At 42.2% G+C, this 206522-nt stretch overlaps 1 protein-coding gene and 1 long non-coding RNA gene across 2 annotated transcripts; both read left to right on the plus strand.

The window, feature by feature from the left end:
• The first annotated feature begins 14102 nt into the window (after window positions 1-14102).
• CBLB (Cbl proto-oncogene B) lies at window positions 14103-129973 on the plus strand. Its single transcript, XM_034074554.1, has 19 exons — window positions 14103-14238; window positions 14762-14920; window positions 23606-23856; window positions 71487-71633; window positions 81488-81644; window positions 84974-85095; window positions 86931-87068; window positions 88589-88676; window positions 90766-90897; window positions 94219-94422; window positions 102264-102449; window positions 105015-105380; window positions 107844-107938; window positions 113866-114009; window positions 118049-118140; window positions 118240-118371; window positions 119650-119787; window positions 122310-122429; window positions 126138-129973. Exons 2-19 carry the CDS (start codon window positions 14774-14776, stop codon window positions 126398-126400), a joined length of 2922 nt encoding a protein of 973 aa, XP_033930445.1. The 5' UTR covers window positions 14103-14238; window positions 14762-14773; the 3' UTR covers window positions 126401-129973.
• Window positions 129974-152356: 22383 nt separating this feature from the next.
• LOC117435883 (uncharacterized) lies at window positions 152357-164383 on the plus strand. Its single transcript, XR_004549416.1, has 3 exons — window positions 152357-152378; window positions 152462-152666; window positions 164221-164383. It is a non-coding gene; the product is annotated as an uncharacterized lncRNA (long non-coding RNA).
• The last annotated feature ends 42139 nt before the right edge of the window (window positions 164384-206522 follow it).

Below are 206522 nucleotides of genomic sequence, written 5' to 3' on the forward strand. Positions count from 1 at the left end.
ACAGTTGCAAGGCTGGAACAAAAACTGGCACAAGAAAATGATTAGCAGTGGATGTTCCTCCTGCTGCTGCTTAGGGGCTGTCCCCATCACATTTGAATAAGCCTTCTAAAACTTGACAATTGCTTGTTTGTAGCAAAGGAAGTGATCAAGTTAACCACAGACCATTTGTTTCTCCTGTTAACTCATTTCTTACTCATGTCTTAATATATTGTAGGGTGGGTTGTTGTTTCTTTCTTTACTTGTTAGAAATGGCTGTCTGCATGTCTAAGGAGATACCTTACCATTACAATTATCAATGCAGACTTATCTTTTCTTCCTAAATTATCTCTTATTTCAGATAACCAACATGAAATGTCTCAGCAAAACAAGTGATTCGGAGCTTTTGTCAGACCCTTCAGAGAAACCAAGGCAGACAACCAAGAAGTGAAGCACCAAAATAAATGGATCATGTTGGAAAACACATGAACTGAAAGGGTAGGTAGTTCTAAGAATAGGTGAAAATCAATAGCAAGTTATGCTCTGGAAAGTAAACATTTAACAAACAGCACAGCAGCTTGAAAACAAGAGGAAAGAAGACTGATTTAAATAAACCACACAGCTCTCCCTCAGAGAAGCAGCTTGTGTAAGAGCCTGCATTGCACCTGAGAAACATCATGACCTTGAAATTCATCAGTCCAGTTCCTGTTGATGCAGCCTGTGACATGGTTACTTACCAGTTCAGTGAAAAAGTCCCTTTATCATTCTTTCATTTTTTTACTGTTTACCCAGATTTTGTGCTCAAGCACTGAGGAACTTTCTGTCTGCCCTCTTTTCAGAGTAGATGGATTGGAAGAGGACAGTAAGAGACAGTGTTATTTCACTTCTATAGCCCGAGCAGAACAAGTGAGCCTGTGCAGAGATTGAGAACAGCATTAGAGGTTCCAGTTGGAATAAGAAGCAAATTACTACTAGTAGGCAGCAGGAAGGAAACAAGAGGAATTCTGAGTCACAGGTGTGTCTGAGTCAGTGTTTCTTGTGACGACAGCTGGGAGAGGTGGTAAAATTATGTACTTCCCTTTGCTGGGGCTATGATTTCCAAACAGAGCTAGTTGTGAACAGATATCAGCATTACCGTGTCTCTCCCCCAGCTGCAGCAGGAAGCACCAGGACTGCATTCCAAATACTTTACAAAAGTGTAGGATAGAAGGATAAACTAAGTCCTTCCTCCAAGCCCTATATTTACCAGTTAAAATTCAGTGGAAGGAAAACCTGATGTTAACATTATTTATGAACAACAACCCATGGTCACAGTTCCCAGTTGTAAAGCAGACCCACCCCATTTTCACTGCTTTTGCACCTCAAATGACTTCCCAATTACTGCTTCACACCCAACACATCTCTTAGATGCTAAACTTCAATCACAAAAGCAAGTGTGCTTCTTCCAGAGGTAATTAAATCCACATGCATTGCAGTGTCAGGTCTCTCTGAAGGGAACCTATAAGTCTGGGGAGCTTGCTGAACTGAGTGATTTCCATTTCTGGTATGCACTACCTATAGCACAGCCTTACCTTCTGGCTGTAGCTGAAAAGTGGAGTTTTAAATATTGCTGTGAGGGATTCTTGTGGTCTTCTGTAGAGAACAGTATTTCAAGAACTACACCTTCCTCTCTTTGGAGATTAACAAAGAAGTTCTACTACAACAGTAAAAGCCAAGTGATTACAATCCTTATACCCCATTTACTACACACAGGGTTTAAACCGTTCACACTAGAGATGTTCTACATTCTAATCGTCAGATCCTCCTGAAAAATTAAGGAACACTTTCTTGTTACTAATGACATCCAAGTAGTTCAAATTTGACCCAGAAATATTATACATTAAAAACCTCTTACAACATCTTCTAAAGCCTCACAAGGAAAAACAATGTTTGGGGCCAAACATTGCAAAGGATTTCTGTCATCAAAGGGGCACAAGTGCATCTTGAATATCAGATTCTTTCTGGTCATTTGGGATTTATCTTTGATTGGCAAGTGGCCAAGGACATTTTCAATGCTTTGTGACTGTTAAGCAGAATAACTTTGACCTTCCTCTTTTCCCCCGTATGATAACATATGAGACAACTGAAGTATTGTCATGTACTGTTAAAGTAGGGAACTGCCTCTTAAAAGTTTCTGAAGCTGTTTCCTAAATGGAAAGCCACCTTCTCCTTTGGTGATATTTGGGGAGGGAGGGGGGAAATTAGGCTGTTTGGGGTTTTTTGTTGTTCTGGGTTTGGGGTTTTTTTCCCAATTATGAATTGTTTCCTGTATGCCCATTCTTTTTTTGTGGAGACTCACAAGAGCACACAGGAAATGCATCCAGAGCAAATGAAGAGAAAGGATCTGCTCCTGGAACTGGGCCTAACGCCAAAACAAAACACCAGAACTTGAACTGAGCATGTGAGAGCACAGAATGAACAGAGATGTGCATAACCCTAGCATTAGGTGCTCACCCTGTAAGTAGCAGCACTTCATTCTTAGAAGTGATGTTACTTTCATGCTGACAAATGACAGTTAACCAGAACACTCCAAAGCACTTTTTACCTGCTATAAAGTCACAGTTTGACCAAAAGAAAAGACTCCAGAGCCACATGAACCACCTGACTACATACAGTATGACATAAGGATACCATAAAAATCTTACTGTGTAAAAGAACCCTACAGACAAGAAAACAGCAAATGCTGATGAGCTGAGCTTTACCAGTAACTGTTAGTGATATATTACAAAACAGCTGCATTGGGACATTTAAGCTACCTTTCCCCCCCCTCCTCAGAGCTAGCTGTCTGTCACTAGCTGGAAAGAGACCGAGTCTTACTTTCCTGCTTGGCATTTAGCACCATTCCCCACCCACACAGCCTACTCAAAATGGCACTAACACTGGAAATTTTATGCTTTTCAACTTCTATTTTCCATCTGTATCAAATTCCACAACATTCCAACTCCAATTCCAGAAGTCAACTAAGTTCGTTCTCTTAATGCCTATGCTGCTGTTCACACTTCCTTTCCTTTCTGTTGTCTTCCCTGTTAAGCAAGTTGGGCAGTTTGAACTCTAGCATAGCCCATGCAGGTTAAAAGCTGAACAGATATTATGCAACATGCAGTATCTGAAGGAGCAAGTAAAGAGAGCAAAAACAACTGAAGAAAGGAATCCTGCATTCAGCTTTTACTGAAGTTGAGATGTGATGAGGTGTATGTCCCAGAGCATTCAAGAATGTTTACTGCTCTGGAACAAGCACTCTAATTCAGCAGCAACTTTATCCTATAGGTGTCATAAAAAAAGAACAAGAAGATAACTGAAATCAAAGACAGTTTAATTGGCAAGAAAAAGCAGCTCTCTCAGGAACATTTTCTGCTCTATTCCTGCACCAACTGGCAGAGACAATGCTACTAAAACCCAAAACTGAGCATCTCCTTTCCTGCTGCCTGCCTGTATTTGGTGCCAATTCCCCATCAGGGATAGCATCTCCTACAGATGCCTTCCAGGGGCGTCCAGCTGAAAGCACACCAATGCAGTTACCAATCCAGGGCCTGCCTTTCTGTGCACAGAAGTAAGCCACCCATGTACCTGCCTTTGTTACAGAGCAGCAGAGCTGAGGGGAGTGACTTCAGAAACTACTTGTTAGCTAGAGGGAAGACAGCAAAGACTCTCTTGGAAGTGGCCTTCGTCACAGCTAAGTGAATAGACAGCACTAATGCATTTCAAAGATGCAGGCACAGAAGAGATGCAGAGAGCCCTTTTCTGCTCCTGTCTTTCAACTATACATAGGGTTATGACCAAACTGCCCAGTGACATCAACAATAATAACAAACAGCCCAGCTCAGGCAACCTATTTACAAGCTCTTTTGAAGTCATGCAGCCAGGAAATGGAGACAGACCTGTTTGAAAATAGCTTAGAAAGAGCACAACTGTACATTGCCATTAATAACTACATGTGTTAATATGGTTACATTAGATGAATTTCAATAGGCCTTGCCTTCAACATGAAGGTAATTAGTTAATTCATTTTCTGGAATCCACCAGATGTTTTGCTGTAACAGTTTGGATTCATGTTTACAGCTTCTTTTTCCAATACCTAAGTGCCTAGCAAACAGGCTCAAAGCCAGAGTCGTACCTCCAGTCTCACATAATAACAAAGAACCACCTCATCACAACCCACAGTGGCCATGCTCTATGATGCCTTCCAGCAGACTCCCATGGTTCCAGATACTTCTGGATGATGAAACAGCTCTGCACATTCAGTTCCATGAAAGTATCTTCCACAAAGGTGAAAGAGGGCTCTTGGTGCCTCTGAAGCTGAAGCATTTACATCGGCACTAGGAAATAATGAATGGAACTAAGTGCCCACTGAAAAGACCTCTGTATTTCGAAAATTGACTATGCAAAAAGGAAGTAGTGTAAAGTACTGGGCACTGAGAAAGTACTCAGGTTGCTACAGCAAACAGCTTGTGCACGGTAGATTTCCATCAGAGTTGCCCTGTATGGTCAGCTGTCCCAACCAAACTGATCTGAAATAATCAGACATGGCAAGTTCCTGCACAGCAAAGTTCTCACACCATAGCTGAGCATCACTGCTTGTCAGTCCACTATTAGCACATATTCTAGCAGCTGCAAGCCCACAGCAGTGCTATACCCAAGGAATGTGCTGTAGAAAAGGGCACTCAGTTCTGCTTACTCTTCCTTCCATTAGACATACTGCTATGGAATGCAAAGTCCTATGAAGATCCAGAGCCAAGTGCATCCACAGAAATTCCCTTATTCATATTTCAGTCTCTTACTTCCTCTTTAACCATATGAATACAGTACCTCCTACTCAGCAGGTATACAGTTTCACAACCTGGTTCAGCGAACAGAAAGCTCCCCATTCCATTCCATGAGAGGGACTAGGTAGGAAGATGACAGACAAAGCAAGTAGAAGCAAAATCTTACCCGGAACATTTCTGCAGAAATGGGCAGGTCCCATTTTAACTCTCGAACCCATTTTTTGGGATGAATTGTCCTTTTTCTCACCCTTGAAATACAAGGAATAAGAGAAGCTCAAAAGGGTACATACATTTCTATTTCATTTGTGCTTCAAGCTTCCCACTTACCAACATGCATGGCTAAGAGAAGAGTTCATGAATCAGTGTGGGCAGGAGGAGCTAAGATTTCAATTATGGATTTGCTTTTTTGTGCTACACACAACATAAGTAACACATGGTAAGCAAAGGCCTCTGGGGAGCCAGGAAGAAAAGGGCATAGAAGAAAAAAGTACAAACAGTGACAGAAACAAAGGGCAGACCTTCCTCCTATGCCATTTCCAGTACTTCAAAGGGGATTTAGAATGTTATTGAAGATCTCTTCTAAATAGTTTAATTTTTTATTGGTGAATCTAAACCAACTTTTAACAAAATAATGTATGATCCTGTAATGGATTAAGTCATAATGGACAAGAACATGCAAATATAGCATCCTCAGGATACAAGAAAGCCTCCTCACCTTAAAAACCTAACGGTAAAACTTTGCAGTGATGATTTCCTTTCTTACATGATTTGTGTATTTGTAAAACAGCTTTACACATCTCTTAGCATTTCAAAAGGTTGCCATGATTTGATGTTTTATCTGATAAGGGTGTGGGGTTTTTCTAATTTCATTTTAATGGTGAATTCATAGACTCAAGTTATCCCAGTCATCACACACGTATTGTGTAGAGCAAGGTCAGGATGTAGGGCACAGCCACTATGAGTTTCTTATCAATATATGGCTTTCGTGTCAAGGTTGAAGTTATGCTCTCTTTACTGTAAATTATCACACTACAAGTCATCATTGGCCTAGACTTTTTACCAATTAATATCTTTCATCTCCCACCCCCATTCACCCTTTTGCAATAACTATGACTGTCATGACTGTTTAAAAAGACCACTTTTTCCCATCACATCAGCTGTAGATGGAGAAGATAAATTGACTCACTTGTGAGCTAAGTTTTAACTCATAAAGAAAAAAACCCAAAGAAACTGAAGCAGTTTTCTTTTCAGGCAGCCCCTGGTGTGCACTTCAGGAAAAGCCCTTTGAGGATTACAACCAAGCAGTCAAGATTTAACGTTGCATGTAAGCAGGCTGCTCTGTGGAAAAACTCTGAAGCCAAACATACCCACATCACTCAGGATAAAGTTCTGCCTGTGTGAGTAAAACTTTAGAAGTTGCCTTGGTTTATTTTGTAGTCCTCATACACATACATACACACACACTTATAGAGACAGAGGGAGAGGGAGCCCAAACAATGGAGAATCTCCTGTAGAAGTGATGCACTACATGCACTACATTTTGCCAACATCAGTGAGCATAAGAGTCAGGTTTCTTGCAGAAGAAGCTGAACTATAAGCTGACAGATAAGCTATGCAAGTCATCGAGAATAAATCAAGAGCTATTTTCATAAACAGTGAAGAAGAGTGCACATTTCCTTCCTACCATATTTATTTTGATAAGAATTTGGTACACTATTTAAAATGGTAAAATACAAGGTATTTAAAAAAAGCCAAAACAACAAACCCAAACAGAATGACAGAGAACAGTAAACGCTGGCACAACAGGCTTATAAGCCAGTATAGCTGGGTTTACATTTACCATCAAATGACTGGTAGCTAAACAAGTGATATACTAGGAAATAGAATGGGCAGAGATGAGGGGGGGGAGGCACCATGGAGCAAACAACAACAAAACCACAAACATAATGAACGCACATTCTCAGCAATTAAAGCCACTTTTGTGCTGTTTGATACAAGGGTGACAATGTTCTGCTGGAGACTTTCTGACTGCCTAAACAATGGAGGCATCCATGTAAAACTGGACACATTGAAAACTAGACAGGAAAATGACAGTAACTCAGCAGAAAAGGTTATTTCAAGCTTCACTTCATTATTAGCTTCACTTTGACCTCTTTATATTTCATTTGACACAACATGCCTTAATCTGAAAAATAATGGAAACAAGCACTATACTCTTCCATATAATAGAAGAAAATTATAAAAAAGCACATTTTGATGTACTATTTCGCTGCTATTCAAAATATAACTGCTTAATGTGTTAAAATGAACATTTTAGAAACGCAAAAAATTACTTATTCCTCGCCATAGAGGTCTGATTAGTTATTTCTCATTTTCCTCTTCAATAAAGTAGTCTTGTAATGAAGTAGAAAAACACAATCACCAATTGCATTATGTAGAATGAGCAACTGATGCAAAAACCCTTGTAAACTCAGTCTGGGGACAAGCGAATGCTCTCAAGCATGCAGCAAGTAATTACAAATATCAAATGCATTCAGTTTGTGTTTGCAAACAACGCATGCAAAAGGTCACAAATTATTCTGTTCTATTAAAGCAGTGACTTGCTTTGATGGGGTTTTGAGCAACCTGGTCCAGTGGAAATTGTCCCTGCCCATGACAGGGGGGTTGGAACTGGATGATCTTTAAGGTCCCTTCCAATCCAAATTATTCTGATTGTATAAACATATAGTTAACTTCCAATTAAAAAAGCCCCAAAACAACTAAAAAACCCAACTGATTTCAAATGGAGGTAAGTAAGGGGGGAAATAAAAGAAAACCAATGTGTTTAATATGAAGACAAAAGGTTCCTGTCTTGGCTCACAAACAAAATACTAATAGAACTTGAAACATACAGGAAACACAAGACACACCACAAATTCATAGCCAAGGAGTCAAGCAGATTATAGCACAAGAAGTTGTCCTCTTTGAGGAGGATGGGCAGAACATGAGAAACTACAATATCAAGTGGCACAGAAGAAGAAATTTAAGCAAATAAATTGTAATGCTTAAGTTATGATTTCTGCTTACCTATAAGACCCTACCTTACTAAACTGGAAAGACTGCTGCTTGCTGAAAACAAGTCTACATGAGTGTCTCATTCGAGTTCTTCAGTTAAAGCTTCTAGTAATATAATTCAAATCTCCACTAACTGAGGTTATATCAACTTGCAGAAGCATATAGGAAGTCTTCTATGCTAAAGCGTGTTCAATACACAGGCTTGTTTCCTGTCACAGCACAACTGCTACTCCAGACAAAGATGGCAGTGAAAGTCCCTAGGCATATATTTAAACCACTTACCACAATTTGAAGATCTTAGAAATTCTGGTGAAAGCAGAGATATTTGAATGGAAAAGAACAAAAGCTGCTAATTCTCAAGTCAAACAAGAAATCTCAGTTGTATTAGGCCAGACATTAAATAGGAGGCTGGAGTTAAATATTGCTGCTATTGTTTTATCAAACTGAGCTTAGGAAGAATTAAGATCATGGCACTTAGCAGGAAAAAAGAAAGGAAGATATTGACATTGATTATTTTAATGCTGTCACATAGACGGAGTAAATTCAAAAGGTAGGGCTAAAACGACAGGACTTAGTTAAATCCTTCACACCTGCTCTGGCAGATGGATGCAATTAAGAACAGAAAAGAACCAGAAGAACTCAACTAAAATTGCTCCCCGAGGGTTAGGTTGTTTTAAAATCAAGCTGACACGCTTTCTTCATGCAATATATTAGGGTGGAGATGTGTTTTGAAGTGGGCTGTCTATTTTGCAGCAAATGGGAACTTATTAGCGAGGTGTACAGACAAACACAGGCCTGGCCCCACAATTTATTATCACATTCATTCTGCAAACAGACAATGTATTTTCTAATAGCTTATAGTCAAGCAAATGGTTCTGCTGTATTCTGCATAGGAAACAATCTCATACTTCAGTTGGTTTGCCTAGTGCAAATGAAAGATCTAAAAAGATAAGCCTAAGAGCAACAGTCAGTAAAAGTCTTGCCAATGTACTTCCAATGTGCCTTTTAAGGGGTTTACCCTTCAAGGAGCCAGCTGAATGCAATTTCATTATGTGAACTCCAATCAAAATAAACAAAGATGAAAGGCCCCATATTAACAGTGTATGTGTGTGCACATGTATCTGTATGTATATAAGCACACACACACACAAACTCTCTATATATGCCATTACTACAGACACAATGACCTAGGTGCATGACTATCTGTGGTGGCAAATTATTAGGATACTCCCTAGTATTTTGGCCAATGGCAGCTTGTGTTTTCCCAAACAAATCCCTGGGAGGTTCAGGGTTAGCACAGGCCAGGGATCAGTCCACACCTGCAAGTAGTTTGGGTGTGGGGATGGTGCTGCTGCTGCTATTTCATTGAGAATGGTGCCAACCAGCCCTATCTTGCCATGCTGCAGGGCCTGAGAACAGTGACTAGCCCATTCTATTTACAGATACAGACAGACCCAAATTTAGCTTGTCTTTCCAAATCAAGGATAAAACAAAGACTTAAATCCTCAGCTGAGAGCCCTCATGCAGCAACACTGAATTACCATCAGTTGTACTGCAACAGCCTACTGGATTAATGATGGATTGCTACAGTGCACAGAAACTGAAAAGCAGCTTTTTTTCCTTTTCTTGTTTACTCAATGACCATGACAAACAATCTAAACAAACAGAGGAAGAGTTAGGGGCAACTGAATTAACTAAAGAATAATGTAACATCAAACTACCACTGTTATCACCAATTTTCTCTAAGTAATTACCCACTAAGGCAGAGAAAGCATGTATCATTACAAAAACTTATATTATCACTAGTAGAACTCTGAGTGCCCGGGGTGCATGGTTTTGCTTTCTGTCTCTGAGTTGGCTACAATAAAACAGCTAAATATGTTACAATATACTTTAAAAGTTACCCACAAAGGTGGCTTGCAGCTTCACAACCATCAGAATCATAACTAAATGGCTTATTTTTTATGTGGAGCTGAAGAACCTAGCATCCTTGAGGGCACCGTCAAATAATAACATGAAAGGATTTTCCATTTGCTCCACTTTAATATTCTTAACAGCTATTACAGGTGACTATGTAATAATTGGATCCTGGGGGAAGAAGGGAGATGTGTGAGCCATTGTGCAGCACTACAATGGGCTAATTAAAATGTGTTTAAGTTCCAGGACTGTTTACTTAAAGGTATCTGTTGTTACATCAGTTATCATTCATTGTTTTTGTTTGGGTTATGGTGTGGGTTTTGTTTTGCTTGCCATTTTCACAGAACAGATGGATGTAGGGCACCAAAACAGTGAGCTCTAGTGGCCTTTACAGACCCAGCTTCCCTGCAAAGAGGGACGAGCTGCTTTGTGCTGAGACACTGCACACTCTGTAAAGAGTGTGACTTTATCAGGGCTCAGCCATCAAACCTCTGCCTGAGAGTGCACTGCAAAATGGCTACACCACTGTGAACAGTTGCCTTTTCATAACATTGCACATATCCAGTCCAAGCACCAAGTGTACATATTCAGTCAAAACACCAAGAGATTGCATTTAAAGTTTAAGGATGCTGGGATAAGCAGCATGCTTTACCATTAGCAAGAAACCACTTTACTTTTAACTTTCAAAACAGCTGACTTAAGCTTTTACAAGCATTGCTACCACACCACTTAACTCAGCATATTGTATACTATAATAACCTTTACAAGTTACACCATACACAAGAGCAATACCTTAGCTTATTTACATAGCTACAAATAAAACCTACATCTGACCTCTTCATTGTTCTTATGCTTCAGCATATTCAGGCAAAAAGTCACTTGTACCACAACAAAAAACCCACACAAATGAAAACAGCTTCCAAACCACATACATTGACTGCAGAAAATCAATAATATCTTAGCAAACAAAGAAAACCAAAACAAAACATCTCTCTTGCTTCCAACTACTGTGAATGGCTCTTTGAGGAAATCCATTCAAGAGCAGCAACATAAAGTTTCATTCACAAGGCAACTTTAACAGCTCCAGAGAATAAGAGCCACCAGCAAAGCAAAAAAAACCAACCCCAAAACCCAGCAAAACAAAACCAAAGCCTGTTAACAGGCAAAAAAATACTGCAATGCATAAAGCTCTTCAGTTTCATTTTACACTCTTGAATCTGTTTTTCCCTTGTCTACCAGGCAGCTGTTTTTCAAAAACTTGTATAATTTTGCCTTTCAGTAAAATGCTCAGATTTGAAATCTTTATGCTTCAAAGGGATTCAGGAATACAAAACAAGGAGTCCTTCACACTGCCTTGATGCCCTTATCATACCCTGACTCACAGCCATCTTCACTCCACATTTTTCATTACAGGATTCCAGCAAATCCTTACAGCAGCTTATCCAGACATCACGCATGACTGGTTAGTACTTTTACTAGGCTGAGAACCAGTCTCATGTAATGTGGAATACACAAATTGGACATCTCTTATTTACCTTATTTCCATTCTGCAGGGTTTTCATACAGAGATTAAAACACTTATAAACAGCTTATCCAAACTCTCATGTTCTTTAGTATAACAACAAGCAAATTAAATGTTAAATCAGAAAGCTTATGCGAAAGAGAGATCTGTGGAGCCATTTTAATTGTATATACATAACTTCAGAGCCTTAATTAGTCATTAAACTTACCTTATACACTTTATGCAGAGCTGAAACAGAATGACTGGAAAGATACTCTTTCCCACACAAAATCAAAGTATCTGACTTCTGTTTCTGCTTTGAATCACCCTGTGGTCCCCCAATATACCTTTACATAGCAGACTATCCATAACTTCTTAATTCAGGTTACGACCATGAAGTTGGACAGCAGGACTATCCTATCACATGTTCCTCTAAACTGCACACTACCACGCTGCTGCTGGCCCATAACAAGAAAACCTAGGTAACTCGTGCTTCCTGCCTTATCAAGGGCTTTTTACCCTTACACACCCGTAGACCCCATGTGCAAGTCCTTATGGTCTCCACCACTAACAACACACAGTTGCTGTTTGCTCCTCTCAGCCTTACCTCTCAGCTGTCTTGTATCAAATAGTCCTTTCACTCTGCATGCTTGAAACCACAAAACCAAATCAGTGTCTTCTAGTGCTTTCATAGCATAGCCCACCAGAGCTAGACCCATCTTTAATACCCCTGATACTGAAGCCAGTAGGGATACCAAAGCCCATCAGGCTTGCTTCCAACATACAGTATATGAGCCTCTGAAGACTGTAATTCCCAGAATATCTGCACTTACTGTAGAGCATAGGCAATGCAGTAAGGGTTTGAAAACCACTCGCCTTCCCATAGAGCTGGCTATTCTCTTCACAACACAACATATACAGAGGGATGCAGGAAACCAAGCTGCTCTCCCCTGCTGGCTCTGCACTCAGATGAACTGCAAGACAACATGACTCAGCTCCAGACAGCTACCAAGTGCAACTGACAGATCATAGCTCTTGGCAGTGTGCAGAATACAAAGAGAATGACATAACAACAATGAAAACAAAACAACTGAGAAGAAGAACCAAAGATTTAACAAGTCCAGAGCCTCTGCTTATCCACAGCAAAACAAGGTGTCAGAAAAGCAGTCACTACCAACCTAATCTTATGCAAGCTGGGCTCCAAAGAAACCACAGGAGAGCTTAAAACCAACATTTAAAACAACACAGGGAAAAGAATAAATTTCAAGCTACAGAGGAACAATGACCTTTAAGGAATGCTTTATTGACATAATTTCATGTAGTAGAGTCATATCTGTGCCCAAAGGAGTAACCTGACACAAATTAAATCAGTGGGAAGATACCTGCATCAAAAATACCTATAAATGAAAATTTAAGTAAAAGGAAACACTGTACAGCTTTTTGTTGTTTGGGGTTGGGTTTTTGTTTTGGCTTTTTTGTTCTTCTTTTGGGTTTTTTTGATGTTGTTTGGGTTTTGGTGGGTTTTTTTGTCATTTTGGTTTTTTTCTTTTTTAGGTTTTTTTTCATCTCATAAGGGAACCTGCCCTGGAAAACACACGTGTTGATATTCAGAAAACCAGAACTCCAAACCAGCCCTCTGTCCTCAGAAAACAGCTTCAAAGGTATGAAATGCTGCATTTTTGTTCTCTTGTATGATCATTAACTATAATAGTAACACTTGCAAAACACAATGAGCTGCTAGAACATCTTCCAAAGCCTCTGAAGTCAAATGTCTTGTACCTTGTGCAGGTAAGCTTCTCTCTTTCCAGTGTTCGTAGGAAATACCAATTTGAGAGGAAAACTTGGTCTAGAATGAAAACACAACAGGGTAACCAGCTTTATTCACTGTACCACACAGAAAGTGCAATTGAAAGAAACTGACAAGACGGTTTGTTTTCATTCAGAAGTGTTTCTTTATTGCCTCACATGTTTCAGAGCAGCAGTACCACTTTATGCAGCTCTCCAGCCCATTTCCAACGGGACAAATCTGACCACCCCCCCTTAAAAAATGAGAAACCAGGGGTACAGAAGGGAAAGAAGTTCCTGATCTCCCTGGTTACACAAAGACAACAAACTCCCTAAGGCACAGCGGGGAATAATAAGGCAGAACATCGCAGCATGGGACACGTAGTACTGATCTTTAACACAAACCACGTGTACCACATCACCAAAGAGCGAGGGACACAGGGACACGGAATCACAGCCCCAAGCTGCTCCTTACCCCTGTAAACCCTCCCATAACACTGAACACCTGTGAGGTCTCCCCACAGCTGAACCCCACATCAATCAAAAGCTATAAACCACCTCTCCCCCTAACCAGGCGTGCAACCAAACACAGGTGGGACCGGAAACCCCACTTCCAGCCCTCGGAGCGCACCCATTGGTCCCTCACCCTATCACTCCCCGCCCCTCCGGCCCCTGCTGCCCTCCCATTGGCCATCCCCGAGCCCTCCGCGACGCTCTCCGCACCCATTCGCTGCCCTCCCGTCATTCAAACGCAGTTTCTCCTCTTAACTGTCCGCTCCGTCGGGCTGCCCCCCATCGAAGGGGGGGGGGGGGGTTCGGTTCCTTCTGCGCGCATGCGTTGTGTTGGCGGAGCGTGGTGCTAGGGGTGGGCATGTTCCGCGGCGAGGAGCGGCCGCCGGGCTGGGCTCAGTGCCTCGGAGTGCGGGGGGACCGGAGCGTGTCTCAGGCGGCGGAGGGACCGGTGCGTGTGGGACTCCATCTGCCCTCCCTTCTACATGTGTTTGTAGGGCTCTGGCCCCATCCACGCGTCCATCCGCACCCGCCGGGCTGAGGTAGGGGCAGGACGATGCGGGCTGCAGGGCAGTAGCTCCCGGAGCTTCCCTGCGGGGCAGCATCAGCGCCGCAGAGCAGAGTCCTACAGGGCGCTCGGAGGGAGGAGAACCTCACTCGACAGACGCCTCTTCTGCGGGCCGCTCAAACGGGGTAAGCGGCCTCCGAGGGGTGCTCGGAAGCTTTCCCTTCCCTTCTTTGCTCCTGGCTTGCCTTGGGGCTCTGGCTGCCGCACCAAGCCGCACTGTGCTGCTCATCTCCCTTGGGCATCCCTTGGGCATCCCTGCCCGTCTGCTGCTCTGTCTGCTCTCCCCAAACCCTTTCCGCTCCGCTCCGGCTGCTGATGGAGTCCGCTTTGTGTGCTTCTCGCTGCCCGCCCGTGCGGTGCGGTCCGTGGGGCAGGCCGGGCCCTGGGGCAGCCGCGGCCGGGGATCGGCGGCCGGGTTCTCCCCTCCCATGGGTTGGGGTTGGTGATGAATCCGGGTGCGCTTCTGCCCATGTAAACCGGGCCGGGTGGGTTTACGTTGTTTGCCGTGGAAAGTTAAACTCGCTCCTCAACATGCCCTGGTCTTGCCCTTTCCTGCCCGTGAAGAAGGGAGTGTTACCTCCCTGGGTTCTATGGCAAGATGCTTTCGGAGCGCCTTGTGAGTGTGTGTTTCTCTGTCCTTGCGCCCAGCTCGGCTCCCAGATGGCCAATTCCCTCAACGGCCGCAACCCGCGCAAGGGACGGATCCTGGGCTTCATTGATGCCATTCAGGATGCTGTGGGCCCCCCTAAGCAGGCGGCTGCCGACCGGAGGACGGTGGAAAAGACCTGGAAGCTTATGGACAAAGTGGTGAGGGTCTCTGTACACGCGGTGAAGAATGGGGCTGTTTCAATAGGCACACATAGGGAAACGGTGTCTTCCTGCAAGTTAAACTGCTGCACCTGGGGAAGTGAGGGGACTTGTGTCTTAGGTTATTTGAGCACTGTTTGTCTTTTCTTTTCCCTGTGGCCTCTGGCTACGTGGTTTTTTGTTGTTTCTTTTCTTCTTTAAATCTTGGTTTGTGAAGGGAAAACAAATGTGTGTGTTTGCCTTAGGCTATTGTCATTTTCAGAGCCTTTAAAATGACTCAAACTTGAAGAGCTGTCCTAACGAGAAGCTGCTTAACTTAAACTTGTAATCACATATTCTGTGTGTTTCGTGTTGGATCACATTGTTAGTCTGCAAACAACACCTCTGAAGTATGAAACTGAAGTTCAGCTAATGGTCCTGTGAGACATGCCCATGATGGCAACGTAGATGTGTTTGTGCTTTTAGGAATGTGCGTGGGGACTGCGGGATGTCACTCTTGTCAGTTTAGTAAACAGATTAGTATGGCACGCCTATCTTTTAAACATGTGTTCTGCATTTTAATGATTTTAAGTACTTGTACTCTTCATTTTGAAACGAGAAATGCTCTGTACTGAAACTCAGTTTTCAGGAAGTGGGGGTTAGCCCATGTTTTTTACATCTTATGGTTCTCTGCACCAGCCTGATAGATTTTGTTTAGCATTGTACAGAATGTTAGCTTGTATGGTGAGAGATAAACTAGGGGAGTTTCTTACCAATGGTAGGAGCAGTTTAATTGTAACACGGAAAACTGTTCAGGAGGTTCAGGCAGGCACTCCGTGTAGGAGGTGCTGCTTGAGAGCTCCTCTTCAAAGTGCTGGGGAGTGAGGAGTGTAACCTGTTAGCATTGGGTCTGTATGGCAAGAAAGTTATAACTTCAAGGAAGAAAGTTACAACTTGGTGATTCTTTTTTGCAGCTGTTTGCTTTCAGCGTGGCTCTTGTGAAATGCAGATATGTAACATTTCTTACAGTTCACAGTAGTTACACTGACACTGGACGTTATTTCATGTCATATGCTGTGACAAGTGGTAATTCTGGAGTGTTTGATTGAGTCCTTGAATGCTTTCTTTTTGATGTTTTAAGAGTAGCATTTGTATTTCCTCCAGAATTTCTGGTGATGTTTATGAACTTAAAAACCAAACTTGATAGAAATGGGTACTAGCACAAAGACATTGTTGACATTTCCCTGTTAATGATCAGGATGCTGTAAACAGTGAGCATCTTGTAGTAGGAACTGCTATTATAAATAGTTGGAAGCAGGTGTTCTTCAGTAGAAGGAAGTTTTCAGCTTGGAAACCAAGAATCCAGTTTGTTGTTGTTGAAACCACATGGGGAATGTACTACTTAATTCCTCCCCACAGCCCTGTGGCAGGCCCTTTACAAACTTATATAGCAAGGATGTCCACTGATAGGCTTCATGGTTATCCCACTGCTTGGACCTGTGGATTGCTTTTATTCAGCTAATAGAGGGTAACTGTATTACTATTTGTATAACTGTCACTGTTACAGCAGAGCATTGGAACAACCAGTTAGGTCTGTTCTGTAGAACTAACTGGAAAGGCTGGATGTGGGGATGAGCTTTCTTTTTCATTTCAGTGGATAAGTGTCCTCAATTTGGATCTTTAATGTATCCTCTTTAAGCTGCTCTCAGTTAATCAAATTGTATTTCCAAATTATATTAAAGTATACCAGACAGGATGATGTCATAGTGTGAAGAATGCTGTAGCTTGCTGCTTGTGTTTTTAGCATTTGGTACTTATAGTGGAAGGATGTGTTTGAGCAAATTTAATATGCTGGCAAACAAATTTAAGTCTCTTAGCCTCATGTGGCAGTAGGCACAGGAAGGACATTTTCTCCTCTGCCTAGATCAAAACCAGGGATTAAAATCAGAAATAGAAACCTGCTCCATCAACTCTCATTTCAAATCCCATTCCTGGAGCTTGTCCTATGTCTGATTCCTCTGGTGGGTCACTGATCAAATTAATAGCTAGGGAAGGCTGTAGGCTCTGCAAAGTCACTGGGGTGCCAGCCATGGTAACTTGTGGCTTTGAGGCCTGTTTTCCTTGATGTAATAACAGTCATTATCCTTGTTTATTCTTTAACTATAGAGCTGTGATAACCATCTTCTTGTTGCAAGGAGGTAGCTGAAGTTTTCTCCTAAAGATGTTAGGAAAGGGAGAATGAAAATGAAGCAAAACCATTATCCTGACCAAAAGATGAGAAAAGAGTGGCCTTAAAACCTAGGGGCAGAGCTCAAATCTCCTGGTTTACATTTCGTTCTTAAAGTTATCATTCTTTACTTTTCCTTCATTTCTTTGTGTAACTTCCTTCTTTGGCAAATGAAATTTATGCATGAATGATCTGTTTTCAACAAAAAGGGATTAGCCAGTTCTATAAGTATGCCTACTCTGTAAGAACTATACTGTGAAAGTGGTTTTATGGTGTATGTAAAAGTCCTGGCTACTTAGATAAAATGCAAACTTCTTTCTGTAGAACTGATTGTATGTCATGCTTTGGAGTTGTTCAGATTTCATGGTAATGCTTGTTTTCCATGGGCTTGTTAGAATAGACAGAAGGTTGAAGTTCTGAAGTGTTTTGTCTTTAAACTTCTGTTGCCAGTTTGAAACAATCAAGGTTTTTTGATGAGTTCCTTAGCAGGACAGAACTGGGGTAGCTGGGTTAGTTCTCCTGGTAAGAGCCCTGTTTGCAAGGGTTAGTAATAATTATATATTAAAGAAAGCATCTTCTAAGTAATCAGTGACTAGGGATTGTTATCTGTCTGTATGTGCTGTTATCTGCATCTTCCCTTTTATGCTTCATCCCCTGGGATGTGAGCTTTCTGAGGTTTACTGCTATCTTCTTTTATACAAATTCACAATTTCAAATGCATTATTAAAAGCACATAAACTGTTAGCATCAATGTCCAGTTTCCCTGCTGCTTTTCTCATGACTGAACAGTAGCCTTACCATTAAGAACCCAAAATATTTTTGTAAATTCCTTTGCAGTGCAAAGGATAATATTCCTTTTATGGTTGCGAAGGCAAGCCTGCTTTCTAGTGCTAGCATCACATAAGCAAGTTGACCATATATCTCTAAACTTCTAGCAAGCAAATGACTGCTTTTGAAATCTGACATGTGTTTTGGGAAGTTCACCTCCTGTAAATAAATAAAACCATAGTTAACAAATAACTCCAAGACTTTCTTTAAACTCTGTGTACGTTACATGGGATGTTTTTGTTTTCTGCTGAGATTCTAAACTAATAACTTAAAGCCTGGAAACTAGCTGTGTATTATCATTAGAGAATAGTGATTATCCTGAGAAACACTTTGGGAGAGAATGCCTGTTATGTTAGCATGGGAGTAGTTAATCTACTGCTCTGGCTATGTAGAGTTGGCAATACTGTTTGTGCACACTTCACTATTATGGGTTTCAAGACAATAGAATGGTGATGCATTCTGAACAGGATTTTCTTAAAATAGGAATATTTCAGCAGCTTTTAATCACTTTTCAGTACTTTTATGCAGTGGGCCTGAAAATGGTTGTGTTTTCATTTGTGAAGTTTAACAATATTGTCTAAACTGTTTGGGCACTCTCTCATGGCCCACCCAGTTGTTTTGACTCTGTCTAAATGGGGATGGCAGTTTGACTTGCTATTTAATAATTGTCTGAGAGCAAATTAGAGTGTGTCTAATACTGTTGACTTAGAGCTAATACAGCTTTTACTAACTTAGTAATGTGGCTTTCTTTAAATTAACATTTGCAGACATCAAAGTTCTCAACAGCATCTGAGTGCAGACAGCACAGTAGCTCAAAATACCTTGGTTATTTTTTGCAGCACTTTCTGCAATACTTAAATGAGTGTGCGAACTTCCACATCAGTTACATGTCATTGCTCCACAAGGGATCTAGAGAAGACAAAAGCCAGTGATCAGTTCTAACTGTGGTATATTTTAGTGTATCCCCTGATCAAAAGCGATAGGAAGAAAGTATAAATGACCGTACAAAATCAGCAGTCCTTGTGCATATGTTGTATCAGTATTATTAGTGTTTATTCCTCAAGTATAGAAACATGTGGCTCACTTGCAATGTGGTAAGTGTTGAACAAACTCAATATTCTCATCTGAAAAGATCAGTAATCAGAACCCTTATGCTTTGATGAGAAGGCTTTTTCAGAAGGAAACCCATCTTTCCATCTCTCAGTGGAAAATAAAGCACATTGCAGATAAGGTAACTTCTGGCAGGAATAAGTACGATGAAGCAGATTTCAGATTTCATTACTTTTCCTGCTTAGCCCCTTCCTGATGAAGTTCTTCAGAACTTATTGTTGGTAGCATTGTGTGTTGTAGCATTCTGGAGTTAGGGTTTCTGACTGCAGAGCTATCTTTGTGCTATGTCAGAGTGTTTACTTGGTCTGTTTTTGGCTGCCTGGCAGAAAATACTTGCTCAGTAGACTGTTTTCAAGTGTGGAAGTGCTGCTGCTCTCTGTGGCTGAAAACAGTGTTTAGTGGATGTCCTACTCATTGCATACTCTGTTTCTGCTGTTCCTTGTGTTGTCTTTGACTAGCATTAGGTGCTTAAACAGATTGTATTAGGGCTTCTATATGCTTTTGTCAATTGAGTCCAGGATTTTCAACTTAATTGTTTGCTTTAAGAAGTGAATAGAAGATACAGGTTTCTGGGGAAGTTTGTTGTCTACATTCAATGGGCATCCATTACTCTCATCTCTGAAGAGGCCATGGAATTAATGCCATATAATTTAAGTCAAATATCTTCTAAGATGTTATGAGTAGTGTATTTATTTTTGGGGTGGGGGGTGGAGAGGTGGTGGAAAGGGAGTTGTGTTTTACCTTCATAGACATTACTGTAAGCTTCTCTGGAAATTACCAAGATAACTGTTTCAAAACCTGCTTCTGGTAGGTTAGGATAATGCCTTAGCTCTTCACAGTTAGAATTGCACCTATTGCTTCTGTGATTCTGCAGTAAGTACTTGGTTTTACCCTGAGAGAGGCACCTCAATGGGAGAGATTTCTTAGTAAGTTGCTGACTGACTGCTTTTCATTTGTTTTTAGACTGAATGCTTGCTAAATATATACATGCTTACTTCCAGTCATAACAATACACAAATCACACAGTGATATGATTCATGTCCGCTCCTGAAGTGTTGCTAAGGGCTGCTTTGCAAAGTGCAATATAGGGGTCTTTATTTTTGGTTGGGTTTATTTTTCCCTTTTCCTTTTGAAAGCTGTTTTCTTTTGAAGAAAGGTATGTGTGCCACTTCTGGTGTGTTGGTAAACCTTTTGCGTCAGCAGATGTCGTTTCTTATTGCTTACTTTTAATTGTGACCTGCTGTGGTATGTGTCAGGACATCCTGACTCTGGAAACCATATGGTTTACCAGCCATCTCTTCACAAGCTTACTTCCTTTGAACTGAAGCCTTGTGTACTCTGTAAAGTGGAGAAAAGCCTTGTACTACATCACTGCATTGCTGACTTGAACTAAATATGAGTGTTCTTTCAGGCAAAATGTGTAAGATTGAGTTGTAGTGTAGAAGAATTTTTGTATTACTTTCTTAGAGGCTTCTTCTAAGGTGAAGGTTCTAGTACTGTGCTGTATTTATGTCTATAAACTGAGCAGATGAAGTCCCATAAAACATGACAACCGCAGGATCCTGTTTTGGAGTCTGTGTGATTACGTAGTGATACTGGACTGAGGAAGACTGTAGAACATCTGTAAGAGGAACTACCCCTTTATTACTGGATGCTTCTTTTTGCGTAGTTGAATGGGCCATCGGTTGAAAATATAGCAACCAGCATAAACAACTTGTTTTTTTCTATTGTTTTTGTATCTTTAGTAGTATTTCTAACATATAAAACATCTTACAGTCTGCATGTTGGCATATCTGATTCAAAAGATAGTCTCAGAGAATTAATTCTTTGTTCATGAGATTTAAGTAAGCTATGCAAATGACTGCAGCATTCTCTGCGTGTGATTTCTTTTATTTCCTTTCCCCCTGTACTTGTTGCTCCAGAAAGCTTCAGTGCCTGATCAATGATATGGGTTTGTGCCATTGAGAGCTGGCTTTGGAAAAAATGTCCATCTTGTTCCAAGTTTTCACTAAATCAGATATTACAGAGAACAGAAGTTTAGGTGAAGAGTTTGTGTTTTACATAAAGGTTTTCCCTTCTGCCCTTGGGATTCCTCTTCTTGTAGCACATATGTCTCTGCATGAGTGATCTTCATATCTGCACATGAAAACCAAAATTCTTTCCTCATATTTCTGAAGTCCCCAAGAGTTCTGTGAGCTGAACTTCAGCATAACTAAGAGAAAAGGTTTCATCTCCATAAGTATCTGTTAGGACCTTTCTTGGTCTTCTGGGGTGACACCATCATCCTGCCTTCGCTCAGACAACTTCACTTGAACTGCTCTTATAAAAGTTGTGTCTGGATCTTTCAGATCAACCCATTCACGTACATCTTTCATTGAGGCCTTGCTATTTTTGTGTATCAATAAGTTCAGCTTGTTTTTCTGACCTTGGAAGAATGCCATCATATCCAACCTTCATTCTTTGACAATCCTGCTTCAGGCATCCTCTAACCCACAACTTGAACCCTGTTGTCTTTTTCTTTGTCTTTACTACATGAAATATAAACAGGTTATTTTCAGAGTCTCTTACTGTCTCACTCTTGCAGTTACAGAGAGCAGTTCCAGACTTTGTCACCCAATGAAGAAATGACCAAACATCTTCATGCTTTACATTTTTCTCTGTTATTGTTTCTTTCCAGCTTCTTCCTCAATTTGGGCATAATTCTTTTATGAGCCCCTGAACTATTTTAGTGTTAGAGTTTGCCTTGAAACTTCGGTGTTTGTATCTAGAAGTGCTTAACTGCTAGTGCCCTGAGCCCCTCTTTAGCATGGTAAACTGTTATGCTCATATATTCATATTTGCCAGCATCTATCTGCTGTGCTGTTTCCTACTGAGATTGTAAATTTCCATGTGGGAAGGACTGTCTGTTCTACAACACATCAGAAGGGTGTTCCTCAGCCATTACTTGGTCAAGCAGGTGAAAGAATAATGCAGGTCACTGAAGTGACAAGTGATCAGTGACATGAGGGGAGCTATTGTAAAAGTCATGACTAGACTTCGTATTTTGTAAAACTTGTTAGGACTTTTGTCCACTCTTATATCTCTGTTTTTCCAGTTGTGACCCCAGTTAACCTAAACCTAATTGCCTGGTGTGTTTTTGTGCTTGTTTCAGAAGGGAACAATAATGTGTTTGCTTTGCTGATCGTGGTACATGAAGGTCTGTTAGTGGCAACAGTATTAAGACTGTTAATTTCATAATGGTGTAGATCTAGAAATTGAAGGGTGGGCCAGTAATATTGATATAGCTTTGAGTTAAGATGGGAATGTTACAGGATACAAGTCTGTGTCTGTCCCTTCCCTCCCTTCACCTTGGAATGCTCAAGACTGCACTCTTTTGAACTTGATAACACTAGTAGGAATAGGAATCTGCATACACCAGTATTAAGATGTTTTTGCAGCCTCCTTAGTTATGTCAAAAGAATGTCAAAGTGACTAATATTTAATGTGGCCATCTCCAAATGATACCTGTGAAACTTTAATACCATAAGGACTTAATTTTGTCAAAAGTATTTGCATATGTACAGCTGCACACACATGTAGAATGTGTCCCTCTGCATTGTTTTAGCTGAGCGTATATAGCTCAGTGGAACAGCACTCCAAACCTACCTGTTAGTTTTGACCTCTTTTGCTTTCTGCAATGGAACATCAAAGAGCAAACTACCAGAGAACCTAGGTAGCCAGGTGATAATTACTGTAACCTTGTGTATGTTCAGGAAACAGAAACTGTGCCACCTTCTTTCATTAACATTATAGTGGAAAGTAGATTCAAATACAGGTGTTCAGTTCATTTGAAGCTTATTCTTTAATATCTATAACTAAATTAATTTTTGTGCTGTTTAGAAGCATAATGATCCCAAGTCCATTAAGTTATATTTTATTATGGCCATAAACTGGAAAACACTGGGTGTATAATGTTTTCTTTCCTGGTTTATAGTAGCTGCTTGTGAGTGACTTAAGTTCTGTGTGTCATAATTGACATCTTTTGAATTGGTGGCATAGTTCAGACCATTATCATATGTGTAGACCTTCAAACTTAAAATTCCTTCAGGTTCCAAGAGGTTATATTGTTGGATTAAGAGAGAGCTAGAAGGTGACAGGGTAGTTTATAAGGTCAGTTCTTAATGGATATTTCAACATCCATAGGGAATTTCACCTGCAGCAAAGAGATCCATATGGAAGTACTGTTCTTGGCATTAGATGCATACTCTATTTTGATAATATGCTCCTTAGTATGTAATAGGCAGGCGAATACATTTTTACTTTAAATGCAGGACCCCCAACTATGTAAGCTTATTTGCTTCTTGTAGATGTGAAACAATTAAGTTAAATTTTACATCCTTTGACATTAGAGACCATGTTGGGGTTTTGTGCAAAATAAATGAAGTATGATAGAATTTGTTTGTGCTTGAAGGTTAAGAGAACGTGCTTACATCTATTAATTTTAAGTTGCCTGATAAGTTTTTCCCTCAACATCTTTCACATTCTGTTGTTTTCACTTACAGGTGAGATTGTGCCAAAACCCGAAGCTTCAACTGAAAAACAGCCCACCTTACATACTAGACATTTTACCTGACACTTACCAACATTTACGACTTATACTGAGCAAATATGACGACAACCAGAAACTTGCCCAGCTCAGTGAGAATGAGTACTTCAAGATCTACATCGACAGCCTCATGAAGAAATCTAAACGGGCTATAAGGCTCTTCAAAGAAGGAAAGGAAAGAATGTATGAGGAGCAGTCACAGGACAGGTAGGTGAAGTATTTGAATATGGAGTACATTGTCTGGCTTGCCTGCATTCTTCATGCTGTTTATCTGCTTCATGGTGTTTTGACATTTTTAATTATTTAAAGAACAGAAATATTTATTATTTGGATTCATTGACCCTGCAGGTCCGTCAGTCATTTGCCGGGTTTGTTCCACTGTGTGCTCTTATCTGTCACTTTGTGACCTTTAAAACCAAGTGCATTTCCTTCATAAAACATTCATTTCCTTGTAATTACTTATTCACAGCGCCTTACAATATGGAGTTTTCCCTCTGGCAGAGAGTGACTGTTACTTGGATTGAGCTTGATCTCCCTGCTCCAGTTCTTAGAACTGTGGGAGCCACAATGAATATTGACTTAGAGCTTATACAGGCTATGAAATGGAGCAAAACAATATTCATATTTCTGAGATATTATGTGATGTTGGCATAAGGTGATGATAATGTTAGTTTGGTGCAGAGAAACCTTTTCAGAAACTTAATGGATTCCTGATTTGCAGTGGTTCCTTTTTAATAACAGGGATTAACATCCACTTTGTGTACTCTTGGTGGTGAGTGAGAAGGGTTTTAATACTTGATTTTGTTGCCTGACATTTAAAAAATGATATTTCAAGAACCTTCTGCAAAATCTGCAGTTTCCTTTTAGCAAGGGTGCAGTGGTTATTGTGGCAGTTAGACTCTGTCACGTGTGGTATAGCTTTAAATCTGTTTAAATAAAAGGTATGATACTGTTTGCAGAGTCTCCCCTTTTTAAAGGAGATAGTGAAGGGTGGGAGATGGGAGAGCAAGCGAGGGAGGATTGAATCCCTGCCATTCTGTCTGCACCTGAGCTCAGAGGAGGCAGGGTTGCAGTATAGTTTTACAGCTGGTGGAAGTGTTGGCAGAAGCAATGAAATGCCTACATTCTTGTAAATGTCACTGCTGTTATGTTTGATTTATGCATATGTTCCTGACAGATTTTTAGCCATGAGTATAGCTATTCAGTATATTGTGGTAGTCTCCTGTGCTTGATGGGGTGGCTGAAGCTTGCCTAATGTCAAAGGAATTGCTTCTCTAAGTATGTAAAGGCTGTCCAATTACAAATATACTTGGAACAATTAGCCTAGGAGGAGCAAGATGCACTGTTTGTATTACTTTAGTGCTAAGTAAAGACTTCTGCTTGGATTCATAAGTATACAAAGGAACACTTTTCACTGTAGATGCGTTCTTTCCAGAACCCCTGGAAAGATTGCTCAGCACTGAGCCTATGGGTTCTTTTTTATTACCCCATTTCTTTTATGTGCTGAAGTCATTGTGTTGCAAGGGAATAATAGCTTTTTATGGTAAGGGAAATCTGACATAAACGGTTGCATTATGTAAACAGGTTTTATTTTGACTTCCCTATGTTGTATGAAACCCAGATTTACTTATGGTTTTGCTTACAGTTAGCAAGAAATTAAAGCCAGTTTTGGTGTCACTTTTTCAAAACAGTCTGCTCTATGCTGTGTACAGCCATTCAAACTGTCTGAGTTACTCTTTCTAGTTGGTGAAATTGCTTTTTCCTTTGCAATTACCCACTTTGTTTCCTGCATAAAGGTAACAGTGGTGATATAAGGATGTCTTTTGTGAAGCAGACTGGTTTTGAGGAAGGTGCAGTTAGCATATTTACTGCCATTTATGTGGGCTGTTCTTGTGAGATGATTGGAGAGGAGGGATTTTGAAGCATAGACATGAAGAGCACTGAATCACAGTAACTACTTCAAGTTCTCTAAACTGGTGTTTCAGAAGGTGACAACTCTTATTTTGCCTGTCAGGTGGATTTCGAAGCTTGAGGAAAGGGGTACAATAGAAATGCTTCTGCTGTGCTAAAACTGCAGTGTTTCCTACAGAATTGCATTCTGTCTGTCAAAATGCTTAAAAGAAGAGTAAGCATTGTTTCAGGGCTTCATGTGTCCTGCCATTATAAACTGAAATCTACATCTTTGAACTTCAGTGCACCCTCCTTCATCTACTGGTGATGTTTTATCTCCAATGTGTGTATCCTAGTTTAAAGTTCAGTGAAAGAGTGCTTGTTTGCTGAGCCCCATGCCTAGATGATTGTTTGCTCAGCAGTGCTTCAACAGATATATAATCATGTTAATGTTTGGTAAGTTAGTGTAAGAAGCTGGTTTTAGCTTTGTTGCTGCCAAATACATGTGTGTTAACCTGAGTATGTTGTTTAGGGTTATGGTACAAATGGCTTAAATAAATGTTCTTGAAGATGGTTCTAAAATGAATGTCCAAATTGATGTGTAGTCAACTGTCAGTAAAGGCAAACCAAAAACCTTTCATGCTGACACCTGGCCTGTATCTGTGGTTTTCAGCCTTACATTTCTGTTTTGTTTTGTGTTAGTGGCTGTCTGGTTTCTAGATAAAAAGTCATCATGAAAAGGAGAAACTTTCTTTTATTTAGGCTGCATTTGAAGCTTTCTCTCTCTGTATTTGCTTGGTATACCTTTAACCTTGTTAGGGTTATTGAGTAATCTTTAACTTGTATAGTGATGGTACGTTTAGGAGCCTGTGCCAAAATGAATGTGATTTTATTTGCCTGATGATGACACAAAAATTACTGTGAAGAATTTATAATGAGTTTTAATTCCCAAAGATCCTGTGGATGAAGCAGGGTAAATCAGGTTTTGTGGAAATGGCATATACAACAAACAAAAGGTTATATTGTGATGGTGTTTCCTCTGTGTTCCATGTCAAACACACATGAGGTTTAAAAGTGATTGATGCTTTCATTCTGTACTGTGTGGGATGAGTCTTGCTAAGCAGAGAAAATAAGGCTTGCAAGCTTGTTTAGTGTTTATGAATTGCATCTACTTTCAGGGTATGGTGTCTGGTATCAGATTATGTCCTCCTGTAGTCCTCTTGCTTAGTGAAGTAAGAGATGATGTTCAATAGGTAAATTGTGCTAACTTAGGCTGTGCTTAACTTTTTCTATGTATGAAGTATTTTAAAGCAGTTTTTTGGGGTCACAAATTTTACTTTTTAAAGGTTATTACTACAGGCTTATTAAATGTTCAGATTCAGGTACATCTGCTTTTCTTAAGAGTTCTTCTGCATCTTTGAGTATCTGGGGCTTTGGTTGTGGTTCTTTTTTTCCCATCCCCTTTGTTGTTTGTTGGGAAGTGGCCTAAAGCTGGAAAACATCATTTCTGTGAAGTCCAAACTTCCTTTTTCCTTGCTGCATTCCAAAATTATGCTTCCAGAGAAAAGCAGAACTGTGTAGACTGGCAGTTTATTCAAACAAATATGTTAGCCAGGTGTAGAAATCAAGCACTTAAGTTACAGTAATAAGACTAGAGAAGGAGTAAAGTAGCAGTGGGGAGTGTGCTTTGGGTTCATTCAAGATGCTGGACATTGTTTTCAGGGCTAACACAAGTATTTCTTAGTAAAGGAGACAAATGTGAGAGTTTTCTTGTACTTTTGTGTGTGGAAGAATGTGTCTTGAGACTGAACTTGTTCATTGTCTCAGTGTTCTCTGCCTTCTGCTGTGTGTGGAGAAGAGGAAAGTATAAAACCAGAGTGTATATTTACTTTTAATAACTGGTTAAATGCTGTGTGGTTCAGCCAGAATTGGTTGACTGCGTGTGTTTAAGGGGCATTGCAGAACTGGAAGGGGAAGATAACATGAGAAATGGGTATTTCTTAAATAGAGGCAGAACAGATGAAGATGGCAGGAGCTAAGGTGTTTAGGGGCTCGATGTTTAAAGCAGTGTGTATGTAGGGAAAGTCAGAGTCAAGAAAGCCTCTCGAGGGCATCACAAACCCACTCCTGTTCCTGTACAGAAAGTCTTGCTAATTTCTCTTGTGTATCTGGCCTTTTGGTGTTTTGATTCAAATTGCATGTTTCTAGACTTTACAGCTTGATTTAATGTATTGGTAGTGTGGAATTCTTAAGTTCTGTACGTCTTTTAGGTAGGTCTTATACCTGTGGTTCAAGTGACAAATCAGGTTCTTCTTTGTTACTGTTCATGTTGGTTAGTGGGTTTATAATGTATTCCATTTCTCTGCCTTACGTTTCTGTTAACAGCTGAGATCAGTTAGTGGTTCTTGAATCAAGTCCCAAACTGGGACATGAAAAGGACACAGCATCATTGGTACAGACCTTTCTACTGTCAAAGTTTCTAGCCTATTCCCTCTTTATTCCCAAAGTACAGGCTTGGTAAGAAGTTACAAGGGTAAGCATCAGGATGGACTTCAGTTATGTCAGCTACAACACAGTAGCAGTACTCCTGTCCTGTGTGAAGTGGGGCATAGCTTACCCTACTTTGAATTACCTCATCTTATACCACAACTTGCAGTTCTGTTTACAGGAAGTTAGTAAGTTTATAGCTTAGCTAGCCTTGTAACTTGCTTATGTCTCCAGACAGAGGAGGTTTTGTTGATCAAGGGAAGTGTAAATTGTTAGTTCAGGATGACTTTATTTGGATAGGTTAAGATAGTTTTGGCCTGTCTTCACAGAGGAGAGGTGCTCCAGCCCTGTCAGCATCTGTATGACCTTCTTCTGGACTTGCTCCAACAGGGAAACATCCTTATGATGTTGGGAGCCCCTGAGCTGGAAGCAGTGCTCCAGGTGGGGTCTCCCATAGGTGGAGTAGAAGGAGAGAATCCCCTCCCTCAATCTTCTGTTCATGCTCCTTTTGATGCAGCCCAGCAATCATTTGACTTTTGGGCTGTGAACACACAAGTGATGGCTCATGTTGAGCTTTGTGTTCTCTAACACCCCCAGGTCCTTCTCCCCAGGGCTGCTCTCAATCCATTCTCTGCCCAGTCTGTATTTGTGCTTGGGATTGTCCTAACCCACATGCAGGACCTTGGAATTAAACAAGGGATGTTATACAAACACCTTTCAGACAAAGAGTCTTGTTGCAAAGGGCATGTGAGAGCATGTGGAGGTTACAAATGGTTGTGGTCTCTTTCAAACTTCTATGTGATGTTGACAGTCACATCTGAGCAGAGTTCAGCTTGTTGTGACCTGAAACACAAGGTCTCATCTTTTCCTTGTTGCACTTTGCATTATCATTTATACCTGTAGAAAGTACATATGATGATGTTGCCAGATTAAGATGCTGTAACATTTATACCTGTGTAGGTGTAAAAGCTCTCAATAAGTGCAGTTAGGTGAATCAGCCTTACAGACTCCACATGTGTTTATATATTCATTTCCTTTGTGATAAACCTAATGACAGTTCTGGGTTATACAGAATGACTGATGCAGTGTCTGTACTGACACATTGGTTTTTTACATTGTTCTGCTTCACTTTAGAAGGCAATATAGGATGACAAAATGAACAGGGAAGAATAGGTGGTCATTAAAAGTGGTGGCAGTCTCTGTTAAGAACATATGCTTGCCTAATATACCAGCAATAAAGGAGCTGTCTATGTTATCTTTTTTATTCTTCTTTCCAAGTATTTGTTTTTAAAATATTAGGGGAAAAAACTAACCCAAACCCTAGTGCTTTTGTAATGAAATATTCCAAGTTTCAGCTTTTAAACACTAAAATGTGAAAAGCACATATTCAGTCACTAGGTCATCTCCATAAGGCTGAGTGGGTCATCATTAATAGGCTGTATTGGTATTTTTCTTAGAGTTTGGACACCTATGATTTACTTCTGATTAGGTTACTTCTTACTGGTTACCTCAGTCATCATAGGTCACCCTATGTCTAAGTATTATGACATTTAATTCATAGTACAGCACTTTTGGGTTGTCCTGGAATAAAGAGTACTATTTAGGGCTACTATTTACAGTTGTATTTTGCTTTTTGGTTATATAGTAGCTATGTAGTAGCAGAATAATGGTGGATGACAGGAGCATTGAGAAAAGCTTGTATATGTTTTAAATTCATATGAATTTTTAATCACTTCGTAACTGTGTCTTACTGACAGCTCATTCCCAATGGCCAGTGCTTCAGTGTTTTTACAACTTAATGATAAATCTTCTGTGCTGCAATTGGGAAAATAAAGAAAATGTGGCATATATAGTCAATTTGTTTTGTCTAGCTGAGGAAGTCATATATCAGCAGGCTGAAATCCTCTCTCCCTGTACGCTTTCTAAATGAGCTTCTTTAGGATCATAGGCTTGGAAGACTATATTGTATTATTTTGTTAGGAATTCCGCATCTCCTTCTTATTCCTTAATTCATAGCTGTAGCAAATAGATGAAGATTCAAAGCAAGTAAAAAGTATGTAACATCCTGTTCATGTGTTTCCTTTTACTGGTAATCCCCATAATTAATGCCCTATGAGGAACGGGCCTCAAATCACTTACAGAGCACTGTAATGTAAAAAGACAGTGCTCATCTGGGAGGTGTTCAGTAGTAGGGGCCACGGGTGACCCAGTTGGTACGCAGCTGCTCTTCAGTCTATGCATATGTGGTTTCATTATCTATATGCCTGTCTGTCTGACAGATGATTGTCTAAAAGGAACCTTCCCTTATGAAATTGTCTTAAGTGTCACTGAGGAAGAGTTGTTTGTTTTGTCTCCTTATTCTGCTTCCTTTGGGATGGAGGAAAACAATGGGGTAGGGCAGCTGTGAAGGTGAGGATTGTGGATCCTGACAGTCATCTTGAAGTCATCTTTAATGAAGCCACATGCCAGGAAGAAACATGTTTGAGCACCATGTACCAGTTTTTTAGTGGCTTAGAGGAAGGCTCTATACAAAGTGCTCTTCTGAAAGGGCTAAGTGTTTTTAAGAGTGTATTTGCTTGTGTTGTATGAATTTAGTGTTACTAATGCTAAACTGTAATGGGCAACGTAAAAGATACAGTTTGTTAGAATATTAAAATAAAATTTAAATGGACTTGGAGGGTGTCTGGATATTTGCTTTAAAAATCAGTTCTTTCCTAAACCCATGATTCTGGGAATGCAGTTTGTTATTAGAGTGGATGACCAAAGGTGCTCTGACACTAGATGGTCTTTCGAGGTCCCTTCCAACCCGTGGGATTCTGTGACATAAGCAGTGTCTTGAAACCTCTAAGCCCAACCCACCAAGCTGCCGAAAAGGTGATAGCTACTGAAGAAATGAGTCTCTAAAATATCAGAGAAATGAATTAGCTTAGGTTTACTCAATAAAAACCAAGTACAAAAAGTCAGCTCCCTTCTCCTAGCATCTGTCAGAACGTGGTCAAAGTTTCTAGTGGTTAAGTCCTTCATCTATAATGGAACAGAAGAACCTTATCTGCTACAGCAGTTTGAGGCTGAGTTTGTGAACAGCTGTCAGGAGTAAGAGGTGTATATGTTCCATTCCTCTGTTTACTTGTGCTGCTTTTTCAGGTAATCCTCTGCTCTGCAGGAAGTCTTTCCCAGGCAATCTTTTCCTTGGGCAATTGCTGGTTCACACTTGCTTTAAGACTGCTGGGGAGTTCTGACTGCCTTAAGTTTGATGTGCATAAATAAGGTGGGGTGACAATGACAAGTAAGCTTTGCAGTGAAAGCTACTGACAGCTGTGAAGACATTAAGTTACAGATACCCATGGAGGTGGTATTTAAGATACCTGTCACATCCTTCTGTACCCCTGTGCAACATGAGTTCCATAAATGTCAGCCATTTGCTGTATGAACAGGAGGCAGAATATTTGGCAGTGGAATCTCGTGTACAGATTAGAATAGCCAAGAGGAATAAGATTTCTCAAAGGACCTGTCATGTCACACTTCACCCTGTACATTCACGCCTGGGAGCTCCTACAGCTTTTCTGCGTGGCAGCTTTTTGGTTTGTGCTTGTTTTTATAGCTTAGCAAAGACAAGAATCCGGTGTGAAAGAAAATGGAAAGGTAATGGTGATTTTAGTAGAACTCACGTATACTCTGTTCTGGATTTTCAATTTGCAGCAGATGGTCCATCCATTGTTTCATTATTCTTTGGGGAGTCTGACCCTTTATTGTGGGTGCATGCTTTAGCAAAAAGGACAACTAGAATATGCCTTTTTGTAATGGTTGCAGCTCAATTTATTAAACTGTGTTGATTACTTCAAATTCCAGCTGTAAAGATTTGTTTTAATTTAAATGTTTAATATTATGTCTAAGTTCTGTCCACAAGGTAGGGTTTTCTTGCTGAAACATCAAGAGTAGTTTTGATCTGAAAGGATTGCTCACTGTCACAAGTGCTGTTTTGTGAACCAGCATGATTTTACCATATGCCTTGGGTTTCATTTGAGGTATTATGAATAAGCAGGATGAGTGCTTTCAAAGAGGCATTCCTGCTGTCCCACATCAACCATGTGGGCTTTCAGTTAAGCTTCCCAGGAAGACAGCAACATATGTGTACACAATGTGTGTATTATATTGGCGCCCACTCGTAGTGTTAAAGATGTGTCAGCATTTCCAGAAGAATTCCCTATTTTAAGAGCTTTGGTTTAGCCTGTGCATGACAGTTGTCTGTGTTGGAACTTCACACGTGGTCTCAGCCATCGGAGTTCTCAAGTGTGAGTTTTTGCCAGGTGAACATAAGCTGAATTTAAGTACCATATTGCAAATTGAGTGGAATATCTCTCATGGTGTCGTGATAGACTCTTCTTTCTGTTTCAACTCTGAATCAGTAGCTCACAGTGAAGTGAAATGAAGCTGTAGTGGATGCCACTGGTTTTGAAGGATTGGAAGAGATGTTTAGTACAATAAAGTGGCCTCGTGCTTGGCCTTGTTACTGTTTCCTAGTTGAAAAAGTGATATTTTTTACAATAATTACACAGAATCATACAGAATGTTTGTGGTTGGAAGACCCCACTAGGGATACTCTAGTCTAACTTCCCTTCTCACACAAACTGTGTGGCAGGACATGGGGTTTGGGTAGTATGGGGGTGAATGCATAGGAGCAAAACTGAGACTGGATTTTGAAATACCCAGACTTCTGATATGGAGCTTATGTGCTTAAACAGTGACTTGATAGTATAGCTTCAAATCTGCATGCCATAACCAAAATGTCGTCAATTTATAAACCTGGATTTACTTAGGTATGATTATAATTGCTGACCAGCCGTTTTATTTTGTATTAATATGGTTTCAGCCCTGTTAGGTTCCATGTCATCTAAAAACCTCTATCTAAATGGTAGGTGATTTTGTGAGTTGGCCTGAACACTGTTAGGCTAACTAGACAACCCTGTAGTTTGAAGATAAGCAAATTAAGGTTTCTTCCATCTTTTGAAATCTGAGTTGAGAACTGACACCCATGGGAAGAGCTCCTCTATGCATCCCTGACAGGAAAGGTCTGTGAGCAGGACATGCCTGTAAAACAGTTCTGGCGTGCAGCTCTGCTGGTCATGTTAGGATATACAGATAGGTGGTACCATGTGTCTGCGGTGGTAGGTTATCTCCTAATTACTGTTTTATATGGAATGAATCCTAGTCGTGTCTTGCTTGAACCTCTTGAGAGGAGTTAAATATGTGATATATCAGTTAATGTGCATAGTAACAGCAAATATTCAGATTGACTTTTTATGCCTGCCTTAGGAAACACCAAGAAATATTGATACCCATTGTGAAGAAATACCACGTTGACAATAATGGGAGATGTTTCTGTTCTGTTCTGAGCCCCTTGTTAATGTCCCACCAAACGACCAAACCCCAGAACCTACAAAGTTCAGAGAATCTTCTGGAACCTGAAACTTGGACTGCAGAGAACTGTGAGCCCAGGTTTTGGAAGAGCTTAACCTCCTCTGTGGGGTTGAATCCTGAAGCAAACAGTACTGTGCCCTTTTGGCCTCTTTTTTGGGTGGGTGGAGGTTGCAGGGGGAAGAATGACCTGGGTGATGATCTGGGCTCAGATGTAATCAAGTGAGCAGAGCTCAGGGTGCGTTGTTTTGTGCATACACAATCCAACTGCCCTTCTGATTAGATGAATCAGTATAGTCTGAGTTCCTTTTTGTGTCAGTCCAAGAAGGTTGCATGGCTGTGGTGTACTCTGCAGGTCACTAAGGTGTTATGTGTTGTGTAAAGCTCTAATTTAGAGTGCAGTAAATATACATAGACTGTTAGTAAATACTGCACTCTTCAGTAAATACCTTCTCAGGATGATGGTTATAGCTGTCATTGAAGACTCAGCCAGATTTTCTCCATCTTCAAAATGTGCTTGTTTACTGAAGTTATTCATGTCTCTTATTTCTGTCTTTTTAGCATAGGACTGCACTGATATCTAAATTCCTGTGTCTCATGTCTGTGCTTGTATTTACGTGTTTGCTCTGAATACTCCACATCAAGGATGGAAGCAACTTGTAGTAACCTCCTTTAGTTTTTTTAAGTTACCATTTAACAGTATCGGAGCAGCGATGGATGCATGTGCTTGAGAAGATTGAGTGTTTGTGAGTTATTTACATACAATATAGATTTGATTCTGCTTTACAAATTGTGATTGATAATGTATTTTGTGCATCCTTCTGGCATTCTTTATGAAAACCATACATTTTCTGAAGTTCTATTACAAAAATACTTATTTCTTTATGACAGCATACTCCATTCAAGTGTAGGTAACTACCTGCATGGTAAAATACACACTTGTCATGATAACATGAAGGGTGTTCAGGTAGTTTTGGATTGGTCATATTTCTTACTTTGCTACTACTTACATTTCTGTACGAGTCCTAAATGCCCTGGAGCTTCCACGCTGATAGTTCTGCCTCATTTTTGTGACTAGCCTTCCCTCCCTCCCTACCATCCTGTTGCTGAAATGTCCTCAGGGTTTCTTCTTCTACAAGGCTTGATAGCCCTGTAAATGTAAGATAAATGTATGGCCCCTGGGGAGGAAAAATAATGTAGTCAGCAAACCCAGCTGTGTGTGATGGCAATGTTATAGCATAGTCTTACACTGGCAGTTGAGGTTTTACATACCTTTTAAGTTATAGTGGAGACAAGTAGGTAGTAGTAATGCTGTCCTGTCAGGGGCTATTCACACAATCACATGCATTTAAACAGATATTGTTTCATCTTTAAATAATTAGAACACACTTCTATTCTGCAAGTCTAGCAAGTGTTCACCAGACCTTCACAGAAAGCTTTTTGATGTTGCTAATTTGAGTGGCAGTTTTATTTGCATGGTGCTTTACCTCTTCCAAGTGGTGTTACAGAGGGTCCTTAGGTTTTCATGTTCAGAGAGTTATATTTTTAACCAACTGCCCTTTAGCTTTTTTAACTTAGACTCTTGATAATGCTGGGAGGTTTGCCTTACTTCTGAGTTCAGTATTTGCCCTGTCTAATATAATTTGCTTGCAGAAATGTGCGAATGAACCACTAGAGGATAACAACTTGATGCAGCCTAAATTTGTGCTTTCCAGAGTAAATGGCAGAAACCTTTTCTCACTGCTCTGCTCCTAACATAATAATAAGGTACTAAAGTTTCAAATTGATCTGAAGTTCTCTTTGTAAAGTGTGGGACAAAGCAGTGTCATGAAGATGAGTGCTAAAACCAGACTAGATTAGTTCTAACTCTCTGTAAGTAAGCAAACTGAATTCGGTGCAGACTTGGGATATATTTGTATAAAAGCAAGTAATGCCTTAGATTCCCTTCTCTCTGAATCTTTTTATGGATAGAGGCTCAGTCACTTGGAACACTTTATCAAATTAATGAACAGAGTTCACAAAGAGGACACAAAATGCTGTTTGTGTGACTGGACGTGTCTTAGTTTCCCCTTGCTGTATGTGATCCCAGTGCTTTGTTACTGAAAAATCAACGTTCGCATTCAGTATCTCTCTGAGGAGTGTTTCAATATGTGTAATTTAATTTGATTCCATTTGGCTTATGGTATCTATTTAAGTTGTAATTTGTGGATAAATTGGCGAATGAACTAAGTTTATCCACCTCTGTTAAGTCAGAGCCAGTTGAAAGGTTTGAGTGCTCTAGAAAGTGAAGAACTAAATAAGATGTATTAGAAGCTGAATGTCCATTCAAATCTAATGTACCCACGACTACAGTTCTAATTTGTCACGTGTTCTTTTTAACTTAAATGAAGTGGCATCACTGTACTGCTTCAGTTTTATTTTCTGCATCCTACACTACAGGTTTAAAGGGGAATACTCGACAATGGTTGTCCAGGTACCTTCTGAACAGTAAGTTCCTGCCTATCAGAGCTGCTGCCTCTGCTGCTCCTGCCACCATTTCATCCAAACACTGTTGTTAGGGCATGCTTTTGAAAATCAGTGCATTTTCTGGCTTACAGGATAAAATAGGCTTGTTTTCAGGCCAAAGATGACCTCAGTAACATACCTGAACACTATACACATCACAGTTTGGCAACACATATTCTTGCAGAGCACTGGAACAGGCCGCCCAGGGCGTTTGTGGAGTCTCCCTCTCTGGAGACATTCAAACCTGCCTGGACGTGTTTTTGTGTAACATGTTCTAGGTGGTCCTGTCTTGGCAGGGGTGTTGGACCAGATGATGTCTGGAGGTCCGTTCCAGCATTAATGATTCTGTGAAAGATGGCGTTATCCCAATGTCTTTAAATTAGCAAAGTTTTACCCTGTCAGTAATATTGACTGAGAGGTCAATGAAAGAAATGGAGCTTTTGCTTTTCTCCTCACATAACTGGTTTGGATTGGAGGGTGTGAGGAAACCACCTCAGCTAACACAAATATGCGTAACAGCTGCATTCTAGCGTTCTTGGTTTATGTTACATAGCTTACTATTGGAGATGCAGTTGCTCTAAGTTTTAATTTGACTTGGCAAAACAGTTTTCTAGGATTAAGAAGGATTTTTTGGTGTTTGTTTGGGTTCTTTTAAAAAGCCTCAAACTCCCATTTAAACTTGGTGTAACTGTTTTAATAAGTTTAAGGAAGGATTAGTTTATGTGTATCTAAGTTACGTGTGTGTTGTTGCTGTGCAGGCTTATATTTAAATAGTATTTTTAATTGTTGCATTATTTCTGAAAGTTAATACATGACCATATCTAGTAGTGTCCCACATGTAGACAACCATTCTGAGGCATTTGATTCCTATCCTCAGCCCCTAGTAGCTGATATATGTTGCACAAAGGTCCATCTGCCAGTATTATGTGTGAAATAAGTAGAAGCAGGATTTTGACCGTATTTCTGCCTTTTATACAGTATTTAATTCTTAAATTTAAAAGCTTTTTGGTGTTTTCTTCAACTAGAAAATTTAGAAGTTGAGCTAGAGAGGTGTGAAGGTTGTTTTCCTAGCATTATGTGACTTATTCATTGCAGTGCAAGGGACAGCATCTCCAGACCTTCAGGCTCCTGCTTCAATTTCTGTATTACAGTATTATGTTGAAGTTTTTTGCTGCTTCCATATGTTGATAAGGGGAAGATACACAGAAGACACTTGATTTTATACAACCCCTTTCTAATCTAGGGATTTGCTGTAAAGATCAGGGCAGTCTTTTCTCTAGGGACTAGCACATTAAACATAGAATTACTAGGACAGATTTGTGTTTCTTGTGGGTGGTTGCCAAGATGAATTATAAACTCTTTGAGATATTACCTGGCATCATGCATACACATAGTAGATATAATGTATAATAGCAGAACTAAATTCATAACTAAACTTCCACCAAAAGTTAGATTATGATTTTTTTCCTGAATTTAATCAGTTGTAAGCATTTGGTTTGTAACTGCCTGAAAACAGAAGAATTAACTTAGTATCTGCTGCAGTAATTGGAAATTGACCATTTTGGGGTTAATTATATGTAGTAAAGGCAAGAAACAATTTCTTGACAGCATGTGGAAAAGGCACCAAGTTGAGCAGTAGGCGTTAATGACTCATTGAGGATTAAACCTGTGTCTCTACTACTGCTCTTAGATATCAGTATTCAGATACCTCTGAAGGCGGGGTGAAGGATGTATAACTGAATTGAAGAGGTCTTGATTTTTCCTTAAAGCTTTTTTTTTGCAGTGCAATTTTTGTTTCCAAAGGTGACACCTACTTTTGTCCTCAGCACCACTCAACCAAGCAAAACTGTTCTCAAAACCTATACTGCCCTAGGAAATGCTTATCCCTGTGTTGGCTGTTGGTGCTGACACAGGGAGGGCTTCTCTTTATGAGTGTCTTCATTTTGAGTGGAGCAATGCTCCCAGCTGAGGTGTGGAGCCTGAACAGATAGTTCTTTGGGGCACAGTGGGGGATACACAGGGACTAGTTTTAAACTTTGATTGATGCAGCTCATGAATTGAATCTCATAGGAACCTTATTAACATTTGACTCCTTTTTGAGTTGATAGTCATTTATTTACCTTTCTATTATGGAAATTCAGTCTCTTTCTGAAAAAGCAGAAGTTGTTAATATTGGAGAGTCAATTCTTTAATTTACGTCTTGTCAGGCTTGCATTTGCAGTGGGTATGCTGGCCTTAGAGCTGAGATAACTGGGAATCAGGGAATGCTTGAGAAGGGACCTCCAGAGATGATGTGGTTCAACCCCTCTGCTCAAGCAGGGCCAACTGCAGCCAGTTGCTTGGGAACTAGAAGGGAGGAAGAAAGAAGGAAAGGGCAAAAAAACCCACCCAAAATTGTTTTCCTCCCACATTAAGGGGAAGGCCCATTGCCTGCCTTGTGTTTTGGTTCTTACAAGGAGCAGTCACAGCTATATATAAATAACTGTCCTCCAAATATTGTCTATTTTAATGTTGTAGCAGCTGGCATCAGAAAGAAGACTTCTTTTTTTATAGGCTCTGGTTTCAGTTTAACACTTACTGAGTGTATGTATCACATAGACTCATGTGAGTGAACTTAACAGGATGTCGTCTATTGATAACAGAGATTTCCTGTCCCTTTACACCAGCCTCCCCACTTCCCTTTTTTCCTCCTGTGGGGAGTTTGGGGGTGGGAGTTGTGATGCTGTCTTCACTGAGCAATGATCCACTGTGTGTTTAATAGATATCAGCTGGATACACAGGAATTTAGACTTCCATTTTAAATGACTTGGAGAGGAAACCTCCCAGCAACCTTGAGTTTGGGTAATGTGACTTATGGGAAATGATTGATGTCCGAACAGCGAAGACTGACTGTGGGGAATAAAGTGTTCACTGGTGATGAGCAAGTGGCTCAGGCAGCATGACTTCTACCCAGTCTTAAAGCTGCAGAAGTTGTTGAGCTGACAACACCATGGACTATTGGGGATGCTTAGTCTAAAATCAGCCTGTGGCGTTCAAAATGGAAGAACACCTTTGAGATACAATAACATACAGCTTTCTCACCACTGGTTTGAATAGAAGTAATGACTGATGCAACCCTTAGTCTAGATGTGTTTGAAGCAAGAGCATTGTTAATACAATTTAGACCTAAGAATAGGTGGAGTTATAGAAAACTTGCATAAATCCTATGACATTTTGTGGAAGAGTATGATTGAAGATAGTAGAGCTCTGACTGTACTAATCTTATCCTTCATTGTGAGTGGCCTGTCCATGTTAAAGATAACTGTGACCCTTACAGAGCTGTGCTTCAGAACTTGTTAGCCTTGCAGATTTTGAAGCTGCAGGATTTAGTTATGCTTGGAAGAGCAGAATATAAATTTGCCAGGCTATAAATATAATGCAGTGAGAGACTGACATTTTTAAGTGTGGGATGTACTCTAATGTGCAAGACGTGTCTTTACTGAAGTCAAACAAGTCTCAAGTTCATATGTACTTTTACTGATTTAAAATACCTCAGAATATGTTCTTGACCAGTCTGATGTTGCCATCTATGCGCCCTATGAGTTTAGTTTCTCACATTGTGTTCTGAAGGGGAGGTATATAAACCCTCAGCAAGGAAAGGTGATTATTGAGGACTAGTTACCTGAGCTGCTCTATTTATGCCTGCTGACAATAAGTGGTTGCAGTCCACTAGATTGCGAATAGTGAGATCATAACCTCAGTGATGCTATTTACATTAGGTAGTTTGTTAACAAGATGTGTATTTGTCAGTAAGGTACTGAAATACTGGCTTTAGATTTAGGAAGGCACATAGGGATGTAAATTTCTGAGGTACTTCTCTTCCTCTGTGTGTCTTACTGTCCTGGTTTCAGCTGTAACAGTTATTTGTCTTAGCAGCTGGTGCAGTGCTGTGTTTCAGCTTTAGTGTGGGAATAAAGCTGATAACACACTGATGTTTTAGTTGTTGTTTAGTAGCACTTACCTTGAACAAGGACTTTTCAGTCTCTCATCTTCTGCCAGTGAAGAGAGGCACAAGAAGTCATGAGATAGCAGAGCCAAAGGGGTATTCCATACCACAGCAGATCATGCCCACTGTATAACCTGGGGGGAGTTACTTGGAAGGGACTGGTCGCTGCTCGGGTTGGGCTGGGTATCAGTTAATGGGTCGTGAGCAATTGTATTGTGTGTAACTTGTGTTTTCTAATCCTTCTCTTATTTCCTATTATCATTATTGTTGGTATTCCTTCTGTTATCACATACTGTGATTCAGTAAGAAATTCTTATTGCCTCTGCACCTCCCAGAACACTGCATTTTTATATCAGTAGCTCCTTCACTGAACTTGCTTGCTGTCTGAACTATGTGAATAATGATGATTGTTCATAGAGGTGCCTTCTGAAAGGGCTTTCCACAAAGGCTACAGTAAGCAGACCAGTCTCACAAGCAGGCTGTGAGGGAATTCATGCCTACCATAAGGTAAATTTAAACAGTGAGGAGTGATTTGCATCTGTCAGTGCCATGCATGCTCCTTCTGGAGCAAGAGGCTGTGGGAGCAGGAGTGCTGCAACTGAAGCGCTGGCTCATCACCCACCATCGCAGGAAGATTATGTGTGCCTTCTGGACATGGTTTTGTGTCATTTTCACATCCTCCGCAGCATCTTCTCCATTAGTATTTACCTTACATTCATGTTTAATGTGTTTTTGCCCTTTATTACACTTTGATGGCAGTTTGCCATTAATGTTTTGGGCTATGAAAGGCATGTAGTCGGTTTATAGAATCCATAACAGTTACACCCTTCAGCCTAGAGAGAATGCCAGCTTTCATGAAACTGGAAAGTTGGCTTTATACACTGCAAAGTTATGCCAAGCAGCAGCACAGAGCAAGTCAGTTCAACAGCTTCTGCTGTCAGAGAGGTCATACAGCTCAAAGAATAACTGTCCCCCTGCTTCTGCTGAAAATAGCAGGCAGGTTTGTACTGCACTGTAACAGCTGTTAGTCTCTATGTATAGTGCCAGCAAAAAGAAGTATTTGTCATGGTCTGCTTCCTCCCTGTGAGATGTTTGGATGAATTCTGCTAGCACAGCAGTCTGGACTACATTTCAAACACTGTTGATTAAATCTTGCCTTGACAGGGGCAGCCCCTTATTGAGCTGTTACTGAGTATGTGCTGAGCAGCAGCCCCTCCACAGTTCCAAGCTTCCTCTCCCCCAGTAGACCTGCAAGACAAAAGTCAATGGGTTCCAGTGTATGGTGAGGTATTCAGGGTACTATTGCATTACAGGAGTCTTGCACGGGGAGAAATTACATAGGTTTCTAACTGGTTTTTAAAGCGATGCTTAAGCTTTAATTAGTGGAACACCTCTGTAAGACTTCCAAGTGTATTTTTACCCTTGCCAACAGTCATATAAAACTTTATAAGCTGTCAAAGTTTAACCTTTCGCTCCTCTTGCTCCTCGTTTCACTTCTAGAGCAGTTCTCCATGTCTGTAAAGCTGATTAGGTTTTGTGTCTGTCTATAAGGAAGCATTGTTGGAATCTGTGACTGTATCTTGCGTATTCTCTAGTCAGGATCTCTGTGTCCTTGCCTGACTAACGTGTTCTAGGCATTAGACACACAAATGGGTGAGTCTTTATAAACAGTCACTTCCAAAAGGAATGCTTCTGTTTTGCTTTTCAAGTTTAGGATATGCTTCGCTAAATATAGGGTTTAAAGTGAGTAAGAACTGGTGTAAGTTGACATACCCATCATATGACATACACTGACAAAGACTGAGCTATTAATTGAGAGTACTCAGGCATGGGGTTAAGTTTATAATAGTAAATGACAATCAAAGTGAACACTGGTGAAAAGTTCCTACATGCTCTTACTTTGCTTTGCATTGTTCTCTACTCCTCTCCTGCTCTCGAATTTTTATTATAAATTAATATATATATGTATTCATACTTCCATCAATTCTTTCTTACAGTAACCTGGGATATTTACATGATCACCTAAAATACTAACTGATATACGTACCTTATCAAATTAAGGATAAACCTTTTGGCATTGCATCTGTTTTGTTAGATTGCTGTCAGAGTGTGATGCTACTAAAGATGCCTTAATTCCTAGAATTAATGAGTTGTATGATTCCTTACATATTTTATATGTTGAATGAAGTCTGTAAAATAAAGAAGGATCACAGAATTGTAGACTTATAGAGCAGTTCGGGTTGGAAGGGATCTCTGGAGGTAGTATGATTCAACCCCTCTGGTCAAGTAGGGAACTTGTAGCCAGTTGCCCAGGTCCATGTCCATAGAGGTGACAAAAGCCTGCCTCCATCTTCTTTGCACCCTGCTGTCAGGTATTTGCACACATTGATGGGATCTGCTGAGCCTTCTGTTCTTCACACTAAATAATCCTAGCTATCTCACCTGTGAAGCTCTCCAGTCTATTAAACATTGTCACAGCCCTTTGCTTTCTGCAATAGCTCTGTTTCTCTCTTGTACTTGGGGGTGTACATGAGGAGCCGAGGACTGGACCCAGTACTGGGGTATGGAAGTAAGGAAGCATGAGAAACAAAAGGTGCTTCAGCTGCTGAAAGTTGCATTTCCTTATGACAGTAATCTAAAGCATAAGGAGTTGTACAGTATGCTCTGAAATTCAGTGGTGGTTGTGTTGCCTGAGAACAGGACTGGCTCTTTACCTATGCCAGTTGACTGCGGGAGAGTGTAGCATTGATTTTATAATAGCTGTCTTTGCTGTGGTCTGTATGCTAACAGCATTTCAGTATAGTCACTGACAGTCATCTTTTCTGCTGGTGGTGCTGCTGGCTGCTGAGGAGTGTCTTTGTTTCCCTTCCAGTTCAGGCAGTGCTTTGTATGTCTGTTTTCCAACTGACTTTTCTCCAGTGCTGATTTTTTGCTTCTGGAAGGGAAACTTCAAGCTGCCCGAACAGTCAAACAGTTACATCTTTATGGCTGTTTGATACTACTCTCAATGTTAATACAGTCACAGACAACTGTTACTGATTATTTCTACTGGTCTAAGTAGGAGCTTTATTGTGAAGTATGCTGAATTTTTAGTATCAGAGGGGGAGGATCAGTCTGGGAAATGAGTATAAAATACTGGGCCTAAATGGGGAGAAGAGAAGCTTTATTCTACTATTTGTAACAAATGTGGTACGTGCAGAAGCTTCTCACGTGTATCATGGCTGCTCTTTAGTAGCTTACTGGCTATCTTCTAAGAATTGTATTTAAAGTATGTTTGTGTAGGAGGTTCTATTTTTGCATGATGTAGCTTTTACTTTGCCAGGCAAGGATATCTTCAGTGTTCCTCTTCTGTATCTACTTACTGGTCACAGAATGAATGAGTTTATGCTTTTAGAGGCTAAAGTAGGAAATGAATACTTCTTTGAAATAGTTACAAAGGGGAAGAAAAGACTTATCATTTGGATTAATAGAAACAATAATCTAGTTAACTACTTCAAATTGAAGAGAAATAGCTTTGAAGAACCCAAGGAGTTGAGTGTCTTGAATAAAAACCTAAATAACTTGCTTTTCACATTTCTATCAGAGTAATTCTAAAATGGGATGTGTTGATTGTAATACTAAACAAAAAGATAAGGCCCATTTGTTAGACAGCCTTTGCTGTCTCCATTCTCTGTCTTGCAGAAATTCTCAACTACTGTATTATAAGGGTGATGTTTTGTATAGCTCATCAGTGTTTGTTTTTAAACATAACAATTAAAATCCTTGTATCCTTCCCCAAAAATTAATTCTAACCAGAAGTGAGATGAAGCTGACATCCTTCTTGTCGTGGTTTAAACCAAATCCCCCAACTCCCGGAGAGTTAGGAAGGAGAATCCAAAGAATGTAGCCCCCACGGATTGAGATAAGAACGGTTTAATTGCTAAGGCATAACACAAAACCCCTACTGCCATTTACTACTACAGATAATAATGATACAGCAAACAGCAAGTGAAAAGAATACAACACCCCACCAGCCACCGACCCATAACTCACTCCACCCTGCCTGGCCGAGCACCATGTGCTCCCTCCTCCATTTTCCTCCAGAGCCCTCCCCTCCAGCCTTCCCTTTCCCAGTATGCATCCTGGGCATCACGTGCTATGGTATGGAATACCTCATTGGCTAGCCTGGGTCAGGTATCCTGTCTCTCCTTCCTCCCAGACTCCCCCTGGCTGGAAAAAACCTTGAACAAAAACACCCTCAAAACATGCTCAAACCATGACATTATCCACCCCTTATTCCATACCATTCACGTCATGCCCAGATCTCACATTTCCAATCCACAATCACTCTTAAGTCCACCCCTCGATCATGAGACATCTCTGGAATGATGGCCTGAAGTATCTGGGCCCACCAGGCTCAAAATCATTCACCGTCCCCTTCAGCAGTTCTACAGCTTGCTGCTGGGGACTCCGTACAGCTGCCTTCCACCTCCAATGCTTCCAAAGCACTGGAGGGGCCCAGTGGATCAGATACCTGGCCATACTGTCCCACATGCCCTGCCACTCATGACTGTCCAGCCTTGAGAACAGTCTACTGGTGCTCCTATGTACTTGTCTAAACTTAGACAAGACCCAGACCTGACTCTGCTTAACCTTTGGGATCAGACAAAATGGTTGTGGATGGAACACACTCTGTGTGTGTGCCACCATGCCGAAAACCATCACAATCAGCAGGCAGGTCCCAAGGGCACCCAAAAGCCATTCATAACCATCAGAACTCTCAAATGATGCTGCTGCACTTGTCACTGGGGCTGATGTAGCTGCCGTGCTTGCCAGCTCTCCCACTATCAGCTTCTCTTCTCCCGAGTCCAGATCTTCCTCCTCTGCCTTGCTGGGAAGTGTTGCCTGGTCTCCTGTATCCTGCTGGGGCTCAGCGGGTGACTTCCGGGGAATATTCTCGGATGCTGCGGGGTTCGGAATGGTGGCAGGACTCGGTTCCTCCTCTGCCTTGCTGGGAAGTGCTGCGTAGTCTCCTGCATCCTGCTGGGGGTCGGCGGGCGACTTCCGGGGGACACCCTCGGCTGTCGGGGGGTCGGGAACGGCCGTGGGACTCACCTCCCCCGCTGCCTGATCCTGCTGCTCAGCTACCGCCCTGCTCCGCTCCTCCCCCGCCTGCTCCCGCTGCTCTGCCACAGCCGTTTGGCTCCCCATGCCGCTCTCCCTGGCAGCCTCAGCTGCCGGCAGCTCCCGGGGCCGCTCCTTCCTGGCTTCACGCAGCTCCACGCAGACGACGACGAGGATAAGGACAAGGACGGCGAAGAGCAGCGGGACGGCCTGGTACAAGTCCAAGTCCACGTCCATCCCCCCCCGCTGCCGGAGCCCCACCGTATTACAAGCCTCCGACACAAACACATCCAATCCATACACAAAGTACCCGGTAAAATCCCGAAACAGCGAGATCCAGAGAAAAACCTCTAAGAGCCAATAAATCAGCATTGTGACAAGAGACCATAAATCCGCTCAGATCTGTTCTTATCTCAATCCCTCGGGCCCCACGTTGGGCGCCAAAAAAAATGTCGTGGTTTAAACCAAATCCCCCAACTCCTGGAGAGTTAGGAAGGAGAATCCAAAGAATGTAGCCCCCACGGATTGAGATAAGAACGGTTTAATTGCTAAGGCATAACACAAAACCCCTACTGCCATTTACTACTACAAATAATAATGATACAGCAAATAGCAAGTGAAAAGAATACAACACCCCACCAGCCACCGACCCATAACTCACTCCACCCTGCCTGGCCGAGCACCATGTGCTCCCTCCTCCATTTTCCTACAGAGCCCTCCCCTCCAGCCTTCCCTTTCCCAGTATGTATCCTGGGCATCATGTGCTATGGTATGGAATACCTCATTGGCTAGCCTGGGTCAGGTGTCCTGTCTCTCCTTCCTCCCAGACTCCCCCTGGCTGGAAAAAACCTTGAACAAAAACACCCTCAAAACATGCTCAAACCATGACACTTCTATGTCTAAAGGTGTAACTTGGAGTGAAAACCAAGCCCCATCCCAAAGTATGAAAATGTCAAATGTAATACAAGAAGTAGGCAAAAAGGAACTGTAGATCTTGGATGTGTTCTTGAGATGCTTACTACTGCTGCCATGAATAACAGACTTGATCATTTCGGGGAAATAAAGTAATTGGAAAGAAAACATACAGACTTGTTTGCATGCAGCGTATAAATGACTGAATCAATAAAGGGGTGGGTGGTATTTCTGAGGGGCTCCCAGGAACAGACAGCTTGACTAGCATTGTCAGCTTTCAAATGCATCATCAGGAAACGGGGGTAGGGAGAAAAAAGGCAAGTTCTTTGTAGGAAAGAAAAGCACATCTATTAAAGCAGACATGTGAAGCACCCAAGAGATGTCATAATGATCTTAACATACTGTGAAATAACCTAACTGTTACACAAATAGTTTTGACCTGAGACCAGTAGCCAGTAGTTTTTACTGTCTTATTTTAAAGTATGGTAGAAACACTCAGCACTGTGATATGGAGAAAATAAAACAATTGAAACAAAGTATTACAGTCAGTGCAATGCACAATGAAGTAGTTCAAGAGTGATGATAGTATTGTGATTAACTTCTTATGGTCTTTAATGCCTCAAAGCTGGAAAATACACAGCTTTTAAAAATGTGTGAAGCAACTGATGGTGAATTGTCTGACACAGACTGTTGCTTCAGGAAGCTGTTTATATGGTTGTAGAGTTGAGGATCGAAACTTACATTCAACCCATCTTCCTTTGGTTTCATGCTTGTATTTATCATTTAGATGGGGAAAAAAAAAGCCCTGATCATTTCAAGCAAAAACTTGACAGAGTATTCTTAGGAGTTTCCTTGTCCTGAAAGGCTTCCTACTTTATTGAAGTGAAAAGTCCTTCATTTTCTCAGTCAAATTTTGGCTGAATACTTACAAAAATCTCAGAATAAGGATTTACACATATAAGAAACTTTCTAATGCTAATAAAAAGTTTACTGCTCTATGCAAAAAAGAACTAATTCTGTGCTTATGGTGTGGTTGTTAAAATGTTTGTGGTGTGGTTGGTTTATAAAACGATTTACTTGGGAGAAACAAAATACACCAAACCAGATGCAGACAAGGAATAAGTTCAGCCATGTCAAGATATCATTTCTGTAAAGTAGTGATATTAGAAATAGATGTTTTTGAATAGTGAGTATAAACCAGCCATGACTATGTTGACTTCTCAGTGCTTTCTCTTTTGCCTCTCCTCCCTGCTCTAACCTCCTCCTGTAGTCATAAATACATGTGAACTGTGAGCTGATGTTATGTTTCATCTCAGCAAAGAGTAAAGTTCCAGTGTTGGATATTATTTGGCAGGGTATTCCTCCAGCAGCTTTAATCTGTGTTTCAGCAGCAGCAGTGGTCCTTTGGTAGCTTGAGTCACAAAAGTGAGTTAATTAACCTAACTTAGATTAATTACTGAGCAGATTTAATGAGATGAGGAGACTGTGGCATTACATACTCTGCACAGGCTTTCATATTTAGTTTCTCATCTAATTTGGCTTAAACAGGAGCAGGGATCTTCACCTTGAAGTATTTTGCATAGGAAAAAAATACATAGAAATCTAGAGGTAGTTTTAACCATTTCTGTGGAAGAGCAACTTATTATTGTGTTTGTAGAGACAGTGCATTGGTAGGATTTCTGGAGGTCTTAGTATTTTGAAGCATTCATTAGGACTAATAATAGCAGTATTTGTAAGTACTTAAAGAATAGTAAACAAAGACAAATCATGGTCAGAAATTGCTTAGGCAGAAATCACTGAAGCTCTCATGTATGTGAGAAATGTGAGTTCTGGATGTGAAGTGTATGTGTTCTGATATGGAAGGTGACCTTTGATGCTATGTTTACTATAATATTTAAACAACACAAAGGCAGTAATGTATATTCATTTAACGTTTTAATTCTATCTAATACAGAGCAGCTTCTGTGTAAGTTCATTGTTATAAAACTCCTTATAGGCACTTCTAAACATGGGATTTGGCTAAATGTTCCCATTGTTTTTTCCAAGTGAACTGTCATCCTCAGGGCTCTGAAGGGCTGTTTTAAGAAGTGGTTATGTTTTGTTGATGGTTATATTTGCTTACAGAATGTATAGTGCACTGTTTCTGATTATGTGCTGCTTACTGTTTCACAGTGCAGCTAATTATTCAGTGTTTTGAAAGCAAGACTAAGTGGTGTTCATCCATGTGTTGAGAGAAGCTTTGCTACTTGCGTGATTGAAGTTGTAGGCATTTCTGACAGTGTCGTCTGACTTCATGGTCATTGCACTGGAATGGAGAAATAAACTTAGAGTCATGATTTGAGCTGCTAGAAAAGATAATAACCAGTTAAAACAACAGAGGCACAGAGAGAAGGAAAGTATTCAGGGCAGCTTTACTCTCTAGAGAGTACAGAGTCTGGAAAGTAATAAATAATAACAAAATAATTGAAATGTTAGGGAAAAAAAGGTCAAAATATTGTCACAGACATAGAAAATGTCTCCTTACAGAAGTGTATGAACAGAAAGGATTTAATTAAACTGATGGACTGTTTTATCTCGTGTGTGTAACTTGTCCCAGTGCCCTTCTTGGTGTATGTTATCTCCTCATCTGTTAGCCCTGCCCATTCTGTCAGACTGGGTAATCCTTCCTCATGCCTGTGAGCAAGCCTTCATTCCCAAGGGGTCTAGAAACGAATTCATTTATTAACTGCTTCTTGATTGTTCAATACAGTCCTTAAGTTGTCACTTATAAATACTTTGCCTGCTTTTCTCTTTCCCCTTGCTTGGTGCCTGTGAAGCTGCATGGCAGGGTAGCAAAAAATAACCAGGTAACTTAAGTGGCTTTTAAATGAACTGGCTTTGATTCTGCTGGTTTGTACTTAAACTACGTGGAAGGGGAACTACCCCTTTGAAGATGTGCACTGTGATGTTTTGGTTTACCTTTTGTTTTCATACATGTTAAGGTCTGTGGTCATGATCATTGAATAAGAACTAATCTGACAAAACATTTTCAAGTGTTAGTCCATACCTCTTGTGTTCCAAAGAATCTGTGCATTGCTACCATAGACCTATTTTAGTGGTTATTTTTCACTAACACCACTGCAGACACAGACAAGAGCAGCTTGGGTATCTTGTGGTCTGTCATCCTTATCATTCAGTTTCATGGTGGTACATGTTGAAGGCAGGATGCAGTCTGGGCCTTATTTTGTCAGCATCTATAGAGAAAGTGGGTACCTGGAGCAGAAAAGCTTCAGACTTGGATAGGTGGGTTTCCTTGCCCTCAGGTTTCATTAATTCTTTCTCTTTGAGCTCAGGCCAAGCCACAAACCCAAGCTTGGGCTCTCTGCCCATTTCAGGCTTTACCTTAATAATGTTGAATTTCATGAAGATTTTCTAGTTGCCAAACAGATTGCGCTGTGTAAGTAGAATGGAAAAATGGAAATATATGAGCAAGTTTAAATACATGATATCAGAACTTGAAATTTCATCTAAAAATGACAGATAAAGCTATTAAGAACAGGCTCCGTTGTTATTAAGGAACTTGAAGCTATTTAAGCAAATGGCTGGGGAAGGATCTAAGTTATGTGAGCAATATGCTGTGTTAGAGTCAGACCTCGAGCAGTTACTTCGTTTATGGAAGGGTCTTTAGTAAGTGTGTGAGCATTTACTTCTGCACAGCAAGAGTTCAAATTAAGGTACAGTTTGGCAGTGGGGCAGCTTTTCTTAAATCGCTGTGCAAATGCCAGTGGTGTGGTCTGGTAGGGCAGTTGTCTTCTAGCTGATGTTTTCCAGTGGGGAGAGAAAGGGCCTGGAACCTATGTTCCTATATGGAAACTCCATATAGTTTCATATCAGCCTCTTGGACCACTTTGGGTAACCTCAGTTTGATTTCCTGTTGCTCAATTTATAAGATAAGGACCCTGGCAGGGCCACATTCGTGTGTTCTGCAGAGGATACTGACAGAACTAGCTCTGATAGTATAACTTTTTGTTTCTTGAGTATGAATGTGGTATAGTTAACCATGGAACATATCATGCATCATGCTGATTGATTTTTATCTAGAGAATACGGTTTCCATTGTCTCCATGTTACCATGTTTTATTTACAGTACGTAATTTACAGATAGTGATATGCTGCTTTTTTAAAGCAGCTAAATGAAACACATTGGTTTTAGGATTGAGTGGAATTTAGAAGACCTTTGTGGGCTTGTGTGGACCATGTACAGTAGTACTTTGCTACTTTATTTTCATTATAGGAATAAGGACCTTCAAAACACAGATTTCTAAGGGTTCCATCTCCTATTGCAACCTGAAAATGCATTGGGGATTGTCACCTCTGGATATTCCGGAACGTACTCTGTTTATTAAAGTAAACCTGAATAAAGCTGCTGTCTGTATCCGGTTGTGTAGGGTAACCTTGTACCACTTTGGCAAAATAGTTCAGCTCCTGATGATGATCATGGTTTCATTCCTGTTAGGGGATGAAGAAATCGGAGTCTCGTAACCTTTAGTGCATGGTAAGTTGAAGGGAGTGGGGTGAGAAGAAATACGGAGTGTTGAACCTTTTGGTTTTGTTTCCAGACAGGAAGGGAGAACAGTGGGAAGTGATATTTGGACAAGACTATGTATTTTCAGTACCTCTGTTTCAGTGGTGAGATAAAGCTTCAAAGCAGTTTTCCATTTGTTGCGTGTTTGGGGTTTTTTAATTGTTAAACTTTACACCTGGTTGAAAAATAGCATTCCATCCGGAGCTTTCTAACCATCAGGTGTTCAGTTTATGTGCTTTGTCTCCACTCTGCTTGTATGAAAAGCAAACCAGATGATTGAAACCTCCATTCTCAACATTATCACTGTTTAGTGAAGGTAAGCTCTGAAACTTCCCTGTTTGCTGCATAACTAGTCAGTCATTTGTTTAAGACAGGTACTAACCCCTGCCTTACTCTGAGTGTAAATGACCACCTTAATGTGTGTGAGAATATGTATGTAGTGTTACAGGCAAGCCAATATTTATTTTTGGACGTTGAAAAGGCAACTATGTGTTCTTTGCTTCAATTTGAATTATGCAGAAAGAAAGACAAAGTTAGTTTTCCACTATACTTGATTGTTACAGAAGTGAATTATAGGTTAATATTATAATGTTAGTGCAAGAGTCAAAAATATAAGCAGAAAGATATTTGCTTTGTGTGACTTGCTAACTCTCCAAAAGACATTTAAAACACAACACAGCTTTTGGCACCTGAGATGTAACTATATGTATCTATAAATCAGATGGCTTAGGCTGGCCAAATAGGCCTTGCAAACCTGTCTTCTCCATTACTTCAAGCAGCTATTTACATATGTCCAAAGTGGTTTCTGCTTGCTCTTTTCACTTACCACTTTGGCTTGGCAGTGTTTTACCTGCACCGGATGCAATGCTATTAAATGCAAAACATCTGGCTTTTCTTAAAGTTGAATGCATTTTCTTACAGCTTTTTCCTCAAAAAAAGAAACATCACTCCCTCCACACCCCCAAAACCCCACAGCTCTTCACATTTCAACAACCTAAAAATGTCAAGTTTTAAACAGAGAAAAAAGGGATTATGCAGGAAAATCTCTCATGTATGAAAAGGTAAAAGGCCTTTAAAGGGAAAGAACTTGCACAAACCAGCACTGTCTATAGTCCCTCTAAGTAAGCATGTGTCAGAATTTCCATTAGATACCTATGTTTTGAGGAGTTCTGCAACTCACCAGTTAAATTGCAGGGGAAAACAATTGGCTCATATTTTAGCTGAAAAAGAAATGTAAAAGGGAAACATTGATTTGGTGTTCTGCTTCTTATACTGGGGGGGGGGGGGGGGTGGTGGGAAAGCAAACCCAAAAACACCAAAAACCCAAGCCAATCCCCACCCCACAACACAAAACCCCCCTCAAACCAACCACCTCAAAGACCTTTATTCCTGGTAAGATCTGTGGTTGGGATATTACCTTATTAGCCTATTCTGATGTTTTCCTGTTGGAAGTTTAGGGCAGGAAGAGGAAAAGTCAGGATTTGGCTACAGAAATAAATCTTTGTTCTTTTCCGCCTGCTTTGCTAAATCACCTCTTTGAGGTGTGTGATAGCATGGCTATGGTAGGGACAGTACTGGGGAAGGGGACTCTCAGCATGTGCAAGGGAAGGTGTGTTGGGAAGTGATCCATTGAGCATCAGCTTGGATGTCAGATGAGCTGAATTATGAACCCACACCTTTAAGTATAATCACATTAAATAACTTCCAGTATGGCATATGCCAAAAGAAAGCTACAGCTAGATGTTAACATCCTGTTCCAAAGCTATCAAAGTACCACCTGATAGATCATTCCTGGAGGAATCATTATGTGGAGTTTTGATGCATTTTTTGGTGCACTTGTGAAGGTTCTCCATTCAGAAAACTGCCTAGCAATTGTATGCTTATTCTTCATGAAGAGTCTGTTGTGTCCCACCAGCTCATATTCTGATACTGTGGAACTGGGTAGACATTGCTGTGGGTTCAGTGTGGCATCTAATTTTCAGTATGGAAATTGCTCTTGATCTTTAGAATAGAACACTTTGGGACAGGATGTTCACAAATAAGGAAACTGAACACAACTCTCACTTTGGGGAAATTCTTTGGGTTTGACACTTTCAGAGGACAGATTTTCCTTGGAAGTTTAATTTGATCAGAAATCTGTTGCTAGTGATGTGAGAGAGTTCAGCATAGCCAAGGAGATAAAAAACACAGCTTAAAATAGGATCTTCTGGGGTTTTTCTACCAAGCTGTCTCAACAAATGCTGGGTAGCAGAAGAATAAACAACTAACAAGCTTTTGTAAGGTTGTGTTCAAACTACAGGTGGTCTTAGAGTGTGTAGCATTGTGCCTTAATATTTGGGTTATGTTCTTCTTGTAAGATACTAGGTTCAACTGTAAATAACATATACAACTTTTTAAGTGTAGGCAAAGGAGACATTTTTTCCTTCTCATGTTTTTATATATTTGACTATTTGTGAAAACAATGAGAGTATTGGAAATTCAAGTGGACTGTGTGAAAGTTTGATATTTCCCCCCTTTCAGGCTAGGAATTGGGCTGTCTTGATTTAGAGCAAAATTTAATGCCATATAAATCCAAGAATATCTCAACCTTTATAAAAACCCGATGTTTTCCTTCTGGTTTTGATGTTCTCACGCAGAACATCTGATTACTTTAGATTAAAACTACAGATGTAATTGTATTTATAGATCTGTGTATTTGTGTCATAGTTACATTCTGAGGTAATGCAGGGTTTTCAACAAGCTTTGTGCTTCTGAGAGTGAATATTCAGGGTTTAACACTGTACAATTTCTGGTACATTTTTATTAGGAAAGGTGCATGCCAAGTTATTTCCTGCCTTCTATTTAAAACTGCAATCTGTTCTTCCCTTGACTCTTTGCCTTGCTTTCAGTTGCTTGAATTTGCAACTGAAATAATTTGTTCGGCAGAAATGATCATTACAGAAGTTTGGGTTGAATCACCACTTTAATAGGTTAGCTCAGAAACCTTCAGTTTTTCTTCTTAATCACTTTTTAAGTCACTTGGGCATTTGGTGATGTTCACTGTTGTCTGTGAGCTTTAAGTATGTTCCTGAATTAGATTCCTGGTTACCACTTCTCCCTCCATGTCTTTTCCGTTCTATAAGTGGTAGACATTTTTGTGCTTATGCATAAAATGCACTAACAGTCATTGTGTGACCCTTGAGGGTACCTATGCTTATGACATCAATGTCTAGGAGAGCATGTCTTAAGACAGGGAGACCTGATCCATGTGGCCTACTTGGAACAGTCCTTCACTGGAGCTGTAACCCATATGGTAGCTAGGTGTTGCTCGACAGATAGCTAATTGGCTTGAGCCGAAGTCATGCCAAGGCAACTTGCAACCATGGGAATGGTAGGGTCTGCAAGTAAGAGGACTCATGCCCTTGCCCTGTTTTGTCTTGTAATACCTATAGCCAGGGTGGTCAGGGCTGTTGAATGAACACTTGTTAAAAACATATCTTTCTCTTCTTCTATTTTTCCTAAAACTGAGGAAGCAAACATTAGCCATGTGTTCACTATAGGATACAGCAAAACCTGTTCAAACTGACCCTAAGTCACCTGAATAGATGTTTAAATGAATGCAAGTAGTCTAAAGAAAATCCTGAAGCCAGGGGTGAATGTGGTAGGCTAGGAAGGTCATATAAAGTTAGAAGAAAATAGTGCTTTTTATATATAACATGCTAATGTGACATTTACCACATGGAAACAGCATGCTGGTTTTATAATATGGTTAGCAGGTAAATCCCACCATGAGTTGCTTACTTGTTTGGTATTCTGATTTGTATGACTTTGGTAATAAAAGGGTCACCTATTCCTGTGCAGTGAAGGATAACCAACTTCACAATCTTTGGTTCTCTGTTGAAGGGATTTTTTGCCAAGCTGGCCCAGTCTCCAGAGGGCAAGTGATGCTGGAGAACAGGGAAATAAGTGCCCCTCATGGTATACCAGTGCGCACACACTGGGTCTGATGGAGTTTCAGGAAACCAACATGTATGAGCAGCTAAGGATTAGATGGGCAGTTCTGAAGTTGATGAAATGAGATACTTTGTGGTCAGAAGGGCTGGCACAGAGACCAGTTTGATCCCCAGACTGTTTTCTAGTTGCTGTTGCTGGAGGTAACTACATCTGTGCTGTTGACTTTGTTTGGCAATAGTTACACAAGAACAAACTATCTGTGTGTGGACATCTACCTAGAATCAAAACCTCATTACGTGTTTTGGCTTTCCTGTATTTTTACAGGGACCTTGTTACTCTTTTAGTTGACTATAGTGGAAGCTAATAATTATAAAAGTCAGTAGTAAAGGGTTAGTAATTAGGATAAGGATTTATTACTTGTTGTCAGAAGATGGATAATAAGCTGTGAAGCGATCTCTTTATTTTTAATCCCTACTGTGTAAGAGATACACTGAGGCAAGATGTCAGTTGATAATGCCATTCGTGCAAAGAGGATTTTGTTTGAACCCACATATACAGCTTTGCTTTGGAGAAAGATGGTAGAGGCTGCTAATGAAACTGATGAAAAGATGAGGTCAGATACTTGCTTCACATAAAGCTCTGGTAGGGGCAGGGTATCTGCAATGCTCTTTGTTAAACAAAATGAGCATTATAATCCTTGCCTGAGGTTGACTCAATCTCAGCAAGATAAGAGATCTCTATGTGGATTGGGAATTCATAATAGAATAACTAATGCAAATTAACTCATGGATACAAGGCACACTCTTTTAGCATTGAAGATGAAGCCTTTGTCCTTTCATGCTTAAGCTGTCAGACTCACAGATCTTGTGGCAACCATAAGTGTCCCTTTGAGTCATGGATATGGGAATAAGTTGTCAGTCTCATCCTGGCTGATTGCATTTTGGCTAATGCTTCAATGATGTATATTGATGTTAGTAAGTTGTTATTACAGCAAGTTGTGAAGTGGTTTGTCTTCTGTGCCTTTCCATTATTTCAGGATCTTCCTGAATTTGTAGGCTGAAAGGGTCTTTTGAGTTAATGTGGAGAGAGAGATGGAGTATATGGTGTCAACTGTAAGTCACATTCCATAAACTTTTGTAAAGGTTTGCAGTAATTTCTTCACAAGTATTTGTCCAGAAACTTTTGCAAATGTTCCATTTTTGAGCAAAAAATCATTAAGTTCTTTTTGTTTTAACAGAGGAAGTTTTGGGGTTTTTAATCCCTAGTGGAAGTACTTGCAGTTCTGTAGGTTTACTGTGGTACAGTAGCTCATCAGAAGTAGTGAAGTGTAACTAGATGGCTACTAAAAATGTGTTCTGAAAGTGTAAATGTCTATGAGTTTAAATCAAGAGAATTCTTGTTGTGACATCCCTAATACCTGGGCAAAGGTGTAATTTTAGATCAAAGGAATTTAGAAGGGATTTTGTGAAGCTTTTTATTTTCAGTCCCATGTTCTCAGTGAACCTTGCTTCGTGAGTTTTACTTGCTAATAGCAAGCTAGGTAGAATTGAGGCCATCTGAATACAGCACCAGAGTTACAGTGGGGTGAGCTTCGTTTTCAGCCAGCACTTGTTTACAGCAGAATCCCTTGAGCTGTATGAATTGACTGTGAAATGACTTCAGTGCAGCTTGAAAGCAGGCTTAAGTTCCCCGTGTACAAATGGGATGGATGTTTTCATTGAAAGCTTCCAGGATATCCCCATTCAGCTCCCCCCACAGAGCCTTGATGATAAAAATAACCATTGTAAGTACTTAAATACCCATTGTGGAGGGTTGGCTGTGGACTGCAGCAGGAAGAAGTGGTGGTATGTGGTCATGGCATTAAACATGTTGGCCCTGAGTCGCAGGGAGGCTGCACCTGTACACTTGCTGCAGCTGTACAGGGTTGGAATTGGTGATGCAAGTGTGAAAGGTAGAACCTCATGTGCTGTACTCCAGCCCCCAGCCTGCAGCAAGACGACTGTGTCCCCCCCATCACTGGCTCAGAGGTCACTTATGTGCTAGGGAGACCCTCTGCAATGTTAATGTTCACTGCTTTGACTGATGAACTTTGTTGCTGGGGACTCAACTTTCTTCCGCAGGAAAGTTATCCCTCTCTTGAACACATTCCTATTGCTTCATCAAGTGAGCTGAGAGGTTAGATTAGCTATGACTTGAGTAGTGTTGCTTTTTCTTCCAAAAGGAGCTATGTTGTCGCAGTGGCATTTTGGTTAAATGTGCTATTAAACACATGTAAGTGAAGCTGGAGTAGGCTGTTCCAAATCAAATACTTTGAAAGCAGTTTCTGATTTCCACGGTTGTGATTATTATGTTAAATACAGATTGAAACTGCAACTTAGCACAGTTTTAATTCAGAATTAGTTACATTGCTCCTGACCTATACTAAGAGCTTGCTTTTGGAGATAAGTACCTTTTATATTCTCCAAGAGGGTTAGAGCTAGTGTGAGATATCGATGCGCCGCTCAGTGTTAGCGCATTGGTGCTGTCATTACCAAACTACTTGCAGCCACACTCTAGAAGGACCAAGAAATGGAACAATCAAATCAAGAGTTACTCTTCACATACCCATATGCTTTGACTGAAATAAATCTTTCAAGAGCACAGAGGTCTGTCTTAGCTATTGAATTCAAATTTGGCTTTGCTTTGTTAGTCATGTATCTTCTGGTATGAGTGAGTGAGTTGGTTGTGAATCATATGTGCAATTAAGGTGACTAAACGTGGAGGAAAATGTGAACTATGAAGTTCTAAAGGAAGAACCAGGAGCGTATATTTTCCACTTAAAACTTCAACCTTTTTATCCTTCCCTCATTTGTCAGCTTTCGGTGGGTGTTATAGTATCCTTCTTTACTCCCTACCTTTTAAAACACTATTTTTAATGTCTCTCAATTCCTTTTGCCATTTGTCTTACAATGCTTTCTCTAGGTCTCTTTACCTTTTAACTAACATAGCTGATGGCAAAAGAAAGGTTTCTTCTGGCTGGTTAATCTTTTAATACTCTGGATTTAAGCAGTGAGTCACTATGACAAACCAGCCAGGCCTTTAATCCTCAGGCTTTTTGGAGAAGTCTTTGGGAATTTTGTATCTTCAGGGTATTAACACAAAGTATGGTTCTCTCCCCTTCCCAAATGTTTGTTGTGATCTGATGGGATTTAGACTGGAATGAGAGCACCTGAGTGCGACACACTGGATGTTTCATGGTTTGCTTCAGGCTTTTCCATGGAAGAGAGTGCTCTGTGCTGGATGGTATTTTATCTTCCATACTAAAGAAGGGGGCTCTCCCTTGTGGAGCTGAGGAATGTGGTTTGGTGGGTGGGAAGCAAGAAGCTCCAGAAGAAAACTATTTGGCCTTTGCTTCCTCTATTCCCCCTTTCCTGTCTGTCTGCCACCCTCTTTCTTCTCTTTTCCCTGGGAGCCAGATGAAAAATTCCCTTTCAGCCGTTAGGGAATAGGAGGAACGAATGAGTACTATGGGACTTCTGGTGGAAACTGGTGTACAAGGCCTTGCTTATTGCTGGGAAGCTGGCCAGGGGCAGGGCAGGCTGTGCAGGGAGCTGGGGCACGAGAACTCCCCAGAAAGCTGTCTTTTTGCTGATACAGATTGAGATGTTGTTAAATTGGCTGCACAAGGATCTTCAGTGTATGTAGACAGCTGTAATAGTTCTTATTTTGGTAATGATTTCTTTCGGTCCTCTTAGCAGATAAAGGCTTGGTAATTTGTTTGACTGTAACATCAAAGGATAGCTATTGATCACAACCATTCGTTATAGTAACTTATGTATGACTTCCAGCAGCAGTAGTATCTCTGTCAGCCAGTTCATGTCACAAGTCGTTCAGACAAGGTGAATACTGACAGTATGAGCAAAGGTGGGTTTCCAGCACCAAATATGCCACACCAGGTGGAGCTTTTGGTCATGGGTATTTTGGAGTGTGCCAAACCTGAGCAAGGCCATGTGCCATGGGAGCTGGTGCTGCCATGAGGCTCCCAGAGGTGGAAGAGAGGAACTCTTTTCTCAGTTCTGTTTCCCCTTACTTCATGTCTAAACAGTCTTCCTATTTCTCATAGTATAAAAAGGCAATTAAATATATGGTTCTCTTTGGGAATGAATGCTCTTTTCCTACCCCAGGATGACCATCGGAAAACCGGGAGTACGTGTTTGGCTGTGAATGTTTTAGCCTGATGATTTTTCAGAATATAAGCTTTTTTTCCAATTCAGCTTCAAGTAATTAGAGGAATTGAAATGTTGGGTCCACAAACTAAAGGTAGTATATACAATTTTGTGTAATCTTAATGTAGGTGTTTTCAGGTGGTGAGAACTTGCCAGAATATGTAATGCAGTCAGTTATAAGATGATTAATGAAAAAAGTGATTGGAAACATGCATCTGGATCTCTTAGTATCCAGAGATTTTGCTTGTTTCAGCTTAAGGTGTTAATTCTGTATCTTGTCATTTTTGCTGCTCTTGCCTGCTTTGGTAGCAAGAACTGGAATGCTTCGGTCTTCGAGTGAAGAATATTACTTCTTTTAGTGTCACGTTCCTGTTTCAAAGTGTTTTGTTTCTGTCAGAAGCTGGTTGATCATTCCAGGAATCCATAATCACAGAAGGGGTTTACTTTTGCAAGCAGCAAAGTAAACTGCATTGCTAGGCAAAACTACACAAGTGTTTAGTTCCAGGGGAGTAAGAATTGGGTGCAACTCTTAGAACCCTCATGCCTTAAAATACTGGAAGGAATTGTAGTCTATTTAATTTCCAGTTGTGATTGTATTCATGTGCATTGTTTTAATAGCTTGCATGTGATGAGATTTAGCAGTGAGTAAAATGCACAGATTTTCATGTTGCTTCTCAGGATTTTGATGTTTCCACTCCAGCTGTGGTGTAGTAACCTTTTCTCATCCTCTTTGGACTTCTGCCCTCTATGAGCCTCTTGATCTAATTTTAGGAGCACTATCTGACTTGGCTCTCACTGTTAAAGTTAATTATCTTGGAAGACATCTGAGATTCGACTTCACTGTCAGCTCTCTTGCCAACACTGGAGGGATAGTGTTAAGTACCCTTCTAGGTTCTGCTTGCATCTATCATTTTAAAGCACAGCATAGTGCTCTGCTTTTGCATGACCCTGGTAATTCTCTTGATCTTTGCCTAGCACAGTGTTGCACCATAGCCTGCACTTTCCTACTGCCAGGCTTTGCCTCCTGGTGGAACACACAGCCACACTCATGATACAGTCTGTGTTTGGGCAACTTCCACTTTTCAATCCCAGTTATGGGCTGAAAAAGAATGATTGTCATGTTGTAGGATGCCTTCATTCACCAAGGCTTCCAAAAGGAGTTTTTAAGTTAGAAGGTAGTAAGTTTTTTTCAGTCAAATTGTGTGAAGAGTGAAGTAAGTGAACTTAAGAGCATAGGGTATCATAAGCTCCTGTGTATTGTGTCTTAAGACGGACCCTTAGTCTGAATCAGTCAGGCTATTCTTGTTTTCCATGGTGACTGTTAGCAGATACCAAAGAAAGAATAAATGGGGCAAATATACATGACATAGTCCATTCCCCATGTCCTCTGTCTTCAGCCGTTTTTAGCTTGGGGATTTCCTGAGCCTGTTGTGCTTTATTACTTCAGTAACCTTCAGTGAAGCCGCTCTTCCTGGTGTTTTTCTAGTCTCCCTTCAAAGCCTATTTAAATTTGCCTCCACAGTATCCTTAGGCAACAATTTCTGTGGATCGGGGGTTTTTTGAGCTTGTGTCCTGTCAGCTTCATTAAATGTTCTAGTTACTGTCAGTCCCTATCTGTCTTAACCTTTGTTAATCTTTGTTGTCTGTTAATGTATCTCATATCTGGATCTTGCATATCTGTTCTTACATGTCTGGTTTGGTAAGAGGTGACTGGGATTCTGTATAGCACCATTATTATGTTTTCTTTGTTCGTTTGGTAATAACTCATAGTGTTTGGTTTGTATGTTTATTGCTGGTGAGCACTGAGCTGATACTGTCATGGAATTACCTATCACAATCCAAAATCCTGCTTCTCAGTAGCCATCTCAGAGCCTACCATTCAGTACACCAGGTCAAGATTATTGTTTTGCATGCATCATTTTGAACAGGTCTATGGAATGGGTATATTGAACTTCATCTGCTGTTTTTGTTGTCCAGTCACTGCAGCTATTTGCAGTTATCTGTCAGCCTTATTGCCTTTGAAATGCTTTATGTGATCAGCCAACTTTGTCACCTTGCTGTTCTCCCTTGGATGTGCTGAAGAGCAGATTCCTATATAACTCATCTGGTACTGCCCTCCCTGCTGAGCACAAACTCTTAATGCTTACTGTCTGCTCCCAGTTTAAGACCAATTACTTATTCATGCCAGACCATCTATCTTAAGCCATGGCTGCATAGCTTTCTTTAAAATGCTTGATCGTCTCCCGTATTGAAGTGTCCACGTGTTAAAATAGCATCACTGGGTGAAAGCAGTGGGAGATGACCCATATCCATAAATGTGGTCAATGAAATAGGATAAGCTTATCAATGTTGAAAGGGAAGGGATCTAGTAAGCAGGTCAGAGTATACATTTCTTCACTGGGTACTGTACTTCAGACTGAAAAGGAAAACCAGTTTTCCACAAAGAACTTTCCAATCTTGCCCATTTTGTTCTCTTCCTTTGCTTCTTTTGGGAGGTGAGGAGTGAAGAAGCAAAATGCTTTATTCTGATTTGTACAGACAGCTTCTGCTCTGAAATTTGACATCAGTGCTGCCTCAGTTTTCATGACAAATACATCCGTCTACCTAGCTGTATCCCTGCATTTTTAATGCCTGCTTTTACTCAGTCCAAGTCATAGATGAGAATATTTCAGCCAGTATGAAATCACACACCTTGTTATAAAGAGGAAATCTATAAGACTTTTCCCAGGTCTGTGCTGTATTCACAGTTGGTGCCAGATTGTTCCTAATTGCCCTGTTTAGCTACCTGCTGACCTGGTTGGTCCTCATGGGCCATAAGTAGGTAGAGCATCATGAAACTATTCAAGTAACAATTAGGAACCGAGTATTTGATATTTCTTTCCTTACTGGTCTGTATGGATGAAGTTCCTAACACCACCTGGCAGCAGTGTATCTGGTTTTAAATGGTTTGGAGGTGCTTCTGATAGTAACAGGAGGCTGATTGCTTCAGGGTATGTGTGAAAGTGAATATTGTTTAGTGCTTTTTTGGTAGCTTGCTTCTCTGAATGAAAGTCACTTTCATTCCAAGGTCACTAAATAAACGCAGTGATGATTCTAAGACCCACATACAGTTTCAGGACTCCATGTATGTTGTTCGGTATATTTCTGTGCCATATGCATTTGTGTGATACTGCTTAGCTATGCAATGCAGATTTCTAACTCAGTATTACAAACAAGCTGCATTTCAGCACTAAGTTATGTTTAAGTCATTTTCAGTGGATGATTTCAGGTGGGCTTGATTAAAGTGCATCTGAGGAAATGGGAATCTTTATTATATGTTTGATAGGAATTCAATAACTTTAGCTCTAGGAATTACTGGAGATGTGGATTGAAGGCTGATTATTACTTTTTGGTGGGTTCAGCTCTCATTTGGACTTTCATTTCAGGAAATATAATGTATTTTAGACCATGTGAAAAACAACCCTTTGAATGCTTTAATGACAGTTCTTAGATTTAATGAAAGTACCTGCATACATGGTGTCTTACTTTAGTGGTTAGGATAAGAATTCTTACTTTCACATATTTGAAGGTCTGTGAAAAAATCTATCTATGAATATACAGAGTTGGAGGGTTCCTCTGCTCATTTAATGATGACACTTTTAGCAGGAAAATACATGGGATTAAAAGGGCTGGTGTTTGTAAAACAAGGAACTCTGCTTTTGAGAGGCTCCTACCACTGCCACAGGACAAATGCATAGAAGCAATGATGTGCAGGAGGCTCAACAAGTAAAATCTGAGGACTGCAGAAAATGCTGAATGCTAGGGCAAAAATTGCAGCCCCCCCTTAAATTACAGTATTTTAAAATTGAAGAGGAAAGATCTCAAAAGAATTGCTAGAAAAATTATTCTTTCTATGACTCTGGTCCCTTTTGTATTCATGCTTTGTGATAGTCTCTAAATACAGTATGAAATGTTCTTATTCCATGGAAGTGTTGCCCAGGAAGATGCTCACTTAGGAAGCAACCTTAAATATATATACTTCTGTTCGTGATGTTTAACACATCTCCTTGCAGTTTTATTTTTGTCTTTGACTTTGCCCATGCTGTTCAGATTGTTTTCTAACAATGATGACATTTGCTCATGGGCTTTCCTATGCTGCTGTGCATTGTTACACCTTTAAACTCTCTGAGCTTGATGTTGCTGTAGGTTTCTTTGTCTCCCTTTTCTAGCCTCTGCCCTTGAATCAGACAGGTTTTCTTCCTTACCTAGTTTGTTATGGGCTTCACTGAAAGAAATGGGGAAGAATTTTCTTACCCTATTCTCTTTGGTTTTGAAAGCTCACTGCTTAAGCATTAGAGTTGTCCCCACAGCTGCAGGCTCACTCGGGTGGAGCTGTTGTCTGCAGATGTTTCATATGTAGCTTGGCCAACCACGGGAGCTGACAATCTTTAGCCTTCTTAAGTTTTCAAATGAGTACTGAGAGGCACATAGAACCCAAAGGCCATTTCCTGTTAACTATCGAAACCTGATTTTTGGTGCTCAGGAATGATATATCTGCATTATCAGTTCCTCAAAACTTCTCGATGCCAGTCCTGCTTTCAGGAATGGCTAGATTGTGTTGCAGGGTTGTTCCCACAGGCATTGGACGAGAGCAGTATGCCTGAAAAGATTTAGATGAACTGTTGAACAATAAGAAAGATTTGCCTGTAGGAGAAACGGTTCTGTTGCAGTGTTCAGGATGTTTTTACTTTACGTGCAAGTACTTTCTGTTGCCTGTCACTAAGGGTGGTCATTTCTATGGAGTTACTCCTGCGGTTATTTCACTTAGAAACCATGCTAACAGCATGTTTTAAGGTGAGGTGGTAGTCTGAACAAGCCTGCAGTGTATGTTCTGTGTAAGAAAACAGCACACCGCAACCCAAAAAGTATGAAGCATGATCAGTTGTTTGCTATTCAAATAACAGCCAGACCTGGATACCAAGAGCTGTACTCAGAGTGCTATATGGCACGTGTGCTTTGTTGGTGTTAACACCTCAGAACCACGGAGTTTCCTGGTGCTGTGTGACACCAAACTAGATGACGCACAACACAGAACTTCCCTTGCTTTATGCTAGGTTGCTGTCAAGCAGATAAAGCAGTTAATCACATCAGTACCTTCTGCCATCCTTGGTCTTTGGGCTGCTGTTGTTGGCCATGGCAGGATTTGTTCCAGACTCAGCTTTGTGTCCCTTCTAGAGTCACTCGAGTTGCTCCACATCTGCTGCTCCACAGTGCCCCTTTTTGCATGTAGCTTGGCTTGGGCTGACGTGGTTGTGCTTTAACCATGGCATGGATAATCCCCAAACCATGTAATCCTCACAAGGATTATGAGGGTGATGATTATATGGGGAAATGTTAACACCTGCTGATGCTATCAGTTACACTTCTAGCATATGGATAGTATGAATTATAGTAGTGACCTCACTTTGCAGTGAAATGCAAGATGTTTACTGTCCCAATCAGGTACTAAAAAATTACACTGCCCACACCTCTGCCTTTAACAGACTGCTTATTTTGGCTCAGGGTTTGTCTGAATATTCCTTCTACTTGAAGAAAGCTTTGGAAGATGGTGAAAGCATGCTAATGGCATCTTCCTAATGGCTTTCTTCAGGTATTTGGTGATGTAATTCAGCTTTTCGAAAGTGGGGTTTACCCTTGTTCCTGGGCATTTCTGTGGTAACTTCAGTTTCATTTATAGATACAGATATTTGGCTTTACACTTAAGTCAGTTCGCTTTTAGTTCACTTACAGTGTCTTAGTAAATATTAAGACCGGTTTGATTCAGATTCCTTTCTGTGAGAGGCATTCACTAGAGGTTGGGGATTTTTTTGTTACCTCTATCCTTTTGCATAATTGGACGTTAATAACTGTGGGGAAAAGTATTCAGTTTTCAGCTTGGCAACACGCCTGTCTTCATTTCTGACAACTCACATTCTATGTATCCAGACAGTATTTCCTTTGTTACTTTAATTTCTGTTTACACTATGTCTTTTCATTTCATGGATCTGTTAACTTGTATACCTGAGTACGAGTGAGAAAAGAGGTTAAATTGCTTTAGGAGTACCTCAAGGCATTCATCTGTGCTGCATTAACTATCCTTGGGACAGAACCAGAAGTAGTGTATTTCTCAGTGTGGGCTGTAAAGCCCAGATGACAAAAGCTAGTCAGAATTGCTGCTGTATGGAGTATTTGTTTATCAAAGCCCTAATATAATCCTTGGATAGAACTTAAGAGGTGTTGGTCGGTGCAATGACATGCTATTTCATGAATGAAAGATCAGAGAGAGTAGTGAGTAGACAGACTTACTGGTTTGTAAGGTGTGTTAGGTTTGGAGAAACCTTGGCCATCTTCCTTTGTATGTGTATTCCTTTTTCTTGTCTAAGCTGTAGTGTATTATTTTCATTCTTCTTTTTTGCATAGTGGGGCAGCAGATGCTGACTATAGAAGCAGTTTTGAAAGATGTTGTAAAATCCTGAATTCTTCAAGCAGTGCCTTCTTCCCTTTTGATGCTCTTCTTGTCTTTAAGATACGAGAACAGAAGGAACCAGACTGATCATGGAAGATGGTGTATCAGTGTGAAAGGATTTTAAAGCCAAGGAAAAGGTAGAGGAATATTTGAGGTGACATTATGGCCAGCTGTCATCCCAAACATCATTGCTTAAATCTTACCCAGAGTCCACCATTTTTTCCTTCTGGTATCCATTGTGAATAGCACAGCTGCAGCAGACTTGCACAGGGCTGCTATCTGTCATTAGAAAGCTGATGGAGGCACATTCAAGGAAGGGTACCGCTCTCTTGCTCAGGATATGAGCTTAGTTCCTCCAGGATTCAAGGACAAGTAGTAGTAGAAACAGCTGGTTTCTTAAAACTTTACGCTTGCTTTTCCTGTTTAGCATATGATGAATTTAATTATTGGCAGGACCTTGCCATATTTAAGGCAGTCTTTCTTTTCTTTCCCCTGGGCTTACAGATAAGGAACACTAAAGCACGGCAAAATGAAGTTATTTGTCTGGGTTCCTCCTGTGAGTCAGCAGCACAAGTAGGAAATAAAGCTCACAACTATTCTTAGTCCCAGCAATGTTTCATCCAAAGACCAGGCCCATACACTTTGGTGCCTGGACAATACACTGTCCTTATATAGCTTTTAAAAGTAATTATTGCTCAGAAGCAGGGTTGAGCTGATGGTCAGATATGATGGTAGACAGGTTTGTTTTCTCCTGCCGGCATGTTGACAGGAACCTTTGGTTTCCTTTACTTCCTCTGAAGTATTAAGTAGAGCTCCATTGTTAAGACTGTGTGACTGTGTTCTACACCTGTAGTTTCCTAAACCAGCAGCGTTGGGTTTTATTCCTATTGTCCTTTTTTTTAATTCTTTTATTATTTTTTTGTATGTTTGCTGCCTGCAAAAGGGGAAGTTGTAGAAGAGGAAGGGGGATAAATGATGCAGGGTTATACTGAATTAGCAAGAGTGAACTCAGCAGAGTGGAAGAGCTCGGACCATGAGTCTCCACTTCCCTCTTTTGTACCTAAATCACAAGGCTTTATTCTGTCCCTTCAAATTAGTAACATGTAGGACCCCCGTGTTTTACTGCAACTTGAGCATATGGATCAGAAATCTGTTTTGAATATAACTAATTATGTGAAACGAGCTCTGTACATATGCTTTGGATTTTGAAGCTTTAATATTTGAAGGGATGGATGTTTAAAAGTTAAACAATTCACCTTATGAAGGCGTTTTCAAACTTCCTTTTGTCTTAGTTCATAAGCAGCTATGTCTGCAGTTTCACCATCTAACAGCTGTCTTTGTACAGTTATGCGAAATAAGAATTATTGGAAGAGTTGTTTTGCTGTTTAGTAATAGTTTAGTATACTTTTGTTCAGATCTATCTGGAAATAGATCCTTAGTTAGCAAACGGATTTTATTCTAGCTCTAAAGGCTTTTGTGCCAGGGAATTAAGTTATATGTGATGAGCTTGGAAAGTTGAAGTGTGCATTACAGCAGGTTGTTGTTTAACAAAGTGTGGATGCAGAAAGATTAAACGCTTCCTAGATGAAGTGAAGAAGGAAACCCAGCAGCAACCTAATTTTTGGAGTGACATAACAGTTAAGATATACAGTCTGACTTCCTTTCTACACAGTTTTGTTTTTCTTCTAGAAATACACATAACTGTAAACTAAAAAGAATGGTTTTGTATGGGAGGATAGTAATATACAAGCATGAAAGTAGAAATTATATACACACGTGGAATGGAAGCAGGTTTATGATTTTCAAGTTGCTGCATGGGTTACAAGTACATATTGCTAAAATGACTTTGTATTGGTTATTGTCTGTGAAATCCAGTATTATGAAGGATCATGGCACAGATGTATGCTTTGCTTTGAATACTTACGTACATGCGGATTCTGCCAAGCATATTTGTTTGGAGCTGTCCAAGTCTGGAGCTCTCAGAGTATTTTACTCCATTCATCTGCATGCTCAGGCAGTAAATGCAGGACACAGGTGTTCCTTCCACCTCATCAATCAGGCCAGTGGCAGTAAGGAAGTGACATTGCCTGATTCCCTGTCCACTTCAGTTTGCTGGGCCATATTGCCTTCCAAAAAGTAAAATTAGCTTTCATGCAGTGATTACAAAGTTGATACAGCCACAATTTATCTGTGTTATTTCGTGCTGGTCGTGCTTCACTTTCCTGTTGCATAGATCCAGGAGGGTAGGACTGCTTCAGACCTTCTACTAGTAGCTGCTGTTGCTGCGTTTATGGCTGAGATGTTGTAATATTTCCATTGATAAGCACTGGTTTTGAATTGTGTGTGACTGGGTACTTGAAAAGTCCTTCAGTTCTGAAGTCTGTGCAGTGTTCTCTAGCCTGATCCCTCCCTTTATAGAATTGAAGAGAAAATTGATTCGGAATACAGTCATTTAGTGAAAAGTGAAGAAACACAATTCTTGTTTTCAGGCTGTTTTAGTAAACTTGCTCATGAGATATAACTCCAAAAGACAGGTTAATTTTTAAATCAAGAGAATGTATCTGTCTCCTGATCAGCCAAAAGATACTCACTGATTCAAAGAAAGGTATACGAAATTGAAGTTCTGTTTGTAGGCATTCTTGGCTTGGTTCAGCCCTTGTGGTCCTTCAGTAGATCTGTCATGCACAAGTATGTCTGACAACAAATAATAGAGTATGACTGAAAAACTGATACTGTAGAAATCAAGTTCTGTGAGGGGCTTAAACTGTATAGCATCGGTTTGAGTTGGCAAAAGAAAGTTAGCTAAGCGTGAATCACAGTGCAAACATCAAGTGATAGGTATTAAGTATGTTGCAAATAATACAGAAGAGACTTACACTATGCATGACATAAAAAAGCAGTTGATACAGCATTATTTGGTGTTAAAATACTCTTAAATCTTACCACAGGAGCTATTGTGAAGAACAATCATCCCAGTTCAATTTGGTATAAAGAGGCAGGGTTGGTTGATTTTGATTTCTGTAAGATAAGGGTTTTCTCATCAGTATGAAACCCATTTGCTCTGTAGGAATAAAGGAAATGTTTGTGCTCTGTACCAGGCATAACACAGCTGAGGAGAGAAATCCCACCTCTAACCTGCTTCTCCTGACAGTGAAAGTATACTACAGTTTTAAACCCTGAAGGCTGACTGCTGAGGCACTAGAACCATTGTTTCTCTATACTTTGGGTGACATCTTTTCGAGGTATAGCTCCAGTGTGATCTCTTAAGATATCTCTCCCCTGCTAGAACCCAGTGAGTCTAAGGGTCTGTCTTGTACCTGCCCAGCTCTTGTGTCACCAGATTGACAGTACAGTTGTTCTTCTAACCACTACAACAGTCTTCGTCTGTGACCAGGAGAATACAACCTCATGGTGCGGTTAGAGATGGAGACTGAGTTGGTAAAGATTCTTTACAATCTTGTGGTAGGAATGAGACGTAAAATAGGTGGTTCAGGTTGACTGTTTCTTTGGCTTCCGTTCAGATTGTGACCCAAGTGCCAAAGCTGATGGTGTTAGTTGTTGTTTTTCAAGTAAATAGGACTTCAGTACATGCTCTTACACTTGTGAATGGAAATTAAGATGGAACATTTTTTGGCACTGCTCCATCTTCACGTGGGTGGAGAAGAATGGAGTTATCCTAACTTAGAAAATGGAGCTGCACAGACTACCAGGTGGATAAAGTGCAATATGTGCTGTGGGAAAGCCCTTTGTAAGATAGCAAAAGTACATGTGCTAAAATGGATAGATGTTGTCAGAAGAGTGAAATGGCCAAGTAGGGAGAATCACTGGCCCACGCTGATGGTATCATCTCTGCACCTAGCATGGCTCTCTAAAACCATTTCTGAAATCATTGAGCTTTTTATTTCTATCTCAAGAAGTTACTGAGATCTGGTATCACAAAGCATATGTAAGCAAAAATGGTGCAACTTATGCTTTTCAGTTCTAAAGAACAAATGTGTGAAAAGTCAATACATGATTATTACGATGATTTGATACCAGAGGAAAACATGACACAATCATCTGGTACAGCAATTGTCAGAATTCAGGCGGAAACATGCTTACCATATAAACGATGAAGAGTTTGCTGTTTTCTGTTGTGCATACATGCTGTGATGTATGTTCAGGCGCAGATAAGCTTCTAGTTGTTTTCAAGTTTTGACTTTGCAGTCAGATATTAGCTTGATATTAAAACATTTTTTCTTATTTATACAAATACAAACAAAAGTAACTTGACTTTTAACTTTATTTTAACCAGCTCATACAACAAAAGTGTGTTGATGAACTTAGTTTGATAGTGCTGTTCAAAGAGGGAAGGAACAGGCTTTGTGATTCATATACAACCACTTGGATGCATGTCTATAACTGCATTTGCAGACTGGTTCCTGCCAGTTTTTGGCTCTGGTCATGTACTATGCAGTATGCCTAAGAGGCAAGGTGTGTACATGGACATGTGCATGCAGACATACGTGTGCTCCCCTCCAGGCAAGGAAGTGCCCCAGATAGCACCTACACATGATTTCATCCCTTAGTTCATTACAGGAATCAAGCCTCATGAATCCACTGAGCTCACTAGGTATATTTGCCCTTGAAAAGAACCCCTGCAGCACAGTACATTGCTAATGTAGCCACATGCATTGTGTCCCAGGCAAGGGAGAGCTCGTTCCAACTTGCCCTGGATCGTATTCCCATCTGTCCTGAGTACAGAAAGCTTCTTGCTCGATCTTGGGTCTAGGGCAGGCAAAGAAAGCCACATTAAAATAGCTGTTTCTTGCTGTCTGCATCAGGCTTGAGTTCTGAGGAGTAAAATAATAAAGAACACGTGCGTGTAATTCAAGTACAAAGGAAATAGGAAGGGGGATAGCAAGGAACAAATCCAGAAAATAAGGAACAGTTGAGCATCATAATTACAGACATCTGATGATGCTGGAAGAATTAAAGGACTCTGAATGAATTAGCCCTACAACCATTCTGAAACGTGAGGGGAGGGAGTGTGTTCATCAGTGGGCTGGCTGGTTGTTTAAATTATGTCTTCAAAATAACCACTTTATCCTAGTTTTCTTGGTAGCAAAATCTGCAGCACAGCCTCCCCAGCACTCTCATCAGTTACTGACAATCTCATAATTGCTGCTTCAGTACTGGGTTGAGCTTTCATTTAGGAAGACCCCAGGAAATCTGTTCAGTGGAGTAGTTGCTAGGGTTTTCTCTGAGATTTTGAGCATGCTGGAAACAGCTTAGTAGGCACGTGTCAAAATCTGTCTAAATCTTTCCATGCTGGCTGGGGGCTTATGAGTAAGTGTAAATTTACATGAAATACTGTCCACAAGCAGTTAAAAATTACAGAATTGGTAAGCATTTTATTATGTTTTTCATTAACTTGTTTGAGGCACTAATAAGTAGTACCTGAGATTGTGAAAGGTGAATGGGCTTTGACACAGGACACGCCTAACTCATTAAAATACATAAGATGACAAATTATTCATCAGAAACAGCTCGGTCTACTAACTGGTGTTTTATTTCACATACCAGGTGGGAAAATATCTTGTAATTTTTAATGCAAGGATGATCTAAGCAGTCTCCAGAAGGAAACTTACATAAAGATCTCTTCACCCTTCTTGTCTCTCCTTCCTCAGAATCTCCCACAGATTTCCCATACAAAAGGATTATTTGCATTTAAGGATGCTCTGTTCTTTGCACTATACTAAATGGGATTTCTGTGCCCAAATGAAATAATGTTTAACTGATACAAATCTGGAATGCTTATGGAAGTGATCTGATAGCAAAGAAGGTTGATATTTGGTTCTGACATGTCACTGAAAACAACTTTTAACTAACAAGAAGGCATTTAGAAAGAGAATAGGAAATAGCTTCAATAAGGGCAAGCTGAAAAGAAAAAGAACCTCTTAAGAGGTTTGGTATGGTGGTGCTTGTTTAGGGATTTTGTTACTTACATATACTAGCTGTCTAATTGGTATATATGCTTACTTCTGCAATGATTAAATGAAATAGAAATGCGCAGGCTTAATCTTTACAGGGATCAGGAATGTATTGGAATATGCAGTTGAGAAGTCTGTTCTGTTGCTGAACAAATGACTTTATATTCATGGAGACTTATGATAAATATGTCCTCAGAAGTGTGTGGAAACATAAACTAGTGATTTGTATTTATTTGATGTGTTTTCAGTTGAAAGCTCAGTGTTTTTGTAGTGTCAGTGATTATTGCACAAATATGCAGGATGTAGAAGATACTGAAAGATTGATTTAATTTATTCAGTTTTAAGGAGTTGATGTAACTTTTTTTTCCTATTATGTCTGTAGGAGGAACCTCACGAAGCTGTCCCTCATCTTCAGCCACATGCTAGCAGAAATCAAGGCCATCTTTCCAAATGGCCAGTTCCAAGGTGATAACTTTCGTATCACCAAAGCTGATGCTGCAGATTTCTGGAGGAAATTCTTTGGAGATAAGTAAGTGCTGACATTTTGACGAAATGCTGCATTCTTTCTAATCCTAACATGAAAAAGAGTCATTTTTTCAGATATGCAGATAATGGTTCTAAGTGTGTGAGTGAGCGTTTTAAAGGCAATGTCTTGTCCAAGTCTTTAAATAGGCTGAAATTGCTAAAGTCTTCATTAACAGTTTTCTCAATTCTTTTTAATATTTTAATTTGCTTTAAAGGACAAATAAAAATGTATGGACAGTTCTGGCAAGAGCCTCTACACCCAATCATAAACGAGACTATATTGTATGAAGTTTATTGCTTTCATTCTACAGTGAAGAGAGTACTTTGTTTTCACAATGTCCATTGCAAAAATCATCACCTTTCACATTTTTACGTATATATTTTTATAAATGATAACTCTAAAGTCTGAATTAGGAACTTGATATTGGTCTCATGAGTTGTGTGTTTCCTTATGCCATCATTAACCTTCTAACCACTACAATATTTAGTGGGTTTTAAGTAATTGAAATAATGATTTTTTTTCCCTTATTATAAAAACTTTTGTTTCCTACAACTGTGCTGCCTAGAACATGGTCACAGGGACTGATGTTTTCCTTTGTTCAACTTCAGTTGGAGAAGGAGGTAGAATAACTGGAGATATGTCAGAAGATTTAATCAAAAGCAGGTTTTAGAGAAGCTTATTTTTCAAGAGTGGGTCATGAAATGATAGCTAACTGTGGAAATGTGATTAAATCCTCATAGCAAGTGCAACCTTGCAAATGTAGAAGTAGGCAGGTGTGGGTGTGGGGGGTTTTGTTTCTGAGAAACACTTCTCTTTATGATACAGATACAGGCTAACAGACCATGCATAGCTTCATCACTCTCTCATATGGAACGTAACAGTGATGTAAGAGCGAAGGAGGCAAGAGGCTTGTATATTTTACAGTATAATGGAGCAGTCATTATGGTTATCAGGTCTGATCTCTTACACAAAGTAGGCTGTAGCAAGTCACAGGAAAATTCCTTTAACAATGTTAACATTTTCTGAGCAAGAACAGCTCTTTAGCACAAGTTGTTAATTCTTTAGAACAGCAGCATAGTAGGTTGGCACTTGTGCAAATTAATTTGGTGCAGTGTGAATTTACAACATTTTTACTTCCTTTTTTTGCTAGTCTAAACACATCTACTGTTAGCTTCCACCTTTCTGATCTCATTATAATGTTATCTGGTAGCTTCAGTCTTCTAACAGGTTTCTTTCCCGTGTAGATAATGTTAAAAGTGTGATCAAGTTGCTGTATCAGTCTTTTTTTGTTGTTGGAGGAAAGGAATCTGGCCATGTTTTGTGTTACCTATTTAATGTGAAGATGATCTCCAAAATACCTGAAGAAGTTCAGATCAAGTTATCTGATGGATTAATTTACATGACCTATAGGGGTCTCTATCAGATGAGGCTTTAAAAAGCATGTCAGTCAAAAGAAGAAAAGCAGGACCTTTGAAGAAAAAGCCAATAATTATCCTTGTTCAGTGATTCTGTTTTCTCTTCAGCTCTTTCTCTCCTTTGCTTAGCAAATAGAATTTAAATGTCCTCGTGGTCTTTCCCTTCTCCTGTTGTTGGGCTCTGTCCCCGAATGACCTTTACCAGCTGTCTTGATCACAGATTGCATTTCTGTCATTGGGATGTACAGATCTCTTCTGCAAGCTGCTGTTTCTATTGTTTCATCTTAACCAGTTTCATCAGCTTCCCTATTGACTATCCTGTTCCTTTTATCTTTCTCTATTTGTATACTTCCTGTCAGAGATTCAAGTGCTTCCCTTCTAATTTCCTTCCAACTGACTCCTGTCAGTTTCTTCTGGGAGATGGCAGAATAGGATAGGTACTTGGGGTGATACTGTGGCATAGTAACAAGTTACTATCAAAATGAGGTTGGGAACAAGAATGTTTCAACTGCATCAGTCCATCTGAACAACAGGGCTCTACCTTTGTGTTTCTCTTGTTCATACTTTACTCCTGTTTCCTGACTCATCTTCTGGAGTGCTATTTTCTAATCCTTTTCAGGTACCCAGAGCTCTGGCCATGCCATGTACTTTGATAGGAATTCTTTGGGGGGAGGGGGGGTGAGGGGTGGTAGTGCTTTTTGGGGTTGACTTTTGTTCAAGCATCCATGCATCAAAAATACCTAGGAATTGAGGTAATTTTGGGACATCCAGATAATTAAATACATAACCTTGGTCATCTTGTATAGCCTGGAAGTATTTTAGGTTGTCTTGTGAGGTGCTGTACTAGGTCAACAACCAGTGATGAGTGTTCTCAGCTATTTTCTAATAAACTGGAGCTGGTTTAGTTACCTGTCTTCTAAGCAGGGAATGGTTGATATGTGCTAGGCAGCCTTGCTGCTATCTCTGGTTTAGTTAATTGTGCTTAAGTAACTGTAAAACATGTAACAACATGTATATCAAACAGATGAGGAAAAGGTTTATTTGGCATTATTTTCAGTCTCTTTGTTAAACAAAGCGCCTGAAGCTTTTTAAACATCAATTATTTTCTAATCCATTTAGAAATACATGGTGGGTATGTCTGTGAGCCATGTCTTTTACAATGGGCTTGCTATGACAAATTGGTTTGCAAATATGCTAGCATCACTTCATTGGAAGCAGAGCCTACGTGGAGATTTTGGGCACTGCAAACAACAGATAAAACCTGTTTCTAACCTGATCACCTGAAGACAGGCTCCTGGGACTCTCTGAAGCCTCCAACTCTGATTAGGTGTGCAGTGCAATGAAGGAGTGCAGGGAGGAACTATATTGTTTGTTCCCTGTCTGCATCTCTATTTCACAGGCAAGCCCAGACTCTCCTCACTTGTTTGTAAAAGCAGCCCTTCCTTTGAGGTCACTAAGTAATGCTGCTTAAGATTAGAGCATAAATAACAAGTAAGGTGTGCTGGATCTTGACTTCTGATGGGTGAACTGTGCCACAAGTCATAACTCTGATGTATGCTTGAACTGGTTGGAAAGGAGGGAATTTGAACTGTTAGGTGAATTTGTGATCTTTTTAGCATAATATTATCAACAAAATAATCTTCCTGTTTCTAAACATAATTAATGGGAAATTTTTCTATAAACCATTATTTTCTGCCTTGATTTCTTTTTGCAATTTTGTCCTTTTTTTCCCTTTTTTTCTTTCTTTAAGTTGGAACATTTTAAACAGCAAAATGGAGGTCAATAGCCATTCATGTTTCTAAGTTGACTCTTTGGCTTTGAACTTTTCTCAGTGTCACCTCTACTTCCATTTACAGAAAGCTGTAAATTGTAACCCACTGAGGAATAAAACCCAAAAGATAACATTCCCAGGAGTTCAATTTGCTGTTAAAAGAAATAGATCTGTATGTGATTCATTTACTGCTCTTAATGAATGAGGAACTTCTAATTGTGCTACATGTGTCTGTCTGAACAGTTGCTGCAAAACTGTGCAGCTGTAACTAAGCTCTTCATCCTGTTATTAGTATCATAGGATGCAGTCATTCCTTTTGTGTTTCAAGCTGGTCAGATGTGTGTCCACCTGACTCAAACTCCTTAGCAAAATAAACTATAAAATAAACTAGCTAACTATTTCAGGTCTCTGATGAGCACCTATCTGGTTGCTCTTTAAATTTCTGTAGAAAACACAGAGGTAGAGCTCAGCAAGCAATTTGAATGGCTACATCAGAGCAAGGTGCTGAGCTAACTTCACACGTTCTTGGTCTTCAGAACTTCCTCAACTTTTGCGTTTCTGGTACAGCTCTACAAAACTAAATAATGTTAGTAGCTAGAGAAGCTTGAATGGAAGAGGATGCTGTGTTGCTTGTGAGATATGTTGATATTGGCAATCATCAGCCCTCACATAGGCAGAAGGTAAAAAAGAGGAGAATGGGCAGAGCCTTTACAGTTGTGAGGCTTTCCAGTATCACGTTTCAGAGGAGAAGGGGAAACCTTGGAAGTGTTATCATGTTTGCAAAGAATCTAGAGACACTTATGTGGTGTTTAGGAACGTATAGGTAGGTTTGATAAATCAAGGTGAGAGGTGATGAGATTTTGATTATGTGGGTGGAAGGAGAACGTAGACAATAGCAGTTAGAATGTTGAAACAGAGGAATTGATTTCCCTTCCAGGGAAAGACAGAATATGTATCCAACTTATGGGGTGAGGTGTTCAGTAGAGTCAGATAGAAGGCACAGGATGGTTTTAGTGTATTGACTTTTCAAGGAAGCTGACAGAGAAAAGCTATAGGGAAGATGAGAGAATAGAGAGAATTTGGGATTTGCTTCGTGAAAGCATGGGAATGGGGGAGAACTTTCCGAAGGCTAAGTGACTGGAGTGCGCTGATATGGAGCTTTTTGGCATATTCACAGGCTATGAGAGCATATTATATAAAGGAGCTGTCTGAAGAAGATCTAAGAAATAAATTGACTTGAACTTTACACCATGGTCATGTTTAAGATTTTAGGTTAAGGTCTGTACCAAGAAAGAGCTTGATAGATTCAAAAGCAGGAAAGTAGAAAATACAGGTGTGATTTTAGAATCTGTACTGATTACTGGAATACAGCTACTGGAGCAAGTGGTTTTAGTGGAGTGAATCTTCACCCATGGTTTGCCATTATAGCTGTGCTGAAACGATAGCTAAACGCATAGCTAAGGAATAATGTTAAATGGAACTGTGAAATTATAAAGTATGTAATCAGCAGTTAACATTTGTTTACAGATACTTCAGTAACCCCCAGTGGGTTGTAAATATGCATATAAAACATAATCTGAAAGCTTCTTCATTATCCTCATTTTATCACTGTATAGATCTTGATGTTAATTAGCCCTGATTCCTCGCTCATTTTAATGGCACTTTACATCTTCTACTGGTTTTCTGTTCTGAACAGAACCATGCAAAATACCACTGGGTGCAATCCTGAACTGAGAGAGTGGGTGAGATGACCCAACAGAGTTTTTGAAGCTACAGTGAAATAACACAGGGCTTTGTATCTACTGAAGTTTGTCATTTATGGCAGTCTTTGCTTTGCGGAATGAAACAGCAGCAAAATGGAAATGTCCTTAGATTTTTTTAGTTCTCCATAATTCTGTGATTTATTTTAATTTAAGGTTTTATTCTGCATTGTGAAACCTTAAAAAACTGAAAGCAGTTTCTGTTATTGTTGTCAGATAAGATGATTTCCCTCTGCCTTTTAGTAAGCAGAAATCCTTCCACTGCTAGGGTCAAACACATTAGCATTTTAATGCTGTGATGCTTCCCCACACACACACATCCAGCTAAGGCTTGAAAGGTATTTATTTTTTATTGGAATTTAGGAAAAAATATAGTTATTGATTTGTCAGTAGCGGTTGAACAGAGTATTTGAGATGAATGTTCTGAATCTGGAGTAGTTGTGGTTCTGCTGTGGTCAGTGCTTTCTGGCTCAGGGTAGAACTGATACAGCCTCTGTGGCTTGGGTTCAGAGGAAAAGCAGTAAAACAGGCAGGCCACAATGCACAGCTTTAGTTGAAAACATTTAGCTGTCAAAGTGAATCACCAGAAAAGCTTGGTTTGAACACCTTGTTGATCCCCTTTATTTATTACTTGATTTCCTGTTCTTTCTACTGATTGTGCCCAACAGCCCTACCATTGCCTGAATCACTAAAAATATGGACTGAAGAGGTGGTCCTGGGCTAGAGAGCTTCAGGTTAAGGGAAGCCATAGATAGAGATGAAGGAAGCAGAGGCAGTGACCTGAGTGCTATTGCCTTCGTCACCATCAAGACTGTTTGTTCTGGCAGACAGAAACGTAACAGGGAATGGGGCTTTCAGAGCATGATTCCTCCCTTGGGTGATATGGCAATATGGGAAATAGGCTTATTGGTAGCCTTGCTTAAAACCATGAGCTAGAGGCAGAAGGTGCCATTTCCTGGGTACTAGTGAGATATAAATCTTGCAAGATCTTTTCTGTACAAATGTGAGATAAACAAGTTTGGACAAGAAGATAGGTAATGTTGTAGAGAAGAGCTAGTGAAGGGAAGGTTGCAAGGTAGGGTTAATAAGCAGGAAAAGACAATGGTCTTCATGGCTATTTTGGGTGGCTAAGAAGGTAAAATTGCACAAAGGATATTGGAAAGAAAGATGTAATAGTAAGCACAAAAGATTGAGGAGAACAGATTCTCAGTGGTGAGGCAGGATTTTAAGTATAAAAGGATGTTCAAATCATGAGGGTGCTTTGCATTTTGGGTTAGAGATCAGAGTTGGAATTACATAGATAAGTGTATCCCACTGGGGACACTTGAGGAAATGCAGACTTCCTGTGTCCCTTAAGGAAGTACTAACTTGCTGTCTCTTCAGCAATGTCTCTTTATGTGGCTTTGGAAGTGGATATTTTTGTGATACATTTTCCCCATTTCATAAGGCTTATTTTCCTCTTTTACTTTTTCTTATGTTAGGTTCATCTATACTCATTCTGCTTGATGTCACTGTTTAATGATTGTACTGGCACGATATGGCAGAATTCCTTTTTTCCCTTAGGACTGAACTTCTCAAGCCTTTTGTGTGTCAGTTGGTTCCTCTAGAGTTCAGAAGCAGTGAGAACATGTTGCCTTCCACTTGAAACTGAAGCAGCAATCTTAAGAGAATGCTGTGTTCAGTAATGATAAACCAAAATCCACATTGCTCACTTGCTAAGGATGTTGTTTCTCTCTGGGTCAGTATTTGCTCTGGATACAGCAATGCCCTGTTCATGTTATGTTTTCTGGCAGCATTTGAGAGAGTTCTTGCAGACAGAAGTGTTCACTGTAAGTTTCACAGGTACATAGAATCATAGAGTCACAGAATAGTCAGGGTTGGAAAGGACCCTAAAATCATCCAGTTCCAACCCCCCTGCCATGGGCAGGGACACCTCACACTAAACCATAGCACCCAAGGCTTCATCCAACCTGGCCTCGAACACTGCGAGGGATAGAGCATTCACAACCTCCCTGGGCAACCCATTCCAGTGCCTCACCACCCTCACAGTAAAGAATTTCTTCCTTATATCCAGTCTAAACCTCTGCTGTTTAAGTTTCAACCCGTTACCCCTTGTGTTTACCTTCCTAGACATACTTGTGGTCTGCTCTGGTTCAAACGGAGCAGCGTCACTTGATGTTCCAGAATAGCGTCATCTCTCCAGTTCTACTGAAGTGCTGTACTCTGCACACTCAGAAAAGATTTGCTTCCTTTCTGGGTTTTTAAATGACTTTCGGTTCTTAATAATGCAGCAACATCAGGAAGTTTCATGAGATCCCATGTACACATGATCAGGACAGGACGGAAGTCAAGACCTAAATTCCTCTGATGAATTACTTCAAAATTACATGTTGGTCACTAGTCCTTCTCCCTTAGGCATACAGAAGTTGTGTAGGGGATGTTTAAAACACTTTTTGATATCATAGGGTGACGCTTTGGTGTGTGGCAGTGGTAGTAGATACCACCCTATATAGAAGTATTATTCTAAAAGGTTATGCTTCAATCAGAACTGTTTTGAATTCACCATTGTTAGACTTTGCTGTTGCAGAAGAAGTGGGGAGCAGTAGTGTCATTTTGAGAGGCTTGGGGGAGAAATGGTTTATTTTAGGACTGTTGACAGGGCTCTTAAATAAGAACACAGTGTTTGAGGGAAGCACAGTCACTGTGCAGTACCATCCTCTCACCTGAGATACTCCCAGAACACTGTCTCTGTGGGAGTCATGTGCACCCTACTGCAAGAAATAGCTTACGTAACTACAATTACATACGTGGAACACTGAGACACTGAGCTTCCTTAACCTAATTCTGTAGAGAACTCATGTTACCAGGATGTCAAATCGCATCGTTCTGATGAGCTGTAGCAGAGCCGACTAACTCATCTCCTAAGCAAGTGTCCACAGGTCAGCCTAATAGCATGAGGCATGTGCAGACTACCTGCCAGCATCTAGTGCAGGGTATCATTAGGGCAGGATACAACAAATATTACAACGACAAAGTTTGCTGAAAATATTTATAGGAGATACATTCTGTCCTTCAGGAACTGAATGCTGCAGGCAGTATTTCACTGCAAAATGGGATCTTATCTTTTCTTTCTAGTAAGATTTTTTTTGGGGGGGGTGTTATTGTTTGACTGTTTGGGTTTGTTATGGGTTTTTTTTTGTTTTGGGGGTTTTTTGGGGGTTTTTTTGGGAGGTTTTTATGTTTAAAGAAAAGAAATCTATATGTAGACACAATCTAAGCATGCTGTTAACTAGGATGGTCTAGGTCTCAGCCTTGCTTCGATTAGTCCTATTGCTTTTCCTCTCCCACTGCCCCTACTGCCACCAAAGGCAATTAAAATAACTTTGGATGTGAATAATGAAAGGGGGCCTTCAAAAGCTGTCTATACCCTGAAACACAAGAAACCAACACCAGTGGGATGTCAAACAGGAACTCAACTTGCCAGCCACCTACGGAAGCCTCTTTCACACCCTCATCACTGTGGGAAGCATTCTGCGTGATCTCCTCCTAGACCTCTGCCTGAGGAGGGTGTTTCTCAGTGTGCCTGAAAGGTCACCACATTGCAGTGCTGTAGGAGCAGGAGGAGAGGATGCTTCAGAATCCTTCACCTTGAGACAACTCAGTAACACCCTCATATTGAGTGTGTTCTGCCCGCAATGAGAGACACTGGGGGAGAAATGATCCCTGCCTGGTGTTGTTTCAGAGTGTTTAGGAATGATAGCTGTGTAAAAGTAGTGTAGGATAGTACTAGTATAATACTTTTATAGTAGTATAAAAGTAGCTGCTGAGAAATAGGAGTTGATGTGTTCCAACAACCAATTCTCACCTTTATTTAGGAAAGTGAAAAGTAAAAGACCTGTTGCACGAAGCTGCAGCAAATACCTGCTGAAGATACAGAACTTTAAATTGGAGCTACCATCTTTTCAGTCGCTTGTTCTTGGAGAAGTCCCACAGAATGAATGTCTATGTTATTTCATTAGCCCATTGCTCATTTCCCAACATCTGGCTTTTGTCTTAGCCGAAGTATTAGCCAGCAGGGCTCTAAAAACATATTCTTCTGAAGATATTTGTTTTGGTTTTTGTTGGTGGCTTTTTGGGGGTGCAGGGTATTACTGAATATCAAAACATCCTACATAGTAATTGCATTTAACAACAAAAATACCCCCAACCTACAAAAAAACCCAGTCATGTTTTCTAACTCCATTTCAGCATCATCCCAGCACTGTTACCATTTAGGGTGGTTTGCAAAGGGCATCAGAAAGCATTTCAGAGCCATGGTTACAGGAACTAAATAAGCAGTAGGCACTTGAACTAAACCAGCCCTAACACTGCAGCAGCACTGATGTTTTCCAACTTTGTTCTCTGAACATAGTGCACTGTTTCATTCTCTCTTTACCATAATCAAAATTTGATGTGCATTCTTTCTTAAATGGCATCTGATGTGGGATCTCTCTTCAGCTCTTTGTGGTTTCCTGTTTTTCATACACAGATGAAAGTATCTGCTCAGATCTATTAAACTTCATATTTTATCATTTGACTTTCTCATTATAAGCCTCCAAGTAACAAGTAGATTTCTTTGCACTTACAAATGTGGTAGAAATACAGGAGCCTGTCTTTAGTCTTGTATTTCAAATGTCTTGTTTTAATTCATGTTAACTGTGTAATATTTATTCTGCAGGAGCAGCTTAATCAAGTCAAGTACTTAATACAGCCAGTTGGTATTGTCCCCCCATTCCTCATACTGTAGTGCCAAGTAATACGCATTTCCACATAAGAAAATTGTAAGGACTTGTTCCATGTCCTTTTTATGTTGAGGACACCAGAACTGCAGGTGTGCTTTTATTAAATGTATTATTTCCACCCCTCTCACAGGACTATAGTGCCATGGAAAGTGTTCAGGCAGTGCCTTCATGAAGTTCATCAGATAAGCTCTGGTTTGGAAGCAATGGCTCTTAAATCAACTATTGATTTGACCTGCAATGACTACATTTCAATTTTTGAATTTGATATCTTCACTAGGTTATTTCAGGTAAGATGTGAAAATTATAACTACTATATGAACCTGAGAAGCTCAGTGCCCTGAGGCAAGTACTTAGGGGTCAAGGAAGCAGACTGCTCTTTTTAAATGAAATTGTGCTTTATTACCTATATATACTTACAAGAAGTTTATCTACACATGCATAAGAAAAGTTGAATGTGACTTTGTTTAGGCTAAATGTAGGTCTGACCTTTTTTAATGAACATTTTGTTGTCATTAAGGGACTATCTTTGAGAATAGCATTAATTGTATAATAGTTACTAGGTAATCCTTACCTGAAATAAGCTTGTTTATGTATGTTACGTGCCTCTGTTAACCTTGTGTTTAATCTGCAAAACATACATGAATATAGAAGGCTGTGGTGGTTTGCATCTGTATGAGTTGTATTAATACTGAATTAGTCTCTTTTGGGTATAGAAATCTGTGAAGTATACAGCCATTTATTTGAGCTTTTACTGTCTTTACCGCATACAGTGATAAACTGATGCACAGCCTCAAGTTGCAGCAGCATAGGTTTAGATTGGATATTAGGAAAAATATCTTCACTGAAAGGGTTGTCAATGACTTAGAGGTGTGGTTTAGTGTGAACTTTGCAGTGCTAGGTTAACAGTTGGACTTGATCTTAAGGGTCTCTTCAGACCTACACGATTCTATGATTCAATGATTGTTCTTTAGCCTGTCGGAGATAGATGCATTCAAAATACTAATTTAATGTCAAAGCCTGGGCTGTATGTTTGTTTTGTTTTCCATGTTATTCTCTGTTTACCTCTGCTTAGCTTTCTTGCTGTTGCTATTATGGAAAAGGGTGCCATTATGAAGTTGACATTAAGATTTTGCAGGTGGTGATTAATGGGTTTAATTTAGAGTTTTGATTTTGATCATCTCCATTCTGAGTCAAAACCATATCACATTTGGAAATGTTATGTTGTAAGTAACCTCTCTGTATAATTTAACCACAAACATTAGTCACTTACTAGGACACACAGGTTATGCTGCTTTGAACAAAACTCTAGGGGTTCTTTTAGATGCAGTTATAAACTAGAGAATACAGATCATTGTACTTTATGCTGGTTTTGCAAAATCCCTTTATGTGGAACTTGATATGATAAAGCATTTCTGTCTGAACATTGCTGCCTTGGGATCAGTTCCTCTTCTGTCAGACTTTCTCCCTCTTTATTTAGTATCTGGCAAGCATAATACGTTGGTCAGGTTAGTAATCAAGCCCAAATCTTTATCTCAGACTTGCTTGCAGAATGTCTAAGGCGCATTGGCTGCAACATACCTCACTGTGCAATGAGTTGAAGATTGTTTCTGTAGGATTTATTCCCCTACCCCAAGCATTCTGCTTACAAATAACAGGGTTTGGTTGCTTTATTTTCTTTTAATCTATACATGAAATATAAAATTAAACGAGAAGTCAGTGATCTGAGAAATAACAGTTTGTTCTCACCCTGTGTGGGATCCTATAGGTTGAAATAAACATCAAGGCAGAAGACACAAATGAGATTTATTTTCCTTGTTGTGTAAGCCAGTGAATATCTGCATGAGTTTATTTGTGAGGCTGTTGCTGGTTTGATTCATTACCATGACTTGTTGCTAGCGAAAGGGTATCAGCAGTACTGCTGCAGTAAGGAGGGAAGACCAGTTAGGCTTAACTTCTGATTTAACAAAGAATCAGAGAGTGACCTTTTGCTAAACAGATTACCAACTGGTGCAAAGCTGCCTAACTGTTGAAGGGAACTTGCACTGAGCATGGTCTGAGAGCTTCTCCCAGGGGTAACATTTACTTCCCTAGTTTTCCAGCTTCTGTAGTTATGTACACCCACGGAGAGATGATCCCAGTTGTTTTAAGTAATCAGAACACTGTTTTGCCAACTGTGGGTTGTGTTACAGAAAAGCTACGTTTATAATGATGCTTACTCACAGAAGGCAGCAAAGCTCCTTTTTACAGAGATCCTGTCAAAGTGAAGTTGCTCCCCCTGCCTCCCCACTGTATGCATGCACAGCTCTTAAGTGCTGGGTTCTGAGATGAGAGAGAAAGTTAGCATGGCATCATATGTAGATGCTTTGAAAGAAAGGGGCTTCATTCTGTTGCTGTTAACATGTTCAGTTAAGTTGCTCTTTTGTGCAAAACTATTTCCATAGAAGAGAAAGATTACAAATCGTTTTCCATTTAACAAATCTGCCTTTGTAATACTCTGTGTGTGCAATGCAAGCTATGAGTTCTTGCCCTGAGATTTTTCATTTGTAGTGTAATATCATTTTCCAAGTATGGCACTAGTGTAATACTCTAGAGTCCAAGCATTTGAAGAGGATACTGTCTGCTCACAACTTAGAAGCTTGATGATTGTGATTAACCAAGTAATTTGCATGCTACTTGAATTTATTTTATAACATGTAGCAAGCCTTTATATTACCATGATGCAACTGAACATCAAAATACCAACTCTTTGGTCGTCCTTTTTGATTTATAAGTGTATACTTAAGGAGAAAAACATTGAGGTTTAGTGAAGGAAGTGTCAGTGTTGGTGTAGTGAAAGGGGAAGAGTTGAGCCCCATTTTAATCTCATTAGGGCAACCATTCAGAAGCAGTTTCTTGCCTCTTCAGATGCTGGACAGTGAACACTTAATATGCTAGGAACTGCTACCTATTGCAATGCTAGGAAGTCATACTAATCTACTACTAAAAAAACACCATTTACAGTAAGGGACTGTTCTGTATTCTTAGAAGTGATAGCATAACAGGCACATCTCACTGCGTTTTCTGAAGCATTTGCTATTCAAGTCAGCAAAGACTGTTGTGAAATGCTGTCAATGTTTGTTCTGTTTCTGGCTCTAACACTATTATGGTAACTGAAGAAATTGAGAAGTAAAGAATAAGAGAAGGAACAACATCTCAAATTAGTGGCTTTAGTAGGCTTCATTTGATAGTGTTACTTAGAATTATCTTGGAAAGTGCCTCAAGACCTGTCAAGAATAGGCTTCTTGTGTTTTTATTAAACCATCAGTGGAGCTGTACTCTCTAGGCTTGAACTCCATGTGATGTTTAATATTCTATATAGCCTCAAAGTGGAGATACCTTAAATTTAAGGTTTTCAAAGTCTTTATCCAAAAATTTACACTTGATGTTATTGGAATAATTCTGAAGGAGCCCTTGTAGCAAAGCTTGGATATAGTACAGTCTTTAGACCTTAACCAAAAGTGTGTATTTTTCAGCTGAAGCTGAAACACTGTAAGTCTCTAACAAAAAGACTTGAGTTTTATTAGGAATCTATAACTATGTGGCTGCATCTTTTTAACTGTTTGTCTTCTCTTTTTAGCCATGGGGCTCAATCTTAAGGAATTGGAACTTCCTAGCTGTGACGCATCCTGGGTACATGGCATTCCTCACATACGATGAAGTGAAAGCAAGGTTGCAGAAATACAGCACTAAGCCTGGGAGGTGAGAGGCTTTGCTGGTTGTTGCTTTCCAAATAAACTTGCTGTCTCAGAAGCTGCATAATTATTCTAGGCTCATACTTGTATATTGCATGATAACTTACATTCCCTGGTTAAGAGAGAGAAATGTTGTAACCATGTGATCATAATTGTGCAATGCTAGGAAGCAAAAGAAAAAGCTATTAGCACACGGAAGTCTAAGTACAATTACACAGAAAGATTGAAATTCCATTGCTTTCCCTTCCTTCTGAATTAGTTACAAGCAGCAATGCATTCTTGAAAAGCATATTAGAAAATTTGATTTCCTTTTCAATATTTATATTGAATTGCTGCTTATTAGTGAAGTAAAAACCATTTTACGTCTTTCATGGTGCACACTTACATTATTAATTTAATCGGTGCTTATGTGCTCCTTTTATGTTCCCTTTTCTTTACCAGTAATGATTCTATGTCACAAACTGCCTCTAGAAAAAAAAAGATTAAATATCATAGCATGTCTTGGGTTTGAGTAATTTCTGTCTGGTACTATGCATACTGAATTATTTAAACTGAACTTTTACCACTTATGCCACTTCTTTTGACCTATTTTTTTCTTCACTCAGATGGGAGAAATAAAAAAGTATAGTCTAACTTTGCTACAGGATCTCACGTAGCTAAAAGTACATCATTTTGAAACTTGTTAGAGAAGTCTGGCAACAGTTATACTTGTATTCTGTATTTGGTTTCTTTTGCTTTTTAGTAAACAATATATTGTCTCTTGTTGGGTTACCTAATGGATCAAGTGTATATTTACAAGTATGCTTTGGTTCCAGAAGAGTAATACTGATCTTTAGTTTGGTGTTCATGAACACTGCTTTGGAAATCAGATAACTAGGTTGATTTTGAGAGTGGTTGCTATACTTAGCATTTTCTCTACTATTGATTCTGATTCTGTCATTATAAGATAAGTGATAGAGAAATTATGTAAAGTTGCCTTTATGTTCCTTGTAAATGGAGAGTTACTTTTAAGATAGCTTTCTATTGAATATCAGAAATTACTTTCTGAATGGCTCAGGTGAAATGCTGGAGTGTGACGGAGGAGATAGGAAGTGAAATTGCTTTTTTAATCTGTCTAAAACATCCTGGAAATGACAAGATTCTGTTCAAATGAATAGTTACTACTTCAGTGCAACGTTTGCCTTATTAAAGGTTGTGCTCTCTGTCTACATTATGTATACTCCCAGCTGCCCACCTGTATGTAATACATGGAACTATTTAAGTTCTAAGGCCATTTAGGCTGGTGTTATCTGGTATTTTTTGACATGGAAGTGATATTTCTTCTGTCTTGTTAATCTCCTTTGGTACACACAAAATTAACATCGCTACTAGAGCAGTTTTTATTATTCACCGTTCACACTTCTGTTGCACCTAAAAATGTTTTAGGTTTCCCCTTTGTTCGCTGAGGCTATTGGCCTGTGTATGCATAATAGGCATATTCTGTAGCTGTAGAGAGTTGATAATATAATACACAGTTCTTGGAAAAGTTTATGGCATGCCTTAATGTATATAATAGGACTGTTCACAGTGAACATGCAGCTGTCACTTTGAGAACCAAAAAGCAAGCAAATTAAAAGCTGGGGGTAGGGTGCTAGTGTTACCTTATGCCCATGAGGAACTCACAGTGTAAAAGATACAGGTTTATTTAAGGTTACACGAAGATCAAGTGGCAAAATTGGGAATCTGACCCAAATCTTCAGGGACTTAACTCAGTGTTTTCATCCCAGGACACCCTTGCTTTCTTCACTGTTTTGTTGAACTCTGATTAACATTGATTTTTTTATTCATCCTGTTTTTATCAAGCTACATTTTCAGACTGAGCTGCACTCGTTTGGGACAGTGGGCCATTGGATATGTGACTGGTGATGGGAACATATTGCAGACCATACCTCACAATAAGCCTCTGTTTCAAGCTTTGATTGATGGCAGCCGGGAAGGATTGTAAGTACAAATTCCTATAGTGACCTTAGATAAGAAATCCTGATATCCTTGTTCTTGTAATGCTCATATGGTTATAAATTAAAGATCTATACAACAGAGAACCTGGATATGGTGTCTAGCATTCCTTTGAAGTTTACAGACTGTCCCTTTCATTCATATGAAAACACTTGTTTCCAGGTGACTCCATTAACCGAAGTTAGTGAAAGTTAACCAAAGCTATATCTCATAGCAGATAAATTCCAGGAGAAAATAAAATCAGTCAGCTATCACATTGATTCCTCCCTTTTGCCCCCTCCACCTCTCCTCCCCTCCTCCCATAACTGTCCCAAGCGCACTTAAGCTTATTGAACTATTACTACTACCAGTTACTCATATGTCTAACTCTGGACAATAATTTGAAAGCTATGTAATTGCTTTTTTATATATTGTACAGCCAGAATGTTTTCCAGGTACCAGTAGTTTACTGAAGAGATTGATAATTCTAAGAGCCTAAGCTTATATGGAGAAGTACATTTTTACTAGGTTGGCTGAAGTAACAGACAAATTTTGGTTGTCAGAATCTTTTCACTGGGATACATGTTTTGATATATCCACATCATCATAATGGTGGAAAAAAAATATGGGCAGGGGGAATTGATCAGTTCTCAAGAAAAGATTGAGCAACCCTTTACAATCTTGCAGTTTTTCCCAGTCCTGCATGGTCCAGTAATGTTTTTCCAGGTATGATGTTTTCGTACTGGTAATAACAAACACACTTATGGTAGTGTTTCCACTTGACAAAAACTGATCAAACTTAAACTAGAGCTGAGAATATTTATTCAGAGTGTAGTTTTTGTACCCTGTGTAAATATAACTTTCTCACTGTGTTACTTAACAAAATGACTTTCAAGTTAGAGGTAACAAAGATCTGAATAGAGAACAACTTAATGTCTCTGGTTTCTCACAGGGTTGAAATGCCCACATTGGTTCTTGAAGTCCAGTGTGCATCTTGGATTCTCAGTGTAGATTCTTGTTATAATAATATACAGATATACACACGTGTAGTATTTTTACAGATATATAATTTTATGTGTTTTGTACTGCATAAAGCTGTACAAAAATGTATGTTACCTTCTATTCTGCTCCATTACTCGAAATAGTCTATAAAGACACCAAACATCATGCTTGCAGGGTAGAGGCCGCTATGAACATGTGCAAGTATAAGCTTACTGTGAAATGAAGACCTAAACCACTGCTACCTCCAGAAAGCTATCTGCAGATAGAAGCTCAGATGCATTCTGGTGTCATCTGTGCATTTGATTCCATAATCTTTCCTGTGCTTTTGTAGAAAGACTTGAGCCTGTATCAGAATGTAGCAACTCAGTTGCACTCAGAAGGTAATAAAGATGGCTGAGGAAAGCTAATGTGTTTTAGTTAATGACTACTGTAACTTATTCTGCCCCTTCAAATTTTCACAGGTAATATTTAGCTAATAAAGGTAAAGAAATGTACATATGTATAACAATCTTCTTGTGATGCAGCTATCTGTTCCCTGATGGACGAAGTTATAATCCTGATTTGACAGGGTTATGTGAACCCACACCCCATGACCACATAAAAGTCACACAGGTACGTTGCAGAGCTTTTCAGTTATTTTTTATCAGTGCTTCTCTTAGTATCCCATCTAGCAGTGATAACAAGTTGTTATTAAAATGTGAGAAACAATAAGAGTGAAAATATGTTACTGATGCAGGGTCTTATGTGAAGAACAGGGTAGTAGCCCTTTAAACTCTAGAGCTGATGGTGATGCACATGGCATGTGTTGGAAAGTTTGGTTATTATAAGCTTCTTCCAAGTGAGAAATGTGTTGTCAGGATACTCTTTAATAGCTGTTATTTATGCTGCAGGTTTAGGTAGCTTGGGGTTACCTTGCTGATAGCAGATGGGAATACAGAAATAAGATCAAAAGATAGTTTTCAAACCTGAATAGCAGTGGTAGTTTGACATCTCCAGGAGGAAAAGTGTAGTTCATTTATCACGAAGATACTGGTTCCAGGGTCTCTCTCCTGTCTTCTCTGCCCATTGTGCTAATTAGAAGAGATCAGGGAAAAGCAACAGAAAAAATTATCTGTCTAAAGGGAGTCACTTTGTAGTCTTGTTAAATGATGATCTGATCAACTGATGTGCACGTGTTATGCTCAGTAATAGGAAGTAGCCACCCCAAGACAAAAAAAAGACCTGCTGAATCTTGTGTAATTCTGAGTGTTCTATGTACATTTCACCTCCAGAAATATGTTAGGAAAGAAGTATTTGTTATCATCTATGGCATTAGCACAAATACCATCATGAAAGTATCTGTTGCCTAAGTAAGAGGATTCTTAAAAAGAATTACCTGAAGGAAGTCTGAGTACTTCTATTTCTCCGACTTAACTACTTTCCCCTCCAGTCTTAAAATAGTAATGAAAGAGTAATGCAGAGATATCAGATGTTTGTGTTGCATAATCTTCTAGCCCCATATTCTTACTTTTCCTCAAGGAGAGGAAAAGCAGCTTAGACATTCTCAGTGATTACCTTGTTCTTCCCAAGCCAATCATTTTGTGCTTTGAATTCACGGAATGAATCCAGTTGCCTCTGAACTTGTAGTTGTGAGCACACCATTAGTTAATTCTCATGGTAATTCAACAGTCTGAACTATGTGAATGCTGTCTTAGATAATACAGAACTGCAGTAGTTTAAAGCTGTTGCTAGAGCTGCTTAAATTACGAAAAGATGATATAAAAGTGGCTGCAGGGCTGGATTGCTGCAGATGGATTCTTTGTGAGAGCTCTACCATAAGCAGTACATACTGACTACAGCTGCAGATATGAGCTGTCTCTTTTATTTTCTCTTTTTCTTAGCCTCATATCCTCTTCCTTTACTCAGCAGTAGCTGTTTGTATTCCTGTGGCCTGGTTTCCACTTATTTTAAGCTTTCAAATGTCATTTTTGTTTTCCAAGACTAAAAATAAACTCTGTTTCTACACAAATGCATTCAATTGCCAGTTCCTCAACAATACGTAATTCTAGAGAAATATTCTGGACTCAAGTTTTATTTATTCCTCCTGAAGATATTCTTATATCTTCCTGTTGATCTTGTAAGGATACAAAGTGCTGAATGATCTGTGCATGGCTGTTGCCATGTTATCCTGAGGGGTATTCTTGCTGTTCTTGCCTCAGTTAACCATACTACCATACTGCATACCTGATGCAGGTAGAAAGCCCTCTTGCTTGTCAGCTTTCAATTCAATAACTTTTACTAGTACTAAACTTGTACCTAGAAAAGGAATTCCCATGTTTGTTCCCATTTATCCCTTTATTTCTCACTTACAACCATTTGCTTGCTGTCTTATTCTTAATTGCAACTAAGGAAAAGCAGGATAACTGCTACGTGAGGTATACATGTCAGAGGTTTGTGGAAAACGTAATAATCACAGATATTTTAAACTTCCTTTTGTAGAATGTATTGTAGTATGTCACAGGTTTAAAGAAGCAAAATAGTAAGCTGTTTCAGTAATCTTAGTGTGGCTTTTCAATAGATCAGTAGCAACAGTTTCCTTGACTGATAAGTAAAGTGCATTGGAAAACAGGGGACTCAGAAATGTTTGTCACTACTGGGGCTTAAGTATATTCTTTGTGAACAAATCAGAAGAAAAAAATAATCAAGATTTGTTTTGTTACAGGAGCAGTATGAATTGTACTGTGAAATGGGTTCCACTTTTCAGCTGTGTAAGATCTGTGCAGAGAATGACAAGGATGTGAAGATAGAGCCTTGTGGACACCTTATGTGCACTTCTTGTCTCACAGCGTGGCAGGTACTGTCATAGTTCAGTTAGTGGAGAAGAGGAGGGGTTTCTGTTACATCCTCTGTACAGTGTGGGTATATGTTTACTTTTCCAGGTACTCACTGAGAGGGCTCAAGTACATGTATATTTAAGATTATAAGCTTTTTATTTTGTGGACCAAAATCTGTAAAAAGTGAAGTTCCAGGAATGGTTAAAATCTGGACTTGGATGCTGCCAAGGCCATTTGCCCATAGCTGCTAATTGGATTTCCTGAGTGCAGTATCTTCTCTGACAGTGAAAGCTGGGCATTTGTTGCCAATTCAGTGACCAGGTCACTTCATGATGTATTGAGAAGGCATTAAGAGTACAGGTAGCAGCTGGGAATGGTTAACTTTAACTGAGACAGTGTTTTATAAGGAGATGTCTTTGGTGAGGGAAGGATTTAGTCAGTAGCACAGGTAAGGAAATAACCTGTGGCAAAACAAGCTTAGGATTCTTTTGTTTCATGTTAGTAATACATAAAGCACTAAACCACCTAGTTTTAGACAGTTGGGGTAAGAGATTGAATAGAGGGGAAACTGATCTCTGGATGTGATTTACAGAATATCTTAAAAAACCACGGAGACTTCCTGGTGATACAGGTTGGTGTGTTCTGTTCATCTTGTTCATGGACATATCAGTCTGGGAAAAGGGAGGACTGACACCTTTAAATCGGTACAGTTAACAAGCACTTGACTTAAAAATGAAAACAGAAGGCAGGAGACATTCCTCTTTACAACTTCTGACTTCCCCTTAATAGGTGCTTCTAAATGGAATCAATTCTCCCACCTCCTCCCTGCCCTTTTCTTCTTCCTGTATTTAGTGGGGAGAAGAAAGGATCATTCCCTTCTCAGGCAGGATTCTGTTTTTCCATTAGCAATAAAGCTTGCCAGAAAAGGAGTATTATTGGTTACCAATTTTGTGTTCTTTATGAAACTGGAGTTTGATGCTCAAATACAAATCTTTCAAGTTTCCCACAGATCTGAAATTGTGAGACATTGTTTTAGACATACCCAAATAAGAATATTTATTTCACTGCTAAGCAGCTGCTGAGCTGGAACAGTATTTCTCCTTTCAGGAGTATCCTGCCTCTGTTCTTATCAGTTTCATTCTCAGTGTCAGACTGAAATCTTTGTACTCTTTATTGCTGGATGTCTCATTGCATGGTAGCAGCATGTTCTAGTGTCGAGACAGTGATGTGCTCTGATTCTGGACACTTGAGAAGCTAAGGTCCTCAGTGCTTTGGCTAATGGCTAAGAATGCAGGAAGAGGACACAACAAAGCATTTTGGGCTCAGAAAACTAATGTTCAAAAACCATCAAGCTTCATCAAAACATCGCAACCAGCTGTAATAGACGAGGTACATTTTGGGCTACATTACAAATTTAACTTCTGTATCATTACTGAGGCAATGAAGAAATATTACACTCTAATAGCATCAGCTGTTGCAAGCTCCTGGTGGGCTAGTGTTTAATTGGCAGCATAACTGCTCATTAGATATGCCTCAAGAGGTCCTATACAGATGTTTTCACTAAGCAGAAAAAAACTGAGTAAGCAACATTAGATCTGCCACAGACTCCTAAGACTGATTGAGTTGTTCACCTTTATGGAGATAGGTCTCTCAAGTAAGACCTGGTTTAGCTGTTTGCTTGTTGTATTGTGCAATAGGAGTAAAATGTCATTTTCTTCCACAGAAGTCTGCTCTTGTCTAAAACTGCATGTCTGGACTTCATTCAAAAAGCACATGGGCATGTATGCTGCAGTGTAAGGTTCACAGTAGCTACTCTCTCTGTGTCCTATGTAACCTTCCTGCTGGCAGGAGCAAACATGTATTCACATAGACATGTCAGAGCTCAGGTTTAATCTGTCAGTTGCATTCATACTGTGGAATACAAGTCTCTTCTGCTGTGATTGGTTACCCAATGTACTTTGGGGAACTTAGTGTTTTTCATAGGAAAGGAAGGAAGCTGCAAATGCAGAACTATTTGACAACACAGATAGAGGAAAAACTCAAAAATTAAAAGCTCTGTGCCTCATCTTAAGGCTGACTTTAGAAAATGAAACTGTAAGGAATTCTATGAGTAAGGGAGGACTTCTGTTACATATAATTTGGAGACAATTTGAAGTAGTAAGGGTGTTGACAAGACTGTGTAATTAGGATGCAAGGCTGCTAAATTAGATTACATGTAACTTTTCATACGGAATGACAATCCAGAACTAACCATGCAAATAGACATGACTCTTGTCAGGAGACATCATTTATAGCTCTCTTGCCTTGGGATACAGTTCTTCCACAGACTGTAAAATCATCTGTCAGTTTAGTAAGACTGGCAAGTATCAAGATAAAAATAATGCTAGAAAAGGAAAATCAAAGCTGTTCCTGTATCTGAGAAATCAAAAAGCTCTGCTTGCTTGATGGTATTTCAGGGTAGGTAGGTTATTTAGAAGGAATCCTGGTGTTTGTCTCTTTCTAGCTGTCTCTCTGACTATAAATATGACACAATGTGATATCTGAATTCAGACTGAATTATCTTGAGCCCTCAAAACTTCGGGGCTTTTGTTTTTTTTGGCTTTTTAATTACTTCTGATGAGGAAAAAGTATCTCTGAAATGAGTAAAAGGAATGGAAATACGGCTGCTTGAAAATCATTTAGCACATTATATCACTTAGAAGTTAAAATTCAAATGATACTTTTCCCTGATAACATGTGAAAATAGTTCCTTGTTTCACATAATTTACTGGAAATGTGGTCAAGTCCTGGTTTGTTACTTAAACATGTCAAAAAATGTTTGTAGTTTTAGATGTCCTGTATCTGTGTTGCTGAATGATGGTAATGGTGCAGCTGTGATGCACTGCATGCCTTAAAGCTCATCTGCATTTTCTTACTTGAAATGAAAAAGAGATACTTGAGTATAAAAGATAATGTAATGAAATGCATTATCTCTGTTTCCACACCTCACCTTCTTTCCTCTAAAGGATTAAGAAACTTGTAATCCTAAAAGGCAAGGTGTTACCTCCTGACATGTAATACTAAGACAATTACAGTTTTGGTGCTTTGTAGAGGTAATGGTTGCATTTTGATTAGTTACTTTTAAGTGAAGCTTAATCTTTTCTCTACAGACAGCTTTAAAATGCAGTCATTTTACCATTTACTGTAGTTAAATATCTATGAATCTGTTTCCTGTTTATTTCCCATCTTCTTTACAGGCTCTTAGTGACCTGTTAAGGGCCTTTTTTTGCAGAAGGATTTAAGACCTACTTTTAAAATGGCTTATCTTCTTTTAGTTTTAAACATTTTTCCCTTGCTTGTAGGAATCTGATGGCCAAGGATGCCCCTTCTGCCGCTGTGAAATCAAAGGAACTGAACCAATCATTGTGGATCCCTTTGATCCAAGGGATGAAAACTCCAGGTGCTGCAGTATCATTGACAGCTTTAGTATGCCCATGCTGGACTTGGATGATGATGATGATAGAGAAGAGTCTTTAATGATGAATCGTTTGGCTTCAGTCAGAAAGGTAAGTTTTTCAACTATTGTACCACAGATAAAGTTGTATGTGTGTAAATGGAGCTGCTTGTAACTTCAAACAATGAGAGGTTGCACTTTGTGCTCCAGTTTTCACCAACTCACCGAAGAGTTCTTGGGTTGAAAACACAAAGCACATCAATACTGTAGCAATAATGCTGGAGTTGAATAGGAGGAAAAAGAAAATTCCAGATTCATAGCTGATACGAACTGTGTTACCTCTGTTTATAATGGAGGTAGCATGAGTTTGCACCAGCTGAGACTCGTGTCCAGAATATGCTCTATGGACAATTGCCTGAACTGTTATTTGTAGGGAACAAAGAATTTCATACATACAGAATATATTACTAGTTTTCTGCCAATGCTTGTATATGCACACAGAGAATGTGATTAAACCTGCGTTTCTAAAGAGATTATAAATATTATTGCTTTGTAAGGGTAACTTGTAACTGAATTTGTATTGCTTTTAATCATGTTTCCTGTGAGTTGTCTGTGATTTGCCACCCCCCACCCCCCTTTATTTTCAGTAGTAGGTTATTTTAGTGGAAAAAGCTTATCTGAGATTATTCCTAGTGACTTTGTGTTTTGGGGTGGTTTTGTTCTGCAAGGGGTCTGTGTTAAATTCTGGGATCTTCTTTCTTTGGTCACGGGAGTTTTTCTCTCTGATAGATAAGCATTATCATTAACAAAAGTTTATGTTGTTAGTTTTCATTAGTATACTGTAGTCTGGAATACATTTCGACATAGGCTATGCAACACTGAATTTTACACTGTATTTTCTGGTTTTTCCCTTTTAATAAGGCCATTTAAATTGGAATAGTTGCCTTGGAATTAAGTCAGTAACATCTTACTTTTCCATTTTGTTATCATTGTATTTTGGATTTTTTTAAGGAGGCAGAGGGAAGTATTTCACCCTTGTATCTGAGAATATCTCTCAGTTAATACAGTTGATATACATACTTCTGATAGCCTTCCTAAACTCTTAAGTCATATGAATAATTTTTGTGTTGTCTGTGTAATACAACATGGCCTACTCTTGGGAGCAGTTTATCCTTCCTTCCTGGACTTAAATTGCAGTCTGCAGCCCGACCTCTGTAAGATAGCCTTGAATTGATGGGCTTTTATAGCACTATCACTTCCATGATAAGGCAAAAATGCATTATGCTTTTATCAAAAGGAGGAACAACAGGCTTTACTATAAGAAGTCTTGTTTTCAGTATCTACCAAATGCTTGAGTGCTTTGCTTGCTATTTTTATGTCATTGATTTCATTGTTCAGTGAGAGAAACCTGCTTAATTATCCCTGAAGTTTAGGAACAGCATTCTTCACACTTTGCTAGCCTCTTGAAGTCCCTGCTTTAAAATGCTGATTTATCAGCTCCTTTGGTGATGTTTCAACTACTGTGTTCTTCTTAGAGCTGTTACCAGAGGTTGTACAGTGATGCTCTTAACCACATCACCTGTGTGGCCTGGGACATTATTTGTTGTATACACTTTTTGTTAGCAATGCCCTCATCAGCCTTGTCTGTTTCCTGTAATCCTTATTTATTTTTCCCACTTGTCAGTGTTTCTCCATAGCCTGCTAGAATAAATTCTTGTTTTCCTTTATGACCATATGTAGGGGTTTTGCAATTTTCTTTTTGCTAATGCTGTTGATATGAACCATGGTACTTGCATAATGACTGAGTTGTATTCATTTTGTGTGTTCAATAATGGAGGTTAAGTGACAGACAGTAATTAGGTCTTGTAGACAACTTGCTGGTACTGTTGTTACTTTGTGGTTCCAATGAACCAATTTGTTGGTTCTTATTTTATTGGCAGGAATGTTATATGCTTTCTCAATGTAAAAGTGCTAATCCTTGGAAATCATAAGGGCTGATTTTGTCTCATATTACCTGGCTAGACCATGTAGGTGTTGCTGAGAATATCTGTGTCAACATCTGGCTACAGTAGTATGCTGCGGTGTTAAACTTGCCACGGAGGAAAGTTACAGGGACATGATGAAAGTGACTGTAGGGCTTAGATGTGTTGCAGAAATATTCAGATCAACCGTTATTGTCCTGAAATCCTCATGGGATGGACAATGTTAATATGTTTTGAAACTCCTACTACCACTTCTCAAGCTTTGGAACTTGCGCTTGGACATACATTCATATAGGAAAGAATAGTTGCAATAAGCTCATTTTAGAAGCCCATGCAGTCAGGTAGGTCACTGATTAAGGGCCCTGGGTGGATTTTTAAGTGAGCTCTTTTCTTGACAGGATGAAAAACACTTTCTGGAATTGTCATTGAAGTGTAAGTAAGATACAGTATTTTATCACCTGCTCTACCTGTATGAATTATAAGTTGGATATCAAAACCACCAGTTCTGCAGTTTATCACTCTGTACTCATAAACTGAGAGGTATCTGAATTAAGTCCCTGAGGGACCTCGGACTGGAAAATGCTTTAAGGAAAAGAATAACCACAGTTCTTTAATGGAATGAGTAAATGGATACACTTTTGAGAAGGATGAATCATTCTTGCTAGGTGTTGTGAGTCAGCAGCAGCAGCACATCAGCTGTAACAGAGGCTTTAGAGAAATGCACTGCAATTAGTCTGGTTTTCTGCCTCATCAGGCAGCTTATTTTTTTCATTTCCGAATTGTCTGCAGATATTTCTTTATGAAAGAAAGATGAAAAGTGGTGCCAAAATCTCTGCTAATTGTCTCGGATGGTATCAGATTAGTTGTTGCCTGAAGTGTTCCTTTACTTAGCTCTGTACCATTTGTGCTAGCTAAGCACAAGGTTAAGAAATGTGCATTAAAGAAATGTTCAGATTACAGGCTCAGGTAAATATTAAAAACGAATTTCTTAGTTTGTTTTAAAGAGGGCATTTGAGTCTGTAGTAGCTTATGTTTATTATCCCATCATGTTTAATATTCCATTGTCCCAGTGAATTTAGTTATGTTACTGTACGTTGTATAAGATGTAATTTAATACACGTTGTTTTAAAAGAAAGGAGATAAGGAAAATGTATAGTGCAGGGGTTCTTGTTAAGAGCAAATAAATTTGAATTCGTAAGTGTTAAGATAATTACTTGATGTAAATAATACTACATGAAAACATAAAGGAAGGCCCTCGCAGCATTGGAGACTATGAGGTTTTCAGTAGCTTAAAGTGATTTAACATTCTTTAAGAAACACTCTATTCTAAGACCAACTGAGGTTACCTTGTCTGGGGAGTTACTGTCCTCTCTGCAATGAATTTCCTATCTCTCTGAATGCACCAAAACCTGACTCCAGTTCATACTGTTGCTTCAGAATAATTACAGGAAACTGTCAAAGCTGAAAGCCACTGTTAGTCATGATTAAGCTTCTTCCAGCAGATAAGTCAAACTTAACAAAAGACCTTGGTTCCCTAAATACGGAAGGTGACTGTTTTTTACTCCTCTGCATCATTTCCATGTTGTTAAATTGATTTGTTTTCTGGTAATGTAAAAAGGCATGTATTACAAGGCTTCAGATGTGCGTCCAAGTATTCCCTTTAGCTGTACACTGTTAACTCATACATACATGTCACTTCCTGCTTAGCGCTACACCTAGTTTGTGGGAATTTGTTAAAATTATGCCATACAACAAGAGAGACCCTAATTGCTTAATTACTAGTCTTTGAAAGAGGCATAAAGGCTGAGAGACAGTGTGCCTCCCTTGGTTAAAACGTGTTTTACTGATTCCTTTAGGCATGCGGTGCTGACTCTCACAGCCATAACTGCCTTAGCCTTCTTCACATGCATTTTCTTGGGTCAGCAAAGGACAGATCAAATAAAGAACAAACCCATCTATGTAAAAAATGTTTACATCCACCAGTTTTAATTGATGGACCTTTATATCTTCATGAAAATGTTTATATGCAGATTATACTGATCTGTCTGTGTCATAATTTATCCTAACAAGAAATAACAAATTACTCTGATTATAAGTAAAAAAACTTCAGGGAATTACTTAGAAATGAAAAGTCTATTTCCAGTATAGGTCTGCTTGGACCTTCTTAGGTATCTTATTATGAACTTTATAAACTACTGAGTTTGGTCCAGCAGGACATTATCAATCACGATAATAATTCCTCTGTGACTCCCTTGTTAGGATTTGTGTTAAGTATGCTTTTCATGTGTGCCTATTTCACAGGCACTTGAAGTTAAAGCTCTAGATTCAATAGCCTCACGGTTAATATCTCCATCAGAAAAACCTTCACTAGACATTGTAATAGATGTCAGAAGCAGGCTTATTCTTGAGCTCACAACAACTACGGGCAAACTGGGATATACCAGTATATCCCAGTAATACATCTGATTACATAACACGTTGATTCACTCTGCAGTACAATTGTGCAGTAAGTCACAGCTGCTTTTCCCTTGGCAGCAGTCATGCCAGCCAGATGAAGTCCATATTGTAACAAAGGAGTCTGTGTTCTTTTCCTTAATCACATCTTTATTGCCCAGGTCTGTGGTGGTGCAGCAGAGCCCCTTTGTGCACTGAAGGTCTGTCTTCTGTCACTGCCAGTTCATTTCTATTAGTTTGTGCTTTAATCACTCCCTTGTTTCATCTTTTTGTCACTGTGCTGCTCTTATTGCTCCTTTATTTCCAGTCAATAGAAAATGCACAGAAATCTTCAGTAGGTGACAAACAAAGATTTAAAATCTCTTTCTCCTCAGGGAGTCTGCCAGAAAGAGTAGGTATCATGTACATCTGTTAATGCTCTGGTACCCACATGAAATGCACCCGTCTTGTTGGCGTAGCTGTCAACAAACATCAAATGATGTAGCTAGATAGGGTGGACAGGAAAAACATGGGTTTTTTATAATGGGAATACGATGGAAATCTGATATTAAATGCTGAAGAAAACATGTTTGTTGCTGTGGAATATTTAGATCAGTAGATCTATATGAGGAACCATAATGTTGTAATAGCATTATGGCTGTAAGCAATTGCGGTTTAGGGGTATGAAAGATGATTTTGATATTTTGAAGCAAGACATTGATATAAGCTTAAATTGAAGTCTTTTTCAAAGTAGTAAGTGTGTGAAAATATCTGTTTCATTTTGGCAGTTGTGATATACTATCTATGGAATATGCTGGGTAGAGATAGCTAAATACGAAATATATATGGAACCAGAAGTTTATCATATAAATTAAGTCTCTTGCTGCAATGGGCTTAAAAAACATGTCAGGTTTTAAGAATCATTGAAATTTTCAATGAATGTTTGTGTTCTGTATTTGGTTGCTGCCTACTACATAAAAGGTACATCTTTTAGCCACTTGTTTCCATTAATCTGAAAATAGCATCAGATCTCATGGGTTTTAAATGTGAACATTTCCATGATTGCTGTCTCTGCTGGAGCTAGACTGTTATGGCAGGAGAAGTCTGACCTGAATGGGGGACCAGTGAGCTTATTAAGAAATGAGTATGTCATTTTGTCTGGAGTAGAACTGTGTAAGGGAAGGCTGCCATATAGAAAGAGTGATGGATAGTCTTAAATGCTATTACAGTGTTGTTCATTTAGCTGTGAGCTTGTATCGCTACATACAGTGTGACCTTAGCGACTGTTAGGTTGCTCTCTGAGGAAGTTGTGTTAATTAATGTGGTGGTACAGCAATTAGTACATCTGAACTTCCGAACAAATGTTACCTATCCAGTGCTCTGTTTGCAGTATTTCCTATTATTCTTTGTTCCCAACTCCCTGCTGACTGAGACACAATATGTTATGCAACACCGTAAAATGTAGTCACTTACTACAACTCTTCCATTTATTTTGAGTGAGTGTATCTCTTTGGAGGTGTGACCTGCTTGTTTGGTTCTATTTCAGGTAATTTGGGAAATAAATTCATTTTCTGTCTGCTGAAGCTAAAGCATTGAACACATATTGCATACATGGCTCTTGGCTTTCAGGAATGCTTGGTGGAGGCATAACTACACTTTGAAAACTAAAGCTATTAAATGATATGATGCTTGTTATGCCGTTTAACTGATAGATGCTTTCTGTTAAGGGAAACAAATTGACATTCAGTTTATAGTCATTGCATAGTTAGGGTTGCTCAAGCATGCTTGTGGGGTACACATCTAGTTTAGTTATTCAGCTTTCCATTATGTTCAGAGAGGCTAAGCACCTCAGTCATTCAAGGGTTTATCCTCACTGTGATCCACTCAAGGTCAGGGGCATCCACCACTTAAAGGAAACAAAGAAAAATTAAGGACTGTATTCAAGCCATTTAATAAGAACATTGTGCCCACCTTATTGAAATGAGAATCTGGGAAACTTCTTGTAGCCTTGAGGAGTACGAATATTCAATCAGTCAGTCTCCTGAAGTTGAATGTGTAGTTGTGATGCTGACCTTACCTCTGTGGACAAAGGGATAAGACCCTAAGTATCAAATCAAAGTCATTCTGGCAGCAGAACTGCACCTCAGTCTTCCAGTTCTTCCACCCTTCCTCGGTCCTCTCCTACTTTTTCCTGCAATGCTATCCAGTGGTACTTTGGTGGCTCCTGTTTTGGAAGGAATTCTGGCAGCAATCTCTGTTGTATAGAACAGATTACTAAACTAAGATGTAGTGCGCAGAGCACTGAGTAAGGAGTCTGTACTGTATCCTCTTCCTGTATCTGCTTTTGAATTTCTTTGATATAGTCACAATAAGTGAAGAAAGGTGATGTTGTTTACTTGTTTTCCCTGTTAAAGAACTTCCTATTCTCATCCCTGTCATCACTATGAGATGTACAGCACTGAGAAAAAGCTTACAAAAAGAGGGAGAAAATTTTGATCAAAGTGATTTAGCTTAAAGATTGGTGCAGTTTTGTGAGCAATTTGTCAAGCTTGACTTAAGAAGATGGCAGATTCTTAGCCTCTTTGTGCAGCTGAGTACTAGGATGCTTCAGTGCACAAGTGGCCTGAGGCTGATGCTTGGTGTGAGTCATCCACCTACTTGTGTCTACTGTCAGGGAAAGCTCAGAACAGCATAAACATGCAGGTTTACGTAGAGTACACTAAAACAAATGCAGTGAGCCCACAGAAATAACTTTAGCTGATGACAGTAAACATCTAAACTGTGTTTGTTAAAACTGGGCCAAATGAAGTTGCAACAACTGGTGGAGAGTATATTGAGGACTGAAATCTTTGGTTCTGATGCATTTGAAAGGACAAGTCAAGAAAAAAGAAATCACAATTTGCCACTGGGCATGATGCTAAGTATGTGTGTCATTAGTTCAGTACTTGCTAAAATGATAAACTGACTTGTCCTGAAATGATTATTTTTTAAATCATCAAATAAATGAGGAATTAAATTGTTTGCCTGCTGGTTTTGATTTTGAGTCTTCAGGAGACACATACATTCTCTTTTCTATCAAAGTGTGATCTGAAAATGGGCTCTAGTTAATAGGCAATATCATAGACATCCAGGTTTTTAAAGTAATTTATAGAATTTTAGATTGAGTACTCTCTATTGATAAAAAGATTATCAAGAGCAGCAGTACTGCCATAGAATCTCTGTGATTGTTTCCTTTTGTATGGCAGCGATTGCTTGTTTGTTACATTACTGGAATATACTATCATTTTAATCACAGGTTAACATGGATCTTAGTTTGGAGGTAGAATGACTTGTAGATTTCTCTTTCAGTAACCTGTAAGTTGAGCACCTATACTGTCATTTAAAAGAGCAGCAGGCTGTCCATTGTGATAAATGACTTCTAGTAAATACCTGACAAGTATCAAATGCTTTAGTTATGGAATGCAGATTGTATATTTACCTGATAAATAGTATAAATAAATAGTAAATAGTAATTTTAGGTTTTTTTCCTGTCTTGCAGTGCAATGAGAGGCAGAATTCACCAGTGACTTCCCCAGGATCTTCTCCTCTTGCACAAAGAAGGAAACCGCTTCCAGACCCCCTGCAAATCCCACACCTTAGTCTTCCACCTGTACCTCCTCGCCTGGATCTTATTCAGAAGGGAGTAGCACGGTCACCGTGTGCCAGCCCAACTGGATCACCAAAGGTAAGTCTTTTTGACCCATTATTTGTTTAGATGCAAATATTGCTAAATGGTGTTTGGTTGTTTTCAAGGTGAGCTTGCTTGTTGGTTTGGGAAGATTGGATATTCTGAATTTTCCATCTGTGCATTTTCTTTTTCGGGGTTTTGCTCTGTGCAAAAGAACTTTTAATTCCTTGTAGCTTAGAAACTTTAGATTACATCAACATAAAGTCCTTTAGTTGACTTTGGTGAGTGCCTTTGCATAATACCTTCCATTGTCAGGTGTTTACAGCTACATGAGCTGGTCAGATGTGACCTGTCTTTGTCTGATGATTATGTTGTACTTGGTTATAGTCACAATTTTAAAGACGTTGCTGTAATGGATAGCTTCTGTGATAAATCCCGATTAATGAAAATAAATAGAAATGAAAGTTTCCTGAAAATAGATTTAAAGGTCATTATCTCATTAAAATTATATGTTGTGCTCTGAGGATGATTGATGCTCAATTTCCTCAGTATCCTCGCAAGAAAAATATGTGCAAATAACACTGCTTTCAAAACCTTAAATGGCTTATATTGGGATGAAATTTTCAAGGAAAATAATAATGACTCTATAGCTAATAAATTGTACGTTGTGGTTTGTGAAACAAATGATAATAAGGATGTAAAGATACTTTTTTTGAGTGGATAAGCAGGAAAGAGAACAAATACAGTGTTCTTTGTTCTCTATTATGAGCTGATCACTCTGTTGTAATTGCTGTATAGAGGGGGGGGGGAATAGATAATAGATGATAATAGATGATGACTTAAAATTCAAGTTCAAAACATGGCTTTAATCCTGTGTCCTTATAATAATCTGGAATGAATTACCCTATTGACTTTGTCTGCTTTTTACTTCAAGCTTGAAAATCAAGCTCTTAAGATTCTAACAGTCTATAAATTAGACCAAAACATAGAAGTTTGAATAGTTTATTTAATTTTCTTTCACCACTTCTTATATTCTACAAGGGAATTTACTGCACATTGAGAATATATGCTAAACAAATAGCACATTCATTAAAAATGATTTTTACTGTAGTGTATTTTTACAAAGCTCATGTCTTTTAAAAGCCACAAAATCTGAAATACCAGTAACATTGCTTTAAATTTTTTTGGTGACATTATTTTGAAAATTCTGGGATTTCCTAGTAAATTTCCATTTAAAAAAAAGAAATAATTTTTGGGGGGTTGCAAAGCAAATAAGATGAGGGCAACAAAGAATAATTTCATACATAATAAAATTCGTATTAAAAACTATGACAGTTTAGTCCTGCCATGACTATTACTTCAGTCAAAAAACTCCTCTTTTTCTTCAGTGGAAAACTGTAATTATAACTAGAACTGCAAGCTATAACAAGAAAGTTGGAACCAGCCATTATGTTCTTGCCTTGGCAGCGAAAATAACTGCTTTTCTTAACTGGCAACTGAATTAAACACATGTTTAATAGGTTATTTATATGAATAGACATGTAGGTAGAATAACTTCTGTTACTTTCTTTGTAACATGTTGAGCTGCTGCTCAGAGAATAATGGTGGGCTAACATGTGAAGTGAAAGTGAATGCTGTTCTTACTTAACTTATGTGTCCTCCATCTCTTCAAGAGGTAATAGTGTGCAGGCTCATCTGAGTCCATGAAAACTGCACTGTACAAGGGAAATAATCTTCCCTGTGTTTCTTATGGTAGCACATGGTAAGAGAAAAACATTTCAGGAGGACCTGTCCCAGGTGTGATTTTGTAAAATGCTCTTGTGAGCATCCTAATGAAAACTGCTGTTTTATCAGCTTTATGCTTTTAGAAGCTATAGAGGTACCTATGTAAGGTCTTTTTTTTCTGGTATCTTGGTTTTCAGCTTTTTATACGAGTACACATAATTTTAGAAAGCATTTCACCATTTCTGATATACTTCAGCATTGAAAAAGGAGGTACTCTGGCAAAGCAGATGAGCTAATTGCAAACCTAACTACATACTTAGCATGTTACCTGAAAAATGAACTGCAGTTCACATGTACTGGGCACTCCTAACAGTGTATGTCATGTAAACAGTGGAGCCATCCTTATGTGTATGACTAAAAGTGAAGTATATTCTTCTTCCACTTGCTTCCTATTATTGCCTTTTTGTTCTCATTTGCTGTCACTAAGTCATTTCCCTTTGGATGTGGGGCTTATTTTGTTTGGGGTTTTTTCCTGCATCAGGAACTCTGTTTTTTCCAAATATTCTTCCCAGTTCCTTTCAGCAGCTTAATAAGTGACTCAAGGGCTCAAAGTAAAGGGTTCTGGGGAAAAATGGGTCAGATAAATCTGCCTCAGTTGTCATTTCTCCCTTTCACTCCTTCCATGGGTTCCTTATGCAACAGCAGAAATGGGGGCATGCTTTCTGAAGAGGCCAGGTTGTCTGCAGAATGCAAAGGCAAGACTACTATTTCACCTACTAACAACGACTTTTGTGATTCAGTTAGAAATGGTAAAACCATACTTAATTGTGAGAGAAATATACATGTCTTTAAGCAGCTTTTTTTTCTTCTTGTTTTTAACTTGCTGTGTTGTTTTAGTCTTCTCCTTGTATGGTGAGGAAACAAGACAAGCCTTTGCCAGCACCACCACCTCCCTTGCGTGATCCTCCACCACCCCCACCAGAGAGACCCCCTCCCATTCCACCAGACAACAGGATAAGCAGACACCTCCATCATCCAGACAGTGTGCCTTCCAGAGACCAGCCGATGCCCCTTGAAGGCTGGTGTCCCAGAGATGTGTTTGGGACAAGTCAGTTGGTAGGATGTCGAATGGGGAATGAGGCTTCTCCCAAACCAGGACTGACTGCAGTTTCAAACATAAATGGAAGGCACAACCGCATAAGTTCTGATCCAGGATTTATGAGGAAACACAGACGTCATGAACTGCCAGCAGAAGGTGCCAAGGTAAGAAATGAGCTGAATGTGTTCGGTCCTAATTTGATGCCCTACTGCAGCATTGTCTTGCATTGGCTGATGTGCTGCTTATATTGATCAGTGTCGATGTACTGTTTCTGAATATTTCCTGTTGATACATATTAAGCTGGTCAAAAATAAATGGTTTGTTAAATACTGTAATTTGTAAGGCAAGAGTATGTGAGGATCTGTGTTACAATTTTAACGGGAAACCTTAAAAAATGGCTTGGAGAGATAATTCTAGATTTGCTATATTTTGTCAGCAAATTATCCATAGAGTTGATGCATAATAATAATGATATCATTTCACTGTATGCTTTAGTATAGTTATATAGCATCTCAGGACTACTTTGGAAGTATCTTATGTCAAAATTGTATAGGTATTTGGTGATGGAATAGTAAATGTTCCAGTTACCTCTGTCATAGGTGAGGTGAGGACTTGGCAACTTCTTCAATCTGTAATGTATGCAGTATGTACAGATAATGTATACAAATATACTTAAATTGTCAGATATATTGTGTGCATTAGCATAAGCTAAATACTCTAAAGGTCAGATGTGTTTTTGTTTTCAGAAGAGCATTGAATTAGTTGTGATGTTCGGTATATTATAATCTACCCTGCCTTGACCCTAAGAAAGAGGAAACAAATACATCAATTGCCAAGCTAAATGTGGAATCATTTATTTTATCTTTATGACTAGCTGTATGGGTAGCATCCTTGAAAGTGCTCAGTGGCACAACCCCAGTATTGCATTGTTAGATTTCGTTATTATCATCAGTACTGTAAATGTTAGCATTGGTACTCCTTTTGTCTATGGTTTATAGTAACAACACATATATTTAGCTGAATTTTTCCTCCTTTGTACTTCAATCACAGCTTCAGCTGCTGGACTTGCACGTGGTTTTAATTTGTCTGTAGCAGCTTCTGACTTCTGTAGGACAAATGTCCAGTGTCATGTCCAGTAATCCATTTCCAGTGCTGAGTGTGTTCAGAGTTGCCACTTGCAAGCTTTCCACTGATTGTCTAGCTTGGTTTGCCTAGGGGGCATCTGCTTGTCACCCACCAGAGAAGTGAGCTTTCTTGTCCTTGTTTGCAGAGAATAGTATGTATGTCTGTAACTATGGTGTTTCTTTTCTAAGAAAAAGAAAGATAATTTCTTTTCTCTTTGAAGATACCTGGGGAGCAGAGTGCGGAGGGAGTAATTCTGGCATTGGGCAGCTTCAGACAGCTTGCAGGACTCTGTGCAGTTGGGGGAGGCTTATGTTTGAAAAGATCAAGTAGTGATAGCCTAAGAAAAAGCTCCTAATTCTGCTCTAATCAGTTCTATCAAAGCAGCTCAGTAGTTTCTTCATAGAGCAGATTATGAGCTCAGAGCTACCCCTTTTTCTTTTCTTTTTTGCTAAAAAGTAGCTCAAAATCATAACTTTTTCTCTGTTTGCATTTCACAAGGCCACAAGCTGTTTAACCTTTCTGTCTCCATTTCATTTGTCTTCCTATATGGATGTTTTGGTTGTTTTGAAAGTATTACTGAAATTCAGTATTGGTAAAGCACATAAATATATACAATGAAAGGTGCTTAAGAAGTCCATGATGTTATGTAAAATTAGAATATCCTTTTATCAGCATCAGGGCAAAATACCAGTTTTACTCACAACTAAGTTTTTCATCTGGTTTTCAAAGGATACTTTGTTTGTATCTTTAATTGCCCCTACATACAGCATTTCAGTTGTGGTTTGGCACTGCATTGAAGCTGTTGGAATAAATACTTCTCAAATCAGAATAACCACTCATTGTACAAGTGCTGGTGGTATAGTCTGGAGGATTTACATACGTATTTCTTTAACCAAATGCTGTTTGAACTGTTATCTTCAGGTAATGTATCTAAGCCATTTGGTTAAAATGAGCAACTGACAACTCTGAATTACGATTTCAAGCTGTATGTACATTCGCAAGGGAAGCATCTAATGAATTTTCATCTCTGCATATATATCAATCGTCATATAATCTTTTTGCTATTGGTAAAAGGCAATAGTCAGGAAGACTGCTGTGGGTAGGACATGGATTTTGGCAGGCGCTGTATCACAGAGTACGTTTAGCATGCTGTACCTGTTGTTTTCCCACTGTACTACATCTCTCTCACTCGGATCGATTTGCAATCTTGAAATCTTAATTTGCCCCCAAGCAGCTCAGCTGTACCTGAGTACTCCATCTAGTAACTGTGATGTGGAACTTTATCTTTTGGCAAAGTTTAAGCTACTCTGTTCTGCAGCTCCCAGATGGGGTGAGCTGAAATGGGTATGGACACAGTGACTTCAGATAACGGCTCTCCAGTGTGAACTTCTAGGAAAGACTTTACTCATAGTCTTCTCAAGGTCTCTTTTGTGATACCTAGCTGATGAATGTCTGTGATGATAAACAGGAGGTATGCATTGTAACTCTTGTGTGATTTTTAGGTATTTTCAAATGGTCATCCGATAAATGAAGAATATGATGTTCCTCCACGGCTTTCACCCCCTCTTCCAGCTGCCTCCGTCATCCCTAGTTTAAAGTAAGTTAACTTTACCTGTAGAAGAAATGTGCTAATTAATGTTAATAACACTGATTTGCTGGTGCTAAAAGAAAAATGGAGAAAAATAAAATTAACTAATATGAATTGGTGATATCTGTAAACTTTAATGTGATTTTACAAAAGAAACAAACTGCATTGATTCAGTGGGAGCAGTCCTAATGCTAATTGAACATACTACATTTTTATAGGAAGAGAGAATAAATTGTGGCAGATCTTGCTCACAGGCATTTGGCAGTGGGAGCACATATTGTCTGATTTTGCTTCTACTTACTACTGCAGGAGAAGTGTAGTTAGAGATATTTGTCACAGGGGATAAGAGAATCTAGGGAAACTGTTACGGGTAAAGAGCATAACTTGTGTGTGTTCTGCCCCTAATCTAGTCATGCTTTCAGCACATAGAGCTTTATCCAGGGTTCACACCAGTATCTTTTCATTGTTATGGCTAAAAAAAACAAACAAAAGCATTTAATATAATGTTAAATTGGGTCAGCCTGCCTGGCTTCCAGGTTAAAGCTTGGGAAATTTTGTCATTTTAAGTTTCAGTCTACTCTTAGTCTTCCATTAACACAATGTTTAGTTGGTAGCAAGACATTGCCCTGCTTAGCAAGAATCTTAGAGCTGGGAATCACACAGGATTTTGTACAGAGCAGGAGATATGTGGTTAAGAAGTTCAGATTATTTCATTTACGACTACCAAAATGTCACATGTAAATGGCTGTTAAAATTGAAGTGCTTATTGTGTGTTGTTTCTTGAAACACTAATACACACTAATGTCTGCTTTACAATGTAAAGTACTACTGTGTACTAATACACACTAATATGTCTACAAATGTAAATTGATTTCCAATAAAGTTTTCGTTGCCACTAGAAAATACCCCAATAATGTATGGTATTGTGTGGCACTGTGTAGGTTCAAAAACTGGGTGAAATCTTCAAAACCAGCAAGTTTAATAATTGTAATATTTCTAGTAACCATAATAATTGCTTTGTAAACAGCAGCTTAAGTAATGTATGATTTGGAATGTCAGAGATAGTGTTCTTCCTCCTGAGAAATTGACTGCACTGAGCCTTCAGAAATACATTGAACTTTACATGATCAAAAATCTGCTTTCCACAACAGTGCTGCAGTCAATCTGGTGCAAGTTTCTCATTGTTTTCCTACTCTCCAATCTGCAGAGCTGTGGCTTGAAAGCTGGCTTGTTTCTTACAGCTTCAAGGCATGTTGTTCTTTCTGGTTATTAGCATATGTCTGTAATTTCGAAGGTTTGACTGCAGGTTACATTGACCGTGCATGAAATGGCTTAGTCAAAATAATGAGGCAAAATGACCTTTAGTTGAAACTTCACAATTCTAAAGTGTCCCTTCTTGTTTGATCAATTTTTTATTGTATATAATGTTACAGATATGACTTTTTTTCCTTTACAAAGTTGAATAGAAAAGTGCTAATGTATTTTTTTGGAAAGAGTGCTGATTTAGTTTCATTTCCCTACATTGATCATTATTAACCATACTTGAATAATGCTATGTTGGATTCTGATTAACCAAGAATCTGATTTTTGTTTTCTGCTCAGCCACTGTGTTGCAGACCCTACATGTGAAAAGAGTATTCTTTCATCAGACTGCTGCTATTTATGTTAGATTATTTTTAGCAGCTTTTGATCAAATAGCTGGTTTATTCTTGGGGAAAAAAAAACAAACCACAAAAAAAAAACAACCCACACACACAAAAAACCCCAAACAAAGCCACAACAAACTTTTATGTCAAAGATACAGAGCTGTTATTGACCAAAACTCTGAAAATTTCAAGTTAATGACTTTGTTTTATTCCTGTGAGTGGTCTCCATTCTGCTACATCAATAGAAAATTAGCCTCTTTTTGTCTGTACTTTATACCACAGTGATGTTTTCTGTGTGTAATTTAGAATATGTAATGCAACATCTAACTCCAAGGACTTTTTGTCATCTACACATTCTTTATCCAGTTACTTTGAGGCAGTTGGGGGAAAATAAGCATCAGAAGGTATTTTCTCCTCCTGCTATGGCTTCTGTCTTGCTAACAAACTTAGAAGGTAAACTCATACTTCCACTAAAGGCAACTGTGGCTTGGAAATCCTAGCTCCATCCTTTTTCATGGCACTTCCCAGTGGCATTAGAAGGAGCGCTGTTGGCACACAGGTTCCAAACATCAAAGAGATGATGCTTGGGAGGACACAAAATGTCCTTAGCTCATAGCTTGACAGGCCAGTGAGTTTGGATGTACCAGCTGTTCTGTGGTAATTCTTGTTGCACTGTGACAAATGGAAAGTTGTGTCTTCCTGTATGAATGAGGGTGAACTGCGTTCTATGTGCTTGGTTTTAAGGTAACTGGAGGGCAGTTGCCATGAGCAGCTAACAGGTGTTGACTTGATCGTTGTCTTCCGTAGAACTTCACACTTATTTTGCTGAAACAGTTTCCTTGAGGCCTTGCAAGGTTACAACTGTTGTAATAGTAAAGTAGTAAAGATTATTACTCTAGAGCATTAGCAAGTAGTTCTCTGCATAGAACAAAACAGCTGATAGTAAGGATCTGATGTCTGCATTGTATGTGTTTCAGGGTAGCAGTTCAACTGGCTATGTTATCTTGTCCATTAATTTGAACAGTGTTTAGCAATCAGAACATAGTAGGGATACACTTGGAAGTATCATGTATCTTAGTTTAATCTGAAAGCTATTCAAGTTCTGCACTCAATACAAATCAAAGCATGGTAAGTGGAGAGATTAAAGGGATTCATACCCAAAGCACAGCCCTGATCCAGGCTGAAATACATGGACTGCAAGTTGATGGTGTCTTAAGTTCTGTGACTCAGTTTACCAGTAAATGATGGGAGGGGAACCTTTCTCTGAAATACTTCTAAATGAGTGTGAGATGTTGGTTTCCCTGGAGTTCTGTTTACAGCTGAGCTGGACATTAAGTGCCTTGATGAAAATGAATTCTCAAACCTTTTTCTGCTTGCCTTTGGCCCTTGGTGCTCAGAAGGGTAATCAAGATTGGCATCTAGCCTTTTGTTCAACAAGCTAGAGTAGACAAAGTCCTCACTTACTGGAATGTAATTCTGACTTTCCACTTTCAGATTTTTCCACTGAAGGAGTGGGAAAGGGATCTAAAGCATAGCTAAATACAGTGTTCTGATGGGTTTGTATTTCTTTGTAAGAGTAAGGATTTTTTTGAAGTGTATAATTATAGCAAATTTCACCAGCTTGATAAACAGATGCCTCAGTGTTCCATGTCTTAGTTTGTAATTACAATATTCATCTGTTTAGTTAAAAAAACAGTAAAATATTTGTCTGTTTATCTTACTAGGTGGTTTTGTGTAGAACAGTAGAGTTGGTCTTGGAACAATAGAGGTTTAATAAAATAATTTGATCCTGAAGAAATTTCAATGGAGAAAAGGAGATAGGCATCTAGCAGAACAATGTGAAAGAAGCTTGAAACCAAATATTACATCTGGGTGAAATTGGAAGAGCAATATGGTTTTAGAAATATGATTTCTGAAATATTAATACAATTGAAGTATAGGACAATTTTAGGGCCCTAATGGAGAGTATGTTAGCTATATGTTAGTATTCCAGCTCTTCTACTGCTTTACAAATCAAAAGCACCTTTCAAATAGTAATCATTTAATATTTACAACCTGGCAAATATTTTCCTTACTTTAAAAGTAGGGAGAGACTTTACAAGTGTGAAAGACGTGTTTAAGGCAACATGTTATTTGGAAGCAGGAGACTTGGAGTTCATGTCTTTAATAATAGCTCCAAACTAGTAACCATTTCTCAACAAAGAGGGCTTTTGCTTGTTCTTTTTTCCCTCAGCAATAGCTTGTGAAGAGGGCTAAAAACAGTACTACCAACCTGGCTTGGTCAGTACTGGACAGTTGGTATTGGTCAGTATCAGACATTTCTAGTCTAGATGCTTACATTTCAAAGACATTGCTATCTGCAGAAGCCAGAAATTCAATTTCTAATTATTTATAAAAACCCAGAGGCTTATATATGCATACATACATATATATATATATATATATATAGTATCTCAGGAACACAATGGACTGCTGTGTAAGAATGATTTAATGTCCACAGAAATTAGAAAATGTATTCTTTGTGGACTTTTCAACTGCTTACCTGAGAATATTACATTGTGCTTATTGTCCCATTACCTTTTACCTTCTGTTCTTTACATGGCCATACAGCAGTGATGCAAAGCTCTTGTCTATCTAAGGCATCAAGGATGGAAAAAGCAAGTTCACACTGCGTTGCTGTGTGAAATTTTGCTCCCTCTATACAAAGTGGTTGAAAACTTCAACATAGAGTTTGAAGTTCAGTGCCATAAATGTTCTGTCCCCTATCTTTGACTAGTATGTCTTTGCAAAAAGAAGCTGGATCCCCATTTTTAATGAGCTTGTTTCTGAAGTCAAAAAATATACTACTGATTGAAGGAAAGAGTGTTTGAGAAGTTACAAGTAGCTAGAGAGATCTAAGCTTTGAATATAGTCAAACAAAAGCAGCACATCTGCCCTCTTATTTCTGTTCTTTTTCCTCCTCCTTCCTGTTATTTTTTTGGTTTATAAATATTTTTATTTTATAAATATTAATTACATGACTGGCTAGATATTTGGTTCTGTTCAGTGAGTACCTCCATGTGATTCAGCAGCACCTTCAATAGCAAAAGACATGTGAAGAAGATGCTCTGTTAGTCAGGTGCTGTTTGTGTTTTAAAAATGAGGAGATAGGCCTGGTCTTTAGCTCTTGACCTTAAGATAAAATCGAACTAATTAGGCCATAGTAAGATAAAGTGTGTACACTCCCTTCTTGTATTTGCTTATAGTCCTTAAGAACTTCCCTAAATGATGTATGAAGTAGATGGATCCTTTAATGCAGCATGTAGCTCAGCTCAGGGACCATTAGCCGTACTTTCAAGCCACAAATCAGAACGGCTGTAGATGCATTGCACATCCTTATTCAAGTTCCTCCAGCTGTTGGCTTTTTTATATGTCCAAGAAAGGTGCCATTTGCTGCATAATATAATATCCAGATGACTTTTTGAAGTTACACACTTACTGCTTCTCATGTTCAAGTAGTTTAAGAGTCAAATTTCTGTTTGTGGTTTTCATATATAATCAAGCTGAAGTTAAACTAAGTCCTCAATGTGAGCTTTTGTATTTCTTGTGTTTTGCAAGTTTCTTATTTATCTTAATGCATTGGAATGATTGCTATAAATGAAAGAGCTCTATGTATTAAAGAGTAGAAGATATTGATTTACAAGGCCTATAACCAAGCTAGCTATATTTTACAAGAGCCAAAAGATGTTGAGCTTGTTAATACCTAACACAATTACTTTCTACAGACTGCTCACTACAATGAATTTTTCCCCCATAATTTTGTTGACACTCCTATAATAGCTAAGTTTGAAGTAAAACAATAATGTAAAATACAGGTAAATTCAGGAGTTTGATAGCGTTATGGTGTCACTGAAAGACTTCATTGAAAGGATGAATGTCTGCTGCCTCAGTGAGCCCTGCTAAATATTATTTGCCCTGAATTAACTTTTGTTTAGTACTTTTGAAAGTGCAAACAGGTTAAGCTTTTCAAGGGCCTATTTAGTACTCTAGTTCTTTTCAATCTCTTCTATGTTATGCTTGCTTAAAGTAGCTGTTTAACTCTTAGAAGATCAGCTGCGCTTTTCTCTATGCATTCTCAGTGACAAAAAAGCCAGTAACCATGGAAGTTTTAGTTTGACATGGTGGTTTTGTTAACTTACGTGCAACAGACATGTATCAGGGATGTTTAGGCTAAAGAGTATGTTCTGTATTATATCAAGGTCGACTATGCAACAACTAAAGGCAAAACTGATCTTTTTCTCATCTCCTTAGGTGTCCTGTTCCTTCAGCAAATTCTCTGTCTGATAAATCAAGGGATCACACAGATGATGATGATGAATACAAAATTCCTTCTTCACATCCTGTAATACTGAGCTCACAACCACCTCATGGTCATAATATAAAACCGCTTGCTCGGTAAGGTCATTTAGCAGCATAGAAGGCAGCTTAATTACAAAAACTCTGCTTTTTCCACTGTATTCAACCCTTGTAATGATGATGAAGGTTGCCTGCCTTCTAAAATGACTTAGTTTTTCAAGCTCGGATTACTTGATGCTTCTGTTTCATTTGACCACCACCACAGTCACAAACCTGTGAAGTTCACTTGATGGTATCTGTTGTGTAAGAACTAGGTAGTTTTTGCTTTTGAATACCATTTATGGAGTTGATTCTTCTTTCCCTTTAGGTTGAGGTTTTCAGAACTGGCCAGGAGCTTGAACTCCACAGCTCTTGCAAGTTTAATTTGAATGAGAATTGTCGGACTGAAATTCCCAGGGACAGCTTTGAAAACCTGGAACTTTCATATTGCATGTAATTCATTTAAAGAAGCAGTGCAATACTCAAATATGTGAATTGGCAGCTGGATCTACATGCTTTAATTTTTTTCCTGCACACATACTACGTCTTTTTAGCTTTTTGACCCTGTTTCACAGCATACTTTCTTTCTGCTTGTTAGGAAGAGAATGTATCTTCTTTCCTTTAAACATATTCTAAAACAGTATCTCCAAAATTGCACAGTTATGAATTATTGATGGGTTTTGGCAATGAGATTTAGAGCCAAGGGTCATGGCAACTGAAGGCTGTGCCATGCTCAGTGAACTTCTTGGACTTTGATTTTGGGAAGAAGAAGGGCCACTTCTTTGCTGATCTTGTAGGTCAAAAGTATGATGCTAAAATCAAGTATTGATCTAAATAGTTCGGACTTTTCTGCCAGTAAAAAAACTGCAATGGCATATTGCTTTTTTTTTACCTCTCTGTCAGAATGTGATGTCAAGGACCCACCATCAATAAAGCTTGATCTGTCAGCCTAAAATTAGCCAATTACAATTTTTAGACCTCTTTAACCATAATTTAGAACAGGTGGAAAAAAGGCTGTACTCTGATCACTCCTTGCATCCAGGCTAAAACTTCTGTATTAGAAATGCTGATCCAACCTTCACTGCATAGATGTGAATTTTACGCAGTTATCTGAGCTTTATGATCTTGAGTACTTAAATTCCTATCTACTATATGAGACTTTAAAAAAGGAAAATGATGAATAAACCTCTTAATGTTATTCAAGGGAAAAAAAATAAAAATACAAGGTCCTAATCCTTCTTACCTATGCCATTTTTTATCTTTGTTGCGCTTCTGCATGCTAAGTCTAATAGAGGCTGAATTGCTTGTATGACTGGAGTTACACAGGATGTAACCTTCCTTGGACAAGAATTCTGCAATGTAAGAGTATGCTGGTTTAGCAGCTTCTGAGGGCTATGTCTGGGTTAATATGTAGTGTGGTGTAATAGGAGTGAGTCTGTAGAAGGGATCAACTGACTCCGAAGACCTCACATTCACAGTGTTTGTTTTAGGAAGTTTTGCATACAGACTAGTCCTGGAGATTTGAGTTCATACGCCTGACCTGAACTAAAATGCAACTAGCTCGATGCACTCCAAATGATTCTTGAGAAAACTAGAAACTTACTATTTTCTGGTATCCTCCTTTTTGGAGAGGAAAGAGTTGAGTGTTTTCAGTTGGCTAGTCTAGGATTTTAATGGGCCATTAGACTTATTAATAGAGGCTGTAGATGGAAATGTGATTTCAAAGTTTTTCCTATTTTTTAGCTAAGGTCTTGCACTTATCTTGGGGTTTTTTGGCGTTAATGCAGGACTTGCTACAGACAGAATACCTCAGACTGAAATTCAGGTTGCTCTATGATAAAACCCACCACCTCTCCCTTTTATTTATGCTGATAAGAATTTTCACTGTAATTAAACCATTCTCCTAAGCATTAAAAAAGGGAAAACCCTCTTGAATATTTGTGTATAAACATATATGGTGTTCCATATACTTAAAATGTCTCTTTTTAGCTAATGTGACTGCTTAGATGTGAAAGCTGAGATAAAGCTTTCAAAAAGAAGGTTGATTTTGGTTGATGTATTATTTTAATGTACTTTAATTTCATGGGGAGGGAAGTGTTAAGAAAAGCTTAAAACCTTTCAGTGTTGTTTAGCAAAATTGTTAATAGTTTTTCTTTCATTTTTTTAGTTGTCATAGTATTTTAGCATGTTTCAGTTCTATCCCCAGGGACAGCTTCTTCTATCTCTTTCCTAAGTGTTGCTTCCTCAGTTCTTGCATAGTACTTAGGGTGTTCAGTAAACTAAGGAGCTTACACAATTTCGTCCAGATGTTTTGTAATTTAGGACCTATGTAATTCTTCCATCCAAATCCCAAAGTTTTTATTGCCTCTAAGACTTTTTGCTCCTCCACCATCAGATATGACAGTGCTAAAAATATTGCCAGGCTAATACAAAGGATGATTCCCACTCTCAATTTGTGGCAGGTCAGTTGTCTGGTTTGTTGGAGCTGATCATCTCTTCCCAGGTAGAGGGTGATGTTCAGCAATGTAAAATGAGGGAAAGGATTTCAGCATTACTAATTAGGCTGCTATTAGAAGAATGATACATTATTACGTTTGCTATCCTTTCCTAATGCAGATTTTCCTAAAGGAAAAGGGTACAAGGCTTGATGTTAGTACTGATTTGTTGCCTGCCTTTCAGGTGTTTACTGTTGATGTAAACAGGTATTTCAGTGTGATTTGTAAATGGATCACTTAACTGGGCTGCCTATGACCTGAATACTTCTGCAGTGGTGCCATGCTAAGTTATCTTGGTGCCTGTGGCTGACTCAATTATTGAAAATGAAGACTAGATTTGAGTTAAAGTAGAGAATGTTCTTAGTCTAAATTTGATGTATATGCTGAGGAGTGAAAGCAAGTATTGCATCCATTGCATTTGAGAGATTGAACCAATCTGATTTCCAAGTCAGAAGCAACACTTCCTCTACTACTTCCCTGGGGAAATCAATTCATAAAAAACAAACCAAAAAAAACCCTAATGGTAAGATTTGTTAAGTCTTGTCATTATTCTTGTATTTATTCCATTACTCCTTGTTATAACTCTTGGGACCACAAATGCAATTTCACTTCCTTTTTCCTGTTTATATATTTTAAATGATTCCAGACCTTTACTGATTCTTCCTTTCCATATGGCCAAAGCTGATAGGTCTGTAAATGATCAGACTATTGGGAAAAACCCAAGATCTGAAATTTTAGCTGTACATGGCAGGGTCCACAGTTCCAATGACAGGAGTCATTTCCCAGTTAGTTCACATTTACTTTAGCAATATTTAATATTATCAAAAGGCTTTTGTTCTGCATTTTTCCCTGCCATATTTGAACAGAGGCATCTTGGAAAAATAATCCCCAGTATTTTACTGACAAGTTTATAGGTGACTTTGGACTGTTTGGTTTAGATTATTTTCATATTTAATTTAATACTGTTTAATTTTGCAGGCATAATATGCTTCTATTACAAAAGTAAACTCTGGTAGAAGTGTCAGTGAGACTCAGCTCTTTGAACCAGGCACCTGCAAAGCTGCTTTGGCTGGTTCTATCTAATTCCTCTTCAGAGTTCTCATTAGAGATGTGTTCTTTTTGTGTGGGGGGGTGTTGTTTATTGCTTTGTTTTATTCTGTTTACTGACTTCTCTATGTTACCTCAGTGATAATTGCCAAAGTCCACGTTTCCCTTTTTCATGTTTTTGCTAGGGAAAGTCCTGCAGGTGGGAAGGTGAAATAGGATTGGGACTGTGACTTAACTGTGTGAATAAACTAATGACCTGAGCTCTGAAGTGAAGGCTGTCTTTAATGTTAATTCTTCTTCTGTCTTGTATTGCAGCCTTGCATAACTTATTTAAACCATGTCAGTACCCCACTGACAAAGGATGATGACTCTTCAGAGCAGTTTCATTGGCAGTTAACCAGTATGTGCTCAATATAAACCCCAAAACGTTTAAAATTGATACAGCTTGTCATCTTTCATTTGTTTCCATATAACAAACTGCCAGCTCGGGTACTTGGTTTTGGGAATTCATACTTGGATATCTGGTTGACTGTTCCCTACTTAATGTATGGTTTCAGGGTATGTGAGAATGGTCAATGTGCTGGAGTAACGAATGGAACGCACAGTGCTGCTACTGCTGAGATGAAGAAATCAAAACATCCAGAGCTGGGTATGCCATTATTTTTCACTATTTAGCAAGAAAAATTACTCTGTGCTGTTCTAGGGGTACAGCAAGAAAACATTCACTTCTTGTGATTGTGTCATTCAGGAGATGTCTGTGATGCACCTACTGTTCCAGTACCTTTGCCACCTGCACGACCTCCTACCAGAGACAACCCAAAACACAGCTCTTTGCTCAACAGGACACCCTCCGATTATGATCTACTGGTGCCCCCTTTAGGTTGCAGACTTCTTGCTGATTACATTTAAATTTAATGGTTAACATTGCCTAGATGAACCAAATGACATGTTTACTGAAAAACAACTGATGTTGAGTATGTTGGGAGTACCAGACAAGCTATGGGCTAAATATTATGGCTGTAAAGTCAATACTTGTATCAATGATCTGTGCTTGGTATCTGCCTGTAAGCCCATACAAGACAGATGAAAAGGCATGCTAAATCTGTATTCTAGCTATAAAGAAAACCAAACCTATTTTCCCTAAAATACATTATAATTTTTTTGTCTCTTAATACAAAGTTTGAGCATTGCAATGGAATGCAAGAGTGGAGGGGTTTTCCTATTGGAGCTTAAATTTCTTTTATCACATACAAAGAATGCTGAAGAGGTGCTATTTTAGTCAAAGAAAACTAAATAAAATTAATAACTGTATTTCCGGGTTTCTTCCACTATCAAGGGACAGTTCAAAAGTCACTGCTGCCTATGGTCACCAAATCCCATTTCTGTGCTGCTCTTCTCCATACAAGTCAGTGAGCCCTGCATAGATACTGGGGCTGTACTTGACTGCCACACACACCTTCTTTGACAAACTCAGCTGCATTATTGTGTCAGTGTGTATGTGTCATCATTCAGTTTTCTGGTTACATAAAATCTCTTGAACATTTTCCATGTTCTGTGCTATCCTCTCTCTGGTCCCTGAAGTGTTCCTGAGTTGCAGGACTACATAGCATTGATGGCAGAACAAGACATAAATATCATGCTGCTTGGTAACTCTGGTTCTGTCTGCACCACCTTGTGTAAGGGGTGCCTTCTTCTGCCAAGCTCTAGAAAATTCAGTTTATATATGGTGTCAGAGCTTTAAAACAGCAGATGAAGATAACAGACAGTATAAATGTAGCAGATTCAATGTAGTCAGCATTGGTGTTTGAATATAAATAATTTGCTTAGCCACTGAAATGTAGCTATTATTCTGCAATGATAATCAGTGAAGCTTTCATTATAATACACTCATTGCAATTAAGCCACTAAAAGAAACCTGTCCTCTCATCCCAGAAAAGAAACTGAGCACTGCCGAGGTCAGTTGGAACATGTTTTAGAAGAGGATTGTGCATAGTGAGAGTCAGGTTTGCAGTTTCATTACTGGAGTCACTGAACTGCTTGATGAACCCTTGGAGTAAAGACCTCAGCAGCCAGAGAAAAATCAAGTTTAAGCTTCACTTTCTATTCTACAGCTCCTTGTGAAGCTTTGTTCATCTAATAATTCTTTTCTGAAATGCAGGTGAAGATGCATTTGATAACTCACCCCCTTCACTACCACCACCGCCACCGCCTGCTCGGCACAGCATGATTGAGCACACAAAACCTGCTGGCTCAGGAAGCCGACCTTCTTCAGGACATGAGCTGTTCCTTCATTCTGGTAGGAGTACAAAGGAAACAATGGATTTTATTTCATTTTCTTTTATTTCAGAAGCTTATCTGTTGTGTGATAAAGTTGCCGTCAGGCTTCAGAAGCCTGTTTTATCTACACTTCATTATATAAAATATTAAAAACTACAGGGTTTTTTTAATGGTGAAGATGAAACAACTCAGAAAATAAGAAGACTTAACTTCTCATTATCAGAATGTAATGAAATAAGGACAGTATTTCTATAGCAGGCTAGACACTTCAGCAAATTGTACTTTCTGCTGCTTCTTTGTGAAGCACCGAGTTTTCTGTTTAAGTCTGTAATTCTGGTCTGAATCCTGTCAACTCCATTGTTTCCTAAAGTGAAACTTAATTCATGGAGTTCATGTTCAAGTTGGAAGTTGGGGAAAAACTAGAAACTAAGGGAAATGAACATCCTGCTTTGTCAAAACTGTTGCAAAATTTTGCTGCAGAACTATTAATTTTGAACACAGTTGCAAACATCTGCTATTCATAACCTTTTAAGTAAGTCAAGTTTTCACCTATCTCTCTCCGTAAATTGCAGTGATGCTTTTTCAGTCTCATATTTTGCTTAAAAGGCATAAAAGCTGTGTTAACAATATACAGATTTTAGCTTTGAGTTGAAAAGTATTTGATTATCAGATTAATGAAGTTGAATACATTTGCTTCCAAAGGATGCTGGTATCTTAAATGTACCTGTCCCAGGAACATTTTCAGTGGTGATCTGCCTTGTGGGGGTGTGGATAGATGTCTTCCTCTCTGTTTTTCTTGGAGGCTGTCTGGAGCAGGATAACTGGAAATGTTTTGGCTCTAATATCAGGAAGGCCAGAATGTAGATGACAAGCAGTCATGTGTGACTCTGTAATGGCCTGACAGCTTGTCAGGCGTTTGGCTGACCTTTGTGAATGATGCTAGCTGGGGGTTGAAAGTGAGCTAGGTTAGGTTGAACTGCAGCAGCCTTTTATGGAATGTTTTTATTATGGGGTTTTTTTGCAACCGGTCAAGGACTGACATTGAGGAAGTTGCCAAAACTGTGTGTTTATAATGTATAATCAGCTACGTGTGTTACTTCTTCTTCCGATGGATGCATCCAGGTAAAAACACTGAGCACATTGCAGGAGGTAAAGGTTCATCTTCAGAAATGTAGGGCCAGGAATGAATTTTCTATACTTCAGAATAAAGATAGTGTGATCTTTAGCAGACCAGTCTGCATGGTGCCTCAGTTGCATCATCTGATGCAGAAACACACACTACACTGTTCAGTTCTAATGGTAATGGAGAGGGAAAATAGAAATTGTCACACACAGACGCATGCAAGCTCTGTCTGTTTACAGTTCTCATAAACATGCAGTGTTCTAAATGTTTAAATGTTATTTCCAAACAAAAATCTAAGAAATGTCACTGATAATTTTAAAAACATTCACTAGCTTTTAATTATAAATTTGGAAAAGGTGTCTGTAATCCTGTATTGTTCTTCACAGTTGCATAGTGAGTGCAATCTTACAGCAGCAGTTTTAATTGATCTTAGAAGTGTATGCATCTCCTTAGACACACATAGTTGTGTAGATTGCTCTTCTTATTCAGATGGTATTTCTAAAGCCATAGTACTCTGTTTGCGTCTTGCCAAATAAACTGCTGTAGATGATTTATGAGTTTTTGATTGGGGGTTGGACTGGATGATCTTCAGAAGTCCCTTCTAACCCTAATGATCCTGTGATTGGTTTCCATGCAAGTCCTGGGTGTGATTCCCAGCTGTCCATCAAAGCCTGTCAGAATAGCAAGAAGCTGCACTCACAGACCAAACACATTTCTGAGTCCAGAGCAGAAACCAAGTCCAGGATGACGTTAACACTTGCTCAGCTGCATCCTCAATAGCCAAAGAAAGAAAAAGGAGGGCACAATATGCCAGGAGTGTATATTTAATGTTTTAAATACTGCTCCTGTAATTGTCAGAGACAACTGAAAAGCCTACTCACAGCCTTTACCAGTCTCTCTGATGTTCACCCTGTGATATTTAACTGGGACTGCATGCATAGGAAAACTGCCCGGCAGTCTTTGTGAGCTCCAAAGCCTAGAAGTGCTATGAAGCTGTAACCAGACTAAGTAGCTGGTGTCCTTTCCCATGGCAGGGGTGTTGGAACTAAATGGTCTTTCAAGTTTCCTCCAACCCAAACCATGTTATGATTTTGTCCTCTTCATTGTGCTGCTGAGGCTTTGCCAGCCACAATCCTAACAGTGTCAGAGTTGGTAATTGAAAGTTGTGTCATGGATGTAAACAGAAAAGCCATGGTCAGTGCAGGATAGATCACCTTTGAGCTGTGCTCTTGTTTGTCACTTCAAGACACAGTTGTATCTCTGTTATGGAAATGTTGATTTTGGATGCATATGTGCATATGCACCAGCTATGGCACACATGCATACCCAAACCTGTGTTTCTAGCTTCTATGCATCAGCCTTCCCCCAAATAATAATTCTAACCATTCTAAGACACCTTTTTTGTTCTGTTATTACAGATGCCCATTTTGATCCAATAACTGGTCATGTTCCTTTGCCACCTGCTCGTAGAGTAACTGGAGAAAATGTCAAAACAAATAGGACATCTCAAGACTATGATCAACTTCCTCCCTCTTCAGGTAAGGTAGAAAACTGTTCTTGTGGGAAATTACAACTTCATGAAGCAAATAACTTCCATCCATGAAGTCCAGTGAGGTTTTTGTCATTCCAGGCAATAAATGGCTATGGTTAATATTGCTTTACAAGAATACAAAATCATCAAAGGATAGCAGAGATTAAAGTTCTGCAATAAAGGTAGAAGTGGCTACCTATTGTCTGTAGGTGTAGAAATTAACAGCATCAATTTCACTAGCTGCCAAACTAGTGAAACTAGTGAACCTATGTGGAGAGACCACACATAGAAAAAGCCAAAGGATGCTTTGAATGATTACTCATTCTTTCTTCATGAAGAATCTTTTCTAATGCATAAAGAAAGGATCTTAATTCTCAAATCTTTTGGTTGTAGCAGTAAGCAGTCTTTAATTGCAACAATCACAAGTGGAAAAATGGTATTTTTTTTGGTAAGAGAAATTATATCTCTCCTTCTCAGGAATGCATAGGTTCACTCTGCTGGGTATAGGAAAGAATGTGTTTTTCCAACTTAAAGTAACAGGGGAAATCAAGTAAGCCTGAGGATTGCTACAGAATTTTTAATGAATAGCACTTCTGAGAATTAGTGTGATGCTTTGGTAAATAATAGGGCTTTTGAGAGGATACCTCTACTTCTATAACAGTGTTTCTCTTTTTTCCCCCCTATTGTTAGGATAAAAAAATGTTTTATTTTATATGTGACGCTGTTTGCATTGCAACGTTACCCTCATTTATTTCGGGCATTTTAACTTCTTTTGTAGTACAAATTAAGGCATTGCTACAGCTACCTTTTAAAGCCACAGAGTTTTCTTGCACTTCTTACGCTTCTGTGGTAGAGCAGTTTTGAATTTTCCTACATTGCAGCAAGATGGTTGCTACTTGAGCTCTTGGGGCTTTCTGATGTCACATAATGAATACTTTTCTATCTGTATGTTTCCCACAGCCATCTGAAACACTCACATCTTGGCTTTTGCCATAAATACTGTTCTAAATCAGCAAGATGTACAGCAAGATATTGAATTAACTTTCACTTAAATGAAAGCTGTGTGATAGATCATGTCAAACTCTTAATTGGAAAGCTGTTTTTTTACAGTGGCAGTAATTCCATAGAACAGAACTGATGAGCTGCAGGATGAAGAGATTCACCTTCATCTATGTTTTAAAAAGATAATGTAGAGAGCGTAACAGTATTGAGAACCTTTGTTTTTGCATTTATTCTGAACATTTATTCTGAAAGGAAATTCTTTATGTCAGCCCTTTTGTATGGTGACTCTTTGAACGAGCTGGAAAAGAAGTGTAGTTTGCTCTCAAATCTAATTGGAATTTAGCCACTGGCTCCCTAGAATAGCTTGGGGAATGTTTTAACTTCTGTGCTTCAGTTTGACTGTTTTAAGATAGCTCTTGTGATGTTTAACTGAACTGTTAAATGGGAAATTTATTCTAATTCAGCAGCATATTCAGTATTGAACACTTAAGTAATAGCTCTCAGCTATGCACCTATCCCAAAGGCATGTTTTTCAAACGTCTTAAGTACAACATTTAAAACCTATTACAATTCAAGCAAAAGAAGGACATATTGCTAGTAGTTAGCATAGTTTTCCTAAGCACAGCCAATGATATTTGGAAAAGGTAGGAGAAAATTAGGTCTCTTATGTAGATGTCTGCTGCCTGTTCACTCACCTGGCCTTATTAAAGCACTTGTATGGAAATTTTAATTCCTTTACATGGCAATTTTAGGGGAGGGTGATCCCTATCTTTTCAGAGTTAATTTGAATTAACTCTGGGGGGAATAATATGCCACAGTAATACAAAATATGAAGATCATGAAATCATAGAATGGTTTGGGTTGGAAAAGATCTTAAAGATCATCTAGTTATAATGACTCTATCATGGGCAGGAACACCTTCTACTAGAGCAGCTTGCTCAAAGCCTGTCCAACCTGGCCTTGAACACTGCCAGGGATGGGGCAGCCACAGCTTCTCTGTGCAAACTGTAGCCTAACAGCTTAAGGGATGGATATGTGCAATTATTCCTTTCTCACTTTCCCCCTGCTCTCTCTGCCCGTTAGTATAGATGTTCCCTGGGGATGCTGTGTTCCTTTTACCCCAGTTAGATTACATGCAGCTGCTTGCCACTGCCCCAGAGAGGGCCTTGGCAACAAGCCTTCATCATTTGGTTCTCTGATGCTTCTCAGTCTGTTGGTGGAAGCCCATGGAACATATAGGAGAAACAGCAAGGATAGCATAGAGGAGGGCTGTTTCACAGCAAAGAGGAATCGATAGTTGGCATTGTTACAAATATCTTCCTAGTCTGTCATAGAGTATTCACCTTACAATTTTTTCCACACTTAAACACTTATTAAATGAGCCCATCTGCCTTTATACTAACCTGTTATCCAAGGGTTAAATGTGGTGCTGAATTACAGAAATGTGAGTGATAGAGGAAAGTCCTTGCTATGGAAACTGTTAATTGAATTACACAATTAGAAAATCTGTTCAAATTTCTAGTTAGGAATCCACAGTGGCTGAAACATCAGAGAGGGTGAGAGGTTGGGAAGGAAAGTCTTCCTTAAATACCTCTATCTCAATGTCCAGATGGACAGGCAGCTTAGGCTTAGTATCTTTAAGCTCAGGATCCAGTGTGATACCCAGCTTCAGCTAAAATCTTATATGGCTGTGAAGATACTGAAAAAGATGCCAGTGCTTAAAAAAGTAATAATGGGAATTGAGTTAAAGAGGTCTGAAGATCTTAAAGCATCTGTGCTATAGAGAGTGTCAGTGCAGCGGGAATAAAATACCTATGCTGCAAATCTGCTGATGGAATTAAAAATGACCTTTCTGAATTATGTGACTGCTTAATAGAGTTTGTTTGGGAGAAAAAAATCATTACATGTATGAAATAGCCCTTAGAGCTGTAGGCTGTGCAGAACCATTTGCAAGGAAAACAGGCAATGAAATTAGAACAAAGTTAATTTTAGCCTTTACTGGAAATTTGTAATGAAATTTGTCCCATCCATTTGTGATATGAATATCACCATCTTGCTGAAAGTACTGTTTGCTTCTCTGAATTAAGGAATAGCATTAAAGTGTATAGCAACACTCTCATCTGAATGCATGGAAACTTGAGAAAAGCACACCTTGGTTAGGCTTGCACTAATGTCAACTAGTTTCATTCATCCTAAGTGTTTAATGCATGCAGTTGAATTACAGTTCTGTCTATTTCAGTGTTACAATAAGGTAGCATGTTGTAACAGCAATATTAGAGGTACAACATTCTTTCATCACTTAAAAACTGTCTCTGAAGTACTTAACATTGCAAAATGCTATTGCTGTCAGTGTAAGTAAACAGCAAGTACTGCAGCCAGAAACTCCTCTGATTTATCTATCAAAGTCACTGTTGATGACACTTTTTAGAATGCTTTTTAAAGACTTTATTATTTTTGTTTAAATACTTTGCTCTTGAAAGTGTTTTCTACTCTATCCCTGCTTGTATTTAAGCTTCTTATCGTGGAGTCAGTGAGGATAAAGGGGTTTCATTAAAGTGCCAAGTTTACTTGAATAAAATTGTGATCCAATTGGTTTGGTTTGGGGGTTATAGTTTTGGGTTTTTTTTTAACAGACTAAGAAGAAGTTCTCAAACTGGGGCTTGGCAATTCAAAGCCAATTGATGATGATTTTTATCTCCTTTCTTGGGAACAGATGGTTCACAAGCACCAGCCAGGCCCCCTAAGCCACTTCCTCGGAGGACTGCACCGGAAATACACCACAGAAAAGCATACAGCTCTGACAGTTCAATGGAAAACGTGGATGCAAAGATTGCAAAACTCATGGGAGAGGGCTATTCCTTTGAAGAAGTCAAGAGGGCACTTGAAATTGCCCAGAATAATGTTGACGTGGCCCGTAGTATTTTAAGAGAGTTTGTCTGTTTTCCCCCACCAGTTTCCCCACGTCTCAATCTATAGCAGCATCAAGACTTCCTCGGAGCGTGGGAATTCCACGTGTACATGTGTGGATGGAGGAATGAAAGAAGAGAACGGGATATTTTCCTTTCATCCTTAGTAGAAGGGTGTTTGTTTCCAGCCGTTTCTCAAAGGCTCATGGCTGCTCTGATCAAGACTTATAAATATGCTGAGGCTGATGTATTTTTGCTAGCCATACTTTTTTAAATCAGGGTTGAACTGACAAAGTAATTTAAAGAAGTTTACTTCCCTAGAACTTTTAATCTGTGAAATGCTTTTTCTTGTTTACAAGTTGACAAGTTACAGTTTTTCTAGTTGGTGCCTGTACTATGTTCCTGTTCCTATTTCCTTGTACCTGTGGTCAGTTCTGCTGTAGCATTCCCAACAGTTTCCATGCTGACCACCCCATCAACTAAATAATCACTTTCCAGCAGTTCTGTGTTTGGGTTTTGTTTGGTTTTGATTTGGTTTTCTTTTATCATCTTGCAAGATGCTTTAATTATTGTTTGCATTTCAGCTCATCAAATGCAAAAGTATGTGGCCTTCACTACTGATATATTTGTTTTTCCTTCTGAGATGACTTTGCTTTTGAGAGAGGAAATACCTGAATGTAAAATGCATTGTTCTGTTTATGAACTGCCTTTTTAAAGGTGTTTTGACAGTAATGTTGGGCAGCTTTCTGTTTAACATGATCTCCACGACCTGTCATTCTCTATACAGTTTCCATAAAGAAAATCCCAACCAACAAATAAAACACTTCCTGCAGTGGTGATACTGAGTTCTAACATGTCAAAGCTTTCAGATTTGAGTATTTGATTGCAAATGTTCTAAAAAGCCAAACGCACGTGACAATACCGTGTTTTGACTACACACCACTGGCACCAGTTCTCCCTGGCCTGTGTAAACTGAGGCATGCCAGACTAGAAGGAATCTTTTTGAATCCTATGAATGATATTCAGGTAAATTCCAGTTCTAGTTTCCCTAAAGTAGAATGCGGTTAATTTCTTGTTTGAGTGATTATCCTGTGGTTCATTGTGGCTTGGATCGGTTTGTATTAACATGGAAACTTTAAGTCTGTGATGCACTGTTCATTTCTAATGCTACTGTAGCAATATTTTTTTGCAAAGTTCATAACCTTTTCACCTGTACACTTCACCATTTTCAAGTGTGTGTCTAATACCCAAATTCATTCCCTCTCTTTCCAGCTGCTGAGTTGGAAATACGTTTTTGCTTTGCTTGGTTAGTGATACTCCAGGCTTTCACATCTTACTTGTTGAGCCCAAATCGATGCAGGCCAAATTAAAAACCTTCCCAAATTTAGAAAAGAGAGAGAGAAAACAACTCTGTTCTTAGTACACTCCAAGTTAAGAGTCCGGATATTTCCAGAATAATACTTAAGATTGCTGCTTTCTTGTTTATTTTCAGGAAACTTTGAAATCTTCTTTGCTTTTACTGCTATTGAAAAGATAAAATCATGAGGTAGTTAGAATATTGATCACATTCGAGATGTGACCAGTGTACAAGAATTCTCACAGCGTGCTAAGATGGTTGTGAGGTACGTATTTATTGTTCCCTATCAGCTGTTGGTGTTCTCCTTCACTCAGAGCAAGTGGTAAAGGTTGTTTCACTTCCAGGATCAGATCTCAGCAGCCAATGCATTTGTTTTAAAGTTTATTTTACCAACAGCAAATGGCTGAATTGCAGGATCCAAACTAACTGGAAATACCCAGTGGAAATTACTGTGATACCCAGTGCCATCATTTCATTAAAAAAACCCAACTTATTCTTTAAACTAATTAAATTATTTTGTAGCATCACAAAGCACAGTATGGATGTAATTTATCTGCTTCAGTGATAAAAGGTGATCAGGAGGAATGTGGGTATAAGGAAGAGCTTCACTTCCATTTTGATTGAAGCGAATGATTGTGAGTTTGTTTTAGAAAAGGGCATTTGCACCATCCATTAAATGTTCATTCAGTTTTCATTCAACAGCGTATGAAAAGTATTAAGTTATGGTCTGTGCTTTTAGTTCGTCTTTTCTCTGTTTTGTGGAAAACTTCTGCATAGCTTGAACCTTCTTGTTCATTTGCTTTGTTTACAACACCACTGTAGCATTTTAGCTAACTGTATATTCAAAATGATTCATGCTATGAAATACTCTGGTTGTACTGGAATGACTTATATGAGGTTCTAGGTTCACACAGCAGTGACAACACTTCACAAGGACGAGAAAACCATCTGCAGATTGACTTTTGAAGTTCTGAATTGTAATGGGGAGGTCATTTTCCCACTGTCATGCAGCAGCTTAGTATAAATTACAGGCTTGTGTTTCAGTTCCTGCCTGCAACTGCTGCCCGATAGAGTAAAGGTTTTAGTTTTCTCCTCCTCCTTTCTGGTTGTGACCACCAGTGATGCTTTTTTCATGCAGTGTGTGTTAAGAAAAGCTTGATGAGCAATATTCTGAGGGGTAACTTGAAGAGAGTTCCATTAATCTTTAAATGAGCGTGCTGATAATACTTCTAAATAGTGGAACGTGAAGATTATTTCAACCCCGTTTTGGTTAATAGTCTTAAAGTCAAACGGAGCAGAATTGCTTTACCCAGAGTGTTGATGTTTACTCAGCAGGAATTAATAGGCTTAACATAAATTAATCTGGCTGCAGTCTAGTTCTCTAAACACACAGTTCTCTAAACATCTTTTAACCTTTGAAAGATGTCAGGATTTGAGCCTGGCAGTGTGTTATGCACATATTTAACTTTAAGGAAGGCTGACTTCAGTGGAAGTGCTTGAATGAATAAAGTTGGTTAAACTCAGAAATGTGCCATCATATTTCTTCCAGTTATATGTCATTGCAGGCTTTAAACCACCATTCTGATGTGTGTTGGCCTCACTTTTGGTCTCCTTTTTTGCTGATTTACTGCATTTTAAGCAAATTGATGAAACCAGAAGTTGAGCAGTGAGGGGACATCAGCAGCAGCATGTATCTCTTCCAAAGACAGAATAGAAAAAGATTGGAATCGTGATAAAATGAATGATTAGCTATGGTAATGGCTTGGCTAGAACCCTGAAATGGCCCATGGTTATATTTGTTAATGTTCTGTATGTCAAGAGTGCATCTGGCACAGGGGTTTTCATAATGTGAATTTAGGAAGTTTTGTACCAGGATCATTTCTTCTGTTATGTTTCTCTCATTTTCAGCTTGAAGCTTTACTTTGCACTGATGACTCTGACCTGAAAGCATTTAAATTTGTGTCGTAAAGCTTGACATATTTTGAAGCAAACGAACACCGTATTGTAAGCAAATTCAAGTACTACCTGTTGTTGACCTGGAATTCAGCGCTTTTAGGAATGACTTCTTGAAAAAGGACTTCAGTAGTTTCCATTTTGAAGGATTTTCTTTCAAGTACCTTTTTTATCTGAAAATGCCTTTTATAAATTTGTCTAACATGTGGCAAACTTAGTGATGTGTTCAATTAATTTATATTTTATTCAACATTATTTTCAAAGTTTGGGTTTTATGTATGCTCAAGTTCTTTATCTGTTCATGTAAGGTATTTTATAAAATGAATGTTAACAGAACGCTGGGTTGGTCCATGATTTCTCAAGACTCTGACTCTCTTGTTATTGAATATCACCACTTTTCCTGTGCTGCTTTAGAAACTCAGCCTATCATACATGGGGGTCTGACAAATCATTGTTCCGTAAGCCACAAAAATGAGGCTTTGCTCTTAAATAAGGTGACTCATTGCATCGAGACATTTGCTTTATATCCCTATACGTGACTTAGTTTCTAAATTTCAGTAGTAAAACTATATAAATTAGCTGTAATTTAAGAATGTGGATGTAACAGTTGTATGGCAGAAAGGTGATAATCATTAAATATTTGGAATCCAATGTGGTTAACATAATGCAACTGTGCATTAATTTACAGGAATATTTTGCTGAAGAAAAGGACAATAAGCTCACGCTTCCATTTCTTTAATATCCTGTGCATTTACATTCTCAAGCATTGTACTCCGAATGCTAAAAGAATTATCTTAGGAGTGAGTGTAAAACATCTTTTTTTGCTACTGTATTCCAGCACTCTGAAAAAAAGCTTAGAAAATCTACCTCTTCCACTATGCATGACAATGCAGCTGCTACTGTTTAAAGCCCAGCACCATTCTCTGCAGGTCAGATTAGACCATCATTGATAGGAGTTCTGTAATTCATACTTCAGTCTGTGTTAAATCCTTGTCCATTACGTAGATCACTAGTCACTGGTAACTAGGGAAGCTAACTGTTTGTTATACTTGTCCATTGCTTCTTTCTTTCACTTTTACTCTTCTGATGTGAAAGTCAAACTTTCATTTTATTGTGTTAAAAATCAAGCTCTTTGGGTGCTGTAGGAGTTTTTCAGTAAGTTTTGTTTGATAGACCCAGTAATTATTTCTTTACAAGATCTCTGCCTCCGTTTATCAGTTGCAGTGATTCTCCATCAGGCAGATGATAAGTTTAGGTTTTAAAACAGTGTGTTACTTTAGCATCTAAAGATTTCATTTGTCTTTAGATAATTTCATGTCCAACAGGGAAATTCTTATTCAAAATAAATCCTAAATCTCTTTAAAATAAATCTGAAATTTGTGAAGTTTAATCCTATAACCTTCCTGAACATCATAAAGAAGTTTAAATGCCTCAGAATAATATGAATCATGACAAGATTCTTGTTTCCTAGACTTGCTAGAAACAAAAGCACAAACCCACTGAATGCTGATCTTTTGAATGTGAAGCTTCTTGCATCTGCCTTTGTGAACTGTGAAGGAATCAGCTGGTCTAACTACATGAATGCTTGTTCAAAAAGTCAGCTTTAGTTACTGCAGTGACTGCCACGATAGCCAGCAAGATGGGAGAGGAGCAAAGAACTGCACAGAAGAAGATAATTCTGTCCTAAAAATCCAGACCAGTCCTCTTGGCATACAAGCTGTAGCTGTTTTAAACTGCCTGGGTGTCTAGTGCAAATGAAGGGAGTATTTGTTCAGATTACTCTAGTCTTAAAGTACTATGTCCTTCTTGGAGAAGTTCTTTAAAAGGCATGCTGTTCTGCAACAGGATGCCAGGGTCTTAGCATCAGAGGGAAATGTGAAGTACCACTCTGCTCAGCATGGTTTTTTGATGCTAGCAAAACAACTAAAGGCTTCATAAGAATTTATGTGCAAACATCTCTGTTTTAAACCTCATTATCTTGGTTTTGAATGGCATTTATATGTACATGCTAGTCTGTGAAGCATGGAGAAGAGAGTATTCCAGCTGATGCTGACCTGTGGAGTCCAGAACTAGGCTGTAGTACTCGCACCTGCAAAATATCTTTTCCTTTTGGATAGCTGAACTGAATCTGCAGAATCATCAAGCTGCTATAGCCATCCATGTTTTAAAAGGCAAGTTTTATTCCCTAGATAGCTGGGGAGGTGCATATATTTACTCCAGAAGAGATGGCTTTCTTCTATGTGTCTGTGTAATGATTAGGACACTTAAAATAATAAATGATCCCTAGTTATCAGACCACAGTGCAATAAGTGCCCTAAGGAGAGTGTTTTCTTAATCTGCTAATTGAATATCACTGTATTTCAGGATCTGTGGAAGGGTGAGTCTGTGTGATCAGCTATCCCAAAATACCTGAAGTTAGTGGCTTGCATAGTTTTCTGAAGCTGTTATCTCGCTTGAACATGTGGCTTCCAGGTGTTCTCTCTTGCAGTTTGCATCTTTATTGTTAATTCAGAGTGGTCCTTATAAAACTCCAGGACCATTGTTCCAGAATTTTTATTCTCTGTACCTTTCCCTATGGCTGTTATCAGCAGTACCTTTATTACACTGAAACTCCAATTATCCTGCTCTCACCCATCACAGCTTGAGCCAACTTCAGTGCTGCCTCTGTCTCGTAACAGATGCATGATTCTGCTTGCATCCTCATCTGCTCCCCGCAAAGATCTCTTCACAGTGACAACCACCAGCACACTAATGACAGGCACTTGGCAATTTCCCATCTCAGCTTGCAACCACATCTGTATTTTCTTCTGTAATTCCAGTCTTATCCATCTCAATCATACAGATTTTTCATGCCGTATGTGAATGGCCCCTGAGAGCACAGTTGCCCAAGTTGGGTTCAGATTTCTGTGAGAAAGCCTGTTTTCTTAAGACTTAATTTTCCTGTTGCCTTCTCAGCCTGGAAATACACTTGTGTGTTCCATGATTTGTCAGAGAAGGAGGTGAAATCCTCTTCTTATTTCAGCAGCCCCCTCTTCTGTTCCTGAGACATGGAAAGAAACCAATAAAGACATTTTCTCCTCATAACTGTCCTTGTGTTTGAAAAGGCTGTGTTTCAATATGACAGTTCAGGAGTTTGGCTAACAAATGCGGTTTGTAGCTTGGAAAGTCACAATTCTGTGAACTTCTTGTCCTGGGTGAGGTGCAGGTTGAAGGAATAGATGCTATGTGTCACTGAAGCTGGGAGGTCACTTGCAGATGAAGTTGACTGATTACCATGAGTGGCTTGGATAAAAGATTGTCTCTGTGCTGTAATGTAAATGAAAGTTCTCTCATACAAAAGGTAAAAATGCACCTTCTGAATGATTCCAGCAGTGGCTCCCAGAAGACCTTTATTCTTCATTTGTCAGGTAATCTTGCCCAGAGGTTGGCTGTGATGATGGTACCTCTGTGGCTTTTTAGATGAGCCAATATTTTGAGCATGACTGTAGATGGGGTTCATGGTTTCACATGCTGCTGACTGGGGGGTTATGCGTTGTAGTTCTCCTGAAATCTAACAGAAATGGATGGTTTACCTGAGGTCTTACACGAATAGAGAGTACCCACCCAGAAGAGATCCTCCAGAGACAAGGCAGCTGGATGCTGATGCGGGGTACGAATGTACAAGCTGAGGGAGCAAGGATGCTGTGAAGGTAGTGTGTTAGAACCATGATTTATCTTGGGAAGAGCAGGAATAGTGTAATGGGAAGAGGAGGGGCAGGATGGGGATGAAGGGGAAATTGAGGAAAGCGTGAAGTCAGGTGAGAGAAGATGGGTGGAAGTTTGGCACAAACAGCAAAAAGCAGAAGGAAAAGTCTCACATCTTAGAAATAGGTTTAAGTGTTCCAGAGTGTGGGTGGAGGAAGACATTTGAGTTGTAGTGTTCAAGGGTGCACTGATGTGGAGGAAATCTTCCCATGTTTGAGGCACAGCATAGCCACATGAAAAGGGTGTTATGTGCCTGCACCATAGTAGCCTTGTTTTAGTGTTTGCCCTTCCACCAATGCTCTTCACCCCACCTTGCTGTGGTCTCTGGCACAGCTCTGAAATTGAGCAGGAAACTGCACAGTCAGTTCTCATAGCAACATTTTTTTACCAGTGATTTACCATGTGGTGGTTTCCAGGCCCTTCAAGGCTTTTCTATATGTTTGGGGTTTGGTTTTAGCCAGAAGAGTAATAGCAAATAAACAAGGCTGGCTTGAGTTAAACAGATTTGTCTTCAGGCATTGGCATCCTTTCCTTTGATGTGTTGCTGTTGCTGAGTAAACTGTCTCCAGGATTATTAGGAGAGGCAGAGTCTTAATTGTGTCTCTGCTTTGTTTTTGTGATGTTTAGATACTGGCTGACCAGGGCACTGCTGCAGGCTGTGAACCTGCCTTCAGATTGGCTCTTGGTTCCCTTTTAACCGCATCCCATAACAATTTGTAAGGGCCTGAGACCAAATTCAAATTGCCTGTGGGTTGTGGGTATGCTTTTCACTTTGTTGTGGCTGTGTAACCTGCTGTGCTCCTGTGTGGTGCCATGAGCATCCTGCTGTGAAATTCAACTGATCCTGAAACCCATGTCATTTCCATGCTTATTTAGTGGTTGCTGTCATTTGCCTTCTGAAGTACGCAAGGTTCCTGTGATGGGGTGCACAGGACAAAAGTTAATTCCTTTCTAGTGATGAGTACAGCAGTGTGGGTCAGCAGCTGATACACAGAGGCTCCTGTTGATGTACAGTCTTAGCAATGTGGATTGATTCTTCTTGGTTGGTTGAGCTGCAATTATTTTTCTGTGATCTGCCCTTATGGGACCTTGTATTATTTGTACTGTATCATCACTGTGTTTGAGCTTTCTCCATTACAGTAAGATCCATGCCTCTTCAGACTGCCTGGTCTTCTCCCTTTCCAGACTGTAGCAGAGTCGGTCAAGATAGTTGTGTGAGATGTATGGAGGGGACTGGTTGGATGGTTTGTTAGTAGCAGGTGTTTGTAGGATAAAAGGGATTTTGGGAGAAGCATTGGTTTTATTTCTTTAAGAGAACAGTTCTTATGGTGGTAAAGCTTTTCAGTTTGGGGAAGCTATTGCACATGCCTTCAAGAAAGGAAGATGCTGCTGCTCTTCTTCCTTGTTTTTAAGGTACCTGTTGAACAGCAGCTTTAAGGAGCCACATTTTCTCCAAGTATTTGTTTGATCTCCTTGGTTAATCAATAAGTAAGAAAACTTCTGGGTTTTGTATAGTTCCTGAAGTTCTGTCTGCCTACTGATGCTTGTTCAGCACTTACATTGTTTGAACGAGACACTGTTATCTCTTTCTTGGTAGTGAGTCAGTGACCGCAGGGTGAAAAGATGTACAAGAAGAAACAGGGGAAGGATGGATATGACAGAGGTACCTGCAGAGGAAGAAAGTGGAAAAAGGTAAAGAAAATAGTCTTAAGAGAGAAAGATAGAAAACAGTTCATTTGATGAACATTCTTTCACCAGAAGTAAACGAAGACTGTAAATAACATCAGTCGTTAAAACACAAATAATGGTGGATAATGACTTAATAATTCTATTTAGTACGGCTTTAAATTAACGGCAAGTCTCAGACAGAAAGAACGAGCCTTTCATGTGTTATTTATAACAAATACGTATTTAGTTAACATCTCCTAAGACCACAAAATGTTTATAAAATTAAGTGGGTTTGAAATTAATAATGAGAAAGTTCACCCGAATCTTGCAAATGAATCCCCACGCAAAGAAAACCTCATTTGTCATTGGGCAGTTTGGTGTCAGAGCCCAGTTGGGAGGACCTGTTAAACCTAGAAAGCACTGAGACCTTCCCGCAGCAGGAGGCTTCCTTTCAAGTCTTGGGAAGGCTCATAATGCATGTAAGTAGCAGGGTGAATTTAATTTGGGTTTGGAATTGTGTTACAGGAATGCCAATTTAAGCCTTACCCAGCCATGTAATTCCCACAATAGGAAGGGTTGTACTTCATCTTGTATGGAGTGGCAGCAGCCTGCAGTTACACATTAAGTTTTCTCTATGGAGAACTTGCAACAGGTTATTCTTTAAAATGGAAGGTTTTTTTTCTCAGTATTAAAATCTGGTTTTTATTTTCCTGTGCAGTGGTGGAAGTGATTTTCCAGCTACAGAGCAGCCGTGCTGTGATTGTGCTTTATGCGCATCACTGGCAGTAAATCTTACACCCATCAGGCACGGGGGAAAACTGTTGTTGCACAAATATAATGATAATGTAATGGGGCAATTGGGATGCTTCATTTTCAGGTGTTTTCAAAAGTGACTTCCTGATCACCCATCATGTTTTAAAGTTTCTCAGTTAGCACCCTTAAAATTGTCTGTGCACCTGAAGTGGGTACCTGCTTTTGATATCATGATTTGATAAACTCCATTATATACTCTTGGTAGGTGTTCCGGTGTTGAAAAGGCAGAAAGGGGAAAGAGAGGGGAGGGACATGCCCTCTTTCTAGTTCTATGTTGCAAATATTATGCCTATAATATTTAACATTTCCAAAGTAGAGGTTTAGAGAGATGTCTCTAAACTGCAGGGGGTTTATTTTCTGTGGTCCTGTAAAGGAAGTGTGAGTTATGTTGCCTCAAAGTTATTTATGTCTATTTCACTCAGTTTAAATACAGAAGCCCACACAGAGCCTGCAGAATGTGTGTGCCAGGCCTGTGGGGTAGTTTAGGGCTGTACAAAGGCAAGCACTCCTTCTGCATTTGTGTGAGAAACTTGGGAACAAGTTGGACAATACTTCATTTGCATGTCCACTGAATAACATGGAGAGAGGGAAAAAACAGCCTCTAATAAGCTTAGAAATGCTTGCTTGATGTCTGGGCTGCATGTCAGCTCATTTGAAGCTGCGAGGATAGTGGGCTTTCTTGGATTACAGAATAAGAAAGAAGGGGAAAGTCCTTCAGGCTTTGGCACTTCTTTGCATTCTGTTTGAACCAATGAAATGGGCCTTATTCCAACTTAACCTCGAGTAAAAGCCATGGGCTCTGAGGTGCTTGGCTGTTCCCTTCCCCATTGAGAAGGGGGTCCTTTATTTATGAAAGCTCTATCAGATTGGTTTGAAGGGATGCAGGGAGAGGGAGCAGTTCCACAAGGTTTGATGCATGTGGTTTTCAAAATGCTTGGAAGGCTGTTTTAAGAATGGTGATACCAGAATTCAGGTATGTAGAGGAAGGCATCCTTTGAGTGTAAAGCAGTGTCCCTATGAAGAGCAGTAAGAAGCATGCGAAGATGGTTTATGTCTCTAGGAAAAGATCTCAATAATTCTGTTGATGTTTTGTTTATGCTGTAGGAGCATACTGTTTCTTGAGAAGCTCAGTTGTAGCTTAATTGTATGATAATTGGCATTTAAATACACATCATAAGTGTAGCTCATTTATCTGCACCTCTGAAAGTGGAGGTTGGCATTGTACATGATGCTGAAGAAGGAAACCTGGAAGCTGCAAAACACCTATTCCTTGCTCTGTCTGGAGAATAAGAACTCTATCGTTTCTACGACTGCATTGTGATCGATGGGAGATAGGCCAGGTTGTAAATGATGAACAAAGCATTGCAGAGTCAGTTTTATTGTTTCTCTGAGATCTGTTATGGGTGGTTTTAGGTCGTTTTGCAAAGACAGATATTTGATTAGCTCAGTTTAAAGGAAGAGTCAGACATCATGGGGTCAGCAGTAGATGCCATGGGAAGTTCCAAGGGTAAGGGAAAATAATGGTATTTGCCTTCCTGTGCTGGGAAAACAAGATTGACATGGGCCAAGGGACAGGTGGTGGGATATAGAGCCTCAGGAACTAGGTTCCTTGTAGAAATTGCATGTTCTCACCCTTGCTGGCTGCTGCAGCCTAAGTACAACTGATGGGAGCTTGTGCCCCTCTCTTCAACATCCTGGCTTGTCACACTGGGATGTTTCTCCTCCTCTACAGTTTTTACTGACAAGGAATATTAATCAGCACTAATGTTTTGCTGCTTTCTTGCCCCTTCTGTCTTCCACAGCAACTGTCATGTCATTAGAAGCTCTTCATTCTTCAGCTGTTTGCCATTCTGAGGCACCGAGCTTCCTTTAGCTGCTGCCTGGCCAGCTCTGGAAGCATTGTTTTAACTGCACTTGTTTCATGTCTGGACAGTCAAATATCAGTGCAGTGTTGAGAACATTAAGCTTTTAAATGTGTCAGTGGTTTGTCTCTTTCTTATTATTTGGCAGTTAAAACCATACTTGTCTGTATGTTTCTATAGTGCTGTCATCTTTACAGTGTTCTCCATTACGCTGAATGGTAGCTCATCATTTATAGGCAAAATGCTCGATTGCAGGAGTCTCGGGTTGTGAACATGTGGAGTCTGTCAAATGAAGTTAAATAGACTCTTAGGGGAGTCTCAGGAGGAGACATGCTGTGGCTTGTGGTATGATATGAACAGTGGTGTAGCTGCTGAGGGTGCACGCAGCACAGCTGCAATGGATTGGGTCATCACTGCTCTGTGTTGACTCCAGATGAAGGCTGCTGTATAAGGTAACACTTAATGTGACTGCTTTTATCAACTTGAGATGTCCTGTTGCCCTATTAAATGAAGGCAAGCTGGGAAGATGGGGGGAAGTGGAATTGCTGGCTGGGCAAGAAATCCCATACTGGTGATTTTCTCAACAATCTACTATTAATGGCAAGCAGTTTCACTTTAAGCAGAAGCCCAGCAAACCAGACCTATGACAAACAGCTCAGTTGTGTAAGAGGTTGCAATAGTGCAGAGAAAAGATGTTAAAGAGAAGGGACCAAATTTATAGACCGGCAAAATAATGGTGGTTTTTTCTACATGGGGCTTTTTTCCTACTTTCTTCTTTTCTTTTTACTCAAATAAAGCAAAGTTGAAGATGGGATGGAGGTAGAATTGCAGCAGCAGTGAAGGTAAGTGTGGTTGGTTTGGTTAATAGAAGTAGAAACAACAAACAGAGTCCACAAACTGGTTGATAGGTGGAGGCACAGCTCTTATGAAGACAGTATAGCACCAAAGCATGGACTGTCTGGTGGACTTCACCTTACCCAAAGGCAAAGGGTCTCAAATGATAGAAGGAAGCTTGAGTTCTCATTGCCCCACATTTCAGTACCTATGTTGTGAGCCTGAATCAAGGTTGTGTGGATTGAACTGTCCTAATTTTCCAGCTTGCTACTGGAGGGCGTTTGTCAATTTCAAACTCTTGTACAGCCTGCAAAATACTGTCCTTTATTAAAATGCCTTTGAAATCCTTACCCATTATCACAGCATTTTGCAGAAGGTACAATTATGTCCCGAAGTATGGTGGAACAAGCTGCATTAAATGGATGACAACTTCCAATCCTCTTCAGTAAGTAATGGTTCAGTTTCCCTGAGGTTTGGATTTTTTTCCCTTTCCATTTGCTATCTCAAGCCAGAGAGCAGTACACATTCCTACCAATCTGCATTTAAATGAGCTTTGATTTGCTTCTGTTCCTTCCCATCTACACAAACAGGCTTGCATTAATCATATTAATAAAAATGGCATTAAAATTACCAAGTTTTAACAAGGCACATGACAGTGGTATTCCCCACCAAGTTATAAGTCATGGTGTGTGCATATTAATTACAAATTGTCCAAGATTTCAATAAAAGCTCAAAGGAATGACATTTTTCCTGTATATTGCTTTTAATTTGGAAAGCTCCCTTGTAATGCAAGATGTATCCTGTCCTAATGCAGTTCTCTAATCACAGTGTGCTTTAATTTTGATAGATGACCCCCGAATGCTTTAAATCCACTAAGATTTGCAGTAATTAGAGTGATTCTTATAATACTTTCTTCCTGAGCTACCCATGGTGACATCCATCCATCATCAGATGGATTTGTTTACTCATTCCCCTTCCAAAAATATGACAAATCAAGTAATGTGTGTTGAGAGCTTCTCCTTGTTGGTACATAGAGGGAGCATGCGATCATTTATCTCACTCTGGTCCCTGCTCCCTTGCTTGAGGGATTGTGCTCTGAAGACGTGCCTGTTTTTCAGAAGCAAAGTTCTTCCCCTTTTTCCCCCAGTCTTCAAGCAGGAGCATTGCCCGAGCAGGAGTGCAAAGAGTCACCTCATCCAGCTAAGTGCCTGCCAGTGGGAATTCCAGGCACATGGTAGAATTAACTGGGCACGTTCCATGTTTCCCACTGCATTTTCTTTCCGTTGTGATGTTTCCTTGCACATACACAAACCTAGTTTATGTTTTCAGTACAGAATATTTAGTAACAGTGTTTGTACAAAACAAGAATAAGTGTTGAGGATGTTTATCTCCTATCGCCTCCCCAGAACCGGTCCTTGTCTATCCTCGTGTCTCTCCTTCCCTCTCCCTGCTAGAGCAGCACATCCTTTCTCAGGCATTTCACTACCTTGCTGATGATTGCTGCTCTTCACCCAGCCACTTTCTCTGTCCTGTGCTGCTTTCTGTTTCACCAGCCTCCCTGTTCCTTCTAGTCCAAATTGGCCTGTCTAGCCTGCTTTCTCAGGTGCTTGCTCTCTCCTCTCCTTTCCTGCTCCTCAGATGCTCTGCAGGTTTTTGATATCTCCCTTACTTTCTAGAATACTTTTCCCCCTCCTTTGCTATTTGTCACCTGCCCCTCTCTGCTCCCTGATGTGTCTGATGGTGTTGCTCTGTAGCATTTCCTTCTATCTCCTCTTTCTAAGGTTTCCTCCCTGTTCCTGACCCCCAGCCACCTTATCGCAGCAGCCAGATGAGTACCGAAGGGTAGCGTGCTCTCATGCTGTGGTGCAAAGCGATGGGCTGCTTGCCCTCAAATGCAGTGCAGCTTTATCAACGCATTAGCACAGGGAGAGGCTGGAAAGCAGCAAGGAGCAGAGCTGGCAGTTAAGCAATAGCTGCCAGCAGCAGAGGAAGCAGTAATAACCTTGACTCATGGGGGATGGTGGCTAGAGAAGCAGGCTGTAATCCAGCAGGCACATGGGAGTGAGGTCTGCAGCTCCATCACACTGATGCAGGAGAGAAGGGTGGCCCAGAGTGTCCATCTGGGATAGGGCCCTTGCCTTTCTGAACACACAACATTTACTGGGCTTTTGCTCTTTCATGGCTGGTTTTACCCTTTATTCAAGGGGTGGCAGACCCCCCACATAACAAAACAATGTGTGAGGTCTGTACTACCACCTGCCAATGTCTGGATTTAGGCAGTGAGCCCAGGAGGGTCCTGACTTAAATAAATGGGGGGAAAATGTTTCCTTCCTGGGCAGGTTAATAATCAGATCCTATTAACAAGTAAAATTTGATTAGGCTTCTTATTAGGAAAGAGTAGGCAGGAGTTTGAAGCTTGTGTCAACAGAACAGATTAGCTTCAGTCTGACGTTCTGCTTGCAGTAAGAACCTGGTAATAAAATCAGAGCGTCTGACTTCCCTGTGAGGTTCTGAACATGATCAGGCCTTTGAGTCAGTTGCTAAATATCACAGGCTATGCACTGGGGCTCAGTGAACAGCCAGGCAGGAGACCTGCTTCTGACAGTGGAACCTGCCTATTGGAAAGCGTTAAGGTGAGGAATGTCACCAGCACCTTGTGAACAGGCCGGTTACATGCAACATAGTGTTACCTGGAGTTTGTGTTTTAATGGGAACAGGCTTTAAAAGAAAAGGATAAAGTAATTCCTGGTTTTCTCTTTTGTTGAGCCTGGATACTTTCAGCCAGGCCTTAGAAATGACTCGCGGCTCTCCCCATACTAAACTGTTGTCATTTTGCCATTCAAACCAGTGTTGCAGATAGTCAGTGTATCAACTGTTAAAACCATCCTGTAAATGCCTAGCATATTTAGAAGTATAAATCATGCTTAGCTTGCTTTGCTCATCAGAATAGGATCCGGTGATGGTGTGATTAATCAAAGCCTGTTTGGCATCATTAGCGGGAGAAGAAACCTATTAAGACTGCCTTGCTCTCCAGGTGCTGAGTCTGTACTGGAAGGCAATGATCTGTGAGGTGAGGGAAGAGGCACTGCTAATTCCAGAAACAAAACTCCACCTGCTGTCAAGAAGGGTTAAGGATCAGAAGGGTGAGGTTGTGATGACTGTTGGGTCTTCATGGCTATTGAAGCTAACTGTCCAGTCAAAACCCCATTAATGGTGACTGTGGTTGTTTTACATTGTACCTAAAGCTCAACCCTGCCCCAGATATGTTTCAGTGGGACAATTTCTCCCTTGGAGCAGCTCACTTGCACCAGCTCAGGCACCAGAAGTGTGAGAGGGTGAAGCAGTGAGCTCTGCTTCTGCAGGCTACGTCAGGCCCTGGTGCCACTGGCTTTGAGTGCTCCCTCTACACAGTGCTTTACTCTGCAGCATCCCTAGCAGAGTTAACAATGCAACGTTAACTGGGGAGCCAGGGGATAGGAGCAGAACATTTCTGCTGCCTGTTTCAATATCAGTGCTGTGGATTTAAACCAGATCGTTTCCTGTGCTGGATTATGGCTGGGCTGCCTCTTTCTCACACAAATGATCTGTTTGTCCATGACCTCTGTGGATTTTATCTTCCCACAGATCACTGAGTTAACCTATGGGAGGGAGCAAGATGTTCTGCTGGAAAGCCAGGTCTTGTATTCCAAGGTCTCTGCAGGAAACCTGCAGCCTGTCTGAAGCTCACACTAAGGGCAATGCTTTGTGATCCATCAGGGGAGAGAGCTGGATGGTGTACATGAACAGAAGCAGCATGGAAAAGACAAGTTGCTCCTGTGTGCACCCTCTTCATGCAGAAGATAGGAAAGTGCTTGCACTTAACTGGAACCAGGTAATGGTGTCAGAGCTCAAGTCAGAGTGGTTTTTGTTAGAGGGCATGTAAGTTAAAGGTAACCGGTGTGAGCCATAAAGGAGTTTGTCTTGCAAGGCCACCCTCAGTTAGGTAACTGTACCATTACTACCGGATAAATCTGATATTGCTTCAGTACTGATAGCAGAACCACTGAACTTGGGTACTGATGTGTAATAGCAAGCCGAATAATGTAAATTGGAAGCCATAGTCTGTTCATTAATTAGATTATTTGATTTATTAAGGATAAGTAATATGTTGATTCATCAATAAGCATTACAGTTCCTACCAGTTGTGTCTCAGGCCTGCAAGAGAAACCATCCTGTACACTGAATCTGTGTATCAGTGCTCCCTGGCTGCGTCCTGTTCTTAATTCTGGGTTTTGTTTAGGCCTTTTCTTTGCTTGTTGAAGCAATGCTGAGATTTGGAGAATCTTGTTAGTTTGGTTGCATGTAGTAGTGTGGGGAGGCCATGTGAGGAATCCCCATAGGAATACAGAAACAAAATGCCATTTGATCTTGTTGGTAAGGTCTTTGCAGAGATGAAAGTACAATTCTTGTGACCTTTCAGGCTAGGTATTAGACTTGTAACACAGATAATAATATAGACTAATAGTACATGATGGACCCTTGTTGTTCCCTCAAATTCTGCCTTTGATTACCATAGTGTACCCAGGGCAGCCACTGAATGAAAGCTAGAGCTGACTTCACTGTTTTGTTATGGAAAACTCACTGTTTTCCCTTTCCTTTACCAACTGTCACTTTTACCCCATTTTTAATCTTTTTTTTTAGAGTCTGCTTAAAAGCCAAAAGGGGAGTTTTGTAGTCCTTTGCCAGCAAGGACAATATCCACGATGCAACCACGTGTGCTTGCCATTTGATAGCATGCGCCTGTGTGTGTGCATCTGTGGTGCACACCAAGCATCTTGGTTTACAAGCAAGGAACCATGAGAGGGGAAGCAAACCAGAGGTTTAGCTCGCCAAACTCTGCTTTCTCAGTGTAGGATCTTCAAAGAAATCACTAGACCACCAGATCTATATAATAGAAAACAGAGAAGTGTTCCATGATCTTTCTCTTACTGGTTTCACCCTGTCTTGTGTCAGACTCAAGTAAAACTGGCTGTAATAACCCTGGAGTCAAAGCAGGTCAGGCAAAGCCTGGACACAGAGTGAAACAGTCTTGGGGTGAACGTCTGACACGTGTTGTTTCTGTGGCATATCTGGATGTGCAGCTCACTCCCAGTGGAGAAGTGACCAAAAAGGTTGGGGAAGCTCTGCCTGTGTCCTGCAGTATTTTCTCAAGCAGAAATGCCACTGTGTTTTGGATCAAGGTAGGTTCTGGAGTGATTTCCAAGGCAAGGCAAAGGTGATCCTATAGAGTGTCCCAAAAGTTACGTGGATTCCAAATGGGAAGAGTGGGAGATCACAAAGTTTTTGGTTTTCTGTGTCTTGGGTATTTTCACGTTACATTGCAGTGTTGGTGTATGTACACTCTGAGCGATTGAAAGCACCTTTTTTATTGTGGGTCACAAAACATCAATAATTATTTTTATGGAAATAATTTATTTTTATGGAAAAGAAAGAAAAATTATCTAACAATGAATGGGACATTATGATTATCATCATCTATCATCTATCTTCTATCTATCTGTCTACTTATCTATGACCTATCTATCATTTATCTATCTGGCAAGGCTGCCACTCTTTCAGACAGTTTTCGACAGTTCAGTATTTTAAGGCAGTCAGGTTTGTGATGTTCACATTTTATTTGTCTGTGTTACAGTGCGTTTATGCCTTGTATTTATTAACAATGTAGCTTACAGAGATATCAGAAATCTTCAGTACTTTCTACTTTTGTTGTTGTCTTTCTACCACGTATATGAATTTAGTCACTAATGGGGGAACACTTTGAGAGTGAAGCTCTGATCTGCCACAGTTTGAGAGTAGTCACATTTGTCATTTAGAAATTCCTGTACTATGAATTGGAATTCTCAGAGATTAACTCCTTCTGTTATCAGGACAATACCAGAATGCAAACGAGTCCATCATTTTCAAGTCTTCAGTATCAAGATGCTGGAAACTACATCTGTGAAACTACTCTACAGGAGGTTGAAGGTTTAAAGAAAAGAAAGACACTTAAACTCATTGTGGAAGGTAACAGAGCAGACAGACAGCTATGATTATTGTCCTGTTCAGAGTGCATAACATGCCTTTCAAAAGCAATACGTGGCTCTTGCTTCAGCACCCAGAACTACACTGATGTGTATTCTTCTTACCTGTCATTATCACAGACTTGGGAACAGAGGACAAAGAGCACAGCAGATTATCTTCCTTAACCAATGCTGGGGGCGAGGCCTAGATTTGTGAGAACAAAAGAAATTAGCAATTAAATGACAACAGCATCATCTATATGCAGTCTATATGTACTTTACAGCAGGCAAAACAACTGAGGTGGGAAATGGTCTTTATATTAAAAGCAAACAACACCATTAGCAACACCTGAACAAAATCTGTGAGAATGACAGCCCCTCAGCACACACACACATTCCAAAGAAAACTGAAAACCTCACTGTGGTACCACTTATGGAGAGGCTTTGATTGGGATTCCCTGAGGATAATTATTTTCCTGAAGAGCAAGCTCAGGTAAATGTAGAATCTGAGTCATAATTTTAGCAAGAGCTCAGACTGATCCATGGTTTACAAATGAAATAAAATAGAAATAGACCCAAAAAACAAACAGCTGAGAGACATAAATAAACTCATGTTTACAACCAGCTTCTCACTCTTCAGAAAACCTCAGCCAGAGCATGGTAAGACATGGGCTGTCTGTGGGGCTGTAGAGAACGTCAGAGTGTGTGAGTGTATCTGCACAACTGGTTTAAACTCACTAAATGCTACCTCAGAATAATTCTGGATTCCTCAAGAAGTAAATCAAACCCAAATACATGACCCTGCTGCAGTACTTCCTGTGGTGCTACTGCCAGCAGGGAACCAATGCTATTGAGCTGTTTACAGACATATGCAAGCTTTTTGCTCTGCTCAGAACTGTAAGAGTTCTCTGTTTTACTGAGAGGGGAGGAGACAGAATGGAGCAAAATGCTGCAGGCATGCAAAAAATGACCTTCCTTTTTCATTACAGGACAGCATCAAAACATGTAGACAAAGACCTTGGAAATATAGAAGAGAACAAAAAACTAGAAGAAAACAATCATAAATCTGAAACTTAAGAGAAAATGTGTCAGACATCACCCCAGGTAAGCATTTCCTATTGCAGCATTTAACATCTCTGTGTCCATCGTTTCTTTTTTAGTGATCACAGTTGTAGCATGGAGTCTGGTGCTCACCTTTCAGAGGTTAGGCACTGGAGTGATACTTTGGTGTAGTATTAGGACAGATAGACTGGAGCCCCCAACCAGCTCTGCATTGTGAGTGCCTCAACAGGAAAGCTGTAGACAGTCCTGATCATAAGGAAATAGCATTGGATACCTCCTTGAGATAGCCTGGGTTTAAAGCATGTAGTGGAATTATGACATTCCATTATTTACATTAAAAAGTTCCTTATTTAAATAAGGGCAGCTCTCAATAATTTAAATCTATCACTATTGTCTGAAATTATCAGTTTTACTGCTTTGGAAAAGGGGATTGAGAATACACAAAATGATGCCCTGTGAATGATTTGAAAGTGGCACAGAAGTAAATCTGGATTCTGAACAAGTGGCCATGTAAATACCTAGTATTTCTACTGCAGTTTTCTGGGGGTAAATTCTGTCATCTTTTTAGTTAGGGCTTGTTTGGTGTATTTGTTTGGAACTGGTACCTTCTGTAACATGGGGATATTGAGGTGAGGTGATGGAGCTGAAGCCACCTGGGGGTATTCATTGAATACAGGAGTTGAAATAACACCGTGTGCCTTTGGTGCAATCTTTTGCTCTACCTATTTTATTTCTTCAGATCCATAGATCTACATAAATGAAATGGACATAAATCCATTACTTACCAGATAAACTTACTGGATTTAGTGGGAATAATATTGCAACAGCTGTTTTATCGTGAAAGCACGTATTGTCATCACTGAGTGATAGAAGAAAGCACTATTCATGTAGCTGTTTTCTGAAGGTTCAATACTGAGTAGTTAAGTTGGTTAACGTATTTCCAACTGTTTAAGTGTCTTTATCTTTCCTGTTTGCAGAGAATACATATAGATCAATTGAAGCATGAATGTGGATTGTATTTAAACATATACGAAGAAGTGACAGCTATTCATGGTTCGAGTATTAAACAGATCATACTCCCAAGCTTTCCAAGGATTTTAAACACAATTATCTCAAGCTAAAACTACCCCAACAAACTAATGTTGGCAACAGCCATGGTATCGGTCACCACGTTGTGTTCTGTTTGAAATATGGTTTTGTAAATGTCTGCACTGAAGAGTTCTTTTTTGTTTGCCTTTATGTAAATTTTTTACGTAGCTATTTTTATACACTGTAAGGCTTTGTTCTGGGAGTTGCTGTTAATCTGATGTATAGTGTAATGGGTTTATTTCGGTTGTTTTTATGACACCCTTTGAGCAGGTCCATGTCTAATTCTGATTGTTATCAGTGAAGCCTCTGCTTGGTAGCAAGTACCTAAAGTGTAAGACTGTCTTAAAGGGAAACGTCAAACTCCTTCTTCATTCCCTGAAATCACAGTGATGGGGAAGGGTGAAAGCTGTGACAACAATAATTGGTAATAAGAGTGAACGCTTACAAAGCCGTGCGAAGCTGAGCAGACAGAAGGGGAACAAGGAGTTTCCACAGAGAAGTCTGGCTATGAAAGCAAGGAAAACAATGACAATTCCTAGCCTGTGTACAGACGGTGTCTAATTGTCCTTTTCTTCTAGAGCACGACACAGCTGATTGATAACGTTAACAGTCATCTTTCACGTTAGAATTAGGGTAAGGAACCGGAATTGTGGATTACTTTTGATTCCTTTATGTTATCCGCTGCCTTAAAGTACTGTACCTTTCCTTCATTTCACAATGATACCAGTCAGAATTGGAGACCTTTTTTAAAAAGTGGTCATATCAGAGCTGCATTTTTTCCACAAAAATAGAATATATATATATTTTTTGTGTGTTTTTGTTAACTATGCTACAGATATTGAATGCACCTTGAGATAATTCTAGTGTTTTTAACTGGTACCTAATTTATCGAACAGTACATATAATTGTAACAATGAAATGTCTCTGTACCTTTAGTTACATTCAAGTTTGTAACTTTATAAACTTGTTTTATGCTTGAGGGAGTTTTTAGAATGGGACTGATCAGAAGTTAGAGGGTAAATGGCCAACAGAAAGTTGTACTTAAGGGAGAGAAGTTTGATCTTAGGCAGAAGATGAGTCTGAAAGACAGTAACAGGTGGCTTTGATGGAGGGGAGCAGTAGAGTAAGCAGAACATCAGGTTTCCACTTACAAATATCCAGGGAAAAGTAAGTTTTTATAGAGTGGTAGGCAAAAAAGAATAAATAAATAAATAACTAGCAGAAAAAGACGGGCGTTAGGAAATGTATTTTGCCACTTTTGCATTATTTAGGGGGAAGAAAAAACACTGTTACTTGTAAATTTGTGAAGTGTTAAATGTCTGGGCGGTAGTGACTGATGTCTTAATAAAAGCTTCCTGTAGTGCATTGGCATGGATTAAAATACAGAAGATGTCCTTTAAACTCTATGATGTATATTAGAGGGAAATCCTGGTTTATGCCTCTAAAGTTTGATTTGTTACTGTTTTATTTGGCAAAAAAAAGACAAAAAATTACAATCTTGGTTAATATTTAAACCAATGTAAAATGAGGGAAAAAAACCAAAGTAATTTGTTTTGCATGGCAAAGCCATTCTGTTATCTGTAAATATTGTGATTTTGTTCTTTTCTTTTTAGAATTTTGTTTAAAAAATTCTAAAATTTTTAAACACTGTTTTTTCCAAAAATAAAAGGTGAACACACAAAAAAGTTCCTTTCTGTACAAATGGATCTTTTGGTGCAAGAACACTGCCAAGTGATCTGTATTTTCTAGGAAACAGCCACCACCAATGCAGTGGGCATGACTCTGACCAGGACCAGCGGTACCCGAGTCCTGTGCAGGAGCATGCGAACATCACCTGTCTGTGTTTATAACACTACACATAGTCCTTAAATGTAGAGAAGGCAAACAGAGAATGAATACACATAAATTCCTGAGATAAATGTTGTCAGGGAACATCCGGTATTCAACTAATATCCTCAGCTGCTGGCTGTGGCAGTTAAATCTGATTTACTTGTAGTACCACATGGAGCTGGATACCTTCCTGTTGACTTCATGTTTAGCCAGCCATATGTATGTAATTACCTCAGTTAAGATAAAGCAGTGACATTAAATGAGATCATGACCTCCTGTGTCAGCCACATCTGTGCAGATGTGTTCTGGGTATCTCCATCAAGGTGTCTGTTTGCAAGGACTGCCCAATAGAGGCTTTTCAAACAGGTTCTTCTCCAGGCAGAAGATGATGAAGGGAACACAGGAGGTACATGACTTCTAGTCTCATACTTCTCCTAACCCCTGAAAGTCTCCCACACTCTTCTGGCAGAGGGAAGCATCCTCAAGCTGGCATCACTCAGTGCTAAGCAAGGCTGACTTCAGCATTCCCTCACAGCGGAGTGCCAGACAGGGGAGAACCACCTCCTTCCATGGGGAAGGTAGGAAAGGAAGCAGGTGGGATGCAAATAAAGCAAACAGGCCACCACTACTACCCCCTTAACTGAGTGTGCTTCATGCGTGATGCAGCACACACATTTAATAATGATTCGCTACATGTCAGATTACAAGAGAACCAGAAACTGAGCTTATTACTTGTTATCAAATTGTGTCAAAAAGCCAGTTTTTAAAATGAGGCTCACTCCATGCACCCAGCCACTCAAAGTTCCTTAAATGTCCTCTAATGCATACATTTGTCTCATTTACATTCTATCTAGAAACATTTATTCTATTAGCAGCAAGGCATTTATTTTGATGTAGTGATGGATTTCAGCTTGAAAAGGTAGAGCCTGACAAAGTACTAGTGAGGAAACAGTGCTGTATTTCCCTCATCAGACACTCATCCCCCAAATACTTTGCTTGTTCTCATGTTTCACCTGGTAATACAGCTACACCTTCCATCATCCTCTCTTCCCTGTCCTGGCCCTTGGTTTTGGACCTCCTGTCCTGTACAGATAGATGCGCTGCTGTCCCACCATCATCTATTTATGGGACATGTAGTTCAGAAATGCCAGAGCACCTTGAGATAAACCCCAGCAGTTTAACACAACTGTAACCATCAGATGGGCTGTGAAACAGGAAGAAGGATAAACATAACCACCTTCCCCATGCCTGGGCTTCTGCATGCCCAGAGCCATTGTGCAGGAGTGCCCTGGAGTTCCCCCTTTTTGGAACAATTGCATGAAATCCTTTCCTGTCACTCCTACAGCCAGAAATAAACACCATTAAATAAATTAAATGAACAACATTAGGAACCTTTGCACTGGAATACCAGCACAAGTCTTACATTTAAGGATATGATCTTTTTTCATCTGTTTCAGTCCATATAGCTGTGAGGGAAGGGTTTATTGCATACTGCCTAGCTCTGGACTTGAGAGAGCAGATGGAAGAAAGGAATACCCTATTGCCCTAAAATTAAATTGTATTTAAATATAGTAATTTCCAATTATTTACTTTGTTAAGGAAAAAAACCAGTCCCTATTTAATACAAACCTCATTCAACCTCACTCTAAAAGCCTCTCTGTATAATAAAGCTTATAATAAAAAAGGCCAACTACAAATCCAGAAGAGGACCAATGCTGCTCACTCACTAACCTCTATCATCCCCCCAGCCTGAGCTTCTTACCAGAGCATTCATCACCTGCACAGGTACATCACTGTGACAATTTGTTTTCTCCAGAGCTAGAAAGCAAATACAAATTCAGATTGTGTTGTAAGCCTTCAATAATGTCTACACACCAGATGCAAGAGTTCATTAATACTTGCATCTGTGACAAGAAGAGCTAGTCTAGCATGGACAACATCATTATACATTTAAAAGGAAGAACATACATAATTGAATCTAAATTCAGGAAATTAAATAAATTAAAGAATCAAATAAAAGCTCATATAGACAAAATATTTCCACATAATTCAATTTCAGTGATGCTGATACAAATCTCTCTGTTTTCATTACTCCAAATAAGAAAGGTCACACTAATTTCCATGAATTTAAGAAACACACGCAAGTGGCGAAAGCGACTGCACTTACTAAACAGAAAGAAACAGGAGATGGAAATCAGATCAGACAGACTTTAGGGTAAAATTAGTTGTCAAGATTGCCAGCGTATGGACTAAGGTAGTTCCAATTCTGTGTGCACTGTCTCTTTAACGCCCACTTGCTGTACCCTGATGTAGCTCCTGCAGCGCAGCCTGGGTTTGCTTCTGCACGGTGCCAGGTCCCAGCTTTTCCTAAGCCAAAGTTCATCGGGAATGACAGTGGAGAAGTATCATTTTTTCACACATACCATAGGCAGGGGTAAGAGCCCAGCAGGGATTCTATGCTTTTGAGAACTTAACTCTTGTGGAGCACCTCCTTTCACACTGCCTCTGCCTGAGACATCCATCCTTTGGGCCTTTAAATACCATAGGAGAGAAGTGAAAAGTGAAATTGTCAGTACACAGGAGCATAATTCACTGACAGTTACCCATCTTCAGTGGCGGCTGAGTCATTTCAAGTGCAAATCTATAACGGGGGGGGGGGACACACACAAGAGAAGAAGCTGAGGTGGGAACATTGCTGCGTTCACTGCCCTCCCAGGATGTAGTCCTTAGATGCAGTGCTGCCTCTAGATGCTAATGCTACCTCTATGGCTCTCTCTGGAGTGCTTATTCAAACATTTGCTCTCTCCTCATAATGTATATGCTTTTCTACATTCACACGAGCTAAAAGGTGCTTATAGCTGTCACCGGGAATGGAGCTGGATCCCAAGGCAGTCAGAGCTGCTACCCTTAGTAGCCATCTTCAGCTCAAGCAGAGGAAGCCGTCAAATCCCTGTATATAGCTCCAGAGAGGGAGCAATCTATAGCATTGGGCAGAGGTAAAGTCAACAAATTAACACATCCATCCTGTACCACTTGCAGCAGGACAGAGATTTAGATGCTGAAGAGCAACTTTAACCATGCAGAGGGCTGGCATTAAGCAGGATGTTATCTTCTGTTTCTCTACCTTCCTCCTTCTGGGAGACCAGGCAAAAATCCTGTCTTCAATGTCTATTCAGATCTGAATGGAAAGTGAACACCTGAACTCCTTGTAGGCTGAAATTAATGTGAAATAAACAGTACAGGGGCTATTAGGAACTGCCCATTCAGAATGGTGTGTGCCTTCCTGAGGGTTGTGTTTATGTACCCACTCTTCCAAAGTCTCCCAGAACTGAACAGAATCATAAAGTCTCCAAGAGGATTTACTGAATCACACACAAATGAAGTGGTTGTGTGGCTGTGTCTTCTCATGCACAGAACATTCATTTGATAGAATGTCTCTGGGGCTAGGTGAGGAAGAAGACCAACCAGCTAACAGATGGAACAAAACCCCATCACAACACTGCAATCACACCTCACTCTGTGGGCCCTGTGGATAGAACTAGGATTTTCCATTGCTCTTAGGTGCCTCCTTAAGGCACTGAGGGCATTAGTAAGCCTTAATGACCCTAAACAGCCTCACCTGTGCACCAGACCACACCCAGGATTTAAACCCAGCTCTGTGCCTCAGTTGCTCTTTGGGCTCTGTAGAAGGAATGCTGCTCTTCAGCTCTGTCCCTGCCTGTGAAGATTCTGGAGCAAATTGTGTCTGTTTTCCAAGTGCCATGAGGTGCTGCTACAGAAGTACCACTGCAAGGCAAAGTATGTGGGCTGGTGTGCCCCTTCTCTGCTGTATGTGTGATTGGACTGGGAAATGGCTTTTAATTGCAATGTTTCCTATCAAGCTTGTGGGGAGAGTCTTGCTGAGGCTGACACAACTCCCAGTTTGACTGAGTTAACTGGCTAATTGGAGAGACATGGGAAGTTGTACATCGAAAGAGAGTAAGAGGCTTCTGAAACAGGAGGTGGAGAAAGAGAACTCTATTCAAAATCCATGAACAGGAGCTTCAGCCAGCCTCAAGCAGTCATCTGTAATGCAGCTAAAGCAAGGTAAGTGTTGAGCCTTACTACTTTTACTGATAAGACTTTACTTTTTAAAGCAGTGTGCTGAACATGTTTGGATGTTTCTATGTATATTTACAAACATAACTTCTATTGATGTGTCTCAAATGCATTTGGAAGCTAGTTTGTGTGTGTGCTCTAGTGCTCCTCAGGGTTGCTACAACTACCGGGTGCTAAAAGCCCTTCAGAATAAGACTAAGCAGGAGCTGCAAGGATATTAAAAGCAAACATTCAGATACTAATGAAAGGAAGCTGTGGTAGAAAAATGTTTGAGAGGAAAATTTAACACTGATGGCTTCTGAGGGGTATGGGTAGGTTTAAGTTTTGGTTACTGTAAAATTAAATGGATCTTTGTGCATCAGCCTTTCTATAAGGAGTGTAATTAGATCCTTGCCTAGTTAACTGAAGTACTTGTGTGCTGAAGCTTTGTTGTGAAACTGGGAGAAGGTTCTTGCTGTGTGTCAGGCTGTGGCCTTTAACATGGAACTTGCCATTTTAGTATGGAAATTGGAGGCAGCAAATTTGCTTTCAGATGACATTTATGAGCTAAACTCAATCATTTATTTGTGGTAAGCTGACACTGAGAGAACTTGTCTTTAGACTGGAGTGGATACTTTTTCCATTAGAATACCTCTATTTATAGGATGGGTTTACATGGGGAACCTGGCAAATTGCTTCAGAAGTACAAATCACTGGATTTATGGTCATTTTGTGCATATCTTATCACTTCAACATCAGATCTACAAGATATTGACTATAATAGGGGACCTGGTTATTTATAAATGTATAGCCACATTTTAAGGGTTTTTAAGGTTTATTTCTTTTCTGAAGAAGCAAAGGGCTTTGATTTTTGTGTAATTTTGCTGCAGCCGGATCTTGGTATAAACTAGGGAAAAATCTTCTGTTTGAACTTCCTAGTGCTTATGTTTAAGTTTCTAATAAACTTTTCCTCTGTAATTCTCAATATGTTTCTATTGTAATTCTCAATATGTTTTGATAGCATTCAGGGAGCAAAAGGGAAGGCTGCTGTGGCTGATTTAACACCTGTAAATTCCTTGCAGATGAGCAAGGAAGCAGTGTGTAGCCTTTTGGGAGGGAGAGGGGGGAAACATAAGCCTTTATGTAAAAGCAGTAGTTTAAATGCTGTTCAAATAGATTCATTAATTAGGTGTTGGATTTTCCATCTGTGCAATTATAGACAGATTAATTCGTAGCATTTTATGCAGATGAAAGAAGTAAAGTAGACCTGTGACCAAAATACCAGCCCAGGGTTATTTCCATGTTCTTGTCTTTATGTTTTATTTGGAGGGTGGAAGAATTCTATCAAGTTTTTTTTTCCTCTGCAATATTTATCTCCACAAATGAATCACGTACAGGAGACCAGTTCAGTGAGGAAGTGAAACTGAGGCATCATCTTACATTTATGCACAGTTTCAGGGTCTAATTGAATACTTACTGTCCCATTTTGCACCAAATGGTGTATGAATTTCAAGTTAGTTGACCAAAACAGAGTCACGTAGAAACCTGTGCAGAAGCCAGCCTTGGTTTTACTTTGCAGTTTGAATGTTTTTCTTCTAATAGATTGTGCCTTTTAACTGATTTCAGAATACTTAGAACTAAGCTTAGATCATCTCATTTTAAACATATAAAATCTCAAGAGAAGAAAAATTTGGAGGTTTAACTCCTGGTATGTGTAGGATGATTTGCTATGGAGAGCACACTCCACAAGGCTTGGAAGGTCTTTATAAGGTTTAGCTCTTGGCTCAGGAGTAGTTAAATAATGCACAGCAGTAACAGTTTAAAAGACACGGATCTCCTTTCTCTGCAAGGAGTTCTCTGACTTAATTTGCTGTTGTTGTAGGTGAAGAATCTGAGCATCAAGAGATGAAAGAGTTTAAAGAAGCATTTGGGAAATGAGCTCAGGAGGTTCTTTAGGGATATGTGACAGTAGTGAGCTGCATCAAGTTGTCTCCATGTCCAAGGTTCCATGTAATGGGTGTATAATATTTGACACATTTGCACATTTTGTATTTTAATGTTTTTTTTTAGTTCTGGTTTTTGTTTTAAATCTAAATGGTACTTTGCCTTGTGCAAGATGTCAGGTCTCTGATTCATAATGCTGCTGTTCCAGACTGAAAAAACAGTGGCTGATGTTCTGAAGTGAGACCTACTGGAGTTAGTGGTGGTAAATTGCAATAATGTAGCTTTATAATGCTGATTTTAGGAAATCAGGAACATAGAACTACCACAGTGACAACAGAGGTGCTAGAACAGAGAGCGTTCTCAAGGGTTTCCAAAAGAGGTTCCCAAACTTCTTTCTCTCAGATTTGGTGTTGGGAATGAATGCACATTGCTTCAAGATAAAACCTCCCAGTCTCTTGGAACTTTATTGTTTTCTGTTTTTTTAGTGGAAGTTACATATAATGATGTTTCTTTGGATGATATATATATGACTATTTCTGAAAGACTGGTCTTTACTGTGCCTTTACTGCTTCCTTTTCTGTCTTCCTGTTCACATTCATCCTTTGAAAAGAGAAACTAAATGAATTGACTTCTGAAATAAGGGTATATTGCTTTAAAGTATCATCTCAGTATTCCCTCTTAGAAGTACCTATCATCTAACATTACTCTAATTTCTTGGCTTTAACTCTGGGCCTTCAGCTGATTTGCCTTGACTTTCCTGAGCATGCCATGAGTAGATAAGCTCCTAATGTATGTTAGACTGGGGTTTTGCTGCAAGCATTTTTACATGGATGTTATATAGGCAGAAGGACATAGCTCTGCTCAGGAAGATGAGCTGTGAGACTGCTCTAGCTAGCAGGTTTGTTATCATGGCACTAGCCCAGTGCTCATGCTGGCAGGGTCTGCCACCTTGATCCTGGGGCTGCTGCTTAAGTGCTTTATACAGCTATTGGACTGGAGGTGGCGTATGAGTCATGGTGAGGACAGGAGTTGGGGTCATCTATTGCTCTTTTGAGCAGGTGTTAATGCTGATGAAAAGCAAATAAGGTAATTTTTGAGCAGTATTTTCAAAATGGGCATTGTTTCACATTTAAAGTGTTAAAAATCATGTGGTTAGAGGTGTCAAAAGTACTTTCTTTTAAAGAAAGATTATCCTCAGTTTTTGTGCATCCTGAATGGCATTTTGAAGAGTCAAGTACAAACCGAAATTAATCAAAATGGGGTTTTTTGGGTTGACAACAAAACCTTATCCCTTATTACTTGGATCACTCTTAGTTATCACTTTCAAAAACCAGGCAGGCTATTTCTGGGATTCTGACCCTGAACAATAAACTTGGTAGTACTGAAGGCAGCATGGAGTGGCAAATGTCTTATTGATACAAGCGTTACCCTTCAACATTATTCTGACACTTCTACTGCTTGTTAAATGTGGAAGGGTAGAAGAAGTGGAGAGCTCAGGGTGTGCACATGTGTATGTCTGCATGCATAGCACTAGGTGTGACTAAAGTTAGCTTCTTTGAGTCTCCAGATATTTCAGCTCTGATTTTGAACAAAGGATTAGGAAGGTTCATACTTGTTCTGAATTACTTACCTAAATCATTCACCTAACCTGTTTTAATTAACAAGTGGGCTCCACAGTGTCTAACTCAGAAGACTGAGTCTTATTTCTGCCAATTACTTGCCTGTGATTTGGGGGTGCTGTGTATTTTTATCTTGCTGTCTTACCGTCTTGACTCCCTGGAAGTGTGCTGACTGATCTTGGTAAGGGAAAAGTACTTCATGCCAGAGAAGTGCAGGAACAGTTGGTATCAGGATTCTCTGCACCAAAAAAAGTTATTAAAATGAGATAAGCACCTTTTATTTTCCACATTAAAAGGAACAAAACCATAGGCAAATGGAAGTGCAAATTCCTGTACAAATTACATATGCTGTAAAACTTGTTTTCTGTGCTTTAACTTCTGTTCATTGTGATTTTTCAAAGTCAAATTGAACTACTTTGCAAAAGTCAAACCTGTGCTATTATATTCTGCACACTAGATGTTTAAGCATCCTCTGTGGCTCATTGCCCTGTAGGTTTAACAGTTCTGGAATTAATTGTGGTGGCTTAGGAAAAAAAATTGCCTTTTCCTAGTCCATATGCTTGGTGCTGCAGCAGCAGCTCTAAGGTAGTATCGGGATCTATGTGGGGAGGGTGAAGTGAGTGGTGTAGCTTTGGGGGTGCTGGTGCCAGAGAAACAGATGACTCCCACTGTCCTGTTGGACTTGTCAACTCAGCTGCTTGTGAGAGCAGTGCCTGCCTCATTTCAATTAAAATGTAAAGGTTTGGCTAGTCTAGTCTATGCAGTTGAGTGGGTGCTCTGAGGAGAATTACTTTCCCCAGGCTCTTAACCTTGAGCTTAGTTGTTTTCTAGAGCCATAATCGTTGCCATCATCAGCCTTCCGGGGGATGGACCTTTCACAGATAATTGCCCATCCTTGTCCTGCTTAGCCGAAGTGGTGTGTGCTTTGGCCATGACTGTCTGGCTACTACTGCAGCATGTGTGCTGGCAATCCCCCTCGCCTTGGGGTTGGCCCTGATGAATGGGGGACAGCTGGGTGCCCCTGCTGCTATGTGAGGTAATTAATGCCATGAACTTGGCTTGGGTAGGGCATGGACCCCTGGCCTTCCATGCAGTGGCTGGGAAAACTGCAAGTTAAATCTCATCACAGAGGGTGTGAGGTTCATGTATATTTGCTGAGGTTTATTTGCTTTGAAACAACTTGTTTCAAACAAGTTTAACCCACATTGCTTTGGTTGTGTAAGGTTTTGACAGGCACAATGTAGTGCATGCTGCTTCTAATCCTTTAAATGGTTTGATATCGTTTGTGTCCTAGGTCCCTGTTGTAAATGCCCTTGGTTGAACCACAAAAAATTCCCCATTTGCAGCCCTGTTATTCCAGGTAGTCCTAAACCCCGTTTTCAATACTAAGGCATATGCCACTTTCTGCTTTTGCATCTGCAATATATAGCTTTAATGCAAATGACTCTGATACAGGGGTAACCGATGTACAGGGGGGTAATAGAGAGAAATTGTACAAGGGGGTTAAAGGAACTCCTTTGCTTAAACAGAAGTATTGTCTGTCCTAAGTACCTGCCATTGCCATCTTGCCAAGGCATTGATCACTGCTGGAGGGGGAGAAGCAGATGCCAGTTCTACTGACAAGGGACAAAAGCAGATGATTGCTTCTACTGATAAGCCAGGGAGAGGCAGACTGGGCGCCGACCAAATCTTAGGACCATGACAAAAGCACAGGTGTTTGGTCTTACTGAGAAGTGGGGGAGAAGCAGACTGGGCACCAACCAGACCCTAAGGGCATGTCTGGAGGTTAAAAGGTGTGATGTTTGAGAGGAAGACTCATTTACTTCATCCTGAGACCCCTGCCCATGATCAGAAGGGGCACTGCGCAGGTGCAAAGGACCTTCCGGCTCATTATAATACCAAGCTGGGATAGATAATAAATATGTATAGGCGGATTGAGCAACCTCATGTCTGTGTATACCTTAAGGGAATAAATGTAAAGGGAGAACACCCCTGAGGTGTTCATGCTTTGGAGGAGCTATCCCCATGCACCTCAGCGCTGAATAAAAGCACACCTACTTTACAACTTTAACTAGTTGCGGAGTCTGTCCGCTTATCACTTCGGCGAGCCAGGCAGGAGGCCTCTGTCCGGCTGCAGGATCGGCCGAGGGGTGCACATCCTCGGCGCCCCAGGCTGCTTGCCTGGAGGAGCTCCGCTTCCCGTCTGCTCACTGCGGGGACAGACAACGACCTGTGCCGGCTGCGGAGAAACGGAATGTTTGGGGTTATGGTAACTGAGGGGGCCTGTAAGGCGTACGTGTGTCCCGGGGTGCTGGTAAGGTGTGCAGAGACGTCTGGCGCACAGCGAAGTTCCCCTTGGTAGGTAGGGCTTGCAAGCGGGGGGCTCGCCGGCCGATAGAGCGGCTGCCAGCGATCCTGGGAGCGGATCGGGTGAGCCCGGGTTTTCCTGCATCCCGAGTTTTGGGAGCCAGGACCTGCCAAGGGAAGCAGATGAAGGGTAAGCGAACCCACCAGGGTTCTGCTGCATCTCAGTGCTGAGAACCATGACCGTAAGAAGTTCTGAGGACCATGACCATAAGAAGCAGGAGAAGGGTAAGCGGAACCATAGTGGGAGTGTGTGGGATCCCATGTGTAAGTTTGTGTTTCTGTGTGGCTGAGATGTAGCATAGCTACGAAGCGAGTGTGGAGTCTATCCGCGCATCAACTCCACAGTCCCAATGTGCTCATACTCATTCATTAGTGCCATAAAAACCTTGAGATTTGTTTAGTAAGTCTTGATATGCAGAATACTTTACTTTCATTTTAAATGGACTTGTGTCAAGGCCTTTCTGACATTATATCTGTATAAAACTTGAAGCTATGAGCTTTCGAACTGTGTTTAAAATAACTTTGTCAAGGCATATTTGAGCTTTTATTGCTGTATTAAACCACTTTTTATTGTGTCATAAAATGCAGAGACAATATTTACACTTCCAAATATTTTAAACTTGCAGCCAAGGCCTTTAGAAAAGATGTAAGATTGGCATCCCTCACTATGAGGTGTTGTTTCATGCAGATACTGCTGTGTCATCCTCTCATTACTGTGTGGATGTTTTTGCTGGAGTATAAATAACATTTTGGTTAATACATCTTCTGTGGGTAGGGAGCTTACCTGATAGACAGCCCTTACTGGAAGGCTTGCTTTCCTCTGAATTGATCTTGTCCAACAGTGTCTGGCTTTGTACACAAACCCTTGCTAAGCTTTCAGTCTGCACTCTGGCTATGCTAAGTTGTCTCATACCTGTTGGTATACAAAGCTCAGAAGAGATTACTGGTTGGACAATGCTGATATTTTAGAGCTGTAATCTGGAAACAGACTGCTCCAATGCTGTACTGACTGCCATGTCTGTAACAGCCAGTTCAGGCTATGCTGTATTGCTCCAGAATTAGGAGCTATAGTGGCTTGGCAGAACAGAGGGCACAGATGAAATCTGTGCCTCTCAATTAGTTGGTCATGGCAGAAGAATCCCATTCTCTTCCCAGTGTCAAGTGACATGGGGAAAAGATGGGCTGCTGTGAGGTTGTGCTAAGTAAACCCTCTTCTGTGTACTGAAGAATTTGTAAGAGTACTTAAAATGCTTCTATGTTCACAAAACTGAAGTGTGCTCCTCAAAATTGACCTGCTTGGCAAGATCTGGACTTTGATATCATGCTCTTATGGAAAAGAACACCTAGGGAACTGGTTCAACTTTCAGTTCTGTTTCTTGGATCTTTACAATTTGGTGTAAAAGTGACTCTGTAACCAACAAAACTAAGGAATCTTCTTTCTTTCCCTTCTGTCCTATTAAGAAACCTCCTGTTCAAGTTTGTCAGTGTCTAATCAAGTCTCTGGCCTTCCTTTAACAAGATCAGGGCTAAGATGTCTCTCTTCTACCCACTAGTTAGTTTCCTAATGCGTATAAGAAATTAACAACTCTCAGCTCTGATAATTTGCCGATTTTATTGAAATACAGATGACAGTTTTGAGTTTGGTCTCTCATAACCAAAGACCTTCACTGGCTTTTGGGTACCTATTTTAAGTGTCATCCTGTAAAGAAAGTGTCAAATGTGTGTGTGATATCTGTTGTTTATGGTTAACTTTAGAGTGATCTAGGGGGCTGTGAAGGACAGTTTCAGATTTGTTATTGTTCTTGGCTTTTTTACTCCTTTGGCACCATTTTGGAGTGATTTTCTCCACCCCCCTTCTGATTGTGGTCTAAAAGGTGCAAGAAAAACAGTTTCAGCAGTTGAATAGTCAGCAGTAATATCTCTAGTTCCTTTGTCTTCCCCCTCTTGCAATCTCTTGGTTGCCTTTGCCCTCATTTCACATCAAGGGATCTCCTGAAAAAATGGATAGTGTATGTCCTATCCCCAGGAATGTTTGTCTCTTAGAAGTACCTTTACCTCACTTTAATTCACGTTGTTTCATTTACTTACAATATCATACAGTGCACCAGAAGTACCACAAACATCTCTGGTGCAAGACAGGCGGTCAGAAACCACTGTCTGCTGAGGTACATGTTTTGAATGATCTGACAATGGTTGGGAACTGCACAACTCTGAGCCTGGGCTATTACCATGTATTTGTTCTTATGGGGGAGAGGAAGACACTGCTTGCTTTATCTTAACTTAAAAATAACATTATCTATGCTTTGAAGAAGCAAAATGTGTGTGCCTACCCCTGTTCTTTGTGTCATTGTGAGCTGAATGTTCTGTAAGGCTTTAAAAAATCGTTCTGGTATTTGCATATCTTCTTTTGCAATGGATAGATTCAACATGTTAACAGTTCTAAGATTTCCTTTTTATTGTGCTGATGTAGTAAGTTGTTATATTATATGGCATGTTGAACATAGTATTTGGTGGTCTTGGTAGTCTCAGATATTGCCTCTGTCTCTCTGCTTTTACTTCCCACCCACCTAATCTGCTTATGATGAAAAGAAGTAAATGTAGTTTCTTAGCTCTTACAATGCCTGCCTGTCACAGTATTTAAATGTCTTGCCTCCCCCATTTTAGCCATTCCTAATTCACTGGAATAAAGTTTATTATATAACTAAAAGCTTGAATTAGATTAGAGCTTGGTCAGCAGGTGATTTTCTACTTGCCATGTAATGATGGGCTGTTTTCTTAAGGATTCTTACGTGGTAGTGGTGCTTGAAGTTCAAAACCACCATGGCACATGGTGTGATGGAATTCTTGGTTTTGAGAGTCATTTGTATGAGTTTATAGCTGGAGTGCAGAAGTCCATTCTTGGGCTGAGAGCTGCTTTTTATAATGAATTTATTGTTCAAAGAAGCTTTTATTCTTTCCCAATTTAATCATTATGCATATTTAATAGGCTTAGGTATGCAATAAATTACAGCTTTCACTTTTTTGTTAATGCAAAAATTATGATATCATTTTTAAATTGAGCTCTGCAAGTCTCTAAACCGAACAGCTCCCTTCAGATGTTTGTAATTCAGGCTTGCATAAAACATGAAACCTATGTTCAGCCATATCGTCTGAATCTGAATAATCTTTCGTACCTTTTGTGGTTGTTGACTAATATTTTGAGGTCATGATCCAACAAAACACTTATATACCCACAGCAGTTAATATTGCTGTTGAATAAAACACACGAGTACTTGAAGACTGGAGCCAGAAGAGCAGTTAAATGTGAGGATATTTTGTTTTCACTGTTTTTCTTCACTGGTATAATGAGATGACACCTTGCCTTTAGTACACTTGTAAAACAAGCTCAGCCATTTCAAATCCTGCTAGTTTATTACGCTCATCTGAATGTGTGGTTCTTTAGAGTATGAAACAGAGCTGGCTTCCAGCTCTAGAGAAGGGTGAAGTTTGGACAAAATTTAAGGGGTTTCTGTAGGATATAGTGTGGGGTTGTTGTTTAATAGGAGCTGAGTAAAGAACATTCAATTTTGTGAATGGTTTTTGTTTGTTGAATGAGGTTGTTGGTTTGTTCTGAGATTGGATTTTCAGTTTGTATGCCAAGGATTTATAGAAGCACCTTATATAAAGTCAAAGTAGGAAATCGGATAAAGCACAGCCCAACCCAATTAACCAATGCCACAAGGCCTGCAGGATTTGGGATTGGTACCAGTGATGATTTTGGACAAATGATTTAGTTTAGTCTCAATATACTTTTCTATAAAATGGACTCAACATTATTTTCTTGCTCCAAAAGCTGGTGAGTCATAATTAACTGCTGGTTTGTAAAAGTTATGTGAATGTCTGCTGTGAAGTGGGTACAGTGTGGATGGCCCTGATAGGACTAGAGCATTCTGAGATATAATGGCTTTCTGATTTCATGAGAAATTAGAGGTAGGGGTAAATACATCCTGCCAGTGCCACACTCTGGAAGATTTCAGTGTCTTGTCACTGAATCAACTTCATAATAATAAATATGTTATAAATATAAATAAATAATCTAGTTCTGTTACATTTGCACTATCTTTGCAAGACACCTTTCTCAGTTAGTGCCAATCTGCAGATACCTTGTAGCTCAATCTGAAATACAGTGGTTAATGGCTCTAGGAGCTGGTGTTAAGGCGATGGGCTGACCAAAGTGGTTTATAATCTGATTCTTCTTCAGCCTTCTGATGCTTTTTCTGAGCAATTTGACTTTAAGAATGATTCTTACCTATGTTTTTTTGTTTTGTTTTTTAATTTATTTCTGTGAAAAGTAAGAAAAGAAACAAAACATAATTTAGCTTTATTATGTGAACTTCTTCCTTACCTATATACACAGCTGGCTAATTGGCCACTCTGCACCTCCTTGGGGGCTCTCAAGGTGCAAGAGAAAAATGCCTATAGGCATTTTGGATGCAAACATACCTGCATTTATCTCATTTTCCTCACTAGAAAAATAATAGTGGAAGGGTTTGGTGAAAAGTTTTTGGTTGTAAAGGGCTTTGATAAATTCTATAATTGAGTTAGTCAGAAACTTCTTAGGGCTCCATCAAGTGTGCAAGAAGTGCTTTTGGTTAAACTTTGGGACTGAACTGATAAAACATAAAACCCTTTAATCACAGTGAACATCTGGAATTCTGTTTTGTTTGGTACCTGCAAAATAACCAGCCACCATGAAAGGCTGCACAAAATGGCTGTCCCTTAGCTCCCTCAGACACCGGTGGAGTGGAGGAACCCCCTGGGGTGTGTTATCAAACACTGTTAGGAAGGGAATAAACACACAGGGAATAAACAGTGAGGTTTGTGTTTCCTATTACAAAGGCATAAACACACGACAGGATAAACCCAAAGCGTGAGGTGTCTCTGCCCAGGGCAGCGCCCTCAGCCGGCAATGAGCCGCCATTAGCCTCTTTCAACAGGGAAGGCGGGAGGGGGGGCGGTTGAGGCGGGAGGGGGGGATGAGGCGGGAGGGGGGGGGGGACGGGAAAGGCAAGGCACCGGAGGAGACGCCCTGCCATTGGCTGGGTTCTTCGCGGGCTAGGAAAGCTAGCCTATCAGAGCGTTCGGCGGGAAGGGGGGGCTATAAATGAATGCAGCGGGAGAGGGTTACCTCAGAGCTCTGAGGGGAACAGAGGAGAGAGGAGGTCCGCGGAGCCCCCGCATTTGCCGTTAGTGTCTTAGACATTAATGGATGGGTGTGGTGGGAGGCAGAGGCTTTTAGCAACTTAGGAGGGATGTATGAAGGACTTTTCCCACCACCATCCAAGTGGGAATGAGAAAGGAATTCTCATGCATAACTGAAGAGAAAGTGAGGGGAAAGGGGGGAGGTGTGCTGGCTTGAGGAGGGCAAAATGGTGAAAAAGAGAGCTGACATTGGAAAAAATTGGAAAGGTGCTGGCAGAGGGGAAAAAAGGAAGTTGGGAGACAAATCTAGAGGGAAGGTGAAATATTACACTGCACTAATGTCTTGTTTGTGTATAGATATCAGATTATTACTCCAAATAATATATTTTACCTCAGAGTAGCTTTTAAAACATACTCATCTGAGAGAACCTGGTGTTGTCTTTCCAAAACAGAATGCAGCTGAACTTAAAGAAAAAGCAACATTGAGCAAGAAGAAGAACAGCGTCCGGCAGAAGAGGGGGCACAAGAAAGGCACCCTGGGCAAAGGGACCCCCTGTGGGCACAGGGGGAGGTCACGTAAGAGCATGATGGCACCTTTGGGGTGCCGTGAGGAATGTTGTGTGCTGGGCGACCTCCCTGTAAGCAGGGCTCAGGTCTTTGCTACTGTTGGTTTTGGCCTTTGGCCGTGTTGCTCCTTTGGCTGCCCGGAGAGCGTGGCAACCCTGTAAGGAGGGTGAGAGCCAGCGTCTCCGCACCCGAGGGGGAAATGGAGCTCTCTGGACCCCCAGGCCACCCTGTAAGCAGGGGAGGGCCATTTCCCTGCCCAACTTCTCTGCCCCAGCAGCTTTCTGCCTGCTGGTGGCCTACCCAGCGTGACCCCCTGTTGTCAGGGCGTGTCACAGCATTTGCCCCTTGGCCTGTTGAAGTTCTCTGGCTTCCACACAGGCCTGGGCATGGTCTGAGGCTCTCCTCTCTTGCTGGTGAGTAGGGTGAAACCCCAGACATTGGCTGCACAGAGACCGTCTCCCTTTTTGGGACGTTCTGTTTTGTGTGTCTTGTCCTTGTCAATCAATGTGTGTGAGTGGTGAGGGAGTGAGTGAGCTTATCCTTTAGGCCCCTGTTTTAATTGCTGCAGCTTAGCTTAAACCTCCCTGGAGGGAGAGCAGGGATCTGTGCAGTAACAGGGGGGTCCCCTCTAAGTCCATGAGCGGAGGGACGGTCTGGACTCGCCCCTTCTTTCCAAGGACGGTGCCAAGCCACTTAGTTGTGGTGCAGGCAATGCGACCTGCCTGTAGTCAGGACCTGGGTCTCTGCCTGCATGGCTGCCTGTCCTGCTGGTGACCTGCCAGCGTGACCCCCTGTTGTCAGGGTGTGTCGCAGTATTTTCCCCTTGGCGTGTTGAAGGTCTCCAGCTTCCACGCACAGTCCCAATCTGTGGAGCCCTTTGTTCCCTGGAGCAGCCCCAGCCTGCTTTAAGCAGGGCATGGGAGGCTGTTCTTAGCCAGCCCACAGGAACGAGCCCTCCCTCGCCCTTTAGAGGGTGCAGGTTGAGGAAATGCAGTGCCACAGGTTGCAGGCCCACCTTTGGCTGGGCTGACCTCCCCCTGGTTGGGGTCGAGGTTGTGCGCTGGGCTCCTGAAGGACTACGTGATGAAAATGATGATGATGATAATGATAATGACAATGATAATGATGATGATGATGATGATGATAATGATGATAATGATAATGACAATGATAATGACAATGATAATGGTAATGGTAATGTTGATGGTGTGGTGCAGCCAGGAGGCCCGCCCGTAACTCGGACGCAGGTCGGAGCCTTGGGCTCCCTGGAGCTTATTTGGGAATGTCTGGCCCTAGTCTTTGAGAGGCTCGGGGCTGTATCCGCCAGTCCCCCGGCCTTTAGCTCTGAAGCTCCGGTACCTGGCTGTGGAGTCTCGTTCCTGTTGGTGCAGGGGGAAGGCCGAGCTCTGCGGCTCCCTGGGTGTGGACCAGCCTGTAAGCAGGTCCTGGGTCTGGGAGCCTTTGTGCTCCCTCAGCTGGCAGCCTGTGTGGTGTGACCGCCCCGCTAGTGGGGTGAGGGTGAAGGTGCCCCTCAGTCGGAGAGAAGGAGCCTCCGAATGCCTTAAGGACCAGGGCCACCCTGTAAGTCAGGGCCCGGCCATGAGTCCTGGGCGCTTTACAGTGCAGGCCACGGCTCGGGCCCCCTGTGAGCAGGGGTGCGCAGCCTCTGTGGCCGTTGCTTTGCATGCCCAGCGGATTTGCCCAGGGTGCCCGCCTGCGAGCCCGGCTCTAGCCCCGGCCAGAACTCTGCGGCGCATCAGTGCGGTGAGCCAGGCTGAAATTGAGGGAGGGTGTGCGGGCGGGTGGGTGAGTGGGTGGGCTGGTGGTGCCTTGAGGAGCTCCCTCCAGGGCTATGGATCCACGTTTCCTTCAGGGAGAAGAGTTGGCCCTTCCCAGAGCTAATGACATTTTCCTTCCTTGGCAGAAGCTGTCAGAGAAGAGAGAAGAGGCGGCGTGTCAAGAGAAGAGAGAAGAGGCTGCGTGTCAAGAGAGAAGAGGCAGCGTGTCAAGAGAAGAGAGAAGAGGCGTCGTGTGGAACGGCGAGGAGCGGCGTGGGGCAGAAGAGGGGGCACGAGAAAGGCACCCTGGGCAAAGGGACCCCCTGTGGGCACAGGGGGAGGTCACGTAAGAGCATGATGGCACCTTTGGGGTGCCGTGAGGAATGTTGTGTGCTGGGCGACCTCCCTGTAAGCAGGGCTCAGGTCTTTGCTACTGTTGGTTTTGGCCTTTGGCCGTGTTGCTCCTTTGGCTGCCCGGAGAGCGTGGCAACCCTGTAAGGAGGGTGAGAGCCAGCGTCTCCGCACCCGAGGGGGAAATGGAGCTCTCTGGACCCCCAGGCCACCCTGTAAGCAGGGGAGGGCCATTTCCCTGCCCAACTTCTCTGCCCCAGCAGCTTTCTGCCTGCTGGTGGCCTACCCAGCGTGACCCCCTGTTGTCAGGGCGTGTCACAGCATTTGCCCCTTGGCCTGTTGAAGTTCTCTGGCTTCCACACAGGCCTGGGCATGGTCTGAGGCTCTCCTCTCTTGCTGGTGAGTAGGGTGAAACCCCAGACATTGGCTGCACAGAGACCGTCTCCCTTTTTGGGACGTTCTGTTTTGTGTGTCTTGTCCTTGTCAATCAATGTGTGTGAGTGGTGAGGGAGTGAGTGAGCTTATCCTTTAGGCCCCTGTTTTAATTGCTGCAGCTTAGCTTAAACCTCCCTGGAGGGAGAGCAGGGATCTGTGCAGTAACAGGGGGGTCCCCTCTAAGTCCATGAGCGGAGGGACGGTCTGGACTCGCCCCTTCTTTCCAAGGACGGTGCCAAGCCACTTAGTTGTGGTGCAGGCAATGCGACCTGCCTGTAGTCAGGACCTGGGTCTCTGCCTGCATGGCTGCCTGTCCTGCTGGTGACCTGCCAGCGTGACCCCCTGTTGTCAGGGTGTGTCGCAGTATTTTCCCCTTGGCGTGTTGAAGGTCTCCAGCTTCCACGCACAGTCCCAATCTGTGGAGCCCTTTGTTCCCTGGAGCAGCCCCAGCCTGCTTTAAGCAGGGCATGGGAGGCTGTTCTTAGCCAGCCCACAGGAACGAGCCCTCCCTCGCCCTTTAGAGGGTGCAGGTTGAGGAAATGCAGTGCCACAGGTTGCAGGCCCACCTTTGGCTGGGCTGACCTCCTCCTGGTTGGGGTCGAGGTTGTGCGCTGGGCTCCTGAAGGACTACGTGATGAAAATGATGATGATGATAATGATAATGACAATGATAATGATGATGATGATGATGATGATAATGATGATAATGATAATGACAATGATAATGACAATGATAATGATAATGTTGATGGTGTGGTGCAGCCAGGAGGCCCGCCCGTAACTCGGACGCAGGTCGGAGCCTTGGGCTCCCTGGAGCTTATTTGGGAATGTCTGGCCCTAGTCTTTGAGAGGCTCGGGGCTGTATCCGCCAGTCCCCCGGCCTTTAGCTCTGAAGCTCCGGTACCTGGCTGTGGAGTCTCGTTCCTGTTGGTGCAGGGGGAAGGCCGAGCTCTGCGGCTCCCTGGGTGTGGACCAGCCTGTAAGCAGGTCCTGGGTCTGGGAGCCTTTGTGCTCCCTCAGCTGGCAGCCTGTGTGGTGTGACCGCCCCGCTAGTGGGGTGAGGGTGAAGGTGCCCCTCAGTCGGAGAGAAGGAGCCTCCGAATGCCTTAAGGACCAGGGCCACCCTGTAAGTCAGGGCCCGGCCATGAGTCCTGGGCGCTTTACAGTGCAGGCCACGGCTCGGGCCCCCTGTGAGCAGGGGTGCGCAGCCTCTGTGGCCGTTGCTTTGCATGCCCAGCGGATTTGCCCAGGGTGCCCGCCTGCGAGCCCGGCTCTAGCCCCGGCCAGAACTCTGCGGCGCATCAGTGCGGTGAGCCAGGCTGAAATTGAGGGAGGGTGTGCGGGCGGGTGGGTGAGTGGGTGGGCTGGTGGTGCCTTGAGGAGCTCCCTCCAGGGCTATGGATCCACGTTTCCTTCAGGGAGAAGAGTTGGCCCTTCCCAGAGCTAATGACATTTTCCTTCCTTGGCAGAAGCTGTCAGAGAAGAGAGAAGAGGCGGCGTGTCAAGAGAAGAGAGAAGAGGCTGCGTGTCAAGAGAGAAGAGGCGGCGTGTCAAGAGAGAAGAGGCGGCGTGTCAAGAGAAGAGAGAAGAGGCGTCGTGTGGAACGGCGAGGAGCGGCGTGGGGCAGAAGAGGGGGCACGAGAAAGGCACCCTGGGCAAAGGGACCCCCTGTGGGCACAGGGGGAGGTCACGTAAGAGCATGATGGCACCTTTGGGGTGCCGTGAGGAATGTTGTGTGCTGGGCGACCTCCCTGTAAGCAGGGCTCAGGTCTTTGCTACTGTTGGTTTTGGCCTTTGGCCGTGTTGCTCCTTTGGCTGCCCGGAGAGCGTGGCAACCCTGTAAGGAGGGTGAGAGCCAGCGTCTCCGCACCCGAGGGGGAAATGGAGCTCTCTGGACCCCCAGGCCACCCTGTAAGCAGGGGAGGGCCATTTCCCTGCCCAACTTCTCTGCCCCAGCAGCTTTCTGCCTGCTGGTGGCCTACCCAGCGTGACCCCCTGTTGTCAGGGCGTGTCACAGCATTTGCCCCTTGGCCTGTTGAAGTTCTCTGGCTTCCACACAGGCCTGGGCATGGTCTGAGGCTCTCCTCTCTTGCTGGTGAGTAGGGTGAAACCCCAGACATTGGCTGCACAGAGACCGTCTCCCTTTTTGGGACGTTCTGTTTTGTGTGTCTTGTCCTTGTCAATCAATGTGTGTGAGTGGTGAGGGAGTGAGTGAGCTTATCCTTTAGGCCCCTGTTTTAATTGCTGCAGCTTAGCTTAAACCTCCCTGGAGGGAGAGCAGGGATCTGTGCAGTAACAGGGGGGTCCCCTCTAAGTCCATGAGCGGAGGGACGGTCTGGACTCGCCCCTTCTTTCCAAGGACGGTGCCAAGCCACTTAGTTGTGGTGCAGGCAATGCGACCTGCCTGTAGTCAGGACCTGGGTCTCTGCCTGCATGGCTGCCTGTCCTGCTGGTGACCTGCCAGCGTGACCCCCTGTTGTCAGGGTGTGTCGCAGTATTTTCCCCTTGGCGTGTTGAAGGTCTCCAGCTTCCACGCACAGTCCCAATCTGTGGAGCCCTTTGTTCCCTGGAGCAGCCCCAGCCTGCTTTAAGCAGGGCATGGGAGGCTGTTCTTAGCCAGCCCACAGGAACGAGCCCTCCCTCGCCCTTTAGAGGGTGCAGGTTGAGGAAATGCAGTGCCACAGGTTGCAGGCCCACCTTTGGCTGGGCTGACCTCCTCCTGGTTGGGGTCGAGGTTGTGCGCTGGGCTCCTGAAGGACTACGTGATGAAAATGATGATGATGATAATGATAATGACAATGATAATGATGATGATGATGATGATGATAATGATGATAATGATAATGACAATGATAATGACAATGATAATGGTAATGTTGATGGTGTGGTGCAGCCAGGAGGCCCGCCCGTAACTCGGACGCAGGTCGGAGCCTTGGGCTCCCTGGAGCTTATTTGGGAATGTCTGGCCCTAGTCTTTGAGAGGCTCGGGGCTGTATCCGCCAGTCCCCCGGCCTTTAGCTCTGAAGCTCCGGTACCTGGCTGTGGAGTCTCGTTCCTGTTGGTGCAGGGGGAAGGCCGAGCTCTGCGGCTCCCTGGGTGTGGACCAGCCTGTAAGCAGGTCCTGGGTCTGGGAGCCTTTGTGCTCCCTCAGCTGGCAGCCTGTGTGGTGTGACCGCCCCGCTAGTGGGGTGAGGGTGAAGGTGCCCCTCAGTCGGAGAGAAGGAGCCTCCGAATGCCTTAAGGACCAGGGCCACCCTGTAAGTCAGGGCCCGGCCATGAGTCCTGGGCGCTTTACAGTGCAGGCCACGGCTCGGGCCCCCTGTGAGCAGGGGTGCGCAGCCTCTGTGGCCGTTGCTTTGCATGCCCAGCGGATTTGCCCAGGGTGCCCGCCTGCGAGCCCGGCTCTAGCCCCGGCCAGAACTCTGCGGCGCATCAGTGCGGTGAGCCAGGCTGAAATTGAGGGAGGGTGTGCGGGCGGGTGGGTGAGTGGGTGGGCTGGTGGTGCCTTGAGGAGCTCCCTCCAGGGCTATGGATCCACGTTTCCTTCAGGGAGAAGAGTTGGCCCTTCCCAGAGCTAATGACATTTTCCTTCCTTGGCAGAAGCTGTCAGAGAAGAGAGAAGAGGCGGCGTGTCAAGAGAAGAGAGAAGAGGCTGCGTGTCAAGAGAGAAGAGGCGGCGTGTCAAGAGAAGAGAGAAGAGGCGTCGTGTGGAACGGCGAGGAGCGGCGTGGGGCAGAAGAGGGGGCACGAGAAAGGCACCCTGGGCAAAGGGACCCCCTGTGGGCACAGGGGGAGGTCACGTAAGAGCATGATGGCACCTTTGGGGTGCCGTGAGGAATGTTGTGTGCTGGGCGACCTCCCTGTAAGCAGGGCTCAGGTCTTTGCTACTGTTGGTTTTGGCCTTTGGCCGTGTTGCTCCTTTGGCTGCCCGGAGAGCGTGGCAACCCTGTAAGGAGGGTGAGAGCCAGCGTCTCCGCACCCGAGGGGGAAATGGAGCTCTCTGGACCCCCAGGCCACCCTGTAAGCAGGGGAGGGCCATTTCCCTGCCCAACTTCTCTGCCCCAGCAGCTTTCTGCCTGCTGGTGGCCTACCCAGCGTGACCCCCTGTTGTCAGGGCGTGTCACAGCATTTGCCCCTTGGCCTGTTGAAGTTCTCTGGCTTCCACACAGGCCTGGGCATGGTCTGAGGCTCTCCTCTCTTGCTGGTGAGTAGGGTGAAACCCCAGACATTGGCTGCACAGAGACCGTCTCCCTTTTTGGGACGTTCTGTTTTGTGTGTCTTGTCCTTGTCAATCAATGTGTGTGAGTGGTGAGGGAGTGAGTGAGCTTATCCTTTAGGCCCCTGTTTTAATTGCTGCAGCTTAGCTTAAACCTCCCTGGAGGGAGAGCAGGGATCTGTGCAGTAACAGGGGGGTCCTCTCTAAGTCCATGAGCGGAGGGACGGTCTGGACTCGCCCCTTCTTTCCAAGGACGGTGCCAAGCCACTTAGTTGTGGTGCAGGCAATGCGACCTGCCTGTAGTCAGGACCTGGGTCTCTGCCTGCATGGCTGCCTGTCCTGCTGGTGACCTGCCAGCGTGACCCCCTGTTGTCAGGGTGTGTCGCAGTATTTTCCCCTTGGCGTGTTGAAGGTCTCCAGCTTCCACGCACAGTCCCAATCTGTGGAGCCCTTTGTTCCCTGGAGCAGCCCCAGCCTGCTTTAAGCAGGGCATGGGAGGCTGTTCTTAGCCAGCCCACAGGAACGAGCCCTCCCTCGCCCTTTAGAGGGTGCAGGTTGAGGAAATGCAGTGCCACAGGTTGCAGGCCCACCTTTGGCTGGGCTGACCTCCTCCTGGTTGGGGTCGAGGTTGTGCGCTGGGCTCCTGAAGGACTACGTGATGAAAATGATGATAATGATAATGATAATGACAATGATAATGATGATGATGATGATGATGATAATGATGATAATGATAATGACAATGATAATGACAATGATAATGGTAATGTTGATGGTGTGGTGCAGCCAGGAGGCCCGCCCGTAACTCGGACGCAGGTCGGAGCCTTGGGCTCCCTGGAGCTTATTTGGGAATGTCTGGCCCTAGTCTTTGAGAGGCTCGGGGCTGTATCCGCCAGTCCCCCGGCCTTTAGCTCTGAAGCTCCGGTACCTGGCTGTGGAGTCTCGTTCCTGTTGGTGCAGGGGGAAGGCCGAGCTCTGCGGCTCCCTGGGTGTGGACCAGCCTGTAAGCAGGTCCTGGGTCTGGGAGCCTTTGTGCTCCCTCAGCTGGCAGCCTGTGTGGTGTGACCGCCCCGCTAGTGGGGTGAGGGTGAAGGTGCCCCTCAGTCGGAGAGAAGGAGCCTCCGAATGCCTTAAGGACCAGGGCCACCCTGTAAGTCAGGGCCCGGCCATGAGTCCTGGGCGCTTTACAGTGCAGGCCACGGCTCGGGCCCCCTGTGAGCAGGGGTGCGCAGCCTCTGTGGCCGTTGCTTTGCATGCCCAGCGGATTTGCCCAGGGTGCCCGCCTGCGAGCCCGGCTCTAGCCCCGGCCAGAACTCTGCGGCGCATCAGTGCGGTGAGCCAGGCTGAAATTGAGGGAGGGTGTGCGGGCGGGTGGGTGAGTGGGTGGGCTGGTGGTGCCTTGAGGAGCTCCCTCCAGGGCTATGGATCCACGTTTCCTTCAGGGAGAAGAGTTGGCCCTTCCCAGAGCTAATGACATTTTCCTTCCTTGGCAGAAGCTGTCAGAGAAGAGAGAAGAGGCGGCGTGTCAAGAGAAGAGAGAAGAGGCTGCGTGTCAAGAGAGAAGAGGCGGCGTGTCAAGAGAAGAGAGAAGAGGCGTCGTGTGGAACGGCGAGGAGCGGCGTGGGGCAGAAGAGGGGGCACGAGAAAGGCACCCTGGGCAAAGGGACCCCCTGTGCCCACAGGGGGAGGTCACGTAAGAGCATGATGGCACCTTTGGGGTGCCGTGAGGAATGTTGTGTGCTGGGCGACCTCCCTGTAAGCAGGGCTCAGGTCTTTGCTACTGTTGGTTTTGGCCTTTGGCCATGTTGCTCCTTTGGCTGCCCGGAGAGCGTGGCAACCCTGTAAGGAGGGTGAGAGCCAGCGTCTCCGCACCCGAGGGGGAAATGGAGCTCTCTGGACCCCCAGGCCACCCTGTAAGCAGGGGAGGGCCATTTCCCTGCCCAACTTCTCTGCCCCAGCAGCTTTCTGCCTGCTGGTGGCCTACCCAGCGTGACCCCCTGTTGTCAGGGCGTGTCACAGCATTTGCCCCTTGGCCTGTTGAAGTTCTCTGGCTTCCACACAGGCCTGGGCATGGTCTGAGGCTCTCCTCTCTTGCTGGTGAGTAGGGTGAAACCCCAGACATTGGCTGCACAGAGACCGTCTCCCTTTTTGGGACGTTCTGTTTTGTGTGTCTTGTCCTTGTCAATCAATGTGTGTGAGTGGTGAGGGAGTGAGTGAGCTTATCCTTTAGGCCCCTGTTTTAATTGCTGCAGCTTAGCTTAAACCTCCCTGGAGGGAGAGCAGGGATCTGTGCAGTAACAGGGGGGTCCCCTCTAAGTCCATGAGCGGAGGGACGGTCTGGACTCGCCCCTTCTTTCCAAGGACGGTGCCAAGCCACTTAGTTGTGGTGCAGGCAATGCGACCTGCCTGTAGTCAGGACCTGGGTCTCTGCCTGCATGGCTGCCTGTCCTGCTGGTGACCTGCCAGCGTGACCCCCTGTTGTCAGGGTGTGTCGCAGTATTTTCCCCTTGGCGTGTTGAAGGTCTCCAGCTTCCACGCACAGTCCCAATCTGTGGAGCCCTTTGTTCCCTGGAGCAGCCCCAGCCTGCTTTAAGCAGGGCATGGGAGGCTGTTCTTAGCCAGCCCACAGGAACGAGCCCTCCCTCGCCCTTTAGAGGGTGCAGGTTGAGGAAATGCAGTGCCACAGGTTGCAGGCCCACCTTTGGCTGGGCTGACCTCCTCCTGGTTGGGGTCGAGGTTGTGCGCTGGGCTCCTGAAGGACTACGTGATGAAAATGATGATGATGATAATGATAATGACAATGATAATGATGATGATGATGATGATGATAATGATGATAATGATAATGACAATGATAATGACAATGATAATGATAATGTTGATGGTGTGGTGCAGCCAGGAGGCCCGCCCGTAACTCGGACGCAGGTCGGAGCCTTGGGCTCCCTGGAGCTTATTTGGGAATGTCTGGCCCTAGTCTTTGAGAGGCTCGGGGCTGTATCCGCCAGTCCCCCGGCCTTTAGCTCTGAAGCTCCGGTACCTGGCTGTGGAGTCTCGTTCCTGTTGGTGCAGGGGGAAGGCCGAGCTCTGCGGCTCCCTGGGTGTGGACCAGCCTGTAAGCAGGTCCTGGGTCTGGGAGCCTTTGTGCTCCCTCAGCTGGCAGCCTGTGTGGTGTGACCGCCCCGCTAGTGGGGTGAGGGTGAAGGTGCCCCTCAGTCGGAGAGAAGGAGCCTCCGAATGCCTTAAGGACCAGGGCCACCCTGTAAGTCAGGGCCCGGCCATGAGTCCTGGGCGCTTTACAGTGCAGGCCACGGCTCGGGCCCCCTGTGAGCAGGGGTGCGCAGCCTCTGTGGCCGTTGCTTTGCATGCCCAGCGGATTTGCCCAGGGTGCCCGCCTGCGAGCCCGGCTCTAGCCCCGGCCAGAACTCTGCGGCGCATCAGTGCGGTGAGCCAGGCTGAAATTGAGGGAGGGTGTGCGGGCGGGTGGGTGAGTGGGTGGGCTGGTGGTGCCTTGAGGAGCTCCCTCCAGGGCTATGGATCCACGTTTCCTTCAGGGAGAAGAGTTGGCCCTTCCCAGAGCTAATGACATTTTCCTTCCTTGGCAGAAGCTGTCAGAGAAGAGAGAAGAGGCGGCGTGTCAAGAGAAGAGAGAAGAGGCTGCGTGTCAAGAGAGAAGAGGCGGCGTGTCAAGAGAAGAGAGAAGAGGCGTCGTGTGGAACGGCGAGGAGCGGCGTGGGGCAGAAGAGGGGGCACGAGAAAGGCACCCTGGGCAAAGGGACCCCCTGTGGGCACAGGGGGAGGTCACGTAAGAGCATGATGGCACCTTTGGGGTGCCGTGAGGAATGTTGTGTGCTGGGCGACCTCCCTGTAAGCAGGGCTCAGGTCTTTGCTACTGTTGGTTTTGGCCTTTGGCCGTGTTGCTCCTTTGGCTGCCCGGAGAGCGTGGCAACCCTGTAAGGAGGGTGAGAGCCAGCGTCTCCGCACCCGAGGGGGAAATGGAGCTCTCTGGACCCCCAGGCCACCCTGTAAGCAGGGGAGGGCCATTTCCCTGCCCAACTTCTCTGCCCCAGCAGCTTTCTGCCTGCTGGTGGCCTACCCAGCGTGACCCCCTGTTGTCAGGGCGTGTCACAGCATTTGCCCCTTGGCCTGTTGAAGTTCTCTGGCTTCCACACAGGCCTGGGCATGGTCTGAGGCTCTCCTCTCTTGCTGGTGAGTAGGGTGAAACCCCAGACATTGGCTGCACAGAGACCGTCTCCCTTTTTGGGACGTTCTGTTTTGTGTGTCTTGTCCTTGTCAATCAATGTGTGTGAGTGGTGAGGGAGTGAGTGAGCTTATCCTTTAGGCCCCTGTTTTAATTGCTGCAGCTTAGCTTAAACCTCCCTGGAGGGAGAGCAGGGATCTGTGCAGTAACAGGGGGGTCCCCTCTAAGTCCATGAGCGGAGGGACGGTCTGGACTCGCCCCTTCTTTCCAAGGACGGTGCCAAGCCACTTAGTTGTGGTGCAGGCAATGCGACCTGCCTGTAGTCAGGACCTGGGTCTCTGCCTGCATGGCTGCCTGTCCTGCTGGTGACCTGCCAGCGTGACCCCCTGTTGTCAGGGTGTGTCGCAGTATTTTCCCCTTGGCGTGTTGAAGGTCTCCAGCTTCCACGCACAGTCCCAATCTGTGGAGCCCTTTGTTCCCTGGAGCAGCCCCAGCCTGCTTTAAGCAGGGCATGGGAGGCTGTTCTTAGCCAGCCCACAGGAACGAGCCCTCCCTCGCCCTTTAGAGGGTGCAGGTTGAGGAAATGCAGTGCCACAGGTTGCAGGCCCACCTTTGGCTGGGCTGACCTCCTCCTGGTTGGGGTCGAGGTTGTGCGCTGGGCTCCTGAAGGACTACGTGATGAAAATGATGATGATGATAATGATAATGACAATGATAATGATGATGATGATGATGATGATAATGATGATAATGATAATGACAATGATAATGACAATGATAATGGTAATGTTGATGGTGTGGTGCAGCCAGGAGGCCCGCCCGTAACTCGGACGCAGGTCGGAGCCTTGGGCTCCCTGGAGCTTATTTGGGAATGTCTGGCCCTAGTCTTTGAGAGGCTCGGGGCTGTATCCGCCAGTCCCCCGGCCTTTAGCTCTGAAGCTCCGGTACCTGGCTGTGGAGTCTCGTTCCTGTTGGTGCAGGGGGAAGGCCGAGCTCTGCGGCTCCCTGGGTGTGGACCAGCCTGTAAGCAGGTCCTGGGTCTGGGAGCCTTTGTGCTCCCTCAGCTGGCAGCCTGTGTGGTGTGACCGCCCCGCTAGTGGGGTGAGGGTGAAGGTGCCCCTCAGTCGGAGAGAAGGAGCCTCCGAATGCCTTAAGGACCAGGGCCACCCTGTAAGTCAGGGCCCGGCCATGAGTCCTGGGCGCTTTACAGTGCAGGCCACGGCTCGGGCCCCCTGTGAGCAGGGGTGCGCAGCCTCTGTGGCCGTTGCTTTGCATGCCCAGCGGATTTGCCCAGGGTGCCCGCCTGCGAGCCCGGCTCTAGCCCCGGCCAGAACTCTGCGGCGCATCAGTGCGGTGAGCCAGGCTGAAATTGAGGGAGGGTGTGCGGGCGGGTGGGTGAGTGGGTGGGCTGGTGGTGCCTTGAGGAGCTCCCTCCAGGGCTATGGATCCACGTTTCCTTCAGGGAGAAGAGTTGGCCCTTCCCAGAGCTAATGACATTTTCCTTCCTTGGCAGAAGCTGTCAGAGAAGAGAGAAGAGGCGGCGTGTCAAGAGAAGAGAGAAGAGGCTGCGTGTCAAGAGAGAAGAGGCGGCGTGTCAAGAGAAGAGAGAAGAGGCGTCGTGTGGAACGGCGAGGAGCGGCGTGGGGCAGAAGAGGGGGCACGAGAAAGGCACCCTGGGCAAAGGGACCCCCTGTGGGCACAGGGGGAGGTCACGTAAGAGCATGATGGCACCTTTGGGGTGCCGTGAGGAATGTTGTGTGCTGGGCGACCTCCCTGTAAGCAGGGCTCAGGTCTTTGCTACTGTTGGTTTTGGCCTTTGGCCGTGTTGCTCCTTTGGCTGCCCGGAGAGCGTGGCAACCCTGTAAGGAGGGTGAGAGCCAGCGTCTCCGCACCCGAGGGGGAAATGGAGCTCTCTGGACCCCCAGGCCACCCTGTAAGCAGGGGAGGGCCATTTCCCTGCCCAACTTCTCTGCCCCAGCAGCTTTCTGCCTGCTGGTGGCCTACCCAGCGTGACCCCCTGTTGTCAGGGCGTGTCACAGCATTTGCCCCTTGGCCTGTTGAAGTTCTCTGGCTTCCACACAGGCCTGGGCATGGTCTGAGGCTCTCCTCTCTTGCTGGTGAGTAGGGTGAAACCCCAGACATTGGCTGCACAGAGACCGTCTCCCTTTTTGGGACGTTCTGTTTTGTGTGTCTTGTCCTTGTCAATCAATGTGTGTGAGTGGTGAGGGAGTGAGTGAGCTTATCCTTTAGGCCCCTGTTTTAATTGCTGCAGCTTAGCTTAAACCTCCCTGGAGGGAGAGCAGGGATCTGTGCAGTAACAGGGGGGTCCTCTCTAAGTCCATGAGCGGAGGGACGGTCTGGACTCGCCCCTTCTTTCCAAGGACGGTGCCAAGCCACTTAGTTGTGGTGCAGGCAATGCGACCTGCCTGTAGTCAGGACCTGGGTCTCTGCCTGCATGGCTGCCTGTCCTGCTGGTGACCTGCCAGCGTGACCCCCTGTTGTCAGGGTGTGTCGCAGTATTTTCCCCTTGGCGTGTTGAAGGTCTCCAGCTTCCACGCACAGTCCCAATCTGTGGAGCCCTTTGTTCCCTGGAGCAGCCCCAGCCTGCTTTAAGCAGGGCATGGGAGGCTGTTCTTAGCCAGCCCACAGGAACGAGCCCTCCCTCGCCCTTTAGAGGGTGCAGGTTGAGGAAATGCAGTGCCACAGGTTGCAGGCCCACCTTTGGCTGGGCTGACCTCCTCCTGGTTGGGGTCGAGGTTGTGCGCTGGGCTCCTGAAGGACTACGTGATGAAAATGATGATAATGATAATGATAATGACAATGATAATGATGATGATGATGATGATGATAATGATGATAATGATAATGACAATGATAATGACAATGATAATGGTAATGTTGATGGTGTGGTGCAGCCAGGAGGCCCGCCCGTAACTCGGACGCAGGTCGGAGCCTTGGGCTCCCTGGAGCTTATTTGGGAATGTCTGGCCCTAGTCTTTGAGAGGCTCGGGGCTGTATCCGCCAGTCCCCCGGCCTTTAGCTCTGAAGCTCCGGTACCTGGCTGTGGAGTCTCGTTCCTGTTGGTGCAGGGGGAAGGCCGAGCTCTGCGGCTCCCTGGGTGTGGACCAGCCTGTAAGCAGGTCCTGGGTCTGGGAGCCTTTGTGCTCCCTCAGCTGGCAGCCTGTGTGGTGTGACCGCCCCGCTAGTGGGGTGAGGGTGAAGGTGCCCCTCAGTCGGAGAGAAGGAGCCTCCGAATGCCTTAAGGACCAGGGCCACCCTGTAAGTCAGGGCCCGGCCATGAGTCCTGGGCGCTTTACAGTGCAGGCCACGGCTCGGGCCCCCTGTGAGCAGGGGTGCGCAGCCTCTGTGGCCGTTGCTTTGCATGCCCAGCGGATTTGCCCAGGGTGCCCGCCTGCGAGCCCGGCTCTAGCCCCGGCCAGAACTCTGCGGCGCATCAGTGCGGTGAGCCAGGCTGAAATTGAGGGAGGGTGTGCGGGCGGGTGGGTGAGTGGGTGGGCTGGTGGTGCCTTGAGGAGCTCCCTCCAGGGCTATGGATCCACGTTTCCTTCAGGGAGAAGAGTTGGCCCTTCCCAGAGCTAATGACATTTTCCTTCCTTGGCAGAAGCTGTCAGAGAAGAGAGAAGAGGCGGCGTGTCAAGAGAAGAGAGAAGAGGCTGCGTGTCAAGAGAGAAGAGGCGGCGTGTCAAGAGAAGAGAGAAGAGGCGTCGTGTGGAACGGCGAGGAGCGGCGTGGGGCAGAAGAGGGGGCACGAGAAAGGCACCCTGGGCAAAGGGACCCCCTGTGGGCACAGGGGGAGGTCACGTAAGAGCATGATGGCACCTTTGGGGTGCCGTGAGGAATGTTGTGTGCTGGGCGACCTCCCTGTAAGCAGGGCTCAGGTCTTTGCTACTGTTGGTTTTGGCCTTTGGCCATGTTGCTCCTTTGGCTGCCCGGAGAGCGTGGCAACCCTGTAAGGAGGGTGAGAGCCAGCGTCTCCGCACCCGAGGGGGAAATGGAGCTCTCTGGACCCCCAGGCCACCCTGTAAGCAGGGGAGGGCCATTTCCCTGCCCAACTTCTCTGCCCCAGCAGCTTTCTGCCTGCTGGTGGCCTACCCAGCGTGACCCCCTGTTGTCAGGGCGTGTCACAGCATTTGCCCCTTGGCCTGTTGAAGTTCTCTGGCTTCCACACAGGCCTGGGCATGGTCTGAGGCTCTCCTCTCTTGCTGGTGAGTAGGGTGAAACCCCAGACATTGGCTGCACAGAGACCGTCTCCCTTTTTGGGACGTTCTGTTTTGTGTGTCTTGTCCTTGTCAATCAATGTGTGTGAGTGGTGAGGGAGTGAGTGAGCTTATCCTTTAGGCCCCTGTTTTAATTGCTGCAGCTTAGCTTAAACCTCCCTGGAGGGAGAGCAGGGATCTGTGCAGTAACAGGGGGGTCCCCTCTAAGTCCATGAGCGGAGGGACGGTCTGGACTCGCCCCTTCTTTCCAAGGACGGTGCCAAGCCACTTAGTTGTGGTGCAGGCAATGCGACCTGCCTGTAGTCAGGACCTGGGTCTCTGCCTGCATGGCTGCCTGTCCTGCTGGTGACCTGCCAGCGTGACCCCCTGTTGTCAGGGTGTGTCGCAGTATTTTCCCCTTGGCGTGTTGAAGGTCTCCAGCTTCCACGCACAGTCCCAATCTGTGGAGCCCTTTGTTCCCTGGAGCAGCCCCAGCCTGCTTTAAGCAGGGCATGGGAGGCTGTTCTTAGCCAGCCCACAGGAACGAGCCCTCCCTCGCCCTTTAGAGGGTGCAGGTTGAGGAAATGCAGTGCCACAGGTTGCAGGCCCACCTTTGGCTGGGCTGACCTCCTCCTGGTTGGGGTCGAGGTTGTGCGCTGGGCTCCTGAAGGACTACGTGATGAAAATGATGATGATGATAATGATAATGACAATGATAATGATGATGATGATGATGATGATAATGATGATAATGATAATGACAATGATAATGACAATGATAATGGTAATGTTGATGGTGTGGTGCAGCCAGGAGGCCCGCCCGTAACTCGGACGCAGGTCGGAGCCTTGGGCTCCCTGGAGCTTATTTGGGAATGTCTGGCCCTAGTCTTTGAGAGGCTCGGGGCTGTATCCGCCAGTCCCCCGGCCTTTAGCTCTGAAGCTCCGGTACCTGGCTGTGGAGTCTCGTTCCTGTTGGTGCAGGGGGAAGGCCGAGCTCTGCGGCTCCCTGGGTGTGGACCAGCCTGTAAGCAGGTCCTGGGTCTGGGAGCCTTTGTGCTCCCTCAGCTGGCAGCCTGTGTGGTGTGACCGCCCCGCTAGTGGGGTGAGGGTGAAGGTGCCCCTCAGTCGGAGAGAAGGAGCCTCCGAATGCCTTAAGGACCAGGGCCACCCTGTAAGTCAGGGCCCGGCCATGAGTCCTGGGCGCTTTACAGTGCAGGCCACGGCTCGGGCCCCCTGTGAGCAGGGGTGCGCAGCCTCTGTGGCCGTTGCTTTGCATGCCCAGCGGATTTGCCCAGGGTGCCCGCCTGCGAGCCCGGCTCTAGCCCCGGCCAGAACTCTGCGGCGCATCAGTGCGGTGAGCCAGGCTGAAATTGAGGGAGGGTGTGCGGGCGGGTGGGTGAGTGGGTGGGCTGGTGGTGCCTTGAGGAGCTCCCTCCAGGGCTATGGATCCACGTTTCCTTCAGGGAGAAGAGTTGGCCCTTCCCAGAGCTAATGACATTTTCCTTCCTTGGCAGAAGCTGTCAGAGAAGAGAGAAGAGGCGGCGTGTCAAGAGAAGAGAGAAGAGGCTGCGTGTCAAGAGAGAAGAGGCGGCGTGTCAAGAGAAGAGAGAAGAGGCGTCGTGTGGAACGGCGAGGAGCGGCGTGGGGCAGAAGAGGGGGCACGAGAAAGGCACCCTGGGCAAAGGGACCCCCTGTGGGCACAGGGGGAGGTCACGTAAGAGCATGATGGCACCTTTGGGGTGCCGTGAGGAATGTTGTGTGCTGGGCGACCTCCCTGTAAGCAGGGCTCAGGTCTTTGCTACTGTTGGTTTTGGCCTTTGGCCGTGTTGCTCCTTTGGCTGCCCGGAGAGCGTGGCAACCCTGTAAGGAGGGTGAGAGCCAGCGTCTCCGCACCCGAGGGGGAAATGGAGCTCTCTGGACCCCCAGGCCACCCTGTAAGCAGGGGAGGGCCATTTCCCTGCCCAACTTCTCTGCCCCAGCAGCTTTCTGCCTGCTGGTGGCCTACCCAGCGTGACCCCCTGTTGTCAGGGCGTGTCACAGCATTTGCCCCTTGGCCTGTTGAAGTTCTCTGGCTTCCACACAGGCCTGGGCATGGTCTGAGGCTCTCCTCTCTTGCTGGTGAGTAGGGTGAAACCCCAGACATTGGCTGCACAGAGACCGTCTCCCTTTTTGGGACGTTCTGTTTTGTGTGTCTTGTCCTTGTCAATCAATGTGTGTGAGTGGTGAGGGAGTGAGTGAGCTTATCCTTTAGGCCCCTGTTTTAATTGCTGCAGCTTAGCTTAAACCTCCCTGGAGGGAGAGCAGGGATCTGTGCAGTAACAGGGGGGTCCCCTCTAAGTCCATGAGCGGAGGGACGGTCTGGACTCGCCCCTTCTTTCCAAGGACGGTGCCAAGCCACTTAGTTGTGGTGCAGGCAATGCGACCTGCCTGTAGTCAGGACCTGGGTCTCTGCCTGCATGGCTGCCTGTCCTGCTGGTGACCTGCCAGCGTGACCCCCTGTTGTCAGGGTGTGTCGCAGTATTTTCCCCTTGGCGTGTTGAAGGTCTCCAGCTTCCACGCACAGTCCCAATCTGTGGAGCCCTTTGTTCCCTGGAGCAGCCCCAGCCTGCTTTAAGCAGGGCATGGGAGGCTGTTCTTAGCCAGCCCACAGGAACGAGCCCTCCCTCGCCCTTTAGAGGGTGCAGGTTGAGGAAATGCAGTGCCACAGGTTGCAGGCCCACCTTTGGCTGGGCTGACCTCCTCCTGGTTGGGGTCGAGGTTGTGCGCTGGGCTCCTGAAGGACTACGTGATGAAAATGATGATGATGATAATGATAATGACAATGATAATGATGATGATGATGATGATGATAATGATGATAATGATAATGACAATGATAATGACAATGATAATGGTAATGTTGATGGTGTGGTGCAGCCAGGAGGCCCGCCCGTAACTCGGACGCAGGTCGGAGCCTTGGGCTCCCTGGAGCTTATTTGGGAATGTCTGGCCCTAGTCTTTGAGAGGCTCGGGGCTGTATCCGCCAGTCCCCCGGCCTTTAGCTCTGAAGCTCCGGTACCTGGCTGTGGAGTCTCGTTCCTGTTGGTGCAGGGGGAAGGCCGAGCTCTGCGGCTCCCTGGGTGTGGACCAGCCTGTAAGCAGGTCCTGGGTCTGGGAGCCTTTGTGCTCCCTCAGCTGGCAGCCTGTGTGGTGTGACCGCCCCGCTAGTGGGGTGAGGGTGAAGGTGCCCCTCAGTCGGAGAGAAGGAGCCTCCGAATGCCTTAAGGACCAGGGCCACCCTGTAAGTCAGGGCCCGGCCATGAGTCCTGGGCGCTTTACAGTGCAGGCCACGGCTCGGGCCCCCTGTGAGCAGGGGTGCGCAGCCTCTGTGGCCGTTGCTTTGCATGCCCAGCGGATTTGCCCAGGGTGCCCGCCTGCGAGCCCGGCTCTAGCCCCGGCCAGAACTCTGCGGCGCATCAGTGCGGTGAGCCAGGCTGAAATTGAGGGAGGGTGTGCGGGCGGGTGGGTGAGTGGGTGGGCTGGTGGTGCCTTGAGGAGCTCCCTCCAGGGCTATGGATCCACGTTTCCTTCAGGGAGAAGAGTTGGCCCTTCCCAGAGCTAATGACATTTTCCTTCCTTGGCAGAAGCTGTCAGAGAAGAGAGAAGAGGCGGCGTGTCAAGAGAAGAGAGAAGAGGCTGCGTGTCAAGAGAGAAGAGGCGGCGTGTCAAGAGAAGAGAGAAGAGGCGTCGTGTGGAACGGCGAGGAGCGGCGTGGGGCAGAAGAGGGGGCACGAGAAAGGCACCCTGGGCAAAGGGACCCCCTGTGGGCACAGGGGGAGGTCACGTAAGAGCATGATGGCACCTTTGGGGTGCCGTGAGGAATGTTGTGTGCTGGGCGACCTCCCTGTAAGCAGGGCTCAGGTCTTTGCTACTGTTGGTTTTGGCCTTTGGCCGTGTTGCTCCTTTGGCTGCCCGGAGAGCGTGGCAACCCTGTAAGGAGGGTGAGAGCCAGCGTCTCCGCACCCGAGGGGGAAATGGAGCTCTCTGGACCCCCAGGCCACCCTGTAAGCAGGGGAGGGCCATTTCCCTGCCCAACTTCTCTGCCCCAGCAGCTTTCTGCCTGCTGGTGGCCTACCCAGCGTGACCCCCTGTTGTCAGGGCGTGTCACAGCATTTGCCCCTTGGCCTGTTGAAGTTCTCTGGCTTCCACACAGGCCTGGGCATGGTCTGAGGCTCTCCTCTCTTGCTGGTGAGTAGGGTGAAACCCCAGACATTGGCTGCACAGAGACCGTCTCCCTTTTTGGGACGTTCTGTTTTGTGTGTCTTGTCCTTGTCAATCAATGTGTGTGAGTGGTGAGGGAGTGAGTGAGCTTATCCTTTAGGCCCCTGTTTTAATTGCTGCAGCTTAGCTTAAACCTCCCTGGAGGGAGAGCAGGGATCTGTGCAGTAACAGGGGGGTCCCCTCTAAGTCCATGAGCGGAGGGACGGTCTGGACTCGCCCCTTCTTTCCAAGGACGGTGCCAAGCCACTTAGTTGTGGTGCAGGCAATGCGACCTGCCTGTAGTCAGGACCTGGGTCTCTGCCTGCATGGCTGCCTGTCCTGCTGGTGACCTGCCAGCGTGACCCCCTGTTGTCAGGGTGTGTCGCAGTATTTTCCCCTTGGCGTGTTGAAGGTCTCCAGCTTCCACGCACAGTCCCAATCTGTGGAGCCCTTTGTTCCCTGGAGCAGCCCCAGCCTGCTTTAAGCAGGGCATGGGAGGCTGTTCTTAGCCAGCCCACAGGAACGAGCCCTCCCTCGCCCTTTAGAGGGTGCAGGTTGAGGAAATGCAGTGCCACAGGTTGCAGGCCCACCTTTGGCTGGGCTGACCTCCTCCTGGTTGGGGTCGAGGTTGTGCGCTGGGCTCCTGAAGGACTACGTGATGAAAATGATGATGATGATAATGATAATGACAATGATAATGATGATGATGATGATGATGATAATGATGATAATGATAATGACAATGATAATGACAATGATAATGGTAATGTTGATGGTGTGGTGCAGCCAGGAGGCCCGCCCGTAACTCGGACGCAGGTCGGAGCCTTGGGCTCCCTGGAGCTTATTTGGGAATGTCTGGCCCTAGTCTTTGAGAGGCTCGGGGCTGTATCCGCCAGTCCCCCGGCCTTTAGCTCTGAAGCTCCGGTACCTGGCTGTGGAGTCTCGTTCCTGTTGGTGCAGGGGGAAGGCCGAGCTCTGCGGCTCCCTGGGTGTGGACCAGCCTGTAAGCAGGTCCTGGGTCTGGGAGCCTTTGTGCTCCCTCAGCTGGCAGCCTGTGTGGTGTGACCGCCCCGCTAGTGGGGTGAGGGTGAAGGTGCCCCTCAGTCGGAGAGAAGGAGCCTCCGAATGCCTTAAGGACCAGGGCCACCCTGTAAGTCAGGGCCCGGCCATGAGTCCTGGGCGCTTTACAGTGCAGGCCACGGCTCGGGCCCCCTGTGAGCAGGGGTGCGCAGCCTCTGTGGCCGTTGCTTTGCATGCCCAGCGGATTTGCCCAGGGTGCCCGCCTGCGAGCCCGGCTCTAGCCCCGGCCAGAACTCTGCGGCGCATCAGTGCGGTGAGCCAGGCTGAAATTGAGGGAGGGTGTGCGGGCGGGTGGGTGAGTGGGTGGGCTGGTGGTGCCTTGAGGAGCTCCCTCCAGGGCTATGGATCCACGTTTCCTTCAGGGAGAAGAGTTGGCCCTTCCCAGAGCTAATGACATTTTCCTTCCTTGGCAGAAGCTGTCAGAGAAGAGAGAAGAGGCGGCGTGTCAAGAGAAGAGAGAAGAGGCTGCGTGTCAAGAGAGAAGAGGCGGCGTGTCAAGAGAAGAGAGAAGAGGCGTCGTGTGGAACGGCGAGGAGCGGCGTGGGGCAGAAGAGGGGGCACGAGAAAGGCACCCTGGGCAAAGGGACCCCCTGTGGGCACAGGGGGAGGTCACGTAAGAGCATGATGGCACCTTTGGGGTGCCGTGAGGAATGTTGTGTGCTGGGCGACCTCCCTGTAAGCAGGGCTCAGGTCTTTGCTACTGTTGGTTTTGGCCTTTGGCCGTGTTGCTCCTTTGGCTGCCCGGAGAGCGTGGCAACCCTGTAAGGAGGGTGAGAGCCAGCGTCTCCGCACCCGAGGGGGAAATGGAGCTCTCTGGACCCCCAGGCCACCCTGTAAGCAGGGGAGGGCCATTTCCCTGCCCAACTTCTCTGCCCCAGCAGCTTTCTGCCTGCTGGTGGCCTACCCAGCGTGACCCCCTGTTGTCAGGGCGTGTCACAGCATTTGCCCCTTGGCCTGTTGAAGTTCTCTGGCTTCCACACAGGCCTGGGCATGGTCTGAGGCTCTCCTCTCTTGCTGGTGAGTAGGGTGAAACCCCAGACATTGGCTGCACAGAGACCGTCTCCCTTTTTGGGACGTTCTGTTTTGTGTGTCTTGTCCTTGTCAATCAATGTGTGTGAGTGGTGAGGGAGTGAGTGAGCTTATCCTTTAGGCCCCTGTTTTAATTGCTGCAGCTTAGCTTAAACCTCCCTGGAGGGAGAGCAGGGATCTGTGCAGTAACAGGGGGGTCCCCTCTAAGTCCATGAGCGGAGGGACGGTCTGGACTCGCCCCTTCTTTCCAAGGACGGTGCCAAGCCACTTAGTTGTGGTGCAGGCAATGCGACCTGCCTGTAGTCAGGACCTGGGTCTCTGCCTGCATGGCTGCCTGTCCTGCTGGTGACCTGCCAGCGTGACCCCCTGTTGTCAGGGTGTGTCGCAGTATTTTCCCCTTGGCGTGTTGAAGGTCTCCAGCTTCCACGCACAGTCCCAATCTGTGGAGCCCTTTGTTCCCTGGAGCAGCCCCAGCCTGCTTTAAGCAGGGCATGGGAGGCTGTTCTTAGCCAGCCCACAGGAACGAGCCCTCCCTCGCCCTTTAGAGGGTGCAGGTTGAGGAAATGCAGTGCCACAGGTTGCAGGCCCACCTTTGGCTGGGCTGACCTCCTCCTGGTTGGGGTCGAGGTTGTGCGCTGGGCTCCTGAAGGACTACGTGATGAAAATGATGATGATGATAATGATAATGACAATGATAATGATGATGATGATGATGATGATAATGATGATAATGATAATGACAATGATAATGACAATGATAATGGTAATGTTGATGGTGTGGTGCAGCCAGGAGGCCCGCCCGTAACTCGGACGCAGGTCGGAGCCTTGGGCTCCCTGGAGCTTATTTGGGAATGTCTGGCCCTAGTCTTTGAGAGGCTCGGGGCTGTATCCGCCAGTCCCCCGGCCTTTAGCTCTGAAGCTCCGGTACCTGGCTGTGGAGTCTCGTTCCTGTTGGTGCAGGGGGAAGGCCGAGCTCTGCGGCTCCCTGGGTGTGGACCAGCCTGTAAGCAGGTCCTGGGTCTGGGAGCCTTTGTGCTCCCTCAGCTGGCAGCCTGTGTGGTGTGACCGCCCCGCTAGTGGGGTGAGGGTGAAGGTGCCCCTCAGTCGGAGAGAAGGAGCCTCCGAATGCCTTAAGGACCAGGGCCACCCTGTAAGTCAGGGCCCGGCCATGAGTCCTGGGCGCTTTACAGTGCAGGCCACGGCTCGGGCCCCCTGTGAGCAGGGGTGCGCAGCCTCTGTGGCCGTTGCTTTGCATGCCCAGCGGATTTGCCCAGGGTGCCCGCCTGCGAGCCCGGCTCTAGCCCCGGCCAGAACTCTGCGGCGCATCAGTGCGGTGAGCCAGGCTGAAATTGAGGGAGGGTGTGCGGGCGGGTGGGTGAGTGGGTGGGCTGGTGGTGCCTTGAGGAGCTCCCTCCAGGGCTATGGATCCACGTTTCCTTCAGGGAGAAGAGTTGGCCCTTCCCAGAGCTAATGACATTTTCCTTCCTTGGCAGAAGCTGTCAGAGAAGAGAGAAGAGGCGGCGTGTCAAGAGAAGAGAGAAGAGGCTGCGTGTCAAGAGAGAAGAGGCGGCGTGTCAAGAGAAGAGAGAAGAGGCGTCGTGTGGAACGGCGAGGAGCGGCGTGGGGCAGAAGAGGGGGCACGAGAAAGGCACCCTGGGCAAAGGGACCCCCTGTGGGCACAGGGGGAGGTCACGTAAGAGCATGATGGCACCTTTGGGGTGCCGTGAGGAATGTTGTGTGCTGGGCGACCTCCCTGTAAGCAGGGCTCAGGTCTTTGCTACTGTTGGTTTTGGCCTTTGGCCGTGTTGCTCCTTTGGCTGCCCGGAGAGCGTGGCAACCCTGTAAGGAGGGTGAGAGCCAGCGTCTCCGCACCCGAGGGGGAAATGGAGCTCTCTGGACCCCCAGGCCACCCTGTAAGCAGGGGAGGGCCATTTCCCTGCCCAACTTCTCTGCCCCAGCAGCTTTCTGCCTGCTGGTGGCCTACCCAGCGTGACCCCCTGTTGTCAGGGCGTGTCACAGCATTTGCCCCTTGGCCTGTTGAAGTTCTCTGGCTTCCACACAGGCCTGGGCATGGTCTGAGGCTCTCCTCTCTTGCTGGTGAGTAGGGTGAAACCCCAGACATTGGCTGCACAGAGACCGTCTCCCTTTTTGGGACGTTCTGTTTTGTGTGTCTTGTCCTTGTCAATCAATGTGTGTGAGTGGTGAGGGAGTGAGTGAGCTTATCCTTTAGGCCCCTGTTTTAATTGCTGCAGCTTAGCTTAAACCTCCCTGGAGGGAGAGCAGGGATCTGTGCAGTAACAGGGGGGTCCCCTCTAAGTCCATGAGCGGAGGGACGGTCTGGACTCGCCCCTTCTTTCCAAGGACGGTGCCAAGCCACTTAGTTGTGGTGCAGGCAATGCGACCTGCCTGTAGTCAGGACCTGGGTCTCTGCCTGCATGGCTGCCTGTCCTGCTGGTGACCTGCCAGCGTGACCCCCTGTTGTCAGGGTGTGTCGCAGTATTTTCCCCTTGGCGTGTTGAAGGTCTCCAGCTTCCACGCACAGTCCCAATCTGTGGAGCCCTTTGTTCCCTGGAGCAGCCCCAGCCTGCTTTAAGCAGGGCATGGGAGGCTGTTCTTAGCCAGCCCACAGGAACGAGCCCTCCCTCGCCCTTTAGAGGGTGCAGGTTGAGGAAATGCAGTGCCACAGGTTGCAGGCCCACCTTTGGCTGGGCTGACCTCCCCCTGGTTGGGGTCGAGGTTGTGCGCTGGGCTCCTGAAGGACTACGTGATGAAAATGATGATGATGATGATAATGATAATGATAATGACAATGATAATGATGATGATGATGATGATAATGATAATGACAATGATAATGACAATGATAATGATAATGGTAATGTTGATGGTGTGGTGCAGCCAGGAGGCCCGCCCGTAACTCGGACGCAGGTCGGAGCCTTGGGCTCCCTGGAGCTTATTTGGGAATGTCTGGCCCTAGTCTTTGAGAGGCTCGGGGCTGTATCCGCCAGTCCCCCGGCCTTTAGCTCTGAAGCTCCGGTACCTGGCTGTGGAGTCTCGTTCCTGTTGGTGCAGGGGGAAGGCCGAGCTCTGCGGCTCCCTGGGTGTGGACCAGCCTGTAAGCAGGTCCTGGGTCTGGGAGCCTTTGTGCTCCCTCAGCTGGCAGCCTGTGTGGTGTGACCGCCCCGCTAGTGGGGTGAGGGTGAAGGTGCCCCTCAGTCGGAGAGAAGGAGCCTCCGAATGCCTTAAGGACCAGGGCCACCCTGTAAGTCAGGGCCCGGCCATGAGTCCTGGGCGCTTTACAGTGCAGGCCACGGCTCGGGCCCCCTGTGAGCAGGGGTGCGCAGCCTCTGTGGCCGTTGCTTTGCATGCCCAGCGGATTTGCCCAGGGTGCCCGCCTGCGAGCCCGGCTCTAGCCCCGGCCAGAACTCTGCGGCGCATCAGTGCGGTGAGCCAGGCTGAAATTGAGGGAGGGTGTGCGGGCGGGTGGGTGAGTGGGTGGGCTGGTGGTGCCTTGAGGAGCTCCCTCCAGGGCTATGGATCCACGTTTCCTTCAGGGAGAAGAGTTGGCCCTTCCCAGAGCTAATGACATTTTCCTTCCTTGGCAGAAGCTGTCAGAGAAGAGAGAAGAGGCGGCGTGTCAAGAGAAGAGAGAAGAGGCTGCGTGTCAAGAGAGAAGAGGCGGCGTGTCAAGAGAAGAGAGAAGAGGCGTCGTGTGGAACGGCGAGGAGCGGCGTGGGGCAGAAGAGGGGGCACGAGAAAGGCACCCTGGGCAAAGGGACCCCCTGTGGGCACAGGGGGGAGGTCACGTAAGAGCATGATGGCACCTTTGGGGTGCCGTGAGGAATGTTGTGTGCTGGGCGACCTCCCTGTAAGCAGGGCTCAGGTCTTTGCTACTGTTGGTTTTGGCCTTTGGCCGTTTTGCTCCTTTGGCTGCCTGGAGAGCGTGGCAACCCTATAAGGAGGGTGAGAGCCAGCGTCTCCGCACCCGAGGGGGAAATGGAGCTCTCTTGGAGCCCCAGGCCACCCTGTAAGCAGGGGAGGGCCATTTCCCTGCCCAACTTCTCTGCCTGCATGGCTGCCTCTGCTGCTGGTGGCCTACCCAGCATGACCCCCTTTTAGTAATCTGGCTATAAAAGCATAAGGTCAAGAATGGAAGATGGGATTAGCAATATTACTTTCCTAAAACTTTCTCATTACTTCTCAGTTAAGTGGTTTTATTACTTTGCAGCTCATGCCTTGATTCCCCCCATTCCCTCACCATCTTTTCCTGTTTTGTTCTTACTCTTTGAAGTGATTTGATAATTTAGCAAAGTGGAGAAGCAGCTATCTCTCTTTTACGTTAGGAAAGCTGAAGTCTTGTCAGTTGCTGTAGTTACTCTTCCCACCAATTCCAAGAATTGCACTTTGTATGGTGAAAAAGGAATTAAGGAGCAGGTCAGTTGTTTCCTACCAAAGAAATCCATTCAAGGAAGGAGAAACTCTTTTTTTTTCGTGAAGTATGAGTTTTGGGTTTAGTTACAGTTCCCCAGCTCCGGAGTTGCCATTCATTGTAAGTAATAAAGCAAAGGTGACAAAAATCATCAGTGTTTTAGTGTTAATTTATTTTTAGTTCTGCAAAGAACTTGAAACAATGAGTTATTTGTTGGGTCTCACTGCTGCTCGAAGCCTATTCATCCTACAGCAAGTGTGGTGTGCTTAAGGAAGTTAAAAGATCGCGTGGCCTGCTGAGCATAACAGGTTTTAACCACTTGAGGATCTGTTTTGATGAAATAGGAAAAGGCCAAACAGCATCATTCTTAAGAGAAAATATGTCAACAGGTAAGTATTTGGAGAATGCATAATAACCTGGGAGCATTAAGCATGAAAAATGCACATCCTAATTCAATTACAAGAAATAGCAGACTGAAGAAAGAAGGGCTCACTGGTGTTTTGTAGTTAATAGCACAGCCATCCCTTAGGATTTTTGAGAGGCTGGAGTTGGTGCTGCCAAGTTCATTGTGCATTTGGATTATTTGTAGTTTTCTTTTTTTTTTAAATTGAGCTATTTATGATTAGTTTCTCATTTACAGCCATGTGGCTCCATCGAATCACCCTGAAAGGTTAGTTATGAAACATTTATTTCATGGGTAGCACCAAAGCAGAATCAGGACAGCTTTAAATGGGAGGCTGACTAGATACTGACAAATATGATTACAGCCAATATTTGGTTAAATAAAAACCCAACCTTGCAATTCATCCTTGACTAAAGATGTAGGTATATTTCCATATATAAGCATTTGTGTGAGGGTGGAGCTGAAGCCTAAGAAGCTATGTGATAAAGAGAAACAACTTGCATTAATGGGGATGGAACATCTACTTTGACAACTGGGAACATTTATAAACTTTTATTGTGTTTACCCTATGTTGAAAACAACTATGAGAGTTACAAAACGACAGCTGATTGTAGGTTTGAGTTTATTTGCAAACTTTACAAAATCAAATAAATTACAGCTACTGTTTAAAGCTATTAACTACTCTTATCATCAGCAGACTTTGCTTGTGGTTTAATTCAATGATGGCAATATATTCCACCTTGGAAAAAAGGAAGGGCTAATATATTCAAACTAAGGGTTATCCAAGGCTCTAATTATCTTAGAGTACCTCTGTCGATTTGCAAATTAATCACATTCTTCAAACTGTACAAAGCAACAACAGCCCATGCATGATCTCATACTCCTAAGTTAGCATAATGTTTACAGTGATACAGCATTGTCAGAGTTTAAATATCTTGATCTAAACAATTTGACTTCAAAATTGCCCATCTTCAGTTGTTTTCCTTGTGGCAGCCTTCCTGTTTTGCCTTATGGAACTTGATCTTAAGGTGGGGATTACAAATGGTAGCATCTTTCCACCTTTTTGAAGTACCAATGGGAAAAACATGGAAGTCAGATGCTTATGTTATCCAGTAATATTGTGAAGTCCTTCAGTTTTTCAAGTAAAAAATAGATTTGTCTTGGCAGAAATAGATGCGTAAGATAGTAGTCAAAATGGAGAAATCAACTTTAATTCCTCAGTGATAAGCATGTGTAATAAATAATAAAATATTATTCCTGGCCAAAAAGTTGAGTTTCCAGTTCATGGGAAACTTCACTGTATAGAACTTCCCATGGACTGCAAATTGAGGTTATTTTGTCAGAGATGGATGCTCAAGTTTCCAGAACGCACAGCAAGGTATGTTCCCCAAGCCCTGTAGCTGCAGCAAAGCTGACAGAACTGCATCAACTAAGCCATTTCTAGGACAATGTGAGAGAATGTAAAGGCTCACTGGACTGTCTTGGAGGTGTGTGCTGAAATCCTGTGAGCATGGACCTGGGAGAGTTTGCCTGGTGGGCTTCTCCCAGAGCTACTCATCCTGTGATGTGGCATCTAGAATGTTAGTGGTATTGAATTTCTCTGTGTGAACACTGAGCAGAATCTACACAGCCCAGGCTGCTGAAGCCCTGTCCTGCACATCCTCCCAAATGCAAAGACCTTGGAAGGCAGCAGCATGGCCTTCACAGTGTTTGTTGAGGGGATTCTAATGTGTTTGATACGTGGCTCTTTTCAGTCTCTTCTGCTGTTTTTGCTCTTTGTATCCATGGAATTGGACTGGAACTAGAATGAGTTTAACCCTAGGTTGGTTTTGGTTTGTTTTTTTTTTTAATACCTGGTGAGCAGACTGAAAAAGGTATCAGCTTTCTAGGTGTAGCTCTACCATATCTTTATTTGATGCTGATGTTCTTTGAATCTGAAAAGGGTATCAAAAGGTATTTTGAGGGTATCAAGAGAATATTGAGGGTATAAAAAGAATAAAAAGTCAACTTACGTGAATTAAAAGCTTGGGTGGATTGAATGAAAATGTGATAATATCACAAAAAAGGTGCATTTGTAGTTCAGGAACATAAATTCACTTTGCATATAACAAACATACTAATACATGTCTCTTAAATATGTTTAAAGCTATATACTACAGAAAAGTATAGTTTATGTAGCAACATATACCATTCAAAGCAAGTATTATAAAGCTAATAGGCATGTTTTACAGGCAGAGAGAATGAATACAAACCTAGTCTACAAAGTGGATGAAGCCATTATGTAAATCTAAAGTTGTCAGAGTGATCTATTATAACTATTTCTACTGTCAGCTGTTCCACATAGTGCAAATTCAGAAACGTACTCATCCTGACAGGGGAGAGTGTTTAGATATTATTCCAACTATTTATTAATTTTCCTGATTTCTACAGCGCCTATCGCAATGATCATTTTTGTTCTGGGGATTAGTGCAAAAAGCAGAAGGTGAAAATGAAAAGCTAACAAAAGGTGTCATGTTCATGACTTGATTATAAATCAAAGGTTATGAAGGAATGACATGGCTCAGAGAATGGGTGCTGGAGGCCAGTCTTTCAGCAGAGGGTCATGTTTAGAAACTAGAACAGGTGGGAGGGAACATAATGTCATTACTGATGGTGTTTGTCACCTATGTGAGAGAGAATGTGTTCTCCATTCAGTCCCTAGTATGCTGCATACAAATAAAGGATCTAAGTGGGCAGTAATGTGAACCTTGCTGGCATTCTCTGCAAAGAGGTTGTGGGCTACTGTTTTGGCATCCAGAACTAGTTGCTGAATGTTTCTTGTCTCTTTTCACACAGAAGGTGCTTCTCTAGGCTTAGGAGTGAGGCAGTATTTTAAAAGGTTTTCCTGTCACTAATGTTGCTGCTTTTTTTTCATGGTGTGCTGCTAGAAATCTGTCAGTTCAGTTACAAATGCTATTCAAACATTTCAACTATATCCTCACTGTGAAAGTTACTTTAATTGTCTTGCTGTGTCTGCTTTCCTTTTAAAAGGTAAAGTAAAATATGTTGCTGCATCCTGACAGTTGTGCTTCTTCCCAAGGAGCAGGAAAGCTCACAGCTTTGAGCCAGGTCCTACAAAATTTATTATCCATTTCATGTGTTAGAATTTGACAAAAAGAAGTACATTAGACACCATTGTGAAGTCAACATATGTAAGTCTGAGAGGATTTAACCAGCTATATAGGCAGGAAATAATAAGGAAATCATTGGTTTCTTTGCTGTAAGGTCTGTCTTGTTACTTAGAGTTGGGGTTTAGAGTTTATGTTTTGTTTAAGTTTACTGCAAAATTTTCTTTGAGCCTGCAAAACATTCCTGGCACGTTTGTTGTTGAAACAGACAGAGATGTTTCCACCAAGCCCCATAGTTTTCATAAAATGCCATATTTTTCAGAGTATCATATAATTAGAGAAAATAGGCAATAATTAAACATCCCATCCAATCTGTAGACAGCGAATAAAACCATCAAAAGCTGTTAGCACTGAGCAGCTGAATATTGCTTGACATTATCATTTGCACAGATGAGATATATGTTACAAAGGGCATCTTAACATTTTGAGTCTTTACCTAACTTCACTTTGTAGTTTCTAGCTTTTTCCTCTGGATTATCATTTGGGGTGAAGGGACCTACACTGAACCAGGGCTTTGCTGTTTGCCTGTTCAGACAAAGAGCATGAGTTTAGTGACTTTTTCTCTATTTTATTCTGCAGCAGTTTTGTGTGTGTATTTGTATTTTGTGTTTGTATTACTGAGGCTGATCTGGAACTTTGTGCAGGATTTTTTATTGTGCAGTTATGGTTCCCTTGTGTTGCCAGCCATTAACAGCCGGCTTATTCCTTTAATAAATAGTTTATACATGTATCTATCGAAACAAAATACATGGTGGGTATCTGGTCCTGTAACAATAAAATAGAATGTTCCCAGTCTTCCTGAGGGTAACAGAAATATTTTAGAATAAATTTTATCCTGAGTGTTGAACTTCTGAACGTTCAGGCATTACAATGATTAATTCTTTTCATTAAAGATAAAGAAGCCAAGCTGAAAAATGATATGTTTACAGATCTGTACTGAGGCTCTTCTAAGCACTAGTATGTATTCCTTCCATCTTTCTATAAAAGCGTGAGCATTATGATCAGTGGGGATATCGCTAGTTCTCATCCAGAGCATGTCATTGCAAAAATAGTGTAGATCCCCAAGAAATCAGTGTGAGCTATGCTATGCTTTTATGACTTTTATGGGAGAGAGTTGAGTTCCACTAGATAGGATTTCAGAACAGCAGACAGTTCTGGTCATAGTATTTTGGGATAAAATTGTTCATTTCTGAAGCTCTTTTAACATTGGTAACCATACTTGAAATTGTCTTTAAAAGTCTATTTTTGGTAAAGCAGTTTCCTCTAAGTGGCATCCAGCTGACAGGTGTTTGTAGTAACAAAAGTTCATTAATCCTTCCTGATTATTGAAGAATGTTGTCTTAAGACAGAAATAAACTGCATACAGTCTGAACAGATTTAGTTAACCTTCTGGTATGGACTGTATAAGGAAGCATCTAATCCTCCTCATACTCTATATAATATAGAACTTTCAGTCTACAGGAATGTAATTTAAAGGATGAAGCATAAGCTCATTTTATGGCTAACCTTAAAGTATTGTCGTGTTGTAATGTTGTCTAATCCATTTGTCAGACCAGGGTTTCTATGTTGTTTTAGTTCCTCCTCTCTCCAGAAGATGCTGGGCTTACCAGAGTTAACCAGCAAGGGAACACTTTCTCTAATATTTTCATGGTCTGATAGCCTCCAGCTAGTTTTCAGTTTATGGAAAGAGAGGATTACTGTGTCCTGACAATAGAACTACAAAGGGCAATCTGTCATAGTTTTGAGTTTCTGTAAAATTTATTTCTACCTTTCCAACAGATCTTTTTCTTCCTTTTATGTTCTTCCAGAAATGGACAGTAAGTAGCTCAATCAGGTGCTCTATAGGATCTCTGAAAAACATTGCCTCTTTTTCTCCTAAATTCATGCTATGTAAAACCATGTTTACATTGTGCTCATCATTTGTGCTTCCTTGTTTCTCCAATTTCCTCCTCCCCCTCCTCATCTGCCATAATAGTAACAGGATAAAACAATAAAAAAACCCACACCAAAACCCAAACAAAACACCCCCCCAAAAACAGCACAACCCCCCCCCCACAAGCAAACAAACCCCAACCTTCCCCTCTTTCCCTCCCTTCCCCCCAGAAAAAACCCACACCAAAACCCTTTCAAGTGAATTATATCACAATTTGAGATATATTGTTGGAGTTAATAATTCGGTTTTATATTCTGTTCCATAGAAATTTTAATGTGAAATGGTTCTTTAATTCCCCATCACACTTGGTCATTGCTCTTTTCTCTCATCTCTACAGAATCTTTCTACTCTGTAGAAATTTAAAGACCCAGATTAATTGCCCAAAAGGTTTAATCTTGTTTAATCTTGTTTGGTATCTTGTTTCTGGTGGCAATATCTAGTTTTTCCTCTTTGTTTCTGTTTTTTAATGGGAGAAATGCAAAATGTGGACCCTTCTGAAAAAGGTGGTGTTGAGATTCTCCTTTCAGTGGAGTTTGTTCTGTTGTAATCAGTGTATCAAATTCAGTCCACAAAGAATCAGAATCCAAAGTGCTCACATTTCAAGTAATAGCCCTGGCTTCCCACAGATTTCTGGAGTTGAGTGTCCTTACAGCTACATGTCCCTTTCTTTAGACTCAGGAAAGCTGCTTTTCTCATTGCCTGGTTATTTCTTTCCCTCTCAATGACTTTTAAAGTATTTTACACAAACTGGAAAAGTAACAGCAGGAAACAAGAGAAAACCACCTCAGTATAATGTCTGGGCACACTCCTGGGAGATGCAAGGTACAAGTTCAAACCCTCTCAATTAATTGTGTGGCTCCCAAATCCCAGATAAGTACCTGACTAAAAAGCTAAAACATAAACCTTTAAAATGTTTCCAATAGTAGAGGAAGGTGAATGCTATTTGTGCTTTCAATAACGAGTATCTTACCTGAATTGATGAACAGAAGGCTTAGCTCTCTGTGTCTGATGTAGGTGGCTCTTTTGCTGATTTTGCTATTTTTCTGAAAGGTAATGTAACGATACAGATTACTTTTTTAATTATTATTATTAATAATAGACTGACATTGCATACATTGTCATGGATAGATAATCAGTTCAAGTCTGGCCAGAAAATGGTCAGTGCAGTTCTGCATAGCTGGCTGTTGCGTCCTGTGGTGGTCAGCATATTCATAGAAGACATAGAAAAGGGAGTGAGCAGTGGTGATGAGACAAACATTTGTCAGGACAAGGGTAAACTGAAGAATGGCTGAAAGACTTTCTGAGAGTGAGACTGGGCAATAAAAGTCAATGTAAAATCCCAAGTGACATAATGGGGAAAGGCAGTCTAGATTCATGTATGAAATGGTGGATTGCCAGCTGACCTTTACCATTCAGGAGTTAAATCTGGAGTTGTGATACCTATAGAAATGTAAGGATTTTTCATGCTTTGTAAATATTTTGTTAGACTCTGAATTCTTTTTTTGTAGCCTTTTTGTGAAGGCATCAGATGAAAAATCATGGCATCTTTCCCTCCACAGTAGATAATGACTATCATGTAACTTGGATTCCTTTTAGAACATGACTGATTACAACTAAAACTGTATAGCATGACTCATCAGTTGATAATTAGATCTCTCCTCATACCGTACCTAAGTCATGTCACCATAATCTGTAATGATAAAGGAAAGAATGACTGATTTCATGATTTTGCCAGGCAGAAGCTACAGTTTTCTAACATAGTCACAATAAAGAAATGGATAGTTTTTTCATGTATTGACTTGCCTATTTTCACACCTTTCATTCCAAGCATTCTTGCTGTCCTTTAATTGGTTTTTTTCCCCTCCAACTTCCTGTCTTGCACTCGTATTTCCCACCAGCAAACAAAACTAAATGAGGATCAGGAAGGGAGCTATGGCTTCAGTACGGACAGACGTTTTTAAAGACTTACATGACAGAGTGTGAGCATTACAGGGCTGAATTCTCTTGGGTCAGAGGACAAGAGCAGGGAAAACAAAATCTCACTGTGCGTGCCCTTCATTGTACAATAACCCCAAACCAGGTACTCAGCCAAGTTTCATCTCTACCACCATGGCACTGGTGACATGGGGGTGTATCCCCACATTGCCTTATCTGCTGCAGCAGCCTGTGTAGGTTCTAATTATCCAATGTAAATGCAGGGCTATTAGACTTGGATTAGTCTGTAGTGAAAGAGTTTTAAGCTAACACGCATAATCTTTGCCACAGGCTGGAAGCATGTTTAGTTACCATCCCTTTTTTGATGTACAGCTCCTTGCTACACCACAGTAACTTGATTGCATGGCCTAGACCTTAGTTGCTAAAGTAGGGAATCATCTGGGAGTGACTGCCTTGCACCAAACACCAACAAGCTCATTATTACTCTTTTCTGCAAACCCAATTAAATAATTACAGAAATGTCATTAGGGAATGTTAATAGGCAATGAGTAAGATATTGGTGCTATCAATCACTGGGAGCACCTCTAGCAGGAACTTTTCTTATGGGGGAGATACTAAGAGGCATCTTTGAGCAATAGCAGTGAAAGAGTTACAGAGAGCCCTGGCTGTAGCATTTAATGAGTGCAAGCACCCTGCCTACACCCCCATCAGGAGTCCACGGTCCCTGCAAATCACAGCCTGCTAGTGGGAGAAGTGGGAAACCATGTTTATCTTGGAGCTTGCCCAGAAAACAGCTGTGGGACATCTACAAATGACATGTGCAGTGGGTAAGGTGCAAATGAAATCATCAGGGTATCACAAATGGGAAGGCTTTCGAGCTGTGCTGGTTCCTTGGACAGTTACATCCCATTGCTTTGCACTTCCCTGTGGTTGCATTTGTCTTTGCTATTCCTCTGTGCTGCATTCTCATGTTGCTGATGGAGTTACTGCTTGTGGCCTTTCTCCTCCTTGCTCTGTCCTACTCCTCCTGTTGCAGTTCTTCTGCCCCTTTCTCCTCCCTTGGCCTTTCTTCTACTCTCCTTCTTCTGCACTTGACTCCTTCTACACTGCTGTCCCTTTGTCCTTTCTCAGCCCTTGTTCTGCTCTTCTCAGGCATCTTTCTTCAGTCTTTTCTCTTCCTCTTGCCCTTTTCCTGCCTCTGGAGTTCTCCTCTCCCTCCGCCCCCCCCTTTGCTATCTTTGAGGTGCTTTTCAGAGTAGCTTGAAAACCCCTTCCTTGCAGGCTGCTAGGGCAAATCACAGCTACTATGAGCTACTATGAGCTACTATGAGCGCTACTGAGGTTTGTTTCTCCGAGCATGAGAAACAGTTTAGCGAAGCAGAGTCCTTCCAAGCACCAGGAGCCAGAGGAAGCCTTAGTAGGAGACTAAGCCTGTACTGCAGTGTACGTGTAAATAACGGCTCAAAGAGCACAAAAGCAGCACAAGAACCAAGTACCAGGTGTAATATTGGGCACTCACGGCAACAAACCTACAAGCAGAGGGTGTAGCAGCTCCGAATCCCGGCGTTCCCGCAGAGCTCCAGCAGAGTGGCCGCAGTCTCCGTGCCTCGGGGGGTCTGTAATAGACAAGTAGGCTCCGGCTCCCGGACCCCTCTTATAGGGGAGGGGGCTCTGGGAGCGTGAGCTCCCATTGGCTGCTCGTAAATGAGCCCCCAGACAAATGCTCCTGGGAAGTCCGGTCGGGAGTCATTCGGGAGCAGTCCTCGCATCAACAGGTACCGGGTTCGGAGCTCCGCGGCTTGGATCGGCTCAGCTCTTCAGCAGCAGCAGCAGCAGCAGCAGCAGCAGGAACAGCAACATCATCCGCTCTCTCGGAAGGAGGAGCTGGGGACGCTTCAGGACGAGCTGCAGTTCTGCTTCGGTCTCTGGTAGGATCCAATGTTTTATGATTCTTTAGGGGTCCCAGGACTTTCCAGCTCGATGTTGCGGCAGGGCTGCGCAGCGGTGGCTGTCGGATTCCGGATCGGCTTTTGCTAGCGGCAGTGGATGTTTGCTGGTTTTTGCTTCTCCCAGATGTCGATTTCCCACTGAAGACTTAAAAGAAGTTTTTGCAAATACATACAGGAATTTTTCTTTTATATTTGCTGCAGAGAAATGTACTCGGAGATCAATGTGATGAGAGAAAAGCCATTTATTACGAAGCATTTGTCTGTTTTATACTGTTGTCTGCATGTCTTTACAATAGTTTGGGGTCTTATAATTGGATATATATATGCAATGACTTTATTAAGACAATACCTAGCTGTATTAAAGTTGGATACATATCTGATTGCTGTGTTAAGATTGGATACATATCTGATTGCTGTGTTAAGATTGGATACATATCTGATTGCTGTGTTAAAATTGGATACATATCTGATTGCTGTGTTAGAATTGGTTATGTATTTGGTTGCTGTATTAAAATTGGTTACGTATTGAATAGCTTCTTATGTTAGTGGATCCATATGCAAGGTAGCACAGAGCAATTAGTATACAATTGGTTAAATTCAGTGTATAGGGACCTAGCCTTCAGAAGTTGCAAACGGTTCACTGTTGTGTCTTGGCCCATACCAGTTTCTTATCTAGCTTGCACTGTTAGTGTTACTTTTGTTTCTTCCCCCATGGCTTTTTCCATCTTTAGTTCATGTCAAGCTCCATGTAGGCACTTGCTGACTTGGGAACGTGGTCATTTTTTGCTACAAAACCATCCATGTATAACTTCACTGAAAATAGTACATCTAATGGTAATAACCTGTGAGCTGACTTTCCAGACCTGGTATTTCCATTAGATGATAAGATAATTAGTTTTCTTCCCCTGCAGAAGCTTTCTAGCATCTTTCCTTCAGTTTCACTTCATTCAGACCCCTGAGCATTTAGTAGTTATTTTCTTTCCTAAGCATGTGTCCTTTCTTCAGGTGGGTAGTGAAAGCAGACAGGTTGTGCTGGTTCTTCTTTGCTGTCCTACTGTTCTTAAGAACTTGCTGATACGAACAAGTTGTGTGATCCAAATGCATTTTAAATCTGCTTATAAAAGAAGCATTCTAAGAGTTACTTCATTGGAAAACAAGAATTTGTCCTGTCCCACTTAAACCAACCAAAAAGCCCCAGACCCTTACATTTCTTCTTTTGCTCTTTGTTATTTGAGTTTCCCTTAAATACAGCTCCAGTTTTGTTCTCCTTATGCTTGTGGTTCAGCAGCCAGCCCCACAGTCTGCATGTGCTGGTGTATGTCATCAACCCTAGATGTTCACAGCAGGTTTCTGATGCTTTGCTTGTCAGTGAATGGTGATAAGACCTCTCTTACTTGAGATTTTGAGTATCTGTGTGGCAGGCATTAGGTTGGAGTCAGTTGTCTGGCACTTGTTTAAGGGACTGGGGAGAAACATTGATTTGCAAATGCCTACCTTAGGATGAAACAGATGACATTTCACAACTCTTCTCTCTGTTGCTCTCTAATTGGAGCCTAAAGAAGTAGTTCAAATGTAGATTTCTGCATTGTAGACATCTAAAAAGTGATGTGAAAGGAATCCTGCTGTGCTGTGGAGGTGCTGAGAGCAGGGGAGATAAAATCTGTTTCTTCTGTTGTCAGAAAAGCAATCTCCATCCCTTATTTCTGGCATGGTTCCACAGGCTTTCCAAGTCAGGTGACTCAGAATTCCTCATCAGTTGGATGTGTGAGGGGCAGCAATGCCTCCTTATGCATTGGGGTTGATGGTCTTGTGCAGGTGTTTAACCTTTAGCTGGAAGGCCAGAAACACTTGTGGCTCTATAAACCAATGGTGCCTTTAGCTAGGGAGCATAATGTTGAATCAGAAGACAGGATTGGGAATCCCATGCATGAGTTCATATTGAAGTTATTATAATTGGATTATTGTATGTGGCCTGGGTTGTGGTTGCCAGAAAAGTAGGCACATTTAGAATGGTCTGTTTGTTGAAGGCAGTATTCTGAATGATGGTGGTTGTGAAGTTGAGGGGAGGGTTGGTGCACAAAACGCCATGAGCACAAGAGATTTGGGTGCCAGTTGTCTGACCTGTCCTTTATCAAAGGCTTCATTTGCTGTAGTATTTAAGCAATGGACTCCTTGGTTACTTCTGGGAATTGTCAGTGTTCTCCAAGTTGGGCATCCTGACTCCTGGATCACGTTTGTGGAGTTGTGTGCATGAAAAACCCTAGCCTTGTATATGGTTATGAAACATGTTAATGCTTTTACATGCTGTCTGTAATCCATCAGGCTGATCCTTCTATGCACTGAGACTTGCTGCTTTACCAAAAGTTGTCACTGTTCTGGTGAATGAGTTTTAAGTATTTCCTCTTGGCTGTTAAACAAAAGCATGAACTAAACCCCATATTAATTTTATGTGTTAGTTGGGTTTGGTTTTTTCTTTTCTCTTTCCTAAACCCCAAACCAGTTATGACTGTTTTAGTTATTTGGAATAAAAAGAGCATTTCATGAAGCTTGATGAATGCAGCCCATTGGTCAGGAAGGCATCTGATCCTTGTCCCATTCTGCTCTATGTGCTTGGCTTTTGAGGCATGGTCTTGATCCTGCAGACAGCACCAGTCACTTAGAAGCTTCTTTAGTTTCTGTGCCTTGTGGCCTGTGTGTAGGACCTCTCACTGCAAGGTCTCTGCTCTTCCCATTGTTCAGTCCTGCCTTTGGCTCTAGGTAGTTCCTGTATGACACATTTGATGTGATACTGACATCATGAGCTGTGTAGTTTGACAGGTGGGAATGTTTGCAATTGTCCTGACCAATTGAGTGATGCAAAACCTAGTAAATTACAAGTGCTTGTTTAATTTTGGGAACATTTTGGGCTGGACTTCAATGCCTTTGATTTTTATGGAGTAATGATGTTTGTCACAAGCCATTTTGCTGGCATTAATGGGGTGACAGTGCTTGCTTCTGGAAAGGGCTTATGAATGATATAAGGTATTTTTTATGGTTATTTTTCTTGTGTTTGATGTTGTGCAGTTCTCATGACCCATTTGTGCTGTCAGGTTCTCATTGTTTGTCTGGAGCTGTCTCTGACAGGGATGCTCTCAGATTCCCTGCCCAAGTATCTTGGTAGAATATTTCTGTTCTTGTTTTGTGTTCCTGCTGCAGTCTGCCTTCCTTGGGCAGTGTAGAACAAATAGACCATTTAGAGAGTGTACTGGTGGTGTTCTCTCTTCTGACCAAACCCTGGTAGGCAATAGAGAGCCCAGCATGCTGCTTTGTGTATAAGGTCCTAGCAGGCTGTGGCAGTGACTGGTTTGTTAAGTGATAGAATGTGTTCATGTGTCCTTTCTTCAGGTGGGTAGTGAAAGCAGACAGGTTGTGCTGGTTCCTATTTCCTGTCCTACTGTTCTTAAGAACTTGCTGGTATGAAGAAGTTGTGTGATCCTAATGCATTTTAAATCCGCTTATAAAGAAGCATTCTAAGAGTAACTTCATTGGAAAACAAGAATTTGTCCTGTCCCACTTAAACCAACCAAAAAGCCCCAGACCCTTACATTTCTTCTTTTGCTCTTTGTTATTTGAGTTTCCCTTAAATACAGCTCCAGTTTTGTTCTCCTTATGCTTGTGGTTCAGCCTCCAGCCCCACAGTCTGCATGTGCTGGTGTATGTCATCAACCCTAGATGCTCACAGCAGGTTTCTGATGCTTTGCTTGTCAGTGAATGGTGATAAGACCTCCCTTACTTGAGATTTTGAGTATCTGTGTGGTAGGCATTTGGTTGGAGTCAGTTGTCTGGCCCTTGTTTAAGGGACTGGGGAGAAACAGTGATTTGCAAATGCCTACCTTAGGATGAAACAGATGACATTTCACAACTCTTCTGTTGCTCTCTAATTGGAGCTTAAAGAAGTAGTTCAAATGTAGATTTCTGCATTGTAGACATCTAAAAAGTAATGTGAAAGGAATCCTGCTGTGCTGTGGAGGTGCTGAGAGCAGGGGAGATAAAATCTGTTTCTTCTGTTGTCAGAAAAGCTATCTCCATCCCTTATTTCTGGCATGGTTCCACAGGCTTTCCAAGTCTGGTGACTCAGAATTCCTCATCAGTTGGATGTGTGAGGGGCAGCAATGCCTCCTTATGCATTGGGGTTGATGGTCTTGTGCAGGTGTTTAACCTTTAGCTGGAAGGCCAGAAACACTGGCGGCTCTATAAACCAATGGTGCCTTTAGCTAGGGAGCATAATGTTGAATCAGAAGACAGGATTGGGAATCCCATGCATGAGTTCATATTGAAGTTGTTATAATTGGATTATTGTGTGTGTCCTGGGTTGTGGTTGCCAGAAAAGTAGGCACATTTAGAATGGTCTGTTTGTTGAAGGCAGTATTCTGAATGATGGTGGTTGTGAAGTTGAGGGGAGGGTTGGTGCACAAAAGGCCATGAGCACAAGAGATTTGGGTGCCAGTTGTCTGACCTATCCTTTTTCAAAGGCTTCATTTGCTGTAGTATTTAAGCAATGGACTCCTTGGTTATTTGTGGGAATTGTCAGTGTTCTCCAAGTTGGGCATCCTGACTCCTGGATCACGTTTGTGGAGTTGTGTGCATGAAAAACCCTAGCCTTGTATATGGTTATGAAACATGTTAATGCTTTTACATGCTGTCTGTAATCCATCAGGCTGATCCTTCTATGCACTGAGACTTGCTGCTTTACCAAGAGTTGTCACTGTTCTGGTGAATGAGTTTTAAGTATTTACTCTTGGCTGTTAAACAAAAGCATGAAGTAAAGCCCATATTAATTTTATGTGTTATTTGGGTTTGGTTTTTTCTTTTCTCTTTCCTAAACCCCAAACCAGTTATGACTGTTCTTGTTATTTGGAATGAAAAGAGCATTTCATGAAGGTTAATGAATGCAGCCCATTGGTCAGGAAGGCATCTGGTCCTTGTCCCGTTCTGCTCTGTGTGCTTGGCTTTTGAGGCATGGTGTTAATCCTGCTGACAGCACCAGTCACTTAGAAGCTTCATTAGTTTCTGTGCCTTATGGCCTGTGTGTAGGACCTCTCTCTGCAAGGTCTCTGCTCTTCCCATTGTTCAGTCCTGCCTTTGGCTCTAGGTAGTTCCTGTATGACAGACACATTTGATGTGATACTGACATCATGAGCTGTTTAGTTTGACAGCTGGGAATGTTTGTAGTTGTCCTGATCTATTGAGTGATGCAAAACCTAGTAAATTACAAGTGCTTGTTTAATTTTGGGAACATTTTGGGCTGGACTTCAATGCCTTTGATGTTTATGGAGTAATGATGTTTGTCACAAGCCATTTTGCTGGCATTAATGGGGTGACAGTGCTTGCTTCTAGAAAGGGCTTATGAATGATATAAGGTGGTTTTTATAGTTATTCTGTTTGATGTTGTGCAGTTCTCATGACCCATTTGTGCTGTCATGTTCTCATTGTTTGTCTGGAGCTGTCTCTGACAGGGATGCTCTCAGATTCCCTGACCAAGCATCTTGCTAGAACATTTCTCTTCTTGTTTTGTGTTCCTGCTGCAGTCTGCCTTCCTTGGGCAGTGTAGAACAAATAGACCATTTAGAGAGTGTACTGGTGGTGTTCTCCGTTCTGACCAAAACCTGGTAGGCGATAGAGAGCCAAGCATGCTGCTTTGTGTATGAGGTCCTAGCAGGCTGTGGCAGGGACTGGTTTGTTAACTGATGTCAAGCACAGCTTACTTGACAGGAGGTGATCTCTCCTTTTTCTGTATGGTTTTCCATTTTGATTTCCTGGTACTTCTCCCTTGTTCTCCCCTTCTTCCTTCAGTTAAGAGATAAGGCAGCCAAGTGATCAGATCTGCATTATCTCTTGTCCCATGCTCTGTCCTCCCCCAGCCTGGCTCTTGCCACCTGGAATCTGAAGATGCTGGTTATTTTAATGGCAGTGTTGTGATTACTGGCTCATGTGAATGGTGGTGATGAGACTGTCCAGCAGACAATAAGATCAGTAAGAGCTGGAGTTTGTAGTGAAGACTGCTTGTAAAAATGGTGATCCCTAGTTGTTAGTGGTAGGCATAGGGAGCTGCAGCAGGAAATAAGTTCTTTTGCAGACTAGTTTGTTACCATTCTGGTAGATGTTCATGGCTCTTGCTGTTCCCCTGTGTGACCCTTCCTTTGGTTTACTTTCTTGCTGAGGATGTGCAACATAGCAAATGAAGAGAGTTAAAAATACTGTTAGTTGGATAGTGTAGTCCCAGTACTGGTAAGGAAGGCAGTTTATTAAAGAGAGACCGGCTTGCTTCAGAGCAAGTAGATCATACAAAGCTGATGCGTGATGCTTGTGAGAAAGGGGAAACGTAACTTGATCTTGCCAAGTGCTGTGAAGCGTCATATTCTAAAGAGGCCTTTCAGTGAGAACTCAGGTAGCATTCACTTGTAATGTATTTGTGTTACAGTTCCCTGGGCTCTAAGTAGGTGATGGGACTGAATTTAGGGAATGGTAAAATTAAAATGGAATCAGATTTCACCTCTATTACTATATGAATTTTGACTGTGCTACCCAACTACATAAATGCTTATAGGAGAAGCCAAAAATAAACTGATTTTTGCTTCTTGGAGGCAATTTTGAGTTTTGTGCTTTTCTCTTATGTTGACTTCCCCTAGTCTAAATTCTTATCAGTGTGGAGATTTAATGGAGATTGGTGAGAAGAAAGATGGGTGGGAGGAAGGTTATACCTGTTCAAGTGCTTTAACTGGGAGTTTCAGACAACAGTGTTGTAACAGATTAATATCTTAATAGAATATTTGGCTTTCCTTGTGGGAT

The sequence above is a fragment of the Melopsittacus undulatus genome, chromosome 2 (genome assembly GCF_012275295.1).
Source record: "Melopsittacus undulatus isolate bMelUnd1 chromosome 2, bMelUnd1.mat.Z, whole genome shotgun sequence".
NCBI classification, from domain to species: Eukaryota; Metazoa; Chordata; class Aves; order Psittaciformes; family Psittaculidae; genus Melopsittacus; species Melopsittacus undulatus.

Excerpts from the sequence above, each read along its gene's own strand:
- CBLB (XM_034074554.1), top strand. The coding sequence starts at position 14,774 with ATGGCCAATTCCCTCAACGGCCGCAACCCGCGCAAGGGACGGATCCTG. Across the intron at positions 81,645-84,973 it reads TCTTCACTAGGTTATTTCAG|CCATGGGGCTCAATCTTAAG; the intron begins GTAAGATGTGAA and ends TTCTCTTTTTAG. Across the intron at positions 94,423-102,263 it reads GTTTGGCTTCAGTCAGAAAG|TGCAATGAGAGGCAGAATTC; the intron begins GTAAGTTTTTCA and ends CCTGTCTTGCAG.